The 210389-nt window shown below is 37.1% G+C and overlaps 2 protein-coding genes across 5 annotated transcripts; one reads left to right on the top strand and one right to left on the bottom strand.

Annotated features, from left to right (window-relative positions):
* Positions 1 to 71293: 71293 nt before the first annotated feature.
* ENY2 (ENY2 transcription and export complex 2 subunit) lies at positions 71294 to 208392 on the top strand. 3 transcript variants are annotated; one of them, XM_068526045.1, is made up of 6 exons: positions 71294 to 71298; positions 198085 to 198185; positions 199601 to 199677; positions 203233 to 203303; positions 204610 to 204684; positions 207249 to 208392. In XM_068526045.1, the coding sequence occupies exons 2-6, from the start codon at positions 198180 to 198182 to the stop codon at positions 207323 to 207325; spliced, it is 306 nt and encodes a 101-aa protein (XP_068382146.1). In that variant the 5' UTR covers positions 71294 to 71298; positions 198085 to 198179; the 3' UTR covers positions 207326 to 208392. The 3 variants fall into 3 exon arrangements, with proteins under 3 accessions (XP_068382146.1, XP_068382144.1, XP_068382145.1); XM_068526043.1 differs by lacking the exon at positions 71294 to 71298 and having other exon boundaries at positions 198035 to 198185; XM_068526044.1 differs by lacking the exon at positions 71294 to 71298 and having other exon boundaries at positions 198035 to 198113.
* NUDCD1 (NudC domain containing 1) lies at positions 107925 to 197817 on the bottom strand. 2 transcript variants are annotated; one of them, XM_068526013.1, is made up of 10 exons: positions 197604 to 197817; positions 185689 to 185843; positions 168449 to 168634; positions 164641 to 164821; positions 161008 to 161187; positions 157172 to 157376; positions 147996 to 148140; positions 143433 to 143558; positions 110833 to 110992; positions 107925 to 108806 (listed from the first exon to the last, which is right to left on the bottom strand). In XM_068526013.1, the coding sequence occupies exons 1-10, from the start codon at positions 197719 to 197721 to the stop codon at positions 108514 to 108516; spliced, it is 1749 nt and encodes a 582-aa protein (XP_068382114.1). In that variant the 5' UTR covers positions 197722 to 197817; the 3' UTR covers positions 107925 to 108513. The 2 variants fall into 2 exon arrangements, with proteins under 2 accessions (XP_068382114.1, XP_068382115.1); XM_068526014.1 differs by lacking the exon at positions 143433 to 143558.
* Positions 208393 to 210389: the final 1997 nt, after the last annotated feature.

The following is a 210389-nucleotide window of genomic DNA, read 5'->3' on the forward strand; positions in this document are numbered from 1 at the left end:
ACACCTTCTTTATGAAGGATATATCACTCTATTTTGGAAACGTCAGTTTTTAAATGCTGCTTCATGGAGACTCTGCCATCCAGAACCTCAGTCCCGAATATGCTTTGGTGAAAATTGGCCTCATCTACTCCATGAAAACATTCTTATCCTGCCACTGTTTCAGTAAACCAATGCAAGCAAACACTTATAGGAAATACACTAAAGGTCTATATGCACGACACTAAGAAAACTATTTTAACTGACTTTTCATCCTGGATTAAATATTAATTTTGGGATCATATAGATAGAGCACTAGAGTTACCCAACCCCAAATCACACATGCACGTATGCAGGTGCATACAAACACATACACATGGATGCGTAAATTGCTTATCCATGGGGATTGGAATATATTAGATTTTTTTCATTATGGAAAAGAACTGATATCGTTGAGCATGTACTATGTCTCAGGCATGCTGGTAGGTATTTAATCAACATTATCTTCATCACAGTCTCACTACAGCTGTGATTTTCTTATGATAAGACCAGGGATCAGGGATTAATTCCCTAAACTGTATAGATATTAGGGAAAGAAAATGAAGAAATGTCTTTCTTTTTTCTTTTTTTAAGCCAGCATGCTGATTAAAATTCTTGTGACCTGATGGCTTAAATAATAAAAAAATATATATATTCTTTGCAGAGTGGTAATATCAGATGTGGAAAAAAATTATGATTAGTTTTATATGTTATACACAGAACACAATATACTCTTCCCACCTTTGGAAATTTAATATATGGGCTCAGTTTTTGTTTTAATGTTTAAAAAGTTATTTGCTAATAATCTGTTAGTTTTAGACCACATGGGAAATTCAAAAGAACACAGTTCATAGCGTTTCAACTCTAAAGCAAATGCCATTATGAAATTAAATGTTTCCATGCAATATCCAATAGATATTTGGGTTTACACAGCAGAAATATAACTTTTTAAGGTATTCTTTATCACACTGTACTAAATCATAAAATATTGCCATAAATAATCAAAAGTTAAGAAACCATCAAATGAAAAATAAAGAGATTAAAAATTGCTGACGTAGTGATGTTATTAAGGCCTCCCTTAATAAAATTCCTTGAGCTATTTTATTACTTCTAATTTCATTAATTGCTGAGTGTCTTTGGTTAGATCTTGGACCTGAGGTAATTAGGTAAAGGGCACAGATCATGAATAAAACAAGCAGACATAAATTTCCTCTTAAGACTTCTCCATCAGTATTAGGAGTTTAGTTCTAGAGCTTCACTCCAACACAAATATTCTAAACGCTAAAGAGAAATGAGAAAAGTGAAAACTGTAATCACTCTTAAACAGGCCAAATGCACGGAACAATACACCTTGACAATATACCCAAACACATGGCTGATTTGTGCTAAACAACTAGTTAAGTCAAAAGAAAACTATAGCCATAAAACTTAGGTTAGTGTAACTAAGTCTTAAATAGATACTTGAATTGTTTCATTTTCAGAAGAATGTGTTGGAGTAATAATGACAGTATGTCATAGTAAAGCTGAGTCCACACGGTTATGGACTACTCTTAAAGAATAAGAGTTACATCATTCCAAACTATGTTAAATCTATAAACATGATAGAAGAGAGAAAAGATTAACTTTTTGGAGGAAAAGGAGATTTTAAATAGCTTACCCATGGCTCTATGAATTCTATAAATAATATATGCAACATTATTTATGTCTCCCAAGTGCAGCTCACAAAGGGGTTGGACTGTTTGTTCATGGAGTAAGGGAACTGGATGTGAACGATGGAGCAGCCACAGACAACAAGTCCATCCAGGCTAAAAGAACATTTATTTCAAATATTTGGAGTCACTTGTTCTCCTTGGAAAAAGCAGAGTATGAACATCGCTAGCAATTTGTTTTCTGTTTATCTGTAGTTGTCCACAGTAAATAACCATCAAAACCAGGATTTGGCTGAGCGAATATAAGTTTTTAGAGTAATACACAGGAAGAAGTCTTACAGCACTCTGTAGTAATAAATATATTTTTCTCTCCTTCCCCACCTCCCCTGTCAAATTCTTCTCCCTCCACAAACATGGTTTTCCTCAGAGCAGCCAGTTTTATGTGACTTTATTCAAGACTAAACCTGGACATGAACTATCTTAAGTGTACTCTTTCAAATATATGTAATATGTATGTGTGTGTGTATATATATATATGTATATATATACTTGCTCTGAACACTTCTGTGTTTCATAAAATCATGTTCAAATTGTGGAAGAACTGATGCTTCTAAAGTTTCTATTTATGTCTCAATTTTCACGGTGGGGAGTCATGTGTAGAGTTGAGCTGCTCAATGTTTTTTTCCCTCACAGATATGTAGAAGTCTGGCATTTCAGAGCTTCACTGAGAAACCAATAAAAGAATACTCCATATGTGAAAAACTACTGCAGAAATTTAAGAAAATCACACTGTACTAAATAAAAGGCTCTCCCCATTCTTAAGGATTTCACAATCCAATGAGGAAAAACTAAATCAATATAATATCATCTCAAGATATAACATTTTGGCAATATTTAGAATATGAATTAGAAACATCAGAAATGTTTTAAAGAAGCAGTTAAGATCGTTCATGTATTATGATACTATTTTATGAACTATAATTAGAAATATTGATTAATTTTTAACTTCATTGATCACACAGGGGGAGAAAGGTCAGATACAGCCCTGTAATATTTTTGTTTTTATGTTTAGTCTGTAATCTCAAGTCACTCAGCAGAAAAGCTCATTTACGAGAGTGCCCATTGGGGAATAGTTTTGTTACTGAGACGGTTAGAACCAAATGGACTATGCTGATATAAACTAAATCTATATGGTTCTGATTTTAATATTCGAGTAATCTCTGTGAAAAGAATTGCGAAGAATGTTTGTAGATAGTGTTGTCAGGCTTGTTTGCATTCTTCTACACCAAGTACATTTATGGCAAATCCAACATAAGGTGATTGGTTTATATTTTAGAGATTATGTCTGGAAAAATTAAGCTGGATGAAATAGCTCAGCTGGGACAGCACATTGTCCGAACTGTCAAATCTGGATCCTGCAAGAGAACAAAAGACAGTTTTATGGCCAATAAACAGCAAATCCACACAATGATCACCTGTATATCCTCTTGGAGGAGCATCTGGGTCAAGTCCGTACTACAGGCTCTCAGCTGAAATAATGGAAATAAAAGCATTTTGAAAGTTATACAAGTTAAAAGGATGGCATAAAAACAATGGAGTTGGCTAGAGTTCCTGCAACTTATTTGAGCCCCTAAGCAACACCCATAAGTGATTATTTCATTCCTCACAGAATAATGGACTTAATTTTTGTGCATATGGTCTTTCTCTGACTTGTAAGAAAGAGAGAATGAACTTTCTCAAGAATGTTATGAACTGATATTGATGAAGATGGAGACTTTCCAGAACAGAAAAATAAACACAACATGACAGTAGAATAAGATTGAACTTAACCACAGGTCTGAATTTAGAAGACAATTAAGAACATTTTCTGTATTCCTGAAATGGCACAAAATGCCCCAGTAAGGAGGCTAAATGTTTACACCTTAGCCAAGAATAATAAATCACTCCCACTTCAATATACATAAGAATTATCTGGAAGCTTATCTTAAAATGCACTTTATTTGACGTTGCCGCAAGATTCTTGTTAGGTAATTTTGATGCCTGTAGCGCTCTGACCATACCCTGAAAACCACTGAGGCATAGTCCCCAGTGTAGACCTTCAAGGCTCTTACATATCATAATTCTTAATAAACAAACTACATGAAAAACTCCTTGAGAGTAAGTCTATTTCATCTTTGTATTCCACAAATTATCTAAACTTGGATGATGTCCCTAAGTATCTGGTAAATGTATGAATAAATCAATGAATTGCAAGCTAATATATTTTTTAATTTTCTGCTGATGTCCAATTTGCCTCTAAATCTTTCTACACAATAAGATAAATAGTTCTATCTGGTTTTTATTTTTCTAAACCGTTCTCCCAGCTCAGTGAAAGGCACTACATTAAGTGTGCTAGATGAGGGTCAGAACAATTCCTTACATACGTGTAGTGCTTGACAATTTCAATAGCACTTCCACATCCTAATTTAATAATTCAAGACTAATGCATTGCCTCTGCCCTCAAGGAGATTACAATCTTGTGATAACATATTAACACAGAAACATAAGAAATACAGAATGCATAAGTGGAAGCCAAATTGTGTGATTTCAGACTACAAACAATTGAACTCTTCAGAGGAAAAGGGACATCTTTGGTGCCTGGAGTCATTAAGGATAACGTTGTGGAGAACACAGGACTTCTTTCAAGAATACGTTTGATTTAGATAAAGAAAAGACAATACGTGTGGGAGAAATAAGATGAGTGAGGTCAGGGAGATACAAATAAACATTAGAGCAAGGCTCTGGACATTATGGATACTGGTCCAAAGTATGTCCATTTCATGAGAGATTAAGGAAGGCAGCTAGTCCTTTCATATTTGCCACCACCAATAAAACTCCAAGTAAAGGAAAAGAAAGTCAAGAACCTACCTGTGCTTACATTTGGTGAGGAAATATTCACCCATACACTAGAATATAGAGTTTAAAAGCATATAGGTCAGCTATATTTACTTTCTAAATATTTCATTTATTATGTATAGAAAATATAATACACTATTTGTCTTATAAGCATTATAATTCCAAAAGTACTCTTATAGTCTCAATTTTTGAAGTGGAAAATATGTGTGTGTATATATATATATATATATATATATACATATACATATACATGTATATCTTTGTTTCTATATCATATCATCACCATATATTTTAAAGTATTTATACCTGTGTATATTATCCAGGGGTCCTTAACAACTCTGGATTTATCCAATTATGTTAACCATAGAAATCAGAGCTAGCTCAGGGACCTAGGCCCTTCATGAACTTAAGCTTCAAGATTAAATTTGTATTGAAAAGCAAGTAGTGATTAGCTTCAGATTACTTGTGACATCGTGGACTTGCATGTTGCTTTTGATGTGCTCCTGAATGTGTTGGCTTCCTTCTATCAGTTTTAGAAAGTTGTATGCTGACTCATTTCATCACTTGGGAATTAATCGCTGTGTCCTTGTGGGACAAAGACTCTTCTTTAAGAAAGTACAGTATCGTGTGCTCTGCTGTGGGAAACTGTGTCTGTACCAATATGTGTATTGTGAGCAATAAAGCATCAGACTGAAAGAACTGGCTCTTTAGTTTTTTGTTTTTTTTTTAGTTTTTTTTTTTTTTTTAGTTTTCTTTGTCTTCCAAATTATTTCATTTTGGTGCAACTTGACTCTTAACCACTTGCTCAGAAGAACATCATTTTAATCCAGTGGCACCCAACATGTACCACTGTGGTTTTTTGAGATGATTATAAGTAACACAGAGATAGACGTTTTCCATTTCAATAGTCATTTTAATGTGTATTGGAGCAAATATGACTAGCTCATCAAATTCATGATGTCAATGATGTTAATGAGTTCACGATGTTGATATTAGATAGGACGAAAAATCATGAGGTTTAAACAAGTGGCTGAAGTGTGGACAGCACTGAAGTAATTGTTTCAGGTGTCTGTCCCTTTTTGAACAATAGCAAAGTAAACCCAGGTACTTGTGTGTATCATTGAAAAGCAGCTTGCTCCATTACCTTTGTAGTTCCAAGTAATCTCCAACTTACCTGGAATAAGCAAGGCAAAAAATACGTGGACCATAAAGTTCAGCTCTTGTAGAAGTGGATTTGGCTTATTCCTGGGGCCACTGCTCTAGTACACAGACTCTATTTGATAAAGTTCATCTTACCATGTAAAAGAAAATGCTTGCTTAAGTAAATCTCAAACTTTGCTTGAATGACCTTATTCTTTCACACTTGGAGAACATGAGAAAAAGAAAATAAAAAATAACATTTGAAGCACTGCAGCATTGAGTGAACAACAGTGGATTCTTTGAATCCTCTTTATTCAAGAATAAAACAACCTTGCCACCACTAACCCTATTTACCTTCCAAAACATTTGTTCTTATATTATGATGTGTAGCACCTTCAGCAATGTCAATTTTCCTCAGCCCCCACCCCAGGTCATCCGTTTAGTGGGATTTTACCAAATAGCATATTCCTCTTTCCCAAATCTCCTAAAAATGCTATAAAAATCAATGAAGACACATTTTCATGTACCATGGTCAGTAAAGTGCAGCGACTAGCACACTACCTGGCATGTAATGGACCCACCAAAAGTATCTGTTAATGGATGTGAATGAATATGTTTAGCAAATAATTAAATTTAATGGACAGAAAGCATTTTATACCACAGATAATAACTACTAAGAGTATAGATTGCATGTAGACACTAAAAGTCTTAGATCTCCTCAGTCTCAAACACCATCCGCTTATTCATACTAACCTTAAAATATGTTCAGCTTCATGATTTAATATTGTTTCCTCTGACATAAAAATCCACCAGGGAACTCTCTGGAGGTCCACTGGTTAGGACTCTGAGCTTCCAATGCCATGGACCCTGGTTCGATCCCTGGTCGGGGAACTAGGATCCTACAAGTTGTGTGGTGCTGTCAAAAAATTAAAAAATAAAAATAAATAAAATAAGATAAAAACCCACCAAATGTGATCACTCCATCCACTCCACAAAACTGCGACCTCTGCTGATAGATTTGTTACAAAAGGTGAGATAATATTAGATGAATCTATGCAAATCAACCAGTGGTAGCAGCCACCTGTGGGGACTTGCATCACGTCTCCTCTTTGGCTTCCATGATTTCAGCACAGCTGTGGTGGACAGTTCCACGCACATTTCTTCCCTCCCAGCTCCAGCAAACCAAGGTGACTCTGCTTTTCTGCCTCACAACTTCCTTCAAAGCTGTGGGAAGCCACTCAGCTTGAGCATAGATTTCAAGGGAGTTAATGTCCTTGGGGACAACATTAAAACAGTGAGGGATGAAAACCAATGGACAAAAGCGCCAGCCTCTCACCTTCTGGTGGAAGAGGCGCATCTTTCTGAGCATCTTCAAAAGGTTCTTCAGAAGGTCTTCAGCCTGACCAGCCCCCAGTTTCCATATTGGTAACCAGCTCAAAGACATACCCTTCATTAACTTTTCTTCCTACCTTGTTCCTCTCTCCTAAATTTCTCACTTCTGCTTTCTGGAGTCACCTCCAAAATATAACATTCACACCCAAATCTTTGTTTGAGGCTCTGATTTGGGATTTTACAATTTTTTACGATTTTTATGTGAATGTCTACTCAGTGGCAGATCAGAAACATCATCATCAGAAAGTAACACAAAGAATAGATCTCATTGTATTTTCCAATCAGATTGCCTTCTAAAATCTCAAAGAACTGACGTTGCATATAGTTATCAGTTTTTACACTTCTAATATAGCACAACATGTATGAATCACAGAAAAAAAAAAGTTGTTTCTCTATACTACTCTATACTACCATAAAGGATCCTGTCATTTCAATTCATCTTTTTTCTTCTCAATCTCTCTTATGTAATTCATAAGTATTTAACTCAGCATATAATCATTGCATTTGTAAAATGGAGATAGAAACATCTAAGTATGACCTAGAATGTTTCCCTATGAGATCCAGAATTATCTTGATATTAAGATAGTTTTTTAAATTAGTCAAACGGCAAAATTAGGCAAACCTTCTTAACAAAACCACTAGCAAAGCTCATAACTGTCAAACCATAATTCAAGTGCAGGGATTTTTTTTTGCAAGGAGCTTTTTGAATGTCTCTCACTTGAATCAGTTAGCTTCGTAGTTTGTTATATAGTAGTATAAACCAGAAAAGCCCCATCCTAACCCCAAATACACACACACAAACACACTGCCAGATTATAGAGTATAGAGAAGCATAAAACAATTAAAAAACCAAACTGACCATAGACAGCTTTCTTCATTTCATCCATATAACCATTCATCGACTAAAATATATCATGATCTACTACATGACTTCAGTCATTCACATGTATTATAAAATGGACACTAGTTGACTTCAAGGAGTTTCTAATGACTCTGCCATTGCCAAGGTACCCTCAGAGAAACTCCATCATTGTTGATTAAAACAGTGTTTCAACTTTTACCCCACACTCCAGACCTTGAAAATCACATCTTATGTCTTCAGCTATTATGGCAGGTGACATGGTTGTGGCAATTTCCAAGGTCTAAGAAAGACTAACTCTTAAACTGAAAAAAAACCCTGAAAAAGAGGTGACAATAGCAACAATTAAAATGTTTGTTTGTTTAGCTTCTTAGTACTATTAGCTATGACTGGACAGAGGTGTACAGAAACATCTTTAGACAGTATCCCAACAGTCGAAGGGAAGAAATACAATAACAACAACGAAAAGGAAATAAAACAAGGATTGATGAAAATAACTTTTCCAAGTATCATATTGTGTTGGATTTATTGAAAGAAGTTCTTTCAGAATTTAATATTCAATATTTAATAGGAGCACTGCTACTTCATTCACAATAAGTCATTTTCTTTGGGAAGAATGTAATTGGCTGCCAGAAGGATCGGAGACAGTTGAAAGAATCATGGCCTTTGCTTGGAACATTGAACACGTTCTTTTTAATGCTAAGATATGAAGGATGTGGAAACACACTTTTATAGCCAAATGGTGAACTACAGCTTCTTTCAAATTGAGCATTTGCTAAGTTTACCCACATTACATATTGTTCTCCTAGGTTATACCTCACACTGTACTTCTGCTCGCTGATCAGAAACAGCAATGGATACGGTGAGTATGAATTGCTGTCCTTTAATTTCTTATATCAGTTACATATGTTTGGGATTTTATGAAAATTAATATTACCATGTCTTATTACTGGTATGATATAATCAATAGAGTGGCACTTAGGAGACCCAAAGAGATTGGAACCCAGCATTAAAACTGCTTCCTGCATTTAGCAGGCACTGTGAGAAGGAAGTTGAGGTGAGGGCCCATCCATCTGTGGAAACAGAGAGGGAGTCCAGTCTGTTAGGAAAAATGGCATCCACATAATCCAATTTAAGGCAACAAATGGGTAGTAAGCATCTACAGCGTGCCAACACTATGACTGGTCGCATACATCTTACACTACATATACTTGATACTGGGAAGTTCATCATAATTGTTTATTGACTTAGACAAGGAGAGCACTTGAAAGAAATTAATGATATTCAGAGATCTAACTGGACAAATATCAATGTAAATAATCAGAGCCACGCTGAAGTATGGGTGACTTGACACTGTGTGGAGCAGTACAGTCATGAGCTGTAAGTGCTTACATAGACCCAGCTGAAGTCACAACTTATTTGAGAGCCGGGAATGAGACTGAGCTTTCAAAGTGAGGTCAAGTGACCCCAGCCCTAGAAAGGAGACTGAAGAGACTCAAAGACCAGGCAGACCTGACCAACATTAAGCTCCTATGTTCTCACTTGAACATTGTGATTACTATTCACATGAAGGGGAATTTCAGTGTCTTTTCAGGAATGGGATGAGCAGAAACACATGCTGCCCCAACTACTGATTGTGTATTTCCCAGAGCAAAGCAGGTGCATGTTTTAAGAATTTGATCATCAATGTTTTAAATATTTTAAATACAAGTGTTTATTGGAAGAGAAAGAACCTTTTAGTTACTGGTTTTAAAATTCTGATTAACCACCAAAGTAGGAATGAAAAATGTCCCAGAAACCAACAAAAATTATTAAGATCTTGTGTATGTGTTTGTGTGTGTGTGTGTGTGTGTGTGTGTGTGTGTGTGTGTGTGTATTATCATAAAAAAACTATCCCAAGTAACATGGCAGCTTTTAATTTGGGATCACAAGTAGTGACCCATACAGTTTATAATAGAATAACTGAAAGGATTATTTTGTTTTAGGACATTTTATATGCTGAGGCTTATATAGAGTTTTTAAAAGAAAAAAATAATGTTTTGATCATTATGGTAATGGAGAAGAATCCAGGCCTCTAATATGGTTCTCCAAAAGAAGAGTGTGTCAGGAATTAGACTCTCCAGACTTTTAGAATTCCAGCCAGTGGAAGAAAGGAGTCAACTCAAAGGGAAGATGATCTCAACATTCACCAGCTGCTACAAAAACTGATCAGTCCAGCTTTGGTGAATATCAAATCACAATGTGGGAGCTTACTTTTGAGACTTTAAAGTAGATATTGGTTGAAATCCCACTAGTACAACTATTAACTATGTAATCTCAGGGTGGCTGTGTAATTTCCCTGGGCATCTATAAAGTGACCCAAACAACATTTAGGTAAATTTAAATAAGAAATGTGTGCAATGTATCTGGCACAGTGACACACACATGAGTCACTAAATAAGGATAGATAACACTAGACATTGTGAGAATTTTTTTTAGAATTTCAAAGGAATTGGAGCTTCCATGTCCAATAAAGTTATCTTTGTGAGCACCGTATAAAGCATAAAGATTACTGGTTCTCTTCCTCATCATGGACACAAGGAAGACTACATATCCCAACCCCTCTGCAGTCAAGTGGTGCCATGTGACTAGCTGTGCTAAATGAGCTAGTATGCTACCTCCTTCTCCACCATCTCTTACTCGTAACCATTCTCATTTTCTTCCCATTCATTCTCCTCCTGGTCCCTCACAGAGAATTATTAAGGTCAGGATGCTAAAACATCAGCATGGTGCAAGAGTTCATTGATAGAGACTCTTTTTACTCTGATTAGGGACTATTTCCCAGAAAAGATCCTAAGTGTGTATTCAATTTACCAGTGTTTTACCCCCCAAAAAAGCAGTATGTCATAAATTAAATATACAATTTTTAAAATCAAAACCACATAAACATAAAGTTATAATTTTTCTGTTCCTGGTACTATAAATTGAAGAAAATATCCTTATTGTACTGAGGATTGACATCATATATTTAAGGAAGATAGATGGATGGATGGATAGATAGATGACTGATAGATGACAGATGATCGATGATAGATACATAGATAGATACATAGATAGATACATAGATAGATAGATAGATAGATAGATAGATAGATAGATAGATAGATAGATAGATAGCTGAGCCAACCAGATAGGCAGCTATTTGAATATTTAAGTTACTAATGGGTGACAAATTCTTTCTTTAAAATGTTTAAGAGTTACTCTTGGTACCCTTCATCCTCTTACTGTTCTCATTGCAAGTTCACAATCTAGAAGACTCACCAAAACTCCTATGTGTTTCCCTTCCTACACCCCACCCCCTCCATTCTCAGCCCTCTGTTTAAAAAGGCAGCTAACTCATTCCATACACTATCCTCTGCCAAGAGGCAGTTTTCACATTTGTTCTTATCACCCCTAGGAGGATACCGCTTTCTACAATCTCCTATTTTGATACAGCACAAAACAAACAGAAAAGTTTTCTCATCAGATTTTAGAAAAAGACATCGAATGCAAATATGCTGAAACAATGGAAATGAAGCAAAAAAGGATGATCTTGTCTGCCAATAATGTGACATTAACTCAAAGTGCCCTAAGGCAAGAGTGCAGTGTCTCTGTTTCCAGGCAAATTGAAATCCGGTGTCCCAAATAGATATTTGTGTCTAAAATAGAAGCAAATATATTCTGGATCTTCCTGGGATTCACCAGTCTATGGATATAAATGAAGTCACAGTAACATTAGTATTTTACATAATTTCACTGGCTGGTCAACCCACCTGCCTAACAACAAGGCCTCAGTCTCCCTTTCAGTTATTTCTTGCAGACCTGGGGGTATATCACTTTGCTCAGGACCTGTCTTATTTGCCTTCAACTTCAGCCTCTTTACTGATGCAAAACAACAAGATAGTATCTCCTAGCTGACGTGGCTGCCAGTCCTCATCATGACAATATAGATTTGCCCTAGGAAACATCCCTTCTGACTTTGAAAGGTGTAAAGTGTTAGAGTTGCCCAAAAACACCCCCCCAAAGGAACACAACAAAAAAAAAAAACCAACTTCATTTCTTTCCCCGCTCCATGTAAAATCCCCTTCTTTCCCCTATTTTATACCATGTTTTGAGATAAGCTTGGTTCTGCATACCACTGCTTATGTTCTGTGTGTAGCAATGATTCCTATAAAAATAAGCTTGCAAGGCTGGGAAAAAGCACCATAATAATATCCTTTTCTTCTCCCCCACCTCTCCTCTCAGACACTCATCACAAAACTTTCCAACTCTGGCATCTTTTTCTCCTTTAATACAAATCAGCTCATGAATGTAAATAATGAAGGGCACTGGCCCACCAGAGTGGTGACTAAATCCCTGTTTAGGGTTCGTAAAAATTACAGCTGTATTGAAAACAGATTAAATTTGAGGAACAAAGTAGATGTGCTAGTTTATTTCTTCTTTCTGTAACTTGTAAGAACAAATGGAAAAAAAACCCCAAAATTCAAGGGATCCTTAGCTTACTTCAAATCTTAGTTCAATCCTACCCAAACAAGGAATAGTAATGCCAGCGTCAGACATGATCAGTCCTGGCTTCAGATCATATCTCAGCCAGCAGTATCCTCAAGCATTCAGACAGTTTGAGTGAGGGGCAGAGCCAGAGTGAAACATATATTTCTTTCATTAGACCCTAAATGACTGGAAAGAAAAAAATACTGCTTAGTTTGACCAACTGACATCTGATAAAAGTGGAATTTTGAAATCAAACAGGGAGATCTAGCTCTTAAGATGCTCAAAGCAAATGTATTTGATGATATTTATTCTACTTTCCAGCTGTTGTTTTGTTTGTTTGTTTTTAATATTTATTTATTTATTTATTTGGCTGCACTGGGTCTTAATTGTGGCATGCGGGATTTTCATTGCCACAAGAGGGATCTTTGGTTGCGGCTTGCCAGATCTTTAGTTGTGGCACGCAAACTCTTAGTTGCGTTGTGCAAACTCTTAGTTGTAGCATGTGGGATCTAGTTCCCTGACCAGGGGTCAAACCCAGGCCCCCTGCATTGGGAGCATGGAGTCTTAGTCACTGGACCACCAGGGAAGTCCCCCCAGCTGTTGTTTTGAAATCCTATAGACTCTGCACTGAGATGGCAAAGCATTCTACCCAACAAACCTAGACCGGCTGGATTTGTTCAGTGCATTTGGAGGAAAGTCACAGAGGCTACACTCTACTTCCTCACAATCTGTAAACATTAACTGATAGATTCATGTAATTCAATTTTTTTTTTAATATTTATTTATTTATTTATTTATGGCTGTGTTGGGTCTTCGCCTCTGTGCGAGGGCCCCCTCCAGCTGCGGCAAGTGGGGGCCGCTCTTCATCGCGGTGCGCGGGCCTCTCATTATCGCGGCCTTTCTTGTTGCGGAGCACAGGCTCCAGACGCGCAGGCTCAGCAATTGTGGCTCACGGGCCCAGCCGCTCCGCAGCATGTGGGATCTTCCCAGACCAGGGCTCGAACCCGTGTGCCCTGCGTCGGCAGGCAGACTCTCAACCACTGCGCCACCAGGGAAGCCCCCATGTAATTCAATTTTATGGTGAAAGCCTGCAGCATTTTTCTCTCCGTGTTTTAGAGACCATCCAATTATTCATTCCCTTCTTTCACAGTGATCTCAGGAGAGAGTGAGGTCTAAATCTTCACCTGCAGGTAAATACAAACTTTCATTAGCAAATGAAGAATGCAAACCAGAAGCTTAATTTTGGTTTGTACATGCAAATCACAAAGCAGCAGCTCAGCCGCAATAAGACCAGAGTCAAATAAGCATCCTTTAAATGGAATCCTGGAAGTCCATTTCCCTCTTTGCATCTCACTTCTCCTGGAGAAATTTCCCCAGCAATTAAAGGTCTTAAATTCATGCAGAGTGACTGTTACACTGATGAAACCACACACGGAAAATTGGGAGGCACATGGCAGCATCAAGCCCTGTAATTAAGCAAACTGTCTTTATGCTTTTCTGTGAATATGAAAGAATGACTAAATGGCTGAGCAGCACGGCCTCTTCATTACCGAGAGCAGAGGCAGGGGAAGCACCTGGGTCTCCAGGAGCTCCAAGGAGGGCCAGAAGGACTGATAGAATCAGAAGCCAGGGCCTCTCAAAGTGTAGGGGTCCAGATGTTACCAACAGAAGATGAAAATAAATGAAACTCGCAGCTCAGGTGCAGTCGCTGAAACATTAGCCTGGGGCAGAAAGGAAATAAAGTAGAATATCCAATATCATAGCTAAAAGGCACCTAGGGAAAGGGGGGGATCTGTGCTCTGAGAGTGGGTGTATGGTCAGGCCACTCAACGTGGCTGTTCTCTTGCTCTCCATAATCCCTTGCCCGACCAGTGGCCGCTTCACCTAAGCCCCACGCACATGACTGACTTGCCTAGTACTTGCCCCAGGTCCCAGCTGGTGATGGTTCTCATCAAAGGGGCCGGAAGGGGCGTACCCCTCGCTGGTTTCCCTGGTAACTCATGAGCCCACCTGATGTCAATTCCCCCTATAACTGGCAGTCTCCGGAGAAGACTGCCGCTATGTCCTGTCCGCAGTCAGCTGCACACGGTGGGGTGTCGCTCCGGGACCTCGCTTCAGACACGTAAGTTTCCCCCACCCGTTAAACCACTGATGTGTCTGTTGCTGATTCCAGGCTCCTTCTTGGGTCTAAAAGCTGGGCGAGTACAGGCCTTGCAGGGCCGGTGGGTGCAGCCCAACGGCGGGTTTTCCCTAAGTTTTCAACTCCACGGCCTCAGCACCGCGCTTCATCCTTCCCGTAACTCCTGCCCTACTCAGAACAATTTAAAACCCTCGTGTGGTCACAGAGAGCTGGGCTGGTGCAAGCTGTCAATTCCAGAAAAGGCTGAGGAAGAAAGCAGAGAGCACAGGACTGGGCCCCCTGAAGCGCCCCAGTGCCTGGCGGGCAGACTCGGAGCAAGGCCTTGGTCAGGGTCCCCTGGGGGAGAGCAAAGAGGAAACGCTGAAAGCTGAGGAAGTAGGTGTGGGAGGCTAATAGGGCCCAACAGGACAAAGCAAAGAAACAGTCAAAGAAGAGGAATTAGGGTCCGTTACGCGGGTAGCGTTTGCCCTGAAAAGGAGCAGCTATGTGGTGCTGGCTCGTAATCTCTCTGGTAGGCGTAGTGACACATTCCACAATAGCCCCCATGTTCATTTGCAATGATTCTGGACTCCCCCAAGGTCAGTTTGAAAAGTTCTTTTAAAATGTTACCAGGAACATTTAAACTTATGCATTTGGTGTTCATTGTGAGGAGATATTTATAGTAGAGAAAAAATAGAAACAATCTAAAAGTTCAACGTTAGAAGACTGATTTAGTAAATTATGGTATTCTTATAGATGGATTTCCATGAGACCTGTAAAAAGATATAGAACATTTGTGTAATGATCTGATTTTACATACATATAGATGTGTATAATTTGAATATGTGTTGTTTTATATAAATTTTAACCATCCTTTATCAAGTGATGAATCACTTGTGCAGCCCCCTGGGTTGTTCAGGTGTAGGAGAGCAGGCACTCTTAGATTAGTGCTTTTTATACTTGTTCAAGTCAGGATCTCAAAAGAGTTACCTAGGAGCCCAGAGGACTTCTGGGGAATAAGGGACCACAGATCCAGCACTGTTCCTGAGAACAGAACTTGGTGAGACCCAATGGGGCTTTCTGGGATTGCTCCAATCAGGTTTCATTGACAAGAAGTAGCAATGCGGCACCTGAAATAAATTTACCTTGACAAAAAAGGGTAGCTATTTCAGCTTTTGATCCCGCCTTAACACCAGGGCCTAAGAGTTTTATGTGGAAGGGCTGATTCTGACACTGTATGTGGCTGATATCGGAAGTTCCTCTGGAACCAGCCCCTTGGGGCATACTGGTTGTGCTCTGGGAAAGATTGATTTCACTAAGAGAACAGTAATCTTGGGAATCCAAGTGTGGAATTTGGATGAAGCAGAGTAGAGAAGATGTATACCCCATCTGCTCTTTCAATTCTAAATTGGCTGCATCCAGCACGTGCTGCAATGGAACAAGTTCTAAGCAACTCCTCCACATCTACTGCTCTCAATGACTGCATGACTCCAACTATATAAAAAGCACCCAGGAGACTGCTTGTCTTCCAGTAAGTACTCAATAAGCAATAGTCCCTTTCCAATTGGGAGCTGATTATTGATCACAAATGTATGTGTAGCTCCTTTTCTTAGAAGTAAGTGGAGTAGGACATTTCCATCCACATGTCACCTTCTCCCACCATCTCCCTGGGAAATTAGTCATTTGTGTGCATTGTTTATAATTTATATCTAATTATTATGCAGTGTGGTAACAATTATGTAAATCGCTAAATGAGTCAGGTTAACTTTAAGTTTTGTTTGAGTACAACACAAAATTTTGTGTTCGCAGTTTCATAATTAGCTGTTTTCATAATATATCTGTTGGTATGGTTTCAACGGCAGTAACAGAAGCCATGACTCATCTAGGCTTAAACAATAAGGAACTGTATTATTTCACATAGCACGAAGTATGGCAGTAAACTGCAGGGTGATTTGATTCATGGGCTCAGGCTACAATATCAGAGACCCAGATTTTTCTATATTTCTGCTCTGAGTGTTTGCTTTATCCTAATGGTCCTTCTTGTTTTGGTCCTAAGATGGCTGCCAGCAGCAACTATAGCCATGTGGTCTCTTGTTCACATCTAGAAGGAGGGGGAGAGGGAGGGAGGGGAAGAAGGAGGGGGAAGGGGGGGAGAGAGAGAGAGAGAGAAATCACTGCCCCCAAGGAAGGAATATAAGTCTTTCACTTTAATCTAATTGAGCCAACTAAAGTCAGAAGCCCACTCCTGCATCAGTAATAGCTGCCAAGAGAATTCCATGTGATGATTCCTTTAGGCTAATTATTATCCACACTTGGTACTGGAGATGGTGTCAGTTTCCTCGTACTCATGTACGCTGTGTGGTGCAGGGATAGATAGCTGAGCAAAATCAGGATTTTGGCAGGAAGGAAGAAGGTGTGATGAAGGGCAGTCAGCCAGCAGTCCTGGGCTTAGTAGTCATGTGGGGAGATTGTTTTTCTGAGGAAGAGGGTGTAGGAAAGAGAAACTATGGACCAAGAACCACCTGGGAGTAGCTTACACATTTAGGAAATTGCAGGGGTTTCTCTTTATTTTGAGCAACTTGGAAGAGCAACTTTCTAAAGGTCTACAGTGATTTCTGTCATCAGTATACAAGTAGCATGAAAAAGAAAAATGGTTCTGGTCTGAGTTCACAGATAACTTAATTGCTGCTAAGAGGGTTGAGCCGGAAGCCACACTCGTAAATTCAAAATGCCACGTTGTATTCACACCAAGATCTCATTCCTTAACTTTTCCTTCTTTGTGGGTGAGCTCCTCACAATGAGGCTTTCAGATAACCTCCAGAAAAATCAATTGCTGGTGACTCACCCCGTCAGCCCTTCAGACACGGCTGGATGCACCTGGTCCTGAACCCCCTGTGGGTGCACAGCCTGGGTTTCCATCCGGGACTGCACTATGTTAGCAGCCTCCAGCATCAACAACAGAATTAAACCTGAATGACCGAATAACCTGCATATATCTTAAGTCTAAGCTGTACTCTGCAGAGAATTGATTAAATGATTGTTCAAGCTAAAATCCATTTCACTGAATGGAAGAATGAGTGTGATCTAATTAGAGCATAGCCTGTTGAACTCCAAAGGCCAGTTTTTTTAAATCGGACTTTGTGATCGAAGGCAATGATTTGAGTTTGTAAATCCCTCAGATATCAGCTGTCTGCAAGTGTTAGCTCCTGAGAGTTAGCTTAGATTACACATTCTCCGAGTCATCGACCCATGCCAATTGGAGTCAGTGAATTATATAATGAAAGCTCATTTATTAAGTAATAATTTTTTATTGAGCACCTACAATGTGCACTGTGCAAGGTCAAGGCCACCCCCATCCTCAACTGTGAGTTGACACATGCACAGCTACACTGAAATAAGCTTTTTAACCTAGAGATCTGCAAAGTATTTGGAATCACATATAATAAATGGTAAATTCTTCCTGAAGATACCAGGACAGCCATTACAAAGGAGGAAGCATTTAAGAAAGGTCCTTAAAATAGGTAAAATCTTGAGATAGAGAAGAAAAACTGAAGAATACATTTTTCAGGAAAAGGGAATTTTATGGGCAAAGCATAAAATATGAACAAGCATGAAAATGTCAAAGAATGTTAATGGACAGAAAAATTGCTAATATTTCAGGAAAGAATGGATAAGTGGTGTAGGAATCAATAAAGGACAGGACTCAGATTCTAAGACACTGAACCCTTATTCTGCCACTTAACCATCAATCATCAGTAGATTACGAGTGTTACTCTACCTTAACTGATTCACAAGATGATCCCTGATCACCTTGGGGGCACGGAGAGCCCTTGCCCTAGATCCACCAGACAGACACTCATGTCAAAATAAATTGTCATTTTTATAAAGGAGGTTAAGGTATCATGCTGTCCAATGAGGCAATAATTCATTTGCCAGATCCACTTGGAGACAGTGACTATACAAGTGACTCCAAGAGGATTTTCAGAAAGGCTGGAAGAAGAAGCCTCTTTGGGCAGGCAGATCTTTTGTCCCTCACCCATCATAGCATGTTGATAGCTGCCCACCCCATCACTAGCAATATTAACCCTGTCTGCCTGAAAAATTGACTAACTTCTTGATACAACCTAATTCTTACTATGTGAACTGTTACTCACTTAATTTGACCTGAATGTTTTTCAGATACGTAAAAGCATCCTTCTTTAATACATTGCACTGCTTCCCATGATTCCTGGTGTTCGGGCACCAATAAGAAACCATAAATTAATATGCTACTTAGCAAGATAAGCAACACAGATTATTCATTCACTGAAGTCCTCTAATTTCATTTTCAGCCATAAAATGAAGATATTAATTCTTGCCCTCCAAGTTAGGAATTTATATATATATTTTGTGTGGGGGGTGGGTTTATTGAGGTATAATTGATGTACATTATATTTGGGTGTCCAACATAGTGATTCACAATTTTTAAAGGTTATATTCCATTTATAGTTATTATAAAATATTGGCTATATTCCCTGTGCTGTACAATATATTCTTGTAGCTTATTTATTTTATACATGGTAGTTTGTACCTCTCAATCCCCTACCCCTATCTTGCCCCTCCCTCTTCCTCGCTTCCCACTGGTAACCACTAGTTTATTCTCTGTATCTGTGAATCTGTTTCTGTTTTGTTATATTCACTAGTTTGTTTTATCTTTAGAGTCTACATGTAAGTGATATCATACAGTATTTCTTTCTCTGTCTGACTGATTTTTCTTAGCAGAATACCCTCCATCTCCATCCATGTTGTTGCAAATGGCAAATTTTCATTCTTTTCTATGACTGACTAGTATTCCGTTGTATGAATATGTGTATATATCTCACACCTTCTTTATCCATTCATCTGTTAATGGAAACTTAGGTTGCTTCCTTGTTCTGGCAAACGTAAATAATGCTGCTGTGAACACTGGGGCGCATGTAGTTTTTCAAATTAGTGTTTTCATTTTTTTCGGATATATACTCGAGTGGAATTTTTATATTAGAACAAAAGGTAGGCTTGCATGGAGTATATAACCCTTCTTATCTTCTCTTTCGATTTGTTCCTGGGGTTTTAACTGTAGTGGGTTTTGACATACCTTGGCTCATACTATTAAACTCTCTCAGGGAGCACTTTTCTTTTTTTTTTTTTTTAACATCTTTATAGGAGTATAATTGCTTTACAATGTTGTGTTAGTTTCTGCTGTATAACAAAGTAAAACACATATATGTATACATATATCCCCATATACCCTCCCTCTTGCACTCCCTCCCACCCTCCCTATCCCACCCCTCTAGGTGGTCACAAAGCACCGAGCTGATCTCCCCGTGTGATGCAGCTGCTTCCCACTAGCTATCTATTTTATATTTGGTAGTGTATATATGTCAATGATACTCTCTCACTTCATCCCAGCTTACCCTTCTGCCTCCCCATGTCCTCAAGTCCATTCTCTATGTTTGCGTCATTATTCCTGTCCTGCCCCTAGGTTCTTCAGAAACTTTTTTTTCTTTTTTAGATTCAATATATATGTGTTAGCATACGGTATTTGTTTTTCTCTTTTTGACTTACTTCACTCTGTGTGACAGACTCCAGTTCCATCCACCTCATTACAAATAACTCAATTTCATTTCTTTTTATGGCTGAGTAATATTCCATTGTATATATGTGCCATATCTTCTTTATCCATTCATCTGTCAATGGACACTTAGGTTGCTTCCATGTCCTGGCTATTGTAAATAGAGCAGCAGTGAACATTTTGGTACATGACTCTTTTTGAATTATGGTTTTCTCAGGGTATATGCCCAATAGTGAGATTGCTGGGTCGTATGGTAGTTCTATTTTTAGTTTAAGGAACCTCCATACTGGTCTCCATAGTGGCTGTATCAATTTACATTCCCACCAACAGTGCAAGAGGGTTCCCTTTTCTCCACACCCTCTCCAGCATTTATTCTTTGTAGATTTTTGATGGTAACCATTCTGACTTGTGTGAGGTGATACCTCATTTTAGTTTTGATTTTCATTTCTCTAATGATTAGTGATGTTGAGCATCCTTTCATGTGTTTGTTGGCAATCTGTATATCTTCTTTGGAGAAATGTCTATTTAGGTCTTCTGCCCATTTTTGGATTGGGTTGTTTGATTTCTTTGACATTGAGTTGCATGAGCTGCTTATATATTATGGAGATTAATCCTTTGTCAGTTGCTTTGTTTGCAAATATTTTCTCCCACTCTGACGGTTGTCTTTTCATCTTGTTTATGGTTTCCTTTGCTGTGCAAAACCATTTAAGTTTCATTAGGTCCCATTTGTTTATTTTTGTTTTTATTTCCATTTCTCTAGGAGGTGGGTCAGAAAGGATCTTGCTGAGATTTATGTCATAGAGTGTTCTGCCTGTGTTTTCCTCTAAGAGTTTTATATTGTCTGGCTTACATTTAGGTCTTTAATCCATTTTGAGTTTACTTTTGTGTATGGTGTAAGGAACTGTTCTAATTTCATTCTTTTACATGTAGCTGTCCAGTTTTGCCAGCAACATTTATTGAAGAGGCTGTCTTTTCTCCATTGTATATCCTTGCCTCCTTTAGGAAAGATAAGGTGACTATATGTACATGCGTTTATCTATGGGCTTTCTATCCTGTTCCATTGATCTATATTTCTGTTTTTGTGCCAGTAGCATACTGTCTTGATTACTGTAGCTTTGAAGTATAGTCTGAAGTCAGAGAGCCTGATTCCTCCAGCTCCGTTTTTCTTTCTCAAGATTGCTTTGGCTATTTGGGGTCTTTTGTGTTTCCATACAACTTGTGAAATTTTTTGTTCTAGTTCTGTGAAAAATGCCATTGGTAGTTTGACAGGGATTGCGTTGAATCTGTAGATTGCTTTGGGTAGTATAGTCATTTTCACAGTATTGATTCTTCCAGTCTAAGAACATGGTATATCTCTCTATCTGTTTGTATCATCTTTAATTTCTTTCATCAGTGTCTTATAGTTTTCTGCATACAGGTCTTTTTCTCCTTAGGTAGGTTTATTCCTAGGTATTTTATTCTTTTTGTTGCAATGGTAAATGGGAGTGTTTCCTTAATTTCTCTTTCATATTTTTCATCATTAGTGTATAGGACTGCAAGAGATTTCTGTGCAGTAATTTTGTATCCTGCTACTTTACCAAATTCACTGATTAGCTCTAGGAGTTTTCTGGTAGCATCTTTAGGATTCTCTATGTATAGTACCATGTCATCTGCAGACAGTGACAGCTTTATTTCTTCTTTTCCGATTTGGATTCCTTTTATTTCTTTTTCTTGTCTGACTGCTGTGGCTAAAACTTCCAAAACTATGTTGAATAATAGTGGTGAGAGTGGGCATCCTTGTCTTGTTCCTGATTTTAGAGGAAGTGGTTTCAGGTTTTCACCATTGAGAATGATGTTGGCTGTGGATTTGTCATATATGGCCTTTATTATGTTGAGGTAAGTTCCGTCTATGCCTACTTTCTGGAGAGTTTTTATCATAAATGGGTGTTGAATTTTGTCAAAAGCTTTTTCTGAATCTTTTGAGATTATTATAAGGTTTTTATCCTTCAGTTTGTTAATATGGTGTGTCACATTGATTGCTTTGCATATATTGAAGAATCCTTGCGTTGTTCGGATAAACCCTACTTGATCATGCTGTATGATCCTTTTAATGTGCTGTTGGATTCTATTTGCTAGTATTTTGTTGAGGATTTTTGCACCTATGTTCATCAGTGATATTGGTCCGTAGTTTTCTTTTACTGTCATATTTATCTGGTTTTGGTATCAGGGTGATGGTTACCTTGTAGAATTTGTTTGGGAGTGTTCCTCCCTCTGCTATATTTTGGAAGAGTTTGAGAAGGATAGGTGTTAGCTCTTCTCTAAATGTTTGATAGAATTCGCCTGTGAAGCCATCTGGTCCTGGGCTTTCGTTTGTTGGAAGATTTTTAATCACAATGTCAATTTCAGTGCTTGTGATTGGTCTGTTTATATTTTCTATTTCTTCCTGATTCAGTCTCAGAAGGTTGTGCTTTTCTGAGAATTTGTCCATTTCTTCCAGGTTGTCCATTTTATTGGCATAGAGTTGCTTGTTAGTCATCTCTCATGATCCTTTGCATTTCTGCAGTGTCAGTTGTTACTTCTCCTTTTTCATTTCTAATTCTATTGATTTGAGTCTTCTCCCTTTGTTTCTTGATGAGTCTGGCTAATGCTTTATCAATTTTGTTTATCTTCTCAAAGAACCAGCTTTTAGTTTTATTGATTTTGGTATTGTTTCCTTCATTCCTTTTTCATTTATTCCTGATCTGATCTTTATGATTTCTTTCCTTCTGCTAACTTTGGGGTTTTTGTGGTCTTCTTTCTCTAATTGCTTTAGGTGTAAGGTTAGGTTGTTTATTTGAGGTGTTTCTTGTTTCTTGAGGTAGGATTGTATTGCTATAAACTTCCCTCTTAGAATTGCTTTTGCTGCCTCCCATGGGCTTTGGGTTGTCATGTTTTCATTGTCATTTGTTTCTAGGTATTTTTTGATTTCCTCTTTGATTTCTTCCATGATCTCTTGTTTATTTAGTAGTGTATTGTTTAGCCTCCATGTGTTCGTATTTTTTACAGATTTTTTCCTGTAATTGATATCTAGTCTTATAGCATTGTGGTCAGAAAAGATACTTGATATGATATCAATTTTCTTAAATTTACCAGGGCTTGATTTGTGACCCAAGGTATGATCTATCCTGGAGAATGTTCCATGAGCACTTGAGAAGAAAGTGTATTCTGTTGTTTTTGGATGGAATGTCCTATAAATATCAATTAAGTCCATCTTGTCTAATATGTCATTTAAAGCTTGTGTTTCCTTATTTAGTTTCATTTTGGATGATCAGTCCGTTGGTGAAAGTGGGGTGTTAAAGTCCTCTACTGTTATTGTGTTACTGTCGATTTCCCCTTTTATGGCTGTTAGTATTTGCCTTATGTATTGAGGTAATCCTATGTTGGGTGCAAAAATATTTACAATTGTTATATCTTCTTGGATTGATCCCTTGATCCTTATGTAGTGTCCTTCTTTGTCTCTTGTAATAGTCTTTATTTTAGAGTCAATTTTGTCTGTTATAAAAATTGCTACTCCACCTTTCTTTTGATTTCCATTTGCATGGAATAACGTTTTCCATCCCTTCACTTTTAGTCTGTGTGCGTCCCTAAGTCTGAAGTCGGTCTCTTGTAGACAGCATATATATGGGTCTTGTTTTTGTATCCATTCAACAGGTCTATGTCTTTTGGTTGGGCATTTAATCCATTTGCATTTAAGGTAGTTATTGATATGTATGTTCCTGTTACCATTTTCTTAATTGTTTTGGGTTTGTTATTGTAGGTGTTTTCCTTCCCTTGTTTCCCACCTAGAGAAGTTCCTTTAGCATTTGTTGTAAAGCTGGTTTGGTGGTGCTGAATTTTCTTAATTTTTGCTTGTCTGTAAATGTTTAATTTCTCCATTGAATATGAATGAAATCTTTGCTGGGTAGAGCAATCTTGGTTGTAGGTTTTTTCCTTTCATCAGTTTAAATATGTCCTGCCACTCCCTTCTGGCTTGCAGAGTTCCTGCTGAAAGATCAACTGTTAACCTTATGGAGATTCCCTTGTATGTTATTTGTTGCTTTTCCCTTGCTGCTTTTAATAGTTTTTCTTTGTATTTAATTTTTGATAGTTCGATTAATATGTGTCTTGGCATGTTTCTCCTTGGATTTATCCTGTATGGGACTCTCTGCACTTCCTGGATTTGATTGACTATTTCCTTTCCCATATTAGGGAAGTTTTCAACTATAATCTCTTCAAATAGTTTTTCAGACCCTTTCTTTTTCTCTTCCTCTTCTGGGACCCCTATAATTCGAATGTTGGTGTGTTTAATGTTGTCCCATAGGTCTCTGAGACTGTTCTCAATTCTTTTCATTCTTTTTTCTTTATTCTGCTCTGCAGTAGTTATTTCCACCATTTTATCTTCCAGGTCAGTTATCCGTTCTTCTGCCTCAGTTATTCTGCTATTGATTGCTTCTAGACAATTTTAAATTTCATCTATTGTGCTGTTCATCATTGTTTGTTTGCTCTTTAGTTCTTCTAGTTCCTTGTTAAACATTTCTTGTATTTTCTCCATTCTATTTCCAAGATTTTGGATCATCTTTACTATCATTACTCTGAATTCTTTTTCAGGTAGACTGTCTATTTCCTCCTCATTTGTTTGGTCTGATGGGTTTTTACCTTGCTCCTTCATCTGCTGCATATTTCTCTGTCTTCTGATTTTGCTTAACTTACTGTGTTTGGGGTCTCCTTTTTGCAGGCTGCTGGTTCATAATTCCCGTTGTTTTTGGTGTCTGCCCCCAGTAGGTAAAGTTGGTTCAGTGACTTGTGTATGCTTCCTGGTAGAGGGGACTGGTGCCTATGTTCTGGTGGGTCGGGCTGTATCTTGTCTTTCTGGTGGGCAAGGCTGCATCCAGCAGTGTGTTTTGGGGTGTCTGTGAACTTAGTATAATTTTAGGCAGCCTCTCTGCTAATGGTTGAGGTTGTGTTCCTGTCTTGCTAGTTGTTTGGCATGGGGCATCCAGCACTGGAGTTTGCTGGCCTTTGGGTGGACCTGGATCTTAGTGTTGAGACAGAGATCTCTAGGAGAGCTCTCGCCAATTGATATTACGTGGGGCTGGGAGGTCTCTGGTGGTCCAATGTCCTGAACTTGGCTCTTCGACCTCAGAGGCTCAGGCCTGACACCCAGCCAGAGCACCAAGGCCCTGTCAGCCACACGGCTCAGAAGAAAAGGGTGAAAAAAAGCAAGAAAAGAATAATAAATAAAATATAAAATAATTAAAATTAAAAAATTTTTTAAATCATTAAAATAAAATAATAAAAAGAGTAATAGTAAAGAAAAGAGAGCAACCAAGCCAGTAAACAAATCCACCAATGATAACAAGCACTAAAAACTGTAGTACGATAAACTTAAAAATCAGAAACAAGTCAGTCACAGGCAGCAAACCCTAAGTCTGCAGTTGCTCCCAAAGTCCACTGCCTCAATTTTGGGTTGATTCGTTGTCTATTCAGGTATTCCACAGATGAAGGGTACCTCAAGTTGACTGTGGATATTTAATCCACTACTCCTGAGGTTGCAAGGAGAAATTTCCCTTTCTCTTCTTTGTTCACACAGCTCCTGGGGTTCAGCTTTGGTTTTGGCCCCGCCTCTGCACGTAGGTTGCCCTCAGGCGTCTGCTCCCACCTAGACAGGACAGGGTTAAAGCAGCAGCTGATTGGAGTGCTGTGGCTCACTCATGCTGGGGTGAGGGGGGAGCGAGGAGGGAGGATGTGGTAGTTATAACTGGAACGCGGGGTGAGCCTGTGGCAGCAGAGGCCAGTGTGACATTGCAACAGCCTGAGGCGTGACGTGTGTTCTCCCGGGAAGTTGTTTCTGCATCACGGGTCTCTGGCAGTGGCAGGCTGCACAGGGTCCCAGTGGGGCGGGGGGGGGGACGACGACACGTGTGTATAGTGACCTGTGCTTGCACACAGGATTCTTGGTGGCTGCAGCAGCAGCGTTAGCATTTCATGCTCATCTCTGTTGTCTGAGCTGATAGCCGCAGCTCATGCCCATCTCTGGAGCTCCCTTAGGCAGTGCTCTACCTTCTGTGGGCAGACAGGGAAGGAATCCCCTCTCCTCGCGCACCCCGAAACAATGGTCTCTTGCCTCTTTAGCAGGTCCAGACTTTTTCGTGGACTCCCTCCTGGCTAGCTGTGGCGCACTAGCCCCCTTCTGGCTGTGTTCACATAGCCAACCCCAGTCCTCTCCCTGGGGTCTGACCTCTGAAGCCCGAGCCTCATCTCCCAGCCCCCACCCAACCCAGCGGGTGAGCAGACAAGCCTCTCGGGCTGGTGAGTGCTGGTCGGCACCGATCCTCTGTGCGGGAATCTCTCCACTTTGCCCTCTGCACCCCTGTTGCTGCACTCTCTTCCGTGGCTCCAAAGCTACCCCCCTCCATCTCCACCAGTGAAGGGGCTTCCTAGTGTGTGGAAACTTCCTCCTTCCTAGCTCCCACCCAGAGGTGCAAGTCCTGTCCGTATCCTTTTGTCTTTGTTTTTTCTTTATTCTTTTGGCCTACCCAGGTACATAGGGCTTTTCTTGCCTTTTGGAAAGTGAGGTCTTCTGCCAGCGTTCAGTAGGCGTTCTGTAGGAGTTGTTCCACATGTAGATGCATTTTTGATATATTTGTGGGGAGGAAGGTGATCTCCTCATCTTACTCCTCCACCATCTTGAAGGTCCCCTCAAAGGGGGCACTTTTCTTATGTGACAGAATGAACGCTGAACTTTTCCTGTCCACAGTAGGACATGGAATAAGGCAGATAAGTACCTGAATACTTTAGAGCAAGCTAGAGTGACAAATAACACTTCAAAAAGCTAAGAAGGGATGTTTGACTTTTCTCATGAATATAATGATTTGAGTACTTGGTTTCAGAGATCACTAATGAAAAATTCATTTTACATTGATATATTTGGATTAAGTATGACTTGGTCTGCTTCTTAAATCTCATAACTCCCATCCCAGGGTAAATATTTTAAGATTAAAATAAATCTAGAATAATAGGTGGTTTTTTCATTTTCGAAGAGTTTACTTTTTAAAAATAAGGAACACAATCTGATTGAAACATAAACAAAACACAGCAGAATCATGTAGAGTAAAAATAAAATACTGCTTAATGTTTCTTCATCTTAATTCAGATCTTAAAAGTAACCAGTATTAACAAGTTGACATGTATTTTTATTCTTTTCTCTGCATTCAGAGAGAGAAAGAGAACAAATATATAGCTTGAGTTTGTTTTCTTAAAAAGTTGTATTAAACGTATAATTCTGTAACCTGCTTTTTTTCACTTAAGATAATTTTATATCTTTAAAGTCTTGTACTTATAAATATTCCTCATGTTACTTTGGCAATTAATTTGTAAAAATCCCTTTAGAGAAAATCTGTGATTCAAGTTGGAGAACACTGATGAGCTGCATGGGATTCCTTTGTATGGCTGTGCCATGATTTAATTACATCCATCTATCAGTGACAGCGGGGTTGTTCCTAACGTTTTACTATCACAAACAGTGCTTCAAAGAGCACCATCATAAAGATGTTTTTACACACAGCTTCCAGAAGTATTATAGGATATATGCCTTTAAAAGTAATTACTGAGTCAAAGAGCATTTGTATTATAAATTTGAAATATATTCCTAAATTGACCTCCAAAAAGATTTTACCTAGTTACACTGCAATCAATAGTACAGGAGAGTAATCATTCTTCTACACTTTCACCCACATTAAACGTATCAATCTTTTAAGATTTTCCTAAGCTGATGGTCCAAAAAATCACACTTTTTTTTTTTTTTTTTTTTAATTTTCTGGCCGCACCACACGGCTTGCAAGATCTTAGTTCCCAGACTAGGGATCAAACTTGCACCCCTGACGTTGGAAGCTCAGAGTCCTAACCACTGGACTGCCAGGGAATTCCAAAAAAATCACACTAGTTTAAATTCCAATTTTCTTATTACTAATAAAGCTGAACATTCTCTTTCTGTCTGTCTCTATTTCTATTATTTTTTTCTGTAAGTTGCTTTTTCATGGTCTTTGTCCTTATTTTTTATTTATTGAGTTTTCTTATTGCTTTATAGGAGTTCCCTGTGTATTTTGAATATTTATTCTTTGCTATATTTGTAACAAATATTTTCTCCCTTTTGGTCGTTTGTTTTTTGTGGTATCTTTTATCGTACAAAAGATTTTAATTCTTTTGTTGGAAAACTTGTTAGTCTTTTCCATTATAATTTCTGTGTTTTCTGCTTTGCTTGGGAAGGTCTTGCCTTCAGGCAACATCTCTCCCACAGCAGTTTGGGGGAGAATTCATTTGGATTGACACTCTAATATTTAAAACATTCCTTTATATATGGGATGGGTTCTGGATTCCCCATCTGAATTAACCTCTTTCTTGCCCTAACACCACTTTATCTTAATTACCTTACTTAGCTTTATGGCTAATTTTGAAATTTGGTAGTACTATTTCCCTCTTGTTTTTATTTTACCAAATTTTCTGTGCATGTTCTCCTACAGAAAGATTTAGGATCCAGATATCAAATTCCATGAAATTTTCTACTGTGATTTTAATTGAAAATGAATCAAATCATGAATTAGTAAGCTTTTCCAATGCTGAATCTCCCCATGCTGCAACATGGTGTGCTTTTTCATTCATACAGGTCTCCCTTTCTGCCTTTCCCTAAAGTAGTATAGTTTACTTCAGATAGGATTTGAACACATATTATTAATTTTTTTCTAAGAACTTCCAGATTTTTGTTGTTACTGTAAATGGGATTCTTTTCTATTGACTTCTTCAGTTGCCTATTCTGGATGTATAGAAAATGATACCAATTTTGTATGTTGACTTTGAATCTAGACAACTAACATTTTTGTTATTTTTTGGCTTTTCCAATCTTCTTTAAATACAGAGATGCATCTTCTGTGTTGGTGGTCTAACAGTCTGTATGTATATATATGTATGCGCCTATGTGCTATATGGTTTTGATATGAAACTTATGTTCAAATTATGTTCTCATTTGTCTTCTCTTACAATATAAATTTTAATTTCTTTTTGATTTCCTTTTCAACTCAAAATTTATTTAGAAAAGATTAAATTTCTAAGTGATTAGAGTTTTACTATAAATTTCTTTATTTAATTTGATTGCATTATGATCAAATACTCCTTATTACACCCACTTTTAAAATAATTTTTCTATTTAGTTAGTGGACTAGTATATAGTCTCTTTTCTTAGTGAGACTTTCCATATCCATATATACAAAAAATGACTGTATGTTTTCAGTTCATGGATACAAAGTTCTCTGCATGTTTATTAGATATAGTTTGGTAATTATTTATATCTGCTATATACTTTTTTGTTCTTTATCAATTAATTTCTAAGAAAAATTTGTTAAATTTTTCTGCAACAATTGTAGGTATATCCATTTCTTGTATTTCTAATATTTTACCTTACATATTTTATAGCTATACATTTAGATGTATATAGGTCATATCTACTTGTTTAATATAAAATCTCTTTTACCTCTAAAATATGCAATATCTCTGTGTCTCATCTAACACTCTCATCCCAGAAAGATCCATTATAGTAATTCATAGAAATATAATTTTTTCTCTACTAATATTGCCACATTCTCTTTTACTTTGTTAATATTTTCCTAGTACATTTTTTGTCATCTTGTTATTTCCAGACTTTCTATGTCCTGATTTTTTTTCCTTTGACTGACTGAGTCCCTTGTAAACAAGAAATGGCTGGATTTTGTTGTGGGTTTTTTTGTTGTTGTTGTTTTGTCCACGTGTGCTTTGGTAGTATTTCCTAATCCAAAACTTGAGGCATGGGTTATAACATGTACATGGTATCTGATACAGTAGCAGAAGATAGGAGATTGAGGACTGTTTTTGAAATATGGGGCATTATTGTATACGTGTCATATGGTGTTTGAGGATTTTACCCTAGTAACATATATGACCTCCATCATTTTTAGGATAAGTTGATGCTACGAATTAAAGCATCATCCTTCTCCTATCCTTTAGAATAGTACCTATCCTTTAGAATAGTACCTATCCTTTAGAATAGTACCTATCCTTTAGAATGTTCTTTAATATTCACTTTTAGGTATATACTTTTATAGCATACTTATTCTTTAGTGTATAATTTTAGGGGATTTCTAACCAAATGCAAATAAAGGATCAGAAGCCTTGCAAACAGTAAGCCAAGTAAATCACTTTAGGCAGAAATTCTCGTGGAAAAGGGCAAGAGAAAATTCCTTTGACTAATGTCTTAATTTCTTAAAGTTTTTACATAAAAGTTTCCTTAATTATTTATCATTAAAAGGGGTTGTTAGTTTCCTTTGCTCTAAAAAACTCAATTCAGAACCAGAACATATATATCCATGGGAATCCATTTTTCATTAAAATTCATTTCATTTCACTTCAGTGCAGTTACTTTGTATATATGTTGACCCTTCATTCTTTTCCTTTCTGCAACTGTCTCCACCTTTGGGCTTTTTCTAGTGATCAAACCAGAATGTTTTCCAACTCTTCATGTGGTATTTTATGAATAAACCTCAAAGGCTCTAGTTCAATGGCTAGTGAAATGTTTCCAAATAGAAGAAAATTAGGTAGTAATCTGCTTCCTCAGAAAGAAAAGGAGAAAAAGAACTGCCAAACAATTTATTGGATAGCATTTCTTTCATTTAGAGAGTATACGTTTAAAATTAGAAGGAGTTTTGACTCTTGGCCTAGACCAGACATGCTCCAACCATGGAGAAGATATGGAAGAAATATTGGTCCAGGTTCAGAGATGCATGTCCATATTTTACAAATGACTGTGGAATGGCCAGAACTAGTAATAGGTAAAACAGGAAGGAGGCCATGTTTGTTTTAGCATCATTTTCTGACTAGACATCTGGAGTTCTTTGATATATTTCTATATATATGTATATATTTGTAAATGCATATGTAATATTTAATAGAATGACATGACCAAAGGAAGGAGAGGAAAAGGTGGGGGAGGAGTGAGGGAGGAAGGTAGGAATTCAGGGAGAAATACAATTTAGATGTATAAATTTGGCTTATTTAGACCTCAGATTGGAATCAAATTTTTAAAGTAATAAAAAACAATTTATAGTTGTTGGAAAAGAACATAGAAGGGAGCAAAGGAAATCAAATTCCTAAAATTACAATGTGAATATACTGATAGAGTGTGTTAAGTAATCCTGTATCTTGAACCACTTACACGTTCCAAAGATGCTATTATTTGGGGAGGCAGAGTGATGAAGTGAAAGTGCCCAGTTTTAGAATCGGACACTGAATTTGCCACTTACTTTCAGTGAGCACAACTCTGCATCTCAGGGCTTCCCTCTGTTAATTAGGGTGATCAAAATACAAACTAAGTCCAGTTGTTTTAAGGTTGAAATGATGTGTAAAAAGGGCCAAGATTGTAGAAGTCAGTCAATAAACAACTGGCGTATTAGTGTTTAATTATTTGGTTTTCTATGAACCATGAAACAGTTAATAAACTTTAGGTTTTTGCTAAGCTGATTATCGAGTACATGAGATCCCTTCTGAAACACCTTTCATCGGAAAACAGAATTTGACAGTGGCTACCCATGGGGTCCAAGGACCAATGCAAGATGCCTTTCCATCAAAAACACTTTTTGTCCCTGTACTGCATTCCAGGATATTTATAAGGAGACTGTATGAGAGTTGCCCTGGAGTTTGGGAAGCTACAGGGAAAACATTTAGAACGACTCTGTAATGAGCACAGTGGATACTCATGTATCCTTTACAACAAATCTGCGAGGTAGGTATTATGTTCCCTATGTTACATATGAGGCAACTCCATTCAGTTGAAGATAAGTAACTCCAAATTCCCACAGTTCATCAACGGCCAAGCCAGGATTCAAATTAGACCTTACTGCAAAGCCTGCTGTCTTTTCATCACATAATAATGCCACTGAGAATCAATCTTGGACAGGTTGGTCTTCTAATTTTCAATGTAACTGTAGTTTAGAAGAACAAATACATGTGCACGCCAAGTTTAGAGAACAGAGTTTTGGATGACAGGTAATCAAATGAGAATGACATTCAGAATTGCACTCTGATTGTTTGTCTCGGGAGAATTTTAAAGATCAGTGCTCATAATAGAACAAAAACAATAAAATTGGCATGATGCAACAGAATATTGGTTTGGTAGCCATGAGAGCTGAATCTAATTCTCTTTTTTTAGTCTTGGAAACTATTTGTGAAACTGCTTGTGACATCGGTTCAAATTCTCTGTTTTCCAGTGAATGTTTTTGCTCCCAGTAGTCCATTTCTAGATGCAACAGATGTTTTTTTCTAAATGACTCATTACTCGGAACTTGGAGAAAGCCTTCTGGCAAGTCAGCTTCTTTGCTTTCTCCTGTTAAGATTCAGAAAATTCAACGCACATTTTTATATGGAAAATTTTTGTGTTTTCCCCCCAGTTTTCTCAGTAGGCTGAAAGTTCAGCATGGTGTGTTGCATCCTGTCATTCATGCACAATGCGTCACTCTTAACTGTTCATCTTCTGAGGGAATGTTCATAAAACATCTACCTGATCCTCCTGCCCCCAAACAAGTCTTAATCCATGGCTTACATTAAAATACCTACAACTCCCACCATAATGTCCCCAATATTGAAAATTTAAAGACTATTTCCATTAGAGATATCACCATAGATGTTCCCTAGTTCTCCTTCCAGAATGCATAATCTTTGATATTTTTGTATCAGAAATTCTGTTGACTAGTGAAGAATGGGCCTACAATATTCCATTTGCATCCTTAAAATATTAGACCTGTTGTAGGTGGTATTATGGTGAGTTAGTGTTGATGAAAGGATGGCTAGAGAGCTTCAGGGCTTTCTCAATAGGAATTCAATCATATGAAGGGTAACTGGATTATCTTTTAATAATAATTAGTAATAATCAGGCACAGTTTCTAAAATACTTTATGCTTGGTATATCAAGTACTATATACAGTATTTATCTCAATACATCATTTTATTTATTTTTTAAATCTTTATTGGAGTATAATTGCTTTACAGTGGTGTGTTAGTTTCTGCTCCATAACAAAGTGAATCAGCTATACATATACATATATCCCCATATCTCCTCCCTCTTGTCAATACATCATTTTAAAATTTAGGTATTATTATTCCCATTTTACAATCTAATAAACTGAGACTTGGGAGATTAAGTAATTTACCTGAGTTCCCACATGTAGGGAATGACACATCAGTATGTTATTCCAAATCTGTCTGACCCCTTAAATTCAGGTTCTCAACCACTACACCATATTACCTTCCTAAGAGTCAAGATGTGTGTGTGTGTGTGTGTGTGTGTGTGTATTTAATTGTTATCCTGTGAAGATCACATTCACACTCATACTGCATGTCCCTTAAACAGCTCAAATATCTTAGAAAATGTGGTAAAACTGGAGATTATTTGGTGGTTAAGGCATTAAGACCATTTCTACTACAATCAGGAGTAGTCCACATTAAAGCAACCAAAATTATCTGAATTTTTTTCTTTGTCTTAGCTCTCATTCTTTCCACTATTTTGCCTTTTTACCAGAGTTGAGATGCAGTGGTTTTTTTTTTTTTAATTCTGCTGCAATAATATATGCAACCTTCATTTTGCAAGCATTTTCTGAGCATTTACAACATGCCAGGCACAGTATTAGGCCCCAGGGATACATATGTGAACCCTACCCAGTCCATATAAAGAAACTAACAATTGTGGAAATACAGGGCTTGCTTTAAATACTAGATGTTTAAACTTAAACAACACAGCATGCTCTCCTCACCACCACACACACTAATCACTATGCCTACACAGGATTCAGTTGATCAAGAAACATATAGCAGCATAGCACAGGGAAATCAGCTCAGTGCTTTGTGACCACCTAGATGGGTGGGATAGGGAGGATGGGAGGGAGGCTCAAGAGGGAGGGGATATGGGGACATATGTATGCATATGACTGATTCACTTTGTTGTACAACAGAAACTAACACAGTATTGTGAAGCAATTATACTCCAATAAAGATCTATTTTTTAAAAAAGTTTGCTAAATCTCTGCTATGTATCAGGGATGGATTAGTACTGGTGACACAATGGAGAACAAGTTAGACACTGCCCTTACCTTCACAAGGGTACAAATGAATGCATGTGTTTTGAGGAGGTGCTTCAGCAAAGGCACATGATCCAATCTCGAAGGGGGGTGAAGACAGTAGTAGGAGTTAGCTGTATGGATGGAGAGAAGAGAACAAGGCTCTTCAGGCAGCAGGAACGCCCTGTGCAAAGGTCCAGAGCTAAGACAGAGCCTTGGGCCAGTGTGTCTGGTGTATAGAATTTGATATGAAAGAGAAAAGCAGGGATCTAATCATGCAATCTGTGCCAGTCATATTGAAGAGTTTGGACTGTATCTTGAGCACAATGTGAAGTCATTAACAAGTTTTAAGCATAATAAAAAAGGCATGATCAGATCTGCTTTAATAGAAATTTTTTTAAACCTGTCAACTAAAGAATGAATTAGAGGAAATCAGAGATTTACGAAGTCTAGACTCGAGTAATGGCCATAGGATTAGAGAGAAATCTATATATTTCATAGATGTAAATGGGATACAATCCACAAGGATTGATATATGAATTGATGTACAAGATGAAGAATGAGGAGAAGTCAAGGTTGTCTCCCAGGTTTATGGCTGGGCTGGTGGGAAATTGTTCAATTCTGAACATTCATTCAACGAATAGTGAGCACAGGCCATAGACCCACATTGTCTTGGGTGCTGGGGAGAAGTTGGTGGGCAAAACAATAGAGTCCTTGCTCTGCTGTGGCTTACAGTCTTTTAACATGCTGAGACATTCAAGTGGAAATGTTGGACAGCTGTCCTCAGCATTCTGGAGAAAGAGCTCTGCTAAGGGGTGTCATTTGAAAGATCCCTCCGCACATGTTCTGAAACTTTACTTGACACCAATGTAGGTCTAATAATCACCAATCTAGGCACTGGGAATGCAGTTGTGGACAAGACAAAGCCTCTGCTCTGATGGAGGTTGCATTCTAGTGGGAGAAGACAGACAATAAACAAAAACTGTCTGATGTGTCAAGTGGATATAAATACTATGAAGAAATACAAAACAGCGTAAGGGGAGAGAGAGTGACAGAGGTGGATGGGGTGGTGTCTTAATTAGGAGGGTCAGCTTGTCTCTCCCATAAGGAAGGGAGGGATCATGCCAACCTCCGGAAGAAGAACCTTGCAGACCCAGGGAATAGCAATTACAAACTGAGATGCTTGGTGCATACCAAGAATAGCCAGGAGGCCAATGCAGTTGAAGCTCAGTGTGCAGTGGGAGACAGGGTTGCAGGACCAATGGGGTGCAGGTCCCATAGAGCCTTGTAGACCATGATAAGGACTTTGGACTTTCTTCTTAGTGAGTTGGGAGACCACTGGAGATTTCTGAGAAGAGGGGTGGCATGATCTGACTCATATAACTAAGGATCACTGGCTACTGGGTGAAGAAGAGACTTCACACAGGCATAATCCAGATTATTTATATTGGGTAGCTCACTCTAAGTGGTTATCAAATAATTAAATGCTTTCTGCCTCTGTCCTTTCCCCTTCCCTCTCTCCCTTCATAGAGTTGCTTCCCATATAGCATCAGTGTGGAAGAGCTGCCGTTGTAGTTTAGGGGGCTCTTTCGTTTCAGAATTGAACAGGGGTCAGTATGGGGCCCCAGAGATTGCAAGCAGGTCCTCCACTGATGTAGGCTTTCAGGCATTAGAGTAAAGGAGACCTTTGCAATTCCTTCTATATTAGGCAGGAAGTTCTCTAAAGGTAGGAATTCAAGGCAGAAGTCTCTTTCAGAAGTGGGATGACATTCATTTTTGTGGGGGGCAGCATCTGGCCCCTCAGGAAGCTGAACACAGCAGTGAGTGGGGGCGGGCTGCACTGCACAGTAGTGAAGAACACTCGCCGCGCTCCGCTGGGAACAGCTAGTGTGGCTGCCTTTCAGGGAGGCTCGGGTCTAAGTGAAGTGTGCAAGGGGAACTCCAAATGCCTGAGCTAAGTGGAGAAAACCTAAAAGTGAGAAAAGAGGCCACACTGTGTTTTGCACTGACTTTGTTCTGCTGCCGTGATGCCCTCAGGGCCAGGGAACCAGCAGCACTGAATTTGCTTTTAGCATGAGGAAGTTCTTGTTCCTACGTGGTTGAAGGTATGTTTGTGTGTGCTTTTTTTTAACCAAGCATCAACATTGTTTGCTTACTGGTACAGTCCAAGCAGAATCAAATAGGGTGTTTTTTAAAACTGCTTTTGTACTTTCTCAACCCTTAAAACATGTAGCCCTTGAGGGTTCTATAAGGATCCCTCACATTTCTAGCTGGGGCTCCATGTTCTTACCCCTGTTACATGTTAGAATCACCAGAGGAGATTTTTTTTTAATTGATACTCCATCAAGAGAAAGAGAAGACAAACCACAGACTGGGAGAAAATATTTTCAAAAGACATATCTGATAAAGGACTATTAAAACATACAAAGAACTCTTAAAACTCAGCAATAAGAACCTGATTTAAAAAAACAAAAACAAAACCCTAATCTAAAAATAGGCAAAATACCCGAACAGATAGACACCTCACCAAAAAAGATATACAGATGGCAAATAAGCATATAAAAAAAGATGCTTCACATTGTATGTCATCGGGGAAATACAAATTAAAACAATAATGAGATACTGCGACACGCCTATTAGAATGGCTAAAATCCGGAGCACTGACAACACCAAATGCTGGTAAGGATGTGGAGCAACAGGAACTCTCATTCACTGCTGGTGAGAATGCAAAATGGTGCAGCCACTTTGCAAGACAGACAGTTTCTTTCAAAACTAAACATGCTCTTACCATACGATCCAGCAATTTGCTCCTTAATATTCACCCAAATGAGTTGAAAATTTACATCCACACAAAAACCCGTACACAGATGTTCATAGCAGCTTTTTTCTTAATAGCCAAACTTGGAAGCAATTAAGACGTCTTTCAATAGGTGAATAGATGAAAAAACTGTACATCTAGCCAATGGAATATTATTCAGCACTAAAAAGAAAAGAGCTATCAAGCCATGAAAAGACATAGAGGAAACTTAAGTGCATATCACTAAGTAAAAGAAACCAATCTGAAAAGGCTACATACAGTATGATTCCAACTATATGACATTTGGAAAAGGCAAAACTATGGAGACCGTAAGCAGATCAGGGATTGCCAGGGGTTAGTGGGGGGGGAGAGGGATTAATAAGCAGAGCACTGAGTACGTTTAGGGCAGTGATGTATGATTCTGCAATGTTGGATGCATGTCATTAAACATTTGTCCAAATCATAGACTGTACAACACCAAGAGTGAACTGTAGTGTAAACTGTGGACTTTGATAACAATGTGTCAGTATAGGTTCATCGGTTATAACAAATGTACGTACCACTGTGGTACGGGATGTTGATAGTGGGGATGGCTGTCAGGGGGTGGGCAGGGGGTAGCTGGGAACTCTCTGTACTTTCTGCTCAGTTTTGCTGTGAATCTGAAACTGCTTTTTAAAAATTGTCTATTTAAAAGACAAAAAAAAAAAAAATGATGCCCAGACCCCATCCCCAAAGATTCAAATTTAACTGGTCGAAAGTGGAGCCAGAGTTTAGGTATGATTTCACTGAAGTTCACCAAGTGATCCTGAAGTGCTGCTGGGTTAAGAACCACCATGCCAAGTAAGCATGTCAACCAGGTGTCAGGCAGATAAATAATTTCTGGCTTTTGGCTTCCATGCTGAATTCTAATTAAATTAGTATTTACACAGTTCTTTGTAATTCTCTACCAAAAGGCATTCATACATATTTTCCCTCTGCGGTACTAGCAAAATGCCAAGTAATCCTTCAAATGGAGGAAAATAGGAAAACAAAATTTCAAACTGCAGAATTAAAGCTGTAAGTTTATGGTTCGTTTATGCCTTAAAACATCATTTATATTTCTTTGTGTCCTCATCCCCCTCTAAGGCTTAAAAACCTATCCATCTGCATCTTAGCAGTGCTTGAGGCTCTAAAAGTGTATTGCAGCATCCATTCTGTCATCTTACTATCAAACATGAAGGATATCCGAATAAACAAAAAATAATGATCAATAATTAAGGAACAAATATGAGTACAGTCATTGATGATGGAGAGATTTTGTTGGCTGGGGTGGTGACTAAGGATAGGGGTGACAGATGGCATGTTTTGATGTGCAAAGGGCATGAGGGTTGTGGATGTCTTTTCTCTTCCAATTAGCCATGTCCTCCTTAAAGGGGGGGGGTGGGGGGTTGGTGGTCTGAGAAATCAGGTCAGATGGTGCTTTGGAAAACTTCAATAATTTGACAGCTTGGCAGGATGAGTAAATTATTCACAGCTTGCCTTTATGTGCTGTGATGTGGCTTGCCTCAAGCCACTGTACTTCCTTGGACTAACTGCCTTGTACACTCTAAAGAATAACTAACCATGGACTTTGAAACAAGTACCTTAAGGATGTTCTCATGACAGGAAATCTTTTAGGTCATCAAAGTTTCCTGTTACTAATAAAGCCAAAACAACCTGTAGGCGTTATAACATTAATAATAGCTCACATTTATTGAATACCTATTATGTGTCAGGCTTTCTGTTAAGCATTTAATATGAATTATTTGATTCTCATAACAACTGTCTGATGTATTGACAGGTGTTATTTTAAGCCCCATTTTACAGATTAAAGAGAGTAAGTTTCCTATGGTCTGACTCCAGGACCAGTCATCACTCAGCTATATTGGAGGGCATTCTAGTGTGTGCAGTGTAGTAACAGACATGATTCAAAGTTGAGGAACGTATGTTAATTCTCTTGCAATAGAAATTTATACCTAAAACAAGTTTCCCCCACCAAGGTGACATAGGCCACAGAGGCAAAAACTGCCCTAGACTGCCAGCAATCAACTAGAAAATCAAGGCACTGTTTCTCAACTTTGTTACATATAAAACTCATCTATAGAACTTTTAAAAAATGAGAAGCATCTCTGGTCCCAGCCTCCGAGACTCTGACTTAATTGATGCAGGGTGGGGCTCAGGCATTGGGATTTTTAAATGGTCCCCAGACAGGACCAGCTACATAATTTGCAGGGCCCATTTTCAAATGAAAATATAGGACTCTTGTTTAAATTTAAGAATGTTAAGATGGCAACAGCAGAGCATTAAATCAAGGGGGGAGCCCTTCTTTGGACAAGGCCCCATACAGGTACACATCCATGAAGCCAGCCCTGCCCCACATGATGCTAATATGCTAAAAACTTTGAAAGCCATTGGACCAAATGCTTCCCCTGGCCAGACCCCACTCCTGTAGCTTGGGTGGCTTTTCATCATCATTATTGTCATCACATGTATTAAGCTGTTTGCAAGCATCCACACAGTAACATTATGAAGGAAAAAAAGTTGCAATTACATCCCCATTTTTCAGATGAGCAAACTAAGGCTTTGCTAAGTTAAATATTGTGCCTGACGTCCCTGAGTAGTCAGTGGCCCTGCCTGGGTTGAGCCCAGACCATGTAGGTTCTGTATCCCACAGTCTCAATCATCACTCTACACTGCAGCTCCTTGAGAAAGTAATTTCTTTATAATTCTCTGTGTGCCCCCAGCCCCAAAGAAAAAGGAAGATACTATGAATGAAAACAGATTCATGCCCTAAAATTCATATCACTTAATTTATTCCCTTGATACACCTGAATGCGTCTTTGTTTATTGTTTTTTGTTTCCTTATATCTTTATTTTGCTGTTGCATTGTGTATGCATTGGCTAGAATATACAGAGACATGAAATATACACAGATAGGAATATAACTTGTGTAAAATTTCACTGATAAAGCTCAGAAAGGGAGTCAGACGCCCCCAAGCCTTCCCTGACTTGGTGCAGCCCACTCTAAAAATGAAAGGAAGATCACGGCCATAAGCAGATGCTCATCCCAGATGAAAAGATAATATATGTTCCCTCTCATTATGCACCCTGGGCTGTGTGTGTCGCCACTATGTCTTATCACAGCACTTATCTCACAGCCCTGCAATTATTTGTTACACGAAGGCCACACTGTAGTCTACTTTAGACGATGGAATTACAGAAGCGCAGGCAGTGAGGTCTATTCATTTTCGTGTCTCCAGCTTTTGACATGGTATCTGGCACATACTTGGCTTTCAATGTTTATTAAGTGAATCAATGCAAGCACAAATAAATATCTTTCTTCAAAAAGAGTTAATTGTGAAACTCATACATTCAATGACAATATGAAAATCCTTCAAAGACTGTATTCTCCCCCCTCTTTTAATGACTTCTGCAGCAACTTTCTATAACTCTTTAACATTTCATTTATTTTCACTTACGTTCCTCTGTGGATTCTAAATAACTCCTTATTTTAACCACCATCATTTGTATTTTATGGAGATTCTTCAAAGGGTTCACTTGTACAGCTTCAGAGAGTTGTCCTGGGAACTACTATTTATCTTAGCTTTTGGAAGGATTTGGACTCCCAGCAAAACCCTGCGGCCTTGGGAAGTATAAATTCATTACCATCCAAGCTCCTGATGGTGACCGGGGACTAGACTGTTAGGCTACTTTTAGCTCACCTTTCTAATTTTCATCCTCATTTAGTCATATTCTCTCAGATTTTCTAGTTCTTTTTTTTTTTTCTTTTAAAGATTGATTGATTGATTGATTGCTATGTTGGGTCTTCGGTTCTATGCGAGGGCTTCCTCTAGTTGCGGCAAGCGGGGACCACTCTTCATCGCGGTGCGCGGGCCTCTCACTATCGCGGCCTCTCTTGTTGCGGAGCACAGGCTCCAGACGCGCAGGCTCAGCAGTTGTGGCTCACGGGCCTAGTTGCTCCGTGGCATGTGGGATCTTCCCAGACCAGGGCTCGAACCCGTGTCCCCTGCATTAGCAGGCAGACTCCCAACCACTGCGCCACCAGGGAAGCCCCAGATTTTCTAGTTCTTATACTTGGCAATATAATTACAAAAGTATCGACTATCACATAAGACAGAAATTTGAATATACATTCATAACAGTCACACAGCATTTTCATTTTATGTTGATTATCCATACAGTGAAACTTTTATTGCAAAGAGATTTGCATATAAAGACAATCTCTGCAATTAGTCATCTGCTTTTCTCAGCAGTTTTCAATCTGTGATGTTGTCTAACATAGAGTCACATACCCCAAACTTAGTCTTTCCACGCAGTGGTCGTTGGTACATAAAACTCTGGGTTATAAATAAGACTTTTTATCCCCAGGGCAGCAGCAGCTTCCGTGTCTGTGTTCATCTGCTTCTGTGATTTCAGCATTCACTCTTATGATCTGGCCCTTTAAGATTTTCCATACTTTCCTGTGAGCTTAACATGTCATTTTGGAAGTGTTTTGCTGTGGCAGAGAGACCTCTAATAATACCTTAGTCCATAATACTGTTAGAAGTAGGTCCTCATTCTGTGGTTTTAATTATGACCAGGATCCTGGTTTTAATTCTTTCCTCCTACCCAATGTCTTCCCTTGTTTATTTGGACAACTCCTATTCATCCTTCAAAACCCAGTTTAGAAACAACCTCATATGGAAGCCTTCCAGTACAGAGAACTGATAGCTTCTTCCTGTATGCTGTTTCTAGAACTATACAATATTCCCTTTTTGTACTTATCACATCATATTGTAATCTGTTTGTTTATGTGCCTGTTTTTCTCACTCAAGTGTAAATCCCTTGATGGCAGAGGCCAAATAATATCCATCATTTTTCCACAGATTCCTAGTATAGCATCTAGCAGAAAATAAAGAAAGGAAATATTACAGAAAGACTTAAGTCCTGTTGCTTTCTTAAGATACATTGTAACACAACTGGTTGATCCTTCCACTGCTGACTGACGTGTAAACTTATTCTGGAACAGTCTTCACTTGGCTGTTGTCCAGGGAAGGACGGAGTTGATCTTTATATACTTGATCAACCCCACTCCAGTGCCTGGATTACCAAAGATAGGACAAGAACAGCTAGCAGAGTCAAGGAATAGAGCTTAGTTCTCTCTTTTCTACACACACTCATCCCTATCACAGTAGAGCATCTTTGAAGCTGCTTCTCCAAGTAACTTCAGGAAAATTATATGCTGCTGACACAAAGGCACCACTTCTTTTTTTGAGGCATAAACTCTGTTCTTCAGAATAGTTTAGTAGCAGCGGAGGAAGAGCTGGTAGGTTTGCTGGAGGCAAAAGGCATTGGAGGCCCCACAGGAGCTGAGGCACAGGTGATCTTTGGGCCCAGGATCTAGATGATTCCTCATAGCTCCTAGGAGGGGAAACTTTGAAAGATGTATTTCTAGGATGTGCACCCTGTGGTCTGGAGCTGGGGGGCAGAAGCAGGTAGTGAGTACAGGCCCAGATCTTAGTGAACAGAGTCCAAACCAGAAAGGTCAAATTCACCATGAAGGTCGAGGAATGAACATGGAGCTGAAACAGAGACACTACCAAAGACTGTGAAGTTCAGCAAAAAGCTGGGTAAGGGCAAGAGGTCAAGAGATAACAAAAATAGGCCTGGAGATCTCTTTTCTTTCCCTCCCCCTCCTCCTCCTCTTAGCCTCCTCTTTGTCCTCCTCCCCCTCCCCCTCCCTTACCCCTCCTCCTCCTTTTTCTTTTTCTCCTCTCTCTCTCTGCCTCCCTCCCCCCCACCCCCATCTCTCCCTCTCTTTCTCCCTCTCTGCCTCTCTCTCTGTCTTCAAGCCAGGATTGAGATAAACAAGTTGAAAATATTTCTCATCAGAAATAATGGGTGAGAAGCACTAATAAAGGCAGAAGGTATTCTTGAGGAGCGTGAACCCTAGAAGACAGGAGATGGCTAAAGGAGAATAGCAGACTTCAGTTAGATCCATAATTTCTGCACCCCAAGAGCAACTTAATCACCCACTGGGTAAGAATTAAGAGAGCACAGGTGGCTGTAAATCACAGTAGTTAAAGTCATGAGCATTGGAAACCATCTACCTGGGGTTAAGTTCCGACATTGCCCCTTATTAGCTGCATGACCTTGTGCAAGTTATCTCTTTCTTCCTTAATTTTAGACTCTCTGCTTCAGTTTCATGCTTTGGAACATGAAAGCAGTTGACCATTGAACAAAGCAGGTTTAAGGGTGCTGACCCTCCACCAGTAGAAAATCCACATATAACTTATAAGTGGTCCTCTGTATCCAAGTTTCTTCTGTATGCAAGATTCCATATCCTCAGATTCAACCAACTGGGAATTGTGTAGTACTGTGGCATTTACTATTGGAAAAAAAAAGCCACTTATAAGTGGACCCATGCAGTTCAAACCACTGTTGTTCAAGGGTCAACTGTATCTACTCAAAGGGTTGAGGATTAAAGGAGGTAATTTATATAAAGTGCTTAGAAAAATGTCTGAATCACAGGAAGTGCTATGTAAGTTGGCACTATGATTGTGACTCAGAGAGGGTGTTGATGCTACTTATTTAAATTATTTGAGAAGAAAAAAGAAGTCCCCCCAATGGAAGCTGGGTGTCACTTTTGAAAGAACATGAGATTCAGAATCAGAGGTCAAATCCTCTGTCACTCACTCCTGTAAGTTAATTCTGTGTTCTGGGGCAAATCTGTTAAACCTCTCTGAGCTTCAGTTTATTAATCTGTAAAAAAAAAAAAATAATAATAAGTTAATACTTGCCTCAAGGTTACTATGAGAATCAAACTAATGACAGGCTATAAAGCACTTTGCAAACTATTAAGTGACAAGAAAATGAACTAACTTACTCTTGGATTGGAAAAGAAGAATTATGTGCATAGAAACAAAGAAGGAAACTTTGACTCCCACCTTCTCCAAAAAAATCTGTGACATTAGTGTAGTTTTATTGCATTTTCTCATCAAATTGTTGATTGCTTTGTCTATAAAGTCTCTCTTTTTGGTACATTTATCCCTCCTAAGCTCTGAGTTCATAGGCCTGTTAAGTAGATCCATCACTTTTTATCTTTTGATAGGAGCACAACTTCTTCACCTCATCCCCAGAAGTGTATCAATTGCCCTGTACATCAATTCCAGCTCAGCCATGGGGGTGAGAAAAAGAAAAGCAGTCCTTGATATCCAGGAGCTGGCCTCGTACTCCCAGCCAGGCCTTGGTGTTCTACTGTTGAACGTAAACAATTTCACAGAATGTCAATATCAGACAAGGCCACTCTGTGACCAGGATGGATTAAGACAAAAATAGGACCATTCTGTAATCATGTCTAGACAGACAAAACATGAATACTGTCCAAGGCACAAAAAACTACCTCTCCCAGTTTATATGAGTAACTGCATCTTCTTTACCAATTATGGCTTTATCCTCTATTTTTCCTCCTCCTAAAAAATATTTTTTAAGATACAAAATCATAGAATTATCCGATTCCTCACAGCATCTAATCAAGAGCAAAATTCTGCTTCTTTAAACCCTCCCCAAATCACCTAACACAAGCCCAAATCCTATAATAAGTTTCACCTAACACCCTTTTACTGAGACACCCCAAGGATTGTCTTCTCCCTCATGTCAATAAGTCATAGATCCAACTTGAACTTCAGGCATGTTCCTGGTGGTATTTGAACGGAGAGTATTGGCAGGGATGCCTTTAAACTAATGGTCAACAAAGGTGGATACTCACTTTACTCCAAAGCTGATATGTCCATATGCATTAGAGAAAAAGCAAGAGATTAACAGGCAGGCAGGTGGCAAGGAGGGAAGAAAAGAAAGAAGGAAGAGACCTATTACCCCTAAAAATAGGTTGGAAGAGAGGATGGTTTCCATCCTATGCTCCTGCATATCCACTCCACCCCCACCCCTAGGCCTCACTAAAGGGTGCCCTGAGGCTTGGACCAGGCCCTAGATTCTCTGACAGTTCAGCAGAGAGCTCCGGGGAGTCAGTGACCTGCACCCTCAAACAGATAGCAAACTATCCAGAAACCAAACCTTCTATAGCACTGTGGCACTTAAGTAACTCTTGAGAAAGGTTTACAGTCAATAAATTGTGAAGCATATTTTAGTGTTTGCCTTGTGTGTGTGTGGGGGGGTGTGTATGTGTATGTGTGTACGCAGGCATGTGTGTATGCATGTACACACAACCATACGCAGGCCAAAGCTTCTAGAAATATGTTGTTTATCTGTATGGGTCTATAATTCCTTTAGCAAGTATTTCCTGAAGATTTACTGGTTCTCAGGCAATGTGCTAGTTGCTGGGAAAACAGCAGGGAATACGGCAGATATGGTCCTTGTGCAGAAAGAGCTATAATAGTAGGTTTGACACTGCTGTCCTTAGAAAGGCCTACTTGCAAAGTTGACCCTTGTCTGGCCTCTGAAAACTTGGCTTTCAAGTGTTCCCAGTGAACAGTGAACTGATAAGGGCTAGACTATGGCTAGACAGTTTATGCTGCACACGTGTTTTCTTTCTGAGAGTCTGGAATTCTATTATGTGCTATGAAGAGCATGCCTATGGAACCAACTCCCAGTAGAAATCCTGGGCATCATGTCTTTAGTGGGCTTCCTTGGGCAGAAACATCACACACAGTTTGCTGCATTTTCATTGCTGGGGGAAGAGCACATTCTGTGTGACCCCTGATGGGCTAGAGACAACATAAGGAATTCACGTACGTTCATTCATTCAATGTATTATATATGGGTTCCTCAGACCCTGCCTGCATCTTTTTGTGTCTCCTTATTACACAGTTGTAATAAATCTTAGCCATGAGTACGTCTATATGAAGAGTCTCGTGTACATTTCTAGGGAATCTCCAAAGGTAGGGGAATCTTGGGAACTCCCAACACAGTTCCTCATGCAGTTCGTAATCTACTATGATTAGAGAGGACAGGTTGGTAAAAGACCCTTACATTACAGTATGAGATTTCTATGATAGCAGAGCTTCAGTGTACTATGGAGCACATGGTACTTATCTTAGGACCCTATCCTTACAGGGTCATGAATATCTTCCTGGAGAAGTGAAGCTCCCACTGAATCCTGAATAAGGTACTAGCTACATGGATGCAGTTGATCTTAAGATTCTTTTCCTTTCTCAAATGTAATTTCATCTAATAGCCTTCAATGTATCTCTCTAAACCATGATTGTCAGGACACCAAAGCTTTAAGGGTAACAGAGGTATGCCCTTTCACAACAACAGGGTCTTATCTGGTCCAAACTCTCCATGGCAGCAGAAAGTCAATCAGCTATTGTCTCCAACTGGTTTAGAATCTAAGTTTGGTTTGTCCATAGACACTGATTTTGAACTCTTAATCCTTGGATTTCACATTTTTTCCCTCTGACACACACTCTCCAGACTCTCTGACCTCTGCTCTCTCCTGACTCAGTTTGATCTTCATAGATAAGCAGTAGCTCCTGGTCTTCCCATCTTAGAATAGAAACTTTATTTTAGTTTTATTACCCTCTTCATGCCTTAAACTTATAAGACCCTTGCCCCACTATAGAATTGAGATTGAATACTGTTCCTTAAATGATTCATGCCATATACATCAAGTCATGTGCATCTTCTAGAATACATGCAGCACACTGCCCTACTTTTATTTTCTAGCCCAGGGCAGATAGTATCTCCTCATGGTCTAAGACAGTGATCTCAAACTGTAGTGTGCATCAGAATCACCTGAAAGGCTAAAACACAGGTTTCTGGGCCCCACTTTCAATATTGCTGATTTAGTAGGTTCAGTGTGAGGCCAAAAACTGCATTCTATGAATTCTGGGGTGATACAGATGTTGTTGGTTTGGGGACAAACTTTGAGAATTATTGGTCTAAGAATTCAAGGAAGAAGCTACGATTTCTCAAAGATGTGGACATCTGGGGATCAAAAAACAGTCTCAAGAGCTCAGGAGCCCTCTATAAAATTTTTGAGTTTTGTGTATCTTTTTAATAATTGTCTGAAATAAATTATTATCAACTTACTTTAAAACATCCAGATAACCACCTTATTGCTAACTATTGTCATATGTCAGTGCCCATATTTGCATTTATGATTGTAATTACATCTTACACCAAACAGTATTACTTTAATTGTTGCTAATAAGACTGGCTAATGGGATAAGGACTAAATGCATAAAGGATGCATTGTTATTCAGTGAAGACCAAATGAAATTCTAAGTGCTATTTGAATAGAGATTTAGCAGTAATTTGAATAGAAAAATGTGCTAGAGCAAAAGGATCGGCAGAGTTGAACCATTCCATGGCACAAGAAAGTATACACGGCTCAAATTCAAAAGAACTCAGTAGCAGTCAGTGTTAATAGTCTCTTCACGAATGCTGCCTTAGTTTCAGGAAAATGTCAGTTGTCACATAAACTCAATATTATTATTATGAATTATATTAGAGTGAAGTATTGTTTGAATCCAGGTAAATGAGTTAATATATCCCTTTTCACTGAGATGCTTTGGCATAACTTAGAAATAGCCAGAACCCACAATCTTTTCAGTCTTACCAGTCTTATCATAACCTTATCAGTCTTATCATAACCTTATCAGTCAACCTATGGATAAACTGGAGGTCAGCCTTTGTGGAGCAAAGGTAGATCTAAACCACTAATTCTACAAACAAGAAGCTTACTATTTCAATCTTAAATTCAAATGCCAGGGAAATTTGATTTTTTAAATTCTATGAGGTGACAAAAACTAAAGAAAAGGAATGGATTTTAAAGAAAGACAAAAAGGAAATACGAATTGCAAACAGATGAGGATGGAAAAATAGAAGAAAAATGGAGAAGAGTGAGAAAATGAAAAAAAGAAAGAAGACAATAATACAGAGAAAGTCAGCAGAAATAAATCTGGAAATAAATAATACATCTCTGGAAAGGTCAAAGATGTATTATGCCTTATATTCAATGAGAATATAAAATCTAAGTATTATGACAAGGTTTATACAAGAAACCCATGAATCTTTTTCTTTCTGCTATGCCAGAATCATTCATCAAAGTTAACTATGTATAAACTTTATTCAAACAAGCTTAAAAACCAACAATGTCAAACTGAGTAAACAAAAGACCTTATTTTAACAGAGCAGATATATTTAAACAATCTAACAATTCACAAATGTTGTTGAGGCCTTACTATGTCTCAGCAATGGTGCCAGGCATCAGACATACAACAGTAAATAAAATATACATAATCCCCATTTTAATGGAATTCATAGTATTGAGGGGGTTATGGGCAATACATCAGAAATCACTTGATGGCAGAAACACAAGAAACTATGAAAACATTAATAGAGATACTTGTCCAGACTTAGAGTGTTGGAAACGCTTACATTAGGAAGTTAGAAAGGAAAAGATTAACCGCAAGTCTGAAATCTATTTTCTTCCTCTAAGGGATGCCTAGCAAGAGTTGCCACAATCAAATCCCTTTGTAAACGTGAAGACCTAATGGCATTTTCTAGGGGGAAGTGGAGGAATCATTTCTAAGAGATGGTCTATCAAGTTTGCTTATTGTCACTAAACTTGATACTTATAGGTCACTAGAAATTATCATGTAACTGTGTATTAATGGGCTATGTAAAGGAGCTGTTCCATAACTGAAATGGCTCCCTTTGTGCATATCCATCAAGCACCTCTGAGAACTTCACATGTTCTAATATACATCCTAATATGGGAAGAACAGACTTTGATAGTTTTGTTGATGGGTTCAGACTTTCCCATGTTTCACTTGAGTGTTGTATGCTCTGAATTTGACAATTCAACCTTCAGTGTTGTCTCAGAAATGACAAGTTGTGACTTAAGAAATAAGTGGGAGTTGGCCAGATGAAATCATGGTGAGGAGTAGGGAGGGAGATGGACAAGGGGTGACAGAAGACGATTAAAGCAGAGGAAACAGCTCGTGAAAGAGCGCATTTAGGAGAGGTGAACAAAGTTTGGCTAGAGCAGAGCAAAAGGTGCAGGAAGTAGAAGTCAAATCATAGGAGGCCCTACGGGCCATGTAGAGTCTGTAATTTACCCCAGAGCAATAGTTTACAGCTGAAGTGGTTTAAAAATATAAATGACAGGGTCTAGTTGATTTTTAGAAAGAATATAGTATAGGGAAGGCAATAGAGAAAGGCAAGAAGACAAGATAAACACTCTGATTAAAAGGTGTAGACTATCACTTCAAAGAATTCACCCGACAGAATGCAGACCATGCACGTGCCACATGAAATTTACAAGCGTGATTTGAGAAGTATTGTTTTCAACAGCCAAAAAACTGGAAACAATCTAAATATCCATCAACAATGAAATGGATAAACATACTGTGGGATATACATGCAATGTGGAATATTCAGCAATGAAAATGAACAAACTGCTGCTGTTCACAGCAATAGAAATGATCCTCACAAATGTAAATTTGAGCTAAACAAATCAGACACAAATAACTCATCCTCCATGATTTCATTTATATAAAAATTGAAAACAGGTAGAGTATTAGAAGTTGGATCAGTGGCGACCTTTGAAGGTGGAATAGTCTCTGGAAGGAGGCTGTGTTCCTGGGGTGCAGGTAATGCTCTATGTCTGGTTGTAGGTGGTGGTATCACCAGTAATCACTTTGTAGTAAGCCACCAAGCTGTATGCTTTTTTTTTTTTTTTGCACTCTTCTATATATTGTTATGTTTCAATGTCAAAATTACTTAAAGCAAAACAAAACGCATAGATCATAAACCTGAGGTTTATTGCCCAAGGAGAAAGAAGATAAAGCAAACCAATAAGAAAAAAAGTGTCAAATTTGGAAATTTTTTTTCCAAAATAGTCTTGAAAGCAGTAACTTTCCATTACAAAAGCCAGACAATTGAAAGATAAAATAAATTTTTTGTGGCTTGGTTTTCCTGTGGGCAGTTGCTGGTGGACTTGGGGGAATTTTAAAAGCATATCCTTATTGATTAAAAGCAAAGCCTGGGGCTTCCCTGGTGTTGCAGTGGTTGAGAGTCTGCCTGCCGGTGCGGGGGACATGGGTTTGAGCCCTGGTCTGGGAGGATCCCACATGCCGCGGAGCGACTGGGCCCGTGAGCCACAATTGCTGAGCCTGCACGTCTGGAGCCTGTGCTCCGCAACAAGAGAGGCCGCGCTGGTGAGAAGCCCGCGCACCGCGATGAAGAGTGGCCCCCTCTTGCCGTAACTAGAGAAAGCCCTCACACAGAAATGAAGACCCAACACAGCCGTAAATAAAATAAATAAATAAATAAATAAAAAGCAAAGCCTGGAAAAGTCAAAACAGAGAGCAGGGAAGAATGTGTGATGGCACAAGAATAGCTTTCCTAACACCCAGACAGGTGATCAGAACCTTTTATGGGCTATGGGGGAAAAGGGAATTTGGCAAGAACTCAAAAAGTAAAGCAAAAGAGTTAGATGTGCCTGTGAAACGCCCGAGCCTCTGCCACACTTCTCCACCCTGTTCTAATCTCAGACGGCAGACCAGTTTAGAGGAATCATGGGGTAGAGGGGACATGGCCTTTCTTCCCAGGGCTTAGCCCAAAGAGACTGCAAACCTCTGAGAGAAGCCCTGCATCCAAACAGCACCAGGCAGTAGAGGAGCAATGGGTATAGGATAGGTAGAGAGAGAAAGCAGACCTGATACATCCCCCAAGTCTCCTCCAGATCTAAAGCCATAAGGCAAAGGATCTAACAGTACTTAGGTCCCAAGAGAGGCATTAAAATTAATAGTAGACTGAAAGAAGGCTCATGGCTGACATAAGGCTAACACAGATGGTGATACCCAGATAACTGAAGGCTGTGGAGGAGGTTTACACCATCAGCAGATACAGCAGTAGCAGATGCTGACCCCACCAGGCACCCATCAGGATGGGTGAGCAAGGTCAGAAGACTACCATGGAATCCCCACATCACCCCATTCTGTGGCATTACATACACCATAATCTCAGATGCTGCTCATGGAGATGAGGAGAAGAAAGGGGAGGAGAAAACTGCAGAGGCTGAGCATTAAATGGAAATGACTGAGTTTCTTTAGCCTGGCAAAAGGATGCTTTCCACCACCAAGCGGAAATGAGGAATGAAGTTTTATTTTTGCACCCCTCACTCTGTGACTATAAACCATTTAACTACTGCACATAAACAGATGCCTAGTTTTGAGGGCCCAGTTGTTATTCCCTTCACCTGCAAAAAGATGCTCCTTCCAGGGTATGGGGAAAGAAGTGTCTGTTATCTCTGAAGCAGGAATAATTATCCCAACTCATAGTGTTATTGTAAGGATTAAGGAACATTATGAAAGCAGCTGTCACCAAGCAAGAATCAATAGGTACTAATCCCTTCTCCTGTGGAATGAAAGGATTGGAAGAGACCTCCAGGTGCCTTCTGGACCAATCACCTGTCTTTACAAAGGAAAATTCAGAATACTTAAGGCAAATCGTTGTCTGACCCAGTTCTGTACGTTTCGGTCATGGAAATTCTATAATCTATGCTAGTACACCTCACAGGTACAGTCAACAATACTTCCCAACTCCTTCCTAGCAATTTAAGCCACTTCTCATTAAAACCTTTATGAAAGGAGAGAATAATTAGCTATGTCCTTTTCTATAACTTTTCTTTCATTGAAAAATTGTCATCAAATCATCACTTAATCTTCTTTTTATGTAAGCTAAATGACTTCAGTTCATTTAAGCTTTCCTCACTGGTTCTGTTTAAGACCTCATTGTTTTTGATTCTCAGCACTAAAAACGTCTTTTAAAATGTGAAGATCAAAACAGAACATGATGCTTTAGTAAGCAGGAAAATTACTTCTCAATTTTTATGACATAAACAACAAGGTTATTTTCTGAAACAACAAACATTGCTAATTTGTAGAAATTTAATATTTTTAAGAGATAACTATGAATTGGATTCTGTTCTGAATGTCACATCTTTAACAAGAGAGGAAGTTAAGAGGCAGGAAAGGTCAGTGACTTACTCATGGCCAAACCGTCTAGTCAGTGCCAGTTAGGGTTAGAGCTGTGATTCTAACTCCAACTGCTCTCTCGCCTGCTGACTTCCTAAATGATTTCCTTAAGATTTTCATGCACTTAAATGATTTGTCGAAATCACCATTTAAACATTCATACCGGTTAACTTCTGCTTCAGTAAGCAGATTTCAGCTGTGACTCTCCTAACTCACCTCTCTCTCCAGATTTCAGCATGACGCCTAGCCCTGTGACTTCATTTCTCTGATGGATCCAAGAAAAGTCATTAATGTTCAGTTTGTTCAGCTTTTTATTGTTGTAATGATGGGAGTGAAAACTTTCAAGCTCTTTTCTTGCTGGAGTTAAAATTTTATTTACTTTTTGATGTCCATTTGCTCCCTAACCCTAAGCCCTGTAAAGATAAGATTGTGTCTGTTGCTCACTATTGTATTTAAGCACCTAGTTCAACTTCTGGTACATAGTAAATACTCAACAAATATTTGTTAAATGGGTGGGGAAAAAAATGAATAACTTAAGTTCAGATACAAGTCCAATTTTCTTTCTTATATGACACATATGCCTCCCTGATCTCGTTCTGTCATCAGTCTTTTTACCAATTCATGTTTGTTTCATAGTGCCCCTTTCACATATTTATAACAGTGGAAGAAATAAATTCTGTATTAATGACAATTCAAGTCATCATTCAGTGCCTTTTTAGGAAAAGGAATTTCATAATCTCTCTCAGTATCCTGTCTATTATCATCATTGGTAGGAATTTTTTCAGGCAATAATAATTTATTGGATTCAGAATACAAAACCAGGTTTTCCTCTGCAATGTGTAAATAGGTTGTGTCTCTAAATCTGCCTCTGCTACTTTCTGACTTTCAAGTTAGTTGGCAGACTTTCTTCAAATAAGAAAATAAGCCAAACTTCAGGACTCTGCAGATTGTGTAGCTAATCAAAGCTTCAAACTACTTAGATGCTGAGAGCAAGACATGCTTTCAGGTGTGGCAGAATAATTATCTTGCCTGGTTTGCCACAAATCAGTAGATATTTAAAGCTCTGTTTATACAGCCTATGAATACAGGAGCCATGAAGAGACTTCTAAGCAAGGCAGAAAAACCAAAGGTCTCTGTAGTCTTCCATCTAGGAAAAGATTATTTACATGTACATGAATCAGTATGCAATTTACACACTCTCTTACCTCTAATATACACTCCTTACCAAAGCTTGATGTGTTAGTATTCCTCAAGTGAAGCACATAATTTTGTAAGGAGACTCTCATATGTTGCTTGTGGGAGTGCATATTGATATAACCTTTTTGGAGGTTATGTATCAGAAAACTCAAATATTGACCCAGAACTATCTCTTCTAGGAGTAATTTCCAAGGAAATAATTAAGGAAGTATGAGAAGATTTAGCTACAAAGATGTTAATCACATAGTGTTTGGAATTGTGAAAAACTGAAAACAACTTAAACATCCAACTATAGTATACTGATTGATTAAATTGTGATCCAATCACACAATGGGACATTCTGCAGCCATTAAAGATTATGTTGTGGTGAATTTATTAATGTGGAAATATGTTATTAATGAGCTGGAGAGCTAAAACTTACATTTCAAAACACCTTGCATTATATAACTTCAAAGATAAATTTATTTATTTATTAATTTATTATTTAGATAGATAAGGATAGATAGAAAAAAGATACACTTCAAAATATTGTTATTTCTGAGTGACATTATGTATCTCTTTCTTATTGTATTTTCTGATTTTGCTATTATGTGCGTGTATTTTATTTATTTATTTATTTTTTATTTTTTATTTATTTATTTTTGGTTGCCTTGGGTCTACGTTGCTGTGTGCAGGCTTTCTCTAGTTGCGGCGAGCGGGGGTTACCCTTAGTTGCCGTGCGTGGGCTTCTCATTGTGCTGGCTTCTCTTGTTGCAGAACACGGGCTCTACGTGCACAGGCTTCAGTAGTTGTGGCACTCAGGCTCAGTAGTTGTGGCTCACAGGCTCTAGAGTGCAGGCTCTGTAGTTGTGGCACACGGGCTTAGTTGCTCTGTGGCATGTGGGATCTTCCTGGACCAGGGCTCGAACCCATGTCCCCTGCATTGGCAAGTGGATTCTTAATCACTGCGCCACCAGGGAAGCCCGTGCATGTATTTTATGACTATTTTTAGAGAAGAAGTACTCAATCTATAGTCATTGCCTTAGCACTCTGATTTAGTCATATTGCAGTTTCCTGTTGCTACTGTGGTGCCCTTAAAGGGCCAGCGTGTTGCACAACTAGAAAGGATGGCAGTGTTGCTAGAGACCCTGAATATGAGGTCATGGACATTATCTGTTGAGGAAGAATATTACTAGAACTAATTCTTTCGTTCCTTGTTTTTCAAGGATGAAGCTAATATATACAGAGCAGAATATAGAGCAGGTTTGGAATATCATACTGAGAAAGCAAAGTCAAGATAACAAAATTTCTGTGGTACAAACAAAGGTGGGGTTGAGACGGGAGAAGTATAAGATGTGGTCTTCAATTGGGGTATAATTTTGAGAGGATCTGTTTTTCAGATCCTCAACTTTCAGGGGTACTTTTTCCTATCATCAGGTAGATTCCATTCCCTTACTTCCCTTTTCAAAATAGCCCTTTCTTCTCCCACTTTACATAAGAAAGACATCCCCATGACTCATCCTGAATCTAATTATGTCATTGTTCTGGGGCACAAAAACATATAGGGCACCAGCAAAAGACAATTGAAATACTGTAGAGAGTGTCCTTTGTTGGTTAATCAAGACTCTGTCTTCCTGTTTTCCTTTGTCCTACACACATTTCTGATAAAACTAAAGTATATGGCATTAGAAATATAGTGGTATGTTGGCCCTTGTAAGAATTTTCCAAAATTACATGTATAATAAAGTAAGCAGTCTTCACCTCTTCCCTTCCCCAGACTCTTTTCAAAGCATACATTACTCCCTGAGACAGAATCTGAGAACAAAGTGAAGAGAACATTGTTAAGAAACACTAAAAGCTAAAAATTGCTTTTATAAAAGGAACGATTTTTTCAGATATCACAATATTTATAAAAGAAAAGCACCTTTTTGCCAAAGCAGTATAGCTTGGTGATGCTGAGTCTTTTAAGAGTAACTGGAATATTTTCCAAGACTATTCAGTTTTTTCTAGTTATTATGGAGAGTACATCCACAAATAAAGATTTTATGATTTCTTTTAGATTAATGTACAATATTCAATGAGGTCATTAAAGTATAGTTTATCAAATCAGACTGTAAAATACTTACTCTAATTGTATATTAGTTCATCTTATAAAGTGGTTAATATTTTCTATCCCCTATTACATAATATATAATTATATGTTAGTTGCCAGGTAAATTTGACAATAAAAATATTTTTCTTTAGTAAGGTCCCTGGAAAAATGCTACCATCATATCAAAAAAATTAAGAGTTCTGAATATTTATATACAATTCTTTATTTAACACTTCCCCAAAACTGATACAATATATGCTTAAAAACCCATTTAGGTTAAAAACACACCATGTTTGATTTATTATACTCCTCCCAACTACTTATTTTAGCTATCCATCACATTGCATTAATACAAATTAAATAATAAAAAAGTAACACATAGCTTCCAGTTTCTAGTTCTCCATGCAAGGAGCTTGAAAGCCACCACTCCTTTATAATAACAAGTAAAAAATTGAACAAACTGAAAAATCAACAAGTCTTCTTAGATCTGTAAGAGAAGTGAGGTCACAGGGCAAACTGCTGCCCCCAAAATCATTGAGACCAACAGGCAAACACAGAGAATCAAAACTTACCAAAGCAGAAACATATGAGCTGAAACCTCCATGGGAGCCAGTGCCAGGGTAGGAAAAGCAGAACTGCAATTGCAAATTGCTGGAGGCTTAGAGTAGATGGTCTGAGAGTTAGAAATCACCAGGGGGACACAGTCATAGAGGGGTCTGCCACACTTGTGAGTTTTTCCTGCAGGAGTTTGACCAGGTTTTCATAGTAAATATTTGAGAAAAATCCCCTCATGGAGAGGAGAATGAACCATTTTGCAATATGTCAAAACACCGTTCTTCATAACAAGAAGAAGGCAGGACAAACTATTTAACCAAAGCCTAATATGCTGGGGTTTTATCAGAACCTAAATGACCTGGGGAAAAGGAAATACCCAACTCCAGCCAGCTCTAGTCATCCTGTTCTACCTAAGAAGGTGGAGGTAGAATGAGAAGGACTTGGGCAGTTTACAGTCCAGAGGCAATAAAAGACTGAGACCTAATCATAGGACTACAGAACATTTCCTTTCCCTGACACCTTACAACCACATTCCTAAAGGCAGTTCCTTTTACCCAGTACCTTTTGTCTGGCTATCAAGAAAAAATTACAAGGCATACTAAAAGGCAAATACCACAATTTGAAAACACAGAGTAAGCATCAGAACCAGACATGGCAGCGATGTTGGAATTAGCAGACTAAGAATATAAAACAACTATGATTAATTAAAATGCTAAGAGCTCGAATGGGTAAAGTAAACAGTACCCAAAAATAGATGGACAATGTAAGAAGGCAGATGGAAATCCTAAGAAATAACCAAAAAGAAATGCTAGAGATCAAAAATGACAACAGAAATAAAAAATGCCTTTGATGGGCTTATTAGTAGAAAGGACACGACTGAGGAAAGAATCTCTGAGCTTGAGAGTCTCCAAAACAAGAGGAATCTCCAAAACTGAAAAGCAAAGAGAACAAAAACTGGAAAAAACAGAACAGGATATCTAGGAACTGTGGGACAACTACAAAAGGTGTAACATATGCATAATGAGAATACCTGGAGATGAAAAAGAGAAAGAAACAGAATAAATATTTGAAAGAATAATGACTGAGAATTTCCCCAAATGAATATCAGAAAACAAACCACAGATTCAGGAAGTTCAGAGAATACCAAGAAGAAAAATGCCCCCCGAAACTACACCTAGGCATATCATATTCAAACTACGGAAGATTAAAGAAAAAAATCTTGAAAGAAGCAAGAAGAAAAAATATACCTTATTTGCAGAGAAACAAAAATAAAATTAGATCCAACTTGTCCTCAGAAACCAAGCAAGAAGGGAATGGAATGAAACATTTAAAATGTTGAGAACAGAAAGCCACCAATCTAGAATTCTGTGCCCTGTAAAATTATCCTTCAAAAGTGAAGGAGAAATAAAGACCTTCTCAAAAAAACAAAAATTGAGGGAATTTGTTGCCAGGAGACATGCCTTGCAAGAAATGTTAAAAGAAGTTCTTTAGTGAGAATAAAAATAATACAGGTCAGAAACTTAAACCTGTATATCATATACATATGTTTATGTAGGTTTATATATAAGTGAAATAAATGATAGCAATAATACAAAAGATGAAAGAAAGGAATAAGGATTATTTTGTTATAAGGTACTTACTATGCCACTCACACTGTAAAATTGCATAGTGTTTTTTGAAAATGGACTTGGATTAGTTGTAAGTGCATATTGCAAACTCAAAGACAACCACTAAAAAAAAAGGAAAGGAAAGGCAATCATATAAAATGCTTGATTAAAAATTTAAAAGGCAGAAAAAGAGTGGAAGACAAAAAAAGGAACAAAGAACAAGGGCTACAAATAGAAAATAATAGCAAATATGACAGATATTAATCCAAATACATCAATAATCAATTTGAATGACTGATCTAAATGCATCAATCAAAAGAGGCAGATTGTCAGAGTGAATCAAAAAATAAGACCAAAGGATATGTTGTCTACAAAAAGCCCACTTTAAATATAAAGACATATAAGTATTAAAAGTAAATGGATAGAGAAAGATATACCACGCTAACACTAATCGAAAGAAAGCAAGAGTAGCTATATTAATTTCAGACAGAGCAGACTTCAAAGCAAGAAAAGTTATCAAGGATAAAGAGGGACATTACTAATAATAAAGGAGCCAATTTTCCAAGAAGACATAGCAATCCTTAACATTTATGCTTCTAACAACAAAGTGAAAATTACATGAGGCAAAAACTGATAGAACTGCAAGGAGAAATAGATGAATCCACTTTTATAGTTGTATACTTCAACACCCCTCTATCCAAAATGGATAGATCCAGAAGGCAAACAATCAGTAAGGACATAGTTGAACTCAACAGCATCAATCAACTAGATATAATGACATCTATGGAGTATTTCATCCAACAACAGCAGAGTAGACATTTTTCTCAAGTTCACATGGAACATTCATGAAGATAGACCACATTTCAAGCCATGAAGCACATCTTAACAAATTTTAAAAAATAGAAATCATATACTTTCTTGCTTTCGGGCCACAATGGAATTAAATTAGAAATGTCAGTAATATAAAGATATCTGAAAAATCCTAAAATACGTGGAGTCTAAATGACACACTTATAAATAACAAATGTATCAAAGAAGAAATCTCAAGACAAATTGAAAATATTTTGTAACATGACTTATGAAAATTGGTGGAATATCTCAAAAGCAGTGCTTAGAGGAAATTTATAGCATTGAATGCATATATTAGAAAAAAAGAAAGATCTTACTTTTGATTTAATTTGCTCTTCTTTTTCTAGTTTCCTAGAAGGAGAAGAAAAGAAGTAATAAATATTAAAGCAGAAATTAATACAATTGAAAACAGAAGATCAAAAAGCCAAAAGCCAGATCTTTGAAAGAATCAATAAAATTGATAAGCTTCTAGCCAGGCTAAACAAGCAAAAGATAGAGAGAGAGGACACTGATTACTAATATGAGAAATGAAAGAGATGATCACTGCAGACCCCATAGATATAAAAATGATAAAAGGAATACTATGAATAACATTGCCCACAAGTTTAAGAATCTTGATGAAATGGACCAATTCCTTGAAAGATGCAATCTGCTAAAACTCACACACACACACACACACACACAAATTGACAATTTGAATAGAGCTATATCTATTAAAGAAGTAGAATCAATAATTAATAAACTTCCAAAACAAAAAGGACCAAGACCAGACGAGTTCACTGGTGAATTCTATCAAATATTGAAGAAAAAAATTATACCAGTTCTTTATCCCTATCAGAAGACAGAAACAGAGTGAATGATTCTTAACCCATTCTATGTGGTCAGTATTACCCTAATACCAAAATCAGATAAGAACATTATAAGAAAAGGAACCACACACCAACATCTCTCATGAAAATGAATACAAGTGTCCTCAATAAAATATTAGCAAATCAAATCCATCAACGAATAAAAAGAATTATACATCATGAACAAGTAGAATTTATTCCAGGTATGAAAGACTGGAATTGACAAAAATCAGTTAATGTCACAACACTGTAAATCATCTATAATTCAATTTTTAAAAATCAGTTAATGTAATCCATCGCAACAAGCTAAAGAAGAAAAGTCACATGATCATATTAACAGATGCAGAAAAAGCATTTGACAAAATCCAGCACACATTCATGATAAAAACTCTAAGTAAACTAAGAATAGAAGGCTACTTCTTCATCTTGAGAGAGTGTATCTATTAAAAACCTATTATCATACATAATGGTGAAAAACTAGAAGCTTTCCTGCCAAGATCAGGAACAAGGCAAGGATGTCCCCTCTCAACACTCCTTTCCTATCACACTAGAAATTCTACCTAATGCAATAAGACAAAAATAATAATAAATTAAAGGATATTTATTGAGAAAAAAGAAACAAAACTGTCCTTGTTCACAGATAACAAGGTTATCTATGTAGAAAATCCAAAAGAATCAACAAAAAAACTTCTGGAACTAATAAGCAAGTATAGCAAGGCTTAAGGATAGAAGGTCGATATACAAAAGTCAATTGCTTTTCTATATACTAGCAACGAACAAATGGAATTTGAAATTATAAACACAATACCATTTACATGAGTACCCCCAAAGTGAAATACTTACCTGTAAATCTAACAAAATATGTACAAGATTCACATAAGGAAAACTACAAAACTGATGAAAGAAATCAAAGTGGAGCTAAATAAAAGGAGAAACATTCCATATTCATAGATAGGAAGACTCAGTACTTTAAAGATGTCAGTTCTTCCCAACATGATCTATAGATTCAATGTAATCCCAGTCAAAATCCCAGCAAGTTATTTTGTGGATATTGGCAATATGATTCTAAAGTTTGTGTCGAGAGTCAAAAGACTCAGAATAGCCAACACAACCTTGGAGGAGAACAAGGTTGGAGGACTGATACTACCTGACTTGAAGACTTTCTTTAAAGCTACAATAATCAGTGTGGTATTAGTAAAAGAATAGACAAATAGACACTAGAAATAGACCTACGTAAATAAAGTCAACTGTTCTTTGACAAAAGGGCAAAGGCAAGGCAACGGTGAAAAAAATAGTCTTTTAACAAACGGTGCTGAAACAACTGGATACCCATGTGCAAAAAAAATTAATCAAGATTCATAATACCTTACACCCGTCACAAAAATTAACTCAAAATGGATCATAGACCTAAATGTAAAGTACAAACCTATAAAGCTGAAAGATAACATAGGAGAAAATCTAGATGACTTGGGTTTGGCAGTGACTTTTTAAATACAATATCGAAGGCATAATCCATAAAAAAAGATTGATAAATTGGATTTCATTACAATTAAAATTTTCTGTTCTGCAAAAGGCACTGCCAAGAGAATAAAAAGACAAATCACAGACTGGGAGAAAAGATTTACAAAAGAAATATCTGACAAAGTTCTGTTACCCAAAACATAAAAAGTCAATGCTAAGAAAAAAACAACTCAATTAAAAAATGAGCCAAAGACTTTAATTGACACATCATATATCAACATGGAAATGCAAATTGAAAAAACAATGAGATACCACTGTACACCTATTAGAAGGGCCAAAATCCAGAACACTGACAGCACCAAATGTTGGTGAGGTTGTGGAGCAACAGGAATTCTTGTGCATCGCTGGTGGGAAGAAAAACTAATATAGCCATTTTGCAAGACCTTTTGGCAGTTTCTTACAAAACTAGACATGCTCTTACCCAAACATATACAATCCCACTATCATACTTTGTATTTTCCCAAAGGAGTTGAAAACATTTCTACACAAAACCTGCATACAGATGTTTATAACAGCTTTACTCATAATTGCCAAAACTTGGAAGCAGCCAAAATATTCTTCAATAGGTGAATAGATAAACTGCAGTACATCAAGATAATGGAATATTATTCAGCCCTGAAAAGAAAAAAGCTATCAAAAAATAGAAATACATGAAGGAAACTCAAATGAATATTATTAAAGTGAAAGAAGCCAGTCTGAAAAGGCTATACACTGTATCAATCCAATTACATGACATTTGGAAAGGCAGAAATATGGAGACAGTAAACAGATCAGTGGTTGCTAGGGGTTAGTGGGGAGGGAAGGACAGATAGGCACAGAGGATTTTAAGGGTCGTGATATATGATACTACAGTAGAGGATACATTTCATTATGCATTTGTCCAAACCTACAGTTGTACATACCAAGCGTGAATCCAAATATAAACTGTGGACTTTGGTTGTTAGTGATATGTTGATATTGGTTCATCAATTGTAACAAATTTTTGTCAGTAAGTACAGACTTTACTAATTAGGTTACAGAGTGGAAATTTTCAATTAATTGAATGAACTAAACTTGAAGCCCCCAGGTTTTAACAAAAATATATTTAAAGCATATGGATCATGTGGATACAAGCATTTTATCAAGCTATTATATTGACAACGTATATTGAAATTATTACTATTTCATGTCCCAGTTCTTTCTGAGAGTATTGGGTTAAACTATATGCCTCCAAGTGCAAAACTAACAAATATAATAAAGAGCCATTTAAAAAGTATTGGTAAAGCATTTTTGGTATAGTTCCCAAAATATGAAAAAAATGAATGTCTACAACAACTGGGTAGCAAATCTTTGCAAGTGAGTTGATTTTCAATTCTTTGCTCTCAACAAAATTGAAGGCAGGCCTAATAGAATATTCAGCTAATAGAGTTTTAAAAATGACTTTTGCCGCTAGACCACTTTGAGATGTTTGGCATGTAACTCAGAAAGTATTCAAAGAGTAAAGGAAAACCACTTTAACAAAAACCATCTCATCTACTTATCTATGTGAACTGATGCTGAACCCTCCCTATGCCACTCAAGCAATAAATAATATTCATCTAGGGTTACATTAACTAATCGGCGGAAAAAAGTAAAATGCATCATATAAGTGCCTAATTAAATTGTCTTTGTCAAAAATTATAATATGTGTATATTATTTTGATCGAATTGCATAGTCATAATGCAGTGATAACATGATCCAGAACATATGTTTCAATATATAAAATATTTTAATTTAGATTTATACACATAGTTTTATCTAAAACAAGTATGATAGGGGATCAAAAGAATTTTAAGCATAATATATGTTTTCTTAACATAAACCTCTACAGGGGAAGTGGAATAAAATTTAGAGCTAAAGGGTCTCTGGCTGCAGGCTCCTGGGCATCCCAGGCCTAGTGCCTGTGCACTGCTGGGCAGGGCCATGTCCAGGGGTGAATGTGGGCTCAGGGGGTCTTGTTAGGTGGGGCTGTGTCCCCTCCCATTTAGTTGCGTGGCTCGAGGCATCCCATTATTGGTGCCTACAAACTGGTGGGCAGGGACAGGGCTGGGTTCTGAGGCTACAAGACTAGAGGGAAGATTCCAGAATGGTGCTTCCCAGCATCAGTGTCCACATGGTAGAACAAGTTTCTCCAAATTGCTGCCACCAGTGTGTATGTCCCCAGGGTGAGCTCCAGTTGCCTCCTGCCTCTCTGCGAGACTTTCCAAGATCAGCAGGTAGGTCTGACCCTGGCTCCTTTTATTTTATTTTTCTTTTATACATTCTTTTCCATCATGGTTTATCCCAGGAGATTGGATGTAGTTTCCTGTGTTATACAGTAGGACCTTTTGGTTTATCCATTCTAAATGTAATAGTTTGCACCTACTAAGCCCAAACTCCAACTCCCAGTCCCTCCCTCTCCCTCCCTCCCTCCCCCCCCCTTGGCAGCCACGTGTCTGTTCTCTATGTCTGTGAGTCTGTTTCTGTTTTATAGATAGATTCATTTGTGCCATGTTTTAGATTCCACATATAAGTGATATCATATGATATTTGTCTTTCTCTTACTGACTTACTTCACTTAGTATGGTAATGTCTAGTTGCATCCATGTTGCTGCAAATAACATTATTTTGTTCTTTTTTATGGCTGAATAAATTCCATTGTATATATGTACCACATCTTCTTTATCCATTCATCTGTCAATGGACATTTAGATGGTTTCCATGTCTTGGCTATTGTGAATAGTGCTGCTATGAACATAGGGGTGCATGTATCTTTTTGAATTATAATTTTATTCAGGTATATGCCCAGGAGTGGGATTGCTGGATCATATGGTAGTTCTATTCTTAGTTTTCTGAGGAACCTCTATACTGTTTTCCACAGTGGCTGCACCAACTTACATTCCCACCAACAGTGTAGGAGCGTTCCCTTTTCTCCACACCCTCTCCAGCATTTGTTATTTGTAGACTTTTCAATGATGACCATTCTGACTTATGTGAGGTGATACCTCATTGTAGTTTTGATTTGCATTTCTCTAAGAATTAGTGATGTTGAGCATCTCTTCATGTGCCTACTGGCCCAGGCTCCTTTTAAATTACTGCTTCTGCCCTGGGACCTGGAACGTGTGAGATTCTGTGTGCACCCTTTAACAGTGGAGTCTCTATTTCCCACGGTCCTCTTGGTCTCCTGAAAGTAAGCCCTGCTGGGCTTTGAAGACATGTGTTCTGGGGTCTTGTCTTCCCAGCACAGGACTCCTAGGCTGGGGAGCCCAACGTGGGGCTCAGACCCCTCACTCCTTGGGGAGAACCTCTGCAATTGTAATTATTCTCCCATTTGTGGGTCACCCACCCAGGGGTGTTAGTCTTGACTATACCATGACTCCAACCCTCCTACCCATCTCATTGTGGTTCCTTTTTGGTATGTTTAGTTGTAGAAGATCTTTTCTTGTAGGTTCCAGTTTTTTTCATCAATAGTTGTTGTGTAAATAGTAATTTTGGTGTGCCCATGAGAGGAGGTGAGCTCAGGGTCTTTCTACTCCACCATCTTGGGAACTCCCCTTGATTATCCAATTTTTAATGCATTCATTAATTCAGTGAATGTTTAGCAAACATCTAGAGTTCAACAGTGAACAAGACATATGTCTTAGGTCCATGGGTAAGCACTAAAAGATGTGCTTACCCATGAAAACAGCTGACATGATACATGCAAAAAGCTTTGAGTTTCTAAGGAATAAAACTTCTATATTTCTTGGATAAAAGGCAATTACTATTTTATTAAGTGCCTGGCACATTAAGTGTCCTAGGCCCTTTATGTGCTTTATCACATTGACTACTCACTATAAACACGCATGGTACATATTATCCTTAAACTATTACTATTTGCATTTTAAGGTAATAGTATACTTTCAAGTCTCTTGGATAAACATCCCAAAATGGGATTGCTGGATCATATTTTTACTTTTTAATTATTTTTAATTTTTAAAGGAACGCCATACTTTTTTGTATAGCAGCTGCACCATTTTACATTCCCACCAACAGAGCACAAAGTTTCCAATTTCTCCACAACCTCACCAACACTGGTTATTTTTTGTGAGGGGGAGGGGATTTTTTTTTTTTAATAATAGCCATCCTAATAGCTGTGGGGTTATATCTCATTGTGGTTTTAATTTACATTTCCCTGATGATTAGTGATGTCGAGCACTCTTTCATATACCTGTTGACCATTTGTATGTCTTCTTTGGATAAATATCTATCCAAGTCCTTTGCCCATTTTTAAATTGGGTTATTTGGTGTTTTGGGTTTGTTGTTTTTGTTTTTGTTATTGAGTTGTAATAGTTCCTTACGTTTTTTGGATATTAACCCCTTATGTTTTCTTCCATTCTGTAGGTTGTGTTTTTACTCCACTGATTGTTTCCTTTGCTGTGTAGAAGCTTTTTGGTTTCATGTAATCCCACTTGTCTGTTTTCGCTTTTATTGACTGTACTTTTGGTGTCAGATAGAAGAAATCACTGCCAAGACCTGGAGGTGGTTTAATTTCAGAAATAAGGTGAACTTGCCTAAAATTGGAAGTCAAAAGTAAGGAGCATGCCATCCTTCTTTCCTCCCCTGCTCCTGTTGTTGCTTTTGTTTTTGCTGTCAACCCAGATTGTGGAGACATTTGTTTCTCCATTGGCTATATTAGAAGAGGTTTCAGTGTCCAGTCATTACCTTCATGAATGATACATACCGGGCATCCATTTTCCAGGTACAAGTACAGATTTTAAGAGGTGGTATTGTTCTATCTCTGGCAGCAGTAGCAACACCTTCCTGACTGTAGGCTATCCTGACTGTAGCAATAGTGGTTTGGGCTGAAAACAACAGCTTCCTGATCACAGAAAAGGCAGCAACACTTTTTTTTTTTTAAGTAGTCATTCCTTGTTTATTGCAGCAAATGTTAGCCACATGCCTTAACTATAATAGCATTCATCACAATCAAACATTTTGTTGCATACCCAGTAATATAACTATGCACATTTGGTAGGGAGTGGGAGGGAATCAAGCCTGTACAATTTCATATTGGTCAGGCTTGTGCATAGTTTCAATAATGGCAAAAATAAAATTCCTTTCTTCATGTGTTCTATAAATATTGAGCGCTATGTTCCAGGTGCTGACGTTTAGGAAATAAGTAAGATTTATTCACTATCTATGAGGAATTTGAGATATATAAAACAAATAGGTAATTACAGCATAAAGGGATAATTGCTAAAATAGAGTTTTGCTTCCTAAGCCAAAGCTACAACCACTATGCGTTACCTTGCCACACAGACCCAAAAGAGGTTACACACAGGATAGAACTGGCAAAAGAAGAGCAAGGTAGAAGATCATTCCTCTGTACTGATAGGGTAAGATGGTTAAAAATACTGTTATAACAGTAAGGCAGCAACACTTCTAAAAGCCGAGTTTTGCGTGGGGCTTTGGGATTCTTTCCTAATAAAAGCACAACATAGAATTTGTTGCTTTATCCCTCCCAGCAATTCTTAAGCCATTTGATACCCTAGAATAAAATTCTTACTACATAAATTTTCAGCCAGAGTAGATTCTAGCTATATAGCTAGAGTAGAATATTTTTTCCACAACTGAATGTCAAGCAATACAGCCATTAACGTTGTTACCTGGATTATAAATATCCTTTTTTCTTTTTTTTTTCTTTTTCTTTCTTTTTTTTTTTTTTTTTTTTTTACAGTGGAACAGAATGGTGGGGGAAGGGAGCAAAGGATTCATCTCTGGTCCATAGGAGTTCTAGCTGTATATGACCTTCACACTTCTACCAGTCTCGCATGACTCTCTCTATTCCCACATACATGACTATACCCTCCACAGGGTGCCCAGGGGAGATAGCTGGTAGCATGGCCCTCATGGAGATAAATCTACACGTAATAACTGAGAAGCTGTAGAACAGATATGCTGACTATATTTAGACCTCACAAAGTACAACAGGAGCATTTAAATTGAAGCTATGAAACGAAAATTGAAAAGCTGTTTGTTCTAACTTAGTCATTTCATCCAGATATACCACCTGCACATACCCAAGAGGTTCTTGGTGTGTTAGGGATTTTGTGTAGGACTGTAGGAGTAGCAATGGAGTCGTGGGAAGGAGTGGGAGACAGGGCTGGGGGGAGAAGGGACCCGTTATCTGGCCTTGCTGTGCCTCCAGCCTTTCTTAGGTGGCCTTTATTCTTGTCCTCATCTCTTCATCCCAGCTCCCCTTTTCCTTCCTCTTTTCTCCCCTATATGCCTGTCTTCACTTCAGATTATACTTCAGCCCCACAGCTCCCTTCTCCCTCTCCACCCCCCATCTTTTTTTTTTTTTTAAAGGCTCCTCTTTTTTTTTTTTAAAAAAAAGACTTATTTATTTTATTTATTGATTAATTGATTGATTGCTATGTTGGGTCTTCGTTTCTGTGCGAGGGCTTTCTCCAGTTGTGGCAAACAGGGGCCACTCTTCATCGCGGTGCGCGGGCCTCTCACTATCGTGGCCTCTCTTGTTGCGGAGCACAGGCTCCAGATGCGCAAGCTCAGTAGTTGTGGCTCACGGGCTTAGTTGCTCCGCGGCATGTGGGATCTTCTCAGACCCGGGCTCGAACCCGTGTCCCCTGCATTAGCAGGCAGATTCTCAACCACTGCGCCACCAGGGAAGCCCCACCCCCCATCTTTATCTCTTTTTATTTTCTTTTCAGTCTAAAGAAAAAAGCAAAATAGCAAAACAAAAAATTTCCTGCAAAGAATAAAAGAAGCTCCTACTCCTACATCTAATATCTGATTCTCTTTTCTCCTGTTACATTTAATTATTTTACATCTAAAAAAAAATGACACACATGAAGGTAAAGAAAAAGGAGAAGCATAAATGAGAAAAAGAGAAAGCGGTATTTAAATGGTCTCTACTACTTGCCTCTATAACTAGATGAGAGTACTTGTTTAATTATTATTATTACTCAAAGTGCACACAGGCTCGTTTGGCAGCATTTCTTTCCTTCCTACTCTGTGTCCACTCTGACAGTGGGTTAGAAACTAGATAGAAAATGATAAATAAGATCCAGTCTCTGCCCTTAATCAGCTAGTAAGACAAACATACTAATGTAATTATGATTAAATGTGATAAATCAATACTCCAGGTGGAGCCAGAAATCTCAGAGTCATCTTTAATTCTTCTTGCACCCTTGAACCTTGGAACACTTGAACCGCCCCCATTTCCCCATTTTTCGATAAATAATTCCTTCATTATATTTTCTTGAACCTTCTGAGTAGAGATCATTAGGCTATGATGCTAATTCACATTATCTCCCTGTTTCCACTCTTGTCCCCCTTTAATCCTTTCTTCACACAGTAGCCCAAGTGATTGTTCTTAAAATAGAAATGCAATCACATCACTCTCCCACCTAAAACCCTCCAATGTTTTCCCATCACACTTTTTAAAAACCTCCTCACCGTGGCCTATAAAGCCCTGTAATCCTTCCCTCCCTGCTCTTTCTCATTTCTCAGACCGTGTTACTCTTATCTTTGGTTCCTTTAACATGCTGATTTCATTCCCCACCTTGAGGCCTTTGAGTAGCTGCTTCTTCCTTATGGAATGTTCTTCCTCATAATCTTCACATGGCTGGTTCCTTCTTATCTTTCAGATCTCATCTTAAGTGTCATCTCTTCAGTGAGGTCTTCCCAGGACACCTGATATAAAATAATCTCTCAATAAACCTGCTTCAATCTTCTATATACAATTATCGCTTTTTCGATATTCCTTTTGCTTATTCGTTTGCTTATTGGCACTGCCCTTCGACCAATTAAATTATAAGCTGTATCTGGTGGGCTAAAACAAAAAAATTGGTTTATTGCATCCAATTTGAAAGACACTTAGTGGCTCAGAGAATTGACAGAAAGCTGGAGGAGCAGGTTGGGAAATTAGGCTGGAACCCAGAGGCCTTGAACACTAAGCATCAGGGATAAGGATACAGGCCATCACCCCCAGACACAGCTATACAACAGTTCTGCCTCTGGCCACCGTCGCAGAACCTGACAACCACTGCCACTAGATGCCTCCACAGCTAATGGATAGTGACATCGGGTACCTCAGCTGCTCCACCACAAATAATTTAGGTCTCTTATCCTTCAGCTAAGAAAACAAAGGCATCTTCAGGCAGATACAACTCTGTATGATATGGTGGATAAAACACTGGATTTGGACTCTGTTACTTACAGCTCTGACTGAGAATATAACCTGGACAGGTCAGCCTCTTCGGATATAGAAGAGGGGGCACAAGCGTGTAGATTTGGAAAAACAAATTGCTGATGCCCATCAAAGTGCTTTTGCTCTTTGGCTACTACTTTTGTCATTTATGTAATTGAAAAGTTCATATCTTCAATCCAGGTGAGTAAACTTCCATCAACTTCCATCATAAGTCGATATCAATTTGGTTAGACTACTACCTGAAATCTAAAACCCTAGTTTTCATATTAGGTTGTAGAATGAAAAAGAGAGATTGTTAAAGTTATTAATTAACATAAGACAGCTGCTTCAGTCCCCACTCCTAGAGCTGGTCAAGAGGCAAAAATTGCCTTCTGCCACTACGCAGTCCATGTTTCTTTCACCCTCTGCAAGCCCTTCAGCTGCAAAAGGATTTTTACATGAAAGGGTAACCTTTAGGATCCAAGTACGTGGTGGTTTTGTCGCTTGGGGTGTTGCTATTTTCCATTGAGCAGAACTACTAACCGAGGAAAGCTAACAGGCGTTTGAGGGAATTGCCAGGGTTCTAAACATAGTCCTTTTGAAAGATGAGAAGTCATGTTAAATCCTGGGGAATCCTGGAATGTTCACTCCAGGAAGAGAAAGAAGCCCTTCTAAGAGGTCTATGTACTTATCTTTCCATATCCTCAATTTTCCAATTGTGTCTCCAAGTGCCTGATCACCTGGTCAGCCCATTAGCTCCTGCCCACAAATCAGTTGGGATCTATGATGCAGGCACTCTCTTTCCAGACAAAGTGAGCAATCAGTCTCACCTAAAGTTATGCCTATTGGCTTGATGTATATACACTTTCACCACCGTCTTTTGGAGCCTCCCTTAAGTGCAGCTGTAGTGCAACAGCATTCACCCCTGCCTGGTGCCAATATCCCAGGCAGGTATATCAGTAAGTCAGGCCCACATGTTTTTCCTCCCTCATGAGTTAGTCCTGGGAATTCTGAGGCTAAAAATATGCCCTGCGAGAGAGGCAGCAAAGCAATAGAAACAGATGAGTCTGAACCATCTGCTTATGCAGTTTCCTTGTGCATCTGGACTTCCTCAGATCCAATATCTATTAGCAGTTCCCATTTTACGATAGTATCTTGCTGATGCCTTTCAGTTTTTATGATGCAGCAATTCACATAACACTAGTTAATAATGTAGTAATGTGCAGTTCTCAGGCAACATAGTCACATCGTGTTGCATGGTCAGACTTTGGCCTCTACCTGAGCCCAGTAACAAGCATATGAAGTGGGAAATAGTATCACCATTTGCAGAGGTGAAGAAATTTGCACAAAGTTACATGTCTAGTTTAAGTGACAGAGCTAGGATGCAAAGCCAGAGTCCACACTCTTAATTAATGCAGTATATTATCTAGTAGTATTTTAATTTGGACTTTGAAAGGTGGCTGAAGTTTGGGCATTAGTATCAGCTTAACATTTATTATTTACATCATCAATAAGTCCCAGGAAAGGTACTAAATGCTTTTCATTTATTGTCTCATTTAATGCATACAAATCCCCTATGAAGCAGGTACTATTATCAATTACAGTTAACCCTTGAACAAAGCAAGGGTTAGGGGCACCCACCCTCCCCTTAGTGGAAAATCCACATAAAACCTTATGGTCAGGGCTTCCCTGGAGGTGCAGTGGATAAGAATCTGCCTGCCAAGGCAGGGGACACAGGTTCAATCCCTGGTCCGGGAAGATCCCACATGCTGTGGAGCAACTAAGCCTGTGCACCACAACTACTGAGCCTGCGCTCTAGAGCCCGTGCGCCACAACTACTGTAGCCTGCGCGCCTAGAGCCTGTGCTCCGCAACAAGAGAAGCCACCACAATGAGAAGCCCGCTCCCCGCAACTAGAGAAAGCCCGTGCAGCAACGAAGACCCAACGCAGCCAAAAAAAAAAAAAAAAAAAACCTTATGGTCAGTCCTCCGTATCCACAGTTCTGTGTCCAGGAATTCAACCAACCTCAGACTGTGTAGTGTTGTAGTACGTATTTAGTGAAAAAAAAAAATCCACATGTAAGTGAACCCATGCAGTTCAAACAGTGTTCTCCAAGGGTCAACGGTACTTTCTTACGCATGAGGATATTACAATTTAGGTTAAGTAATCTTCTCATATCACACAGCAAGGTAATGGTAAAACAAAGATTTCAACCCATGCAGTCTGACTCCAGATCAACATGATAAACTTTGACAGACAAAGTAGAGTAGGAGAGCGTTTAGACCGAAAGACTGCGTAATAGCAGGATGGAGCTAGAGAATTAGGTTGGAGTCAGAGCTACTGAATTAGGAATTACCACCTACAGGGGGACCTCTAGGTAAGACCAGTAAAATTAATCTGTTTAAGGTCAAAGTTCATGCCCAATTCTCTCACTACTCTTTGGTTATAGTAGGTCCAGGGTAATCCAGCAGCAGCTGTGAGAAGTGAACAGGACTGAGACAAACACCTTCTGCTGTGGGATGACAGCTCTGTGTGTATGGGAGGGATGCTCTAGATAAGAGGGGACGGTGACAACACCTTTAGCAAATAGTTCCAGACTTAATGGAGCTGGCCATCTATTTAGGATATAATAGCTATTCTTCCTGGTCATTTGTACCATTTTTGACATTGAGACTCAAGATCCTCCTTTTCTAGAACTTAACTGTGCTTGACCACCTGATCATTTCTGGCTCAAGAATCTTTTGAGCTTCAAATTCTTCCCTGCTTAACCTATAAGACCCACTGATCTTTCTACCCACCCTATGCCTCTTTGAACTTGACCTCTCACTGGCTGTCTGCAACATTGATCCACCAGCCCCCTTCTGGTCCTGATTTCTCCTGGTTGATCTCAAACTGCCGGCATTATTTTTGGATATTAATTATGGTGGAAGTAATACAACAGTCTGGAGAAGGAAAACATGTAATACGAGGAGGTCAGATGGGAAATTATTGTCGCTGTTCACGTGCAAGGTAAGAGCTGCAACTAGAATGAAAGCAGCATGAACAGGAAGCTGCTAAAGACTTTTTAAAGAAGCAACAGGGTCAACTGACTAATGGATAGAGGTGAGAAGAAATATGAAGAATTCAGGGGTGAATTTGCAGTTTCATGTGAAGGTAAGCTCGAGAACGGTACCATTGAAATGTTAAGTTGGAAGGATGGGGATTCAGCTGTAGACATCTGAGCTTTAATGTGGTCATTGAACAGCTAAATGTTCAGTGGTCAGTTGGGAATGGAGGGCCTGAGCCCAGGAGAGAGATCAGAGCTGGCAATTGATTGGGAATTGTTTACATAGTGAAGGTCAGAGAAGCAAGGAGAATGAAAGAGCTCTTCAAGGAAAAAAATATATTTTACTGTGTAGATTCCCTTTGTGTGTCCAGTAGATAAAATGCCAGAGCGCAGTAGGCCTCCTTCTCTTTCTCTCAACTGGTTTCTTTCACTTTTGAGGCTCAGATAAGCTTGTGTGAAAAAAAAAGAAACAATTGTTGACAGAGATAATGAGTGTAAGAAAAAGAATAATACTTCCCCTAAAAAATATTTTTTCCAGAACACCTCAATTATAAATCTTCTTAAAGCATATTTCCACTTTCTGTTATGATAATGGTAGCATGAAAAGCCTCTCATTTTTAATCCTCTTGTTTTTACAATGACCTTGGTTATATATTATGGTAACAGAATGGAATGATCTAGTTATTCAACCATTTATTCTAGAATGATTATGTACTATATACGTGGATTAATAATTTTTAAAGAACTATAAAATCTCAAACTCTTATGTATGAGAAAGAATAAGGCATACCATTTAATTTCCCTTTGGTAATTCAAAAGACACATAGGGAATCTGAATTCATCAGGGTCATCACTGAGGCCATAAATTTTCATTGGACTAGGAATGTGTCGTCAAAGCATAGGATTCATTGGATTTACTGATATTAAAAATTCTAGGCCATCATTTATTCTCTACCTGACTAAAGGAGACAAATGAGTCTGGCCAGAATAATTTCCTGAGTAGGAACAATAATAAATCCTCTAGAAATGAAATGCATTTATAATGAAGTTAGCTTTCGCTATAACAAAGAGTTATTTAATATGATCATTAGAATGCTATCACTTTAAAATTTCATCTTCAGTACCGCATTAAACCCAATTAAACACAAAACCCTTAGCAAAAGTCTATGGTTAATTTGTTTGATTGATTGACTGACTGATCATGCACTATCTTTTTTTTTTTTTTTACACCTTTATTGGAGTATAATTGCTTTACAATGTTGTGTTAGTTTCTGCTGTATAACATAGTGAATCAGCTATGTGTACACATATATCACCATATCCCCTCCCTCTTGAGCCTCCCTCCCACCCTCCCTATCCCACCCCTCTAAGCGGTCACAAAGCATCAAGCTGATCTCTCTGTGCTATGCAGCTGCTTCCCACTAGCTATCTATTTTACATTTGGTAGTGTATATATGTCCATGCCACTCTCTCACTGTGTCTCAGCTTACCCTTCCCCTTCCCTGTGTCCTCAAGTCCATTCTCTACATCTGCATCTTTATTCCTGTCCTGCCCCTAGGTTCATGAGAACCATTTTCTTTCATTCCATATATGTGTGTTAGCATACAGTATTTGTTTTTCTCTTTCTGACTTACTTCACTCAGTATGACAGACTCTAGGTTCATCCAACTCACTGCGAATAACTCAATTTCATTTCTTTATATGGCTGAGTAATATTTCATTGTATATATGTGCCACATCTCCTTTATCCATTCATCTGTCGATGGACACATAGGTTGCTTCCATGTCCTGGCTATTGTAAATAGAGCTGCAATGAACATTGAGGTACATGTCTATTTTTGAATTATGCCAAGATAAATCTTGATCAGCCCACAAAACTCACTCCTCCCTAAGTTTTCCCCCATTTCAATGAATAATACCTCTGTTCCCTATTACTGAGGATAAAACCTAGGAATCAGCCTTGATTCCTCATTTTATTCCACATATCACCCCTAATGCATCAGTGAGTCATGTCAGTTCTCCCTTCAAATATTTCCTAAATCTGACCATTTCTCACGACCTCCATTGCTCCTCCACTCAGTACAAGCCACCAGCCCCTCTAACTTGGGGTATTTGAATCACCTCCTAATTTATCACCCTGCTTCCCCTCTTGCCTCTCTAATCTCACAAATGGCCAAACTGATCTTTTAAAATGTAAATCAGATCACATCATTCCCCTGCTTAAATTCCTCTAATATCTTCCCATCACACCCATAATAAAGTCCAAATCCTTAACATGGCACACCAAACCCTTTCATGTCCTGTCCCATATGTACTTTTCTGACTTTATCACCTACCATACCTCATTATCTACCCCTTGGCCGCCACTCTCTGCCACAAAATTGCTAAACTCCTTGGTATATCAGGACCCTATTCTCATTCATACCATTCAGCTCTCTATTCAAATGTCACCTCCTTAGAGAATAATTCCCTCATCGAACTATCAAGAAGAGTTCTCCTCTTGCTCCCCTCCGTCACTCTCTAGCTCTTTAATTTGCTCCTGTATTTTTCACAATGCTTACTATCATCTGAAAATATATATTATTTGTGTATTTGTTTATCTGTCTTCTCATTCCCCATTCACATCCTCAGGAGATCATGAGCTCTCTGCTTTGTTCATCATCAGTATATCTCAAGTAACTAGAAAAATGCCTTACATGTAATACTCAATAAATGCTGTTAAATTAGGGAAAGAATGAGTTTCCCTATCCAATAAAGCCAATTAGTGACAAACTGTAGTTGATTATGTCTTAGGACTTTTTTATTGAGGTATAATTGACATACAACATTATGTTAGTTTCAGATATAAAATAATGATTCAATAATTGTATTGTAAAATGATCACCACAATATGTCTTGGAACATTTGCCTTTATTTTTATCCTAATTGACACCTAGAATTTTTCTGAGTTTCAAAAAATTCTTCAAATCAGTTAATGGTGGGTATAGGGAAGTTCCAATGAGATCCTTAGTGCCAAGAAATCAAGTAAAATGAGGCTCCTTCTGGAAACTATCCATTTTTCATGGACTGGTGCTATGTGTCACAAGGTTTTAAACCATCGCACATATAAACACAGAAGTTAAGGTTATATCTCCCAGGCCATATTGAAGATGAAATTTATTCTTCCATCTCTTTTGACAGTGAATCCATTTTGGTATTGATATATAGCTTCTATGGTAATTGAAGTATTGGGGATTTGAATGTTACAGTGGGAGAAAAGGTTTTTATAATATTAAAGCCTTAGTCATAGTAATGCCCTCTGACCGAAGATCATCAGGAACATACCTGTAGCTGAACAAAGTTGAGTTTATTCGTTTGTTCTAAGTGGAAGATTACGCACCATGGGGAACTGTGGGGCAGCTCAGTAAAGAAGTCTAACAAAGGACCTATAGAATTTGATCTTGTGTTAGGTTTGTTCAAGCAAGTATTGGGAGCATGTGTTGGGAATATCCAAGTGATCAGGGCTTTGCTCTGGATTGGATGCTATCTAGATGCAAAAGTAATTCTATGATTGGTTATCTTAATAAATCATATCTGTAAGTCATAAGGAATGAAGCAAGGCTAAATATGTGATTAACAAAGAAGTAGTAGTCACTCATATCAGTTAGGATAGAGGAATGGCTGATCATTTTGCTTGGACAATGCTTGTGTTTTGTCTGTGTTCAGATATGATTACAAAATCGTCTTGTTTTTGTCTTGATCCATCCTGGTCACAGAGTGGCCTTGTCTGCTGCTCCTAAGAGATGCATAACCCAGAGTCCCAGTTACCCGCCACTGCCCGCCCCCGCCCCCCCCCCCCCACCCATCCAGGGAAGGTTTCAGCTCAGTGGTGGCAAAGTGGAAGTCTGGGGGCCAAATCTGGCCTGAAAATATATGTTTTGTCTGGGCTACCCAATATCTTTTAAAAATTAAATTAGTTGCCAACATTTAAAACTGGGAAAATTTATATAATGTGAGTCCAAATGTCAGGCTTGTCTGGAAAAAAACATAAACTCTGGCAATACTGCATCCCCATTCCTGCCTGGCCACATTCAGCTGGAGCTGGAAAAGAGGCTTTCATGTGGTATGCTTTACTCATTTACATGGTCTTGAGAGATATTTGAGTTTGAGCTTCTGATTTACTTCCTTCCCTTCTATTTCTGCCCCTGTCATCACTCTCAGTGGTTTTGATAGCCTCTGGGTGACCCAGATTACACCTTGGATCCAAGTTTCCTGATCTTCTCACAGAATGATATTTGTTCCCATCTTGTCTGTTTCACACTTTTATGTTGCCCTTAGCACCTTTTCACCAGTAAATGCACCACCTTCAAAACCTTCAAGAAGTTTTGACTTTTTGACTACAACCCCCAATCCTCCAACTGCCTCACCCTATAACTTCTACTGAAACTCTTAATTTACCATGTCTAGACTCTGAATTTTTAAACCGCATCATTTTCCCCTACCCAGCATCCTTCTCTTATTCACTCTTCATTGTCACTACTGTCCACTGAACTTAGATTCCATGACCCATCATACACTTACTTGTGTGCAAGTCATTGCCCAAAATCCAACCAACCACTATATGAACTCAGTTATCTACCTTTCTCTGCCTGCACTAGACGACTGAAAGCTGCTAGAGAAATCATACAACCAGACCAAAATTAGCTACACTTTTAATTCATTTAAAGCTCACAACAGAGCATCAGACCTTTTTTAGATTTCCCTAGTGTGTTCTTTTTTTTTTCATTTTAACTCTCTTTAATCTCTCCTCATCTCCTCCTCAACCCATCTGCCTCAGTTAATAACCTCACCTCAAACTCCCTAGAATGAGGCTCCAAGAAAGCAGGGATTTTGTATTGTTCAGTGCTGTTGTTTAGGCTAGGAGTATGTAATATAATGCCCGATTCACAGTAAGAACTTAATATTTGCTGAAAGCTTATTTCAAAGTGAATATTTTTCCACCGTCAAATCTACCAACTATATATATATACTCATTCTTCTCTGCACTTCCTAGCATTCAATGGAAGAAGTATCTCTACTCACATTTGTGTTCTACAATTTAGGACTTCCACATTATATTGAAATAATAAGTTTGACTGACTTTGAAAATTCATCCATGTTATCACAAGATATTTCAACATTAAATCTGTCGAAGACTGGTAGTAGACAGGCCTTCTATATAGAACATTTTATGATGATGATTATAATCAGAACTAACAATTATTGAGCACCCACATTTGCTAAGCACTCTTCCAAGGGCTCTTCATACACCAACCTGTTTAATCTTCACAACAACATGAGATCAGCACTATTTTTTTTCATTCCTATTTAACTGAAGTACAGAAAGACCCAGTAACCTGTCCACATTCTCATAGCCTAAAAACAGCAGGGCATCATTCTTACCCACTGTGTTCTACTGCCTCCTTTAAAAAACATTCTAAAGATGAAAAATGAATACAAACTGTCATAGTGGTGTAAAGATATTGCTGAGATGAAGCATGGAAAGCAGAGGAGAAGGAAGAAAGGGGAACCTTGACGCTTCTACCTCTAAAATCATCTCAAATGTGTCTCCTTTTCCTCTCCATTGCCGCTATCCAAAGTCACCACCATTTTTCACCTGGACTATTCCAATAGCCTCCTAACTTTTCTCTGTGACCCATTCCTCTCCTCAGCAGCCACAATCAACTGTTTAAAACATAAACTGAATCGTCAAAGGATTTCCAGTGCATTTTGCGTAAAATCCAGACATCTTGCAATGATCCATCAAATACTGCCTATTCTGGCCTCTGCCTTTCCATCCACATCTCATCCAACTATCCCAAATGCCACACTGAGGAAGATGAACCTTCCTTCTTTTCAGCTCCTGGAACACATCACATTCTTTCCTGACTCAGGGCATTTGCCTGGAATGCTCTTCCTCCTGGCTGTCTACCCAGCTGGCTCATTTGCACCATTTGGATCTCAGTCCAAAATGGCACCTACGGAGTGATTTGAGAAGGCTCAGGGCTTGTGGAGTGGAGGCATTGGGGAACTGGGGCAGGAGGTCCCAGCTGCAAGGACTGGCTTCCTAGCGGCAAGAAATGTATGGGGGAGGCAGCCTGTAGGAACAGAGAGCAGCTCCCAGCTCCCAGCCAGCCGGAAAACAGGACCTTGGAGCCGTGGCAACAAGAAACTGGATTCTGCCAACAACCTGAATGAGTTTAGAAGCAGATTCTTCCCAAGAGCCTCCAGTTCCCCAACCAGGGATTGAACCTGTGCCCTCAGGACTGAAGCTCAGAATCGTAACCACTGGACCGTCGGGGAATTCCCCGTGTTCCCCACTTCTTACCACCTCTGCCACCCTCATCCAAGCCACCATCATCTCAGGTTTATCCACTGAGAGGGACTGGGGGCGGCAACATCCCAAAGCAAGGAGCCCACTTAGCAACCGGATCTTAGATTCTGAGTGCTAAGAAATCTGGCAGAGACCATCTTCATTAAATGAATCAAGTAAACAAAGTTAACATCACAAGGAATGCAACAAATTGAAATTGTGCACCCCCCGATAGGATGCAGTAGGAAGAACACAGCATCACTCGTGTGATATTCCTGCCAAAGTGCATCACTTGAGACCTGTGACTTGCGTGAGTGGTACCTCCAGTGGAATCCTGTGGGACATAATTCACTTTCCATGTAGATAGGAATTATCAAAGCAAAAACTGCACTGGACAGAGTTAGAGAGCCGTGTGGCTGACAGGGTCTTGAGGTTCTGGCCGGGGGTCAGGCCTGAGCCTCTAAGGTGGGAGAGCTGAGTTCAGGACATTGGATCCCCAGAGACATCCCGGCCCCATGTAATATCAGTCGGCGAGAGCTTTCCCAGAGATCTCCATCTCAAGGCTAAGGCCTAGCTCCACTCAACGACCAGCGAGCTACAGTGCTGGACACCCTATGCCAAACAACTAGCAAGACAGGAACACAATCCCACCCATTAGCAGAGAGGCTGCCTAAAATCAATATAACTTCACAGACACCTCCTCAAGGGGTCAAGCCAACCCACTCCTCAAGTTCTCTGGCCTAACAGTGCCACTGGCTTTGCTCGGGACCATCAGCTCTGCCTGCCACGCTCTCTATTTGAGGTTACACAGCTTCCAGGTTTCCCACCAGGCTCTCTGGTCAGGTGGGCCGGGAGCTATACTCAGCAGTGGAACTAAGCCTGTGACTCAGCTCCCCTGCCTGGGCGGGAGCAGGCCAGGCTCCAGGGCCATCAGGGCTTCATTTGAGGACCCAAATCAGGCACCCCACCAAGTTCCTTGGTCAGACAGAACTTCCATCTTGACTCTGCAGATGAACAAGGCTGCTGGTTGGAACTCCTACATGGCTGTGCAGGTAGGAACTCAGTCTGCCTAGATCTGAGCGCTGGTTGTTGAGACCCTCCCTGCTCCCCCCTACTCCATCAGAGTTAGATTCCCAATGGTCAAGCCCTGAAGATCCCCCTGTAATCCCTGTGTGGCGAGACCAGAGTGGGGTGACCCACGATGCCAGGGGAGTTGATGTCCACCCTTGGTGCTCCTTCCCCACCAGAGGAACCATAGGTTCAGGGGAGATGTCTCCTGTGATGCTGAACCTGCCTGGGGGAGGGGCCTTGTGATTAACACATAGCAGCTTCTCATGCCCTTCTGATACGGTCTGTCTTCATCTCTGTTGTATGTTGTGGGGCAGGGGGAGGGTTTCAGTCTCACTCATGTGTTCTAGGATGTTTTTCAGTGGTGTCTTATCCACGGATGGTTGTTTTCCTTGTGATGGGGAGTGAAGTCAGGGACCATCTATGTCACCATCTTGGTGCCATCACTCTCCCAGGCTGAATAATTCTTTGTTGGGGTGGGGAGTCCCACTGTCCCCTAGATTGTAGAAAGCTTAGCAGGTTTCCAGGTCTCTACACTAGATGCTACCGTAGGCAAAAATGTCTCCAGATATTGCCAATGTCTCCTGCAGATCAAAAATCACCCCTAGTTGAAAACATTAAGCTAGAGGGAGATTGGAAGGAGGAACAAATAGAGAAGGACTTCTGTACTTTGTTCCTATTTCCTTCAGCATTTCTTCAGTGGTAGCAGTTGCTCTCGTTTCTGGCTTCCTTTGGCACTACCAGAATCAACCCCGTCGTGGCCCCTCAGAGATACTAGCGGCTGCCACACTGGTGGTGCCCCTCTTCAAAGTTCTGATCACCTCCTCATGGTCTCCGCTCTGAGCTGCAAGCTAACCCCAACTGGACCCATTTTTTCCCTGGCTCCAGGAGGCAATGGTGGAAGGGCTTCTTCCCGGAGACATTACCTCTGGCTTACGTCAGAATCCCCTTGTTGTATTAAATCCCCTCTGTTTGAGATATCTAACACAGTTTCTGTTTTCTGAACTGGCCTTTGGCTAATAGAGTGATAATGACTATAACCTTGGCATAGACCAAGCAACACAGCTGGCAGAAGTCGGGGATGCTTTTCATCATTCAGCAGACATGTATTGAACATCTATGAATAGACAGGCCCCGTGTTCAGCTTTGAGAATAAAAGCTAAGAAATATGCCATCCCTGCTATCTGGGCAATAAAGAAAAAGCCTATCAAGAGCCAACTGTAGATGGGTTAAGTACCTGCAAAATTGCTTTTTAAGGCAGCATCTCACTTGGCAACCCACAGATCAGTGTCAAGGGGTACACTGTATTATGTGTCTCTTTACTGGTTTTAATTGTTTGGGGCACATGTCCTATTTCTTTAGTTTGTTTTTTAAATTGAAAATATATTCATCTTGACATACATCCTTTTATTCTTACCAAAACACAAGTAATTAAAATATTTTATAATTGCCAAACCATTGGCGAAAGTGGAAAGAGGTTAGAAAATATATGTTCTTTTTCTTTGTTCAAACATCTTTGTTACAGCTTGGGGAAATAAGCCAGATTTATATATAAAAAAAGGGTGGAGAGTGAGGGTAAGATAGAAGCTAGAAACCAGTCATGATAAATGTTTAAGTTTTCACAAAATCCTTTACAATTGACTTGAGACTTCATAGGTTAAATAGTGGAGAATTTGCAAAATTTTTTTTTTTTTTAAGTCTCCTGGTTTAATAAGAGTGAGTGAGTGAAGTAAAATGCCAAATTTTCTCCTCTGCCTGAATATGCGTGGTGAGACAAGGAAAGGACCTTATTTAGTCACTGTCTTAAATGCTGATCTTGTTTGTTTTGAGACCAGTAACTAATGGCCTCTTCTTTTTTTTCTTCTGTCAGGGAGTGGCCCTGCTGAGGCCACATGTAGGACACTTGCTATCAAGTGCCAGCAGCCGAACTCAAGCTAACGAAGGCAAAAAGGAGGATGTATGATAAGAATGTTGGGATCTCACCAACACATTGGGTTTCAGGAATATTGGAACCAGGGTCTTGAATTTCTTTAGGACCCGATATTTTCTCTTTCCTACATTTCAATGTCATTTTTTTTTTCTCTCCTTGTTTTTTCTAACAAGAACTTCCAAGTTTTATAGTGTCCAGCTTCAGCCACCAGAAAGACACTAATGTGTTCTGTTCCCAAGTTCAAAACTATGAGGGAAGAATCTCAGGTTTTAAACCAGCTTGTGACTCATCAGGTGTCACCAGGAGATGGGGTCATTTAAGAATAAATATAGAGCTCAGCTAATAGGGACAGTTAGTAATTATGCCTAAAGACATCAGGAAATGGTAACAAAGGTACATTTCACCCAAGCATTTAGGGATGAGCAGGAGTTTGCCAAAAGAAAGGCACACTAAGCATCCTGGCTGAAGGAACCACCTCTGCAAAAGTGCTGAGGCCTAGAAGGGTCTGGAGTATCCACAGAGTTGTTTTCAATATGGTCAGAGCATAGGTTGCCTGAAATTATGGTGCAGAGAGATTGGAGGCTAGTTTTCAAAAGGTTTTATGTGCTGTCAAGACCCTCATATGCTGTATTAGAGATTAAACTCAATCTACAAACAACAGGGAGATAAAAGCGGTTTCAGATAAAAGGCTCTCTCAATAGTCTCCAGATTCTAGTCTAAGACTGTGATTCTTAGCTGGGGGCAGTTGTGTCCCCCAAGAAGACATTTGGCTGTCTCTGGAGATGTTTTGTATTACATTACTTGGGGAGTGTTACTGGCACTACGCCAGGGGTGCTGCTAGACGTCCTACAATGCACAAGGAAGCTGCCACAAGGAAGAATTATCCAGTCCGAAATGTCAGTAGTGCTGAGATTGAGACACCCCTGGTCTGAGATCGTGGCTGGGGGACTCTAAGGCGTTTGTAAAGATGCTTTCAAAGTGAGTCGGATGTAGGAGTAACGCAATGAGAAGGGTCCACCGTGACTCTGAGGTAGCTGTCCCAGGAGCTTAGGTGGCTATTGAAGCAGTTAACTGAGAACAAGTGAAGCAGGGCTTTGTGGAGATGCTAATGACGCATTCGGATAGGTTCCTGTCTGTCAACTGAAAAAAACCCCACAACCTAAAAGTTGAGAATAAATGTTTTATTTGGTGGACTTACTGAGGACTATAGCCCAGAATACAGCCTTTCAGATAGCTCTGAGGGACTGTTCCAAAGAGGCAAGAGAAAACCCAGAATATACAGGAGTTTTTGCTTGAAAAAAACAAACAAACATGTAGTTGAACATCAAAAATTACTGCTAATCACAGAAAAAGCAGACATTTCAAGTTAATGATTTTAGTGTTTTTCTGTGTATGGGAAAATGCAAGAGTTGGGGCTTTTTGAAATTATTCCTTTGATATGCACCTTAACTAGGGCCAGTATCCTGTTTTCCTCCATCCTGAATTCCCCTTGGTGCACTGTCCCAAGTCTGCAATGGCTGATGGCTTTAGGGTCAGCATTCTTTGCTTATGAAATGGCAGGTGACATTCTTTGTCCACATGTCCCATTGCTATGATGCACCTGCCAGCAAAGTGAAGATAAATAATCAGCCATAGGGGAAGTTGCATGCTATTTGATTATATATCATCTCTTGCTACAGTCATGTAGGGAAACAGAAACTCTGTTAGTTCTTCAACCTCTACATCAGAATAATAGTAGTGAATGAAGCCCACACAATGTTTTTTTAATTTATTTTTTATTGAAGTATAGTTGAACTACAATGCTGTGTTAATTACTGCTGTATAGCAAAGTGACTCAGTTATACATATGTATACATTCTTTTTCATATTCTTTTCCATTATGGTTTATCACAGGGTATTGAATATAGTTCCCTGTGCTACACAGTAGGACCTTGTTGTTTATCCATTCTGTATATACCAGTTTGCATCTGCTAACCCCAAACTCCCAATCCAACCCTCTCCCACTGCAACCCTCTCCCACTCCCTCCCCCTTGGCAACCACCAGTCTATTCTCTATGTCCCTGATTCTGTTTCATAGATAGGTTCATTTGTGTCATCTTTTAGATTCCACACATAAGCAATATCATATGATATTTGTCTTTCTCTTTCTGATTTACTTCACTTAGTTTGATAATCTCCAGTCACATCCATGTTGCTACAAATGGCATTATTTCATTCTTTTTTATGGCTTAGTAGTATTCCATTGTGTGTGTGTGTGTGTGTGTGTGTGTGTGTGTGTGTACACACACCACATCTTCTTTATCCATTCATCTGTCAATGGACATTTAGGCTACTTCCATTGTAAATGGTGCTGTTTACAATTTAGTGGCTATTGTAAATAGTGCTGCTATGAATATAGGGGTACATGTATCTATGTGAATTGTAGTTTTGTCTGGATATATGCCCAGGAGTGGGATTGCTGGATCATATGGTAGTTCTATTTTTAGTTTTCTGAGGAACCTCCGTACTGTTTTCCATAGTGGCTGTACCAACTTACATTCCCACCAACAGTGTAGGAGGGTTCCCTTTTCTCCACACCCTCTCCAGCATTTGGTATTTGTAGACTTCTTAATGATGGCAATTCTGACCAATGTGAAGTATTACCTCATTGTAGTTTTGATTTGCATTTCTCTAATAATTAGTGATGTTGAGCATCTTTTCATGTGCCTATTGGCCATCTGTATTTCTTTGGAGAAATGTCCCTTTAGGTCTTCTGCCCATTTTTCAGTTGGGTTTGGTTTTTTGTTGTTGAGTTGTATGAGGTGTTCGTGAGCCCATAGAATATTGATCATCATATGGCTAAATGAAATACTCTTAAATGTTCCATTCACGGAGGTGATATTTAATACCACCAATATATATTTAAATTAATAGTATTTATGCTGTTTCTGCTCACCTGGTTATTATTTCTTGGTTCCCAGACACTTTGAATAATCCCCAACCCCTTGACTGACTCCAGCTGGGAACCTGGGAAATGCAGTCTTTAGGGGTCAACCCACTTGTGATGCAGGGCAGGGGAAAGGCAAGGAATGGCCCCTACAGCCGGGCAGGGTAGTTCACTCAGTACTTATTTAATCTGGACAACACTCTCAGTAAGGTATTATTACCCACTTTTACAGTCGAGGAAACTTAACTCATTAGGTGACTTGCCCAAAGTCATAAGGCCCATCAGGGGCAAATCTGGAGGTTTTACCAAAGTCTGTCCTGATCTAAAGCCCCCGCTGCTCTCTCAGCAGAGGGTTGAACATCATAGCTGGACCTTCCAGGCTGTAAATCTTGAACAGTTCCAAGGAGGACAGATATCCTCCTGGAAAACAAAATAGGGAAATGGTTTAAGTCACAGAGAAACACTCCTGTAATGCAAGACTACAGGACCCAAAAGTGCAGCTGTAGACCATGAGCCTTCTTATTGAAAAAAATGAAGATCTTGGCCTAACTTCTTACATAAATCATTATTGTTCTGCTTAATGGGGCTGCCGTAAACCTAATAACCTGAAGGATTTGCAAGCATTTTAATGAAAAATACATTGGCTTTTAGAGGAAACTAATTCAGCCCAGGGGGACAGAGTTTAGATACAGGGAGATTTATCCTTGGTAGTCAACAATAGGTTCTGTTACCTGGGTGATGTTAACACATTAACACAGATGAGTTTATGCGATAAGCTGCTGCCAGCAAAGAGCAGAACCTGAAGACAGGTGGAAGGGCACAGGAGAAGGGGTTTTTATGGAGGATGACAAAAGGTAAGGGAGAGAGGAGGAAAGATGAGCTCTCTTACAGGGAGATAAAGGCGGAGGGTGGGAGGGAGGGAGACGCAAGAGGGAGGAGATATGGGGATATATGTATATGTGTAACTGATTCACTTTGTTATAAAGCAGAAACTAACAACAACAAAAAAAGAATAATGGAATTGCTAGGGAAGTTTATTGGGTTTGTTGTTTGTTTAGCAGATTTCCTATATGCTGATTAATGTGTATTGCATGATCCTCCCGTTGTCAGTCTATATTAGAAAGTTACCTTGTATGGGTTTATAAGGTTAATTAATGTGGGCAACTCTTCTTCTTGGATGCTTGTAGAACAGGTGTTCATGTATCCTGATCTCCATAACCCGATGGGTTAATAGGTCTCAGTCCATAGTTTCAACTCTCTTTCCTGGAGCCAACTGAAAGTTCTTTAAATTCCTGATTTACAATTTTTTTGTACTCTTTGTGTTAACTTTGGATTTTTTATTGCTTGCTTGTTTGGGTTGTGAAGACAAAGCTGGGTTCAGAATTCTCCCATGGGCTTTGTTTGACCTCCTGTAATCTAGCATGAGGCCTAATTCCCACTCCACAGCTGAGCCATTACAGAAACTTGCTCTTTTAGCCACAATGATTGCAAAGAGATGGGCACACGAACCAAGTCAAGCCCATCTGAGGCCATTGCTGGGATTTTTCCAATGTAAGCTAATCACGAAGCTGTCAGGATGTAATACTGTTGCCAATCACATTACAGCAAATGGAGAAATCCAATGAGCAGGAGGAGAATGAAGCTAATACACTAAGGAGGAGAGAGGACCAAGAGGGTGTGTATGTAAATGGTGTTTAAGTTCTAGTTCAAACTCCAAGGCCCAGACAGGCCCTGGTTCCTGTAGCTCAGACCCTTCCAACAAGTGCTTCTGTTGCTTACAACCCAAGTCCTTGCTTGATATGGTTTGTAATGCAGGTGTAATTCTGGTGATTCCCATATAAGTGAAATTTCCTAAACCCCTTCCAAACCCATCACCTGTGGAAACCACAGCTGCACATGACCCTTCCAAAGACATTAGCTAATTCCTGGGAAGTTTACATTATCCCCACCACACCAGTGATTGGGACCTAGCATCCTTGTGTATTACCTGTACCACACCGTGAACAAAGCACACAACATGACGGCCTTCACAAAAATCTTATTATGTGAGTTTAGGAAACTGTACTAAAGGTTTGGTGGAGACCGTCCTGAGGCACAGCCATGTCATATACCTCATGGCCTCATTCTCTCTTTGCCTCTTCTCAGCAATACAAAAAAAATTTTTAGTCCGTTTTTCTCATACGTAGAAATTTACTAACCATCATCTGTTACCTACACATCTTGATATTTCAATTCAACCCCAAATGTCTTAAGATAATTTCCTCATAAAGTCCTCTTTTAAAGTCTGATTCCAGCTAGAATTTCACCATGTTACATAACATTTTTTCTTGTCTTTGTAAAAAGTAGATACAGTTTTAGATACTTGAGATAGTAAATTATCAGTATATCTAATTTTATATTCTGCCTTCTTCACCTCACTTTAGACCAGATGTATTTTCCTATGTGAATAAAAACTCTTCAAAACCATATTTAATGTCTTCATAGTATTTTATTGTATAAATATATGATAATTTACTTATAATTTCCCTAAATTTTGAGTATTTAGATAACTTTAGTTTTCACTACTGTAAATGACAATTCATCTTTATGCATGAATGTTTGTATTTTTTATTCATCTTCTGGAATTGTTCCCAAGAAATGAAATTACAGAGTTAGAGGTTATGAAAAATATTAAAGCTCTTAACCAAATCACTCAGTTGCTTTTTCAGGAAGATTATGTAAGTTTAAAATCTCTCTGGCAGTGTATGAAAAGTGCTTGTTTCACTTCGTCCCTGTTACCTTGTGTTTGTTTCACTTCATCTTGTATAAAAAATGTGTTCCTTTCGCTTCACCCGTGTTACCTGTGTAAACTTGGTTACCAAGTGTTTAAAGATTTTCTAATTGATAAGTGAAAAATAATTCAGCATTATATTTCTTTGATTACTAGGGAAGCTGAGAAATTTTTATACACGTTTTTTAGCCTTTTCTTCTTTTGTAAATGGTCTGTTCATGTCCTTTGCCACTTACATAATAAAAAGCAAAGTCTCCCATCCCACCTCTCCATCCATCAGAGAAAAACTCTTTTTTAAAAAAATTTATTTATTTATTTATTTATTTTTGGCTGCGTTGGGTCTCCATTGCTGTGCGTGGGCTTTCTCTAGTTGCAGGAACCAGGGGCTACTCTTCGTTGCATTGTGCAGGCTTCTCATTGCGGTGGCTTCTCTTGTTGCGGAGCTCGGGCTCTAGGCACGCGGGCTTCAGTAGTTGTGGCACACAGGCTCAGTAGTTGTGGCTCGTGGGCTCTAGAGCGCAGGCTTCAGTAGTTGTGGCACATGGGCTTAGTTGCTCTGCAGCATGTGGGATCTTCCTGGACCAGGGCTCGAACCCGTGTCTCCTGAATTGGCAGGGGGATTCTTAACCACTGCACCACCAGGGAAGCCCGAGAAAAACTCTTCTAATGTTACTGTTTGAATTTGTTCTGGTGGTTTTCACCATAACTGTGTAATATGCTCAAACTGCCATTTCTTGTAGACAATATATATCAGCTCCTGAGTATGAAAAAAAGGATTTGAATCACACTTTAGAATTTAGTTTTGTTCCCACTAAAAACAGACCCTGAGACAAGAATTTATGTACAAGTAGTTTATTTGGGAAGGCAATTCTGGGAAGCACAGTGAAGGAGTGAGAAGTGTAACCCAGAGGGAGAAAAACCAATGAAAGGTGGATTAATGAGTTACCTGGGCAACTGGGCTCAGTATCGCAGGGGACCCTCTAAAAATGGACCACTCGAAGGTGTCTCATTGAAAACAGATTCTCATCCTCCTTGGTTGAGGGTTATTCCTGTGCCATCTTCCCTGCACTTCTGGCCTGTCCAGCTTGCAGGCCAATCCCATCCCAGCAGAGAGAGAGACACACAGGAGGCCACCAGGTCAGTGTGTGCAGGACCTGGCTGTGGTGGCCTCCAGGGTAGGCTACAGGGATTTGGGTAGGGCACCCACAGCATCTGTTACATTCTTCCTCCGAAAGTATGATATTCATGCTTCAATTATTTTTTAATTGTTCTGTTGGTTACCTTGATAATTTAAAATAGACACTCCAGATACCTTTGACATTATCTCTTATGGACTCCCTGCTTTGTGAGATAAGGAGATTAGCACCCATGCCCCGCTCAGCCATTTCTCAACTTTTTCCTCTCTCTTTCTCTATCCCACCCTCTTTCAGCTACACCTTAACAAGGTTGTTAATATTTACGTGTATCTGGCAACCACAGTCAAGCCTTCTTTGTCTTTAGATTGACTCTAAAAATTGAGACCCAATAAACAACATTTCTATACAAACATTGTCATTAAAAACTCAAGTAATGTGTTTGGATTGTGTTTCCTCCATCATGAATACAATAGCTTGACCTAAGCCACTTGAAGAGAAAATTAAAGTTAACATGCTTAACTTCCTACCATGTATCACTTACCATCACATATGAGCCCTGACTTTCTTCTCCAGAATTTTACTTTGCTCAGGAATTCTATTCGTAATTTTTTCTCTTGCATTATTTGTATTTAGCATACTGTGACTCTGAGCCTTTTCTAAGTTCAAACTGATTTTATTTTAGGAAGCTCTTTCTCTCAGTGCCCTCTGTCTTTTTTTCCCTAAATGGACTATTTGCTCTTACTCTGCGGGACACTGACCTCATGAGACCCTTCTTATTGCTTTATTTGTTGGGCCCACTGTTTTCAGTATTTCATATGCTTCCCTCTCTTGGTTTATTCTCTCATCTTGTGGGACTACATTTGTACTAAGCAAATATTCAACTTTCTGAGAACTTACATGCAAGAAAGTATATGTATATTCAGCCCTCACACTGAATTGATAATTTGTTGGATACAAATTTCTAGATTGAAAATAACCTTATGACAGAATTTTTAATGTTTTGCCATTATTTTCTATTCTCTAGTATAGTCGGGGGGTGGGGGAGGAAGTATCTGTATGACTTTTAATTCCTTGTAAGTGATTTGGATTTTTGTCATTGAAGTTTTTAGGATCATCATTTAATCTTGGTATTCTGAAAGTTCACGATACGCTGTAGGTGTGGGTCTTTCTTCACTTATTTTCCTGGATACAGGTGGGTCCTTTGTCCTGAAGACTCTTCTTCGGTTCTGGAAAAATTTTTCCTATAATTGTTCCATGGATTCTCACCACAACTTTTGCCACTGCAAGTTGTCCATTTTTCTTTAAAACAGAGAGGCAGATTGCTACTGTGGATGTTCTATATTGGGTGTGTTTCTTCCCTTTTCTGACCAGGTCTTCACTCTTGCATAAAAGTTTTGACTGGAACTCTAGTGAGGAAATTCAGGGTATGTCATTTAGTATGATACACCTCATTGTGAGCCATCAGAAAACCAGTTGTTAGGCTACAAATCTGCCCAATTTCTAGAGTGAGAAATATTTTTCTTGCAAGCTCCAAAATCTTCACCAGAAGTCTTAGTTGTCTCTAGATAATCAGTTTTTTTTTTTTCTTCCTTCTTAAAAAAAGGCAACAAATGGTTTGCCTTGGAAAATACCATCTGCTTCTACTCCATGAGCAGAATAGAGAATAGGGACACCTACGGGTATGGTTGACCCATATAAGGACATGTAATTAATCCCTCAGATTTGTCTCGTTCACTGTCCCACCTGCCCAATCTGCCCAGTCTGATCCCACAGCCTCAGTGGGGTTCTCTTTTGGTAAACTGGCTCCTATATCTTCAGCAGGATTCTCATGCTGTATTAGAATTATCATCTTCTCTAGCTGTTTCATCATCAACCCACTTCCAGTTTCTGTTTTCCAGAAATTGTTTCAAAATGTGCTTAATCCGCTATCTTCCTATTTATCTGAGGGTGATCTTTAGGTTTTTATTATCCATGTGTATGAGCATTTTATATATGAGTTTTTATCATAATTATAGGAAATATTTTTACCAGTTTTACATTTTAATTTTTTTGTTTATACATTGCCTCATTCAAACAGGATTTAAGATAGAGATTGTTTTATATATATATGTGTGTGTGTGTGTGTGTGTGTGTATGTAGATAACAAAAAATAAATAATAAAATAAAAATATTGATGTAAAAGTCTATATACTCTAGGTAGGAGACTGTAGACAGCTGTAGTCAGTAGATTAGCACCCCTCCCACCTCCAAAGATGTCCACATCTTAATCTCCAGAACCTGTGAATATGTTAGAGTACAAGGCAAAGACATTATGGCTGCAGATGGAAATAAGGTTATTTAATCAGCTGACTTTAAGATAGGGAGATTATCCTGGATTATCTGGGTGGACCCAATGTAATCCAAAGGGTACCAAAAAGTGGAAGAGGGAGGCAGAAGAAGACTCAGTGTCAGAGTAAGGCAGCATGAGAAACTCTGCACCACCATTGCTGGCTCTAAAGATGAGAAAGGGTCTGAGTCAAGGAAAGCAGGCCGACTCAACAGGCTGGAAAAGTCAAGGAAACAAATCTTCCTCTACATCTTGATTTTAGCTCAGTGAGACCCATTTGGGACTCCTGACCTCCAGAGCTGTTAATGTAAGTTTGCATTGTTTTAAGCCACCAAGTTTGTGATAATTAATTAGTAATTAGTATCCTAATACAACAATAAATATACCAAGTTAAAGAATCTTTTGAGGATTCCTATTGCAATTAAGATCCTGGAGTTCAGAATGGGTAAAATCAGCTTGGCAGTACTAGTCAGAGAATGCTATCATTTAGCATATTACTTCCTTCTGGGTGAAAAAAGAATAATAGTATCAACACCTAATAGTTTTCTTTTTTTTTTTTTAAATTTATTTATTTTTAATTAATTAATTTATTTTTTTGGCTGTGTTGGGTCTTCATTTCTGTGCGAGGGCTTTCTCCAGTTGCGGCGAGCGGGGGCCACTCTTCATCGCGGTGCGCGGGCCTCTCACTGTCGCGGCCTCTCCCATTGAGGAGCACAGGCTCCAGACGCGCAGGCTCAGTAGTTGTGGCTCACGGGCTTAGTTGCTCCGCGGCATGTGGGATCTTCCCAGACCAGGGCTCGAACCCGTGTCCCCTGAATTGGCAGGCAGATTCTTAACCACTGCACCACTAGGGAAGCCCAATAGTTTTCTTTTTAATGTGATTTTCAATACAATTCTTAGAGAAAATTAGGGAATACAATTGCCAAAAGCTTCTCTTCAAACAACTTAAAGTGCTTATGGCAATGTTGAATTCTCCTATTTACTAAAAGCAACATTTCCTACTCATCCCATTATATTTGGTGTTTGATGATCGGGAACTGACTTTGGTTTCTAATTTCACATCAGTTTGAAAAGTTGGCATACTTGCCTTCATACTGCTGTCAGACCTGGGATCCATATTTGTTATCACCAAAGTGAGAACATTTGCTGAGGGACAGATGGCCTGTCCACTCATTCTAGAGTCTTACTAGGAATGCAGTGGAAACCACTAGTTAAATCCCTACGAGAGGAGTTCTTTCATCTCAAAAATCTGTCATTGCAACTGGCTCCAGAGCGGACACTTGGCAAATAGGTCAACAGGCTTCCCTGCTTTGTTAGAATGACTCATGGACACCGGGTGGATCAGGGAGCTTAGCTGGCTGCTATCTTTGTAAAACAAAGTCTTTGGGTAAGTAAACAAGTTCTTTTAGCCCAGGATTCAACACAGGTTGAAGTGATACCTTGAGAACTAAAACACATCAAGTGACATTAAAAAAAAAAAAAAAAACAGGAGCCAAAACTTGGAGAAAAGAAAGTCAAAAAACTATGAAAAAAAGCATTGCCTGAAGGAAGGTTGTTCAAATGGATAGCAGTTTTTCTTCTCATTGTACCAAACTGTAATAATCCTTTTAGGCCTAATTTGGAATTATCATACAGCTGGGGTCAGTCACTCATCATCACTGGGGAAGCCATTAAAAAGCATGCATTTGGAAGGAGTTCAAAAGCACTGCTATGGAAACCACAGTGGAAATTCTCTAGACCCACCCCACCAAGCATGGGGTGAAATCACGAGTTTCTAAATGTTCCCATTGATTTGAATATTTTTAATTACTTTCCCAAAGCCTCTGTCTCTGAAGATATTGAATACTGACAACAGCAAGAAAAAAAGCAAAAGAAAAACAATGATTGAGGAATACAATTGTGTCCCAACTCCATCTGCTTAAAATCTGAGAAACTTAAGACATATATGACTTAAGACATCACCACCATCACAGTCACCAAGAAGTACGTGGACAAGTCACTACCTGTGTGTGCAAAGCAGATTTAACAAGTGGCTGCTAAAAGCTCACTAGAGTTTATACTTCCTTGTTTCAGATCCAGTCTCTGCCACTTACTGGCTGTAGAACTAATGTGTAACTAAGGCAGGCTACTTAATTTCTATGTCCCAGTTTCCTCTTCTGAGAAATAATAATAGGGTTGTTATGAGAAAAGAGTTAATATGTAAAGTGCTAGAACAGTGGCTGGTACATAGTAGGTGCTATTTATGTACTAGTTGTTATTGCCTTTAAGAAATAGGATTTTGAAATGCCTGTGGCTCCTATGAACATTAAGGCAAAGATGTCAACCTGTCATTTAGATAAGTGTGTAAGTTTAAGAGAGTATTATTAATCTATCTTCTATTTCAAGATTCCACAGTTTTGATTTTTGTTTTTGAAGGGAGAATTCTGTCTTAACTTGCAAAAAAAATTCAAAGAAATGTAAAAGGTTGGACTTAAAAATTTTTTTTTAAGTATTTTATTGAAGTAAAGTTGATTGACAGTGTTGTGTTAATTTGTACTGTGCAGCAAAGTGATTGTTATACACATCTATACATTCTTTTTCATATTCTTTTCCATTATGGTTTATCACAGGATATTGAATACAGTTCCCTGTGCTATAGAGTAGGACCTTGTTGTTTATCCATTCTCTATATAATAGTTTGCATCTGCTAATCCCACACTCCCAATCTGTCCCTCCCCTGCCTCCCCACCTCCTTGGCAACCACAAGCCTGTTCTCTATGTTTGTGAGTCTGTTTCTGTTTTGTAGATATGTTCATTTGTGTTGTATTTTAGAGTCCACATGTAAGTGATATCATATGGTATTTGTCTCTTTCTGACTTATTTCACTTAGTATGATAATCTCTAGGCCCATCCATGTTGCCCTGCAGATGGCATTATTTCATTCTTTTTTATGGCCGAGTAGTATTCCATTGTGTATATATATGTAACACATCTTCTTTATCCATTCATCTGTCATTGGACATTTAAATTGTTTCCATGTCTTGGCTATTGTGAATAGTGCTTCAGTGAACACTAGGGTGCATGTATCTTTTCAAATTAGAGTTTTCTCTGGATATATGCCCAGGAGTGAGATTGCAGGATCATGTGGCAACTCTATTTTTCGTTTTTTGAGGAACCTCCATACTGTTTTCCATAGTGGCTGCACCAATTTACATTCCCACCAACAGTGTAGGAGGGTTCCAAAAGGTTGGACTTTTAACATGTCCCAAATTAAAGATGGTGTATTCCTTCTACAACTTACTCCTCATCCTGAATGTGTGATAAAAGGAAAATGTGTACTATTCTTCCTCCTTTTTCTTGTCCTCTAATATGATCTCTCTGTCCTCTCTTCTTGACTGCCACTGTCATTACTCCAGATCAGTTTCTCATGAGCTCTTGTAGTTATAATGGCCCTCATGCTGGTCTCAGGCCTCCAGTTTCTCCGTTGCCTACATACTTTTACAGATGAAGTATGTAGACATACTTTTAAGCACTACTTGAATCTCACTACTCTCCAGCCCCAAACTTCCTACAGTTCCCTCTACAATTCCCTGAAGACAGTAGAAGTGCATGGTGGTAACAGAGGTCCTGCTGAACACTGACCCCTCAGCAAGCCCTCCTACTCTCATAGCAGGTGCTCCCCCAGGCCTATCAGGTAGGGTGCTTAGCAAAGCAACCTTTGTTTTCTTTCTGGGAGCTCTTCCAGTAGTCAATTACAGGAAAAAAAAATCTCATTAAACATCAAATATCAAGCTGTCAAAATCATTTCTTATCTCTTGTATATTCTTTAAGATATAAAACCTTTTGAGGAAACTAGCACACATTGAAAACTAGACACTCTACATAACATATAACCCTCACCACAACTCTCTGGGGAATGTATTATTGTCTCCATTTTGCATAGTAGGTATCGGGGAAAATCTGACTCTCTAAATCATGTTCATTTTACTAAACAAAACTCCTTGAAGATCTGTGTTTACATTTTGATCATCCTCAGCACCTAGCAAAATTACCCGAAAACATATAATTGCAACACAAGAAATATTTGAACAATGAACTAATGTACCTGAAGCTTGCTCACACTTGGGAAATAGCTCTCTCTTTGGAGAATATTTAATTATTTCCCACGTATAATAGCTATGATACTGAACACAGCCAGGTTCTAGCCATTACCACTAACAGATGGATATAGATATCTTCATAATTATGCACAACAAAAATCATCTGAAAGCACAGATGTTTCCTCCCACACATAGTGTAAAATAAAGCTGACTAGGTAATTATGACACCAGGCCCTTTTGTCACCAACCTCTTCTTTCAAACAGTTTTCCAGGTACTCTGCTCAGATGTCAAGCACCTCTCATTATCTAAGACGTTCATCCTCTGCTATAGGAGTGTTAGTTTTTTACAGTGGTTTTGACATAGGATGTTTTGATAAAAAAGAAGTGTCTTTGTTAACAGAGGTACAAACTGGTAAGTCTTTATGTATTAAGGAGATCAACTTAATACACCAGCAGTCAAATGCATCCTCTTAATTTTTTTGTGTTAGTGCTGATAGATTTTTCTATTAGATGTTGGGTCTCTCCTGGCAGGTGTACAGCAGATGAGTACGTGAGTGAAGAAGGGAGGAAACTTTGCTGAGGCTGTGGCTGCCATTGGTGGGTGAAGGTTGGGGAGAGACAGAGAGACAGAGACAGAAATGAGAAGGAAGAGGAGGAGCAGAAGGAAGGAGGAAGGTAGGTAGAGAAAGAGGGGGAGGAAGAAAAGAGAAAGAAAACCAGAAGTTCTAGATCATGAGAAACTCCATGTGCATGGATGGAGTGCATGGATATTCTCACTAATGCTTTTCCCTTATCCAAAGGGCCTTAATAGGTCTCATACCCTTACATATAATTTGTGATATTTCTTCTAGGCCCCCTGCAATGATTTTCAACTAGACTCTGGACATGTAAGCAATGAGTGTTTTCATTATTGGTCTAAGTCATTCATTACCAAAAATGTATAAATGATAAACTCAAAGTAAATGGAAATATTATTTTTAAACTATAACATGTTCAGAAAAACTTTACATATCAAAGTTTGCTCTAAGGACAAAACCACTTAGATGGCCCATGTATTTTTGTGGTCTTGAAGTCAGGAGATAGGTTTTGTTTCTAGGATAAAGGGTTAAATACTTGTAATTTTGGAGACTCTGATCCTAAACCAGAAATGTAGTATTCTTTATGGTTTTTCGTAGACTCTATACATTATCAAGAACAAAAATGTTAATAGGTTTAAATCATTTCTTGTAGATCCACTAGTTTTAGATAAAATATAAATATCAGTAGAATATAACAAAAACACTAAAATAAAGAGAGTGCTTTCATCCAAATAACTCCTCATAATATTACAGGAAAAGTATTCCAGCTGAGAGCTTTTGGCAAGAGGGGATCACCACTGTATCTAACCAGTTTCCCCCAATAAAATTACATGAACAATTTGATTTTAACAATTTCCCTACCAAAAAATTTTCAAATTTCTTTAAAAATAAGATACTTCAAGAAGCCGAAGGCAAAAATACAAATACTGTTTTAACAATCCATACATATTTAGCATGGAAGATGACTACAGACTTTCTTTTAGTTCATTTCTCTCATGTTGTTGTTCCTCTAATAGCTTTTTATTGAGATGTACTACACAATCCATTTATTTAAAGTATATAAGTCAGTGATTTTTAGTGAAGTCACAGAGTTGTGCAGTCACCCCAATCAATTTTAGAACATTTTCATCATCCCCCGCCCCTGCCCAAAATGTATACCCACTAGTAGCCACTCCCTATTTCCCCCCAGCCCTTGGCAACCACTAATCTCCTTTATCTCTCTAGATCTGCCTATTTGTAGAAATGGAATTATACAATGTATAGCCTATTGCGACTGGTTTTTTTCACTTAGCATAAGGTTCATACATGTTGTAGCATGTATCAGTATTTCATTCTTTTTATGGCTGAATAATATTCTGTTGTGTGGATATATTGCGTATTATTTATCCATCCATCCATCTGGGTTGTTTATGCTTTTTGGCTATTATGAATGTTGCTACCATGAACATTAGTGTACAAGTTGTTATTTCTTTTGGGTATATACATAGGCATGGGATTGCTGGGTCATATGGTAACTCTATGTTTAACCTTTTGAGGAACTGTCAGACTGTTTTCCAAAGCAGCTTGCGTTGTTGTTCATAGCTCTTGATTTCTCAATTATTTTTTCTCACACCTGATTCTAACTGGGTTCCTGAAGCACCAGTAATTAACCTCCCAGCAGAACATACTATTACCAACATTATAGAATAATATGCCTCATACTTTTATTACCCTGTTCCTCCACTAAGATAGCCTCACCCTTCTCTTTTTTCCTCTTGTAAGGTATATATTTGCAGACAGAGAAAAACACTGAATACATATTTTCTATTTAGTAAAGGACCTGAGAATATAGTTTCCTTGAAAGTTCTTCATTTTGTGATTCCAGTGACTGAATTAATGTTGCATGCTGAACTACATTTTTCCTGGAAAAAAATAAAGATGGCAGATGAGGGAGCAATATGGCTAAGTGGAAAGTCTGGGTCATATGGTAGATGTATGTTTAACATTTTAGAAAATGCTATTTGCTATTTTCCAAAGTGGTTCTACCATTTTACACTCCCACTAGCAGTGTATGAGATTTCAGATGTTCCACATCCTTGACAAAGCTTGGTATGGTCAGTCTTAAATTTGAGGCATTTCAATAGAAGTGTAGTATATCTCGTGCTTTCATTTTGCAATTTCCTAATAACTAATAATGATGAGCATATTTTCATGGGCTTACTTACAGTTCATATATCTTCTTTAATGTGGTGTCGGGTTTAATACCTTGGCCCATTTAAAAAAGTTTATTCATTTGATTATTTTCTTATTATGAGTTTTGAGGGTTCTTTATTCTGGATACTAGTCCTTTATTAGATATATGTGTGCGAAAGTTTCTCCCAGCCTGTGGCTTGTTTCTCATTTCCTTAAGACTGTCTTTCCAAGAACATAATTTCTTAATTTTGACAAAGTTCAATTTATCAATTTTCTCTTTAATGGATCTCACATTTGGTGTTACATGCAAGAAATCTTTGCAAGGAAATCTTTACAAAGATTCCCTTTTATATTCTAGAAGTGTCAGAGTTTCAGGCTTTACATTTAGATCTATGACCCATTTTGAGTTACTTTAGGTATAAGGCTATTAGTTTCATATGGCTACTCTAACAAATTACCATGAAATCTGTGACTTAAAACAACAGAAATATATTATCTCATAGTTCTGAGGACAAAAATCTAAAATCAAGGTGTCAGTGGGGCCATCCTCTCTCTCCATGTTCTGGGAGAGATCCATTCCTTGCTTCTTCTCACTTCCGGTGGCTGTCAGCATATTGGGTTGTGGACCTATCACTCCAGTCTCTGCCTCCGTCTTCACATGGCTTCTTCTGTGTGTTTATAATCTCTTTCTCACTTATAAAGATACTGTAATTGGATTTAGGGTCTACCTAGATAATCCGGAATAATCTCTCAATGTAGCTAAAGATCCTTAACGTAATCACTTCTGCAAAGACCCTTTTTCTTTATAAGTTAACATTTACAGGTTATAGGGATTAGAACTTAATATCTTTGGGTAACCATTATTCAGTCTCCCCCAAAGGCAAAAATGGATATCCTTTCTCCACTGAATTGTCTTCACATTTTTGTCTAAAATTAATTGACCGTGTACGTCCATATATGCATCTGTATCTCGACTTTCTATTCTGTTCTGTGGATCATCTATTTGTCTCTCTTGATGCCAATACCACATTGTCCATTGACTTGATTACTGTAGCTTCATAATAAGCCTTAAAGTCAGGTGATGTAAGACCTGTTTGTTGTTTTTGGTCCCTGCTAGGATTGACTGATCACATTGAATCTATAGATAAACGTAGGAACTTGGGGAGACATCTTTTCAATACCGACTTTCTGATTTATGAACATTGTGCTATTATAAATGCTATTTTTTTTATAATATCAGTTTCTGAATGTTGCCAATATATAGAAATACAATTGAATTTTGTATATTGATTTTATTTCCTGCAACTTTGGTAAACTCACTTATAGTTCTAGTAGTTTTTATTTTAAATAAATTCCAAATGATTTTCTTCATAAATGGTCATGTTGCCTGTGGATAAAGACAGTTTTACTTATTTTCGAATCTGGATTCTTTTTGTTTATTTTTTCTTGCCAGACAGCACGAGTTAGAATCTCTAGTACAATGTTGAATAGAAGTGGTGAGAGCAGACATTCTGGCCTTGTCCTCAACCTTACGGCAGGGGTGGGGGAGGATGAAATTTAGTCTTTCCTCATTAAGTACGATGCTGCTAGTTTTCTGTAGATGCGTTTTATCAGGTTGAGGAAGTTCTCTTTCATTTCTAGTTTGCTGTGATTTGTAAATAGGATGTTGGACTTTATCCAATGCTTTTTTTACATTTACTGAAAGATCTTATGTTTATTTCTTTCTTCTTGTCTGTTGAAATGGTAAATTTCATTGAGATGTATTTCAAATAGTAAACCAAACTTGCACTGCTCAGATCTCCACCTGGTCATGATGTATTGTCCCTTTTATTTCCTTTATATTATTCTTTAATTTTGCTAAAATTGTGTTCAGAATTGTTGCATTCATGTTCATGCAGGATATCGGTCTATAGTTTTCTTTTATTGTAATGTCTTTGCCTGGTTTTGGTATCAGGGTAATGTTGGCCTCATAGAATAAATTGGGCATATTCCTTCTTCTTCAGTTTTCTGGAAGAATTTGTGTAAAGTTGATATTATTTCTTCAAATGTTTGGCAGAATTTACCTTTCATGCCATTGGGTCTGTGAGTCTTTGTGGAAAGGTTCTTAACTATAAATTCCATTTAAAAAATAGATATAAAGCTTTTCAAGTTATCTATTTCTTCTTGACTGAGCTCTGGACACTTGTGTCTTTTTTAAAGAATTTGACCATATTTTCTAAGTTGTCCAAATTATTGGGATAAAGTTGCTCATAATATTCCCGTATTTTAAATATCTGTAGAACTTGTAGTGATTTCACTCACCCCTCTTATTGCTGATATTGGTAATTTTTATCTTCTGTCTTTTATTCCTGATCAGTTTGGCTAAACATTTATTAATTTTATCAGTCTTTTCAATGAACCAGCTTTTGGTTTTGCTGATTTTCTCAAATTTTTTGTTTCTTATTTCATTGACTTCTACTCTGATCTTTATTATTTTCTTTTTTTTGCCACTTACTTTGGGTTGAATTTGCTCTTCCTTTTCTAGTTTCTTAAAGTGAAAGCTAAGGTCATTGATTTGAAATCTCTCTTCTAATAAAAGCATTTAGTGCTATAAATTTCCCCTTAAATACTGCTTTAGCATCATCACACATTTTGATATGTGTTATTTTCATTCATTTTGAATACTTTGTTACTGTTTGATTTCTTCTTTGACTTAGCTATTTAGAAGTGTGTTATGTAGTTTCTAAATATTTGGGGATTTTCCAAAGTTCTTTCTGTTACTGATTTCCAATTTAATTTCGTTTTGCTCAGAGGACATACTTTGTATGACATTTTTGATTTATTGAGATTTGTTTTATGGCCCAGAATATGATCTATCTTGATAAATGTAATGTTTGCACTTAAGAATGTTTATTCTTAAGATTAAGAATATTGAGAATGTTTTTCTGTTGTTATTGGGTAATGTTTTCTGTAAATGTCAATCAGGTCAACTTTGTTGATAGTGTTATTTGAATTTTCTATATCCTTGCTGACTTTCTACTTATTTTATCAATAATTGAAAGAAGGGTATTCAAATCTCCAACTATAATTGTTGATTTGCCTGTTTATTGCTGCAGTTTTATCAGTCTTTACTTTTTGTATTTGAAACTTTGTTATTTTAGGTGTATAAACATTTAGAATTATGTCCTCTTAAATGACTAATCCCTGTATTATCATGAAATAATCTTCTTTATCCCTGGTATTATTCTTTGGTCTGAAATTGACTTTGTGTGATATTAATATGGCCACTCCCAACTAATTTTATACTGGTGGTTTCATATATATGAATATACATACAATGTACATATTATTACAGATGAATACTTTTAAATCAAAATATATATTAAATATATTAAAACTGATACAATTGTACATGTTAAATGGGCAGTTTATTGTGTGCAAATTATACCTCAATAAAGTTTATTTTAAAAGCTGGTACAGTGATAATATGTACATTTGAAATATTAATAATTATAGATTTTAGATCTAAATGGCCCAGTATATTTTTCTAAATTAAATTTTTTTCAATAATTTTTATTTATTTATTTTTTTGAGAATTGAGTACAGCACTTAACTATAATTGGCAGTCTTTCAATGTATGCACACACCTCTTTATAGACTTTATATCATTGTGCTGCAAATAGGTTACCAGCTGCCTAGATATTTAGGCCCTTGGATAGCCAAGGTCACTTCTGGCCAAGAGCAACCTCATTTTTTTGCCCCACTCTGCCATATAATTTTCTGTGTGCCATGAAGTCGGGGTGGGGGCAGGTTAGAAATCTATGATATTGCTGGGAAATAGTATGAATACATGTGGTAGATTTCAAAGATGGTTCCAATTTTTCACCTCCTCCATTTTCATGTCTTTACCACATAACTTTGCCGAGTACTCCACTCTGACTCTGGGATAAACTCTGTGATTTGCTTTGGCCAATATGATATCAAAAAATGTGACACAAGCAGAAGCTTGAAAAATGCTTGTGCAATTGATCTTGCCCTCTTGCGTCCTGACACATAGCCATAATACATGTTTGGGCTAGTCTGCTGGAGAAAAAGACAGGTGGAACAGAATCTCAGGATAGATGCAGCTAGCAATGGATCCAACATAAGTTGCTTCTCTTGAAACATGACTTGCTTGCTTTTAAACCCAAAATACTTGCTGAAAGCAAAGTGAAAGGGTGGCTCCTTTGATTTCCTTCCCACGACAGAAACTTTGGAACCCAGGTGATATTCAATCTCAGTTTTCTTATTTCCTTTGAGACACTAAGGGGTGTTTCCCTCTTATCTTCTAATAGATGCATTAAGGAGCAGAAAAACATGTTTTTATGAACCAAAACTTCTCACAGGAGTATCTATTTTCTTAGAAAACAGCACACAAATCTTGTTGTAAATTGCCAATATGTTACAATTTAACTCCATCTTTCTTCAGTGAGAAAAGGAAAAAAATATTACTTACATATGAGTGTCAGGAAGTTTTCAGGCCCATTAAGTGGGATTTAACCCATTCTCCTAAAAAACACTAATACATAGAATTCTAATATAAAAACATACTGCCAAGTGTCCTTCACATATACCTATTTATACCTGCCCCCCCCCCAACAGGGTAGGAGAGTTCCCATTTTCCTATATCCTGGCCAATATTTACTATTATAAAACTTAAATTTTTTTACCTATTTCTCTGATTACCTGGAAGACTAGGCATTTTTTAAAAACTGTATTGGCCATCTTTATTTCTTTTCCTATTGACTTTTCTTTCTTTTGCATGCTTTTCTATTGTGTGATTTGTTTCCTTTTTTATTATTAATAAATAGTTCTCTTTGATAGTAGTTCCCTCATATACTATGCACTGGCAAAGATCTTCTCACAGTCTGTTGCTTATCTTTTACCCCTGTTAGTAGAACAGGTCATAAAGAAATTTTACATTTTGTAATGATCAAATTCATTAATCTTTTCCTTAATTTATTTTTGCTTTCTGGGTCTTGAAGCCTTCTCAACCTTGAGATTATAAACATTTCCTTCTAGTAAGTAAATAGAAATTAAATGTGTATTTGTTTACTGATGCAATGATACCACCTTATTTAATTACTGCTTCATAATATATCTTGGTATCTAGTTGGCTTGGCCGTTTTTGCCTATTTTTCTTTCATACTAATTTTAGAAGGGCTTACTTCTCACTCATTTATTACTCCAACATCCCAACATTAGGCCTAATTTTTACTAGCTCAACTACTATCACTTTTTCAGTAAGACACACTTAGTACTAAGCAATTAAAATATTCATTATTATCAATGACTAGTACAATACCAATTTTATTATTTGCCACACATAAACTTACCGTTGTTCTTATCTCTATAGATAATCACAAATGTTAGAAATACCTGTGCAATGATGAGTTAACCTGTAATTTCCATTCTATGTAGAAATGTGATAGTTGTATATTATTTCAAAGCATTATTTAATATTGTTAACCATTCTTAATTTCTTTTTAAAAACTCAGTTATTTAACACATATATTAAATACTTATTACACATTAAGACCTGTATCAGGCCCTGGATATAAAATGGTGAAAGTGCTCCCTTAATCAACGCTTGAAATTTTAGGCGTTATCAGGAAGAACAAGGCAGAACTAGATAGCAGTCTGTGAAGAAAGGCGGGAATATGACCATGAGGAGGTGGGCAGGCAGGAACTAGACCCAAATGTTGCCAGTCCACAGGTAGCTCCCTAAGCACTTTAACTTCCTTTATTTCACACCACCAAGTGCAGTTCTTACTTGTGCTACAGTACATTGCTGACCTGTCTCCCTAGTGGGCTGGGGCCAGGAAGAAATGCAATCTCTGGATCCCATGTGGAAAAGACCCCTTGGAGAGCCCTGCCCCAGTGGCCATTATCCCTGCCTGCCCCTTTTTTTCTTTTTCCCTTAATGTGGCAACTGAATTGTGACTCAATTAAATATTCTGCAGATTGTTTTCATAATTATTTTTCACACTCATTTTTTTAAATTGACATACACTATATTAGTTTCAGGTGTACATAATGATTTGCTATTTATATATATTGCAAAATGATCACCATAGTAAGGATAGTTAACGTGTTACTATACATAGTTACAATTTTTTTTTCTTAAAATGAGAACTTTTAAGTTCTACTCTCTTAGCAGATTTCAAATGAGCAATGTGGTATTGACTATAGTTGCCATGCTGTACATTACATCCCCATGACTTATGTATTTTATAAATGGAAGTTTGTACATTTTGACCCCCTTCACCCATTCAAATCCCCCACCCCACCCCATCCCACCCCCACTGCTGGTAACCACCATTCAGTTCTCTTTATCTCTGAGTTTGGTTTTGGTTTGTGTGTGTGTATGTGTGTTTTTAAGATTCCACAGAGAAGTGAGATCATTTGTCTTTCTCTGTCTGACTTATATTGTTTAGCACAATGCCCTCAAAATCCATGCATGTTTTCACAAATGGCAAGATTTCCTTTTTTTATTGCTGAATTTTATATATATGCCATTATTCACCCATCAATGAGCACTTAGGTTGTTTTTATATCTTGGCTATTGTGAACATGGGGGCACATATACCTTTTTGAGTTAGTGTTTTTGTTTCCTTCAGATAAATACCCACAAGTAGAACTGATGGATCATATGGTAGTTCTACTTTTAATTGAGGAGACTCCATACTGTTTTTCATAGTGGCTGCACCAATTTACATTTCCACCAACAGTGCACAAGGTTCCCTTTTCTCTGCCTCCTCACCAACACTTGTTATTTCCTGTCTTTTTGATAATAGCCATTCTGATAGGTGTGAGGTCTTGATTTGCATTTCCCTGTTGATTAGTGATGTTGCACTACTTTTCATGTATCTGTTGACCATCTCTGTCTTCTTTTGAAAAATATTCAGATCTTCTGCTCATTTTTTAATTGGATTTTTTTTTTTTTTTACTTTTGAGTTGTGTAAGTTATTTATTTTGGATATTAGCCCTTTATCATATATATGATTTGCAAATATTTTCTCCCATTCAGTAGGTTGCCTTTTCATTGTGTTGATGGTATCTTTTGCTGTGCAGAAGCTTTTTAGTTTTATGCAATCCCACTTGTTTATTTTTGCCTTTGTTGCCATTGCTTTTGGCGTCAGATCCAAAAAAAAAAAAAATCATTGCTAAGACTGATGTCAAGGAGCTTACTTGCCTACGTTTTCTTCTAGGAGTTTTATTGTTTCCTGTCTTACATTCAAGACTTCAATCCATTTTGAGTTACTGTGTATAGTGTAAGACAGTGGTCCATTTTCATTCTTTTGTGTGTGGATGTCCAGTTTTGCCAAAACCATTTATTGAAGAAATTGTCCTTTCCCCTTGGTATATTATTGACTCTTTTGTCATAAATTAATTGACCATATATATGGGTGGGTTTATTTCTGGGCTATTTTGTTTCAATGATCTTTGTGTGTTTTTATGCCAATACCATACTGTTTTGATTACCGTAGCTTTGTAATACAGTTTGAAATCAGGGAGCATGATGCCTCCACCATTGTTCTTCTTAAGAGACTGCTTTGGCTTTTTGTGGTCTTTTGTGGTTCCATATAAAATTCAGGTTTGTTCTATTTCTGTGAAAAATCCCATTAGAATTTTAACAGGGATTGCATTAAAGCTGTAGGTAGCTTTGAGTAGCAATTGCTTCCAATCCGTGAGCATGGGATGCCTTTGTATTTATTTTGTATTTATTTTTTATCTTCTTCAGTTTCTTTCACCTCCTTGACTAAATTTATTTGTAAGTATTTTGTTCTTTTTTAATGCAATTGTAAATGGGATTGTTTTATTTCTCTGATGGTTTGTTATTAGTGTATAGAAACTCAACATATTTTTGTATATTGATTTTTTTATCTGCAACTTTACCTAATTCATTGGATCTAAGTTTTTTTGGTGGAGTTTTTAGTGTTTAATATATACAGTCATGTCATCTGTGAAGAGTGAGTTTTACTTCTTCCTTTCCAACTTGGACACCTTTTGTTTCATCTAATTGCTATGGCTGGGACTTCCAACATTATGTTGAATAAAAGTGCCGAGAGTGGGCATCCTTGTCTTGTTCCTGACCTTAGAGGAAAAGATTTCACTTGTCATCATTGAGTATGATGTTAGCTGTAGGCTTGTCATATACAGCCTTTATTATGTTGCGGTATGTTCCCTCTATACTCACTTTGTTGAGACTTTTTATCATAAATAGATGTTGAAATTTGTCAAATGCTTTTTCTGTATCTAAATTAATGTGATGTATCACGTTGATTGATTAGCAAACATTGAATCATCCTTACATCCCTGTAATAAATCCCACTTGATCATGGTGTGTAATCCTTTTGATGCATTGTGAATTTGGTTTGCTAATATTTTATTGAGAATTTTTATATCTATGTTCATCAGGGATATTGGCCTGTAAGTTTCTTTACTTGTGGCATCCTGGTATAGTTTTGGTATCAGGGTAATGCTGGCCACCTCAAATGAGTTTGGATGGGTTCCCTCTTCTGTTTTTTTGGAAGAGTTTGGGAAGAATTGGTATTAATTCTTTAAATGTTTGGTAGAATTCACCAGTGAAGCCGTCTGGTCCTGGTCTTTTGTTTGTTGGGAGGTTTTTTATTACTCCTTACTAGTAATCGGTCTGTTAAGATTTTCTATTTCTGCATGATTCAGTCTTGATAGGTTATACGTTTCTAGGAATTTATCCATTTTCTACGTTACAAAGTTGTTAGCATATAATTGTTCATAGTAGTTCCTTATGATGCTTTTCTTTGGTTAATTTCTTGAACTTTATTATCCTCTTCCTGACCCTTCCCACTGGCAACTCTTTTGTTTGTTCTCATATGGGTTCCATCCCTGCTTAAATGTCTTTCTAATAGAGCAACTCCACCTACCCCCCACCTGCTTCTTAAAGAGAAATTTCACCTGGAAATCACTAGAATATTTGTCTTTAACACTGTATTATCCTTAGCCCTGAAAATATGTTATGGTACATAGCTGATGCTTACTAAACATGTTGATATAATGAATATCATTAAATGACTCCATATGAAAAACACCAAATACTACTTTATTACTATCATAAATATTTTATAAATTCCCATTTATAATTTATGGTAAAAAAATCAACAAAACACAAGGTACTACATTCATAGCACTTGTTGTATATATCTCTTTAGAACATTATTCAAACTGAGTTAAATATTTGTGGAATCCTTGAAACATTTCAAGAAAACATGACTTGGAATCACTGCTCTAGACCTGCTACTCTCTTAACATAGATCAATATGCAAAAATATTTAGGACTAGTTATCCTAATAGGTTTCAATTCAACATTAATCATGTTAAAAATCACATATACAAAGGAAAGAAAATTGATTACCATATGGAAATTTGCATATATATATTGTCATATGGTTAATTAAGCACCACATTAATCTGTATTTTTCTTAAATTCCCTAAAAAGGGTATTTATGATCTCTGAGGTAAATTTTAAAGAAAATTTATATCTACTGTCACATAACAAAGGCTTTTAATAGTTCACTGTCTAAATAGTCTTTTGTTTCATTAAATTTTACAATGACACTAAAAAGTTCTGCAAATATCACTGTTTTGTTTTTTGGTTCAGCCATACTTTTTTTTTTTTCTGTGTTCATGATCTCTTAATGCTTGATAGCTATCTAGTCCTCTTTCCTAGTACTAACAGAGTACTATTAGGACTCCACTGTCACTACCAGTTCTCAGGAGTTTTCCCAACTTTTTATCCAGCATCCCAATACTTCTCTCCAGGAAACTGCCTTCTGACATAGTGTTTAGAACATGCATGTAATCCCCATCTTTTTCCTCCTTTTCTGTCTGTCTCTCAAACTTATTTTTCCTTCTTTCACTAAAATTTAATTCAGCCAAACACTTGTCTAGATAGGCAAGAGATATGTTAGGAACAAATGTTTCCTACCTTGTACTCTTTTCTTCATTTTCTGCCTCTTATATTAAAGTCTCAATTCCCCTATTATAAAATTTAACTTGAAGTTTATATAAGAAGCATACAAAAATGGTATAAAAGTAAACAATTTTCCAGGTAAATGCACACCAAAAGAAATCCAAGGAAATAATATAAGAAGCTAAAATTCATGGCAAAACATATTTAATGTATAAACAAACAGGATTACTTTTTTCTTAACTGTAGAAATGTAAGAACTACCAGGACGAATTATAATCTGTATGGCAGACTGTTTGTTACATAAATGGCTCCCAGTGAATCATACCACCTGCTATCTGTATCCTTGTGTACTCCACTCTCTCTCACACTGACTCTAGACTTGCTTTGTTCAATGAAAGATGAGCAAATATGATGCAAGTGCAGGCTTGATAAACTCTTGTACATTAGGGCTTGCCCTCTTGTAATGTTTTTTCTGTCATGGGAAGAAACACGGTCTAGTTTACTGGAGGAGGAAAGGCCATGCAGAACAGAGACAGTCAAGTCAATGAACCATGAAAAATTATAAAACATCCTGTTTTAAACCACTGAGTTTTGCAGTGGTTTGTTATATAGCAACGGATAAGAGCTACACTTCGTAGAACCTTATCATCTCTCTTTATTTATGTCTGTGGAAGACCAAATGGATAAAAGTTAAATAAAGCTATACTTAATATGAAAAAACACTTAAGGTCTCTCAGCAAACTTTAACAGTACTAGACCTGCTGTACCTGTTATATTTCTCCCTCTACCCCAGCTATTCAGTCCATTTAAAAAGCATTTACAAGAATCAACACTTTAACTATTATCCTATACATTCTATAGGTAAAGAAGTAGAAACTGTATCAGTGAACAAAAAATACACGATAAATATTTTTATTTTTAAACATGAATTGTACATCTTTCATATAAAAGATGAGATTCTAGCCTGTTTTTAAAAAATTAATTATACCTGCTGATACTATCTTTACATTTTTTACAGAAGCTAATTTTCTCTAAATTTGTAGCTTCATTCCATAGCTTTTATAGACTCATAATCTCAAATATATTTCCAATATCCTTTAAAAAATAAATTCATACAAGATAATTTTAACACAATAAAACTTAACAGATTACAGCACAACTGCCCAGCCTTCCAGCTACCACTGAATACTTTTCCAGTACAGAGAAGCCAACATGTTGGAGCAATTAATTCTCTGTATTTACCTTTATTAAAAAGAGGTTTTTGGTAGTGAGAACAAATAATCTCTCATTTGTTGCTTGAAAGCCTAAAATAGGATCACTGGTTTCTAGGCTTGCTACCTGCTGCTTAGCAACCTGCCCTACTTGCCTGCCTTCCTTCCTATTGTAAAGTACAGTGGACATGGGAGTGGGCTGACGATAGATGAAAACTCGTCGAAGGCACTCGCAAAGGGCTGCATAAGAGTAATTTGGAGCACAGGCAAAAAATTTTTTGTCTCTCTTTGATGCTTGGACGTAGCCTGCCAAGAAATATGAGACAAAAAAAAAGAAAAACTATATTATTAAACAGAAGGGGAAAAACAGTGATTTAACATTTAATAGTTCATAAATTTTATTACAAATTGAAAGGGTTAAATAAAAATATATATCATAGATACTCAACAATGGTTAAATTCTGAACCATTAATGACTAGCCACAATCAATCTCTCCCAAATGGTGCAAAAATAAAGCATTAATTCCTAAGGAACAAAATAGTGTTTCATCCCTTCAAAAAAAAGCACAATATAGTTCCTATATAATTTCCATGAATAATTAAAACACTAAAAATCTAACACACTAAAAACATGCCAAAATATCTTTAAATAATAATTGAGTACATCAATCACAGATGTGGCATTACAGCATCTTTTCTTTTTTCTTATCAAATAAATGGGAAAATGTTTATAGGATGTATTATAAAGTTGTTTTAGGAGTGTGTGCATAATGCAGACCCCATCCCCGAAGGTACTAATATGCACAATGCATTCCCATTATTTCTATAATGTCAGTGGTATTTTTATACACCAATACCAACACTGTAACAGGATTCGTACTTCACCTCTCAGAAGTAGAGCCTTGAGACCACTACAAACTCAAAGAAAATTCAAGTATCTATTTTAAAAAATTCCATTAGGATATCCCTTGAAAACTAATTAAACTTTGAAAAAATAATCTTTTTAAAAATTATCTTTCTAGTTTAAAAGAGCATTTATGTTCTGAAATAAAAATTAGAATTTTCAGATTGGGACATGATTACTGAACATTATAACATGTGAGAGAGGAAATATAACACTAATGTAAATTGAGACCTCATCAAACAATGAATGAGCAAAGGAACCACTGAGCACAAGCAGATCAATGCTGGTTTTTTAATATTAAGCAGGCCTTGAGGAGGAAAAAATGGAGAGGACATAGACACCTATTTGAGAGCCTAGATTTAGCTCTCCAGGCTAATCTTGACAAAATAATGTACATAACACCTCAAGACTACACATCTAATGTAATGCTGATTTAACTTAAAGTCAAGCATAATAGAATTCCATTATACTAGGGGATTTAGGGATACAAAAGAAATATCTGAAAATTAAGATAAAGCTTTCCTCTTACTGAAAAAAATAGAATAAAAAATCAGGAATTTTAGTAGAAAGGCTAGAAATTATGTGGATAAATTATTCAATCAAACTTTATTTATTTCGGGTCATAAAAATCCATTTGGAGTCTGAATTAACCAGTTTAACAGCCCATTTTACTAACTATAAGGGATAATTGAAAAACTCTCCTCTACAGTTAGGGCTGTACATATACAGCAATCACAATGCATAATTTTACTTCCTGCTGGCAGTTTAAAATAACCTTTCAATAAAGCAATGGCTGTGGTCAATTCATATAAAAAATTTCTCCCACACAATACTAATGTATTTTATCATTAAATCAATTATTGCATAAGTCTACAATTATGTAGCTCAAAATGTTTCAAGCTCTAGTTTTAAAACCAGTATTTTCCCTTTTATCCTACAGAATAAATTTCATTTCTGCTTATCATCATCTTCCCTAAGTATTTTCATTATAATGGCTGTTTTTCACTTAAGTTCCATGTCTCATAATGTGCTTTACCTTAGAGCAATTCCATGATTACCGAAGACTACTCTGAAGAAACCTGAATACAAGTTCTATGTAGGGTACTGTCAAGCCCCTTGTTCATATTCTGATATTGTATAGCTTAGTTGGAATAAGCAAATAACTGATTAGAATGATTCATGCAGTTAGATAACCACTTTGATTTCTATTCTGTGCTGATCTTCTGCACAAGCATAAAAACAAATTAGTCCTACTGTTCCAAAAGTACTAACATTCATCAACTATGTACAAGCAACCAAATTATAGCACAAATCAATCCAAGCATAATTAGGACAGCTCAAATTTAAACAAACCCAAAAACTTAAAAAAAAAAGAATGACTGTAGTTTTCAATGTAAAGGAAAAAGTTGTCAAAGAGCTTGCTTATACCTAAAGCATTGAAAGTTGCGATATGCTCCCACATATCGTCTTGGTTGCTGGAGTGTGGTTGCCAGAGAAGTGCATCAACATCATGGCGCAAACAGAAGCAGGGCATTTCTTTAGGATCCACTATGACAGAGAAAAGGTACTGGTTGCTTCCAAGATTCACCTAAAATAAAAAGTGACAAAAAATCATTTACTCAACAACAAATTAATAATAATACGGATGACAGCTGACACACAGAACTACATGTCAACAACTGTTCTAAACTTTTTATATGCCTAAAACTGATGAACAACTCTTCATAATGCTCCTGGGAGAAATGTGCTATTGTTAGGTCTATCTTAAAGCTGAGGAAAGTGATGCACAAAGGATTTAAGTAACTTGCCCATGGTCAGGCTGGTAATAAGTTGTGGAGCTGAGATTTGAATCTGGAGTCCATGTTCTTAACCACTACACTATAGTATTTGTCAACTGTTAGTAACTCATTTACAACATGCTATAAAGCACCAATTTTATAGGCAGAATATTTTTTAAACCACAGAATACAAATAAGTTTACAAATGCTAATTTGTAATAATAACTATGAAGAACGATAGCTACTATGATTTATGAGCACAATCTATGTGCCAGACATGTTATAAATATTAACATCAATAACCCACAAGGCTGTTATTATCTTCATAGATGAAAGAATATAACTTGAGAGAGCCTGAGTAACTTATTCTAGGCTACACAGAAAAATCACAATGCTAGGATTCAAACGCAGATCTGTTTACAAATTATTGACTTTGTACTGTCTATTTACAATAAAATGTCAAGAATGTTCATTATGTTAACAATTTTATTGCAATATTGATGGCTAAAGGAACTCATTTTACTACAGACTCATTAGGTTGAGGCTCATAACTGGATTCCATCTATAGCAATACTTTTTTTTTAATGGAAAGAGGCTGCAGTGATATTCTTCATTACAAATGCTGTTTATCAGAGTTAAAAATGCCTAAATACCAACAAAAATCATATCAAATATAGAAAACATAAAATATGCATAGTACTTAATAAACACTGAATTGCTTCCATGAGTTTTAGAGCAGACTGGAGAATAAAATGTTGGGTTGAAATTAAAGGTGGAGACCTGACCTATGTTCAATAGGGAAAGCTGTGAAGTGGCTCTCCAACACAGGCCACAGGAGAATCCAGAGACAGAGCAACCTAATATGTGTTGCTGCAACAATGCCAAGGGATAGGGCTTTTGGGTGGGGCCAGTGCTTGTTCTCTGCAGAAGGGGAACAGGCTAGCACACAGTGTTCACGGACTATTTCTTCTCTCCCTTTGCTCCTGATAATCACTGGCTAAGTGAGGTTTATTTTCAAAATCACTGCCAACTAACTGGCCTTTTATATTACATTTTACAGTAAGTTTTATTGTCAAATTCAGTTTTTTCTGTAGTTTCAACTGTATTCTCATTACTTTGTTTTATACTTTCCATTAATGCATGTTTCAGCAAATAGTTTGTGGATCTGCCCCCCAGAAAGTGAACAAATTATTCCTCAAATAAGATTTGGATGCTTTAAATATACTCAAAACTAATTATCTGGAAGTTTTAAAAACAAATTATAATAAACTAGTCTGATGGAACTAACTGCAAATATAATTTACTGTGAGATAAAACACTCCCTTTAAATGAGATTAATTTTTTATGTAGTAAGAGACTGTGTGATATTCATTTAATAAATTCTAGCCTTCCTATTCTTCATTTTAAACTCAAGTATTCCATACAGCTAAATAAAAAAGATCACACCACTTAAGATGTATGATACTTATTAGGTTGGTCAGCGGCCATGTTAGGAAAATAAACTTATAATTCCATTCAAAGGTTGCAAGCTAAGAGTAGACAAAGGAACTGCAGATAAACACTGCTTTTAAGATAACACCTAAAAAGTGGTTTCATCTTTCTCATGGTAGTTACTGAAACCTCTTGATAATTCTTTATACCTTTTACTACTTTTTCTTGCCTCACTGCACTAGCTAGGAGCTCCAGCATGATGCTGACTAGGAGTAATGAGGGCAAACACCCTTGCCTGTTACCAATCTTTGGGGAAAGCATTCTAGCTTTTTTACCATGAAATACGATGTTAACACTCGGTTTTTTGAGGAGGCAGTTACCTTCAACTCCTAGTTTGCTAAGCATTTTTATCATTAAGTTTTGTCAATTCTTTTTCTGCATCTACTAGAATGGTCAAATATTTTTCTTCTTTAGTCTGATGATACACTGAATTATGTTGATTGATACTTGAATGTTGATGAGTCAGCCTTGAATTCCCTGGGTAAACACTACTTGGTCATGATGTATTATCCTTTTTACTTACTGCTGGATTTCATTTACTAATATTTTACTGCGGACTTTTGTATCTATATTCATGAGGGATACTGGTGTGGTTTTTAATTTTTTTCCTGTTTTCTTTTCTTGTCATGTCTTTGCTATCAGGGCAATGCTGGCCTCATAAAACAAGTTGGGAGGTGTTCCTTCCTCTTCTATTTTCTGGAAGTATGTATAGAATTGGTATTGTTTGTTCATTTGGTAGAACACACCAGTGAAACAACCTAGGTCTGGAGATTTGTCAGAAGGTTCCTAACAATAAATTCAGTCTCTTTAACAGATATAAGACTATTAAGGATATCTGTTTGTTTTTCAGTGAACTGTGGTAATGCTTGTCTTTCAAGGAATTAGCTTCACTTAAATTGTCAAACATATGAAAATAGAGTTGTTTATAACATCCCATTATTACACTTTAGTGTCTTTTGGACTTGTACTGACATGTCCATTTTTATTTCTGATATGGTAATTTGTGTTGTCTTTTTCCTTGGTTACTCTGGCTAGAGACTTATCAATTTTGATCTTTTCATTGGTTTTATTATTTTCAGTTTTCAGTTTCACTGATTTCTGCTCTTTGTAAGTTTCCTTCCTCCTACTTGCTTTAGACTTGGTTTGCTCTTCTTTTCCTGGTTTAAGATGGAAGCTTAAATTATAAAATTGAGACATTTTTTCTATTGTAATATAACATGTAATGCTATAAATTTCCTTCTAAGCACTGCTTTAGCTGCATCCCATATGTGCTGTGTTTGTTTCATTTTCATTCCATTCAAAATATTTCCTATTTCCTTTGTGAGTTCCACTATGACTCACAGGTTATTCAGAAATGTATTTAATTTCCAAATACTTGTGGATTTTCCAGATTTTTCTGTTATTAATTTCTAATTTAATTCTGTTATGGTCAGAGAACATTCTGTTCATGATTCTTATTCTTTTAAATTTGTTGACATTTATTTTATGGCCCAGAATATGGTCTATTTTGGCAAATGTTCCATGTCCCTTCTGGGATTCCAACTAGATGTATGGTAGACCATCTGATATTGCCCCACAGCTCTTGGATGCTCTGTTTTTTTGTTTGTTTGTTTTTAATCCCACCCCATTTCCACCCTCTTAGGTTAGTAAAAATTAGCAGAACTGAAATCAATCTTCAAGGTTACTGATTTTTTTTTCCCCTCAGATGTATTGAGTATACTGATGAGTTTGTTGAAGGCATTCTTCTCTTGTTGCTGTGGGTTTTTTTTAAAACTTCTATCATTTTTAATCGACTCTTCTAGTTTCTCTCTGCTAAAATTCTGTATTAATTTATTCATCTTTTCTACTAGAGGCTTTAACAAATTAACCACAGTTATTTAAAATCCTTTGTCTGGCAGTTCCAAAATAGAGGTCATCTCTGAGTCTGGTTTGTTTCCCTTGTTTCTTGACAGCTGGATTTTTTTTACTTCTTTTTGTGTGTCTTGTAACCTCTGACTGAATACTGGATGTAAAAGACAGTAGAGACTGAGGTAAGCAGTATTTATGCCTGGTAATGGACACATTTCTTCTGCTGGGCCATTCGTGTGGGTGGTCATGACAGAATACTGGATGTAAAAAACAGTTGAGACCGAGGTAAGCAGTATTTATGCCTGGTAATGGACACATTTCTTCTGCTAGGCCATTCGTGTGGGTGGTCATGACAGAATACTGGAGGTAAAAAACAGTAGAGACTGAGGTAAGCAGTATTTATGCCTGGTAATGGACACATTTCTTCTGCTAGGCCATTCGTGTGGGTGGTCATGACAGAGGGAGGTTGAGAAAGGGCTAAGAAAGGGCTGATCTGAGCTTGAATTCTGTTGTTGCTATGGTTACCTTCAGTGCATCACCAACTTCAAATTCCTTCAGTGTTACTTTGCACTCTGGTGGGGACTGAGATGCTGGATGATCTTCCCCAACTGTACTGTTCCACCCCTAACTTTAGGCCTTCACCATACATCCGCATTTCAGAGAGTCTCTCTATGCTCTTACTCCTTCCCTAGTGGTAGATTGTTATTGCCTGTTACTTGGTGCTTCTCAGCCTGATGATGGTGGATGGAAGGATATAGGCAGAGGGTTCTCTTGGTTCAGCCTCAGTATTGGGCCTTGTGTCCTTGGGTTTCAGGGTTTGGGCCTTTTTAGTGATACTGCCTCATCTCCAATGGCAGGAGAATTCTAATAACCTACCCTTGATTTCCTGCCCCTGCCTCAGGCATAGTGGTGGTGTTTTAAAATTATTTTTATTTTCCCCCGGCTGCAGTGGGTCTTCTTCTGAGCCCTTAGGATAAGATCTGATGCTCTTCCCTCAGCAGCTTAAGGCTTTTGCTACTTAAGGAAAATAAACCAGGCAGGACTTCATGCTTCTTTCACAGCAGAAGATACTTCCCTCCTCCAACCCTGCATCACCAAGGTGGCTTTCCTCCTGTCTCCTCCCCTGCTCCCAGTCTTTCGCATCAGGCCCTGGTCAAGGTCCGTAAAGAGGATCTGTAAATCCCATGGGTTCTATACTTTCTTGTTAGCCCCCACTAGGCCTTTAGCAGTTTGTTGAATTTTTCTTACCCACTTATATGGCAATCCTTTCTTCTTCCCATGTTCAGATGAACCAGCTCTCCTATCAAATCTCTCCTTGGTGGTACCTGTTTTTCCTTGGATTTCAAGCTAGTTGAATGCCCTGTAACCTCAGATCTCTGAAAAATTTTTTAAAGTAATGATTCTACAGATTATCCAGGCTTCTCTTGTTGTTACATTGGGAGTGACACTCCTTCCAGCTTTCTAGAGCCTAGACTGAACTAGAAGTCCCCTGCTCACTGTTTACAAACTTGCCTAAAAAGCAAGCCACTTATAATGAGCAGACTGGTGACAGTTCAATATCCACAAGAGCTTCCATATACCCAAGTAGGCAAACTGTAGGATCCCACACCCTGGCTTCTACTAACAGAATCAAGGGTAGATGACTAACTTAAAAGCAAACATCTTTTATCCATTGATTTATGAAATGGTTAGATTGAAGTGTTTTCTTGAACAGGTGCTTCCCATAGGGGATGGTGGCTGGCCAAAAACAATAAATCCTCTTCTTTGGAAGTCTAAATGCCAAAGATGAACAATAAACATACAGCCAATAAGAAAGAGAGGCAAAAGACATACCCGGAGAGACTATAGGAAGCAGAAATCATGAGGTAGGAAGTGAATAACAGAGGTATGAGCAGCAGAAGCAAATAAAGAAGATGGTGATGTGATGATAATGGCACAGCACTACAGTAGAGAGCAAGGGACACTTGATTCTCAAGAGACAAGTAGATTACCTTGTCATCAGAACTATGTGCTATTTTCTAAACAATGTTTCCCTTCTCTTTTAGGTCTAACTAACTTGCAAATGCATTTGTTTACAGAATGACCTTCTATTTCTCTATGAGATCTAAAGAGATTGTTTCCACTATTCATTATAGTCTCCACATATGTTCACACTAAATATCTATGACTTGAGGTAACGAGAGGTCTTCTCTTCTCTTTGCAACCTTTAAAAGTACAGACTAAAGGATTTTGTCCAAAAGAGAAGAAAATCAGAATTAAGATTACAAACTGAAGCAAACTAGTTTTGCTAATAAGTTAATTAAGTGAATGAAAATAAAGTGCAAAAATTAAAAAGTACAATTCAAATTAAGTGCACTTTTTGTATGATGCTATAGAAACAAAAAAAAAATCAACATAAGAAAATGTTTGAAGAACAACAAAGACATATCATCATTAATTTGAAGCAGACAAAACAGGGAAATAGATGTTATTCATTATCTGGCATGGGCAATTACCTGTAAGAATCAAGAACAAGATGGTCAATTCAAAGTCTTAAAATAGAAAAATCTGCAACCTAGAATACTCTACCCAGCAACATTATCATTTAGAATAAGAGAGATAAAGAATTTCTCAGTCAAGCAAAAATCAAAAGACTACAGCAATACTAAACCTATCCTAAAAGAAATAGTGAAAGGTCTTCTCTAAATAGAAAGGAAGCAAGAAGATATAGGAAAGAGAAGCTCACAATTGGAAAGTAAATCACTTAAATAAGCCAGTATACAGATCAAAAAGAAAAAAAAAAAGCTATTTGTGAAAGTGATGATAAACACAAGGGACAGCAAAAGGATAAACATAAAGATGTAAAAGAGGACATTAAAATCATAAAATTTGAGGGAGGAGAGTAAGAAAATGTAGATTTTTTTTTTTTTTTAGTGTTTGAGCCTATATGACTAACAGTCTAAAGCAAGCAGCTATTGGAAGTGGTTAACATACTTGAAAAACAGGGTAATCACAAATCAAAAATACAACAGATTCACAAAAACCAAAAAAAGGACACAAGCATAAAATAAAAAGGAAATCATCAAACTACAAAAAGAACAACAAAAACAAAAAGAAACAAAGAAGAAACATAGAATCAACTGGAAAACAAAGTTTAAAATGGCAATAAATACAGTTATCAATAATTATCTTAAATGTCAATGGACTGAATGCTCCAATCAAAAGACACAGTATGGCAGACTGGATAAAAAAAACAAGAGCCTACATTATGCTGCATACAAAAGATCCACTTTAGGGCAAAGGACACACATAGATTGAAAGTGAGGGGATGGAAAAAGATATTTCACGCAAACGGAAATGACAGGAAAGCAGGGGTTGCAATACTCACATCAGACAAAACAGACTTTAAAACAAAGGCCATAAAGACAAAGAAGGACACTATATAATGATAAAAGGATCAATACAAGAAGAGGATTTTACACTCTTTACACTCGTCAACATATATGCACCTAATATAGAAGCACCCAAGTACATAAAACAAAAACTAACAGACATAAAGGGAGAAACTGATGGGAATACGATGATAGTAGGAGACCTCAACACCCCACTCACATCAATGGACAGTTCTTCTAGACAGAAAATCAAGGCAACAGATCCTAAATGATACAACAGAACAGTTAGAGTTAATTGATATTTTCAGGATTACATCCAAAAAACACAGAATACACATTCTTTTCAAGTAGACATGGAACATTCTCTAGGATTGACCACATAACAGAGCACAAAACAAAATTTGGTATAAAAATTATTTCAAGCATCTTTGACAATGGCATGAATCTAGAAATCAACCACAGAAAAAGAAATGAGAAAAAAAAGATTACATGGAGACCAAACAACATACTGCTAAAAAAACAATGGGTCAATGAGGAAATCAAAAAGGAAATTAAAAAATATCTTGAGACAAATGACAATGAAAACAACCATACAAAATCTGTGGGATGCAGCAAAAGCAGTTCTTAGAGCAGTTCATAGCAATACAGGCCTTTCTCAAAATACAAGGAAAATCTCAAATAAACAACCGAACCTACCACCTAAAAGAAAAAGAACAAACAAAACCTAAAGTCAGCAGAAGGAAAGAAATAATAAAGATCAGAGAGGAAATAAATAAGAGATTAAAAAACAACAGAAAAAACATCAATAAAACCAAGAGGTGGTTCTTTGAAAGGGTAAACAAAATAAGAAATGAAAAAGGAGAAATCTCAACTGATGCCGCAGAAATACAAAAAAACCACAAAAGAATACTGTGAACAATTATATGCCAACAAATTCAACAACCTAGAAGAAATGGACAACTTTCTAGAAACATACAGCCCACCAAAACTGAATCAAGAAGAAACAGACAATTTGAACAGACCAATCATTGGAAGTGAAATAGAATCTGTAATTTAAAAAAATTCCCTACAAACAAAAGTCTAGGACCAGATGGCTTCACAGGTGAACTCTACCAAACATACAAAGAAGAACTTTTACCCATCCTTCTCAAACTCTTCCAAAAGATTGACGAGGAGGGAACACTCCCAAAGACATTCTATGAAGCCACCATCACTCTGATACCAAAAGCAAAGACACCACCAAAAAAGAAAATTACAGGCCAATTTCTTTGATGAATATAGATGCAGACATTCTCAACAAAATACTAGCAAACCAAATCCAACAACACATAAAAAAGATCATACACCATAACCAAGTGGGACTCATCCCAAGTTCACAAGGATGTTCAACATATGTAAATCAATCAACGTGATATACCACATGGACAAAAGAAAAGATAAAAACCACATGATCATCTCAATAGATGTAGGAAAAGCATTTGACAAAATTCAACATCCATTCATGATAAAGACTCTTACCAAAGTGGGTATAGAGGGAATATATCTCAACATAATAAAAATTATTTATGACAAACCCACAGTCAAAATAATACCCAAAAGTGAAAGCTGAAAGCATTCTGTGAAAATATGGAAGACAAGGATGCCCACTCTCACCATTTGTATTCTACATAGTATTGGAAGTTCTAGCCACAGCAGTCAGACAAGAAAAATAAAAGGTATCCAAATTGGAAGAGGTAAAATTGTCACCATATGTAGATGACATGATACTATATATAGAAAACCCTAAAGACTCTACACAAAAAATTACTAGCACTGATAAATGAATTCAGCAAGGTAGCAGGATACAAGATGAACATACAGAAATCGGTTGCATTTCTTTACACCAACAATGAAATATCAGAAAGGGAAAATAAAAGAAAAAAATACCTTTTAAAATAGCAACCCCAAAATAAAAAACTTGGGAATAAACCTCACCAAGGAGGTGAAAGACTTATATGCTGAGAACTATAAAACATTAACAAAGGAAACTGAAGATTATTCAAAGAAATGGAAAGATACCCCATGCTCTTGGATTGGAAGAATTAATATTGTTAAAATGGCCATACTACCCAAAGCAATCTACAGATTTAATGCAATCCCTATCAAATTCTCTATGACATTTTTCACACAACTAGAACAAATAATCCTAAGATTTATATGGAACCATAAAATACCCAGAATTGCCAAAGCAATCCTGAGGAAAAAGAACAAAGCAGGAGGCATAACCCTCCCAGACTTCAGACAATACTACAAAGCTACAGTAATCAAAACAGTGTGGTATTGGCACAAAAAACAGACCTATGAATCAATGGAACAGAATAGAGCCCAGAAATAAACCCACATACCTATGGTCAATTAATCTTCAACAAAGGAGGCAAGAATATAAAATGGGAAGAAGTCTCTTCAGCAAGTGGTGCTGGGAAAGTTCGACAGTTGCATGTAAATCAATGAAGTTGTAACACACCCTTACACCATGCACAAAAGTAAACTCAAAATGGCTTAAAGACTTAAATATAAGACAAGGCACCATAAAACTCCTAGAAGAGATCAGGGGCAAAACATTCTCTGACATAAATCGTACCAATGTTTTCTTAGGTCAGACTCCCAAGGCAATAGAAATAAGAACAAAAATAAATGGGACCTAATCAAACTTATAAGCTTCTGCACAACAAAGGAAACCATAAACAAAATGAAAAGACAACCTACAGAATGGGAGAAAATATTTGCAAACGATGCAACCGACAAGTGCTTAATTTCCAAAATATACAAGCACTTCATACAACTCGACAACAAGAAAACAATCCAATTGAAAAATGGGCAGAAGACCTAAAGAGACATTTCTCCAAAGAAGAAATACAGATGGCCAATAGACACATGAAAAGATGCACAACATTGCTAATTATTAGAGAAATGCAAATCAAAACCACAATGAGGTACCACCACGTGCTGCTCAGAATGGCCATCCTTAAAAAGTCTACAAATAACAAATGCTGGAGAGGGTGTGGAGAAAAGGGGACCCTCCTACACTGTTGGTGGGAATGTAAGTTGGTGCAGCCACTGCGGAAAACAGTACGGAGGTTCCTCAGAAAACCAAAGTACAATTACCATATGATCCAGCAATCCCACTCCTGGGCATATATCCAGACAAAACTGTAATTCAAAAAGATACATGCACCCCTATGTTCACAGAAGCACTATTCACAATAGCCAAGACATGGAAACAACCTAAATGTCCATCAGCAGATGAATGGATAAAGAAGATGTGGTATATATATACAATGGAATACTACTCAGCTATAAAAAAGAATGAAATAATGCCATCTGCAGCAACATGGATGCATCTAGAGATTATCATACTAAGTGAAGTCAGAAAGAAAGACAAATACCATATGATATCACTTATATGTGGAATCAAAAAATGGCACAAACAATCCTATTTACAAAAGAGAAATAGACTCAGACATAGAGAAGAACAGACTTGTGGTTGCCAAGAGGGAAGGCAGGTGGGGGAGGGATGGACTGAGAATCTGGGATTAGTAGATGCAAACTATTACATATAGAATGGGTAAACAACAAGGTCCTACTGTATAGCACAGGGAACAATATTCAACATCCTGGGATAAACCACAATAGAAAGGAATATAAAAAAGAATATATATGTGTATAACTGATTCACTTTGTTGTACAGCAGAAATTAACACAACACTGGAAATTAACTATGCTTCAATAAAAAAATAAATAAATAAAAATAAAAACATCCCAAAACTCCCACTGAGTTCACAACTTGGTAGCCAAAAAGCAAAATGCAACAGCAAATAAGAAAGAAGGATAAGAAAAGGATGACTGTTTGGGGCACACACTGTCAAAGGTAAGAATAGTACCCAATAGCTTATTAGCAGTGGAAAGAACAAAAACAAACCATGCAGAACCAGAGAAGAAATTTTTAAATGGAGTAGACTGAGACTACTTAGTGTGGGAGTAAAGAACCCAACTTAACTTCAAATGCTTCTAATGGCTTTACTATAGACATATACAGCATGGTAATTAATATTCACTCTGATGACATTTGACAATCTATAAAATGTTACTTTCTCTTCAGAATGCTCTACATTAGATTTGGGGCAAATAATAAATTTTAGTAAGATTCCATAAAAAAAGCTCTAAATATAGTTTTAGCACTTAAATGAGAAGAACTAATTTATACTAGGCAATTTATTTGGAAAACTCATTCTTTGTTAATGCCAAATAACCTATTGCCTTAAAAAAAAACCTCTTAGATTCATAAACCCTTTGACAAATAAAATGTAACCCCACATTTCTTCTATTCTCATGTTTGTTTATCTTTGAAGTACCAGTGAAGATTACAATTAGAGTAAAATATTCTCTAGAGAAAAATTTGGAACATGAATTTCAAGTAGTCAATTGATTCTTTTTCTTCTCTTTGTAGAACACTTAGCAGTTAAAGACTTCTGAAGATTATATGTCAAAGTGAAGACATTTAAACAACCTTTAATCACTGCTATTACCAAATTTAAACTGAAAAGTAGTATTAAGAAAAAGGTTTTATCTATTCATAAATAATGTGTCTGTTGGAGGTCAGATTGAAAAGTTAATGACATGAAACTTTAGCTCCAAATTCATATTCTGTACATAGAATAAATTACTAAAATTTACTCTTTCTTACTATGCATGAAGTATTGAGTTGATCTGTATCTACTACCGTATAAGGAAAAACACTCCCTGGTGTTTCTCCTTTACTCACAATACCACCACACTCAAAACATTTCTGGCACTAGATGTGTAGGTTTTCCACACATCCAGCAATTCTGACACCAGGTGGGTGTCCTACAATTAATTCAGTTCTGACACGATCTACCTGGAGATAGCATCAGATTACACAGGTTAAGGGCTCAGTCCCACAAGACTGAGTACCACTCCCCTGCTCCCCCTACCACCCCACTTCAGATGCCAATCACAAATCCCAAGTTGTCACCTGTACTTCCAACTGACTGCTATAAATCAAGAATTCCAACGACTCTCCTTGGGTTCAATATTTGCTAAAATGGCTCACAGAATTCAGGGAAACACTTATATTTACCAGTTTACCATAAAAGGATATGATAAAGGATAACTATGAACATTCAGATGGAAGAGATGCATAGGGCAAGCTTCTGAAGAAGGGGAACAGAGCTTCCATTCCCTTGCCAGGCATGCCACCCTCCTAGTACCTCCATGTGTTCAGCAACCCAGAAGTTCTACAAACTCTGTCCTTTCGTATTTTTATGGACATTTCATCACATAGGCATGATCAATCATTAACTCAGTCTGCAGTCCCTCTCCCCTTCCTGGAGGTTAGAGGAGGGCTGCTGCGGAAAGTTCCAATCTTGTAATCATGACTTGGTCTTTCTGGTGACCAGCCCCCATCATGAAGCTATCCAGGAGCTCACCAAGAGTACCGCCTCATTAGCATAAAAGACACTCCTATCACCCAGGAAATTCCAAGGGACTTAAGAGCTGTGTCCAGAACCGGGATCAAAGACCAAAAACCAAAATATGCGCCTAGTCCTAGTGCTCTTATCACTTAGGAAATTACAAAGGTTTTAGGAGCTCTGTATCAGGAACTGGACAGAGATCAATATATACTTTTTCACAGCCACCTTACTTAATCCTATTTAATCTTCGCTACCTGAGAATTCCCATTTTATGGAAGAAGAAACTCAAACTCAAGAGGTTAAGAGATTTAGGTTAAGAAGCTGATAATATGTATATATACTGGTCAGTTGTGTTAATAAGTTGTACATGTGTGATATGTCTAAAATTGATGTCTGAAAACTACAGAAAAGTCTTATAAAATCCTGAGTTACATTTTGTTTGAATATCCATTCATAAAGGTAACCATATAATTAAAGACCTTCTAATACTGACTAGAGATTGTAGCATAGGAAGATGTCAAATCTTAGCTAGTGGTGTAAAATGAAATGGGAGGAAATGCACTTAAATTTTTAATAAAAGCCGTAGAAAGAAAATAACTATTACTTAGAAATATGAGAAAAAAACGCTGATTTTTTTTTCATTTTGAAAATTATCAAGTTGGATCTTTAGCTGTGTGTATCATAATATCAAATTTCACTGACTATTCTAATGGAGGATATATATATATATATGTAACAGATAACAGAAATACATACCAGAAAATAGAAAGTGCCGTGAGGAAAAAAAAAAAAAGAGCAAACAGGTGAGTAGATAATGGGGTTGTGGTTCCTATAGGTTAGTAAGGATGGAAGCTAACATGTGAACAGAGGTGTGAATAAAGTATGGGAACAAATGAGAAAAGGAAGAACATTTCAGGTTCAGAGAATAACAAATGCAAACACCCTCAGGGAGAAGCATGTTTAGTACAAGGAATAGCACGAAGGCCAGTGTGGTTTAAGAAAAGTAAGCTGGGGAAAAAATGGTAAAAAATGAGAGACAATCAGTACTGGAGGACAGTGATTTTTAACTATGGGTTTCAACATTGGTAGCAAAATCAATTTAGTAGATCAAGAAAAGAATTTTCTATTTTACTTCACTAAAAATAGTATGGAGTAGAGTACTAAAATATGTCTTGTACAATAAGGATAGTACTGTTTTGTGAAATCTTTGCTTCAGATATGTTCACGTTATGTGTGTATCCTGATCTCTCAATTTAAACTATACAAAATACAGTGAGTCATAAGGCTGCTTGTAGACCACAGTGAGGATCCTAGACATTATTCTAAATGTGACAGGAAGCCAGTAAAGGGAGGAAAGAAACAGGGGAATGACAAAATCTAAGCCCTTTACGAGGATTACTTTGAACTTCACACAAAGTACTTATTAATTCAAAGGGGAAGATGATAACTTTAAAATAGGGAAATCTGGTGGACACCACGTAATCAAATTTAACACCACAATAGTATGAAAACAGTAGATGTCAACCAAGTACCTCCTAATGTGATACACTGGAAAGGAAACATCATTTATGTAATATTATTCCTGGCAAAAATGCAAAATCAGAATCTGATCTTGAGGAAATACTGGACATAGTCTATAAAGGGTAGAAAATAAAGTCAGTGTCATAAGGCTGCATAATTGAATGTTCCAAATTAAAGGACACTACAGACACCACAACTCAATGCAATATGAGACATGGGATTGGACCCTGAATCAGGAAAAGAAATTGCTGTAAAGTACATTATTTGAGCAACTGGTAAAATTTGAATATGGACTCTATATGAGATGAAAGTATTGATATATACCAATGTTAAATTTCCTGAATTGTATTGTGGTTCTACAAGAAAATGTCTTCATTTTTAGTATATATTACGAGGTACTGGGGATAAAAGGGCATGGCATCTTCAACTTACTCCTAAATGTTTAAACAAAAAGAAATGGAGAAACAGAAAAAATGTGGCAAATGTTAATATTATAGTTACTAAAATCTAAGTGACGGATACTGTATGGGCTGAGGTGTATCCCCTCCCAAATTCATATGTTGAAGTTCCAATCCTCAGCACCTCAGAATGTGACTATACTTGGAAAGAAGACCTTCAAAAAGGTATTTAAAATGAGGTCATTGGGGTAGGTCCAATTCCAAAAGGGTTGGTGTCCGAAGAGGAGATTAGGACACAGATACACAGATGGAAGACCATGTGAAGACAAATGCAGAAGACAGCCATCTAACAAGCCAAGGAGAGAGGCTCCAGAAGCCAACCCTGCTCAGACTTCTAGCCTTCAGAGCTGTGAGAAAATAAATTTCTGTTGTTTAGCCATCCAGTCTGTGGTACTTTGTTACAGCAAGTCCCAGAAAACTAATATAGGTACATAGTAGTTTGTTGTGTTCTTTTCGTAACTTTTCTGTAAATTTGAATTTTTTTGAAAACAGTCAAAATTTTAAAATAAAATGGGTCACTGTGGCTACTAAATATAAAATTGGCTTATAAAAATCAATTGCCAACTCACTCTGTAAAGTGGGACAATAATAAAATGGAAACTTCCAAGACTGAATTATAAGGATTAAATGCAGCTGTGTCAATGCTAAAGCATTACATGAACAGTTTATATTAATAGGTTAGTTATACATTAAGATACACCTTTAAGAAAAATTAGCTAGACAGAGGCTGGGTTACATACTCTACTTTGCAGAGTAATTTGAAATCTCACCTATTCTAGAGTTTAAGATTTAAGGTTAAAGGTTTAAGATTGATGTTTCCATGTGTTAAATGTATACCAAATCTTTCTGCTGCCCATCAGACACTCACTGCCTTCAGAGATGTAACATGGACAATCCTATCCTACACAAACAACAAAAATGAAACAAATAAATATTATTTGCCAGTAAGTCTTTTTTCTACTGGTCATTGTTTAACCTCAGAATTCAGCGCTGATTACAGGAAGTCACAGGTATTGTGGACTCTGTCATCACACACACATACTGTTCTACCTATTAAATTTAAAATTAAGAAATGGCTTCTCTACAAAGATCACATCCAGGGTACTCTCAGGAAAGCATAATCTAAAGATGAAAGAAAGGGTAACTGTAAAACTCTTTACTCAAAGAACTCAAAGTGAAAAGAAAGCACCACTCAGTCAGACAAAAGGCTCCCTAAAGACTTAAAGAGTATGCCTCACTTATCCAACAACAGGCTTCTAAATAGCTTAAGGACATTGTTCATCAGCTGAATCTCAACAGAAACTCAAGGTAGAGAAAGGCCTTATCTACAAGATATTGTGGGTGTGGCTTTTGTATAATGGAGTAAATCCTAGTAAGATTAACAGAATATCCACAAAATTTTAAGAAAATTAAATCAGCAAGATTAACAACAGCTTGGACTGAAATGGACACAGCACAAAATGAAAAGTGATCCTTAGATTCCCACCCCCCACCCCCACGCTTGCAATTTCTGCAAGTTCCAGGATGGAGGCTATATTACTTTGCTAGTGTTGCCATAACAAAGTACTACAGACTGGGTGGCTTAAACAACGGAAGTTTATTTTCTCACACTTCTGGAGGCTAGAAGTCTGAGATCAAGGTGTTAGCATGGTTGGTTTCTTCTGAACCTTCTCTCCTTGGCTTATAGATGGCTCTCCTCTCCCTTTATCTTCACATGGTCCTTCCTATGTGTGTCTGTGACTTCATCTCCTCTACTAACAAAGACACCAACCGTACTAGATTAGGACCCACCATAATGGCCTCATTTTAATTATCTTTTAAAGGTCTTATCTCCAAATATAGTCACATTCTCAAGGTTAGGATAGGACTAGGGGCTAGGATTCCAACATATGAATTTGGCGGGTATACAATTCAGCCCATAACACAGGCTGAGAAAACTATTAAAGTGCAAACACGTATAAGCCTACCTTGAAAACATTGCAGGTTCGGTTTCAGACCACTGCAATATAGTGAATATCACAATAAAGTGAGTTTTTTGGTTTCCCAATGAATATAAAAGTTATGTCTACACTATACTATAGTCTATTAAGCACACAGTAACACTGTGTCTGAAAAAATAAATGTACCTACTTTAAAAAATACTGGGTTGGCCAAAAATTGACTCTTCCTTTCATGGACGACTGATTTCTCTGTAGCATGTAGTGCTGTTTGACAGCAGTTTACCTATAGAACTTCTTTCAAAATTTCAGGGTTTAAAATCCTCTTAAACCCTGCCACTGCTTTATCAACTAAGTTTAAGTAATATTCTACATCCTTTGTTGCCATTTCAGCAGTCTTGACAGCATCTTCACCAGGAGTAAGTGACTTGTCATCCATAAAAGTTTTATCATGAGATTGCAGTAATTCAGTTACATCTTCAGGCTCCACTTCTAATTCCAGTTCTCTTGCTGTTTCCACCATATCTGCAGTGACTTCCTCCACTGAATTCTTAAACCCCTCAAAGTTATCCATGAGGGTTGGAATGAACTTCTTCCAAACTCCTGTTAATGTTCATATTTTGATCTCTTCCCATAAATAATGATGTTTTTAATGGCATCTAGAATGATGCATTCTTTCTAGAAGATTTTCAATTTACTTTGTCCAGATCCATCAGAGGAATCACTATCCATGGCAGCTACAGCCTTACAAAGTGTATTTCTTAAAAAAGACTTGAAAGTCGAAACAACTCCTTGATCCACAGGCTGCAGAATGGATGTTATGTTAACAGGCATGAAAACAACATAAACCTCATCATGCATCTCAACTGGAGCTCTTAAGTGACCAGGTACAATGTCAAGGAGCAGTAGGTCTCAACAGTGGGCTTAAAATATTCAGTAAACCAAGCTGTACACAGACGTGCTGTCATCCAGGCTTTGTTGCTTCATTTACAGCCAGAAGAGATCTAGCATAATTCTCAAGGGCCCTAGAATTTTGGGAATGGTAAATAAGCACTGGCTTCAACTTAAAGTCACCATCTGCATTAGCCCTAACAAGAGAGTCAGCCTATCCTTTGAAGCCAGGCACTGACTACTCTCTAGCTATCTTCTTCCCATATAAGGCTGTTTCACCTACATTGAAAATCTGTTGTGTAATGTTGTTTAGCTGGATAACTTGCTGCAGCTTCTACATCAGCACTTGCTTCTTCACCTTGCATTTTTATGTTATGGAGACGGCTTCTTTCCTTAAACCTAATGAACTAATCTCTACTAGTTTCAAACTTTTCTTCTGCAGCTTCCTCATCTTTCTCAGCCTTTATGGAATTGAAGAAAAGTAGGGCCTTGCTTTGGATTAGGCTTTGGTTTAAGGGAATGCTGTCGCTGGTATGATCTTCTATCCAGACCACTAAAACTTTCTCCATGTAATTAGACTGTTTCCTTCCATTCATGTGTTCACTGGAGTAGTACTTTTAATTTCCTTCAAGAACTTTTTTGTTGCATTCACAACTTGGCTAACTGGCCCAAGAGGCCTAGCTTTTAGCTTATCCTGGCTTTCGACATGCCTTTCTTACTTAGCTTAATCATTTCTAGCTTTTGATTTAAAGTGATAGACATGCAATTCTTCCTTTCACTTGAACACTTAGAGGCTACTGTAGGGTTATTAATTGGCCTAATTTCAATATTATTGTGTCTCAGAGAACAGGGAGGCCCAACCAGAGGGAGAGATGGGGGAACAGTAATCACTAATCTGCTCATCAGTAGAGCAATCAGAACACACCCCTTTATCTCTTAAGTCTGCCATCTGATATGAGCATGGTTTGTGGTGCCCCAAAACAATTACAATGCTAACTTTAAAGATCACTGATCACACATCACCATAACAAATATAATAATGAAAAATTTGAAATACTGTGAGAATCACCAAAATGTGACAAAGAAACACAAGGTGAGCAAATGCTGTTGGAAAAGAGCTGCTGATAGACTTGCTTGACACAGGGTTGTGACAAACCTACAATTTGTAAAAAATAAAAACAAAAAAACGCAATATCTGAGAAGTACAACAGAGCAAAGCATAATAAAATGAGGTATGCTTGTATTGACAAATTTAGGCTTTTTGGAACACCAGCCATGGTTAGATTTATACTATAGTGGTAGCTTGTACAGTGCTGTTGGAAGCTCAATCCAGGTGCCAGTTTCTATAGCTACCATCTTCTTCCCAACCACCAGTCTTCACCCAGGAATAGTTACTGCCCTGGCCAGAGTCATGTGCATATCAAAACTGAGGAATTCAGATGCTGAATCTTAAGTTGTCAGTTCTAAAATACCACCTCAATTAAGCATGTTACTAAAAAAAGAGCCAAGAGTCAACTAGAGGATACTTCTCAACACAGGGTTGCCATAAACCTTCAATTTGTAAAAAGTGCAATATCTGCAAAGTGCAATAAAGTAAAGCACAATAAAACGAGGTATGCCTGTAATCTCTCAGGAATAAGGAAAGATGACCTAAAGGGTGGAATCAAGAGCCCAGAGGGCAGAAGAAAGAACCAAGAGCCAGGGAGAAACACTTCCAAATAAGAGTAGGGTTGAGTCTTACTTGAGAAACTTCCAACATTTTGCCTGGCTAGATTTTGGAATTGCTTTGAACCTGTCACCCCTGTGTACCTTCCATATTCCCCCTTTTTGTACGGAAATGTGTACCGTGATAATCCTATGCTTATTCCATCATGTTATATTGGATATACTGGTGCAGATAACTAGTCTTTTAGTTCACAGGGCTACAGATCAAGAGCAACTGTACCCAAGGAGCTGTCCTTAAAGGATCCTCATCTACACCTGGACAAGATTTAGGTGATGATACACTTGCCTTTGAGTGAATGCTATATTAGAATATGACTTTAAGAGACCTTTGCAGGGTACCTATTTTGCATGTGAGAAGGCCACAAATCATTGGGAACAATGGGTATGCCAGTGTCCCCAATGCCCGTATCAGTGGCTATGATAGCCAGCTACCAAAGTGGCACCCTTTGATCCCTGCCTTCTTTTATTCACAGCCTTATGTCTTCCCCACTCACAATGTACTAGGGTGGGTCTGTGTCACCAACAGAATATAGCAGAAATAGCAGTATATCACTACCAAGATCTAGTTATAGAAAACATTACAATTTCCATCTTGGTCACTTCTGTTCTCCCCACAACCCTCTTCAGATCACTCACTCTAAGGGAAGGCAGTTGCCATGTCATGAGCAACCTTATGAAGGGGCTCACATGGTTAGAAGCTGAGGTTTCCTGCCAACAACCACGTGAGTGAGCTTGTAAGTGGATCCTGAAGCCCCTGTCAAGCTTCAGATGACTACAGCCCAGGACAACACCTTGAGTACAACCTTAAGAAATATCCTGAACCCAAACCACCAAGCTAAATGCCTTTCAAATTCCCGACCCACAAAAGTATGAGATAATAAATGTTTCTGTTTTAAATCACTAAGTTTTGGGATAACTGGTTATATAGCAACAGATAACTAATAAACATATTTTAAACATTAAGACACTTGTTGCAGGTTAAGGATGGAAAAAATTTAATATAAATACTAATCACAAGAAAGCTGTTATGGTTACACTAATATCAAACAGAGTATGTTTCATGACAAGGAGTATTAGCCAGAGATAAAAACAGGCATTTCATAATGACAAAAGGGTCAGTTCATCTAGAGAACAAAAAAAAAATCTTAAATATGTATGCTCCTAATATTACACAGCTTCAAAATACTTGAATTAAGACTGACAAGACTAAAAATTAAAAGGAGAAACTTTAAAATTCACAATTACAGTTGAAGATTGTAACCCTCCTCACCTGGAAACTGTAATAAGTAGAGAGAAAGACAAAAGGGATATTAAAAATTCAACTAATTGAGAGGAGGCAGAGCTGCAGCTGCAAACTCTGCTGACTCGGTGGCAACCATGAGGACCACCTGCCCCTGTGAATTCAGAGGCTCAAGAGTGTCAAATGTTAGGTGGAGACAAGATGGCAGAGTAGAAGGATGTAAGCTCACCTCCTCTCACAAAAACACCAAAATAACTAACTGCTGAACAACCATCAACAAAAAAACCACTGGAACCTACCAAAAACGATATCCTGCATCCAAAGACAAAGAAGAAGGCACAACGAGATGGGGGCAGACAGCAGAAGCAAGAAGAACTACAACCCTGTGGCCTACAGAATGGAAACCACAATCACAGGAAGTTAGATAAAATGAGACAGCAGAGGAATATGTCCCAGACAAAGGAACAAGATAAAACCCCAGAAGAACAACTAAGTGAAGTGGAGACAGTCAATCTACCCAAAAAAGAATTCAGAATAATGACAGTAAAGATGATTCAAGATATCAGAAAAAGAATGGAGGCACAGACCAAGAAGATACAAGAAATGTTTACCAAAGAGCTAGAAAATATAAAGAACAGAGATGAACAATAACTGAAATTAAAAATACAATAGAAGTAATCTGTAGCAGGATAAATGAGGCAGAAGAACGGATATGCGAGCTTGAAGATGGAACAGTGGAAATCACTGCCACAGACCAGAATAAAGAAAAATTGAGGACAGTCTAACAGAACTATGGGACAATATTAAACTCACAAACATTCGCATTATAGGGGTCCCAAAAGGAGAAGAGAGAAAAAGAACCTGAGAAAATCTTTGAAGAGTAATATCTGGAAACTTCACTAACATGGGAAAGGAAACAGTCACCCAAGTCCAGGAAGCACAGAGAGTCCCAGGCAGGATAAACCCAAGGAGGAACATACTGAGACACATAATAAACTGACAAAAATTAAAGACAAAGAAAAAAAATTAAAAGCAACAAGGGAAAAGCAACAAATAATGTACAAGAGAACTCCCATAAGGTTATCAGCTGATTTCTCAGCAGAAACTCTGCAGGCCAGAAGGGAGTGCCACAATAAAATGATGAAAGGGAAGAACATACAACCAAGAATACTCTACCCAGCAAGGCTCTCATTCAGATTTGACAGAGAAATCAAAAGCTTTACAAACAAGCAAAAGCTAACAGAAGTCAGCACCACCAGACCAGCTTTGCAACAAATGCTGAAGGAACTTCTCTAGGTAGAAAAGAAAAGGCCACAACTAGAAACAATACATTAATAGGATAATACACCATGACCAAGTGGGATTTATCCCAGGGATGCAAGGAGTTTTCAATATCTGCAAATCAATCAGTGTGATAAACCAAAATAACAAATTGAAGAATAAAAACCATATGATCATCTCCATAGATGCAGAAAAAGCTTTTGACAAAATTCAACACCCATTTATGATTAAAAACTCTCCAGAAAGTGGGCATAGAGGGAACATGCCTCAACATAATAAAGGCCATAAATGACAAACCTACAGCTAATATCATACCCAATGGTGAAAAGCTGAAAGAATTTCCTCTAAGATCAGGAACAAGACAAGGATGTCCACTCTTTCCACTTCTATTCAACATAGTTTTGGAAGTCCTAGCCATGGCAATCAGAAAAGAAAAAGAAATAAAAGAAATCCAAATTGGAAAAGAAGAAGTAAAACTGTCACTGTTTGCAGATGACATGATACTATACATAGAAAATTCTAAAGATGCTACCAGAAAACTACTAGAGCTCATCCATGAATTCCGTAAAGTTGCAGGATACAAAATTAATACACAGAAATCTGTTGCATTTCTATACACTAACAAAGAAAGATCGGAAAGAGAAATTAAAGAAACAATACCACTTACCTTTGCATCAAAAAGAATAAAATACCTAGGAATATACCTACCTAAGGAGATAAAAGACCTGTACTCAGAAAACTATGACACTGATGAAAGAAACTGAAGATGGCACAAACAGATGGAAAGATATACCATGTTCTTGGATTGGAAGAATCAATATTGTCAAAATGGCTATACTACCCAAGGCAATCTACAGATTCAGTGCAATCCTACCAAATTACCAATGGCATTTTTCACAGAACTAGAACAAAAAAAATCTTAAAATTTGTATGGAGACACAAACGACACTGAGTAGCCAAAGCAATCTTGAGAAAGAAAAAGGGAGCTGGAGGAATCAGGCTCCCTGACTTCAGACTACACTACAAAGCTACAGTCATCAAAACAGTAATGGTACTGGCACAAAAACAGAAATATAGATCAATGGAACAAGACAGAAAGCCCAGAAATAAACCCACGCACCTATGGTCAATTAATCCACAACAAAGGAGACAAGAATATACAATGGAGAAAAGACAGTCTCTTCAATAAGTGGTGCTGGGAAAACTGGACAGCTACATGTAAAAGAATGAAATCAGAACATTCTTTAACACCATACACAAAAATAAACTCAAAATGGATTGAAGACCTAAATGTAAGACTGGATACTATAAAACTCTTACAGGAAAACATAGGCAGAACACTCTTTGACATAAACTGCAGCAATATCTTTTTCAATACATCTCCTAGAGTAATGGAAATAAAAACAGAAATAAACAAATGGGACCTAATTAAACTCAAAGACTTTTGCACAGCAAAGGAAACCATAAACAAAACGAAACGACAGCCCAGAGAATGGGAGCAAATATTTGCAAATGATGCAACCGACAAGGGATTAATCTCCAAAATTTACAAACAGCTCATGTGGCTCAATATCAAAAAAAAAAACAACCCAATCAAAAACTGGGCAGAAGATCTAAATAGACATTTGTCCAAAGAAGACATACAGAGAATTCCCTGGTGGTACAGTGGTTAGGACTTGGCACTTCCACTGCTGGAGGCCTGGGTTCAATCTGTGGTCAGGAAACTAAGATCCCACAAGCCATGCGGTGCAGCCAAAAAAGAAAAAAAAAAAAAAGAAGACATCCAGATGGCTAAGAGGCACATGAAAAGATGCTCAACGTCGCTAGTTATTAGAGAAATACAAGTCAAACTACAATGAGGTATCACCTCACACCAGTCAGAATGGCCATCATCAAAAAGTCTACAAATAATAAATGCTGTAGAGAGTGTGGAGAAAAGAGAGCCCTCCTACACTGCTGGTGGGAATGTAAGTTGGTATAGCCACTATGAAGAACAGTATGGAGGTTCCTTAAAAAACTAAAAATAGAGCTACCGTATGATCCAGCAATCCCACTTTCCTGGGTATATCCAGAGAAAACCATGGTTCGAAAGGATACATGCACCCTAATGTTCATTGCAGTGTTGTTTACAATAGCCAAGATATGGAAGCAACCTAAATGTCCACTGACAGATGAATGGATAAAGAAAATGTGGTACATATACACAACGGAATATTACCCATTAAAAAGAATGAAATGCCATTTGCAGCAACATGGATGGACCTGGGGATTATCATACTAAGTGAAGTAAGTCAGACACAGAAAGACAAATATCATATGATATCACTTATATGTGGAATCTAAAAAAATGATACAAGTGAACTTATTTACAAAACAGAAACAGACTCACAGACTTAGAAAACAAACTTATGGTTACCAAAGGGGAAAGGTGGGGGGGAGGGATAAATTGGGAGTTTGGGATTAACATATACACACTACTATATTTAAAATAGATAACCAACAAGGACCTACTGTATAGCACAGGGAACTCTACTCAATATTCTATAATAACCTAAAAGGGAAAAGAATTTGAAAAAGAATAGACACATGTATATGTGTAACTGAATCACTTTGCTGTGCACCTAAAACTAACACAAAACACTGAAAATCAACTATACACCAATATAAAATAAAAATTAAAAAAAAAACAAACCTCAGCTATTGAACCTAATACAACTTGACCTAACACAAATTGAGGTCACCCAACCACAGCATATACATATTCTCAAGTATATATGGAAAAAATACCTACAGAGACTGTGTATGTACTAGGCTATAAACAATTTTGCATAAATTTAAAAAGACTGGTTATCCCTAACCACAATGAAGTTAAGTGAGAAATCAGTTTAAGAAAAAACCAACCGGTATACACACACATATCACAAAAAACCCTACATAGTTGGAAATTAAAACACCACCTTATAAATAAGCATGGGTCAAAGAAGAAATCTCAAAGGATATTAGAAAATATGTTAAGCTGAAATAAAATGAAATATATGGAATGAAGGTTAAGTGATACTTTGATGAAAATTTATAGCTCTAAATGCATTTATCAGAGGAGAGGTGCTACAAATCAACTACCTATGTTTCCACCTAAGAAACTAGAAAAAGAGGAGTAAATTAAACCCATAATTAGTAAATAGAGGGGCCATTACTACAATCCTACAAACATTAAAAAGACAATGAGAGAGTATTTTGGAGGACTTCTGCAATAATTCAACAACTTGGATGGAATGGATTAGTATCTTGAAGATCAACAACGATCAACACAAGCTAAAGAAGAAAGAGAAAATCGGAATGGCTCTGTATCTACTAACAAAGCTAAATTCGTAATTAAAACCCTTCCCACAAAAAAACTCCAGGCACAGGTAATTTCAGTGATAAATTTTACCAAACATTTAAGGAGCAAATGATACCTACCCTATACAAACTCTTTCAGAAAATAAACCTCTCAATTCATATTATGACAGCATTACTGTTATCTAAAGAAGAAATTACAGGAAAACCATAGATTAATATCCCTTATGAATATAGAAAGAAAAATCCTTAAAATAATGCTCATGTTACAATTTTTTAATTAAATGATAAAACTGAACATATTAACAGAATAAAGAAGAAAATCCATATAATCAAGCAAATGCCCAAGAAAGCACTTAAATTCAACACACATTCATGATTAAAAAGATAAAAATCTCAGCAGACTAGACTATAAGTGAGTTCCTCAACCTAACATACGTAAACCCTAGAATTAACGTCATATGGTAAACCACTCAATCCTTCTTCCTAAGACTAGGAATAAGACAAGGATTTCTGCTCCCATCAATGAAATTCAACGCTGCATCTGATGTCCTACCTAGTACAATAAGACAAGACAAAGAAATAAAAGGTGTACTGACTGAAAAGAAATGTTAACTATCTTAATTCACAGGCATTATCCTGTACATAAACATATTGATGTATCTACAAAAAAGCACTGGAAAAAGAGAATTTATAAGTTACAATATAAAGTCACTCAACCTTATTTCTATGTAAAAGACAAAACAAATTGGAACTTAAAAAAATATACTAATTACAATAGCTTCCAAAATATGAAATACTGGTGTTAAACTTAACACTAAAAGCTTCAAAATATTGCTAGGAAACATTAAGGGAAACCTAAATAAACAAGAGACATACAATGTTCATGAATGACACAACTCAATATTATTAAGATATCAATTCTCCTCAAGTTGACCCACAAATTAAACACAATCCCAATGACAATCCCAGCAGATGTTTTTGTACAAATTGAAAAGCTGATTGTAAAGTTTTTACAAAAACAAAACCAATTTAGGAAAATAAAAACAAAGATCAAGACTAACCCTATCTGAAATCAAGACTCACTACCATAGCTACAGAATCAAGCCAGTATAGTACTGTCTAAAGAAGGGATCAGCGAACTTTTACTCAAAGGGCCAGATGGTAAATATTTCAGGCCTAAAGGCCATATGGTCTCTGTTAAAACTATTCAACTCTCTTGATGTAGTATATAAGAAGCCACAGACAATATACAAATAAATGTCTATGGTTGTGTTCCAATAAAACTTTACCAATCAGGTGGCTGTAGGTAACCAGTACGGTTACTGACCCTGTTCCAGATATGAACCATTTGTCAAACACGTGTATTACAAATATCTTCTCCTCACTGCAAGTTTCCTTTTTCACTCTCATAATGGCATCTTTTGATAAACAGATGTTTTTAATGTTTTTAATTTTGATCCAACTGAACATCTTTTTTTTACAGTTAGTGTTTTATATGCCCTGTTCAAATAATCTCTACCTGCTCCAATGCCGCAAAAATGTCTGTTTTCCTCTATATGCTTTATTAATTTACTGTTTCATGTTTAGACATGCAATCCATCTGTAATTGATTTTTGCATATGGTGTGATGTAAATGTCAATAAGTTATTTTTCCTATGGATATCTAACAGACTAAGAGCCATTTATTTTGACCATCTTTTTCCCCACTATATTGTAGTATTATCCTTGTCACAAATCAGGCTAATTGTATTCCTGTGTTAGGCTTATTGTCCATAATAACAAACAAACTACATTTATTGTCAAGTATCTATAAATTGACAATAATAAATTATTGTCAAGTATCTATAAATTCCCAGATAAGGGAATTTCCCTTATCTGGTGTGTGAGGGGCAATCGTCCTGGGAAAACGGCTGCTGAATAAAGAAAGAAAAGAGCCATAGGTTGTCTGATAAAAGGTCTTCCAACTGGGATTGTCACTTAGGAGAGTTTCTGAAAATATCCTTGTCCTTTAAGATTCTAGATGAAAGTTTATTAAATATTCTATCTAAAACAAAAACTTCTAGGAAGAGTTTCTTCCTGTAGAGATGCTCAGTATATATGAACTCATATTCTAAGAAAAAATTCTGTCAGTCAAGTAACAATCTCATTGATATCTCAAGGGAAAGGCTAAATTCTAGTGGATTGAGGGCTTGATAACTGTGTAGAAACTTTAAGAATCAAGAAATATGTGATATGCAACTAAAATTATCTTTCCTTTCAGAGAACAGAAGGTAAAAATGGAATTGAAGACTACTTCAAATAGGTCCATCACAGGTAATGTCAATAATAACCATTGGCAACAAATAATTGACATTATCCATTATATTCTCATAATCCTGAAAGAAACTGAAGTGCTTTCAGTTGAATCACACTCATTATGACACCAGTATTACTGTGATACCTGAACATTAACTTGCAGGGAGACAATTATCCTAAGGACTCTTTCATTTCTGCACATCTTTCTAGCAGAAGCACTAATGTGTTCTAGACTACTACTTCAAGGTGTTTTTAGAGCAAACAACTGTGAAAGGTAAACTGTCTCCCTCCAGAGCAAAAGGCAGGCTTTTTTTACTGTCCAGTAGCATGAACATAATCTCTCTCTCCTGAGCAAGGTCAGCCAAGCTTTCTGGTCATCTCCATATTACACTGTGGGAATTGGGGCACTGGGAATTGGTCCAAATGTTGATACTCTAGCTAATATTACTGCTGTCAGTAATAAACTGTCCTTTGTTTTTGACCCAAGAGTCTCATGTCTTTTAACAGCATCTATGAAACTATGGTAGGCTAACTTGCTAGTTTATGGGGAAGTTAAAAATCTCAAACGCACTGCGATTTTGGAGATAAAGATGGGATGCTGATAGAGACACGGCTCTCTTAAAGAAAAAATATGAGGGCCTTATGGTTCAATTTATACAATTTGAGGTAAGTCTGTGGGTACTGGTAGCAAATATGCTGACCAAATTGTATAGCCAATCAGGCAACAAATGGTCCTCCATTTTACTGCCTGGTAATTAGGAAGACTTGGGGAGAGGGGTGCAGACTGCTTCCAGGGAAGATGGTTCATAGAAAGCTGCCTGAATGGTGCTCTGGTTGTTTCTAACTCTTCCGGAAGAGAATACCTCCTCACCAACCTAATGGTGAGCCTCAGGTCCATCCCATAGTAACAACTAGCACTAGGATTTGTCTCCTCCCACTTTCAGGCACTGTTACAGAGATATATATCTACTCTGAGCATGAAGGCAGGGAAATGATTACATAGCTTCATTTCTAATATAGTCAAATTTGATATAATCAAGTAAATTATAAATTCAGTACCTCAAGGAGCTTAAAAGCTTGAGAACCACTGGTTTAGATACTTTCTAAATGTATTTCCTTCCTCTATAAACTCTGATCCTATTCTTAATATCTTTTTGAAAGAATTAGTATACTGAATACATGCCATTTCTACTACCTTTCTTAGTGACATTAACCTAAAAGAATTATTTCCTGTTTGTACTTCCTCTGCTTACTGTCTCAGTGAGTTTATAAGTCACAAATATTCTTTTCAGCTGTTTCATTCTCATGTTTTAAGCAGTAAATGACAAATACCACCTGATCTGCAAAATTCACTGTAATTTTTTAAAAACATCCTATCATCTTTTGATTGTTCAAGGCTATATTTAATTTGATCTCTATAGATCAGTGTTGTCTGGAAGTAATAAAATACAAGGCAAATACATAATTTTAAGTTTTCTATCAGCCACATTAAAAAGTAAAGAGAAATGGGATGTATTCATTTTAATAAATGTATTTTACTTAACCAAACATAACCAATTATCATTTCAACATGAACATTCATATAAAGTCATTATTAATAATATATTTCACATTCTTTTTTTCATGCTAAGTTTTCAAAATCTGATTGTGTATTTTACACTTACAGCACATCTCAAACAAACTAGCCACATTTCAAGTGCTCAAAAGCTATGTGGCTAGTGACTAATATTTTGGATAATACAGCTCTAGATAAAAGCAAAAATAATTCATCTTCAACTGTATCTAAATTCTGATTTCAGTTTTACACCTCAGTGATCACATCTTATTACTTTTCTTCTTAGCTTCTGAAATTTAATATTTCTCTTTTATTCTGCTGCTACATATATTCATTTAACATTTTACTTTCCAAATGCCAAATTCTAACCCTAATTTACATTTCTTTCAGGGAATTTTTTATTTTGGAAAATCTGTCATTTACAATATAGAGTTCTGACCTTTTTGTTACAGTATTTTTTTTTTCTTCTAAATTAAGGACATATACTGACCTTTCCATGTACAGGTAATTTCCAATTGTCCAAAGTCATGACAAATGAAATCAAGAAGATAAATCTGAAGTAAACATTGCAGAAAGGAGTACAAATTACCCATATAGTACTATCTGATGCCTAAAATGGATGTACCACTGAATATCCACAATATTGGAGCCTCCTTCATTCCCTTCCCCAATGACATGCCAACTGGTATCCTCTTAGGTACACCAAGAAACTATTTTTGAACAAGCTACATTTGACCAGACAGACCTTGACTTTCATACAATACACTGACTTACCAAATCTGTCTTTTTTATTTTTACTTTTTAAATTATTATTATTTTTTTGGCCGCACCACACAACATGTGGGATCTTAGTTCCCCGACCAGGGATCGAACCTGTGCCCCCTTCAATGGACCTCCAGGGAAGTCCCCAAATCTGTCTTCAGAAAGAAGATGGACTTAGTACTTAATTGTTGTTCCAGTTATTACCATTCCACTTATTCCCAAACATCAATGTTTATTGCATTTTTACTTCACTGAATCTTTGCCTATATTCATAAAAAAATGACTAATGATAGAAAAATCAAAGTGCTTATCATTATAAAAAGAAACTTTGGCCTCAAATTTAACTCAATTGAGATACTGGTTCAAGATAGCAATATAGAAAGATACTGAACTCACCTCCTCCCATGAAGGAGGGGCAAGCATCTAATTCAATACACATCTAAGGAGCCTACTGAAACATACTTCAGGGAGAGGAAGTAAGTGCACTCTTCCTCTGCCTCACTTCAGAGCACCAGTAATCTCCCAGAGGGAACCTTGTACACACATCTAGTGCCCCAGTTTTCACATCTGGTGCTCTGGTTTTTGTGGCTTCTGCCCAGGGGATGCTCACAGATTGCCTGGTTCTGGTAGCCAGTAGGGCTTGCATTCCTGGTGCCACGGGACTATAGCAATTAGAGACAGTTCCTGGCTGACTACCACTACAGGGCTCAACGGAGATGGCAGACCGAAACACACCCCCAGTCTTTCTGTGAAAAAACCCTCTCTGCTTGTCCTAAAGCTTCAGAGTAGTGGTAGGCTTCTGGTGTGACACATACCTAGAGGCCTACTGAGGTGCTGCTCTCTGTGGACAGAGGCCAGTGACTGCCATCTTTGCACATTCCCTCTGCCTTACTCTAAGTCACTGGTATCTCCAGGAAAGGAGCTTGCATACTCATCTGGTGCCCCAATTTTTGCGACTGTCGCCCAGGGTATACCTCTAGATCATCTGGCTCTGGTGGACAGTGGGACTGACTTATGTTTGCGATCCCACGGGACTGTACATATTTGTGTACTTCAAAACCTGATGCCTGAGGGTCTGGCTTCCAACCAGCCTGAATTCAGGTGCTGACTGAGATCATCCATTTTGGGACACTAACAGGTCTTGGCACACCCTCAACTACTGGGAGCCAAAAAAAAAAAGCTGCTTGGACAATCACAAAGTCTGAGAGGCAACTAAGAACTAGGGGCAGAGTTGAACAATAAGGTTCATCTCCTATATAAGACCACGTCTTTAACTGGGAGAGATGGCTATTTTATTTAACGGATAGAAACCAACACAGCAAGTCAAGGAAAATGAAGAAACAGAGGAATATCTTTCAGAGGAAGCAATAAGATAAAACCTCAGAAAGAGACGTTAATGAAACAGAGATAAGTGATTTAACTGATAAAGAGTTCAAAATAATGGTCATAAAGATGCCCACTTAGCTTGGTAGAAGAATGAACAAAGTGAGAACTTCAACAAAGCTTAGAAAAATATAAGAGAGTATATATTTATATAAGTATATAAGAAGTATCAACTTCTTCCTCTAAGGAGCTAGAGGCCTCAGAGAATAAGATGTTTCCACCACTCCACCAGGATCAGCCAGATCTGGTTTGGCACTGCCTGTGACTAAGGTTAAATTTACTAAATTCTAGGATTTAGTCAGCAGATGGGGCTTTTGTACCCTAATTTGTAAATAATAAATGTTTTATTTTGGCCCCCTTCTGTTACTCCTTGGTTTTAATTTTTAGTATGCTTAAACATAGCAAATAAAGAGAAGTACCATTAACTAGACGCCTCTCAGTGACCAACATTAAACTACTTGATCAATACTACTTAGTAGTGCTATACTAAAATGAACTGAAATTCTCAGAGAAGCTAAGCTTAAACAATAACATTTTACAACATCTAAGATCAGGTGTCTTCTCTATAAAAGTTAGGCAGGAAACAGTACCTAAAAGTTATAGCTCCTAAGACTATAACTTTAGGAAGAAAGGCCAGATTCTTCAAGAATAAATAATCTACAGTTAGTCAGATTGAAGAGTCTTTCATCAGTCACACTTAAGAGTGATTTTCTAAAATCTAACCCAAGGCAGTAAGAGTAATTGTGTGATGGCTCTTCACTCACAATTAAGGGAGTTATCTGTGGGATTATGTCAGAACTAAACAATATCTAAGAAGCAAAATGCCTAAAAACATCTAACGACTTTGATCATCTGGGCTTTGGATCAATGCCCAGATTGCATAAAATAATATGACCAAGAACTTTGTTTACTCTTCAGTTAGAGGAGTGATTGACAAAGAAGGGAAACATAAAAGTGTATGCAAATTTCTTGAGATCCAAGATGCACCTGAAACAATTTTTATTTCTATGACTGTTACCAAGAGATCAGTCTAAAAATATGTTTTTAAGCAGTTATCCGAATCAGAACCTTTGGTGGGTGTTAGGTACACTGTGGTAAGCAAAATGTCATCTCTGTGCTTTTTAGAAATTACTGGAGTTAGTTAGTTATAGGAGAGCAAAGCAGATGCAGAAATTAATCATAAGAGTAAGTAATTTTGGTACAAGCTTGAATGACACCTCTTTCTACCCACTGGTCTTATGCCATCCCACCTCATTTGTCTACATAGGTATAATCAAAGAAATGCTCATTTTTATAACACCTTTGAGTATTGTAATACCCAGCCATTAGTTTAAAAAATGTTAAGTATCCAAAAAAAGTTAGGAAAGGACAGTGAGTGAGAGGAAAGTTAGATATTAAGTTGTTATATATTACAGGCACAACTACACATAGAAAAACTGCACAGAAAAAAAGCCCACTGAAAGATATCAATATGCAGTAGTGCCAAACATACAACATTGTTTAATTAGGGATGATGGTATAAAAAGATGGTTACTTTAGGGAGTGAAGAAATTTACGTCACAGCCAGTAACTGACAATCAAGCTGTCTTTGCAAAATAGTATTTAGTCAATCAATTATCATCTCATCTGAATAACTTTTATTTATTCACAAATTTTTAGAAATAGCATTATCAAGAACTTACCACATGAGTAGTTTTTAATGTACTGCCATCAAATCTGCATAAACTGGAGCTCTCTTCAAAGAAAATATCACATTCTTCTAACTCTTGAGCATTACAAGGAGGTTTACCTTTATCTGGATTTGGATTCTTAGACCATAAAAGAAAATAAATAACAACAAGAGAATGAATTTCTTCATACTCAACGATGTTAAGATTACAGCAATAATTAAACATTAAATTTCAGACTCATGACCAATAAAAACTTAAAAACAGACACAAAAAAGATAGAATGATGGAATCAGCAGAAAAAGATATGAAAACAGCTATTATAAACTTATTCTATATACTCAGAGATGTAAAGAAAAACAAACACATTGAGAAATATGGAAGATATAAAAAAGAATTAAACTGAAATTCTAGATATGAAAATACAATATCTGAAATGGAAAACACAATATTAGATGGGATTGACAGCTGATTAGACACTGCAGAAGAAAAGACAACCAATGAGTTGGAGTCTATCTAAAATGTAACAGTCTATCTAAAATAGTAATAGAGTCTATCTAAAAATGAAGCACAGAGAAGACAAAAAATAAAAACACACAAAAGATGAGAACCCTAGTGACCTGTGGAACAATATCAAATGGTCTAACATATGAGTATTTGGAAGAATGCAAGAAGAATGGAAAAAATTTTGAAGAAATAATGGCAATTTTTTTTCACATTTGATGAAAACTATAATCCTACAGATTAAAGAAGGTCAAAGAACCCCAAGCATAGCAAACATTAAGAAAAAAAAAAAAAACACAGCAAGTCACATTACAATGAAATTGCTGAAAATGAGAAAAATGAAATTATTCTCTAAGTAATAAAGAGAAAATCTTAAAAGTGGTTACAGGAGGGAAAAATCACATTACTGACAGAGGAACAAAATTACAAATGACAGCTGACTTCTCATCAGAAACTACATAAGCCAGAAAACAATGGAGTATATTTGAAGTTCTGAAAGGGAAAAAAACCCTGTCAGCACTGACTTACACCCTTAACAAAAATAGCTTTAAAAGAAGGAAGACATGTATTTTTGCAGACAAGGAAGACATGTATTTCTGCAGACAAACAAAAGCTGAAAGAATTTATCCAGCAGAACTACATTGCAAGAAATGACAAAAGAAGTTCTTCAGCCAGGAAAAAAATGACACCAGATGGCAATCTGAATCAACACAAAGAAATGTAAAAAAGAGGAAATGACAAATATTTGGATCAATATAAGGCTTTTTCACCCTGCATTTTTAATCTCTTTAAAAGAAAACTGACTGACTAAAGTTAAAATGATAACATATCATGAAGTTTATAACATAGAAATAAAATGACAAAAATAACACAAAGGATGGAATGGAAATATACTGTAAAGTTCTTAAGTTATGAGTTAAGTGATATATTTTGAGGATAGATGGTGATAAGGTGAAGATGTATACTATAAACTCTAGAACCACTAAACACACACACAAATATCTACCCAAACAAAAACACAGAGGTATAGTTAAAAATATGCCAAAAGTAGAGATAAATGGAATCGTTAAAGTAATTTTAATATGTTCACTGTTTGAATGTAAAAATCACTGTTTGGTCTTATATCCCTCAAAGAGTAAAAAAGGATCACTTAAATGATAAATTATACATTCACATGCATATAACAGAAATACAATTCTATAACAACTGATAAAATGTCCACACAACTAGTTTGCCAAAATGCAGTCATGTTACTGAGAACCTAATGAAAGGACCAGAGAGTCTGTGAAACTAAATGTCCGGAAGTTACAGACATTATCAAATCTGTCCATTTTCCAGCTGGGATATGGAGCCAGCTAGCTGTGGTTGTCTTCGCCTTTCTAAGTATCAATGAAACAATTCTGGTTGCAGCGGCTGGCTGAGAAGGCAATTCCAGCAATTAGCTGGGGCCATTTTGTCACAGTGTCTCAAGAAGATATATACATCCAGCAGAAAAGAAAGCACCCTCCCCACTCCTCCCTCCCTTCTCCTTTCAATTATCCATATGTTAGAGATGGGAGGGCAAAAATTAAAAGCTAAGGACTATCAAAGCAGCCAGTACTTAACAGGACAAGATTACAGAGAAAAAGGAGTAGCAAGGAGAACCCAAGACTATGCTGCTTTCCTAGAGTTATCTGCTATTTCAAGCTGAGCTGAAAAAGACGAGTGGGAAGCAGAGGATAAGGGGCTAAAAAGCTGAGTTTTGATAATTATCAAAGTGCTTGGGAGACAAAAATTAGAGATCAAGGCCCACACAGGAGGAGAAACCCTGGTAAACATTCCAGACTTTCAGTTGAGATTCATGAAAAGTTCCGCCCTAGGAGTAAGAACAAACAAAGAATAAACCAGCCATGCAAAAAACTGAAATCCAGCATCAAATCAAATCAATCAGTAACGGGATTAAGAAAACAGGCAGAAAATTTTGGGGATGCAGCTAATGTAGTATTTAGAAGGAAGTGTATAGCATTACATGCTTTCATTAGAAAAGGAGAAAGGTCAAAAATCAATCATCTAAGCTTTCACCTTCAAAAAAGACCAAAATAAATCTAAAGCAAGCAAAAGAGAGAAATAAATGTAATAATAGAAATGAATGAAATTGGAAACTGAAAAAAAAGGAAAAATAAAGTCAATAGAAACAGATGCCCCAAATAATCCTGTAACTATTAAAGAAATTAAATTCATGGTTTAAAACCTTCAAAAAAGAAAACTCCAGTCCAGATAGTTTCACTGGCAACGTCTATCAAACATTAAAGAAGATATAATGCCAAGTCTACACAATCTCTTCCAGAAATAGAAGATAGCAACACTTCCCTACTCATTTTATGAACTCAGCATTACCCAGATACCAAAAGTAGATAAAGACAGTAAAAAGACAAAACAAAAAGTATAGGCCCCAATATTGCTCACAAACATAAACGTAAAACTCTTCAATAACATATTAGTAAACCAAACCAGTGATATGTAAAAAAAGAATAATACATCATGACCATCATGATAAATATTCTTAGCATACTAGGAATAGAAGGAAATTTCCTCAAAGTGATAAAAAGAATCCATCATACTTAATAGTGAAAATTCAGTCTTTTCCCCAAGATCATGAATAAGGCAAGAATATTTGCTTTCACTATTCACCATTCCTATTTTACAGTGGATTAGAGGTTCTAATCAATGCAGTAAGGCAAGAAAAAGTATAAAGATCTGAAAAACACAAAACTGCCTTCAGTTAGAGATGACAAGATTCTGTTTTTTATTTTAAAAGTAACAAACACACTAGTGTTTAGGCATAAATAACTTACTCATATATATGAATATTCATTTGAAATCATCAAGTTTAAAAGACAGTTAGTAGCAATTATCTACAATCTCAAAACAAACCCCCACTACTATCACTATAATTATATCCCCAGAGCCCTATCACAATAAATACTTGCTGAATATTGAATGAACACAGAGCAATGCAGTCTGCATGGCTTATAACAAGAGGGCTATGAAATCGAAGTTCTATAGTCATACATATGAATTCCAGTGATTCTTGAAATTTTCCATTATGCTAGAAAATGTGAAACTTGGTTTCTCCATTTTGGTCATGTTTTCTTTTGTCAGAGACGTCTACTTTCAATATTCTAATCTTTCCTTTCTACCTTAGGATGCAACTAACCCTACAGTATAAATACTTCTTTATATAATCTTCCTCATAGCTATAATTCCAGATGACAATAAATCAGACATTTTAAATTTGCTGATTTGTTTTGGTAAAGGAACATAACTGAAGTTCTGGTGTATTGCTGTATTTGTTCAAATTCTTAACATTATCTTAAATGTTATCAGAGTAGGAACATACTCAACAGAAATCTCATAGTTGTATGTTTTATATGTATACACACACACACACACACAAACACCCCTTGTGATATTCTAAGAGCACCCAGAAAATTTCAATGACTACATGTAGATTATTAGCAAGGTAGGGGGTAAAATCATAATTTTTGTCCCTGTCAGCTTTGGTCAGTCAATTCTTCTAAAAGAGAATATAGATATATACCGAGATAGAGCTGACACTTGAACAACATGGGTTTGAACTGGAAAGGTCCACTTAAAATACATACTACAGAAATATGTAATACCCAATGGCTGAATCTGAGGATGTGGAGCAGTAGATACAGAGGACCAACTGTAAAGTTACACTTGGATTTCTGAGTGCACGAGGGTTGGTCCCCTAACCACTGCACTGTTCAAGTGTCAACTATATATCTCTTTTTTTCTCTCTCTGTACATATATTGAGAGAGACATATATACATACAACCATACATGCACACCCACCCTATATGTAAAACATGCCCACACACATATATATATTCACACAGTATAAGGAATAAATATTAGAATTTTAAGCCATATTCAAACACTAGTCAGTTAATACCTAATCTGTCTCTTACATTAGCAAAAGCAAAATAATGTTTGAAAAACATGGTATAATCCTCACATAACATACTTCTGGATCCTTGGGAAGTCACACTGCTATTGCAATTGCTTACCAGTTCATCAGAGGTCAAATGCATCAAACGTTCAGCTATTGCAGCACATTGGGCTGAGTCTCTAATAAATTCCCCCTGTTTATCACCGACCACTAGCTCTGGCCATGTCAGTCCTTCATTCTTCTTAATCAAGGAAATCTCCAAGCTAGAAGTTTAAGGTGAGAAAAGTAATGTTACATTAAGCAATTATACAAATTATACAACCAATACCAAACAGAAGAATCTTCCACAGAAATTACCCCTCTGATGTCCAGAGGATGTTTTACCAAAAATCATGTTCATTTTCATTCTGCATATAATGGAAAACCTATCGTCCAAGGGTAAATAATATAGATTTAATAGACAAGAAGGTACCACTGGAGTGATTGGAAAGAGTAAGACCACTCAGAAAGTACTGCTGCAGTTCAGGTGTGCTGTGTGTTACCAATCTTCAGTAATAGAAAAATACAAGCAGCATGAATCTATGAGCTATTTTACTGGGGAATGGGGGTGGGGGTGGGCACATAAAGTTAACTGGAAAGGGCCTATAACTAAAGGTACCTCTTTGTGTGTGGAGCGAACAATTACCTTCATTATCACAAACCAGTAGCCATAATATATTATTAACCTAAATATCAGGAAGGTTAGTTAAATCAATAAAAAAGGACCCATCGGGGAACACTAAGATTAAGGACTGATGCAGCAGAAAAGGGAGAGAGAGCTAAGTCAGGGCAGACTGTGGACATGGGATAGGGAGTTGCCCATGTGCCTCTTGAATAGGAAAGGAAATCCAGGTAAGCTGGCTGTTGCTATAATACAGAGAAAAGTGGTGTTGGTGGTAGCTGTTTCACAGCAAAGCAACCTTTTCCATGTGCCATCTCTGGAACACGTGGGCCATACTAACCCGTGCCCTGGAACACAACTGCAAGGAAACAATTGCAACAACACGATAGTAACTATTATCGTAATTATCAAATAGAACATGCAAACTTATCAGATATTCTTTTTCAAGGCTATTATCACTACCTCATGAATTAATTACAGTACTTTAAAATTTTCTAAAACTTCCTGTATTTTAAGAGACTATACAAAATAATATCTCTCTTACGTAATGAGTTCCTATCATTAGCATTAAAAACTACCACCACGGTCAATAATGCCCAGATTTAGTTACATTTTCTAAGGAGAAAGCTAATCTTGAATGATGATGAAGATAATAATGATGATAATAAAAATAATGACAACAGCTTATACTTACCTAATGCTTACCGTAAGCTAGGTGCTATCTTAAGCACTTTACATGTTTTAACTCATTTATTGCTCATCACAAACAAATTAAGTACTATTATCATCTGCATTTTACAAGTAAGAAAAGAAAGCACTGAGAGGTTAAGTAACTTGCCAAGGTCACAAGCTAGTAAAGCAGTCTGGCTCCAAGTCCATGTTCTTCACTACTGCACTATTCTGCCTCTCTGAAAAAATATATGTAAATAACTATTAAAGAACTTGTACCTAGTGACCAGAATGCATAAATACTGTTCTTAGTTGCTACCTAAAGAAGTTAGAGTTCATACAGTATTAGTTATAAAGAATTTATGAACCATCATTAAATTGGCATATCTAGTCAATGTTACTCTTTTAGCACAAATGCATTTCTACATTTTAAAACTAGAATCACATCCTACCATCCAAGCAAAAAGGAACACATAGCCCCATACATAATGAACTACAGATTAGTTAACAAATCCTTCCAAAACTAGAAGGAACATTAACTACTGAAAATGAGATGAATAATATAATCAAGTACAAAAAAATCATGTGTTTTTGAACAAATGATACCACCTACACAACACTGCAATTATCTTTTGTAACATAAAATAGTAATCAAGCACCTCAAATTTAATGAAAAAAGAATACTGGTCTATATTCATGTGTTAAACGCTGAAACTATTTGCATAAGGTCCAGCTCTTCTCCTAAACCTTGGCTGGGTTACTGCTTGATGACTTATATCTAGCAGTATGTTCCAGCTGGTTTGCCAATTTAAAAATGCTATCCTCGAGCAGAAGCAAGAAAAACTACAATCCTGCAGCCTGTGGACCAAAAACCACAGTTACAGAAAGATAGACAAGATGAAAAGGCAGAGGGCTATGTACCAGATGAAGGAACAAGAAAAAACCCCAGAAAAACAACTAAATGAAGTGGAGATAGGCAACCTTCTAGAAAAAGAATTCAGAATAATGATAGTGAAGATGATCCAGGACCTCGGAATAAAAATGGAGGCAAAGATTGAGAAGATGCAAGAAATGATTAACAAAGACCTAGAAGAATTAAAGAACAAACAAACAGAGATGACCAATACAATAACTGAAATGAAAACTACACTAGAAGGAATCAATAGCAGAATAACTGAGGCAGAAGAACGGATAAGTGACCTGGAAGACAGAATGGTGGAATTCACTGCTGCGGAACAGAATAAAGAAAAAAGAATGAAAAGAAATGAAGACAGCCTAAGAGACCTCTGGGACAACATTAAACGCAACAACATTCGCATTATAGGGGTCCCAGAAGGAGAAGAGAGAGAGAAAGGACCAGAGAAAATATTTGAAGAGATTATAGTCGAAAACTTCCCTAACACGGGAAAGGAAATAGCCACCCAAGTCCAGGAAGCGCAGAGAGCCCCATACAGGATAAACCCAAGGAGAAACACGCCGAGACACATAGTAATCAAAGTGGCAAAAATTAAAGACAAAGAAAAATTATTGAAAGCAGCAAGTGAAAAACGACAAATAACATACAAGGGAACTCCCATAAGGTTAACAGCTGATTTCTCAGCAGAAACTCTACAAGCCAGAAGGGAGTGGCATGATATACTTAAAGTGATGAAAGGGAAGAACCTACAACCAAGATTACTCTACCCGGCAAGGATCTCATTTAGATTTGATGGAGAAATCAAAAGCTTTACAGACAAGCAAAAGCTACGAGAATTCAGCACCACCAAACCAGCTCTACAACAAATGCTAAAGGAACTTCTCTAAGTGGGAAACACAAGAGAAGAAAAGGACCTACAAAAACAAACCCAAAACAATTAAGAAAATGGTCAGAGGAACATACATATCGATAATTACCTTACACGTGAATGGATTAAATGCCCCAACCAAAAGACACAGACTGGCTGAATGGATACAAAAACAAGACCCATATATATGCTGTCTACAAGAGACCCACTTTAGACCTAGGGACACATACAGACTGAAAGTGAGGGGATGGAAAAAGATATTCCATGCAAATGGAAATCAAAAGAAAGCTGGAGTAGCTATACTCATATCAGATAAAATAGACTTTAAAATAAAGAATGTTACAAGAGACAAGGAAGGACACTACATAATGATCAAGGGATCAATCCAAGAAGAAGATATAACAATTATAAATATATATGCACCCAACATAGGAGCACCTCAATACATAAGGCAACTGCTAACAGCTATAAAAGAGGAAATTGACAGTAACACAAGAATAGTGGGGGACTTTAACACCTCACTTACACCAATGGACAGATCATCCAAAATGAAAATGAATAAGGAAACAGAAGCTTTAAATGACACAACAGACCAGTTAGATTTAATTGATATATATAGGACATTCCATCCAAAAACATCAGATTACACGTTCTTCTCAAGTGCGCACGGAACATTCTCCAGGATAGATCACATCTTGGGTCACAAATCAAGCCTCAGTAAATTTAAGAAAATTGAAATCATATCAAGCATCTTTTCTGATCACAACGCTATGAGATTAGAAATGAATTACAGGGAAAAAAACGTAAAAAAGACAAACACATGGAGGCTAAACAATACGTTGCTAAATAACCAAGAGATCACTGAAGAAATCAGAGAGGAAATCAAAAAATACCTAGAGACAAATGACAAGGAAAACACGACGACCCAAAACCTATGGGATGCAGCAAAAGCAGTTCTAAGAGGGAAGTTTATAGCTATACAAGCCTATCTCAAGAAACAAGAAAAATCTCAAGTAAACAATCTAACCTTACACCTAAAGGAACTAGTGAAAGAAGAACAAGCAAAACCCAAAGTTAGCAGAAGGAAAGAAATCATAAAGATCAGAGCAGAAATAAATGAAATAGAAACAAAGAAAACAATAGCAAAGATCAATAAAACTAAAAGTTGGTTCTTTGAGAAGATAAACAAAATCGATAAGCCATTAGCCAGACTCATCAAGAAAAAGAGGGAGAGGACTCAAATCAATAAAATCAGAAATGAAAAAGGAGAAGTTACAACAGACACCGCAGAAATACAAAGCATCCTAAGAGACTACTACAAGCAACTTTATGCCAATAAAATGGACAACCTGGAAGAAATGGACAAATTTTTAGAAAGGTATAACCTTCCAAGACTGAACCAGGAAGAAACAGAAAATATGAACAGACCAATCACAAGTAATGAAATTGAAACTGTGATTAAAAATCTTCCAACAAACAAAAGTCCAGGACCAGATGGCTTCACAGGTGAATTCTATCAAACATTTAGAGAAGAGCTAACACCCATCCTTCTCAAACTCTTCCAAAAAATTGCAGAGGAAGGAACACTCCCAAACTCATTCTATGAGGCCACCATCACCCTGATACCAAAACCAGACAAAGACACTACAAAAAAAGAAAATTACAGACCAATATCACTGATGAATATAGATGCAAAAATCCTCAACAAAATACTAGCAAACAGAATCCAACAACACATTAAAAGGATCATACACCACGATCAAGTGGGATTTATCCCAGGGATGCAAGGATTCTTCAATATATGCAAATCAATCAATGTGATACACCATATTAACAAATTGAAGAATAAAAACCATATGATCATCTCAATAGATGCAGAAAAAGCTTTTGACAAAATTCAACACCCATTTATGATAAAAACTCTCCAGAAAGTGGGCATAGAGGAACCTACCTCAATATAATAAAGGCCATATATGACAAACCCACAGCAAACATCATTCTCAATGGTGAAAAACTGAAAGCATTTCCTCTAAGATCAGGAACGAGACAAGGATGTCCACTCTCACCACTATTATTCAACATAGTTCTGGAAGTCCTAGCCACGGCAATCAGAGAAGAAAAAGAAATAAAAGGAATACAAATTGGAAAAGAAGAAGTAAAACTGTCACTGTTTGCAGATGACATGATACTATACATAGAGAATCCTAAAACTGCCACCAGAAAACTGCTAGAGCTAATTAATGAATATGGTAAAGTTGCAGGATACAAAATGAATGCACAGAAATCTCTTGCATTCCTATACACTAATGATGAAAAATCTGAAAGAGAAATTATGGAAACACTCCCATTTACCATTGCAACAAAAAGAATAAAATACCTAGGAATAAACCTACCTAGGGAGACAAAAGACCTGTATGCAGAAAACTATAAGACACTGATGAAAGAAATTAAAGATGATACCAACAGATGGAGAGATATACCATGTTCTTGGATTGGAAGAATCAACACTGTGAAAATGAGTATACCACCCAAAGCAATATACAGATTCAATGCAATCCCTATCAAATTACCAATGGCATTTTTTACGGAGCTAGAACAAATCATCTTAAAATTTGTATGGAGTCACAAAAGACCCCGAATAGCCAAAGCAGTCTTGAGGCAAAAAAATGGAGCTGGAGGAATCAGACTCCCTGATTTCAGAGTATACTACAAAGCTACAGTAATCAAGACAATATGGTACTGGCACAAAAACAGAAACATAGATCAATGGAACAAGATAGAAAGCCCAGAGATTAACCCATGCACCTATGGTCATCTAATCTATGACAAAGGAGGCAAAGATATACAATGGAGAAAAGACAGTCTCTTCAATAAGTGGTGCTGGGAAAACTGGACAGCTACATGTAAAAGAATGAAATTAGAATACTCCCTAACACCATACACAGAAATAAACTCAAAATGGATTAGAGACCTAAATATAAGACTGGACACTATAAAACTCTTAGAGGAAAACATAGGAAGAACACTCTTTGACATAAATCACAGCAAGACCTTTTTTGATCCACCTCCTACAGTAATGGAAATAAAAACAAAAATAAACAAATGGGACCTAATGAAACTTCAAAGCTTTTACACAGCAAAGGAAACCATAAACAAGACGAAAAGACAACCCTCAGAATGGGAGAAAATATTTGCAAACGAATCAACGGACAAAGGATTAATCTCCAAAATACATAAACAGCTCATTCAGCTCAGTATTAAAGAAACAAACACCCCAATCCAAAAATGGGCAGAAGACCTAAATAGACATTTCTCCAAAGAAGACATACAGACGGCCACGAAGCACATGAAAAGATGCTCAACATCACTAATTATCAGAGAAATGCAAATCAAAACTACAATGAGGTATCACCTCACTCCTGTTAGAATGGGCATCATCAGAAAATCTACAAACAACAAATGCTGGAGAGGGTGTGGAGAAAAGGGAACCCTCTTGCACTGTTGGTGGGAATGTAAATTGATACAGTCACTATAGAGAACAATATGGAGGTTCCTTAAAAAACTAAAAATAGAATTACCATATGACCCAGAAATCCCACTACTGAGCATATACCCAGAGAAAACTGTAATTCAAAAAGACACATGCACCCGAATATTCATTGCAGCACTATTTACAATAGCCAGGTCATGGAAGCAACCTAAATGCCCATCAACAGACGAATGGATAAAGAAGTGGTGGTACATATATACAATGGAATATTACTCAGCCATAAAAAGGAACGAAATTGAGTCATTTGTTGAGAAGTGGATGGATCTAGAGACTGTCATACAGAGTGAAATAAGTCAGAAAGAGAAAAACAAATATCGTATATTAATGCATGTATGTGGAACCTAGAAAAATGGTACAGATGAGCCAGTTTGCAGGGCAGAAGTTGAGACACAGATGTAGAGAATGGACATATGGACACCAAGGGGGGAAAACTGCGGTGGGGTGGGGATGGTGGTGTACTGAATTGGGCGATTGGGATTGACATGTATACACTGATGTGTATAAAATTGATGCCTAATAAGAACGTGCAGTATAAAAAAACAAACAAACAAAACAACTAATACTAAACTTTCATTGGGTTATTTGTACGGAAATATGTTAATATAAATGTTTCAGACATTACATGAAATTTCTAAAAATCTTATATTTGTATTTGTATGGAAATATGTATGGAAATATGTTAATATAAATGTTTCAGACATTACATGAAATTTGTAAAAATCTTATATGTTCTGGTATAATGTTATAAGTAATAATCCTAGTTATTACTTTAAAATGTATATCTCAGAAATAACTAATTTTCTTGTCAACTGCATTATTATGAACTTTCATCAAATCTTTAACTGTGTTCATTTTTAAGTCTTTTCTCATTTACAGACAGTTCTGGGTGTACTCTGATGCTTTTGCAGATATGTTCCTATAAAAGCGTTTCATCTTCAAGAAATTCATGGAAAAGACTCTGACAAGTACAGGTTTCTAGTAACTGACTGTACTGCTGAACTGAATGAATAAGCATTTTCAGAACTCTAATGAAAAACTGATGAACTCAAAAAGTGCTAACAAAAGATCGAGGTGAAAAAAAAATTTTAATTACATGGGACTGAGTGAACTGATGAGGATGAGTATAATTTTTGTGACTTTCTGTCTGAATTAAAAAAAAAAAAATCCCACAAGGACTCAGAGGCAAAGAATATACAAATCAATTTTCACTGCAAAGTAAAGGAGCTGTTACAGTGGAGGATTACTGGACTGAATGTCAATATTATGACATAGTATGAGTGTGTTTCAGGTTTGGTAATTGCAATCATTGTTGCTTTTGTTGTGGTCATCCATGTACAATGCTTCGTGTCAGTCTATTTATCTCTTGTAAAAATAAAATACAGTGTGTGTGTGTGAAAAAAAAAATGCTATCCTCATCTCTCACGGGAAATATAAAATATTTTTGAAAGAACCTTTCAGATATTGAGTTTTTAAAATAATACATTAAAAAGTATAACGAAGTCACCAAATTTCTCCATTAATAAAATGATTTCAGGGTATCTGCTTAATTTAAAAACAATTTTGAACTCGATATATATTTCTTAGACTCGCAGAATTCAGAGTCACATCAAGACTCACATGGATGGGTAAAATACCACTAACCAAGAATTATATTTAATAAAAATATCTAATTTTAACCCACTTCTGACAAAATTTGACCATTTTAAAAATTAAGTGCCTAATACCATTCATTAACCATCACTGAATTCAATAATTACTAAGACTTGATCTAAAATGAAAGAGACTAATTTTATTAATCCAAATGATTAGGGAATGAAGTATCTGGAACAACAGATTTACAAAGAGGAATGGTAGTTGGGACAGAGGATTATAGTCTTATAAGGCACAACCTTTGTTTACCTTTTATTTACATATTCTTTTTACTGAGGTGTAATTTACAGATGAAAGTCATACATTTTAAGTGTAGAATTCATTGTTTGACAAATGCATACACCCGTATAACCCAATAAAGATACTGAAACATCCAGGAAGTTCCCTTGTGCATTCTTCCAGTCAATCCTCCTGCACCCTAGAGGTAACCACGGTTCTGATTTGTATCACCATAGATTAGTTCTGCCAGTTCTAGAACTTCACTTATGTGAAATTGCACAGGGCATACTTTTTGTCTCTGGCTTCTTTCAGTCCACGTAACGTTTTTGAGGTTCATTCATGTTATGTCTATCAGTAGTTCACTGCTTTTTATTGCAGAGTAGCATTCCACTAATTGGCAAATTAAAGTTAATAGAAAAAAATTATTTCTATTAAAAAGTTTAAAAAGCACAAATTTAAATAAATGACCACTTTCACCTATTTATTATTATTATTATTGTTTCTGTTATTATTATTGTATCCAGAGCTGGTAATGAAAAGCACTGCAGTATAATGTAAACAATAACTATAATAGTATCTTTAATCTTAACTACAGTAATTCCATTTTTAATCTATCTTAAGAAAAATAATCAGCAATACTGATGGACCTATTGTAGTATTCCCCTATGATGTAACCACTGCAGAAAGTATAAAAAGAAAAGAAGAAAAAAGTGAAATAATAAAAAATAAAATTTTAAATATAAATAAAACTATAAAAATACCTATTATTCTCTTTAATTATCCATGTACTGCTTTCATGATCAATAGATGAATAGAGATTTCCTTCCAAAAACCTCTGACCCTTCAGCACAACGTTGACATGATCAGGCAAAAACTGTATTTGAATGTCTTCCTTAGTACAGTCTTCTGGAAGCGATACTGTTACTGTCAAATCATCTTCAGTTTGTTGCCAGTAATACAGAGGTTCTTTTAGGAAAAGAAAAATGCATTATGTAATTAAAAAATCTGAGACTAGATCATACAAAAGAACACCTATCTTAGCATATTTTCTAGTGATCGTCTCACAAAAAAATAATTATGAACAAACACACAGAGATCACCATGGGGAATTTTCACTCAAAGAGTTGTAGCAATTTACTTGACATTTTCCTGTTCCAGGATTACCTCATGCTCCAAGAGATACACATTCGTAAAGTACAAATCATAGCAACTCTTTCATCCCCATTCCTTCTCTCCCTGCCTCTCAGTATCCCTACTTCTCCCTCTTCCTCTTATACACGCACACGCACACACGTGCACACACACACACACACACACACACACAGTGGATTCCGAGTTCAAAAGAATACCAAATATGTCATAAACTCGTGTCTGAAACTTTCACCACAGCCTTGATTTGCCAATGCTGGGGCAATATAGTAACTCTGTGATACAGGAGACTACTGTTATTTGGTGGGATACATGTCCACACAAAAATAAAAGATATTTTCCTTATAAAGGTATTGGCTATTCTACCTCATTCACAACATGAAAGCAATTTCATAGCAAATTCAAGGGCTGTCAGTATATTTTGTCTAAGTTCCCAATAAAAGAATCCTCCCTTCATCACCTTCTCTATCTCCTCAGCTTGTCTCCTAAAAAGCTATCTACTAAAGAAACACTTTTAGACCCATCATACCATCACCACGGAAGTAGGAAAATAGGGCTTAAATGCAAAATGAATAAATATTTGCTTAATGGCATCCATAAACATTAATCTGTCTATCCACTCATCAGAAAGGAATATAACAGAGCTGTTAGGAACTAGTGGTCCAGAGTTGGCTAGTCCACGGTCTGACTCCTGGTTCAACCATTTAATAATTCTGATACACAACTATACCTCTAATCCTCATTTTCCTAATCTGTAAAATAGTGTAACAGAATATTACACTCCTCTTAGGACTGACTGGTGACATTTAAATGAGTTAATGCATGTAAAACATTTAATATCAATTCCGTTGGCTAAATATATTATAAACTCTCACTAAATGTGGGTTATTATTCTTTTATTTTCGTGTGGTTTTATGTTAAAACTTGGGGGGGTACTTGATATGCTGAAAGATATAGCATAAGCATGGTGTGTCTCCTGGAAGGGTAACTTTTATCTGATATTGAAATTTTTCTTTTAACAAATATGATAATATAGAAATAAATATAAAACACGCGGGCTTCCCTGGTGGTGCAGCAGTTAAGAATCTGCCTGCCAATGCAGGGGACACAAGTTCGAGCCCTGGTCCGGGAGGATCCCTAATGCCGCAGAGCAACTGGGCCCATGCACCCCAACTGCTGAGCCTGCACTCTGGAGCCTGCGAGCCACAACTGCTGGAGCTCACGCGCCTGGAGCCCGTGCTCCGCAACGGGAGAAGCCACCGCAATGAGAAGCCCGCACACCGCAAAGAGGAGTGGCCCCTGCTCGCCACAACTAGAGAAAAGCCCACGCTCAGCAACAGAAGACCCAACGCAGCCAAAAATAAAATAAATTAAAATTTTTAAAAAAAGCATGAATTTTTAGGATAAAATTGTTACTTCGGGGTAATATCTAACTTGCATCACATTCCTTTAAGTCTCAGATCCTCTATCTTTTGCCTTTAGAAGTACTTTTAATAAAAACTTACTGAAAAAGCTTGAAATATAGCTTAAAAGACATACTATAAGCTCTCTAAGGTAAGAAATGTTTTACTCATCCCTCGTCTCCCACAAACATTAACGAGGCAGTTTATACATAATAATCATGCAATATATAATTTCTGCCAGATATGGGGATGGGAGGAACCTGCAAAATCGCATGAGCTTTTAGTATAAATTAAGGCCATGGACATAGACTAAAGAGAAAGCCAGAATTTTCTTACTCCCCTCTCCACCAAAACTATACAAACACCTAAATGATTTTTTCCATTGTTGGTTGTTTTGAGTACCTTTCTATATCTCTAGAGATTGTATTAGGTCTTTCAAAGAAAATATCATTATTTATAATATCATGACAATACCAAATAGGTAATAGATAATATCAGTCTTCTTGAAGTTTATAGAAAATGAAACCAGTATACATACTCAAAAGAGTGCTTAAGAGAAAGCATACTAATTAACAAACTATGCATAATTTTTAAAAATTAGAACAATTTTCCTTTCTTATTGTGGAAGTCCAATGATAAAATAAATACAGAAGAAATTTCCCAAGAGAAAGTGGGTACAAGAAAGGGCTATTTATTAGAAAGGAAACAGAAAAATGGAAGGGACTTGTGGATTACACTAAAAGGGAAAAACGAATTCAGGAGGAATTCAAAATATAGTGTGAGATGTCAACAAAAGAAACACTGGACTAGTGGCTAGTGATTTAAACACATGATGTGTCCCAACTAGCCTGCAAATCTGTCTTGGAACCACATGGTCCTAGCTACTAGGCAGACTGGTTCTAAGGATTAAGGCAGTCTTTCATTCTTCCACAACAGCTCACCAAAGGAGTTCTAAAGGGCATGTGGTCTAGAGATATAGACAGCTGCTCTGGCTAAGCTTTAGGAGAGTTTAACATTATAATTAAGATAAAATAGTAGAATTTATTCAGAAAGGGATCTTACATAAAAACATCACAAGACGCTAAATAAAACGCTACCAAGCACAACCCTTATAATTGGAGGTGTACATGTTTATAAACCTGGAGAAAATATTTTTCAAACATTTATTACATATTCAAATATTATATAACATATAAATTAAGTATTTGAAAAGTATTTTTAAATACTTTTCAAAGGATTCATTTTTTAAACTATAAAAGTATATAAATATATACTTATAAAAATAGTGAAACTAATTTTTATTTTAAATAATTAAGTTGTTAAAGTAATAAAAAGGGTAGATTCAAAGAGTAATATATATAATTGTTAAATATTGTGAAAATCTCTGTTAAGTAAAATATACTAGTCCCTGGCTATAAATACCAGAAATATAAACAGTAATGATTATAGAAAAATGTTCTCTTGAATACTTTTAAAGAATATGTACTCTTTGTATACAAATATAAATTTCTCCTGAAAGACCTTTTTACTCTTTTCATTCTAAAACATTACCTTCATTCATTCACTCATGCATTCATGAATGAATTCAACACTGAGAAAACTTAGTCAGTGATTCTACCCCCAAGGAACCTTCTTTCAGTTTAGTATGAAAGATAAGAACATGTAATTAGGACACCTATAATGAACAGAGGTTAGCTTATTTTTAAAAATTATTATTGACAATACTAACATGCTGGATTTTCAAACACCAACAACAAGTAGACATTAGTATTTGTTTATTCATTCAATAAGTATTTATTAAATATCTAATCAGGTAAGATAATATATAGGTTTTAAAAACATTTTTGGTAATTACAAAAGTATTAAATTGAACAGTTCACACTACTTAGGTGGTATATTTTATAAAAGACCATTCTGGGAAATATAAAGGAAAATAAAGAAAAATTAAGCACCTATCTTGACCTGGTAAAACTCATAGCCTAGCTGGGAGGACAAATCAGATATATTTTACACAGGAGCTCTATGGATATTCGAAGTAAAATTACCTTTGATTTTCTCTGACATGTCTTCATCCTTACTTTCTTCAAGATTCTGACCAACTTGAACAAACGTAAAGGACTTGTAAGAGACAATCATTAGACCATTCCCATCAGGCTCAATAGCGGCATAGTGGGGCACTGACTTTCCATGGAGAATATTACGCTTAGTAATTACATATTTTTTATCTGTAAGAAAATAAAGCATTTTAGAACAAAAAAATTACAAATAAAAAACTATATAATAAAAATATTTGAATATATTTGTATATTAATTCTAATTTAAACTAAATATTTTAAATGTACTATTAAAAAGTATGCTATTAGGTACATTTTTTAAAAAGGATAAAAAAAATTTACAACCTAATATTCTGTAAATAAATCCCTATTTTAAAATACTGGGTTTGCACCTCCTAGAGAAACGGAAATAAAAACAAAAATAAACAAATGGGACCTAATGAAACTTAAAAGCTTTTGCACAGCAAAGGAAACCATAAACAAGATGAAAAGACAACCCTCAGAATGGGAGAAAATATTTGCTAATGAAGCAACTGACAAAGGATTAATCTCCAAAATTTACCAGCTCATGCAGCTCAATATTAAAAAAACAAACAACCCAATCCAAAAATGGGCAGAAGACCTAAATAGACATTTCTCCAAAGAAGATATACAGATTGCCAACAAACACATGAAAGGATGTTCAACATCACTCATCATTAGAGAAATGCAAATCAAAACTACAATGAGGTATCACTTCACACCAGTCAGAATGGCCATCATCAAAAAATCTACAAACAATAAATGCTGGAGAGGGTGTGGAGAAAAGGGAACCCTCTTGCACTGTTGGTGGGACTATAAATTGATACAGCCACTATGGAGAACAGTATGGAGGTTCCTTAAAAAACTAAAAACAGAACTACCATACGACCCAGCAATCCCACTACTGGGCATATACCCTGAGAAAACCATAATTCAAAAAGAGTCATGTACCACAATGTTCACTGCAGCTCTGTTTACAACAGCCAGGACATGGAAGCAACCTAAGTGTCCACTGACAGATGAACGGATAAAGAAGATGGGGCACATATATACAATGGAATATTACTCAGCCATAAAAAGAAATGAAACTGAGTTACTTGTAGTGATGTGGATGGACCTAAAGTCTGTCATACCGAGTGAAGTAAGTCAGAAAGAGAAAAACAAATACCATATGCTAACACATATATATGGAATCAAAAAAAAATGGTTCTCATGAACCTAGGGGCAGGACAGGAATAAAGATGCAGATGTAGAGACTGGACTTAGGACATGGGGAGGAGGAAGGGTAAGCTGGGACGAAGTGAGAGAGTGGCATGGACATATATATACTACCAAATGTGAAATAGATAGCTAGTGGGAAGCAGCCGCATAGCACAGGGAGATCAGCTTGGTGCTTTGTGACCACCTAGAGGGGTGGGATAGGGAGGGTGGGAGGGAGATGCAAGAGGGAGGAGATATGGGGATATATGTATATGTATAGCTGATTCACTTTGCTATAAAGCAGAAACTAGCACACCACTGTAAAGTAATTATACTCCAATAAAGATGTTAAAAAAAAAAATACTGGGTCTGATGAAATATGTTCTAGATTGTGGTGTCCAATGTGGTAGCCACTAGCCAGAGTAGCTATTTAATTAAAATTAAGTAAAATTTGAAATTCAATTCCTCAGTCACACTAGCCACTCTTCAAGTGCTCAAAAGCCACACATGGATAGCTGCTATCACACTGAGTGGCTCACATATAAACACGTCCATTTCGGAAAAATTTCTATTGGAGAGCAGTGCTCTAAATCCTAAAAGTGACTGACTTACCTGAAACATCAACCTCTGAAAAATCTACCCGTTCCTTGACTACAGCCTGTCTACTTTCTCAGCCAGTATATGATAAGTGTCTTCTGAAAAAAGCTACAAACTGATGATACCAGAAAAAGTGTGGTGTGGACTATTTTCTTCCCATTCTAGCTACATAAGGGGTTTTCTTAAAACGAAATATGTTTATGGTAGAAATGATTTTTTACATATTCAGATATAGATCTATCTGCCTACTATAATCAAATATAAATAATTGTACTTAGAATTTTTAAGATATGAACAATTAACTGTATTCTGAAAGTTTCTGGTAAATTAACTGAATTTATCCTATGAAAATAAGGGTTTTTTGTTTTTGTTTTTGTTTTTTGCTTTAAGAAGTACCCAAACATTTCAGTTGAGTCCGTACCTTTACTTTATTGTTACTGTGGGTAACAAATTTTTATTACAGTGGGTAGTGCTTCACAATGAGTAGTCAAAAATCATAACTCAATGTCATGAGTTACACATAATAACACATATACATACATAATAATACAATCTGTTCTAAAACATCTGTCAGTGTTTTTTCTCTAAATCCTCACCTACATTCACACATTCACTTCATACATATTTAGCAATAGACTTTTCATTTCATGAATGAAATAAAAACTCCTATGTTTCCTGCACAGGTACATGCACAGCAGAGAGTTCTAGCTGCTTCTAAAGACCCAAACTTAGACACTGTATATTTTATAGGATGGTTATTCCCATGTGTGGGAATGGAAAACATGTGTGGGATGGAAAACAGTAGGTCTCAAGTGAATTATTCCATGGTTAAATGGGTTGGGAAATGCTGGGTCAAAATTAAATTTTTTCTACTCAAAATTTCTAGAAACTTGAATATGCTTAATGTGAAATGGGGATATCGAATACCCACATTTTCAAACATATAACTTATCAAATGTTCCACTCAAAAGAGTTTAGAAATATAACACTGCTCTGTAATGTTCAGGGAAAATAAAAAGTAACACAATTATATTAGTAATTCAGGGACAAGAGGAACTGAGATATTAAGAAAAGAAAGTTGTGAGCCAAAGAATGAATTTTATATTTTTAAATCGTTCACAAAAAATCAAAAGAATATTTAAATACACGTAAAAATTATATAAAATTCAAATGTCAGTGTCCATAAACACCAGAATACAGCTGTACTCATTCATTTATGCATTCATCTGTGGCTGCTCTTGCACCACAACATCATAGTTGAGTAGTTATGATATAAGCCAAATGGTTACCATCTAGCCCTTTACAGAAACTTTCCAACACGTAATCTAAAGTTTTCAGTTACTGTGTTCCTCCAGAGATAAAACTACAACACTGGGAAGAAAAAACAAATTACATTAAATATTTCGAAGAACAGATCTTGTGTGTATATGTGTGTGTGTGTGTGTGTATATATGTGTATATATGTGTGTGTGTGTATATATATATATATATATACACACACACGTATTAACATATACTTTTGTATATATTAAAAATATACACTTAAATTATTCCAAAAGTATGTAATAGTGTCTCCTTTTACACAAAAAGGCACATCTGACTATGGAAGCACGTTACTATTTTTTTATAATCCATACCTAAGGAGAAACTATCTATAAATATTCATTCCACTGGGTGGCAGGTACCAGAATCATAACACAGTGCCTAAGAAAAAGCAAATAGCATTTACAGGAACTGCTTTGCATTTCAAAACCTACTAAATTATGGCAACCACTACAGAGAGATCAGATTTTTGTTATGTTTTACCTTTATTTTTCTTATTAATAGTGACCCACTCCAAGGAAACATAGAAACCACTTCCTTTCATATCCAATTCCTCTCTCTCTATTCGAAGAAGCAGGGTAGCTATCGAATGTTCTTCAGCTTTCAGCAATGAGATACTGTGAATTATGATAAAAGGATTTCCAAGCTCTTCATTAAACATAATCTACAAAAAAGAAAGAAGATGACACTCACAAAAATGTATTACATGAATGTATACAGCACAGAGGAAATACACAGAATTCTGACAATCCAACAAATAACTCGGGTACTATCCATATTTACTACAAGGATACAAAAATGAAAAATGCCCTTAAATAAAGCTTACAAGTTTAAATCATATTGCTTGAAGAAAGAACTTCTGGAAAATATCTAATTGTTTAACAGAGAAAACTGATCAGTACTCTTGGCTTAAAAACAAAGAAAACAACAGGGCATCCAAACAGCATCTAAAGGAGAAAGGGAATTAAAAGCAATCTTCTAGAAAAGAACTGTCAAGTGAAAAGAATGTTCTGTACAGGACATGAGCAAGTCAATATGCATTACTGCATCTCTTCCTGTCTCATCTCTGATTTATTTCTGCTTTCTTCCTCTTAGTTTCTGAATACCATTCATGTGTGTTTGTGAGTGTGTGTGTGTATGCTTTTTTTCCTTTTGTTTTTGGTTTGGTTTGTTTTTCTTTGTTTTCTGGAAATTTACAAAGGTAAGAGTCAAAGGAATTAGAGAACAAATCACAAAAACTTTCTTACTCTTCAAAAACAAAAGTGCCCACTTAACATTTAAAAGGTATAATCCCACCAACTCTATTTAAATACTGAAGTTTCTTTTTAAAAAGCAAATCAAAACATTATGCAAAGACACACAAAATCTTATCAAATTCTTTTTATAAGACAAACACATAATCTAAAAGACTATTATATTTTTATTAAATACCAAATAGAAGAGGTTTTAAGACTAATTTCTAAACAAGCTTTTCAAATAAATGAAAAAATAAATAGCTGAATACTAATCTGAGAGACAAAAATTAGCTTTTTTATTCTTTTTAAACCCATTATCTGGAATCCCCTCATATCAGCTCCTACCTGAAAGCCTTATAAAGAAAAATGTGCTTTACCCCAATGTTCACAGCAGCACTGTTTACAACAGCCAAGACATGGAAGCAATCTAAATGTCTATTGACAGATGAATGGATAAAGAAGATGTGGTATACATACAATGGAATACTACTCAGCCATAAAAAAGAATGAAATAATGCCATCTGCAGCAACATGGATGGACCTAGAGAATATCATACTAAGTGAAGCAAGTCAGACAGAGAAAGACAAATACCATATGATATCACTTATATGTGGAATCTAAAATATGATACAAATGAACTTACAAAACAGAAACAGACTCAGACATAGAAAACAAACTTACGGCTACCAAAGGGGAAGAGGGATAAATCAGGAGTTTGGGATTAGCAGATACAAACTACTATATATAAAACAGATAAACAACAAGATCCTACTGTATAGCATAGGGAACATATTCAGTATCTTGTAATAAACTATAATGGAAAAGAATATGAAAAAGAATACATATATGTAAAACTGAATCACTTTGCTGTATACCAGAAACTAACAAAACATTGTAAGTTAACTATACTTCAATAAAAAATAAAAGAAAAAGTGTGCTTTAAATGTCATCATTTTCTCTTTGTGTTTGAGCAACTCTGCCAAAATTATTCGAATAGTAGAGCTCTGAAATCCACTCTAAAGTCTTCCATAAGCAGGGGGGGAAAAAAAAAACCAACCTCAAATACCCAAAACAGAGATGACAGACACGGTTTTTTAGTTGGTTGACTGGGTTCTGCTTTTGTTTGGGGGACAAGAAGAAATAAACCGTAGGAAGGAAAAATGGAAAGTTTTGCCAAGCACAAGTAGCCAGTTTACTGTTTCCTTTTCTTTCTCTCTCATGTGAGTGAAAGGGACTGGAATGAGACCAGAGGAGTAAATGTCTGGACTCTTAAAAATTCTTAGGCTGAAGTTTCCAGTCTTCTGAACAAACCTAGCAAATCAACTGTGATATTGTTGATATATAGCACCCCCATCACATTAGAAGCCACACATTTGGAAACAGGCAGTCTTCCTTGCCTTCTTTTATTTCTCTTTCTACATTTGAGTCATCACCACCACGCTTGCTGGGCCCCCTTAGGCCCTACCATGCCCCCATCATGCTCACCTTTAGCCTCCTCTCTTACACCAATTCCCCCAAAGTCTCGAAACTCTACTGAGTTATTTCTCTCAAAGTGACCAATATCCCACAGTATTCCTCCCACCTCAGTAATGCCCAAGTCCCATCCCTTTCCCACTCCCCCCACCTCCCCAGAGAGTGCTGATTTCATTATGAGAGTACAAATACTGAAGAGGATGTGGAGTAAATTTAAATTTTTAATTCATTTAAAAAATATTATTGAAGGCCTAATATGTACCAAGGAGATATACACAGCAGAAACCAAATGAAATATAAACGCATATGAATTTCCTTCTGGTGGAATATGTGGTGTTATTTTTAATCTGAAGGTGAACAAGGTCAGTGTGCTTCTTACTACTGAAAACCAACAGAATCCACACGGCTTGATAACAGATAAATTCTCATTCATATCTCTCCTGCCCATCATTTTCCAAATTCCTTCCAACTATTTCAGGTAGCTGTGCTATATACCACATCGCCTCAGCAAAAAAAAAAAAAAAAATTTATTACTGGAGGCCAGAACAGAAAATGTCACAACGTTCAATAACTATTTGAAACTGTGACTACAAAGTCCCCCTATAAACAGGCTATTGTTGTTCTGATAATTTACTGTGTTTTTTGTTTAGTTTTTTGAACATACTACAATTTGGTAGTACAGCATTTGGTATAACTTAGTAAGAAAGGTAAACCACTAAGGCCTTCTTGGTTTTTCTCAAATAATTAAAGCCTGGTCTTTGTAGGCATCTGTTGGTCTGATAAAAATATTTTATAAGTTGTAAAATATTAAATTCATATCGCTTTATCTACCCAGAACGAAAGGCCACCTGCTGAGATTTAGACAGTAGCAATATCACATTATACTTATTAGCACAACTCAGTGTCATACTTTTCTACCTTCAAAAACTGTGCCTCTAGAAAAAATAACTCCATATTTATTACTATTAAAATCCTAACACCTGCCCCTCAGATTTAAGTCTGTTACATTGTTTTTAAAAAACTGAAGTAAAAATGATATCTTGGAGACTGGTACATAACTATAGTTATTTATGCTACAGTATATTTTTCTAAGTCGGGAATACTCTGGTAAAGTTACTATTTGACCAGTTTAAACATACCAGACAGTTAGCAGAGTGATGCAGCGGTGTGCTGGGCCCTTAAACATACTAGCAAATAAAACAAGAGTAGAGGAGAAAAGACATGACAATGCAATTTTCTGGCCAACTCTTCAAGAAGAAGAAGGTGGCAACATCATTGCTTAGTGTACTTACTGCTTTACACTTATAAAGCACTCAATAGGTATTTGCTGAAAAACAAATGCAATTCTTGACAACTGCACGCACCCCAGATCAAAACAGGAATAGCTAATATATCAGTTTCATAAAAGGTATACATTTTATAATTTAACTTAAAAAGATATCCGAAACATTGTATATTATAAAAATCAAGAGGTCACATGTAAACTATCCCTAAAAAAGTGTTATTTCAAAATCATTAAGATCTAATTTGCATATACTTTCCAGACTTTGCTAAGTCTAAAGAAAACAAAAAAACAACTCACCTCCCATTTTTCAGAAGCACTATTTCCACGTTCACCCGTTCCAATGAGATACAATCTTCCAGTTCCATCTGACAAGGTAACCCAAGTAGAAGATGTGAAATGGATGGATGCGCAAAGGCGATCGTCATATGCTATCAAATCTGTAGGAAGTCGAAACACCTCTCGTGGTTTTCCTAAGGCAGTGTCCTAAAAAGAAGCCAAACATTATAAATGAATCCCTCCCTCTCCGTGACCCATACACACACAGAATAAATATCTTCAGTGCACTGGTTACGCTCCTCTTCAAGAGTATGTGCCTAATTCCCCTGCCTTTCAGTGTGAGCTGTCCCACTGACTCACTTCTAAGAAATAAAAGTGACGGTATGTGACTTCTCGGACTCGGTCATAAAAGACTTTACATCTTTCTCTTGGAGTGCACATGGCAGACACACATGAGGAGGAAGTGAGGGCTCCTGACAAAAACCAGCACCCTGTGAGTGAATCATTTTGGGAGTGTACACTTTAGCCCTAGTAAAGCCTTCAGATCACTGCAGTCTTGGCTGACACCTTGGCTACATTCTCTTGAGAAACCCTGGAACAGAACCACCCAGCTAAGCCACTCTGATTTCTCACTGAAACTGTGAGATGACAAACATTTGTTTCAAGTCACTAAGCTCTGAAGTAAGTTGTTACATAGCAATATGGCAGATAACTAATACAATGCAGTAATCTAGTCTTCATTCTTCTGAAGTTTAAAATTAATGATCAGTATTTTTAACTAATTGGAAATACTGCATCATATTCTAAACGCCTACATGGACATTCCTGTGGTATGAAAATGCTGTATTATGCTAATAACAACTTGGGTTTTTGTTGACACATTTTTATTGTATATATGTCCTTACAATATAAAGTTATAAGATATGGATTACACATCATTAAAATGTTTTACAAGAAAACATATAAAAAGGGCTACAACTGAGAAAATAAACTTCCTCTCATACACCAAACTGTATTCAATTCAATTAATTTTTTAAAAATTTATTCATTTGATTTATTTTATTTTCGGCTGCGTTGGGTCTTCGTTGCTGCACACAGGCTTTCTCTAGCTGCGGTGAGCGGGAGCCACTTTTTGTTGCGGTGGCTTCTCTTGTTGTGGAGCACGGGCTCTAGGTGCACAGGCTTCAGTAGTTGTGGCTCTCGGGTTCTAGAGCGCAGGCTCAATAGTTGTGGTGCACGAGCTTAGTTGCTCTGCAGCATGTGGGATCTTCCCGCACCAGGGCTCGAACCCGTGTCCCCTGCGTTGGCAGGCAGATTCTTAACCACTACGCCACCAGGGAAGCCCTCAACTTTTTACTGTTGTTTTAGTTTTTAGTTAGCAGGTTTTCCTGCAGTACAAAAATAATCCTTGACTCATGTATATCATTCCCTGCTCCTAGAACTGTTTAGATCAATATATGTACATATTAAAAAAATTTAAGTAAACTGTGTCCTTATTAGCCTCAAGTTTTTTAGTGACCCACTGTTTCTTTCTAAAGCATGCAATTTTCTTTAAAACAGCAACTTTCCTTCTTTTTGTACTCATATTTTACTGATTTATATAATATTGCATTAAATAATGAAAATGCAACAACAAACACAGCTGGCATAAAGTTTTTAGAATGACAAAATCTGGGTATTAGTGATGTAAAGCTCAACTAACAGAAACAGAATTGTAACAGCATAGTACTGAGTAGCCTACTGGCAATAAACATTAAGCTTACCATGGTCTTCAGTCAGTATGTTATTCAAAGAGAAAAGAGAATATCAGTTAATCCAGTTAGTTAAGTGAAGGCAAGTAAGAGAAATTTTACTGCAGGCTGATGTCTACGTAGGCATTTAGAACATGATGCGGTATTTCCAATTATTGTGAAGGAAATGGACTAGTCAACAAATGATAGTGGAACACTAGGGATCTTTAGGAAAAAAATTACACAAAAATATTCCTTACTCCAGATAGATTAATAAAATAAATGTCTTAAGGGAAAAGTAAAATAACTGTGTTAGAAGATTAATAATGTTTTAATAATCTCAAGGTGGAGAAAGCCTTCCTATGTAAATAAAAGACATGTAGGAGGTAGGGAGAGAAATACTTGCCACAAATATAAAGCAGTACTAATATCTATAACATACAAAGTACCCTTAAAACTCAACAAGAAAGACAAGGTTATTAAAAATATTTTAATGGGAAAAGAATACGAACAGGAAAACTATGGTTTAAAAAAAACGAGCAAAATGCTCAAACTCACTAGTAAAAAAAAATATGATTAAAATAATAAGATATCTCTATTAGCCAGAAAAAAAAAAAAATTCAGACTGTTAATGTCTATTCTTGGCTAAGGTGCCCTGCTGGTGGGAATAGAAATAAGTATAGGCTTTCAGCAATGATTATAAATCAAATTTTATGATGCATTATATACCATTTAATGTAATTCCACTTCTAGGAATTTATAAGAATACTTGCACATGTACACTAAGATCCATATAACGAGAATGTTTATTTTAATAATGAAAATGAAAAACTGTGTCAATAAAAACTAAGATGCAACCTAGCTGTTTATCAAGAGTAAGTAAGAAAATAGCAGCCCTTGACATCCCAGTGCTAGCCTGGTAGTATCAGCTAGGCCTTGGTTTTGCTATGAGCTGGTGACACTAACAGCTATGTTCTCCTGATGAACATAAACAATTCCACAGAACATCATCATCAGACAAGGCCACTGTGTGACCTGTCACCGTAACAGAACAAGACAAAAACAGCATCACCCTGTAATGGCATCTGAACACAGATAAAACAGGAACATTGTCAAAGCTACAAACAGGACCCTAATCCATGTCAATATTACTAACCACAGCTTGAGCCTTGGCCCAGTCTTCTTCCCTCCTTCTGGATAAGACTTATTAAGATATCCATCATGGAATTATCCAGTTTCCTAACAGTATCCAATCCAGAGCAAAGCCCCAGTTTCTTAAATCCTCCCCCAAAATCATCTAATATAAGCTCAATCCTACAATAAGTCCTTTCTAACATCTTCTGAGATACCCTATGGTTCCTCATGGTATGCATTCTCCTCTGCTGCAAAAAGTAATGAATCCAATGTGTTCAACTATAGATGTGTACCTGGCATCCTTGTCTGGAAAGCACTGGCAGAGGAATGGTTAACTGTGGAATAATCATCCTTTGGAATACCAAATAACTGTTAAATATACTGAAGTAGATTTACAATACATCAAAAAGATCACCAAGATAATAACTGGGAAAAAAGATGCAGAATATGTATAAATCCATGTGTGTTGAAACAAACATTGTGATATGACAGCACAGAGTAAGCTGTAGACAGACACGTGCTATTCTGTTAATAGTGTATACTATTAGGAAAATGAGATCAAAGTGCAACTGGTGGTAAGGGAGATTGGGGGTAAAGAAGAACTTTCCATTACTGCTTCAAAAACATTGCTTGACTTTTTTTTTTTTTCATATTGAGTAATTTACGTGTGTTATACATAATTAAAGGATGTGAATAAGATAAAATAAAATGCAACTTCTTCCTCAGAATAGTTGTTTCAAAGTAAAAGTTTCTAGTGGTCTCCTCCACTACATGCTCTTCACTATGTCTAATCTAGGGAAGCATTATTAGGAAGCCACTATAAATTACAGAGGTGGTTTTAAGCCATCTTCTTTTAAATACAAGGTTCCACATAAATGAGATTGCTAGGCATCTAATTATCAGATAAATGAGTGCAATATCTAGTAGAATGATTAAGATATTCAAGTTTATAAATGTGAAGCCAATTAATTAAATTAAAATGCAAAAGAAAACATACAGTATCTCAAAGTTATATGATAGTTTATGTGAAAGAACCTAAATGTTCCTGATTTTTGAAACCTAATTCTCAAAGAGTACATTTTAATTTTAAATGGACTGTACCAATAAAATATTTTCTTGTGTAAATTAGAGTACTAAATTATTTCTGAATAACCTTCAATAACAGTTTTACAGTGTCCTAATAATAAAGCTTTATGTAATTAGCATCTATAATGCCCTGGTCCCACCCAATCATTTTCTTCCTCCAGTCAAAAAAAAAATTAACGTAACTATGTTCAAAGCTGTTGAAAATCATTCTAACATTTCACAGGTGAATTGCAAAAAAATTAAAATTTCATTGATAAATGGAGCACTTATTGAATGACTACAATGTACAGTATTGTATTAAATAAGTGCTTTGACTTTTTGCCATCTCATTTAATTATTTCCAAACCCTATGAAGTTGAAATTATTATCCCACTTTAAGAAGATAAAGAACTCTGTTCAAAAAGATTAAATAATTTGCCTGGAATTCCACTGCTAGAAAATGGCAGGGCCAATATTCAAATCTTGGTTGACCACACTCCAAAAGTTGGTCTTTCCTGTATTCCACACTTTCTTGAGAAGAAAACACTTCTCAAGTTCTTCTAAACAAATGATACCCCAGAACTCAATGCAACTTACAGAATAACTCCCCACCCCACCAAAAAAAAAAAAACCCTAATATGAACGAAACTACCATATTCAGTTTTTCTTTCAGGCTAATATATTACACACTATTTTAATTAGATTCCTGAGTCAACAAAACATAATACAAAAATCTCAATGTCCACATATTGTATATAAATGACACTCAACAGTAAATAAGTACTGTTTTCATAAACTGTACATATTTATGAAAACATCTCAAAACCATTTGGGGATCTCTTAGTTACAGCTACAAGGAGACAAGCTCTGAACTAACAAAGCATTTTTCTAATACATGTACATTTACAGAAAACACTACTCAAGTTTAAAAAACTGGTCAAGCTAAATTAAATAAGGATGCCATTTACTAGTATTATTAGACATGGACATTTAAAAATTTGCCCTTTTAAAAGGGAGTGATCTTTTTCTGGAGAAAGGCTCTTATCATTAATAACTATTAACTTTATTCGGAAGAAAAAAAAGTCTTCCTTTTTCCTTCTTCTGCCCCCACCCTTTTTTTTTTTTTTTTCTTTGCTAAAGCTTTAAGGAAAGGTGTTTTAAATTAATTGCAATTTGACTGAGTAACGTCTTTATGTACCACAAAGCTTTCAATAATGCATTAAGCACACACAGTTCCAAGAACTTACTCCACTCGTTTTTCTTTAACCAGGTAAATTACTGGCTCCCTATTAATAAATTCAGCTGTAGAAAATAAGCTAGATTCAGGTCTAGATAAGAACATACTGGCATACAACTGAGCTGGACTAACAAGCAACCTCACAAATGCATGCTTCAAATGGAATCCAGTAACTCTCCTCTCGATCTTTACATGCAACTTAAAGAGGCACCACAAGATGACGCTCTTCTTTAGTAGCAAAAACAGTTTTTCAGATAAACGGAAAAATAAATTAGGACAGAATTAATCCCCTAAATATTAAGAAACAGAACACATTACTTTAAAATAAGCCCTAATATCATAATAAAATGACAAAATAATAAAGAACCAAATTTTAAAACACAATTTTTTTTCTTTCCTAAGGAGTTTTCTACTTCCTAACTGTACTTCCTCCCAACTGACATTTCTCTAAAATTAACAATTGTAAACCACAAGTTAGACTGACTTAGAAGTATAATGCCTCTATAAACCTGTGTGTTGAACTGCTGCCACCTGCTGGCTCCTGATAAAATCTAACGGTCAAGCAACTTGCGGATTTCCTTTCTTGGGCCCTATAGCCTTCATCTTGACCACAGTAGTGTTTGGTCCAGATTAGCATGGATGGTCATTTTTGTAAATCAGCCACAAGAAAAGAACCTCTCTGGGATTTGTGCACGTGTGCCTTTGACTCAAAAAAAAAAAAATCAGACAATAAAATGTATATTAGAACTGTTTTCTGCTTTAAAAAAAGTCAATGAGTATCTAGCAGCCAATACTCTCCACCTGCCCCCAACACAGTTCAAAGAGCAAGTCAATTTCCTTTGTTGCTGATCAGAAAAATAATAACAGATTATTCCAATCTGAAACTATTCCAGTTCCAGAAAGCTCTCCAATTCAAGGAAGCCAGCAAAACTTTAATCAAAATCTGACAGATACCAACAAAATCAAAATCAAAAACCAATATAACTTGTGAAAACAAATACAAATATTACAAACGACAGCAAATAGAAACCAATAATGTATCAAAAGAATAACACACTCTAACCAAAAATAATTTATTCCAGGAACTTAAGGAATTATAAAATTAAGGAATGTTATTTTATTTTTTTTATTTTATTATTTTTTTTAATGCGTTTTAGTGACATAGGAATTATAGCAGAAATCTTTTTTTTTTTTTTTAAAGAATGGGGGATTCTTTTTGATTGTTTTTTTTTTTTTTTATGGCTGTGTTGGGTCTTCGTTTCTGTGCGAGGGCTTTCTCTAGCTGCAGCAAGTGGGGGCCACTCTTCATTGTGGTGCGCGGGCCTCTCACTATCGTGGCCTCTCCCGTTGCGGAGCACAGGCTCCAGATGCGCAGGCTCAGTAATCGTGGCTCACAGGCTTAGTTGCTCCGTGGCATGTGGGATCTTCCCAGACCAGGGCTCGAACCCATGTCCCCTGCATTGGCAGGCAGACTCTCAACCACTGCGCCACCAGGGAAGCCCCAAGGAATTTTAAAACTACAATATATCAATTTAATTCACTACACTGATAAATTAATAAAAGGCACACAATCATTAACAATAGGTGGGTTCTGAAAAGGCATGCAATAAAATTCAGCAGGCATAAAAAAAACGTTAAATAGAAACAGAAACTCAAAGAAGCAACTTTAGAACAATAAAAGCTATTTATCTAAAACTGACAATAAGTATTCTCTTAAGTAAATTTAAAAGCCATTACAATTAAAATCAAAAGCTAAACAGGGATACTTGCAGTCCACATTATTATTCAACATTGTCTCAGAGGTTCTATCTACATCAATAAGACAAAAATGAAATGACACAGGAATGTTATTTCTACTTTCATAAATACTGGAAAAGAAGAGATAAAACCATTTCCTTTTGCTAAGGATGGAACTGTCTATGTACATTGAAAACCTAAATGGGAGTATGTAAAAATTACTGAATTGTCAAATAAGGTGACTGCTTATATAACAAATAGTCTTTATCAATAAGCATCTAGGAAAGAAAACAGAAAAAACTATATTCTACTAATGAGAGGCAGAAACCATAAAATATTCAAGAATAAACTTAATAAGCATAAGATTAAGGGAAAACTATAAAAATCTTACTTAAGGACATAAAAGAAGATCTAAATAAATGAAAGGATATACCATGTTCTTGCGTAAAAAAAAAAAAAAGCCAATCCTCCCCAACAAAAAAAACTACCCACTCTAGCCCAAAACTGGAGATTTCTCTAATAAAAGTTTTAACTAGACTGACTCTGGCCATCAGGCCTAGCTAAGTACAGGGGTAAAGAACACCACTGAAAGAAAACAGAGGAATCAGCAAATCCCCACATATTAAAAGATAAGACTACAAACTCTTTTCTTTCCTTTGGATCCCAGAAAGCCACAATCAGGGCTTAATACTTCTCAGACAAGAAACCAGAGGACTCCTCTCTGAGGTCACCTGCCAGCCCAGGAGATATAACATACAAAAACTAACATTCAGGTCAGGGGATTCTCACTCAAACATACAGTTGTCACTTAACAGTTGGGGAAAAAAACAAAAAAGGTATATATAGGTATACAGTAGGTCTTTTCGATAGAGGATCTAATAAACTATTTTTAGAGTGTGTATTATGTCCTTTCGGCTAAATAATTCAAGGACTTTGTAATCCAATTGCTAAAAAGAGAATACATATGAAGTGCTAAAAGAATTCATGGATGAGAATGACAACTGAGAACTAGGAAAGAATGCACCTTGTAGAAACGTTCCCAGAAGTCATGCATTCTAAATTATGGTTTCCTTATTGCTTTCTAAGAGGAAAAAAAAAAAAAAATTTTGAATTTTACCAGGAAACTAAACAAATTTAAATGTACACTATATTTAGGAAGGTGTACCTTGCTTTGAGCATGTACAAACATACAAAAGAGGTTGTTATTTCAATGTCAAGTTCAAATTGGGGAAGAGAGGGAAGGAAGCTGTTCATATTCTACTGTAAATTAACAAACTGGAAGAGACTTTACTTTGTATACTGCAGCATTCCCACTGCCTACAATAATGCATAACGTAGAGCAGGTATTCAACAAACATTTTGAATGTCGAATGAATAGTATTAAATTAGACTACGTGACTGAGTTACGCTCCATAAGTCAATATTCTTAAAGAATATCCATATTTTAGATTTGTCTTTCTAAACAAAACATAACAGAATCTTAAAAAAAAAGTAAAAGCCCTTAAATTTTAAAAGACACAATAAAATGCTAACTATGCATATGCAGAGTATGGATGTGTATGATCATGTATGGGCAATATAGCACACATGTATGTCTATAGGGCATCTGGCTGTGTGCATACACTATCCAGTATATAGTGTATATAGAGTGTATGTGTATATAGTGTCTTTAATGAATCAATAGACAGGCAAAGAGAGACTCAACCAAATAAGGAATTATAACAAATTATTCTAAGGTGTCCACAGAAGCTAGACAATAGGACAGGAAAAGGAATCAGAGACATATTAGTCTTTGCTCTGATTCATGTCAAGTAAGCTATCAAATAAAATTATTTTGAGATAGCCTCACCCACCAGAGGGCAGACAGCAGAAGCAAGAAGAACTATAATCCTGCAGCCTGTGGAACAAAAACCACATTCACAGAAAGATGGACAAGATGAAAAGGCAGAGGGCTATGTACCAGATGAAGGAACAAGATAAAACCCCAGAAAAACAACTAAATGCAGTGGCGATAGGTAACCTTCAAGAAAAAGAATTCAGAATAATGATAGTGAAGATGATCCAGGACCTCGGAAAAGGAATGGAGGCAAAGATCGAGAACATGCAAGAAATGTTTAACAAAGACCTAGAAGAATTAAAGAACAAACAAACAGAGATGAACAATACAATAACTGAAATGAAAAACTACACTAGAAGGAATCAATAGCAGAGTAACTGAGGCAGAAGAACGGATAAGTGACCCGGAAGACAGAATGGTGGAATTCACTGCTGCGGAACAGAACAAAGAAAAAAGAATGAAAAGAAATGAGGACAGCCTAAGAGACCTCTGGGACAACATTAAACGCAACAACATTCACATTATAGGGGACCCAGAAGGAGAAGAAAGAGAGAAAGGACCAGAGAAAATATATGAAGAGATTATAGTCGAAAACTTCCCAAACATGGGAAAGGAAATAGCCACCCAAGTCCAGGAAGCGCAGAGAGTCCCATACAGGATAAACCCAAGGAGAAACACACCAAGACACATAGTAATCAAATTGGCAAAAATCAAAGACAAAGAAAAATTATTGAAAGCAGCAAGGGAAAAACGACAAATAACATACAAGGGAACTCCCATAAGGTTAACAGCTGATTTCTCAGCAGAGACTCTACAAGCCAGAAGGGAGTGGCATGATATACTTAAAGTGATGAAAGGGAAGAACCTACAACCAAGATTACTCTAGCCAGCAAGGATCTCATGCAGATTCGATGGAGATATCAAAAGCTTTACAGACAAGCAAAAGCTACGAGAATTCAGCACCACCAAACCAGCTCTACAACAAATGCTAAAGGAACTTCTCTAAGTGGGAAACACAAGAGAAGAAAAGGACCTACAAAAACAAACCCAAAACGATTAAGAAAATGGTCAGAGGAACATACATATCGATAATTAACTTAAATGTGAATGGATTAAATGCTCCAACCAAAAGACACAGGCTTGCTGAATGGATAAAAAAAAAAAGACGCATATATATGCTGTCTACAAGAGATCCACTTCAGACCTAGGGACACATACAGACTGAAAGTGAGGGGATGGAAAAAGATATTCCATGCAAATGGAAATCAAAAGAAAGCTGGAGTAGCTATACTCATATCAGATAAAATAGACTTTAAAATAAAGAATGTTACAAGAGACAAGGAAGGACACTACATAATGATCAAGGGATCAATCCAAGAAGAAGATGTAACAATTATAAATATATATGCACCCAACATAGGAGCACCTCAATACATAAGGCAACTGCTAACAGCTATAAAAGAGGAAATCAACAGTAACACAAGAATAGTGGGGGACTTCAACACCTCACTTACACCAATGGACAGATCATCCAAAATGAAAATAAATAAGGAAACAGAAGCTTTAAATGACACAATAGACCACATAGATTTAATTGATATTTATAGGACATTCCATCCAAAAACATCAGATTACACTTTCTTCTCAAGTGCGCACGGAACATTCTCCAGGATAGATCACATCTTGGGTCACAAATCAAGCCTCAGTAAATTTAAGAAAATTGAAATCATATCAAGCATCTTTTCTGACCACAACACTATGAGATTAGAAATGAATTACAGGGAAAAAAAGGTAGAAAACACATAGACATGGAGGCTAAACAATACGTTACTAAATAACCAAGAGATGACTGAAGAAATCAAAGAGGAAATCAAAAAATACCTAGAGACAAATGACAAGGAAAACACGATAATCCAAAACCTATGGGATGCAGCAAAAGCAGTTCTAAGAGGGAAGTTTATAGCTATACAAGTCTACCTCAAGAAACAAGAAAAATCTCAGATAAACAATCTAACCTTACACCTAAAGGAACTAGAGAAAGAAGAACAAACAAAACCCAAAGTTAGCAGAAGGAAAGAAATCATAAAGATCAGAGCAGAAATAAATGAAATAGAAACAAAGAACACAATAGCAAAGATCAATAAAACTAAAAGCTGTTTCTTTGAGAAGATAAACAAAATTGATAAACCATTAGCCAGACTCATCAAGAAAAAGAGGGAGAGGACTCAAATCAATAAGATTAGAAATGAAAAAGGAGAAGTTACAACAGACACCGCAAAAATACAAAGCATCCTAAGAGACTACTACAAGCAACTCTATGCCAATAAAATGGACAACCTGGAAGAAATGGACAAATTCTTAGAAATATATAACCTTCCAAGACTGAACCAGGAAGAAACAGAAAATATGAACAGACCAATCACAAGTAATGAAGTTGAAACTGTGATTAAAAATCTTCCAACAAACAAAAGTCCAGGACCAGATGGCTTCATAGGTGAATTCTATCAGACATTTAGAGAAGAGCTAACACCCATCCTTCTAAAACTCTTCCCAAAAATTGCAGAGGAAGGAACACTCCCAAACTCATTCTATGAGGCCACCATCACCCTGATACCAAAACCAGACAAAGATACTACAAAAAAAGAAAATTACAGACCAATATCACTGATGAATATAGATGCAAAAATCCTCAACAAAATACTAGCAAACAGAATCCAACAACACATTAAAAGGATCATACACCACGATCAAGTGGGATTTATCCCAGGGATGCAAGGATTCTTCAATATACCCAAATCAATCAATGTGATACACCATAATAACAAATTGAAGAATAAAAACCATATGATCATCTCAATAGATGCAGAAAAAGCTTTTGACAAAATTCAACACCCATTTATGATAAAAACTCTCCAGAAAGTGGGCATAGAGGGAACCTACCTCAACATAATAAAGGCCATATACGACAAACCCACAGCAAACATCATTCTCAATGGTGAAAAACTGAAAGCATTTCCTCTAAGATCAGGAACAAGACAAGGATGTCCACTCTCACCACTATTATTCAACATAGTTCTGGAAGTCCTAGCCATGGCAATCAGAGAAGAAAAAGAAATAAAAGGAATAAAATTGGAAAAGAAGAAGTAAAACTGTCACTGTTTGCAGATGACATGATACTACATATAGAGAATCCTAAAGATGCCACCAGAAAACTACTAGAGCTAATTAATGAATATGGTAAAGTTGCAGGATACAAAATACAAAATACAGAAATCTCTTGCATTCCTATACACTAATGATGAAAAATCTGAAAGAGAAATTAAGGAAACACTCCCATTTACCATTGCAACAAAAAGAATAAAATGCCTAGGAATAAACCTACCTAGGGAGACAGAAGACCTCTATGCAGAAAATTAAAAGACACTGATGAAAGAAATTAAAGATGATACCAACAGAAGGAGAGATATACCATGTTCTTGAATTGGAAGAATCAATACTGTGAAAATGACTATATTATCCAAAGCAATCTACAGATTCAATGCAATCCCTATCAAATTACCAATGGCATTTTTTACGGAACTAGAACAAAAAATCTTAAAATTTGTACGGAGACACAAAAAACCCTTAACAGCCAAAGCAGTCTTGAGGGAAAAAAACGGGACTGGAGGAATCAGACTCCCTGACTTCAGACTATACTACAAAGCTACAGTAATCAAGATAATATGGTACTGGCACAAAAACAGAAACATAGATCAATGGAACAAGATAGAAAGCCCAGAGATAAACCCACGCACCTATGGTCAACTAATCTATGACAAAGGAGGCAAGGATATACAAGGGAGAAAAGACAGTCTCTTCAATAAGTGGTGCTGGGGGGCTTCCCTGGTGGCGCAGTGGTTGAGAATCTGCCTGCTAATGCAGGGGACATGGGTTCGAGCCCTGGTCTGGGAAGATCCCACATGCCACGGAGCAACTAGGCCCGTGAGCCATAACTACTGAGCCTGCGCGTCTGGAGCCTGTGCTCCGCAACAAGAGAGGCCGCGATAGTGAGAGGCCCGTGCACCGCGATGAAGAGTGGCCCCCGCTTGCCAGAACTAGAGAAAGCCCTTGCACAGAAACGAAGACCCAACACGGACAAAAATTAATTAATTAATTAATTAATTAAAAAAAAAAAGAAGAACCTCTGCTTTGCTGCAGCTGTGAGGAAGAGGGAATATTTAAAAAAAATAAAATAAAATAAGTGGTGCTGGGAAAACTGGACAGCTACATGTAAAAGAATGAAATTAGGACACTCCCTAACACCGTACACAAAAATAAACTCAAAATCGATCAGAGACCTAAATGTAAGACCAGACACTATAAAACTCTTAGAGGAAAACATAGGAAGAACACTCTATGACATAAGTCACAGCAAGATCTTTTTTGATCCACCTCTTAGAGTAATGGAAATAAAAACAAAAATAAACAAATGGGACCTAATGAAACTTAAAAGCTTTTACACAGCAAAGGAAACCATAAACAAGACGAAAAGACAACCCTCAGAATGGGAGAAAATATTTGCAAACGAATCAACGGACAAAGGATTAATCTACAAAATATATAAACAGCTCATGCAGCTCAATATTAAAGAAACAAACAACCCAATCCAAAAATGGGCAGAAGACCTAAATAGACATTTCTCCAAAGAAGACATACAGATGGCCAAGAAGCACATGAAAAGCTGCTCAACATCACTAATTATTAGAGAAATGCAAATCAAAACTACAATGAGGTATCACCTCACACCAGTTAGAATGGGCATCATCAGAAAATCTACAAACAACAAATGCTGGAGAGGGTGTGGAGAAAAGGGAACCCTCTTGCACTGTTGGTGGGAATGTAAATTGATACAGCCACTATGGAGAACAATATGGAGGTTCCTTACAAAACTAAAAATAGAATTACCATATGACCCAGCAATCCCACTACTGGGCATATACCCAGAGAAAACCGTAATTCAAAAAGACACATGCACCCGAATGTTCATTGCAGCACTATTTACAATAGCCAGGTCATGGAAGCAACCTAAATGCCCATCAGCAGACGAATGGATAAAGAAGTTGTGGTACATGTATACAATGGAATATTACTCAGCCATAAAAAGGAACAAAATTGGGTCCTTTGTTGAGACGTGGATGGATCTAGAGACTGTCATACAGAGTGAAGCAAGTCAGAAAGAGAAAAACAAATATCGTACAGTAATGCATGTATATGGAACCTAGAAAAATGGTACAGATGAACTGGTTTGCAGGGCAGAAGTTGAGACACAGGTGTAGAGAACAAACGTATGGACACCAAGGGGAGAAAGCCGTGGGGGGGTGGGCGTGGGGGTGTGATGAATTGGGCGATTGGGACTGACATCTATACACTGATGTGTATAAAACTGATGAGTAATAAGAACCTGCAGTATAAAAAAATAAATAAAATAAAATTCAAAAATTAAAAAAAAAGAGCTGTAAATAGTCTCCTCAAAAAAATAAATAAATAAAATAAAATAAATTATTTTATTTCCTATGGAAACTTTGCAATAGAAGAAAAATATACTGACCAGTCCACACTGCTTATCTACAGTATTTCAAATGCAGTCATGAACTTTAATTCTAGATTTTCAATCTTTTGATTTAAGTTGGAATTAGTACCCCAAATCATGATATCAATGAGTGAACTGATAAAACCAAGCTTCTGGCTCTAAAATGTGACCTTATCCACATCCCTCTCCTAGCCATGCATCGTAGTAAACTATTTCCTCTTCATACTACTTCTGCATCTTATCCTTACTTCCGCTGTGACGTTATCAATTTATTTGTGTGTGTGGCTACAAAGCATGCAGCAGTATTCAATAAATGTTTGTTGAAGAAAAATAAATCTTTCTTATTCAGTAAAATTATCTCAACAAACCAGACTCATACTTGTACCTGAAGAATAAAAAGATCCTATCAAGAATGTAAAGCCAACTCCAAAGAGTAAGAACAAGCTTTAAACAACTGTTATCCATTGTATAAACATACTGATTAAGCCTTCTGCTGGCTGCTAGGATTACAGAAATATAAGAAAGACCCACAGCCTAGACCAAGTGTTGGCAAACTATAGCCCATAAGCCAAATTAGCCTGTTGTTTTTGTAAATAAAGTTTTATTGGAACACAGCCACACTCATTGTTTACATATTGTGAATTGCTGTTTTCACATTACTACAGCAAAACTGAGCACCTGTGACATAAGACTGTCTGGTCCATAAACCCTATAACATTTATTATCTGGCCCCGTGCAGAAGAAGTTTGCCAACCCCTGGCCTAGCAGAAATTCAAAGTCCATGCAGATCTGAGAGCCAATGGTTTGACTATCCCTGGGGGAACAAAGGGAGGACATCAGGGCAAGCTTCCTAGATGAAATGGTTAGCTGAAACTCAAGTGAAGACTGGGAAGCAGCCTCACACACAAGTAAGAGAGAATGTTTCAGGTAGAGTAAATTATGTGGGAAAAGGGCTGGAGGGAAAAGGATACAGGGCATGTTTCAGTAACTACAAGAGTTTAGTACTGTTAGAATGTAGTGTACAAAGTGGTGAAAGACAAGCCTGGAGAAAAGGGCATTATAAGCTGCATTTGCCAAGGTGAGGAGTTTGTATTTTTTAAACAAATATATCACTTTATGCTTATACTTGCCAGGAAAATCAAAATCAAACAAACACACACACACAAAAAACCCCACCTTTGGAAGAATATACAAGAAACTAACAAAAAGAAGTTACGGAGGGGGGCTTCCCTGGTGGCGCAGTGGTTAAGAATCCGCCTGCCAATGCAGGGGACACAGGTTCGAGCCCTGGTCCGGGAAGATCCCACATGCCGCGGAGCAACTAAGCCCGTGCACCACAACTACTGAGCCTGCGCTCTAGAGCCCGTGAGCCACAAATACTGAGCCCGCATGCCACAACTACTGAAGCCCACGTGCCTAGAGCCCATGCTCCGCAATAAGAGAAGCCACCACAACGAGAAGCCCATGCACCGCAACGAAGAGTAACCCCCACTCGCCGCAACTAGAGAAAGCCCATACACAGCAATGAAAACCCAATGCAGCCAAAAATAAATAAATAAATTTATTTAAAAAAAAAAAAAAAAGAAGTTATGGAGGGAAAAGGGGTACTGAACACAGGACAGATAAAACTGGGATCAGAGAGACTTTACTAAATACCTTTTTAAGTTTCTTGTTTTTTAAATCACATGAATGCATTACCTATTCTAAAATTACATATTAAAAAGTGTGGATTTTGTCATAAAGGAAATATTTAAGGAATTTAAATGAGAAGTGATAAGATTAAACAAGCAAACTGTATAGATTATTCTGTAGATGCAACACAAAGAAAAGCTGGAAGGAGCAGAGAGTAGTCAGGAAGCTATTGACAGACCACTGATTACTTAAAGCAAATACATTAACGACGTACTGTGGAGCTTACAACATACGAAGAAGTATAAAATGTATGACAATAGCCAGAGGATGGAAAAGGAAGTAAAAGGAATTATAATATCATAAGATTTTTACATTTTTTAAAAGTGGAATAACATTAATTAGAGGCAAAGTAGGATAAACTAAGGATGAGTACTACAATCTCTACATTAACCATTAAAAATAATAACAATACAAACAGGTTTAAATAAAAAGCCAAAGGAGAAAATTAAGTGGAATTTTAAGAAAAAAATTTTTAAAAAGAAAAACTGTGATGAATTAAAAAAACAGGTAGGAAGAGACACAAAGGAACAAAGAGCAGATGGGACAAAATGGAAAGAATTAGCAAACGGTAACATAAACCCAACCATATCAGTAATTACATTAAATATAAATGTACTAAGCCAATTAAAGGACAAAGATTGTCATTCTGGATAAAAAACAAGACCCAACTATATGCTCTTTACAAGAGACACACTTTAAAAATAACAACACTGACAAACTCAAAGAAAAAGGAAAAAGACAAATACTAATTAAACAAAAAAAAAGCCAGGACAGCTATATTAATATCAGAAGACTTCAAGATAAATTATTCCCAGAGTCCAGAGATAAAGAGGGATATTTTATAATGCTAAAAGGACGTTGCATAGCAGACAAAACAATCCTATTGATAAAATGTCTGCACCCAATTAACATACTTAAAAATACATAAAGCAAAGATTAACTGAAAGGAAAAAACAGATAAATCCACTGTCATAGGATTAACTACTCACATAGAAAAAGCAGTTACATCAATATTGAGATATAAAACACATCAGAGTAGTTGCCTATTGGTAAGAGTGGAGGGGAGTAAGTAAATTTAAGTAACAAGAATAAGGGGAAAAATTAAAATTGAATTAAACAAAATGAAGCCTTACATAAACTGATGATAGGATTCCATATATTAAAGGTATGTGTACCTCAATTCTCTAGACATTAGATGAAAAGGGAAAATTAAGTAACAAATTTATTGGAAAATCCTAGTATTACAAATTTTTTTCTTACCAGCATCACTGTTAAATTCATAATTCTTCCAAGGTTATCAACGTAGTAGACACTGTCTTGATACCATGAATCACAGTGTAGGTAATTATACATTCCAAAAGCATGCATGTGTTCCAGTGTATACTGATCATCTCGAAGTTTTACTTCTGCCACAGCTGAAATATAAGAAAAATAAACAAACATCAAGAGTTCTGCCTCAGATTGCTCTTTTCTGCAGAATGTCAACAAGGCAAAAAAATCACAGAATACTGATTACCAAGGCCTTCAGGACAATTCACTATATTTTTCATTTCAAAAACAATTTCTGGGCCCCTACTAGGCACTGTGTGCAGAGGATAAACAGTGAGTAAAACTGACAAGGCCCCTGCCCTTACAGAACTCAGAATACAGTGGCCAGAGGAGATAGAGCTCTTCATACCACACTCTTTTCTTTTAGGTACCTCTTCCTTGTAATTATAAATAAAAAGAACAGAGAAATCATAAAATTGAAAGATTTCCTGTTTTCTGGGCAAATATTAAGTACACTTTATAACGTGTGTGCTTTTTAAAAAGCTCTACCTCTATCACCTCGTTCATTTTTTTACCACACATTAAGAAATAAAGAGAATGTTTTTATTATCCCATAAAATAATTATGGAAATAAATGTAAGTGCACATGGTGACTTCTCTAATGCTATACCACATCTTTCCCAAGAATACAGAACAAAACAGTGACCATATCTGCAACAGAAACAAGGTTTCTTATTTAAAGAACAGTGTTTTTTCCACTAGGGCATTGGAAGCTCCCATAACTTTATTTTACTTTTTCCCAGCTTTATTGAGATGTAATTGGCGTATGACATTGTATAAGTTTAAGGTACACAACATAATGATTTGATATAAGTATTTATTGTGAAATGATTATCAAAATAAGTTTACTTAACACATCCATCACCTCATAGTTACAACTGTTCTTCTCGTTATAAGAACTTTTAAGATCTACTCTCTTAGCTGCTTCCATAATTTTACGTTTCCTTTTTTTAAAATATTTATTTATTTATTTTATTTTTGGCTGTGTTGGGTCTTCATTGCTGCGCGCGGGCCTTCTCTAGTTGTGGCGAGCGGGGGTTACTCTTCGTGGCAGTGCATGGGCTTCTCATTGCGGTGGCTTCTCTTGTTGCAGAGCACGGGGTCTAGGCGCACGGGCCTCAGTAGTTGTGGCACGCAGGCTCAGTAGTTGTGGCGCACGGGCTTAGTTGCTCCGTGGCATGTGGGATCTTCCCGGACCAGGGCTCAAACCCTGGCGGATTCTTAACCACTGCGCCACCAGGGAAGTCCTGCTTCCGTAATTTTAAATCTGCCAAGCATGATATCTGCCTCCCACTCCTCCTTCCCTTCTATGTAGAGAGAAACTTATAGTTCAGGGCTGCCAGTGACCTAGAATTAATTTCTGCTCCAACAGGAAATACATAAGTAGACTATGCTGGGCCAATATTTTACCTTAACTATGAAACTCACCTTACTGTATTCTGATTGCAAGTATTTTCATCTTTTTTTCCCAAATGCTCACCTGTTCGTACTTCTATTACCTGCCTTGAGTCCTGGCTGACTTACATTTATTCATTCATTTATTCAGCAAATATTTTAATAGGCACAAATGATACAATGATGGGAAAAGAGCACAGAATCTACCTGCTTAACACTTATGATCCAGTGGGGAAATGGACGTTAGTCAAATAAATAAATATATAATTAAACTGTAATAAATGTTATAAAGAAAAATTATTGGATACTATGAGAACAAATAACACTGGAAGCTGATCTACTTGGGGAGAGTAAATAACACTGGAAGCTGATCTACTTGGGGAGAGTAAAGAAGACTTTAAAAAATTCGAGCCAAGCTACAAAGGACAAGGTAGAGTTAACTTAAGAAACATCCCTATACACAGACACACACACACACACACACACACACACACACAAACTACTTATCACAGGCAAAATGAGAGCAGGCGAAAGTAGAAGGAAACACTTGTGTGCAAAAAACTAAAAGTCAGCCAGACTGGCTGAAATACAGAGCAACAAGGAGAACTGCACAAGGAAAGGCAACAGATGAAAAAAGCTAGAGAACTGGGCAGAAGCTGGATCACAAAAGGCCTTGCCTTTATTCATCTTTGTTGATAAACTCAATGTAATAAGAGCTCATTTAAGAACTTTTAACTGGGAGAGTAAAGTCCAGATTCGAATGTATAAAAGGTTACTTATAGGGACTTCCCTGGTGGCACAGTGGTTAAGAATCCGCCTGCCAGTGCAGGGGACACGGGTTCGAGCCTTGGTCCAGGAAGATCCCACATGCCGCGGACCAACTAAGCCCACGCGCCACAACTACTGAGCCTGTGCTCTAGAGCCCGCGAGCCACAACTACTGAGCCTGTGTGCCACAACTACTAAAGCCTGCGTGCCTAGAGCCCGTGCTCTGCAACAAGAGAAGCCACTGCAATGAGAAGCCCTCGCGCCGCAATGAAGAGTAGCCCCCGCTTGCCGCAACTAGAGAAAGCCCGCGTGCAGCAACGAGGAGCCAATGCAGCCAAAAATAAAAATATATATATATTAAAAAAATAAAAATAAAAAGGTTACTTATAACTACCTATGGAAAACACACCAGAGCAAAGCAAAGTAAACCCAGGAAGATCCACCAGGAAGCTACTGCAGTCATCCAGGTAAAGGATGGTTGAAATTTGGAGACCTATCAGAGGTTAAATCATTATAACTTGGTGATGGATTTGATAGAGGCTGAGGAAATTATTACATGACTCAAGGAAGTGTTTATTTTATAAGGAAGTTAAAAATACATATTCACTGATTAGAAGGGAAACAATCATTAATTCTTGTTTTTCTAGCACCACTGTGTGGATTAAACTCGATACTGCAGGAAGTGTACGTGGTAACAGAATGGTCCAAAGCAGTAATATTAGGCAATGATACAACAAATACATTTTCTTCATATTTGTGCCAAAGACCCCTGAGCAAACCTGAACAAGCCAGAGACTTCTTAGCCCTCTGCCTTGGTACAACACCTCGTCTGTAACTGTACTGATTCTGGAAAACCATTATTAGGAAACCATGAAATAGTCTAAGTCTTAGGGTGCTGCATTCTGACAAGATTAATTTATGTAGGTTATTAGGACACAAATGAAGGGCACATTACATACTTGCTATTTTGCAAGAGCTGACAGTGCTCAGAAAAAGGCCACCTCTTTGGCCCCAAATGAGAAAGGAAAAGTTATTGCATTTACCATGTCAATCAACTTGAGTATAAAAGGGCAGGCAGAGAAAAATGAAAGGAGAAAAGCAATGTCCAGAATGTGACAGAGCTTAACCACTGATGGGGCTCTTTTGTAAAGCCTAAGGGAGGGGTGAACAGCAGGGAGTATCCAATCCAGCTTGATCTTTGAAATGACTGAAGAAGAGGAACCTCTTTAACAGAGGGCTAAGAAGCCATTGTAGTAAAATATTTTATTAGTTAACATTATCTTGCATCAGAAATAAAACAGCTTTGCTGAAAAAGCCTTTTCTCTTATTCTATGAAAAAGAACTTAGGGCCTAACAAGAAGGGAATCTCCCTTAATCTTTACCTAAATTTCTTATAAAACATGCATGGAACCTCAAAAACTTATAGTTTTTCATTCACAAATTATTTATTTATTTTTTTTAAAATAAATTTATTTATTTATTTTTGGCTGTGTTGGGTCTTCGTTTCTGTGCGAGGGCTTTCTCCAGTTGCAGCGAACGGGGGCCACTCTTCATTGAGGTGCGCGGGCCTCTCACTGTCGCGGCCTCTCGTTGCGGAGCACAGGCTCCAGACGCGCAGGCTCAGTAGTTGTGGCTCACGGGCTTAGTCGCTCCGCGGCATGTGGGATCTTCCCAGACCAGGGCTCGAACCCGTGTCCCCTGCATTAGCAGGCGGATTCTCAACCACTGCTCCACCAGGGAAGCCCACAAATTATTTATTGAATGTCTACTACGTGCCAGACATGGTGCTTGGCATTGGGCAAATACTGGTAAATAAAACAGACATGATCCCTGTCCTAATGGTGCTAACAATGGTCACAATTACTGCTTCTTGTCCTTTCAAAATACAGAATTAGGTTGAACCAAATGAAATTGTCAATATTCAACTCTTTTGACACCAACTGAATATGATTCAATCTAATACTTACATAAGCACAGTATTTTCTTAAAAGGAGGGGAAGGAGCAAAGAACGTTAACTCACAAAGGTCACTTCTTAGACCATTTATCTTCTAAAAATGATCAGTTAAGTCTTCTGTTCACCTAGTTACTGAGTTTGCTCTTTGCATATAAAGATGTAAAAAAGCAAGAGTACAGGTTTGTATAACTAGTTGTGAAGCAAAATGTACAGAACAAGGCAGGGCTAGAATTCGCAGCATTGCTCCCACTACTCTTCTATACAATGCTTCTGCACCGTAACACATTGATCTGCTTCTCTTCCCCAAATTTTCCTCCAAAAGAATAGGCATGAATTTTATAGTAAACTTACATAAATAAGTTACATGGCTCTTCTCTCCCTTTATTCCAATTATAGCCTAAACCTTCGCCAGCTTTTATTCTCCCTGCCCTGAAGAAACAGCCCAGAGACCACAAAGTGCATTAGAAAAAGCAGGAGCTTTAGGGTCAGGTTAGCCACTGATGGCTAAGGTTAAGTTACCTAACTTTCTACCCTGATTCCTCACTTGTAATAAAAGTTAATAATACTTACCCTATGAAATTATTGACAAGTTTAAATTATGTGAAGTATTTGCTATGTGACGCCTAAGAAGAAGAGTAAGTGTTAATCTCCCGGTTCCTCTTCTCCCTTCCAAGGCTAATTCTCACACAGCTGTTTATTCCATTCTCTCCTGCCTCTTCTAGGCCTTTCCTCAGGTTATCTCCTCTCCACTGGCCCCTTCTCCTCCACTTATATGCTGAAAACTTCCCCACTCTCAAAACACATGAAAACGATTTCCTCTTCTTTGCTCTGCACTCAAAGCAGAGCTCTCTCCCACCCTGTACTTCTCAAACTTCTCTAAAAAACAGTCTACACTCCCATTTTCTCATTACCCTCATTAACCCATTTTAATTTTGTTTTTAGCTCTACTACTCTATAGAAATTATTTTTCCTTTAAAAATATGTATTAAGCAGCCAAGATGGAATAATAGTAATCAGATTTATCCCTCCCTCAGAAACAACCAGTAAGACAAAATAAAATGAACCAGACAAAATTACGTGAAACAATAATTTTCAAGACACAAGACAACAGGCAACAAAGGATAGTGATCCTTAAGAGATGAGAAACAAATGAGGTGAGCTCTACTACTGCCCCAGCTTAGTGCCACGAGTGAGTTTCCAGCCCACGGCACAAAGAGGGGAAAGTGAGGTAGAACCTGACCAACTCCCTGGGTTGAGGAATCTGAGCTGAAAGTCTGGGGAGACCAAGACAGCTACAGTTCATCGGACAGAGTACTAGAGAAGAGAGAGCCATAGAGAGAGAGCTCCAGAGATCTGCAGAGGGTCTCTCTCAAATATTCAGCAGAGAACTAATGGCATATGTCTGAAGAAACTACCCCAGACCAGGGAAAGAACCATCTGAACGGATTAGAGGGAACAGTGTTGGGTACTCACACAAGGCTGGGAGCTGTCACTGTTCCCACTAGGCAGACCAGAGAAAACTTCAAATTCATAGGCAGAGTACACAGAAAAGTCTTGTCTCAGTGGTGAGGAATAATCAGCCATAGACCGAGCATTGCTCCAGACAAGGCTAAAAAATCATAAAAGCAAGACCCATTGGCATTGATCTAATTAATCCAAGTAACTCAACTGCATCACAGAACAAAGTTCAAGAAGATTTATAAGGATACAAAAATGTCTTATACCCAATAGGGTAAAATTCACAACTTTTTGCATCCAAAGATTACCAGGCATGCAAAGAGGAAAGAAAACAAAACCCACAATGAGAATACCCAATCAACAGAAGCCAACACATAACTGACACAGAAGTTATAATTAGCAGAATAAAACATTAAAATGTTTTAAAACATTAAAACATTAAACATTAAAATGTTTAATTAAACATTAAATTAAAAAAATTAAAATATTTATTAAAGTACATTCCAAATGTTCAAAATGACAACCAGAGACATGAAAGGTATTAAAAATCATTTAAATCAAACTTCTAGAGATGAAAACTACAATATCTAAGATGAAAAATACACTAGATGGAATTAATGACAGAATAGACATTGCAAAACAAAAGATTAGTGAAATTAAAGGCATGAAAATAGAAACTATCCAAAATAAAACAGATTTAAGGGACTCCCCTGGCGGTCCAGTGGTTAAGACTCCTATGCTTTCACTGCAGGGGGCACAGGTTCAATCCCTGGTCGGGGAACTAAGATCCTGCATGCTGCGCAGCAGGGCCAAAAAAACAAACAAAAAAACCCAAAGAAAGATTAAAAAAAAAAAAAAACAGAAAAAAATAAAAATAAAAAGAGCATTAATGAGCTGGGGTTAACTTTCAGTAATCTAAAAATGGGTAACTAGATTCCTCAAAGGAGAAAACAGAGAAGAAAAAAAAAAAAAAAACTGGAAGAAATAATGGCTGAAAACTTTCCAAACTTGATGAAAACTATAAACCCATGGATCTAGGAAGTTCAACAAACCCCAAGCACAAGAATCATGAGGAAAACCACATCAACACACAACATAATCAAACCGCTCTAAACCAATATGAAAGAGAAAAGTCTTAAAAGCAGCCAGAGAAGAAAAAGATATTATGTATAAAAGAACAAAGATAGGCTAACATCTCATCAGAAACAATACAAGTAATAAGACAAGGGGTAACATCTTTAAAGTACTGAAAGCAAAAAACTGTTAACCTAGAATTCTGCACATAGCAAAAATATCTTTTGAAAATCAAGGCAAAATAAAAATGTTTTCAGACATACAAAAGCTGAAATATTTCATCACCAGAAGACCCACACTGTAAGAAATATTAAAAGTCCTTCAGGCGGAGGAAAATTATACAGATAAAAATATGGCTCTACATAAAGGAATGAAGAGCACCAGAAATGTAAATATATAAGATTTTTTTAATTAACTATTTAAACAAAAATAACAATGGATTACAAGTTTATAGTAATATGTAAAAGTAAAATGCACAACAATAGCATAAAGGAGAGAAATGGAAGTATACTTTTGTAAAGTTCTTATACTACACATGAAATAATACAATATCATTTGAATGCACCATGTAATAATTTAAAGATGTATACTATAAACCCTAAAATAACAAAACAAAGAGCTATAGCTAATAAGCCAACAAATGTGGTAAAAATGGATTCTTAAAAATACTCAATCCAAAAGAAGGCAGAAAAGCAGGAAACTTCCATCTTCCCAAAGACTAAATGGGACCAACAGACTACCAATAGCAAGATGAAAGACCCAAACCTAACAAAATCAATAAACACATTAAATGTAAACAGTCTAATCACAAGATAAAGATTATCAGTTTAAATAAAAAAGACCCAACTATTTTTGCCAAAAAGAAATGTATGTTATCAACACAACATTGTAATCAACTATACTTCAATAAAATAAATTTTAAAAAAAGAAAGAAATGCATGTTAAATACTAAGACACAAATAGGTTAAAAGTAAAAGAATGAAAGATATATATATATACACTATGGTAACATTAATTAGAAGAAAGCTGAAGTGACTATTTTACTATCAAACAGGAGAATTCAGGGCAGACTATCACCAAGGATATAAAGGTTATTTCATAATGATAAAGTAGTCAATTTATCAAAGAACATAATAATCAATAATGTTTATGCAACATAAAATATATGAAGCAAAAACTGACAGAACTGTAAGGAAGAAGAGAAAAATCCACAATTACAGCCAGAGATTTCAAAATCTCTCTCTCATGCAACAAGAATAAATTCAAAGTAATTATGCTGAGTAAGAGAAGCCAGACAAAAAAGTACATACTGTGTAATTCTATGTATATAAAACTTTAGAAAATACAAATGAATCTACAGTGACAGATCAGTTGTTGCTTAGGGACTGAGAGGGGAGAGGGAGGAACAGAGGGCCAGTTACAGAAAGGCACAAGGGAACATCTGGGGATGGTAGCTAAGTTTAATATCTTGATTGTGGTGATGACTTCATGAGTGTATATGAACACATGTCAAAACTTATCAAACTAGGGCTTCTCTGGTGGCGCAGTGGTTGAGAATCTGCCTGCCAATGCAGGGGACACGGGTTCAAGCCCTGGTCTGGGAGGATCCCACATGCCGTGGAGCGGCTGGGCCCGTGAGCCACAATTACTGAGCCTGCGCGTCTGGAGCCTGTGCTCCGCAACAAGAGAGGCCGCGATAGTGAGAGGCCCTCGCACCGCGATGAAGAGTGGCCCCCGCTTGCCACAACTAGAGAAAGCCCTCGCACAGAAACGAAGACCCAACACAGCCAAAAATATAAAATAAATAAAAACATCTGATTGTCTAGAAATCATAAAAAAAAAAACTTATCAAACTATACACTTAAATATGTGTAGATTATTGTTATAGCTCAATAAAGCTGTTTAGGTTGTGCGTGATATAAAATCTTCTATTATTCATCAGTCATGCTGAAGCTCCAGAGATGAAACATTGAAAAAGACGGATACAGGACTCTCAATACAGAACTAGCAGTCTTAGCAGAGAAAACAGACACCAAATGCTAAAGTGTGATAAAGTCTATGAAGAATCAGGTACTGTGAAAAAGTACAGATTCTAATTTGTATAGATTCTATAGTATAGATTTTTACTAGATAGTCAAGAAAGGAATCTGAGTAAGTAACATGTAAACCAAGATGAAAGAACAGAGTATGACTTAGCTAGGTGAAATATAGGAGGAAAATATATACATTTACTTAATGAAGAGTCTAGGGAAAAAATATAAGATGAATTCCAGAAGTGGAACTGCTGGCTCAAAGGGCAGTTACAATTTTATACAAAAGGTTTTTTTGCTTAGTTCTTTGGAAAGAAAAAGACAAAGTGACATTTACTGTTTATTTAGCATAGGGGGTTTCAGAACAATTTAATAACATTTAAGACAAGAGAATAAAACTCAAAGCTCCAAGCAATTTGAGACCAGACACCACATCTTCATTCTCACATCCCAACTGGGAAGCTTCACACTCCACAGGTGCCCGCCAACCGTCTGCTGAATTAACATGAACCCCTTAGGTTGGTTATAAAAGAAATCAAACTGTCAGGAGGAGTAGCTCAATCACACCTCACAATATCTCCAGAAATGGCAGTTTTTAAAAGAATTAACCTCTTCTTCATCATCCTCCTCAAGTAATTAATTCTTAATGAAAGCTCCTCACGTGAACTATTAGCAAAGCCTCCAAACTGGTCTCCCCATCTCCATTCCCCTCATCTTCCAAACTCAATCTCCACAGAGCCTAGGAGTGAACTATTCAATCCCCAAACCTGCCACTTCCCTTCCACACTTAAAACCCTAAATGGCACCTCATCACCTCCACTTGTGCATCCCAAACAGAATCTAAGACCAACACTGGTGAAATGAGGGGCGAAAAAGAACAACTTAGTTTTTCATAAAGTTAATGTATTCAATTAAGAGGACTATTTATTGTGAGATTTTGCTTCCTGCTTTTTTGGTGTCAAAATATCCTTTTGTTCATGAAAGTGTGGGTGAGTACGTTGATAGTTCTTAAGAAACACCTGCACTTAGCAAATTAAAAAGTTGGTAAATCTATGACAGCTGAGCTTTATTTTCTATTGTAATTGCCCATGGAAAAGTCTAGGAAACACTGACTCACAGGATTAAGTACAAAAGACAAAAAGTGCCCTCACCTAAGTCCTCTCATTTTCCCAGCAGATTTTTTGCTCAGGCAATACAGCACTGCAATAGTGCCCTGCACACAATCTATTTTCCCTTTGCCCATGCTTCCCATGAATGGGATGACCTCAACAACAACCTCTCTTCTTCATTCACTCAGTGTATTGAGTACCCACTATGCCAAGCACAAGAGAAACACCACTGTATCCATGGAGCTCACAGTCTAGTGGAGGAAACAGATATCAAACAAATGTAGAGTTATCGATAAAAAACTATAAGTACTGCCTTCCAAAGAATGGAATGAAGGAGCCCAAAATCGAAGGCAGGAAGCCTAGTCAGGAAGGTACTATATAGCTCAGGTAAGAAACAACAAGGATTTGGACAAGGGTAGAGGCATGGAGAAGTCAAGATTTTGAATTGACTAGATTTGCTGAGAAACCATAGGGGACAAAAGAGAAGAAATACACCAAAGATGACTCTCGCATGAGCAATTATGTCAACCTGCACTAGTAGTCCCAATTTTTTATGCTTCCCTGGATCTATTATGCCTTTTGGTTTGAGCTTCCCATATTGACTCTAAGCTTGATTATACGACTTGCTTTGGCCAACGGGACAATAGCACACTTACTGCAATCAGAGCTTGAAAAACTCTTCAAGACAAGACTCTTGGAATAACCCTGTGCCAGCATGCTGAAGGATAAGAGACCATCTGAAATCATCTTAAACCAGCCTACAGCCAGAGAAACCCCAAACATATGAGAAAGTACAGTCATGACTAGAACCACCTAGCTGACCTGTAGACTTGTAAGCAATAATAACTGCTTACTGTTTTGAGCCACTGAGTTTTGGGGTGGTTTTTTAGTGCAAGGCTAACTAACATGGTGGTATCATTTATTTATATGGGGTGGGAGAGAGAAAGGAAGGGAATGAAAAGAAACATCAAACTCATTTTCTCTTACCCTGATCAACTACCTATTCTTTAAAGCTCAACTTAATATCAACTTCTTTTGGAAGCTTTCCCAGATGTCCCAGGCTGGTTTGGGAAAGATACTGAACATTATCAATATGTTTTGTACATATCCCTATCACTGCCTTACTGTCTTATAATTATTTGCTTACACTTTTCTTCCTAACTAGACAACAGCATTTTTATGTTACTGGCTGTGTCATATTCATCTTGATTGTATCAGCATATAACATAAAACAGGCTCTCAATAGAGATTTCTGAACTTATATAATTTATATATTAAATGAATAAACATTTATTTGATTCTATAAAACTTATTAACTCTAGATTATTTCTCAAAGTGTGATCCACTGACAACATGCATCAGAATCAGCAGGGCTGTGTATTAAAAATGCAATCTTTGAGCTCTTTATCATTAACAAAAATGCCATTCTTTACCTTGTAAAAACAAGGATGAATATTCCCGCCACCTACAGATAAACAAAACAAGTAGTAGAAGTGTGGGTGCTAAACCAACTTCTCCTCAAATTTTTCTCGAGATGTAATCTACGATAGAGTCCTTAATCTGATGGCCCGTAGGTAATTGAAAACTCTCCTAACTGCAATGGAGTTTCTCTTCTAAGAACTGGGTCTCGGCCAGAGGAAACAGAAGCAGAAGGTCCTCCAAAGAGGTGTGACTTCTCAACGCACACGTTTACAGAGGATGCTCCAGGAAGAAAGCCTGCCCTGAGCTCTCTCCGCAGCAGGGGCCAGGCCAGGACCGACAGGCGGGCGGAGCCCAGAAAGCACCCGCATGCAGGACCTCGGAGCACGGGCAGCGGAGCCTAGGGCCGGCCCAGGGTCCCGCTACGGCAGAGCCACTCGAAGGCGGCTCCCTCGGGGGTCGGGGATGGGCATCATTCTCGAGGCAGCCACTCTGGTCCACCCCCGCCGGGCAGGCCGTGAGGAAGGCCACGGTTGCCTGGCTAGCCGGAGTCAGAAAAGAAGAAAATGCGGGAACCGTCGAGTTTCGGAAGCCAAAAGGGAAAGGAACAGAGTGCTAGGGTGCACCGCCGCTACCCACCTGCGTCAAGCTCCAGCTGGTAACAGGGCAGCGGCTCGAGGGAGAGCTTATAACCCTCGAAGCGGGGATCCAACAGAGGTCTCTTCACCCGCAGAGAGCAATTAGCGGCCACCTCCATCGCCTTCCAGGGGCCTAGCGTGAGAATTAATAAAGTTCGGGTTGAAAGGTCCGCGCTTCAAGCGTATCACCGTGGCTGGGAGGCGGCGTGGTTCCCATCCCAGAAAACACTGCGGCGTAGCGTGCCTTCTGGGAAATGTAGTGCCCACGGGGAAGTTGGTTCTGTTGCATGCTGGGATATGTAGTTTTGGGGGAACTCAATGCCCGTGCGACAGCAGGATCTGGACTCTCTTACCCAGAGGGCTGAGCGACCAGGAGGCGGCCCGCGCTGGTTAAATTCTCACATTATAGGCAGGGTGGTGAGACCCCGCCCCGGAAATGCGTGTGCTAGCTTTCTGTGTGCTTAGGTGCCCGAGCTACTGAGGGTCTAGGTCCGGGCAGCCGAAGAGTGTGGTAGGTAACGGTCGTCAGCGCAAGGGTCATTTCGTCGCTGGGAAGGGACGGCCCTCGCCCGCGGTGATGGTGGTGAGCTATGCCCGTGGTCCTCAGGGCCGGGACCCGGGCCCAGCCCAGGCTCCTTTCGATGTGCTGTCTTTCGTTAGCTTCCCCGACCCGCGCTCGCGGGCCTGTAGGGCTCTCCGACAGGGCGTGCTACCGGAGTTGGCCTGAAGCCAGTCCTCGCTTTGTTTTCTGGCTCCTCCCCTCCCGCCTCTCCCGCTGTCTCCGCCCTATTCTGTTTTCCCAAAGACTGTCTGAACTGGGAGGGATCCCCTAGCGCCCTTGTTTTACCAGTGAGAAAACTGAGGCCTTTAAGAACTGACTTGTCCAAGGTCACTCTCCGTATTTTGGGGGCCAAGGCAAGATCAAGTTCAGTATTCTGCTAATGGTACGGACTAGACCTTAGTATTATTTTGAAAATGTTAGCCTGCGACTGCAAAAGCAAACATATCCTAGTCCTTTCTCAACCTCTCCTTTTTCCTGTTCCATTAAAAAAAAAAAAAAAAATCAACTCTGAAAACTCACTGCCAGTCTTGAGTTTTCATAGAGGCGGCGAGGTGGGGGACAACAAAAGTAGTCTCAAGTTGGTGACAGATAAGTGGAGTAACGTTAGCTTATTCCAAGTTTTACAGCTTATCCTCCCCGTCCTTTTTACACCGTTTTGGTTGTCTGCTTTTACTGAAAACTGAGAATTTTCTAAGTTAGGAATTAATTTGAGATTTGTTTTCTCCTTAACCCAACCAGCAAGCTTTGATAAAGAGCATATACACACACACATATTTACAGCTAGTTTGGCAGTTGTAATTCTGGGTACATACTAGTGGAAAGTAAAGTAAAGCACTTAAGAGCCTTACCCAGGAATTTCATTTTTCACAAACTGTGCGTAATCTTCTATTGATATTTAGGTTATATAGCTTCCCCAAAATTTTGAATACAGTTAATTAAGATGCAGAAATGATTAGCAGTCAGTTATTATGTGCGGTTAAAGTATTTTGCGGCTTCTGGGGTCACAGTACCTGAGTTCAAGTCCTGCCTTCACCACTTTTCTATCTCGGTGCCTCAGTTTCCTCATCTGTAAAATACAAACTATGTTAATAGTATTTGCATAAAAGAATAAGATCTGGGAATTAAATGAGATTAAAAACTCAATGCGTTAGCTCAGTTCCAGGCACATAAGTGTTTAATAAATGTTACAGTAGTTGTCATTATCCAAAGACTCATTAATAAAGGGTACATGGGGGAAGAAAATTGTAAAGTCATGGTCATGACTTCTTGGGATGCAGTAAATAATATTGAGAGTAAGGACCTTGTTAACACATTGTTGAAATTTATCACCCCTTCAGTTGATAGACAGAATGTTAAATGTGTTGAGGTGCCTGAGAGGATTTAGAAGAAAATGCTTTGTAAGTGTTCTATATCTGAAAATACATGTTGATGTTCAGGTTAGCAAGATGAACAAAGATGCGCAGATGAGAGCAGCAATTAACCAAAAGTTGATAGAAACTGGAGAAAGAGAACGGTAAGTAATAGATTGTGTTAATTTATTACATTTAACATCTTTAAATTACAGTTATAAGAATCTAAAAAGTAACAAAACTGATGTCAGTGGAAATAATTACAGAAAATTGAGATTATCAAAAGCAATTCCTAACATCTGTTAAAAATGCTTAGGTCTGTTCAATATTGCAAGACTTGGAGGGAAGTGGATCATGTACAAAGATGAACAGGAAATGACTCTCTCTCAAAAAAATGTCTAATCTAATGGAGAAGAAAAATACATACCCAGATAACTACAATTGAAGAGAAAATGTTACCCACTTTTTAACAGGGAGACAACATGATGGAACCAGTTTCAGTTACCAAGCTCTCTTAACCTCAGAGCAATGTGTGCTATTCCTACTCTCTGAAACATTCTTCTTCCTTCCCCCCATCTTTAACTAATTCTAGCTCATTATCAGGTCTTAATTTAAGTATCATCTTTTCTAGAAATCTGTTAACTCCCAAATACCTTGTTCTATCATAGTATTTAATCACTTTGTATTATAATCACCTCCTTTGCTAGTTTGTATCAATAGAATCTGAGTTCCTTGACAGCAGAAATACTACTGTATACCGAGCATCATGCCTAGCACATAATTGGCCAAGTAAATATTTGAAGAATGAACAGGTTTGGAAGTACAGAGGAGAGTCTAAGGAATCAAAAAAGGCTTCCAGGAGCAGGGTGATAAATTGTATGAGAGAAATATATATAAGGAGCAAGAGGGATCTCTCAATTCTATCTGGGGATTAAGATAATCAGTAAAGCTCTCACAGAATAGTAGAAGTGGTACTTCAGCTGGGTAAGAAGGATTAGCAGTTCCCCAACCCGGTAAAGGAGAAAGGATGGTCTAGGCAGATGGAACCGAATATGCAAAGTCAAAGAGATTTGTTACAATATGATAATATTCTGGGGAACTGTGCAGTTAAAATGTGAAAGACAGTGGACAGGAGAAATGTGGCTTTTGTATAATCAGAAATCTTTCCATTAACAATGATAAGAAACTGAACTCAGTAACTGGCTCAGCCAATTTCTATATAAGATCGTGTAACTAAAAGTCTAGGGCTTGAAGGTGCTTCAGGCACCACTGGGTCCAGGCACTCAAAAATTGTTGCCAAGTATATGTCTGTCTCTCTGTCTCTGATCTCTGCTTTCCTCTCTGTTGGCTTTATTCTCAAGAAGGCACTACCCACAAGGTGGCAGAAATTAGCAGTTCAAAATTTGCATCTCTCCAACTGAGACTACCGTTCCCCTAGTAGTTTCAGCAAAGGACCTAGCTAGATTACCATCCTACTTAGGTAATAGGCCATTCATAATCAGCGTTGCCTGGGTCACATTTCCAATGCTAGAGCCCTACCCGGATTTCTTACACCGAGAGTTGTGGAGTGTTTTTACTGTCAAAGAAATGGCAGGAAAATAGGTGGTAGTTTGCAAAAACATCTGTTGTTGACTTTATCCTTGGGTGGTGGGAGTCATTAAAAAATTCTAAGAAAGGGACTGACTAGATCATATTTGCACTTTAGGAATGTTATTTTGGCAGTATGGAGGATAGACTTGAAGGGCTAGACATAAATTGCAGAAGATAATAGGTTAAAAGTGGAAAACAGCAAAAATGGAAAGGAGAACTTACAGGGTTTTTTTTTTTAAAGTAAAATCAACAACGCTTGACTTGAGGAATGAGGAAGAAGAAAGCCTCTAGAACAGTGCCTTGAGAAACTGAGAGGATAGTATTGCCAATAATGGTTATAGGGTATTATGTATTACTGTTTTTTCATCTGTTTTCATTCATGCAGCTTAGAGTACTGCGTTTCTACCATATGCCATGTCCTGTTAAGGTGCTGGAGATACAGTAGTGAACAAAATGAAGCCTGTTCTTTTACACAGCTTACATTCTAATGGGAGGAGACAGAAAATAAATGTGTAATATGTCAGATGGTGATGAGTTCTAGAGGAAAAATAAAGCAGAGAATAATCAGGTGTGTTATTCTGGATAAGAAAAAAAAAGTAGGCTTCACTGAGATCAAAAGGATATGAGGGAGTGAGGGGACTCCTAAGAGCCATGGTCCTGACACAGAGGCTTTCCTGGCATTTTTTTTTCCTTGTGCGCCTTGTGGGACCTTAGTTCCCCGACCAGGGATGGAACCGAGGCTCCAGCAGTGAAAGCGCCAAGTCCTAACCACTGGACAGCCAGGGAGTTCCCTTGCCTGGCATTTTGAGGAACCCATGGAAACTAATAAGACTGAGTCAGCTGGGTGAAGGAGAGAAACAGTAAAGTCAGAGGCATTGCTTCGGAGGGGGCAGACCATGCAGGGTCATTTAGGTTGTAGTAAAGACTTGAAATTGTATTCTAAGTAAATTGGGAAGCCACTGGAGGGCTTTGAGCAGTGAGAGGAGAAGGACGTGTACAAGGGAAGTAGCAGGGGGACGAGTTAGGAGGCTTTGGCAACAGTCCAGTCAAGAGAAGATGGTGGCTTCAACTAGGTGGTAATGGCAGAGGTGGTGAGAAACATTTGGATTTCAGGTATATATTTTAAAACTGGAACCAATAGGATGTGCTTATGGATTGGATGTTAGTGTTATCAAAATTGCTGAGTGAAGGATGCTGCCAAGGTTTCTAGCCTGAGGATCCGGAAGAATGGAGTTGCCAGTCTGACGAGGAGAACAGCTTGAGATGGAAGAGAAGCAAGAGTTGGGTTTTGTCCCTGTTATGATTAAATGACTTAAACATCTAGATGGAAATGTCACATAGTGGATGTTAGGAATATTGAAAAAGAAGCAGTTTGGTTTGGGACTTGACGTGTTTAAGCTGAGAAATGAGGTGATTTAGGTTGAAGATTGAGGTTTTGTAAGACTAGGTATTGCAAAAGGATAAAATATTTTATTGCACCCATGATGCCATTAGTTGTAATACACACCAATATTCTTTTAACCTTTAAGAATAAAGAAAATACTGCCAATTAAATTATGATAGGCATGCCAATTACTGAATTGTTAAAATGTGGGAAAACACACTCTTAGAATTAATGAAATACCATAGTTAATGTGTAATTTAGAAGGATAATGAGAAAAAGGGAGGGGCAAGTTTATGAGGTTAGAGATATAATGGGGCAGTAAGAGAGTTAATGGGTAAGAATTTGTAGTTAAAGAATGGATTTTGGAGTTTGAAGATTTCAAAAGTACAGCTGCTTCAAACTCAACTAATACCCTTCTGAAGCTGTACAAAACCCACAATATTCCTGTTGGTGGAGGGAAGTAGAAGGTGTGTGAGAAGGCCAGAGAGTAGGGTTTCTTGAGAAGAATTGTACCCCATCCACTTCATTGAATTTTACTGATGACGAAAATGAGGCCCAGCATTTAAATGACTTGCATAAGATCAAAGAACTTTTTAGTGGTAGAACCAAGATTAGGCCATGGTTAAAGTTTTATAACTGGAAGGTGGGATTTTTAACTGAACAGTTGAAGCTTTGCTTCAAACATTCCTATGTAAGATATTGTATACTTTTGTAGTTTAATTTGGAAACACTTCTTTTTCAACAGCCTCAAAGAGTTGCTGAGAGCTAAATTAATTGAATGTGGCTGGAAGGATCAGTTGAAGGCACACTGTAAAGGTAATCTGTTTCATTTAGAAGATAAGCTAATTCCATTGCTGTCAACTGTGTTGGTTTGGAATTCATTAGAAAAATTATAGTCAGTATTTTAAGATATATTGAGTGCTCAAGCATAATTTTAAACAAATAGAAAATTGAATCTTGTGGTAATAGATTACCTCCTCTCAGTGATAATATGTAGACCTGTTCCTTAATTTTTAGAAATTTTCTTTGTGTTTCTCTTAAAACAAGTGAGGCAAGATTTCCTCTGGCATGGAATATGGAATCCCACCTTTTTTGCTCTGCCTACTCAAAGTGAAACATTAATTATTCCTAGTCTGTTTTTCTTAACACGTTGAGCACTTTATGGTTGGCAGACTTACAGGAATTATATCTCCTATCTTTAACAGTGTTATTTTTGAAAAAATCATCTATAAAAGCTCTTAGAAAATTACATGTATTTTTAAAATTATAAAATGGGAGCTTGTTAAATTGCAATTAGGTATTGATGATTATGCCATTAGATAAATTACACGTGTCACTAAGATGAGCCTCCTTCCTTTCTGGCTCAGCTTTTGGTATGCTGGAATTCTGGATATTTATAATGAATTCTCGTATTGGTTTCTACAAATGATAATAGAAACTATATTATTAACTGGAAGAAGGCAATGTGCCAAATTAATAAAAGCATAGACTTTGAGGTCATACAGACCTTCACTGGTAAGACTAGAGCTAGATTTCAAGTCGTGTTTGAATGAGTTATTTAATCTTTAAGCCTCACTTGCCTCACCTCTGAAGTGGGAAAAATGCCCAGCCTGTCAGATTATCGTGAATATTAAATGATGCAAAGCACCCAGCACATAATACGGGTCCAATAAGTGTAAACTCCTTTCTCCTTCTTTTGGCCCAGCCTAGAGAAGAGAAAGGAGTTGTACTGTATTTTAATTTGGGGCTGTGAAACTATAAGTTAGACTTAAATTACAGTTTTTTCCCCTCCATACATTCAAGAGCTGATATGATTATCGTGAAATAAGATCTGTGCAGTTGTAAATTTCCAATTTTTTACAAATATTAGATTTGAAGTTACAGTTCACATTCATTCTAAGTGTTATAATTATTTGTTTTATGTTTTTGATCTGGTGAATACATACTGTGTTTAAGGTTGAACTAAAACCTTCATTAGAAAAGAAAAAAAGAAGTGTCCTTTTTTTTTTTTTTAAAGACCAGTCTGTACTCTAAAAACATGATCTTAACCCTTCCTCTATGAAAATCTTTCTTACAGATAATGATTTTAAATGATATGATTTGTTTTTTGCTTTTGCATAAGAGGTAATTAAAGAAAAAGGACTAGAACACGTTACTGTTGATGACTTGGTGGCTGAAATCACACCAAAAGGCAGAGGTAAGGAATGAATACAAATTGTGTGAAAGGAAATGTGGGCTAAGACATGATTTTTTTTTTTCTCTTTTGCTGGTGCAGCTTTTCTTTCTTTTTACAAGGAAAAGCACCCTTTCCAAAATTATGTGGGTACTTGCATCTCCTCTTTGGGAAGAGTTATAGTTGCCTCACCAACTTTTGTGCATGGTCTTGAGTAACAAACAAGTAAGAGGTGTAAAACGTTTTTGCACTGTTAAAACAGTACACAAATGTAAATTGATGTGGTTGTTAGATCATTTTTAAAGTACAGGATTTTGTAGAGGCAAATATTACCTGAAGCTAGGATTTGTAAACTTTAGCCTGATATTTAATAATTCAGAGTTTTACACCAGCCCCTGAGTCATTGCTCTCTTTCCTTATTAAAAATAAACAAAAATGTCTTCTTGAATGTCTAATTAAGAATTTGGTAGCTCCATAACTTCATGGTCAGGGTAATTCATATTTAAGACTCACACTTCAGCTACCTTCTTAATTTCTCCCTTTAATACCTTGTTTAGAGAAGCCAAAGGAAAGAGAGGAAGTAGTATATTAACAAACTATTAACAAAATATTTATATGTAATAAATATTAAGTCAGGAATTACATCATATAATTAAGTGTAACGAGATTATTTTCATCATTTCATTTGAGGAAGTCAGTGGGGGGAGGGAGAGTTGTATTATCAGTGGAAGCAGGTAAATTAGATGACCCGTTAGTTGTTTCCTCACACAGAAATAGTAAAAAGAATTTAAGTGTGAAAAGTAAATGATTTAAAAATCACAGATGTTATTACTAGGGAATACTAGTCCCCTGAACTGCTGCCATGTGGAAGGAGCTACGACATCTCATGGTCCTTTCCAGCCATCTTTGTAGGGCCGTTTACAGCTAAACATGACTTTTGGTCAATCATGTCTCAGGAAAAGGAGGGGGAAAAAGCAGTATTTATTGTTCTCCCCATGGATTTATGTTTTAAAATAAATTTCTATAATTTCTTCTTCTACTTTTTTTCTGTAATTTATGCTTAATCTGTTAACATTTAAGAACTTAATCTGTTAACAGGGTAGAAATTATCCTCTGCTTCTCCTTCAATACTTGTGTGTTGGACATTTCAATCCCTTGTAGCTCCCTTGCTAGAGGATGAGCAAAAAAGAAAAGAGAAGTAAAAATAAATCTTTTCTTTTATTTTCATAGTGTTCTTTTTATTGTCAAGAGAAGTATTTTTTATTTTTTAAATTAACATACAGTAAAACTGACCCTTTTTTAGTGTCAGTTCTATGAACTTTATACACATGTATAGATTCACTCTAAAAAACTCCCTCAAGCTGTTCCTTCATAGTCACACCACATCTGTAACCCCAAGGCAGCTGATCTGTTCTCCATCACCATAATTTTGATTAAAACTATATTTAACATACATAGTGATCACATTTCCAGTGGACTTGAATTAATTATGTAGTCTTTATTTCTAGGCAGGCTTACAGTAAATTTATAAAGAGGAGTATCTGTATAGTTAATTCCCTATTGTCCTTATTTTTAGTAGCCAAAAAGGGGGAAAATAGTGTAGATTTATTTATTGACATTTAATATTAATTTAAATTTCAAAGAGCAGGGCTTTTTTTCCTTTTTTTTTTTTTTTTTGCCATGCCACATGGCTTGCAGGATATCCATTTCCCAACCAGGGATTGAACCCGGGCCACACAACAGTGAAAGCCTGGGATCCTAGCCACTAGGCCACCAGAGAACTCCCATTTTCCCATTTTTAGTTTAATATTCTGAGTAGATAATACAGTTACATGGTTCAAAATTTTAAAAATAAGCCTATAACAAATACAGCTACTGTTAAAGCTTTTGCATCTTTGCTGATTCAAGTATATGCATTTATTTCAATACAGTATTGCCAGATTACCTTCCCCAAAATGTTTTGTCAATTTATTCTCCCACCAGCTAATATGAGAGGGCCAGTTTTCCCTCAGTCTTGCCAATACATATATTATTGACCTTTGGATTTTAGCCAATCTCATTGGTAAAACATGCTATCTGAATGTGGTTTTAATTTTCATTTCTGTTGTGAGGTTAAACTCCTTTTATATTCAAGAACTATATGCCTCTCCTTTTCTTCATCTCCTTTGCTCATTTTTCTGTAAGCCTGCTGATCTTTTTCATATCAAATTGAAGAAATTGTGTAGTAGAGAGATTAGCAGTGTTTTCTCAGTTTTTGTTTTTGTTTATGGTGATTTTGACCAAGCTTATTAAGTTGTTGCATTTGAATCAAATTCATCAATCTTTTACAGCCTCTGTTTAAAAAAGGCCTTTTCTATTCCTAGTTTAAAGAATTTTCACATGTGCAATATATTTTTAGGTATTAGATAATTCATTCAAATAATGAATTGCAAATATACTTTATTTTCTCAAATGTCTTTTTTTATTGAAGCATAAGGGTTACTTATGATATTATTTTGTTGGTAGTCCTGAATAAAATACCAAATCTCAAATTGACATATATTAATTGGGATCTTCTTTACTCTTACGTTTTTATTTTTATATTTCAGCCCTGGTACCTGACAGTGTAAAGAAGGAGCTCCTACAAAGAATAAGAACATTCCTTGCTCAGCATGCCAGCCTTTAAGATTGAATTAGATTGTGTTGTTTTGTGGTTTTATTTCTGAAAGTAAAACTTGCCATAAATTAGCAATTGATTTCCCAAAATAAAATCCTTTTTGTATGATGGTATACAGTTTTCAGTAATGATGTATACAATTGTATTGATTTTTTTCCCTAAATGTGTTATTTTAATAAATATCTCATGAATGAGTTTGAAGTTTCCTTGGATTTTGGAATAAGTGGGACTTTATTAATAATTCATCAGATTTGTTAAGAGAAAAAGTCAAGCAGTGAATATAGTTTAAGTGTTAAGTATGTAAATGTTAAGTAAGCAGATCTCTGTAATAACAGTTGAGGAGAGGTAAGCAGCCTCTTCTGATTGTTTGGATGTAGTGTATGCCTCTTTTGAATTCCTATAATATTTTATAATATATGTCCCACCTTGTACTACAGATATCTTATTTCTTATTTGTTATAAACGCTGAGGGTTAGGACCGGGTCTTACTCATCTCTATGTGCCTTCCTTATTCCTCAAAGAATTTACCATCTTATTGGAAGAGAGAACATTTGCAAACTGGCTCCATACCAAGCTTCTCTCACATACTCTACTCATCTGAACTTTGAAAGCAGAAACTAAATTGCATCCCCACTTACTAAGGTCAAGAAAGAACTTAATGGAAAATAATCTCCACCCATAGCTTTACTCTGACATCAAGATTGCCAAATCCATGGACTTTTGTCTATTCTTATGTGACCTCTGCTGGAAAATGAGAATGTTGACCATCCGGCCACTTGGAACTCTTCCCACTGCTCACGTTGTTTATACCTACCACTGGAAGCTCCTTCTGTTTCTTGTGGATAACTTTTGCTGTATGGAACTTTAAATAATGGTGTTTCTTAGTGCTCCCTCCGGGCCCTCTGCCTAATGATATAATTTCCTGGGCAGATACCAGGAAAGTTGGGTCGGACCATGGCTTCAAATACTAACAGGTTGATAAATGTTAAATTGCATCTCCAGCCCAGCCTCCAGATCCATATACTCAACTGCTATGGATCAGCTTCCTTGAATGTTCCATAAACTCCTCAAACTGACCACACCTAAGAGTGATTTTCTTGTTCCTCCAGTAACTGCCCCTACTGCGTGGTGCCTCCCAGACATACAGATTACCTGAGGAGCTTGTTAAAATACTGATTCTGAAGGTAAGGGATATGGCACAAGATGCTGTATTTCAGGCAAGCTTCTCAAACATGCTCGTGCTGCTGATCAAGACCATTTTGAGTGTAGCAAGACTGTAAATTGTCCCCCTGCCTGCTTAATTTAGGCCCTCTTAGTTCAAGCCCAGATTACTTCAGTCGGCTCTTAATATTTCCTCACTCCAGTTGCTCCATGTTTCCTCCAATATATCTTCCACATTATTGCCTAAGTGACCTTACTAAAATTCAAGCCTGGTCATTTTATTCCCCTACTTGAAATTTCTCAGTAACTTCCTAGTTTGCAAGGTAAAATTCAAGCTCTGCTGTAGCACCTAGGCCCTTCTTGATCTGCCATTTACTTATTTCTCTGGTTAAAGAGTCCCCAAAAGTACCAAGTTGTTACATCTCTAATACATTGGAAAATCCACCAACCTGGAAAGCCTTTCTACTTAACGGCATTCCTACTTGCCCTTCAAAATTCAGCTTGAGTCATTGCCGAAACATTCTGACGTTCCTTGCTCTGGTTTAGGTTCCCCACCATTGTTTTTCTGTAAGAAGCACCTGTGCCTAATTTCAACACTGGTTTTCCAACTTCAGCATGCATCTCCTGGAGGGAAGGAAACATGACTAATTTTTACTTTGTATGATACTCATTTGTGGATGAATGGACAAAGGAATTAATATATGAATGGACTAGTGAATGAACATTATAGGAGCACCAAAGAAGGTAACAATTGAGTGTAGCTGAGGAAAGCCTTTATGTTAATTTTTGGTTCATGTTCTAGAGATACAACTTTATATTTCTGATGAATTTATAGTTTAAGTGTAGTCATTGAACCAACTGGACTTAATTATGTAAATTTTGAGTCCAAGATACACAAAAATCATACAACTACCCCAAAGAATTTTTTGTTTCACCTCATCTCTTACAAAACAATGATCCAAAGTAATGACAGTTATATTCACCATTCTGCTACCGATTATCAAAAAGGAAACAATCTTAAATGGTACATAAATGTTAAAAATGAGTAGTTTTTATTTCATAGTATTGTATATGAAAGCGAATCAAAAATTGCTCATAGAAATAACTTCTAATAGCTCAAAAGCAAATATGAGAAAATGGAAAACAAGTTATTATGAAAATATTTTGAAATGGAACAAAAGTAGCTGAATCGAAAATATGTAATAGCAGTTTACGATACTAAAGAGCCTAGATTTAAAATGATAATGCTGAGAACTCCCCCACCACCTCTAGGGTTTTTTTGACATCTTAGAAAGTATCTTATAGTTTGCATCTAGAACACTGATACCTTTCAAATAAACCAATTTTGTGTATATTTTGACTCACATCATTGATTTATGTAAACTAGGAACACATTCTTTAAAAATCTTGCACCCTTTCGTGCTCAATGTTGGAAATTCAATAGAAGATTACTGTTACATGACTGTGCTGGGTGAGTAAAATACTAATTAGGATTACCATAAGCTGCTCTTGTATAGGATTAAAGAAGACTCAAGTAAATTATTTATGTAATCGCTTTGCTCTGGCATCACAAGTGTATCATTTGGTTGCGCAGTGCAAAGCCAGGGCCTGGGTTTTCTGGGGATTGGTAATTGGATATGGGACATTTCATAACTTGAAAAAAGACTCCATCCAACTCAAGAGAATTGTGACAGCTGCTCAGTAGCTGACGTTGGAAATGATCCAATGTGTGCGTGTGTGTTTTAACCCTTCTTGTAAATGGCTATCTCATGTTACTCAGTGACTCCATAAAAACCCCTCATATTTACCATTAGAAACCACACAAAAGTCATTGGATGGATCTTCCAAGAAAACTGAGAGGTGCAATCAGACAATCTGAATTGTGGTCTGATCTATTATACTGAATTATCAG

The sequence above is a fragment of the Eschrichtius robustus genome, chromosome 17, assembly GCF_028021215.1.
Source record: "Eschrichtius robustus isolate mEscRob2 chromosome 17, mEscRob2.pri, whole genome shotgun sequence".
Classification (NCBI taxonomy): Eukaryota; Metazoa; Chordata; class Mammalia; order Artiodactyla; family Eschrichtiidae; genus Eschrichtius; species Eschrichtius robustus.

Coding starts and splice junctions, on each gene's coding strand:
- NUDCD1 (XM_068526013.1), bottom strand. CDS start 197,721: ATGGAGGTGGCCGCTAATTGCTCTCTGCGGGTGAAGAGACCTCTGTTG. Junction 185,844..197,603: donor CCAGCTGGAGCTTGACGCAG/GTGGGTAGCGGC, acceptor CTTATATTTCAG/CTGTGGCAGAAGTAAAACTT. Junction 108,807..110,832: donor CGCAACTTTCAATGCTTTAG/GTATAAGCAAGC, acceptor ATTTCTTGGCAG/GCTACGTCCAAGCATCAAAG.
- ENY2 (XM_068526045.1), top strand. Junction 199,678..203,232: donor GAAACTGGAGAAAGAGAACG/GTAAGTAATAGA, acceptor CTTTTTCAACAG/CCTCAAAGAGTTGCTGAGAG. Junction 203,304..204,609: donor GTTGAAGGCACACTGTAAAG/GTAATCTGTTTC, acceptor CTTTTGCATAAG/AGGTAATTAAAGAAAAAGGA.